Genomic DNA, 283,604 nt, shown 5'->3' with positions numbered 1-283,604 from the left:
AGTGGGTGTGGGGAGAGGGGGGAGCCAGGAGACCTGAGGGATGGGGGCATTTCTGTGGGTCAGTATCCTGCACCCTCCTCTGCCAGCTTCACACCCTTTGGATGGTAGGAACGAAATCTTGATTCCTAGGAGGAGCTCCCGGGAAGGGCCGGCTTTCAGTCCTGCAAGAGGAGCAATGGCTGGACCTGGACCCTTCCGGTAGCTTCTTGGTGATCCCGATAATCCTGAGGGACCCTGCCCCAGCAGGGAGGGGACTAGTGGCAAGGATCTTCCTCACCTTTGGCCCTGGCGCCTACCTTCCTAAGGAAGAAGGCAGCCCCTCTGAGAGTTCCTTTTGGCAGAGCCCCACTCGTGCTCACATCCTATCCTCCTTCACTTCCAGGGGACCCCTCTGACATGTCTTCACACTGTAAGGCCCATCTCTGGCCTGAATTCCCCGGCTCCAAGGGCTGCCCACTGCAGGGCCTGACCAGCCTTCACTCACCCGTGGCCATATCCTCACCTCACGTCCCAGGCACCATTCTTTTTTTTTCTTTTCTTTATGTTTCTATGGATTTTTTAAAAAATATGTTTTTATTGATTTCAGAGAGGAAGGGAGAGGGAGAAAGAGGTAGAAACATCCATGATGAGAGAGAATTATTGATCAGCTGCCTCCTGTACATCCCCTATTGGGAATCGAGCCCACAACCCAGGCATGTGCCCTGACCAGGAATCGAACCGTGAACTCCTGGTTCATAGGTCAATGCTAAACCACTGAGCCACGCCACACCAGCTGGGCTCTTTTAGAGATTTATGGATTCTTTAGAGAGAGAGGAAGGGAGAGACAGAAGCATCAATGAGAAGGAAACATTGATCAGCTGCCTCCTTGCACGCCCCCTACTGGGGATGGAGCCTGCAACCTGGGCATGTGCCTTAACTGGGAATCGAACAGGTTGGTTCATGAGTCAACTTCTGAGCCACACCAGCTGGGCATCAGTCATGTTCTTTCAAACCCTGTCCCTGAATTTCCCAAGTGACTCTGTATCAAACCTCCACTGACCATTTTTATGCCCTCCCACTTAATTCTTCTCACAGAAAAGACTGTCCTCCCGTGCTAAAGCCACCAGGACCTTTGTGGCCCATCAATCCCTTGAGGTTACCTCCTAGCTCACCTCCCAGTCTTGCCTCTTTTAAGCTATTTCAGTCTAGTAGTCAAGCTCTAAATGATTTCATTGTTAAAAATGAAATAACTTGACAACCACTTCAAAAATACAACTAAAAGACAAAACGGACATCATCCAGAACCACAGGAAGGCTGGATTAGTGGAAATTCTACAACTAGAAGGAAAGAGATAAGCACACTGAGACTCAGAGGAGGTGCGGAAGTAAAGTGCAGAGGTATGGAGGCGCACGCGGAAATGGCTGGCAGCTGAGGACATGGTTGTCTTTTTCAATCAGGAGGGAGTCTCAAGCTCCCAACTGCTCTGAACTCCAGTTCCGGGTGAGTCTCTGGGGACCCAGACTCATACAGGGAGAAACTGGACTGTCTGGCATCGGGCAGAACTTGAGGGCGGCGTTCTCTCCGAGGTGCTTGCAGCCATTACTGGGACACTGAGACGCGGGGCCTCTTAGGGTAGGACTGGGGAGCAGCCATAGCTGCTTGCTCCACCCTGTTGATCCCCTGAGACCCTGCCCCAGCCAAGTTGTGCGCAGAGGCTTTTGCATATGAAAGGCCTAGCCCTTTGCAATCTGAAAATTACCTAACAAATTGCTGCTGGGTCAGAGAGACCCAGAACTTCCAAAAAAAGAAGGTCCAAGGCCCCACATCATCTTGCATTGCTTCACAGCTGGGCCTCATCTGGGCACCTCCAAACCCCAAACAAAGGTGAGGAATCTCTTCATAGCTCCTGCTGGGTAGCCTCAAGCAGAACCTAAATTAGCACCTCCTTAGAGATCCAAGAGCCAGTGTACCCAGTGGTCAGAGAGGGACCATTCAGATTACAACTCCTCAGATCCATAAGGGACACACTCAGGGAGCAGACTCAGTGAGCACCAAAGCCCCACTGAAGCAAGTCTTGCCCCAGAGGGGTGTCTCTAGCACAGAAGTTCTCCCACTGCAGACACAGCTGATTCTCACAGCAAATTGGCCTGGAGGCCAATTCCTCCCAGTGATACCTACAACAATCAAGGCTTAACTACAACAAGACTGTGCACAAAGCCCACAAAGGGGTGCACCAAGTGTGTCCACCTCAGGTAATTGGGGAGGCTGAGCCACTGGGCCCTATAAGACACCTAGCACAGAAAGCCACTCTATCAACACAGGGAAGCATAAAAAATGCAGAGACAAAGAAACAGGTCACAAATGATAGAAATGGAGGAAAGCGAACTACTGGATATAGAATTCAAAACCACACTTTTAAGGTTTTTCAAGAACTTTCTAGAAACTGCCGATAAACTTAATGAGATCTACAAGAAATCTAATGAGACCCTCGAGGTTGTGATAAAGGACCAACTAGAAATTAAGCATACACTGACTGAAATAAAGAATATTATACAGACTCCCAACAGCAGACTAGAGGATCGCAAGAATCAAGTCAACAATTTGAAATGCGAAGAAGCAAAAAACACCCCACCAGAAAAGCAAAATGAAAAAAGAATCCAAAAATATGAAGATAGTGTAAGGATCCTTTGGGACAGCTTCAAGCATACCAAAATCCGAATTATAGGGGTGCCAGAAGAAGAGAGAGAGAAAGATATTGAAAACCTATTTGAAGAAATAATGACAGAAAACTTCCCATACCTGGTGAAAGAAATAGACTTCCAAGTCCAGGAAGCGCAGAGAACCCCAAACAAAAGGAATCCAAAGAGGACCACACCAAGACACATCATAATTAAAATGCCAAGAGCAAAAGACAAAGAGAGACTCTTAAAAGCAGCAAGAGAAAGAAAGTCAGTTACCTGCAAGAGAGTACCCATACGACTGTCAGCTGATTTCTCAGTAGAAACTTTGCAGGCCAGAAGGGAGTGGCAAGAAATATTCAAAGTGATGAATGCCAAGAACCTACAACCAAGATTACTTTATCCAGCAAAGCTATCATTCAGAATTGAAGGTCAGATAAAGAGCTTCACAGATAAGGAAAAGCTAAAGGAGTTCATCACCACCAAACCAGTATTATATGAAATGCTGAAAGGTATCCTTTAAGAAGAGGAAGAAGAAGAAAAAGGTAAAGATACAAATTATGAACAACAAATACACATCTATCAACAAGTGAATCTGAAAATCAAGTGAATAATCTGATGAACAGAATGAACTGGTGATTATAATAGAATCAGGGGCATAGAAAGGGAGTGGACTGGCTATTCTTGGAGGGGAAACGAGTGAGGGCGATGCGGGAAGAGACTGGACAATAATCGTGCAGCTATGGATGAGGACAGTGGGTGGGGAGTGAGGGCGGAGGGTGGGGTGGGAACTGGGTGGAGGGGAGTTATGGGGGGGAAAAAGAGGAACCAATGTAATAATCTGAACAATAAAGATTTAATTAATCAAAAAATAAATAAATAAAAGCCTTAAAAAAAAGAATCAGGGGCATAGAAAGGGACTGACTATTCTTGCGGGGGAAAGGGATGTGGGGATGCGGGAAGAGACTGGACAAAAATCGTACACGTATGGATGAGGACAGCGGGGTGGGGGGTGGGGGCTGGTAAAGGCAGAGGGTGGGGTGGGAACCGGGTGGAGGGGAGCTATGGGGGGGAAAAAGAGGAACAACTGTAATAATCCGAACAATAAAGATTTAATTTAAAAAAATGAAATAACTCCCCGCCTAAAAATCTCCTGTGTTCTCAATATGAATGAAGCCCAACCCTGGCCTGTAAGGCTCTGCCTGTATCATAGGTCCCTGCAGATCCCCCTCCTGGACAACATTCTTTAGCTGCCTGCCAAGCCTCTCCCATCTCAGGGCCTTTGCCCATGCTGTTCCCTCTGTCTGGGAGGCCCTTTCCACCCTCCTGAGGCTGCCTCCCTCCCTCTACTGGAGTCTTTGTTCCCCTCAAAAGCCCACACTGTCCCTGGCACACAGTAGGTGCTCAATACATAATAAGCTTTCAATGCCGTGGGTTCTCCCAGCTCCTCTGTCTCCTGGGTGACCAATCCTTCCTCTTTGAAATTTCTCCCCCTGGGGTTTTCCAGGAGTTGAATGTGTTGTGTGACATCTGGCGGCTCTCTATACCCCAATCTTCCTCCCAACTCCCAAAATGCTGACCTTTGCTAGACTCAGAGCTCTCCCACTGACCTCCCTTAGTCCTGTGTGCCCTGGTGAATAAGTTCTCTAACTTTCTACAAAAACTTGTTAAAGAGCAGTTATGTGTCAAGTGGGGTGGAGGGGCCACAGAAACTCAGACACAGCGTTTTTGTGGGTGAAAAGCCACAGACAACAACAGGAAGTTCTGATGTGCTCTGGAGCTGGGGTGGGCTGTCTTCCTCTCCTATATTTCTTTTTCATAATTTGTGTATTTTAATTGATTTCAGAGAGAGAAAGGGAGAGGGAAAGAGAGATAGAAACATCAGTCGGCTGCCTTCTATAGCCGCCTACTGAGGATTAAGCCTGTAACCTAGGGAATTGAACTGGTGACCTCCTGGTGCATGGACCAACACTCAACCATTGGCCCACACCAACCATTGGCCTGGCTCTCCTGTATTTTTGTTAGAAATCATATGATTTAGTCTGGCCAGCATAGCTCAGCGGTTAAGCATCAACCTATGAACCAGAGGTCACTGTTGGATTCCCGGTCAGGGCACATGCCGGAATTGTGGGCTCGATCCCCAGTAGATGACAGTGAAGGAGGCAGCCAATCAGTGAATCTCTCTCATCACTGATGTTTCTGTCTCTCTCGCCCTTCCTCTTTGGAATCAAAAAAAGTATATATTTTTTAAACGGTATGACATTTCCAAATAAAACATTTCAAAATTATATATATATATTTTTTTTACTATTATTTTTATTTTTTTTAATAAATCTTTATTGTTCAGATTATTACAGTTGTTCCCCTTTTTCCCCCCCATAGCTCCCTTCCACCCAGTTCCCACCCCACCCTCTGCCCTTACCCCCCCCACTGTCCTCATCCATAGGTGTACGTTTTTTGTTGCTGGGTCAAAGGTCATACACATGGAAAATGTAGCTATTTCCATCCTCGACATGTCCCTGTGTTCAGAAAGGTCTCTCACGACTTGTTCACGCTCTGCTCAGAAAGGGTATGGAGACAGGTATAGGCTTTTAAAAATAATGTGACCTCTTATGCTTAAACTGAGGATTTCCCTACCAGAAGTGAGGAGCAAGCAACACTTCCCCTGCTCTCGCCCCTCATCCTTTGGGTGATAGTTGTGCTTGGGGCTGCGCGTTGGTTCGCAAGCCATCGATGAAGCCGCCTGGGCGGCTCACACGGTTCTGCCAGCTTCCCAGGGGCCGTCACAGCCTCGTAGGGGCCGTCGCAGCCTCTCAGGGACCATCTCAGCCCCACAGGGACCGTCTCAGCCTCATAGGGACTGTTTCAGCCTCACAGGGACTGTCTCAGCCTCACTGGGACCATTTCAGCCTCACAGGGACCGTCTCAGCCCCACTGGGACCGTCTCAGCCTCCCAAGGACCATTTCAGCCTCACAGAGACCGTCTCAGCCTCACTTGGTCAGTTTCAGCTGCACTGGGATCAAAATTATATTAACTGACTACTGCTGTTATATGAATATAGAACTCTATCCCGGAAGGCATACAATGTAATATCAAAACTGAGAAGAGAGAGAGAAAAAAAGGGAAAAAACAAACTGAGAAGAGCAAATTGGTTCCAATTTGAGCAACAAAGGATTTGATGCGTAGTGGCCACCACGCTGTGTAGAAAAGGGTCACCAGGCTCAATTTGCCCTCATCAAGGAAATCCCTGAACTGTTGCTTGCCATGGGCGCTGGAGAGGAAGGCCAGAGGGAGATTTGCATTTGACATCCCGAATCTAACCCAGAGCTTTCACTTTGAAGAGAAGGAATGTGATGCCCACAAAATCCATCTTCTTTGCCATGTTAGTTTAGTCTCAAGTCAGCATCTAAGGCAAATATAAAGACATTTTAATATTTTGGATGATTTTTTGGAAATTATTTCTTTCAATCCCTGTTATCAATACAGAGCTGACTTCATTTTGCTTTCCTCTCTGGCATTATCATCTAGTTAGTGAATTTAATTCCTTTTTTCATCCTCAGTTCTGCACCATGCCTTTAATTTTTTTCTTTAGACCAGCGATTTTCCATCTTCTTTATCTGATGGCACACATAAATTACTAAAATCCTGCCCTAACTGGTTTGGCTCAGTGGATAGAGCATCGGCCTGTGGACTGAAGGGTCCCAGGTTTGATTCCAGTCGGGGGCACGTACCTTGGTTGCGGGCACATCCCCAGTGAGTGTGTGCAGGAGGCGGCTGATTGATGTTTCTCTCTCATCGATGTTTCTGACTTTCTATCCCTCTCCCGTCCTCTCTGTAAAAAATCAATAAAATATATTTTAAATAAAAAAAAAAAATCCTGCAGCACACCAAAAATATATTTTTTGCCCATCTGACCAAAAAAATAGGTATAATTTTGATTCATTCACATTGGATGGCTATTGTGTTGAATGCTGTCACTTTTTTATTTGACCATCTAAAGGAAAAGAGGTCAGTGCTCATTAAGTAGTCAGGTATTGCATGTTGTAAAACTTTTTGCGGCACACCAGTGTGCCTCGTGCAGCACACCAGTTGAAAATCGCTAGCCTAGACACTTCTGGTCACAAGTAGACATTTATCCAATTGTCTCTCTTTTGACCAAATATTTTTCTCTTCTGTTTTTTTGTTTTATTCATGATTAAGAGAAAACTACCAGTATTGTAACAGATATTAAGTTCTAGTAGCTAGTTAATGAATGATGAGGACAAGTGTCAGCTTTACTAAACACATTAAGTACAAGTGTCAGCTTGGCTCAGTGGATAGAGCATTGGCCTGCGGACTGAGGAGTCCCAGGTTTGATTCCAGTCAAGGGCAAATGCCCGGGGTTTCGGGTTGGATCCTCAGTAGGGGGCGTGCAGGAGGCAGCTGATCAATGATTCTCTCTCATTGATGTTTCTATCTCTAACTGTCTGAAATTAATAAAAATATATTTAAAAAAGAAAAGAAACGAAAACTGTCCAGCCCAGCCGGGTAGTTCAGTTGGTTAGAGTGTCAGCCCAATAGGTCAAGGTTGCAGGTTCAATCCCGTCAGGGCACATACAAGAATAAACCAATGAATGCCTAAATAAGTGGAACAACAAACCCATGTTTCTCTCTCCCTTTGTCTCTCTCAAATAAAAAAAAAGTCCTGGCTGGAGTTGGCTGGAACATTGTCACTGTTAGGGTCACCGAAGGAGGAACGCACGAGGCCCAAAGGGGTAAAGAATTATGAATTTATTACGTCACTGGAAAACCAGATGGGCCGAGCCCCAAAATGGCACCAGCACCCAGGGACTGGGAGTCAGCGATTCTAAAGGAGTCTAGGCGGGCATTTTCTGGGCGGAGAATTCTCTGGGCGGGTCCTGAGGGGAAAGATAATGGTCTTAGCAAGTGGAATGTGGTCTCAGCAAGTGCTAAGCAAAAGGGAATGTCTGTTGTGAAGTGGCCTAAAGGCCAGCTCCCAGGGGAGGGTCTCCATTCAATTATTCCATCAGATCTAACAGCCACGCGCACCTGGCCAAGGCACATACCTGGGCTGTGGGATCAATCCCTAGTCAGGGTGCGGGTGGAAGGCAACCTACCAATGGTTCTCTTTCATATCCATGTTTTTCTCTCTCTTCCTTCCTTTCTCTAAAAAATTCAAGTAAAAAAAACCTGCCCATGGGAGGGGGAGACAGGCCAAGAATGCCTGATGGGTAGGAAAAAGAAGGTGGGGGGCACACTGACAATCCAGCTTTGGGTTTAGAGCAGCGGTTCTCAACCTGTGGGTCGTGACCCCTTTGGGGGTCAAACGATCCTTTCACAGGGGTCACCTAAGACCATCGGAAAACACATATATAATTACATATTGTTTTTGTGATTAATCACTATACTTTTATTATGTTCAGTTTGTAACAATGAAATTGGGGGTCACCACAACATGAGGAACTGTATTAAGGGGTCGTGGCATGAGGAAGGTTGACAACCACTGGTTTAGAGGATTATAAGTGGTTAGGGGCCCCCAGCTGATAACCTGACTTAGCTGCAGGCAGGTTTCGTTTCACCTGCTGGCATTTCCCATTTGAATTAGTTACCAACATTCCCAAACAGTTTCCCATAATCATCCAGAAACTGGGACTTTAAATTTTATTCAATCTTAATTAGTTTAAAGAGCCACCTATGGCTAGAGGATACTGTATCGGACAGCACAGACTAGGGTCCACTCCAGAGGAGAAATCCAGGGTGAGGTTCCTTGTCCCTGCCCACGGCTGGCTGTGACAGAGCCACCTGCTCCTCTCACACTCACCCGACTCCGGGCCTTTCTGGGATTGGGGGGGAGGGAGAAAGCCACCAGTGTGACAGTCAGGAGGGTGATAGGTGTCTTTAGGGTAAATGTAAAAAAAAAGAAAGAGGAGCCCTCGCCGGTTTGGGTCAGTGGGTAGAGCTTCGGCCCATAGACTGAAGGATCCTGGCTTAGATTCTGGTCAAGGGCACGTACTACGCTTGAAGCTCCTCCCTGGCCTGGGCCCTGGTCGGGGCACGTGCAGGAGGCAACCAATCAATGTGTTTCCTCACATCGATATTTCTGTTTTTCCCTCTCTCTAAAAATCAATAAAAAAATATCCTCAGGTAAGGATTTAAAAGAAGAAGAAGAAGAAAGAGGAAGGCTGTTGTAGGGCAGGCCTCTGTGGTGGCCATGGGGGAACACAGACGCTGGGGGCAATGCCGTGCCTGCTGTGGGGTTCAAGTCCCAGGCCTGTGGCCCTGTCGGCAGAGGCACACCGGTTGACAGCAGAGGAGAGGAACCAAGTTATGCTTGACCTTAAAGCAGCAGGAGGGTCAGAATTAAATGGGAGATGCCATCTACAAACAGTTCTTCAAAAATTTCAATCAGGCATTTGGCTTTCTGTCTGCCCTACAAGCAGAAAAAATAAGTCACTGGGAATGGTTCAGTGTATACAAGAAAGTCCAGATCACGCTCACCTCACACGGCTGTGGTGGACTGATCAAAAGAGGCGTGAAACTGGCCACGTTTATTGAAAAAGCAGCTAATTCCGGGTGATTTCTCCCAAAATGCATATAAAATCTTATAAACCTCTTAGGTGTAATATATTTTGAAGACAACTTATATGAACAATTTAAGTTGTACCTTTAGTTCACCTTTACGCCACCTTTTGTAAAATTAATGCTTAAGTACAAAATGATTGTTTTTAAAGGCTCTTCTGCTTTGGGCATTTTCAAATACATGCTGAGGCCAGGAAGAGATGCTTCGGGGGAAGGGAAGAGCTATCGCAGGGTTCACCTGCGCCAGAGGGAGGTGCTGTGGGCCGCACAAGGGTGGGTGAGGCCAGGAGCTCCCCTGCAGGCCCGGGCTGCCAGGAGGCCAGGGAGAGGCCTGCAGGGCAAGCCTTCTAGTACAGGGTCTCCCGGGAGTGGGTTCTCAGGTGGCGAATCAGGTGGGAGTTGCGGCTAAAGCTGCGGCCACACTGTGTGCAGGAGTAGGGCCTGGCCCCTGTGTGCACCAGCATGTGACGCAGCAGGTTGCAGCTGCGGCTGAAGCTCTTGCCGCACTCCAGGCACTCTTGGGGGGGCTCGGCCTGCCCGGATGCCAGGTCCCCGGTGCCCGCATGGGTGGCCAGGTGCCGCTGCAGGTGGGCATTGCGCCGGAAGCTCCGGCCGCACGTCTTGCAGCCGTAGGGCCGCTCCCCCGTGTGGCTGCGGCGGTGGCGGGCCAAGTTGGAGCTGTTGCGGAAGCGGTGGCCGCAGGTGTCGCAGGCGTGGGGCTTCTCCCCGGTGTGGATGCGCTGGTGGCGCGCCAGGTGGGCGCTCTGGCTGAAGCCCTCGCCGCACTCGCTGCAGCGGCAGGGCTTCTCGCCCGTGTGGCTGCGCCGGTGGCGGGCCAGGTCCTGCGTCTGGCTGAAGGTCTTGCCACACTGGGCACAACGGTAGGGCCTCTGGCCGCCGTGGGTGAGGAGGTGGCGGGCCAGGCTCGCTCTGCGCACGAAGCGCTTGCCACACTGCGGGCAGCCGTAGGGCTTCTCGCCGGTGTGCACTCGCTGGTGGCAGACCAGCTGGGTGCTCTGGCTGAATCTGCGGCCGCACACCTGGCAGGAGAAGGGCCGCTCGCCCGTGTGCACGCGCAGGTGGGCCGCCAGGTGCTCGCTGCGCCGGAAAGCCTTGCCGCACTCGCTGCACACGTAGGGCCTGCGCTCCGGGGCGGGGCGCGGGCTGTCTGCGCCCTCGGCGCCCTGGTGGCTCTTGTCCTTGGCGTGAATCCGCAGGTGACGCTTGAGGCTGGAGCGGCGCTTGAAGGTCTGGCCGCAGTGCGAGCACAGGACGATGGTCAGCTCTGCCACTTTGGTCTTGGTGTCCGGGGCACAGGGGCCCTTTTGGTCCTGGGCGTGCGCCAGCAGGTGCTGCAGGAGGCTGGTCCGGCTCTGGAAGCCCTGGCCGCATTCGGCGCACAGGAAGGCGGGCTCCGAGTGTGTCTGCAGGTGCTTGTTGAGGTGGGAGCTCTGGCGGAAGCGGTGGCTGCAGAGATGGCAGGCGTGCGGCCGCTCATCCGTGTGCGTGCGCATGTGCAGCTTGAGGATGGAGTTGCGGCCGAAGGTCTTCCCGCAGCACAGGCACTGGAAGGACCGCCGGCCGGGGTGAGAGCGCAGCAGGTGCCCTTCCAGGCGGGACAGCTTCGGGAAACTCACCCCACATTCTGTGCAGATGAACTTGGGCTCTGGCACCGACTTGGGGGCCCCGGCGGCCGCTTGGCCCTCAGCAAGCACGTCACTCTTGCTGTCGGAGGGCTCTCCTCCACGGGCGCTGCTCACCGCGGGGCCCTGCCCCAGCGGCTGCTCCTGGGCCTCTGCTTCCGCCCCTGGACTGTCTGGAGACTCTGTTGCGCTAGCAGCAGACCAGGCGACCCCTTTGGGATCTTCTTGGAACTCGTGTGGGATTCTGTTTGTAAATCCTGTAAAAGGAGCAAAACCAGGACTGATCAGGCCTATTCCAAGGGGCTCCCAGGAGGCGCCAGAACCTCATTGCCTGGGAACAGAAGGAAACCCAGGATCCGGTAAAGCTGGTGGGTGGCAGAAGGTGTGGGGTAAATACAAGTAACGAACCACTTATTACTGTAACTGTTGTATAGTGTGCACTTCTAGGCCATTAGATATGCTAGTATTCATAATGCTGTGCAACTGTCACCACTATCCAGTGTCAGAACTTGGTCATTCCCCCGAATGGAAACTCCATACCTATTAGCAAGCACTCCCATGACTACCTTTTATATATATATTTCAGAGAAAGGGCGAGGGAGAGAGATAGAAACATCAATGATGAGAGAGAATCATTGATCAGTTGCCTCCTTCACTCCCCCTACTGGGGATCCACTTGCAACCTGCGCATGTGCCCTTGACCGGAATCGAACCCAGGACCCTTCAGTCCGCAGGTGGATGCTCTATCCACTGAGCCAAACTGGCTAGGGCTGACTACCTATTTTGAAAATTCAGAGTTAGCCCTGGCTGGTGTGACTCCATTGGTTGGGCGTCATCCCTTGCTCCACAAGGTTGCCGGTTCAATTCCCAGTCAGGGCACATGCGGGGTTGCAGGCTGGATCTCAGGTAGGAAGTGTGCAGAAGGCAGCCCATCGATGTCACATGGATGTTTCTCTCCCCCCCCCCCCCGCCCCCTAAGAAAATCAATAAAAATATTTATGAAGCCCTGACCGGTTTGGCTCAGTGGATAGAGCGTTAGCCTGAGGACTGAGAGGTCCCAGGTTCGATTCCAGTCAAGGGCATGTACCTTGGTTGCGGGCACATCCCCAGTTTGGGATGTGCAGGAGGCAGCTATTCGATGTTTCTCTCTCATCGATGTTTCTAACTCTCTATCCCTCTCCCTTCCTCTCTGTAAAAAATCAATAAAATATTTTTTTAAAAAAATATTTATGAAGAAAAAAAAAAGCCCAGAGTTAAAGGGGTTGATGATTACATCAGACACAATGAGCTGTTGAATATATACAGGGTGGGACACAAGTAGGTTTATAGTTGTTTGTATGGAAAATAATAATTAATAAATGATAACATAAGAATAAACTCTGTTTCAGGTACTCACTTTTTCAGAGAGTAAACCTACTTTTAAAAAAATATTTTTTTAATTGATTTCAGAGAGGAAGGGAGAGGGAGAGATAGAAACATCAATGGTGATAGAGAACCATTGATTGGCTGGCTGCCTCCTGCACGCCCCAAACTGGGGATGGAGCCTGCAACCCGGGCGTGTGCCCTGACTGGGAATCGAACCAGTAACCTCCTGGTTCAACCACTGGGCCTCCCTGGCAGGACTGTAAGCCTACGTTTGCTCCACCATATATATGATCTCCATCAAAATAGCCAATGTTTAGCCAAAAAGGTTCAAGTATCAGGTAGGGTGTCTGGAGCTTCAGGAATCACATCCCAACAAAAAGCAAGGGGCTTCAGGGTGTGTAAGCCCTGGAAGGGGCTCTTACCCAGAGGGTACACAGGCCATGCCTTCTTCACGGGGACATCTTCAAAGGTCAAGGACTCCTGTAACAAAAGGAGGGGCAGAACCCGCAGTGAGTGAGGAACACGGCCCTGGGGCCTGAGGGGATGGAAGAGCTTACTAGGCTTAAATTCAGGAAGACATGGACTTGCTAAAACTGTAGAGGCTACGAACATTTGGACAGAAGAGCATCCTGGAGTGAGGGGCCCAGTCCAACTCACCAGGACAGCTGCCAGCTCCTGATCACGGGAGTTCTCTTCAGACCACAGCTCGGGGCCCTGGGGGGCTGACAGCATCGGGGGACAAAGCGCTGTGAGAGGCCAGCCTTACCCAGCAGCAGGCGGAGGACAGGCACCTGTTGTTCAGTCTCTGCGACTTCTTGGCTCTCACCCACTCCCGCCAATTAGGGGCTGCCCACTTCCCTCCCCACCTGGCCCCCCAGCTCCCACCTTCCTTGGGCACCAGCTCCTCACCACTATCCTGCAGGGCCTGGAATGTCCTCTTGGGACCTGGGCTCAGCGGCTGCTTTGAACTTGGGGGAAGTCTCCAGGCCCCCTGCTCAGCAGGCTGGGAGGGCCCTGGCTGGGGGGGCAGGAGTTCCGGTGCTGGTTCCAGGGCTGGAGGCTTTTCTGGGGGCACTTCTTTTTTGGGGCTGTGGACAGAAACCTGGGAAGGGTCCCCGTGCTCTTCCACGGTGATGTCTGCACGGGGACAGTTCTTGCCAGCATTAAAACTAAAGTCCTGTTCAAAACAAATCCATGTCAGGCAATAGACAGGGTGGTAACCCATGTCCTACTGGCTCCTCAGACGCGAAACCAAGGAAAGATGAGAGTCAGATGGGAAGAAATTAGGAGGTTAAGAAGGACTGGACACAGGGAGGAAAGGGGAGTGCCCAGTGATTCCTAATGGGGCCATGAAGTCCCTCTTTCCCACCAGCTGTCCAGCCCACCGAGCTGCCACCTCTTACCAGTGGCCCCACGTCAATGGACTCCCTCTGGACACCCTCCAGCAGCAGCACCACCTCCTCGCCATCCCTGAGCTGCTGGCCCTTGAGCCGGGCCAGGATGTGCGGGGGCAGCACGCTCAGGAACTGCTCCAGCACCAGCAGCTCCAGGATCTGCTTCTTGGTGTGCAGTGCTGGCCGCAGCCAGTGGCCGCAGAGCTCCCGGAGCCGGCTCAGCGAGGCCCTGGGCCCCATGTCCTCCTGATACTGGAAGCATCGGAAGAGCTGGTGAGCCACTTCGGGCCGGAGCCTGATCTCTGGCCGCCTGGGGTCCTCCTGGCCAGCAGCCTCCTCCTCCTCCAGTTTTACTGTGCTGAGCTGCTCTGGCTCCCTCTCCGCCGGGTCGGTTTCCACAAGCATCCTTCACCTTCGGGGTCACCTCACCACACTGCTCCCACTCCGAGTCTCTCTCCCTCTCTGCTCCCACACCTGTGGTAAGAGATGAAAGAGAGAGAGAGAGAGAGAGACAGAGAGAGAGAGACAGAGAGAGACAGAGAGATGCCTAAAGATGTGGCCTCCAGAGGAATCGTTTCTTGCCCTGGTCATGAGAATGGCCAATGCACCGAAAGGCAGAGAACCGGACAGTTCTGTATTACCATCCTCTCTGCAGTAGTTAGAACTCCGCCTCACTTTGCCCCAGTGATCAAAGTTGGTGGCTTTCCCGGCCTCTTGATGTAATGCCGAGGGGAGTACCTGGCAGTACTGAGGACGGGTCCTTACCAGCTATGTTCCATCGCAACCCAATCTGTTCTTCAGACCCAACTTCCAGTATAAAGGGCAGCGTAGGGCATAAGAAGTCAAATGAGCCCTCAAGGAAAAATTGAATCAAGCCTCAAGACAGGATGTTCCTGGGTCAGCTGGCCCAGGCTCTTCTGTCTCTGTTATAAAAAATAAGTCCCTGTAGGGGTGAATTGCTCGAGACTAACACCCCTTGCAACCAAAAGCATGAAACCTGATAGGATTCTGATTTTTTAAAATATATATATTTTTTATTTCAGAGAGGAAGGGAGGGGTAGAGAGAGATAAAACATCAATGATGAGAGATAATCATTGATCGGCTGCCTTCTTCATGCCCCCCACTGGGGATTGAGCCCACATTCCAGGCACATGCGTGCCCTTGACTGGAATGGAACCCGGGACCCTTCAGTCCGCAGGCTTTGCTTTATCCACTGAGCCAAACCAGCTAGGGCAGGATTCTGATTTTTTAAATATTTTTTTTCTAATTAGTTTCAGAGAGAGAGGAAAGGATAGGGAGAGAAAGAAACATATTGATGCATCAACATTAATAAGTTGCCTCCTGCAGGCCCCCTGCTGGGGATCGAGCCCTGGAACCCAGGGAAACCCAGGCATGTGCCCTGACTGGGAATCGAACCTGCCTCTCGGTGCATGGGTTGACTCTCAAGCACTGAGTGACACTGGCCAGGCTGGACTGGGGCCAGGGATCGAGCCTGCAACCAAGGTACACGCCCTTGACTGGAATCGAACCCGAGACCCTTCAGTCCTGGGCCCGACGCTCTAACCACTGAACAACTGGCCAGGGCTGGATTCTGATGTTTTTAAAAAGGCTCTCAAAGATATTTCAGGATTAACTGGGGAAACTTGAACATGGATGGGGCACTAGATGACAATGAAGATGAATTTCTGAGATGGAATTTCAGTTTTGTGGTGTGCAGGAAATGTCTTTATTCTTAGATGTTGAAGGGTTTGGAAGTGAAGGGACATGAGGGTTCAACCAAACTTATGGGCCGACAAAGATCTGGGATGGTCTCCAGGTGAGAGATCCGCTTACAGCTTGCAGAAGTTTGTGACAGACGGGTCCCCAAGGCAGGCCAGAACCGCCCTGCCCGTTTCAGAGGCCTCTAGTGGGTGTGCCCTTGGGAGCTGGGTATGGGCAGGAGAGGCAGTTTTCTTCCCTTTCTTTATTTTTTGTTTTAAATTTTGGATTCTTCCTTGGTCTATCCCTCTGGGAGGAATCCATCCCTGAGTCTGGCCGGCAATAAAATGCTTCTAACTGGCCACCAGGGGGCACTGGATCCCTGTGACTGGCAGTGCACCGCCCCCCCCCCCCCCCTTTCCTGGCAAGCCCCAGAGGGTTCTATGGGGCTACTCAAGTCTTTTGGGGGGGGGTTGGAGGGGGGCGGGTAGCCCAGCTACCAAAGTGGGAGCTCCCCCAAGTTCAGCCCCACTCACAGGGGACTCAATTTAGTCCTTCAGCACAACCCAGTGCACACCTGTACTTTGGTTACAGAGCTTTGGGGCACTTTTGTATTTTAATTTGGGCAGGAATTATTCTGTGGATATTGAAACCCGAGTCCAAATCTCTTTCTGCCCTCCATGCTGTCCAGACTCAGGGTTAAAAATGAGCTTCTCCCCAACCTGTCTCCCCACTCTCACCCCATGGACATCCCAGGCAGAGAGGTTCAACACCACTTTCCACCACCCAAAGAGAGTAAGTGCCCCAAAGCTCTGTAACAAACGCACAGGTGTGCACTGGGTTGTGCTGAAGGACTAAATTGAGTCCCCTGTGAGTGGGGCTGAACTTGGGGCAGCTCCCACTTTGGTAGCTGGGCTACCCCCCCCCCCAAAAAAAGACCGAGTAGCCCCACAGAACCCTTTGGGACTTGCCAGGAAGGGAGGGGGGGCATTATCATCCTCATTATTCCTGGGTAATAATACAAATGAGCACAGATAACAGTTGGTCCCGTGTGATGGCTGAGGACGCCAATGCCCAGAGGTACAGACCAAGAAGGTAACTCAGCCCTGGCCGGTTTGGCTCAGTGGATAGAGCGTTGGCCTGCGGACTGAAGGGTCCCAGGTTCCATTCCAGCCAGGGACACATGCCCGGTTGCGAGCTCGATCTCTAGTTGTGGGCGTGCGGGAGGCAGCCGATCAATGATTCTCTCATCATTGATGTTTCCATCTCTCTCCCTCTCTCTTCCTCTCTGAAATCAATAAAAACGTATTAAAAAAAAAAAAAAAAAAAGGCGGTAACTCAACCTTGGCCATGGAGCCAGGGAGAAGTCAGTTCGGTGCAGCTTTGAACAATATGTTGAGCCCTCTTGATATGGGACTCGGGGCCAAGGGGCTGAGGGTTCTGTAAACCTCCTTTTCAGGTGGGGTGAGTGGGGTGGGAACTGGTAGAACAGAAAGAATCTGGCTTTTTGAACGCCTGGTCCTACACTTCCTGCCTCAGAGAAGAGGAGAAAGGAGAGGGGAGAGGCCTACACCCTGACCACCTGACCAGGCCTGCCTCTCTCTCCAGCCTCCCCCACCCTCCGTCCTGCATCTCTCCAGCTTCCCTCCCCTTCCCCCACTTTCCTGCTTCTCTTCAGTCTTTCCCCTGCCCTCCTTAATCTCCCCTTCTCCCCCCTCCTCCCTCCAGCACTGCCCCAGACTCTCCAGCATCTGCTTCCCCTCAGCCTCTCCAACCTCTAGTCTTTCCTGCTCTATGTCATCTGGGGGTTTTCCCTTTATTGCCGGCTCCTCTACCCATTGTCCCCTCGCCTGTGGAACTCCACAACACACCAGCCACGTGGCTCTCCCCCTCCAGCGTCACTCGGTGCCACAATTTTGTGTGAGTGTATTTCTTCCCGTGGCCTGCGAGTAGGAACTGTTTGTGTGTGTGTTTTGTTTTGTTTAATTGATTTTAGAGTGAGGAAGGGAGAAGGAGAGAGAAAAGTATCAAGGTGAGAGAGAAAGCAGCCCCTACCAGGGATTTTACCCACAACGTGGGTATGTGCCCTGACCAGGGATCAAACCTGCTACCCTCCGGTGCACAGGACAACGCTCTGGACCAACGGAGCCACAGACGGGCTCTTGTTCACCCAGCACTTGCTGTGACTTCAATGTTTGTTAATAGAAATAACAAAATGAGACGATAATGGCTGCCTCGCAGTTGTCATTTTTGAGGAATGCATGCAAAATGGTACAGAAAAGGTCTTTGATAAATATTCAAAGAAATGGAGTTTTGTTCCATTGTGTTTTGGTAGCAAGAGCAAAATAATGAGAGAACCAATCACGTGTAATCAGGAACCCGGTATTAACAGGGTGCCTAGCTATATGGGTTGCTGAATCCCACTCCGACCCACGGGGTAAATTTGACAAATGCAAAGACTGTGTTCAAACAGGATGGGTAAACGGGTCAAGGTCACCCCAGGAGGAGACAGGATTTGCTGAAATTGACCCCCAAGCAAAAGCCCAGAAACAGAAAAGGGCCCAGGTTCCCTCCTGCCCTCATCTTAGCAGAACATCATAATGTGAATCAGAAAAAATAAGGGTATTCCAAATTCCAGCCATCAGGCCTAGCTACCCGGGGTGCCGGAACCGCCAGGTGAGGTCTCACCAAAAGGTTTGAAAGAAGTGGAATTCAAGGGAAATTGGCCTTTGAGTCCCTCCGTGCCTCGCCCCCTCCCCTAGCCCGAGCACACAAAAGCTTTGCTAATATGCACATCGTCTGTGGGGGTTGGGCTGGGGGAGGGGGAAGGCTCTGCAGCCACCCTCTGGTATGTGACCATCTTAATTTGGAGCCCAGAGTCAGGGAGGCCAAAGCTGGACCAGCCCAGAGCGGAGCTGCTGCCATGGGCACAGAGCGGGGGTCCTTGGCCAGGAACTCGACCTTTCTCCCTGAACACAGTTGGCAGGAGTGGCTCGTCTTTATTGGCTGGGCTCCGCTCTTGGTGCTAAACTGAGTTGATAAGGCCGGTCGGTCCTCCTGGGGGCAGCGGGTACAGCAAGCCCATGTCTTAGCAAGTCTTGTAACCTCCCTGATGCCCCATCAACACCAGTCCACTGAGCTGGTTGGCACTGGAGCCTTCCCCAGCATGGACCACCCACACCCTCTCAAGACTGTCTTCCAGCCACCTAATCCCCCATCAAGGCCTGGAGCACCCAACCACCCCACTCCCGGCCGCCCCACCCTCTGCCAGTTTTCTCTCCGAGCTGCTATGACCCCTTACGTTCGTCCTGGCAGCCTGCACCCCAGGCGCCCCTGCAACTCACCACTCGGTCCCCACTCCAGAGCCAGAGGTGCTGGGGTTCCGTGAGGGCTGTGGGACCAGTCAGGCTCGGCCAGCCTGGGGAAGGACTCCAGGAAAATGGGACAGGAAGTTCCCAGCCCCATCCAGGTGATGAGGGGGCATCCTAGAGTTAACCCTTAACCTCCCAGTTTGGGAGCTGGGTGGAGAGAAGGCAGGGCAGGGCCAGAGAAATAAAGACAAAGAGGCTAATCCAGATTCCAACCCAAACTGCTTGTGAGTCTAACTACCCCTCCAAGTAAGAACGGCCCCCATCTAGTCAAGACTGGTCCTGTGCCCCTTGGGGTCTGTCAGCCTATACTTTGGGGTGAGGGGGACACAAGAGGTACCATTTAAAAATGCCCAAGCCGGTGGACCAAGCCGGTTTGACTCAGTGGATAGAGCATCGGCCTGCGTACCAAAGGGTCCCAGGTTCGATTCCTGTCAAGTGTACGTACATCGGTTGCAGGCTCCTCCCTGGCCCGGGCCCAGGAGACAACCAATCGATGTGTTTCTGTCTTTCCCTCTCTCTCTAAAAATCAATGGAAAAAATATCCTTGGGTGAGGAGTAAATAAATAAATAATTAATTAATTAATAAAAATGCCTGCTGTGCGCTGGGCTTTTTGCGAGGCATTTCATTCGTGCAGCAAGTCTTTGCCACGGGCAGGCACAGCTGTAGGTGCTGGGGACACAGAGGCAGGCAGGGCCTGGGCTCAGGGGCTTACACGCCAGGGTGCGGAACAAACAGTGATGGGTGCCAGGAAGAAAACGGAATAGGACTATGTAATGGGGGAGGGGAGGGCGCCGGCAACATTGCCACCCAAAATCCTCCCAAGAATCCTGCCAGGTGGCTTTTGACCCCAGCCTCACCAATGACGAAGCAGGGGCTCCCGGGAGGGGAAGTGACCTCACCTCTGACTCAAACGTCTTTGTTCTAAGGGGCCTTTGGGTTGTGCTTTGGGAAGGTGCACCCCCGTGGCTGGCACCACCGGTCCTGGAGACCCGGGGCCACCTTCATGGAGGCTGGCGATTGGCAGCCCGTTGCAGGCTCGCTGTCGTCCTGCGCTGAGCACCGGGCTGATCTGGCCCCTCTGTTGGTCCGGCGTGGGCCTCGCGGGACCTCAAGCCCCTGCCCACAGGGGTGTGTCCCCTGTCTGCTCGGCATCCTCCTCTCCTGGCCCAGCGCCTGGCACGGTTCAGGAGGGACGAGACGGCTGAGAAGCAGCCCGCGGGCCCACAGTACTCCGAGGTCTGCTGCGCCCCCCACCCCGGGCTCCCCACCGTGCGACTCCTCCCGGGTTCACAGCCCCCCACCCCCACCTCCACCCCCACCCCCACCCCTAACCCCAGCCCCACCCCTAACCCTACCCCCACCCCGCAGGAGCGGCTTGCCTTTACTGGCTGGGCCCTGCTCTTAGCGCTGAGCCAAGTCCCTGAGGCCGGTCAGTCCTGGGGGCAGTGGGGGCAGCAAGGCCCGGCCGTGGGAAGTCCTGCAGCCTCCCTGCGGGGCGGGGCGGGGCGGGGCGGAGGCTCCTCCCGCACACCCTGACCTGGGCTCTTCTACCGACCCCCAGGGCTGCTGCCCCTGCTCCTGTGACCCCAGGGCTGTTACCTTCGAGGCCGTGGCCTTGCACCTGACCCAGGGAGCGGGGGTGGCTGGACCGAACTGCAGGAACATGGCCTGTCTGGTTGAGGATCCGACCTGGTTGTCTCCGGGCGCTGGACGGAGAGTGAGCGCCTGGGGGAGCCGCTGGGAGTGTGGCAGGAAGATTCGGGGTTCGCTGTTACTACGGGTTTCAGGGCCTCCGACTCAGGCGCACACCTTTCCTGGAGATATGTTAGGAAAGCAGAGACCAGCTTGACCCAACTACCAGGAAGGCCGGGAGTGAGACAAGACCGACAGCAGCTTTTGGCCTTCGTCCCTAAACCCCCGCCAGCTTGTGGGCTTTGCCGAGTATCCCAGCTCCTGGCTCACCGAGTACTTGCACCATTCATTCACTCGGAAAATATCTGCTTCCCTACTGTGTGTCGGGCCAGGGCCCCACCCCAGGGATGCGGGCTCAGTGGACGCACAAGTGCTGCCTCCATGAGGCTTAGTCTGGACAGAACTAGGTCCCTGAAGCAGGATTCCTTTTGATTTCTCTTATTAACAGAAGTTACTTTGCAGGGAAAAAGTGCTTAATGAACATTTAGTTCTCTTCAAATTCGTCCTGATCTTTGAAAATACATCCCGCTCTCCCAGAGTGCTATCCATGAACAAACAAAAATTCTTGTTAAGTTGCTGGATTACTTATCTCTATTTAGCAAGTGATAAATACATCCCCAAAGGACTTGTAATATTCACCTACCTATTTGAGTTATATTTCAGTATCTCCTGAAATTATCTTGAAAATGCAAACCTCAACTATTCTACTTGTTACCTTAGAATTTTTGGAAGTAATTGGTGTCTTCACACACACACACACACACACACACACACACACCTTAGCATTTATTTATTAAATGTGGAAAAAATTAAATCTAATATCAGTCAGGTCAGCAGAAGTATCTGACAGTGATGGCTGACGGGGTCTTCATCTTTCCTCCCATCTCTTCAGAGATTCCAAAAGAAAAACAAATTTTCCTGTATTTTCAATTTATATAGGATTCCTCCATTTAGAATAATTCAGTGCAAAGGGAGAACTTCTCCAACACTGGAGAAGAATTACTATCAAAAGCTCTATGATTGCAAAGTCAGTGTGGCTCAATGGTTGAGTGTTGACCTATGAACCAGGAGATCATGGTTAGATTTCTGGTCAGGGCACATGCCTGGGTTGCAGTTTCAGGCTCGATCCCCAGTAGGAGGCAGCTGATCAATGATCCTCATCATTGATGTTTCCAACTCTCTCTCCCTCTTCCTTCCTCTTTGAAATCAATAGCATATATTTTAAAGCCCTTTGATCCCTGAATAGCCTCTGGTTAATCCAGTGGCCTAAGTGTGTCCCTAAACTGCATTAAGCCTTGGCTGGTGTTGCTAAGTGGTTAGAGTGTTGGCCCATGCACTGAACGGTCTTGGATTCCCAGTCAAGGGCATGTACCTGGTTTGCAGGTTCCATTCCCAGCCCTGGTCGGGTGTGTGTGGAAGGCAATCAATTGATGTGTCTTTCTCACATCGATGTTTCTCTCTCTCTCTCTCTCTCTCTCTCTCTCTCTCTCTCTCTCTCTCCACCACCCCTACCTCCCTTCCACTCTCTCTAAATACCAATGGAAAAAATAGCCTTGGGTGAGGATTAACAAAAAAATATATATTGTTGGTTCAATTCCAGAACAGGTCATATGCCTGGGTTGTGGGCTCAATCCCCAGTAGGCAGTTTGCAGAGGGTGGCTGGTTGATGTATTGATGTTTCTCTCCCTTCCTCTCGCTCTAAAAATCAAAAAAAGCTTAAAAAAATAAACTTTGCCCTAACTGGTTTGGCTCAGTGGATAGAGCATCAGCCTGTGGACTCAAGGGTTCCAGGTTCGATTCCGGTCAAGGGCATGTACTTGGTTGCGGGCACATCCCCAGTAGCGGGTGTGCAGGAGGCAGCTGATTGATGTTTCTCACTCATCAATGTTTCTAACTCTCTATCCCTCTCCCTTCCTCTCTGTAAAAATCAATAAAATATATTTTTTAAAAATAAAAATAAATAAATAAACTTTATATCTTTATTAATAATTAATAATTATTTTTTATAATATCTTTTCCTAAAGCTGTAACTCCAGCATTTTCCTCTGGGCAGTCACAGTCTTGAAGGAGTAATTGCACGATGTTTATGGCATAGCCAGACCCCTCACTGAGGGCCAACCCTGCTACAGGAGTGTTGGGGAGCCCTAACCACATCCTCAGTATATTTTATTGATTTTTTACAGAGAGGAAGGGACAGGGATAGAGAGTTAGAAACATCGATGAGAGAGAAACATCAATCAGCTGCCTCCTGCACGCCCCCTACTGGGGATGTGCCCGCAACCAAGGTACATGCCCTTGACCGGAATAGAACCTGGGACCCCTCAGTCCGCAGGCCGATGCTGTATCCACTGAGCCAAACTGGTGCTGGCTATTTTTTAAAAAATGTTGGGGATATTGACAAGAACACAAGATGAGACTTGGCCTGTCCCCGACTTTCTTCAGGGTCTGCAAATTATCTGTCCCCCAAGCTTTTCATTTCCTTGTCACTCTTTGGCAGGAAGTCTGGATCCAAAGGCCTGAGCTGAAGTCTCAGCTTTGCCATTTGCTGCAATCTGTGTGGCTTTGGCAAGCCATTTAATCGGCTCCTTTTACTCTGCTGCTCCGAGCTCTTCCATGGCTTCCCATTGTACTTAGAACTACCAGTAGACCCAGACCACGTGCCCTGAGGCCCATCCAAGGCCCCTTCCTACCATGGATCTCATCTAACTCCCTCTTTTCTTTTGCCTGACACAGTCCAGTCATCACCTTTCAATTCCTGAACAGGCCTATCAGATCCTACCTCCCGGCCTGGCCTGGAATGGATGCTTTCACCACATCCCCACTGTGCCAGTTCTTCATTCTTACATTTCAGTCTCCTTGGGAAGACTGCTTCCGTTTCCTCTTTTAAAGAGTTCTCTCCCCGCACTCTCATTTCCTTCCTAGCACTTGTCACCGCCTGTAAGTCACTTACTGCTTTTTTGTTTATTCGTCTGTCTTCCCCGCTGGACTATAAGCCATAGACCATGTCTTTGTGGTTCACTGCTTCCCAGCGTGACCTCTCAGTGGATTTGAACTTTCATCTTCGTTAGAACTTTATTGGTTTCTAGAATTCACACTCTGCTGGTTTTTTTCTATATTTCTCCAGTGTCTCCTCTCAGTCTCCTTCACCAACTTTTCTCTCTTTACCTGACCATTAACTACTGGCATCCTATAAGGGCACTGGCTTAGCTTTCTCCCTCCATTTCCTCCCAGCCACCAGTGATTCCTGCCTGTTGTTATTCACACCCTAGTGGAATCCACTCCCCTTGAGGGTGGGCAGACTTAGTTATTGCTTCTTCTTTTTTTAATTATTATTTTTATTTATTTATTTTACATGCACTAAACATTAATATTTTAAGAAAAATGATCTTAAATATAATAATACATGCAATAAACATTAATATCTCAAGAAAAACGATTTTAAGTATAATAATGTTAAATGCAGTAAACACAATTATTCAAGAAAAACTATCTTAAATATAATAATATTACATGCAATAAATATTAATATTTCAAGAATAAAAGGATTTTAAGTATAATAATATTACCAAAACTGTACTATCATAGTATGATATCACAAAAGTTGTAGGAAATATTAAAAATCTGCAAATAGCAGGATTACTTCTATTATATTGTAAAATATTACTTTTTCCCCTCTGGCTCTATTTTTGTCCATCAGTTTATGTTGTTCATTATATTCCACAAATGAGTGAGATCATGTGATATTTATCTTTCTCTGACTGGCTTATTTCGCTTAGCATGATGCTCTCCAGGTCCATCCATGCTGTTGCTAATGGTAAGAGTTCCTTTTTTACAGCAGCGTAGTATTCCATTGTGTAGATGTATCACAGCTTCTAATCTGCTCATCTGCTGATGGGCAATTAGGCTGTTTCCAGATCTTAGCTATAGTAAATTGTGCTGCTAAGAACATAGGGGTGCATATATCCTTTCTGATTGGTGTTTTTGATTTCTTTGGATATATTCCTAGAAGTGGGATTATTGGTTCAAATGGGAGTTCCATTTTTAATTTTTTGAGGAATCTCCATACTGTTTTCCACAGTGGTTGCACCAGTGTGCATTCCCACCAGCAGTGAAGGAGGATTCCATTTTCTCTGCATCCTCTCCAGCACTTGTCGTTTGCTGATTTGTTGATGATAGCCATTCTGACAAGTATGAGATGGTACCTCATTGTCGTTTTGATTTGCATCTCTTAGATGATTAGTGACTTTGAGCATGTTTTCATATGTCTCTTGGCCTTCCTTATGTGTCTTTTGAAAAGTGTCTATTTAGGTCCTTTGCCCATTTTTTGATTGGATTGTTTATTTTCCTTTTGTTAAATGGTATGAGTTCCCTGTAAATTCTGGAGATTAAATCCTTATCTGAGATAACTTTGGCGAATATGCTTTCCCATGCAGTGGGCTTTCTTGTTGTTTTGTTGATGGTTTCTTTTGCTGTGCAGAAGCTTTTTATTTTGATGTGGTCCCATTTGTTTATTTTCTCTTTAGTTTCCATTGCCCTAGGAGCTGTATCGGTAAAGATTGCTATGACATATGTCTGGTCTTTTGCTGCCTATGGATTCTTCTAAGACTTTTACGGTTTCCCAGCTTATGTTTAAGTCCTTTATCCATTTTGAGTTTATTTTTTTTGTGTATCGTGTAAGTTGCTGATCTAGTTTCATTTTTTTTCAAGTATCTGTCCAATTTTCCCAACACCATTTATTGAAAAGGCTATCTTGACTTCATTGTGTTCTCTGGCCTCCTTTGTCAAATATTAATTGAACATAATGGCTTGGATCTATTTCTGTGTTCTCTGTTTGGTTCCATTGGTCTATATGTCTGTTCTTGTGCCAGTACCAGACAGTTTTAAGAAGAGTGGCTTTGTAAAATAGCTTGATATCTGGAATTGTGATCCCTCCAACTTTGTTCTTCTTTCTCAGCATTGCTACAGCTATTCGGGTTCTTTTTTTATTCCAGATGAATTTTTGGACAGTTTGTTCTAGGTCTGTGAAATATTCTGTTGGTATCTTAATGTGGATTGCATTGAACTTATAGATTGCTTTGGGTAGTATGGACATTTTAATGATGTTGATTCTACCAATCCATGAACATGGTATAGTCTTCCATTAGTTTATGTCTTCCTCTATCTCTTTTTTCAATGTCCTGTAGTTTTCTGAGTACAGGTCTTTTACCTCCTTAGTTAAGTTTATTCTTAGGGATCTTAATTTTTTTATTTTTTGGAATGGTAAAGGGAATTGTTTGTTTAGTTTCTCTTTCTGTGAGTTTAATACATTTTATTATTGGTGTATAAAAAAGCCATCGATTTCCTGGTGTTAATTCTGTATTCTACTACATTGCCAAATTCATTTATTAAGTCTAGTAGTTTTGTTTTTTTAAAAATATATTTTATTGATTTTTTACAGAGAGGAAGGGAGAAGGATAAAGAGTTAGAAACATCGCTGAGAGAGAAACATCGATCAGCTGCCTCTTGCACACTCCCTACTGGGGATGTGCCTGCAACCAAGGTACATGCCCTTGACCAGAATCAAACCCGGGACCCTTGAGTCCACAGGCTGATGCTCTATCCACTGAGCCAAACCGGCTAGGGCAAGTCTAGTAGTTTTTTGATGGAGTCCTTGGTGTTTTCTATGTACAATATCATGTCATCTGCAAATAAGGACAGTTTTACTTCTTTTCCAATTTGGATGCCTTTTATTTCTTCTACTTGTCTGATTGCTATGACTAGCACTTCAGTACTATGTCGAACAGGAGTGGTTAAAGTGGGCATCCCTGTCTTGTTCCTGTTCTTAGAGGAAATGGTTTTAGTTTTTGCCCATTGAGTATGATGTTGGCTGTATGTTGGTCACATATGGCCTTTATCATGTTGAGATATGCTCCCTCTATTCCAACTTTGCTGAGAGATTTTATCAAAAAATGGGTGTTGGATTTTGTCAAATGCTTTTTCTGCATCTGTTGATATGATCATGTGATTTTTGTCTTACAATTTGTTTATGTGATGTATCATGTTTATTGATTTGCAAATATTGTACCAGCCTTGCATCCCTGGAATAAATCCCACTTGATCATGGCATATGATCTTTTTATATACTGCTGGATGTGATTTGCTAATATTTTGTTGAGGATTTTAGCATTTATGTTCATCAGGGATATTGGCCTGTAATTCTCTTTCTTTGTACTAATAGTGTCTTTATCTGGTTTTGGAATTAGGATAATGCTGGCCTCATAAAAAGAGCTTAGAAGTGTTCCTTCCTCTTGAATTTTCTGAAATAGTTTGAGGAGTATAGGTGTTAGTTCTTCTTTGAATGTTTGGAGAAACTCCCCTGTGAAGCTGTTCGGACCTGGGCTTTTGTTTGGTGAGAATTTTTCTTTTTCTTTTTTTAAAAATATATTTTTATTGATTTTTCACAGAGAGGAAGAGAGAGGGATAGAGAGCTAGAAACATTGGAGAGAGAGAGAGAAACATCGTTCAGCTGCCTCCCGCACACCCCCTACTGGGGATGTGCCCACAACCAAGGTACATGCCCTTGACCCTTCAGTCCCCAGGCCAAGGCTCTATCCACTGAGCCAAACCGGTTAGGGCAGTTTTTTTTTTTTTTTTTTATTACTGCTTCTATTTCATCAGTGGTTATTGGCCTATTGAGGTTTTTTGTTTCTTCCTGATTCAGTTTTGGGAGATTATATTTTCCTAGGAATTTGTCTATTTCATTCACATTGTCCAGCTTGTTGGCATATAATTGTTCATAGTATTTTCTTACAATCCTTTGTATTTCTGTGGTGACCATGGTTACTTCTCCATTTTCGTTTCTGATTTTATTTATTTGGGTCCTCTCTCTTTGTTTCTTGATGAGCGTGGCTAATGGTTTATCAATTTTGTTTATTTTTCAAAGAACTAACTCTTGGTTTCATTAATTTTTTTTTCTTTTCCATTTGCATGGAAAATTTTTTTCCATCCCTTCACTTTCATCCTGTGTGTGTCTTTTGTTTAGAGGTGGGTCTCTTGTAGATAATATATAGTTGGGTCATCTTTTTGTATCCATTCATCTACCCTAAGCCTTTTGATTAGAGCATTTAATCCATTTACATTTGAGAGGTACTTTAAAAAATATATATATTTTTTTTTTTATTGTTTTTTTTTACAGAGAGGAAGGGAGAGGGATAAAGAGTTAGAAACATCGATGAGAGAGAAATATCGACCAGCTGCTTCCTGAACACCCTATACTGGAGATATGCCTGCAACCAAAGTGCATGCCCTTGACTGGAATCAAACCTAGGACCCTTCAGTCTGCAGGCTGACGCTATATCCACTGAGCCAAACCTGTTAGGGCAAGAGGTACTTTTTTAATAGCCATTTTAATTCTGTATGACTAGGTTTCTCTCTCCGTTTCTTCTTCTCAGCAATCCCTTACAGCAGCAGTCGCCAACTGGTGCGTCCACGGACCACTGGTGGTCTGTGAGGTCCAAAAGGTTGGCGACCGCTAGTTTAAGGAAACCTTTGGAGTAGCGGTCACCAACCGGTGGTCCGCAGACTACTGGTGGCCCGTGAGGTCCAAAAGGTTGGTGATTGCTACCTTACAGCAATCCCTTTAGCATTTCTTGTAATGTTGGCTTGGTGGTGATGAACTCCTTTAGCCTTCTTTTGTCTGGGAAGCTCTTTATTTGACTGTCTATTTTGAATTATAGCCTTGATTGATATAGTAATCTTGGTCTCAGATCTTTATTTTTCATTACCTTGATCACTTCATGTCATTCCCTTCTGGCCTGTAGAGTTTCTGATGAGAAATCAGGTGTCAGCCTTATGAGAAGGGAACTCGTTTATAGGCAAAAGTTTTTGTTTTTTGTTTTACTCTTGCTGCTTTAAGATTCTCTCGTTGTCTTTAATTTTTTGGCATTTTAATTATGATGTCTCTGTGTGTGGGTCTGTTTGGGTTCTTCTTGCTTGGGGTTCTCTGTGCCTCCTGAACTTGTGTGACTTTTTCCTTTACCAGGTTAGGGAAGTTTTCTGCCATTATTTCCTCAAACACCTCCTCTATCCTTTTCTCCCTTTCTGCCTCTTCTGGCATACCTGCTATGTTAATATTGTTAGGTTTCACATTGTCCCACATCTCCCTTAAGCTGTCGTCCTGTTTTTTAATTGTTTTTCCTTTTGGTTCTCTGACTGAGTGATATTTTCAACACTGTCTTCTAATTCACTGATTTGATCCTCAGCTTCCCCTAATCTGCTGTGTATTCCTTCCAATGTGTTCTTTATTTGTGTTATGTCATTCTTTATCTCGGACTGTTCTTTTTTCATAGTTACTATATCTTTTTTTATACTGTTGAGCATTGTTGCCATCATTATTCTGAACTCTGTTTCAGATAAATTTCTTATTTCTGCTTCATTTATCTCTTTTTAAAAAAATATATATTTTACCCACTTTTCTACAGAGAAGAAGGGAGAGGGATAGAGAGCCAGAAACACCGATGAGAGAGATCGATCAGCTGCCTCCTGCACGCCCCCCAGTGGGGATGTGCCCGCAACCAAGCTACATGCTCCTGACCAGAATCGAACCTGGGACCCCAGAGTCTGCAGGCCGACACTCCATCCACCGAGCCAAATGGGTTCAGCCATTTATCTCTTCCTCTGGAGAATTCTCTAGTTCTTTCATTTGGGGGGTTCTTTCTTTGTCTCCTCATTTTGGTTGTCTGTTTGGGTTTGTGTCTATGTTTTAGGTTGATTTTCTACACCAGGGGTCACCAATGGACTACCGGTGGTCAGTGAGGTTCGAAAGGTTGGCAACCACTGGTTTAAGAAAACCTTTGGAGCAGCAGTCATCAACTGGTGGTCCACGGACCACTGGTGGTCTGCAAAGTCTGGAAGGTTGGTGACTGCTGCTCTACACTTCTCAATCTGTAGTGCAGGACAGTGTTAAAGGCTGTTTCTGACAAATTGGATCAGGCAAAGACTCAAAGCCTCCAGAGACTGCCTCTGTCTACAGACTAATAGGATTCCACTTGATTTGCCCCCAGGCAGTCGTCCTCAGGTGTAGGGAGAGTTTTTCAGCAGGATGGGGCAGTTGCTTCTGCCTGAAGGCTAACTGTTACTTTTAATCTCTTAAATGGCCACAGGGCAAGGCGTTTTCCAAGAGGGTGTGTCAACTGTCTACCCCCCCCCCCCCCCCCAGACAAAGCAAGTGTCTATGTGGGAAAGATGTCCTCCACTGCAGAGGGAATGACTCAGCTCAGGAAACTTGGGGTGTCTGCCTTCTGAGATTTATCCCCCCAGTCCCCAGTCCTGGGATCTGCTTTCACAGCTCCAGTCCACTTCACTCTCCCTCTGCCAGAGCACAAGGTAGGTGGCTCCACAGGGAATTTTTGTGCATTAGCCCTTCAAGAGGGTGCTTGAACTTTCAGCTGCCACTCTCTGGCAGACAGCACCCCACTGCTTTTCACAGCTAGATGTTATGTGGGTACCCTCCTCAGATTTGGTGCTCTCTGCTGGGGAGCCTAGCTTTGGGATTAGATCCCAGAGTTCTCAGTGAGATATCTACTACAGCTGAGATATCTCCCCGGGACTTCAGTCGCTGTCTGTGGGTGCCGGGCCAGCTCTTCTCGCCTCTGCCCCTCCTACCAGTCTCTACGCGGCCTCCACCTTTGGTCCTCAGGTATCAGGGTTCTCTCCTGTGAGTTTTTTCATTGATTGTTCAGGAAGACTTTGCATATTTTAGTTGTAATTCCAACTTGTTCCTGGGAGCATGTCTGTGCAGCAACCACCTACTCTACCGCCGTTTTTAATCTCAGTTATTGCTTCCAATAAACAGAATCCAGTCTTGTTAGTGATGGAGTGTCACTTCTGAAATTAGGTTGTAAATAGACTGTGGTTTTTCTTGGGGACCCTCATATGCACACTTTCACTCTCTTGCTTGCTACCCCTGGAGGGAGCAGTGTCTGTGGAGAGGTCCATGTGGTGAGAGACCAAAGCCAGCCAATGTGTTTTCTCCTCCCTTGACTCAAGCCTTAAGATGAGAACACACCCCAGCTGACAACTTGAATATAACTGTTGACCTAGAGCTAGAGGCACCCAGTTGGGTGCAGAAACTTTAAAATAACACGTATTTGTTTTAAGCTGCAATGTTTGGGGATAATCTGTTTGCAGCAAGAGATAAATAACATACCTCTATTGGTGGTTTCATAGCTCCTGTGGCCTGTTACCATTCTCAGTGACAGTATCTCTGTATTTATATTTTGCCTCTCAATTCTCTTGACATTGCTATTTTGTTGTTTCATAAATTCCTCAAAGTTTTCATGTTCAAAACCAACTCACCCAGCCCTAACCGGTTTAGCTCAGTGGATAGAGCATCGGCCTGTGGACTGAAGGGTCCCGGGTTCGATTCCAGTCAAGGGCATGTACCTTGGTTGTGGGCACATCCCCAGTAGGGGGTGTGCAAGAGGCAGCTGATCCATGTTTCCAACTCTCTATCCCTCTCCCTTCCTCTCTGAAAAAAAAAAAAAATCAATAAAATATATTTTTAAAAACAAACAAACAAACCCAACTCACCCAGCTACATAAATAAATTCAAATTTCATGAGAGTGGCTGCATTGCTATTCACTGCTATGTCCCCAGTGCCCAGCACATAGTAAATCCTCACTAACTGTAGGTTGGATTAATATTTCACATCAAACTTGTATCTTTTCTGAAGTTCTCTATTTCAGTAAATATAGTACAATCCATCTAGTCACTCAAGTCAGAAATTTGGATTTATTCTTGACCCCCTCACTTTCCTGCATTCTCACATCTTATCAATCTCTAAGTTCTGTAAGTCTAACATTGTAAATACTTTTCAAATCTGCCTGTTTCTCTACCTCCATTGCCGTCACCCAAATCCAGGTCACCATTATGTCTTACCTGAACCATAGCAATGGCTAAACTGGTTTCTCTTTGTTCACTTTGTTGTTGTTTTTTAAAGTAAACTTTTAAAAGTAACATACAGAAATGTATACTAACCAACAATGAAGAGTGATGGGTTTCCACCAAGTGAAAACAGCCGTTTAGCCAGCATTGGGATCAAATCAGAACTTACTGCTGTGGCCAGTTTGGGTCAGTGGATTCTTCTGTGGACTGAAGAATCCTGGGACATTCACCTGGGTCAGGAGGTCAAGGGTACATGCCCAGGTTGTGGGCTGACCCCCAGTAGGGGTGTGCAAGAGGCAACCAATCAATGATTCTCTCTCCTGATGTTTCTATCACTCTCTCCCTCTTCCTTCCTTCCTTTCTGAAATCAATAAAAATATTTTTTTAAAAAAAGAACATATCAACACTCCTGGGGAACACAACCAGTTTACCCTATTAAATTTGGCGGCTTGCTTGGCGGAGGCTGAAACTGCTAGCCTTGACAATTGTAGAAAGAAAGATTTAGTGTTGCTGCCTACGGAGGAGACCTCTGTCCCCCTGGAGCTTGCCCAGGGCAGGAAAAAGCAACTGTGATGGGCAGATTGCCAAGCCAGCATCGTGGCTGATATCCAGAAGCCAGGCTTGGGGTTGGCAGCCTCTCTGCCTCCCCTGTTTGCAAGGTTAGATGTTAGTCTTGCTCACCCACTAGGCAGGAGCAAAGCCTCCATGATAATAACTGCTGGGTAGTTCCTGTTGCTGTAAGACAAGGGCATCAAGAATTTGGTGGTGAGCCGAAACCGGTTTGGCTCAGTGGATAGAGCGTTGGCATGCGGACTGAAGGGTCCTGGGCTCGATTCCGGTTGAGGGCATGTACCTGGGTTGCAGGCATATCCCCAGTAGGAGATATGCAGGAGGCAGCTGATCGATGTTTCTCTCTCATCGATGTTTCTGACTCTCTATCTCTCTCCCTTCCTCTCTGTAAAAAAAATCAATAAAATATAAAATAAATAAATAAATAATTAAAAAAAAAAAAAGAATTTGGTGGCCGAAACCGGTTTGGCTCAGTGGATAGAGCGTCGGCCTGCGGACTGAAAGGTCCCAGGTTCGATTCCGGTCAAGGGCATGTACCTGGGTTGCAGGCATATCCCCAGTGGGAGATGTGCAGGAGGCGGCTGATCGATGTTTCTCTCTCATCGATGTTTCTAACTCTCTATCTCTCTCCCTTCCTCTCTGTAAAAAATCAATAAAATATATAAAAAAAAAAAAGAATTTGGTGGTGAGAGGGTCCTGGTTAAAGAAACCGATATAGCCACACAATGAGATATGCCATAATTTAAAAAAAACAGCAAGGCATTACTTGAGAACTGAAGAACTCTCAGCACACAACCGCTCCGTCTAAACCTGCACTAAGAGACTTGACCAAATTGTGGCATGGCTTCTAACAGCATAAGGCTAGGATGACCCTAGCGCCCCCGCCGCCCCCCCCCCCCCCCCCCCCGCATCCCTAAAATGCCTTCCTGAAAAAGCTCAACGCTGCTGCCAGGAGAATTTACTGTTTGTTCTAGCCAACACCGGATGATGACCCCTGACCTCTCTTTCTTAGAGTATTTACTAAAAAGGGCTTATAATTGTGAATATGTGTCCCTTACAGCTCAGAAGCATCTGTCCCAGACCCGAGAGTTATTCCTTTGAAATGTATTTGCCAGGAAGGACAGGGCGTCTGTCTGCCTACTCCGTGGGAGGACAGACTACTGACACATGGAGCAGCCACAGCTGGCCTAATCACATCGACACTGACCGGCTCTGTGGCCGTCCACTACCGAGCCCCTGCTCCCTCCCTCATTCTCCCTCCCCAAAAGGCCTGTCAAACCGGATGGCATGCAGCCCTTTCCCCCGCTGTCAGTAGTTACCGAATAAAATCTTCCCACCGCTTTAGCTAATGCCCGGCTGTGTTTGTCTTCGACACGCTGCATGTTTTATTTTTTCTTCTCTGTATGTTTTTTTAAAAAATATATTTCATTGATTTTTTACAGAGAGGAAGAGAGAGGGATAGAGAGAAACATCGATCAGCTGCCTCCTGCACACCCCCCACTGGGGATGTGCCCGCAACCAAGGTACATGCCCTTGGCCGAAATCGAACCTGGGACCTTTCAGTCCGCAGGCCGACGCTCTATCCACTGAGCCAAACCGGCTAGGGTTCTGTATGTTTTTAGTATTGAATAATCTCTAAGATGTGTCACACACAGCGTGGGGGCAAGTCAGCAGCATAGGGTGGTATACTCCCATGTCTGAAACAAAATGCAGAACAGGTGGGTGTGGGAGGACCTCGTCCCCGGACGGCTGGGCCGGAATTTGCTCCGGGTTGCGAGCTTGGCAGCCCCGCGCAGACCGCCTCAGCTTCCCCAGCCGACGCGCGGGCTTGCAAGTGTCTGCCCCGCGGTTCTCGCTGCTTCGGGTGGCCCGCGCCCAGGGCCCGCAGCTGGTGCCGCCAGAGCCGGGAAAACCGGAAGTTGGAGTGGGGCAGCCGGACGGAAAACGCCAGCACACACGCCTGGATCGGGAGGCACCCGGGTGACTCCACTCGGCAGGGCTGGCCCTCGGGGGGCGCGGACGGGAGCGCGCAGGTGAGAGTGGCTGGGCGGTGCCTTGGAGAGGCGGGGTCATATGGACGTCAGCCAATCACCGGCGTCTCCGCGGGGCGGGGCAACGTCGTTGCCTAGGCAACACGCTCCCAGCACCGGTGCTACGAACGCGTCCTCTCCCTCTGCCTCGCATTAGGGGACCCAGCCGTGGAGTCACCTCCGTGCCTCTGGGGGTGAGCTCCCACGACCTGGTCTCCAGCAGACTTGGGGGTTTCTTATTTTTCTTCTTTATTCCTGGGACCCCTCCTATCTAACACTTATACTGGTTTTCTTTTTTTTCTTTGTCAGTGGTTAACATTTGCTCTATTTACTCGATTATTCCTGTTTTTCTCCCTCTCCCCCATTCCTTTATTTCCCCCTCTGGTCTCTTCTTCCGAAGACTAGATGTTTGCATTGCCTTGTCTCCAGCCTGGGCTGACTTAATACAAGGTTGTTTTTTCCTTACTGGAGATTATTGTGGGTGTTTTTTTTGTTTGTTTTTGTTTTTGTAAAGTCCTCTTTAAGACCTGAATTAGCTCTGAGGCCAATCGCTGAGGATAGGTCATGATTCATTTTCTAAAGGTAGCGTATTCTCCTTACTCAAGCTCAATGAAGCCACCTGATACCAGTTTGCATTTGTGTTTCCCGTGCCTGAAGCTCCGATAAGCGCCTTCATCCATGATAATTATCCTTGTGACAGGCTCCTGAGGTGAGTACACACCTAAATTGGTGGCCTGTGAACTGGACAGCCGGTGTTTTGTGCTGGATTTATATGGAGTTATTTTTTTTAAATTTTTATTTTAGTTATCAACATTTAAAAGTCAGGACATTTCACATAGAAATCTAATTCTTTTTGAGTTCTCTTGAAAAATCCTCAAGCTTTGGTAATTCTGGGTCCCCAACTGCCCCCCTTTAAACAAAATATAGTTTATTGACGCCTCTGAAGTCCCTCCCCACTCTGGTCTTATACCCAAGGAATCAGTCATTTGTGGTACTGCCTGGCTGCTGGGTGCATTTAGGTTTTTTTGGTTTTTAAACAGAACATGATTATATTTAATACACAAGTTTGATACAACCAATGCATTTAGGTATTGATCTCTGCTTTACTTATTTACTCACCCTGCCTGGGTGCCTTTCTGAACTCTTGCAGGGAATTCCCACATAGCAAATGTGAGAGCCTTTCCTCCTAGACCTGCTCAGCCCTAGAGCCAGTCCTGGAGGGTTTCCTTTTATTTCCAAGAAGGGGCTAATGTCTGTCATATAGCAGATGCTCAATATATATATTTTTTTAGAGTTAAGTAAATGTTCCTTCATTCGTCTAGTTTAGGCAATCCCCTGGTGGGATCCAAATCTCCAGGCTTCCCAGTGTCCCTCGCGTGTCCCTTATGTCTGGTAGAGAGACTTTTGCCCAGGAAGCACTCTTTTTGGACTCTGTGCGCTCCTGGGACTGCCATGGGCTAAAATGGTTCACCTGAGAAGCAAGGTCCCTCACTCTGGACACTGGCTATGCTCCTCCTTGATGGGGAAATGCTCACACATTGAGCAGTTCATCTTTTCCAGGGCTCCCTGTGGCTTCTTCTCTGTTTGTAGCTCTCTCTGGCTTGAAAACAATATTTACTTTTGCTACACTTTTGTACATCTCTCTTTACCTTGAGGATTCAAATGCCTGGAAATACCGACCAGAGATAAACCCTAGGGGTAATTTTTCCTTCATCAAAGTGACAACAGAATGGGTTCGAGTCCTAGGACTCCTAACACATGTTCAACTCCAAAAGGAGAGTTGCAAACTCAAAATGCCGCAGGGGCCAAGTGGGGACCAAATGTGCCAATCTGAGAGCAGCCCCTGGGTGTGAGGAATTTGGGTCCAGGGTTGCCAGATGTTCTGATTTTTCAAGAAAATAAAATTCATGAGAATTCTTCTAATTTTTAAATGTTGGAAACTAATCTATAATAATAAAAGTGTAATATGTTAATTAGCCCGGACAACCTTCTGGATGAAGCCGGGGCTGCGAGGGAAGCCCAGGTCCTGGGTGCCAGAGGGAAGCCGGTGCCGGCAGCCAGCCGGGGAAGGAAGGCCTACTCTTGCTCGAATTTCGTGCATCGGGCCTCTAGTTTTCTAAAGAGTGAAATTCTTGTGAGCCTTTCTAGCATGCCTATGGGCTGGTACAGGGGGCAGTCATGCTTGTCTTACTGGATGAAGTGGATACGTCTCACAGGGCTGATGGGCTGAAGGCAATGGGGAATGTTTCTTGGAGGAATGAATCTTCCTGGAATCTGACTTCAGGGCTAGTCCCCACCCCTTTTCTGACTGGGAGGTGGAATCTGAAACTACCAGGGATGTCTGAGGGTCTGGGGCCCCCATGGATAGTTGGGCCAGACCCCTTAACCTCCGCTAACCTCAGCCTCAAGAGGGAGATGGGGGTAGGAGGCAACTAGAAAAATTGGATTGATCCCCCATCTGTCAGAGGTGTAGGGAAATGGGGGGAAGGGGGGTGGAAGGGAGATCCTGGACCTCTCTGTTTCCTAAGTTCTCTCTTGTGGAGAGGAAACTCTGTGTCAGTCTTGGGGGGACCCAGAGGACCTGCTGACCAGCCTGGGGGCCGTAAATAAAATCCAAGGGGCATCTTTATAGAGACACCACAGACCTTCAGAAGTCCTCAAGGGTGCTGAAAAGGACCGTCTACCCTCCACCCAGCAAAGTGCCCATCCTCCTGTGAGGACAGCTGCAATGTTCTCTCTGAAATGCCCAATGTCAAACTCCTCCCATAAAATGCATTTTCCCATATTTGCACCCCCGCTTGGGGGGCCTCACGAGTAATACCTGCCCGGGAAAGTGGTTGTGAGCTGCCAGTGCGGATTGGGAGTGACCTTTGGAGCAAGAGCAGGCACAGCTGGGCTCGGGACCCTAAGCCCGGAACCCTCGAAGCCAGGAACCCTCTAGGACGGCAGCTACGCGGGGAACGGGATCTGGGAAGGACTTCCTGTTGCCCTTAATCCCGGTCTCCACCGGGCTCCCCTTCCCTGGTGCTGGCTGCCGCGACAACTTTCCTGGGGGAGGACCCCCCTTCCCACTGTTCAAGGTGCCCCTTTCGCCTCCACCTCAGTGAGGGTGGGGGGCTGGGGCGGGGACCTGAATCCAAAAACCGGTGCGGGCGGCCAGCTGGCAGGGGGGACGGGGTCAGAGGGGCAAGGCTTGGAGAGAAGGGGTCCCGGACCCAGCTTGGGGAAGGGGAAGGACAGGAAGGACATCCTCTGTCCACTCCCAAGCCCAGGCGGGTCATTGCAGCTGCAGGGAGGGCTGCCGAGAGCCGGCAGCTCACTTTCTGGATCCCAGGCAGGGCTGAGTCAGGGGGTTCAGGGTGTCTGTGTGTCCTGGGCCAGAGGGACGCCAGCGCCTGGATTCCTCCGCTGAGCTGGCTGTGGTGTTCGGGGCCCCACGCAGCACCTGGTTTGCAGGATCTCTGCAGACCTTTCAGCTTCCGATGACAGGAGATACAGATTCCTCGTCAGCCCTGCTTTGCCTGCGCGGATGGGCTCTAGCTTAGTGACAAACGGGACAATACAGAATAGCACAGTGTAGAAGCGAGGAGCCAAAGAACAGGGAGGCCGTTGGATGGCATCAAGGAGGCTTTATTTTTTATTGAAAGCAGGGGTGCATCTGGCCCTACATGGGGTTTGGGGGGCACTTCAGAGGTGTCCAGGAGACGTTGCCTGATTTCCTTCTGCTCTTCAGGGTCCTGGCCAGAAGCTGGAGGGGGGCCTGGCCAACAGAGGAGAAACGACGCAGTTGTGCTTTTTCTTGCTGTGAGATAGAATGTCTGCAGACCGTGGAGGCATCCGGGCTACCCAGGACAAAGAGAGAGCCCGAGAGGTATGGACGGGGCGCCAGGTGAGGGGGGTGTGTTCTGGGAGGAACTGGAGCTGGATGGTATCTTCGCAGGAGGGTATCTGGACCAATGGAAGAGTGCAGAGCTGGGGTGCAGAGCTGGTGGGTGGGGGTGATGGGGGTATTAAAAAGAAGAAGGTATGATGGGAAATACTTTCCACCTGGGAATTGACTTCTGCGGAACTGCATTGCTTTGCCATAGTCAGAGACCAAAGGCCACGTTGTGAGGTAGCAGTTAGGGACCCTACTGAGGAGGCTAGCTCTCTGAACAGAACCCAGAGCACGCAGAGAAGCCTCAGTACGCCCTCCCCTTCTCCCCTCCGCACTGTCCTTGGCCTGGGACCCCTTCTCCTCTCTCTGGGTATGAGCACCTAGGCCTTTCTGTACAGCGTGTGTGTGTGTGTGTGTGTGTGTGTGTGTGTGTGTGTGTAATTACAACCTGTAGGGAGACCAGAGTGACCAGGCTTGGAATCAGGAATATGAGTCAGCCACAGGCAGGTGTGTGACCTTGGGCAAGTCCCCTGGCCTCTGGAAACCAGGTGTGTGACCTATAAAATGTGGATCATGTGCCTGTTGTTCCCACCTGTCTCACCCAGGTGCTTAGGAGGCTCCGAGGAGATAATGGGCACAAGAGTCCTCTGTAAGCAGTTCATTGGCCTGTAGGAGGTCATTTTTGTAACACACAATACAAGAACACCCACAGCGACTGGAACCTAGTCAGAGAGACCTCGATCCCCTCACCTAGTAGTACTAATCCAAATCCAGTACTAGTGCTGTTTTTCCTACCATGGAAGCACAAAGAATTGTTACCCGTGTTCGGTTTCCATTCCACAATGCCTTTGTAACACCAAAGGGCCTCACACTTCCATGACATTCTCTGCTGATGTTGGGTTCTGTCAGCTCACACAGTTGAGTAATAATAATTATAGTAACTGTTTTATGTGTATCTAGAACTTTCTGGGCAGCTCTTGCTCACCCATTATCTGTGCAGGAGGCAGAGCAGCTGAGTCTTGGAGGCTGCCTCACCCATGTGGCTCTCAGGCACCCTGACTCCTGGCCTGGCGTTTTTTCCTGTGCGACTCTAACACAGATGGAAGTCGGGGGGAGTGGGGAGGGTTCTGCATGAGTTCCCAGCAGAAGGCTGGCTAGTCCCTGTGCTGTTGAGGGCAATGAGGCTTCACCAGGGGCCTCCAAGTGTAAGGGAAGTAACTTAACTGAGACTCTGGAGGTTTGGGTGGAGGCGGTGCCTGCTCCGGTGAATGGCTAGCGAGGAATGGCTCCAGATTTGAGCCCCAGTCACCTAACTAAAGCCTGCTCCTCACTCTCCCAGAGGACTGGGGCTGAGGCTGGTGTGATGAATTGGGGACAAATTGGGAGGACCCTGAAGTCCCACTGTGTGGGGCGGGGTGGTGCTGAAGGGGGTGAGCTGGGGAGGAGTGCTGTCAGACCAAGATGGGCATCAGGCCTCAGCACACTTAGTGGCACCCTTGGGCTTTTTTTTCTCCAAACCAACCAGCTCCCAACTGCTGTGACCAAACTGAGTCAGGCAGAAACAGCCCAAGGCCACATGATGCCTCCCTGTCACCTCTAAGACATGGTGGCCCTAGGATGACTTGGGAGTCAGATACACTTGAGTTCAAATCCTGGCTGAGTCACTCACCAGCTCCATGATCCTGGGCCATGGATCTCCGAGCCTGGGTACATTCATTTCCTAGGGCTGCCGTAACAAAGGACCACAAACTTGGTGGCTCAAAACAACCAGAATTTATTCTCTCAGTTCTGGAGGCCAGAAACCCAAAATTGAGGTGTTGCCAGGGCTCCCTCCCAAGGCTCTAGGGGACACTCCTTTTTGCCTCTTCTGTTCTGGGGGCTCCGGCTGTCCCTTGACTGTGACAGCATCACTCCAACCTTTGCTTCTGTCTTCACATGGCCTCCCCCATATTTCGGTGTCCTCTCCTCTTTTTATAAGGACACCACTCATTAGGTTTTTCAACCTACTGCACTTGGTTTCCTCATATATTAAAAATAATAATCCACACAGCTGTTAGAGGTGCAAGGCTTGAACGGAAACAGGCAGCCGTCCTGTGGGCACTTGGCCAGCTTGCACCTAGCAGGGCCTTGGTAAGCCTGCCTTCCTTCCCTTGCGGTGAGCAGGAGATGCACAGGTTCCTGAGGATGGGAAAAGGAAGCAAGGCCCGTCCTTCAAGCCGTGTCTTGTGTTTGGTTGTGCATTCGGCCACACGAGGTGTCTGCCCTTGCAGGGACCCCTCGGTGTGGAGGACATGGTGCTTGGCCATGTCTCCCTGTCTCCATCCCAGTGCTGATGGGGCTGCCATTCCTAGGTTCCAGGTCCTGGGCATCCTTGTCAAGAAATGCTTTCTGAGTCAAAGGAGATGGTGCCTTTGGGAGCCGCTCAGGAGTCAGCCTACATTAAGACAGAGCTGCAAGAACCACACCCTGAGGAGGCGTTGCAGGAGGACAAGGCTCAAGGAGCTTGGAGCTGGGGGCGCCTAAGCCAGGGCTCTAAGGAGAAAGCTCCTTTTTTGCCTGGAGGAGGTGAGGAGAGGGGTGTGAAGAGAAGTGCTTTCCTGGGCAGCAGCTGTGAGGAGAGGTGGAGGCTCACGGCCCAGGTGGGGAGGGGAAGAGGCCCCGGCCATGGTCAGGAGAGATGCCTGGATGTCTGCTCACTTGCCTCTTGGAGGCCATCCTGGCACAGCCTCAGAGCCTCCTGACCTCTTCTTGGGTGGGCTCAGCGGTGGGGTTTGAGGCAGCTGTGGGTGTGCCAGGCATGAGCCCACTTGGGGAGCAGCAGGATGCAGCAGGATGAGGTGGCCTCTCTGAGGACCTCTCTCCTCTCCCAGCCCTCCCCTCCCCCCAGATCCCTGTGCTTTCCCATGAGGGGAGGACCAGAGACCGGCAGATGGCTGCAGCGCTCCTCACTGCCTGGTCCCAGGTGAGTGCGCCTGTCCAAGGCGGGAGGGACAGCTCCTCTGACTGCATGGTTCTCCAGGTCTCAGCGCCGGACCTGAGGGTGGGTGCTGGAGGGAAATGTGCTGGAGATCCCGAGCTTTGGCTGTGGGTTCGGAAAGAAGGCCTTGGTTTTTGTTCCTGTCTTCTGTGTACACAACCGCCTTATTCTTGCCCCCCCGCCCCCCCCCCCCAAAAAAAAATCCTTGGGCGGCTCCTGCTTCCCCCTCAGACCTGGACAGCAGGTGGGGAGTTGGGAATCTCATCTTGGCCTCGTCTTGGCACTATCAGGCCCCCTCCGCCATGCCTTGTCACGTCCTGCAGAGAAGGCATTTTGTGTTGTTCCAGATGCCAGTCACCTTTGAGGACGTGGCTCTGTACCTCTCCCGGGAGGAGTGGGGGCAGCTGGACCACTCGCAGCAGAGTTTCTACCGGGATGTCCTGCAGAAGCGAAATGGGCTGGCCTTGGGTAAGGGCTGGCACTTGTGCTGGGGCGCCCACTCCCTGAGGCCCTGCATGTCAGAGTGGGGTCTGTTCCACCGTCACTCCCAGCTTTCCAAGGCTTAAACCTTCTCACAGTTCACGTAGACAGTGCTGTTATGTAGAACCTTCCTAGTGATGGGCATGCTCCATGTTTCGGCTGAGGTGGTAGCCATGAGCCAGATGTGGCTGTTGAGCACTAGAAATGTGGTTAGAGCAACTGGGTGGCTACTTAATTTTATTTCATTTTAATCAGCTCAATTTTTAACTGAAATAGCTATATGTGGCTAGTTGGCTGCTGGACTAGACAGTGCCTACCTACAGATTCTGCTTCTCTTTGGTTCTTCTGTGGTGCTTATTCCTGTAGTTTCACCCTCCTCTTTTTTTTTTTTTTTTTTTTTTTTTTAATGTGAGAGGAAGGGAGAGGGGAGAAAGAGATAGAAACATCAATGATGAGAGAGAATCATTGATCTGCTGCCTACTGCATGCCCCCTACTGAGGATTGAGCGCACAACCTAGGCATGTGTGCTGATCAGGTATCTAACTGTGCCCTCCTGGTTCATAGGTTGACACTCATCCACTGAGCCACACCAGCCGGGCACCCTCCTCTCTCTTGAAGCCAGGCTTTAGAAGTGTCTGAGCAGAAAACTCGGCTCTGGGGTCAGGGCTGCATGCCTGCAGGAGGGGGGACATGGTGCCAGTTAATCTCCAGACTCATAGACTCATGCCCAAGGGGCATGTCCTCTTCTCAGGGACCATGGCTCTCTCTGTTTTTCTCACTGTAAGTAGTTAAGTCCCAGGGCTGTACTCCTCACTTTCAGACTCTTGGGTTTTTTTGGCAGATTGTTATGAGATCTTATGGAAAACTCAGTGTGTTCATTCATTTTAAAAAAAAATGTATATTTTTTATTTCAAAGAGGAAGGAAGAGGGAGAGAGAGAATCATTGGTCAGCTGCCTCCTGCACACCCCACACTGGAGATCAAGCTCACAACCTGGGCATATGCCCTGACCAGGAATCGAACCTTGACCTCCTGGTTCATAGGCCTATGCTCAACCACTGAGCCACGCAGGCTGGGCTCTTTGTTCATTCATTAAGTGAGTATGTCTATCAACACACATCTGTTGCACACCTGCTAGTCCAAGTGGAGCTGGGGACTTGGTAATGGCCTCCTTTGATTTCAGTGGTGAGCCGAGACCCCTACGGTCCCTGATGGACCCCAAAATCACAGCCACCCTGCTCACTCCTTTAATTGTTAGCACTCTCAGGGCCCAGATCAGCAGGTCTGGGCAAGTCCTGGAGATCAGAGGGAAGCTAGTGCCATTTGTGGCCCCATGACAGGTCTCACGAATGACCTAAATTACCCACTTTGTCCAACACATTCCCTTCCTTCCCGGGAGCTTGGATCAGGGTATGGAGGCCAGGCCCTCTGATCTCTTACTGACTTGACCAGAATTCTCAGGCCTTTACCAAGGACTTGCCAAGTGGACCTCTGGTCCCTGACTTCTGGGTGGTCAGTGTCTCTGGCCTTCTTGTCCCCGGCACTCCCCCAGGAGCCCTTTTTTGCTGATGGTCTTGGAAAGGTGTAGGTGCAGGGGTGGGAGACTGTTTGGTTCCCTCTGGTGCTCGTTCAGGGAGACAAGGAGGAGCCCTTACTCAGCCCTGAAAGGACTGTGTCTAGGGGTGACCCTAGAAAGGGTGGACACTGACCCAAGCAGTCTCTGAGCTCATGTGGTGTTACCTGGTGTTCCCAGCATTGCACTCATTCCCCTTTGCCCGGGAGGCCTGTGACTGAGCACTGCATCTCTTTTTGGGCAGGGTTTCCCTTCAGCAGAACTTTCTGGGCCTCCCAGGTGCAGGGCAAGGGCGAGGCCTCAAGTTCGTGCCGGCAGATGGGAGATGAAGAGAAGAGAGGTGCGTCCAGAGGTGATGGGTGGGCAGTGGGTTGTCAGTGTCACTCCCAGGTGCCCTTTGTGGGTGCAGGCCCTGTTGCCTGTGGGGTGCAGCCTCCCCTCCTCTGCACAGGGTGGCCGTCGTCCCCAGGCCGCCCTCGGGTCCTTGCGCTTTTCTCCATCTCTGGAATTCCCTTGGGTCCCTCACAAGAGCCTCTCTCTGGTTGGAAACCCTTTCTCCAGGAGTGGAGGTGAGGAAGGAGGACCCGGCCTCACCCCCGGCAGTCCCTGGGGATGTGAAGTCCTCTAGGACCAGGGCAGGGAGAGCCCAGGATGTCCTACCGTGTGGATGGCAGGCAGCCAGCAGCCAGAGAACGGGGCCAGCCAAAGATGAGGGGCAGCCGGGACCCCCGGAGGAGAGACAGCTGGACGCAGCCCTGTCCGACACTGACCTAGAGAAGCCCAGCGAGGGGGAGACAGGCGCCCCCGAAAGCGGCGAGGAGGGCTTGGCCCCCGATGGCGACCCCAGCAAGAAGACCTACAAATGCGAGCAGTGCGGCAAGGGCTTCGGCTGGCACTCCCACCTGGTGACGCACCGACGCACGCACACGGGCGAGAAGCCCTACGCCTGCACGGACTGCGGCAAGCGCTTCGGCCGCAGCTCGCACCTCATCCAGCACCAGATCATCCACACCGGCGAGAAGCCCTACACCTGCCCCTCCTGCTGGAAGAGCTTCAGCCACCACTCCACGCTGATCCAGCACCAGCGCATCCACACGGGCGAGAAGCCCTACGTGTGCGACCGCTGCGCCAAGCGCTTCACCCGCCGCTCGGACCTGGTCACTCACCAGGGCACGCACACGGGCGCCAAGCCCCACAAGTGTCCCGTCTGCAGCAAGTGCTTCACACAGAGCTCGGCCCTGGTCACCCACCAGCGCACCCACACGGGGGTCAAGCCCTACCCGTGTCCCGAGTGCGGCAAGTGCTTCAGCCAGCGCTCCAACCTCATCGCGCACAACCGCACGCACACGGGGGAGAAGCCCTACCACTGCCTCGACTGCGGCAAGAGCTTCAGCCACAGCTCGCACCTCACGGCCCACCAGCGCACCCACCGCGGGGTCCGGCCCTACTCCTGCCCCCTCTGCGGCAAGAGCTTCAGCAGGCGCTCCAACCTGCACCGGCATGAAAAGATCCACACCACGGGCCCCAAGGCCCTGGCCATGTTGATGCTGGGGGCTGCGGGCGCTCTGGCGGCACCCCCACCTGCTCCCACCTAGGAGGCCTGGAGGGAGGGGCCAGGCCCCCGGGAGGAACGAGGGGAGCTGCAGTGGCAGTGAGAAGGGTAGCGGGAAGGGAGTTGGGAGGTGCTGGCATGGGGGTGGGACATGGCAACACTGGGAGGATCTAAGCTGAAGAGCAGGCAGGCTAGTTGCAAATTAAAGGACTTGGAATTCAAGCCACAGCCTATTACTGTCTTGGGGTGGGGGGGGGGGGGTGGTGGTGGGGAAAGTTGGGGCCATGGGGGATGCTGGTGATGCTGGTGGCTGCCCCCAGACTTGGGTTGGGGCCCTATCCAAATGGTCAGGACCATAAGTCTCCAGGCAAAGGAGGTTTTAAGACCTGAAACCAACCAGCCACCGCTGGAATTGTGGACCCCTGGCGGGCCCTCTACTGCCGCCATCACGCTCATCCCATGGGCCTTGCCCACTGAGCCCTGACCCCCCTGGGCCCGCTGGGAGCCGGGAGCCGGCCGGGGCCAGCTTGTGAACTCATACTTACTGTCTCCGGCCGCCCTGTCTCCTGTCGCAGGTACCAGGGCCGAGTATGGTGGCTGGACATTTTCCATCTGCTTCCACTGGGGTCTAGTGGTAATTCAGTACGAAATCCTCACTCACCAGGGACTACTGTCCCTCCTCGTTCCTTCTGGGGCTGCTGCCAGTTCCTGCTGCTTCTCCCCTCCTTGGCCTCTTCACACATGTCCTTTATAATCTGCCCTACTCACCTATGCCTGGTTATTTTACCCCTGGCCTTCTAGTTTTTTACTTCTGTTGTTTGTTTCCCATTCTCTACTGTTTTTCCTGGGAGGGGCGGGCTCAGCCTGCTTCTTCTCCAGGTTTTGCAGCTTGGCTTCCAAGATAACATGCAGCTCTGACCTTGATGTCTGCATCAGAGAGGCCATGGAGACCGCACCTGTCTCTGTGGAGCATGGAGCCAGCAGGGCGGCTGCAGCCCTGGTTGGCTCCCAGCTCCTAAGGGATGGCGGACTGGGATAGTAGTAATAGCTGCCATTTGTTGAGCAGCTGCCCTGCCAGGCATGGGACCAAGTGCCATATATGTCACCTCTACTCCACAACACTGAGGAGTGGGTTTTATCCCAGTTTCTTTAACTTATTTTATTATTGATTTCAGAGAGAAAGAGAGAAACATCAAAGATGAGAGAGAATCATCGATTGGCTGCCTCCTGTACGTCCCACACTGGGGATCAAGCCCACAACCCAGGCATGTGCCCCCAACTGGAATCGAACCTGGGACCTTTCAGTCCGCAGGCTGATGCTCTATCTACTGAGCCAAACCAGCTAGGGCTTATCCCAGTTTTATAGATGAGGAAATGGAGGCGGGAGAAAAGGCTAACTTTCCCAAAGCCATCCAACTAGAGAGCTGAAAGCTGGGGTTCAGGGCCAGGGATTTTACCAGGTGAAGAATACCCCTATTTCCATGCACCCCAACAGCTATTCACTAATGCATGGTATTATGAGACAGGGCTGTCTAAAAAGAGTAAGAGAGTGGACTTGACCTTCTGGGGTTCTGGACCCAGCTGGAGATGGGGGAGGGAGGAGCATATGACCATTGGGATGCCAGAAAGCTGCTGACTAGTGGGAGCCCAGGCAGGACTGGGAGGCCTCAGTGGGATCTAGGGTTAGTTGCCGGCAGGACTGGTGAGAAAGAAAGCAGTTACCTCCCTTCAGCTTGCCTTCATGGCTCCAGTCACAGCCAGAAATGGGATTCCTCTGCTTGGCTCAGTGTGAGGGGCTGACGGGGCTCATGTACATAAAGCAGGCCTGCTGTTCCGGGAGCTTGTTTTCCAATGAAGGAGAGAGAAGTGAGAAGGCGGCTTACAAGGACACTGGGAGCTGTCATCACCTGGCACGAGCTTAGCACAGAATATGCATATGCACGGTGGCTATTTGCTTGCTTGGGCTGCACGGCCAGGGTGTCAGGACTTGAACCACTCGAGGTCTGTTGAGTGAGTCAAGGAATCATTTAAAGGCTTCACTCTGGCCCGTGAGAAGCTCAGAGACCGCAGTATCCAGGAGAAACTCTTCCCTTTTCCTAGCGTAAGGCATAGAGACGTGATTCCAAGACTCCCCTGGCTCTCTCCTTCCCTTCCCAGATGTCCATCCTCAGATCACCGTTCTGGCACAGGCCACGCAAGAGCATTTTAACAGTGGAACTTGGCAGTTTGGAAACTATGTGACAAGAGCAGCTTAGAGTGAGGAGGTAGCTGGGGCATCCTAGCAGGGCCCAGGATGTCAGGGTGAAGGGTGTTGGCGGTTTGGTGAGTTAGGGAGTGCCACTGAGAGGGAGCGGCGGCGGGTGGGGGGACACCAGGGTCTTGGTAGCTCTGGGTAGCGACTGAGGTGTGGCCCACTCCCTCCTTGCTGCTCACACCTGACATCCAGCTTCAGGGCGCTGCAGACTCCACCCTGGTTAGGTTACCCACGATTGACCCACACCTGCGCCTTCAGGGGGGCGAAAGCGAGGGGAGAGCATTTCCTCTGGGCTCGCCACCCTCTTCCTGGGCGGCCGCAGGCTCAGCACAGGTCCTGGGGGGCGCGCAGCCCTCCCGGTGCGTGGTCCACGGCCTCAGCACCACGTTGGGGTGCGGGAACCCGCCCGAGTCCCCGGGAGCCGACCACCAGGGTTCTCGCCTCCCGGAGGACTGGCTCTGGAAGGCCCCGCCTCTCCTCCTGCCTTTAGCCAATCAACTGTGTAGGTGAAGGGAGAGGCGGGCACTAGGGAAACCGGCCAATCACAGCTGACGTTCTCGGGAGCGCACCGGGTTTTTTTTGTCCACGCCCCCAAGCCACAGAGGGTTGCTAGGGCAACTGTCCCCACGCTCTGGATTTCATTTTTGTTTCTCCGTCCTCACCTAAGAATATTTTTTTCCATTGATTTTTAGAGAGAGTGGAAGGGAGAGAGGGAGGGAAGGAGAGAGAAAAAGAGAGAGAGAGGAACATCGATGGAGAGAGACACATGGACTGGTTGCCTCCCGCACATGCCCCAGGACAGGAGGAACCTGCAACCCTCGACCGGGAATCAAACCCGGGACTCTTCGATGTGCGGACAGAGGCTCCAGCCACTGAGCCCACGGCTGGGGCCCGACGCTCTCGAATTTGAAACTTGCCCCTTTCCCTTTAGTCCGGCGTCGGTTGCAAAAGGAACCAACGACTGGGGGCTGGACTCCTGGTGTCGTCGCCAGCCCCAAAGCCCCCAGAGCTGGCCTCGGGCCTACCACAGAGATACCAAGCCTCCTGCGGTCCTAGACAGGACGCGGACGGAGGGCCAGGGCCACTTCCGGCGTCCTGCTCGAGCCCCCATCACCTGGTTGCTGCCCCGAGACCCGGGGAGCCCGAGCCTGGCGGCCACATCCAGCCTTGATGGCTGGCCCTTCCGCGGCGCCAGGGAGACTCTGCCCGCGCCTCCGGCCTCGGCCCGGACACCTGCCGCTGACACTGCACCCTCCGAGCGGAGCGGGGCCTGACGGTGCAGCCAGTGAGAGCTGAGCGCTGGCGCGGCCACTGCCTGGAAGGAGACTGCGGTCCTGGGGGGGTGGGGGGGGGGAGCGGGTAAACTGAGGACTCCGGTGCGAGGTGAGGGGGTGGTAAAAGGCGGGAACACATTAAACAGGGTCTTTGCAGCATTCACTCATTAATTTTTCAAATATGAAATGAATGCATTCCAGGTTCTTCGCTAAATGCAGAGGAATAGGCGATGAAAAACCCACACAAGATCCTTGCGCTCATGAGGTTGGTCCTGGTGGAGGAGACTGGCAAGCAGATAATTGATAGATTAATTTCAAGTAGTGACAAATGCCAGAAAGAAAGGACAGGTGAAGCAATGGAGGATGCTAGCAACTGCTAGAAAAGGCCCATGCAAGGAGGGAACGTTTAAGCTAAGACTTGGATAATGACAAGAAGCCGTTTTAGGAGAATTTGGGGGCAGACCCTTCCAAGCTAGGGGGGAAAAATGAAGCCAACAACATCAAGGCCCTGCCAAGAAGAGATGGCGTTTCATGAGGCGACATGACAACCCCGGTGGGCGCGAGGGGAAGCTAGAGAAGTGGGACTTGGGAAGGGCTGTGGCCCGAGGTTTCTCCCTGGTGTCTCCTGGATGGTGGAGAACGGGAGGTTATGAGGACGGTCCAGCCTTCCTCGTCCTCATGTTCCTGTGACAGGGTCGGGCCGCCTCCTGTCTGGGTTCCAAGTGCAGCACCCGGTGGCCTGCGACTCACCTCCCGGAGCACTCCGGTTTTTCTGTTCTCAACGAATAAAGCTCAAGGCCAGCCATGAAGAGTAAGACAATGGAACAGGCCACTGACCAGAGCAGGTTGGGCTGAAATCTTCAGGGGAAAGTGGAAAAGATGCCCAGGGGTCCTAACTCCTGCAGCTTCCGGGTACTCTATGCCCCTGACAAGTTCCCGGTGGTGATAATGCCCTGAGACTAACCACTCTTTGCTGAGCACTTACTGTGTGTTAAGAGTTAATACTGGTCTACTTGGATTCTCTCATTTATGTAATCCTTACAATGACCCTATGAGGTAGTCAGGATTCAGTTCAACTCCAAATAACAGAGGCTTAAACATGGTATTTCTTTCCCTCTCACATTACCTTCCTGAGTATAAGTCCAGGGCTAGTTTGGTGGCTCCACAGTCAGGAGGAATCCAGGCACCTTCCATCTTATTGCTTTGGCACCTCTGGATGTTACTCTAATTTGCATGGACCATGCCACTATGTCCAAATTCCTGCTAGTAGTTGGGGAAAAGAGACTAGGGACATGACCTATCCCTTTCCAGGAAGATGCATACATCACATCTGCTCACTTCTCATTGGTTTCACTTTAATTACATGGCCATACTTAGCTACAGGAGAGGCTTGGAAAACACACTCTTTATTCTAAATGGCCATGTGCCCATCTAAAAATTCTTACTATAGAAGGGGAAAACTGATATTAGTGAACAAGCAGTAGTCTTTCTGCTACAAATGAGAATAGATGTTGCTTAATATGAGCATGGCGATGAGACAAACAATAGATAATTGTAAATCATTAAAAGTATTTTAATTAGCCAAGAGAATGATGTTTGCTGCCCTAACATTGTTTAGGGAGTTCTGGGCAATGCTATAATGCCAAGAAAATAATGCATATAAGTTCTGGAAATGAATATAATTTTTTTGGAAAGAAATTTTTACTTTTTTCATTATAGATTATATTTTCTAGCTAGAAAAACTAAAATACTGTCAGAAGGAAAAGTTCAACTAGGTTGTCAATTTTGTATATCTGTATGAAAATAATTTATCATCTACCAGTAATGCCCAATAGAATATATGGTAGGTATGTTAGTTATTAATTCGTCTGTCAGCCCCCAATACACTCATTTTGTCCTTTGTGATACTGAAGCCTTCCGGATCCTGTAGACATTCCTCCTTTGCTCGTCAATATGTTGTTAGTTTTTGCCAATAGAGGGCGTTGGTAGAACACTATAAGGCCATTCTTGGAAAAGGGGACATTCAAGTTTCTTCTTCCCTTTGTCCTTTTCCATTGAAGCCAGTAGAGGGAGGGGAACCCAGTAACATCCACCTCAGCTGTTTGATAGAAGAGTCTTGGCTCATGTCCTCCAGCAAGTTCCCCGAGGGAATGCAGCAAAGCGTATGTAGAAATACAGAAAAAATGGAAACTAAATGCCCAGTAGTAAGGGGCTTTAAATAAAATATGCAACTTTCATGCTATGGAATACTATGCAGCTCAAAAAACAGATCCATTCTTTTATTTATAAATGCGGATATGGAAAAATATCCCTGATAGACTTTTCAGTCAACAGAACATTACTTGTGGGGAGGGAGAGGTGGAGGAGGGTATCAGGGGGTAAATGGTGATGGAAGGAGACTTGACTTGGGATGGTGAACACACAATACAGTGTACAGATGATGTGTTATGGAGCTGTGCACCTGAAACCTGTATAATTTTGTTAACCTGGGTGCCCCCATAGATTCAATAAAAAGGAAAAAACAAAAAACGACAAAAGATTACTTACATAAAATGATTCCAGATTTATCCTCACCTGAGGATGTTTTTTATTTGTTTGTTTGTTTAGAAAGAGAGCAAGAACATTGACGTGAGAGAAACATCCATTAGTTTCCTCCCGTATGTGTCTGGACTGGGGATCAAACCCAAAACAGGTTCACGCTCCAACCAACTGAGCCACCTGGCCTGAGCAAATGATTCCAGATTTACATTAGAAACATTCATAGATGTAGAACTGTAAGAACAGACTAAAATATTAATAGTATTTATTTCTGAGTGGCTCTATTAGGAATATTTTAAACCTTTAGTTATTCAACAAATATTGTGTCAGAAACTATTCTCGATGCTGGGAGTAAGGCAATAGTGTGACCTCATGGAGTTTGTAGTCAAGAGACGGATATTACACAAATATGTCGGGTACTGAATAAAAGGAAGAAAAATAAGGCTGGGCCGAGCCAGGGCGGTGTGTGTGTGTGTGGGTGCTGTTTACACACAGGGAAAGCCACTGTGAGGGAGTGACATTGAGCAAAGTGAGGGAGCTCACCTTGTGGACCTCGATACCTTTATAATTTTCCATATTGTCTTTTCCACGCTACGCATGCAATGCTTACATAATCAAAACAAGAAAGCCTTTTCTAATTCAGAAAAGGATCTGAGGGCTCAGATCTCCAGGTCGAGGAGTAAGTAGCGAGGGTGGGAGCAGGTCCAAATCTGTGGACAGGAGAACCCCAAGGTTCCCGGATACGGCCCGGCTGCTGTAGCTTCTCCCTGGGCCCGGGATCCCCGCCGCCCCGGAGGCGAAGGTGCCGGTGGGAGAGCGCGGGGCGCCCTGAGGTCAGAGTCCCCGCCTGCCGAGTCCTGTCGGGCAGCTCCGGCCGACGCTCCGGGACAGAGAACAGCCGCAGGGGGCTCCGCGCCCCTCACTGCATTTCCCAGAAAGCTCCGCGCTCCTCAAGAGTCGGAAGAGCTGAGAAACCTGAACGATGAGCGAAAGGACTGCCCGAGTCAAACGCAGACCACAACCGGCGGGCATGGGTGTTGACGCGCAAGGTAACTCTCTCCGTTCATTGGCCATCGGTCAAGGCAAACGGGCTCACTGAGCAACGGCCTTCTGGGGGATGTAGTTTCGAGTCCTTAGAGCAGCGCGTGCGCCGTGCCGTTTCCCGACGAGCTCCGCGCGGACTTCCGGCGCCGGAATCCAGCGGAACTGGGGACGCCAGGGCGGCCGTGGGGGGTGTGGCCCCGGGGCGGGACGCGCGACCTGGGCCGCTGGACTCCCAGGTCGAGCTCGGGTCTCCCTGCGGGAGGGGCCCGCGCTCCCAGGCAGAAGCCGAAGGGGGCGTGCACCGCCGAGAAGCGCTGCGGGGGGCCCGGGCGCCGCACCCCCTGCCCGCCCCGCCGCCTCTCGGCTCCGCGCAGGCGAGGCTGCCGGGGATCGAGCCCGGGGCTCGGGCGGTCCGCGTTCCCGCCTGCCGCGTCCTGCCGCGCGACCCTGGTGAGTCCCTCGCCCTCTCGGAGCGGAGCCTCCTCCTCGGTCACTAGAGGACGAGAGTGGAGCGCGAACCTCTCAGGGGTGTTGTGAGAAGTTACAAGAATAAAGTGCGCGCCCGCCGGATTGCCCGGTTTGGTTAGACAAGAGCGTCCTCCTGCCCCGCCGAGGCGGCGGGTTTGCGCCTGGGTCAGGGCGCAGTCGAGAAGCAACCCGTGAACGCATAAATAAGTGGAACGGCAAACCCATGGTTCTCTTTCTCTCTCCCCCTCTCGCGAATAAATAAATAAAAAATTTAAAAGGACAGAATAAAGTACTTAATGTGCCGTAGAGGAAAGGACTGGAACCAACCCGAATGCCTCCCTTGGGCATTGGCTCAGGAGCGAGTGCATCCGCACCGCGTGGCCAATGAAGAAGCGGTGTTAGGTGGGAAAGCGTCTTGCAAAATAGTTTGTGCAAGAAGACCTCATTCTGTGAAAACACACAGAAAACACTTTCCGTTTCTAGAAGCACATTTTTAGTAAATGTGCTTTAGGGGAAGGTCTGGGAGATTATATGTCAGGCTGTTGATGGGAGGGTGCACTGCAGTGTCGAATGGAGAGTTTCTTCTATGTATTCTGTATTGTGCAGCCCCTCTCCCCTTTTATTACAATGGCTGGTGTCACTTATTTTTTTTTTAAATATATTTTATTGGTTTTTTACAGAGAGGAAGGGAGAGGGATAGAGAGTTAGAAACATGAATGAGAGAGAAATATCGATCAGCTGCCTCTTGCACACCCCCTACTGGGGATGTGCCCGCAACCCAGGTACATGACCTTGACCGGAATCGAACCTGGGACCCTTCAGCCCGCAGGCCGTCACTCTATCCACTGAGCCAAACCGGTTAAGGCAAGGTGTCACTTCTTTATTGAAACAAAAAACCAGAGTTCTAAAATACACTCTTTTCGAGACTTTTATGGTAATGTAAGGCATGATACACATGTCATACATTCATACATACCTGTGGATGAATGGCTTAGCATGATGCCTGTGAGCCCATCGCTGGCACCCCTGGACCGGAAGTTGTTTGGAATTCAGAAGTTTTTAAATTTCAGAAAGATAATACAGTGCACGTAGTATATAAGTAATCCCTGGCAGCAGAATCTAGGGCAACACTCAATCAAACCTGTTAAATTTTTTTTTATTGAACCATAGTACACATACAGAAATACACATTGTAAGAACAGCTTGATGGAGTTTTACAAACTCAAATACGTGAATACTTCTGCTGTAAAATATAGGAACATTTACATTAAGTGGGATAAATGGAGATTGCAAACATGCTCACATCAGTAGGCCAGCTGGTATAACCTGGGAGTTTGGGATGTCAGAGCTGAGGATAAGGGGCTGTGGACCTGTATTGGTAGGGGGGCGAGTGTCGAATGAGCAAGGCATTACAGGAGAGCCTACATAAGGCCTCAGGGCCAGGAAAGGATGGGAGCTCAAGTCCCTGGATGTCCCTCCAGACGGGTGTTTGCTCATGTACCTTCTTCCCTCCTGCTATTTTGCTCTTTCCCTAGGAGCCTGCGTCCAGATGCTGGCCCAGTTGCCACAGGGAATCCCTCTGGGAGACGGAAGGGCAGGCTCCTGGGTTGAGGCCCGCCAACCCTGAGCCTTAGGCCAGGGGGATGGCAGCCCCCCTGGAGCCCCAGGACCAGGCCCCTGGGGAGGGAGCAGGGCTTCTAATCGTGAAGGTGGAAGATTCCTCCTGGGACCAGGATTCTGCCCAGCACGAGGACAGCAGGGACTCGGAGGCCTGCCGCCAGCGCTTTCGGCAGTTCTGCTACAGGGATGCGGGCGGGCCCCATGAGGCCTTCAGCCAGCTCTGGGAGCTCTGCTGCCGCTGGCTGCGGCCGGAGCTGCGCACCAAGGAGCAAATCTTGGAGCTGCTGGTGCTGGAGCAGTTCCTGAGTGTGCTGCCCGGGGGTGTCCAGGACTGGGTGCGGGAGCGGCGCCCCGAGAGTGGCGAGGAAGCTGTTGCCTTGGTGGAGGACCTGCAGAAGCAGCCGGTGAAAGTATGGCCGCAGGTGAGGGGCCCTTCCCACATCCCCCACATCCCGGGGTGCCGGGGAGGTGGGGGTGTGGGGGGGTGCGCAGAGCCAGGGAGCACACCCACAGGAGCATGTCGCAGGGGCTGCCTGTCTGAAAGACACTGTCCAGGTGAATCTGTTTCCTTTTGGTGGCCTTGGCAGGCAGAGCAGGACCGAAGCAGGCATGTTCCAGAAAGGCGGGTTTTAGCGCCACACAAGCTCTGCCAATGTGTATTCATGTTCTGCTCTAGGCCAGGCACTGGGGATAGTGATGTGCATAGTGAGAGCAGCAGAGGGGGCATGAGAAGGTAGAGCTGTACATGTGGGCCCTACGGTCTTGTGAGGTGCTGGGTCCTTGACACTGGACGCATCTGGGGAGGTGCTGAGTAACTGGGGTAAGGGTTTCTTCCTTCACAGGGAGGTCTCCCCAGCCCATACACACACACACACACATTCCTCCTTGCTAAATGGCTCTGTGATTCTCTCCTTTGGGGGCTGGTTCTTGCCTTGTGTTTGATCAGTGAGTGTCCCCGGGTGCATGGCACTGCCTGGTATCCTCTGGATTTTCCTGGGGCCCTGTATTGATCTCTCCCCAAACCCCAGCTTCGTGAGGGACATGTCCCATGTCTCCTTCCCAGGGGTTAAACTCCGTCTTCCCCACCTGGTCTCGGGGCTGATGAACATGTTGTGGTTCCTGCACAGGACGTGCCCTCAGAGGAGGTGGAACCCCAGGCTGCAGTCCAGGGATCTCCGGCCAAGGGACCTCCCCCTCAGGCGGGGGCACAAAACCAGCCCCCTGTGCCCCGGGAGCAGCACAGCCACGGTGGTGAGTAAGCTCCTTCCCGGGCTTTGCCCTAAGGGTACCAGGAAGGGTACCTGTTCTGCGAAGCTCAGGCGTGTGTGTGTGTGTGTGTGTGTGTGTGTGTGTGTGTGTGTACATGTATGTGCACATAGGAGAGTGTGTGGGGTTTCATATCTAGCTTGAGTTGGCCTCTCTGAAGTTTTGTTCTTTTCTTTCAGCCCAGCTTCCTGCTCCTCTGAAGGAGGGGAGTACCAAACAGAAGGCGAACGCCTGCGTTGCCTCTGAGATCCCTGTAAGTTACCCGGCCCTTCGTCCCCTCTGAGGCCACTGGTACTGACGACTCTCTGTGGGCCTGGCCTTCTCAAAGCCTCTCCATCCCCCTGCTCCTGCTTGGGCCCAGCCTGTTCCCCATCCCAATCCTCTTCCTCTCGGCTGCCAGGCGAGTCCGGAGCACGGCATCCCTGAGCGGGACCTCTCACCTCATTTCAGGGGCCTGTGACATTTGGAGACGTTCCCTTCTACTTCTCCCAGGAAGAATGGGGGTCCCTGGACCCTGCCCAGCGGGACCTTTTCTGGGACATAAAGCGGGAAAACTCCCGGAACCTTGCTGTGGGTAAGCAGTAGGTGCAGCCAGGACCCTGGGAGTCCTCGGTTTCTCTGAGCTGGAGGCAGTAGCCTCCCTGGGGGTCCCAGCAGCAGAGCGAGGGTCCAGGCAGGCCACACTCCCCTGCACGTCCTGCTGGAATCCTCATTCTTCCTCCTCACTCCCTCTCAGCTGTCTGCAAGAGCCCTGGCTGATTTATTTTTGTGTGTTAATGTTCATTTTTCTTTGCCTTTGAACATGTATTAATATATGGTGGGTGTTTGCAACATGCTAGCACTGGCTGAGCACACATATGGACATTTTCTCATGTGGTTCTCACAGCCCAGTACATAGAGGTGTTCTCCTTGTTTTATAGACAAGGGACCTGAGACTCAGGTCAGTGGACACCAAAGGGACAGAGCCGGGACTCAGTCCAAATGGTGGTTGCAGGGCCCTCCAGGCTGCCCTGGGAAGAGGTGCTGACCGTGAAAACACGTGCTGGGCCCCAGGGTCTGGGCCTGTGTGGTAGAGGCCACGTTCCCTGGAACCTCTCCAAGCCAGGACCTTTCTGAGCTCTATGTGGGGGTCATCTCACATAATCTACACAACGCGATGTGGTGGGCTAGGATCCCTCTGGATCCAACTCTGTTCTTGAGCTTAGAAGACAAGAGCATGGCCCAGCGGGTGTGGCTCAGTGGTTGAGGGTCCCCCCATGAACCAGGAGATCTGGGCTGGATCCCCAGTAGGGGACGTGCAGGAAGCAGCTGATCAATGATTCTCTCATCATTGATGTTTCTCTCTCTCCCTCTCTCTCTCTCTCCACACTTTCTCTCTGAAACCAGTTAAAAAAAATTTTTTTTAAGTTTATAAAAAAAAGAAGACAAGAGCTTGTGTAGTGAGAGGAACCACGGTAGCTGAACCCATGTGAATCCTGTTTCTGATAATGAATAGTGAGAGTTTGGATCGTTTACGAGCTTTACCTTAATCTCTTAAGTTTTGGAGTTTGAATTGCCAGGGCTCAGAGAGTGGGGTGTTGGATCCTAATAGGGAGGAAGCCTAGATTGGTGAGGTGTATACTTGGTGCCTCTGGGGCAGGATCAGCGGACTCCTTGCCTCTGACTCTGCTTCTGCCCCTGCCCTCTCTGCCGGCCTTTTATCATGTCCCCATTTTACGGAGGAGGAAACAGGCTGGGGTCTGTCCAGCCCAGGACTCTGAACCTGACAGCCAAGGCGCTTGCCACTGAGCCCCGTTTCTGCCTTGCCTCAGCTCTGAGCCCAGACCAGATGGGACTGAAGAGCCCACCTCCTCCTCTTCGCTTGCAGGTTTGGGGCTCAAGAGCCAAAGGGGGCGCTCCCCGCTGGAGGAGGCAGTGAGGGTGCCCCCAGGCCAGGCGGGCAGTGATGTGACTGTGGCCTGGAGCCTTGAGGAGGCCGAACCCTGGGAGAGTGAGGCCCGGCCAGGGGCGCTCTTGGAACCAGCAGTGGGGGCGAGGCGGGGGCGGCCGCCCACCTGCAGGCGGCAGTTCCGCGACCTGGCCGCTGAGAAGCCACACAGCTGCGGCCAGTGCGGCAAGCGCTTCCGCTGGGGCTCAGACCTGGCGCGCCACCAGCGCACGCACACAGGCGAGAAGCCCCACAAGTGCCAGGAGTGCGACAAGCGCTTCCGCAGCTCCTCGGACTTGGTGCGCCACCAGGGCGTGCACACGGGCCAGAAGCCCTTTTCCTGCTCTGAGTGCGGCAAGAGCTTCAGCCGCAGCGCCAACCTGGCGGACCACCAGCGCATCCACACGGGTGAGAAGCCCTTCAGCTGCAGCGACTGCGGCAAGAGCTTCTCGCTGCGCTCCTACCTGCTGGACCACCGGCGCGTGCACACTGGCGAGCGGCCCTTCCGCTGCGGAGAGTGCGACAAGAGCTTCAAGCAGCGCGCCCACCTCATCGCCCACCAGAGCCTGCATGCCAAGATGGCCCAGCCCGTGGGGTGAGGGCTGGAGGGATATTCCGGGAGACGGAGCAGCCGGATGGCCACCCCTCTCCAGCCACCACCCCTACTGCCCTGCTCTTCTCTGCCCCAGGACCTGGTCAACACAACCAAGTAATGGAAATCCCCTATGACCTCGCAGCCATTCTGGGGGTTTCTCTTGCCCTCTGGCCTCCCGGAGCCCCAGCACATTCCTGGCAGGTGACCTTAGCATGGGAGAAAGACTGAGGCAGCAGGGAAGTGTGAGGATTTGGGCAGGACCCAGGGTCCCCCCTCCAAGAAACTGCCCTCGGCCTTGCTTGCCCTGTGGCTCTTTGTTCCCTGCCTTCTTGGCTGGGTCCATGGCCAGGCCCTCTGCCCTGCCAACCTGTGCCTTCCCGTAGGGGTGGAGGACAGGCTCTGACCACTAGTCAGCCCACACTTGTGAAGATCTGGGCCCTCGGTGAGGCCGAAAGGGCTTTCTGGCCCCCACCCCCTCCACTTCTGCCCTGTCCTGGCAACACGCTGCTGATCTGTACCAACTTCCCCCTCGAGAGCCCACCAGAGCCTCAGCTGAGGCTTGTGGTAGCTCCCGGGACTGGAGGTCTGTGCAGACCAAGATCAGGGCCAGTGGGAGCCCACTGCGCCCACACTCCCCTCCAGAGACGTGGGGTTTACAGTACTTAACACTAGCACTCTGTCAGCACTTTGTCACTGAGTCCTTAGGCACTGCATTCCATGTTGTCTGCATCGTCTGCAGATTGGCATTCACAGGGACACACCACAGGCTCTCCTGGAGCTCGGCCCAGCCTGCCTCCAAAGGCAGCAAAAGGGTTTGAATAAATGTGGAAACTTCCTCCAGGCTGTTCTGTTCTTTAGGTGGCTGCTGGGTAGGGGAGCCTAGAATTTGTACCCCTTGGTCTCCTGACCTGGTAGTCCTATTCGCACATGGTGCTGGGCAGTTACCAGGTAGAGCCACATTCTTGGCTTCCAGGTGAGCTGGGCCCCGAAGGGCAACTATAAGCCTTGAGACTCTGATCCTGCTGTGTTGGCTGGGGCCAGTTCAGGATGAGACTGCCGGTAGCACCCTTCCCTATCCCAGCTGAACAGGACTTCGGGGTCTTTGCCAGGCCATTCCCTTTCTCCCCATTGGTGAAATGAGGAGACAGGGTTACTGGTCAGGGTGGTGGTGTGCTCATGCTGGTTCCTGTGCTCAAATCCATTAGGGAGAGGGCTGCTAAATCAAAGTGGGCCTTGCTTCCATCCCCCACATAGCCCTCGACATCTGACCACTCGCATGCGCAGACCCCGGTTGGGGCCTGCCTACCTGTAGCTGCTGGGCTCATGTCAGCTCCTTCCATCCCTGCTGCGCCCTTCCCAGTGCACCAGGCCTCAGCAGGCTCACTTGAGGAGAGGTGGGGCTGGCTGAGACAAGATGTTCCGTTCCTTGGTCTGTGTGCCAGCCTCTCTGCCCCCTGGGCCTTTCCTCAGCCAGTCAATATATTTTATTGACTTCAGAGAGGAAGGGAGAGAGAGAGAGAAACATCAGTGATGAGAGAGAATCATTGATCATCTGTCTCCTGCATGCCCCACACTGGGGATCAAGCCCACAACCCGGGCATGTGCCCTGACCGAGAATCGAACCTTGACCTCTTGGTTCATAGAACAATGCTCAACCACTGATCTGGGACAGACACCTCTTCCCAGATGAAACAACTGGGGTCTCACCATGGACAGCTGACTCCAGTTGTGGGGGGTGGGGGAGGATTCTACCTCTGAGACAGTGCCCCTCACTCGCTGTACTTTAATGCTTGAGGCTGCTGTGTGCATGTGTGTGGGCATCTTGCATGAGTGAGTAGGGCGACAGGTGGCAGGAGTAGTGCACAAACTTCTGATGCTGATGATTGGCTCAGAAGAGGCACTCGGGTGTAACAAAATCAGACAAGAGGTGGCCCAGGAGCTAAGAATAGGTTTGGGCACAGGCTCCTGGCTTAGGTGCCAGCCAGGAAGTAGCCTAAGGGGACAGAGTCCGGCTCAGCTCATAAACAGCTGATAGATCAGAGATCAGAGATCAGGGAGAGAGCAAGTACTGAGACCCAAGGCATTGGTGCTGGGGCCAGGAGGTGAGCTCTGGGCTCAGAGGAAGTGCCCAACTGGCATCCATGGCCTTCCTGGTGTCCGGGACACTGCGGGTGGCCGCGCAGATAGCAGATGCTCAAGACAGCCTGGGAAGAAAGGTAGTGGAAGGCACTGGCTGGCCCTCCTCACTCCTGGCTCCCAGCAGAGCCCCACCCTGCCCAACTCTGGCCTTGCCTTCCCAGGGGAAGTACAGCATGCAGGGTCCAAGGGTGGCCTTGACACTCAGCAGCCCTGAGGTATCGGCCTCTACAGTGGCTATCCTGGAGAGTGTGTTCCAGACCCTGGGCTTTGAGAGCTGCCAGAGGCGGGAGGCGTCGGTCCAGGTGAGACCTACCCTGCCTACTGCCTCCACCCTCAGCCCCACCTGGGGCCTCCCCAGACCCAGGCCTCCCTCTTACTCTTGCTCTAGGACTTCTTTGAGGAGCTGACTGGGTTCCGGGAGCAGCTGGATGCCCACGGGGCCCCTATGGGCTGTGTCCTCGTGGCCTTGGTGGCCCCCAGTGGGCAGCTGAGGCAGCCACAGAAGTTGGTTCGGGAGCTGAGTGGCTGTGAGGCCCTGCGGGGCTGCCCCAAAGTCTTCCTGCTGCTCTCAAGTGCTCCTGGGGGTGAGTGGCTGGGCAGGGACCCCTATTGTGGGGCAGAGCAGACTGAGAGTGGGGGTGGACGGAAGACCAAGACCTTCCCTTCAGGCCAACCTTGTACTTTTCTACCCAGCTGCCCCCAAGCCCGGGACCTTCCTCACTGGCTTGAGTGAACTCTGTGGCCGCTGTCCTCACTGGTCCCTGCTGCAGCTGCTGACAGAGGTGGGAGCCCCAGATGGGGAGTCCCAGGGAGGGGGGTGCGCCTGTTACACAGATTCATGCACATGCTTCCCACCCGTTCATTCTACAATACTATTCTACAGTTCATTGTCTACACACGTGGTAGACATGGCCCCGTGTTTCACCCCCTTCCATGCCCTGCCTCACACCCACTCAGACACTCCAACATCTTCGCATCTCCATGCCTTTGCTCCAGCTGCTCCCTCTACTTGCCATGCCCTGCCTGTTGTCCCGGTAAGCCTCATACAGCCCCAGGCTGCCAGTGAGATCCCCTCTCACACTCCCTGAGTCAACCCTTATACTTCTGCCCTCCCGGTTCACACTCATCCAGGTAGTGACTGTTCCATCAGACTGTAGGTCCCTGGAGGGCGAGGTTGGGAATGATTCTGTTCTAGATCCAACACCCAAAGATCTCACTGGATGGTTGGGTGGCCCTGGGTGATCCTGCAAGTGAGGGGTGAGCCCCAGCTCTGCTCCAGCCTGGTGCCTTTCCTGGAAAGGCAGTGGTTAATGGTATGGCCACCGTAGAACCCATGTCCAGAGAAGCTGTGACCTTGAGCCTGAAATAGAACTCTCCTTGTAGCCTCCCCTGCTTTCATGTGTCTCCTCCTCCCTCTGACTGGCAGAGGAACCCAAAGGGACTATAGTAGCTAGGAGTCTGGTCGAGTCGTTCCTTGGAGCCAGGTTCTCTTCTCACCGTGCTCCCATGGAGCAGCCCCCTGAGGACCCTGTGGCTCCATCCCCCCAGGTCTTCTGCAGGACAGCTGGAGAGTCCTCGGGGGCCACCTACTGCCCAGTCCTTCAGAGCTCCTTGCGGGGGGCGCTGTGCCTGGGGGACGTGGATCCCTGGGGGCCTGAGGTAAGGGGGCAGGAGGAGTGTCCAACCATGTGGCACAGTGGCAAGTGGGACAGAGGCTCAGGGAGACCTGAGGTGGGGGAGACAAGGAGCTGGAAGTCCTGTGACTACGTTCAATGCACCTTGTCTTGTTTATAGCCAGAACCCAGCCCCAGTGCTCAGTATGACCTGTCTAGAGACAGGGCTGCCCTCTTCCTAGCCGTGATCCGGGACCGGCCGGGGGCCCAGCGTGATGTGGAGGCTTTGGGAGGCCTGTGCCAGACCCTGGGCTTCGAGACCACCCTGAGGACAGACCCTACAGCCCAGGTGAGGGGAAGCCCAGAACTTCTGGTGCTGCTCTAAAGAAAGGCACACCCCCACCCCGGACCCTGGGGACTCTCCCCTGGGCCTCTCCGCGTGGTGGGCAGGAAGGGCAGCCCCAAGTCTAGCCCCCATCCTCCCTGCCGCATGCACTGGGAATGCCTGCCTCTGGAAGCCTGGGCTTCAGGGCTCCTGTGGCTTCCCAGGCTGGCTGTTTGCTCTCCTGATCAAGACCCTAGTTGGACCCTCAGGTTTTTCCTGGAAGGGTTTCAGGTTCCTTCCCAAAGCTCATCAGCTCACTGCCCTCCCCTCATGCCTCTTAACTTTTTTGGCACCAGAGGACCAGCTACAGAGCCAAGCACATATCTGTCACCTCCAATAAGGCCATGCCAGGCTTTGCAGCCGGGGTTAGAAGGACTTCCTTCCTGGTCCTGAAGCTGGCAGGAGGTGGGAGGTAGGGTTGGTGGGCTGGAGAAGTCTACCTGGAAGGCTTCCAGGTACTGGGAAGGCAGTGGCCCTGACCCAGGGCTCCTCTCCTTGCACTCCAGGCTTTCCGGGAGGAGCTGGCCCAGTTCCAGGCGCGGCTGGACACCCGCAGGAGCCCCGTGAGCTGTGCCCTTGTGGCCCTGATGGCTCATGGGGGACCTCAGGGGCAGTTGCTGGGGGCTGATGGGAAAGAAGTGCGACCAGAGGCACTGGTGCGGGAGCTGAGCCACTGCAGGGCCCTGCGGGGCTGTCCCAAGATTTTCCTGCTTCAGGCTTGCCGTGGGGGTGAGTGGGGTCTGGGGCTCTCCCTGGGGTCAGCCTCCAGCCTGGCTCCTGTTCTAGATGTCCTCACCCAGCCCACCTCCTCCAGGAAGCCTGAGCACTAGTCCTTTTCCTGCCCGTGCCCACTCCCAGTTTCTCCTAGAGGTCAAGTCCGTGAACTCGAGCACTTTGCCCTCAGCACTTTTCATTCAGTGCTCTGAATGTTTCCAGCCTGGCAGACCTGCCCTGGAGTTCTTGGGGCTGGGCACCTCCAGGATCTGCTGAATGAAAGGACCTGCCTGTCCTCTCCTTCTCTAGGACACAGGGATGCTGGCATGGGGCCCACAGCTCTCCCCTGGTTCTGGCGCTGGCTGCAGGCACCACCAGTCACCCCCTCTCACGCTGATGTCCTTCGGATCTATGCAGATGCCCAAGGTGGATCTGTCTTCCTTCTGGAGCCTGGCCTTGGGCAGGGCTGGTGTGTGTGTGTGTGTGTGTGTGTGTGTGTGTGTGTGTGTGTCAGGGGCTCTGAGCTGAGGTCCTGCTGCCACCTCTGTCCTCTCTTTGCCAAGAGGATGGGAAGAAAAACCATCTGAAACCACAAGGGCTTCTCCCCTACTTGAGCCTCGAAACAACCCTGGAGTTAAGAAGGTGAAATAGCTTTTTTGAGGCCATACAGCTGGTAAGTGGCAGGGCTGAGATTTGAACTCTAATCTGTCTTTCCTGCTCTGCACTCTTTCCGCTGCGTGTGCTGCCCTTGAGCCAGACTCAGGGAGACCCCAGGGAGACCCCAGGGAGTCCTGGGTGCTGAGTAAATGCAATTGATCCCTCTTGCAGGCAACTCTTCTGGGGGCTTCACGCCAGGGAGCTGTGACCAAGCAGACATCCTAATGGTCTATGCAGCGGCCGAGGGTAAGGGGAAGGGTCATCAAGAAGCCTCGTTACACAGGACCCAGCCTGGCTGGAGGTCTGGTGTGGCTTTAGTGGCAGCTGGGGCTTGACATGTGTGGCACAGGGTCATCCATCTGATTCCCATTAGGTCATTTTCCTTTCATGTTTATTATTATTATGTTTTTTAAATGTATTTCTTTATTGATTTCAGAGAGGAAGGGAGAGGGAGAGAGGGATAGAAACATCTATGATGAGAATCATTGATTGACTGCCTCCTGCATGCCCCCTACTGGGGAATGAGCCCACAACCCTGGCATGTGCTCTTGGCCGGACTGGGACCCTTCAGTCCACAGGCCGACGCTCTATCCACTGAGCCAAACCGGCTAGGGCTCATGTTTATTATTTATAACTAGAGGCCCGGTGCACAGATTCGTGCACCAGGTGGGTCCCTCAGCCTGTCCTGCAGAGATTGGGCCGAAACTGGCTCTCTGACATCCTCTGAGGGGTCCCGATTGCGAGAGAGCGGTTCTCGAGTGATGCACCCAGAATCAGGCTCCCTCCTCTCTGGTTTCTGAACCGTAGCTGCCAAGTCACCACAGCTCTGCAGCTCCTGCTTTGAGCATATGCCCCCTGGTGGTCAGTGCTCATCATAGCTACCATTCTGACAGTCGGAGGGTCGCTTAGGCTTTTATATATATAGATAATAGTAATGCTGGTGAGCATGTGTTGCGGGCTGACTGTGCCAAGCACTGTACCTGCAGCATTCCCTCCAGGCTGTATGTTTCATGAGGGCAGGGCAGTTCTGCCTGCTCAGGGCCCCTCCCAGTGCCCAGCAAATAGGATGTTCACAGTGAATGTTTGTTTAATATTGAAGTCATCATATATTCATTCGGCAAATATCGAGCAACCACTTGTTTCAGAAACAAGAAGCTCCCGCTCCCTGCCCCATTTGTTTGCCTGACTCCCAGGGTCTTGTCTACTTGCCCCACTTCCACCATCAATAGGCCCCTGGGGATGGGAAGGCGGCTGGTCAGCCTGTCTGATGCGCTGCCCTGTCCTCTGGCCTAGGCTGTGTAGCCTATCGGGATGAGAAGGGTTCAGACTTTATCCAGACTCTGGTGGAGGTCCTCAGAGCGACCCCCGAAGGAGACCTCCTGGAGCTGCTGACGGAGGTGTGTTGGGGAATGGGGGTTGGCAATAGGGGAGAGGCCAGATTCATCCTTCTTAGCCCTGGCATCCTGATCGCCTCCTGTGCACCCCGTTGGTGAGGGAGGGATCCCCAACCTCAATGGGATGGGATGGCCGAACACATGACACCCACAGTGGCTATCAGTCAGGCACTCACAGCCTGGAGGGCGGACACCCTACACCAGGCAGGGCCACTCGGGGCTGCACTCAGGAACAGAGTGCACCAGCAGGAGGAAGTGACTGGCTTGTCTGAATAGCTTTGCAGGTTGGCAGGGAACTGAAGCCCCTCGGGCAGAGGCTGGGGTGGAGTGTAGCTGGTCGGGCCGGTGGGGGGACTAGCTGGGTGGGGAGCCTTTCCTGCTGGGGGGTGGGGGACGTATCTGACAAGAACAGGGGGGCACCTGGCTAGTCCTTTGGAGCCCTATGAGGCCCAAAGATATCAAGGCAGCACTTGAAACTTTCGGCCTTACAATACACTGGGTGCCAGACTGGGCATGAGAGGAGCTGGGCACAGGCTGAGTGTGGTCCTCGCAGGTCAATCGGCAGGTGTGTGAGCTGGATGTGCGGGGTCCGGACTGCAATGAGCGCCGCAAGGCCTGCCTGGAGATCCGCAGCTCCCTGAGGCGCCGGCTCTGCCTGCAGGCCTGACTGCAGCCACCCAGTTGTGCTGACTGAGTGGCCACACCCAGGGCCACCACCCACTCCATCCAGCCTCAGTTCCCTCACCTCTAAATGGGGCATCACAGCAGGTGCTGGGCTCCGCTGCAGACCTGGCCTCTGCCTCAGGACTGTCAGAGCCCAGACTGGGCCACAGGCCTGGAACAAAGCATTGCCGGTTAGCGTGCTGTGGTGGGGAAAGCACAGCCGTGCGGGGAGCAGTGGGCAGCTCCTGGCCCAACGCCAGCCGGGAGCCCGCGGGGAAGCGATCGGAGGGGCCTCTCCCCGCAGGAGGGGCCGGGCGGCCTGATTGGGTCTGGAATTCGCAGCAGCAGGACCACGTCTTCCGTCCGTGCTCAAGAGCCATTGTAGCCGGGACCGAGCCCCGCCCACACGGAGCCCGAGGGGCTGGGGGTGGGGAAGGGTGGGGGGCAGAGCTCCTTCCTATTCACTCTGAGCACGAACACCGGCGCACACCACGCAGGCGCCTAGACAAGCTTTATGGAAAAAGCCGTACAGCATTTTTTTCACAGGGCCGCGTGGCCTAATGGATAAGGCGTCTGATTCCGGATCAGAAGATTGAGGGTTCAAGTCCCTTCGTGGTCGCTGCTGAGGTTGGTTTTTCTCCCTCCGCTTAATATTTTCCCCCTCTAAGAGCCCGGAGTTACCCGTGGCGACTCCGATGGCACTCCCGGAGCCAGCGCCGGCGGGAAGCCACCGGACTGCGGACCCCAATACTGGGAACTGCGTGAAATACAGTTCAGATGAAGAAAACTGTCCCAGAGGAGGTTTCGGACTGTTGGGGGAGGTATCGAATAGAGGATTTGCCCCAGGATGCCTTTTAAAATGTAAGAGATTATTGTGATGAGAAAGGCTTGGAAATAGTGGTAATGGCTGCACAATATGTGAATGTAATTGATACCACTGAATCGTACATTTAAAAATGTTTAAAATGGCAAATTTAACCATATATATATATATATATATATATATATATATATTTTATATATTTACCACAATAAAGTATTTTTAAAAATGTAATAGATTACTTCAATTTCTTGCACTGAGTGTACCCTTAAATTACTATGTGAATGTATAGAGTGCCCCCTAAAAATGTATACACAGTTTGAATAATCATTAATTATTAATTCCAATTAATAATTATTTAAACTGGATTAAATCTGAAAAGAAACATCAATTGAGCTATCAGCTGTTAAATGTGGATACATTTTTGGGGACACCCTATGTATTAAAATTTAAATGAAGAGTATGCCCAGGATTGAGCCATCATTTTGCCCAGGAAAAATGTCTCTACCTTTGCAAAGGAATTCTCTCCAAAGGATTCTGACCAATGACCAAGGTGATGGGAACCCCCCCCCCCCCCGTCACCCGCCTCCACACACACCAGGGTAAACGCTGGGGGAATGGCACCCCATGATCAGCTCAGCTGACCTGGGGTCATGCATTGTGTCACTTTCTCTTTTATCATTTTGGTGATGTTTCAGTGGTTTATTGAGGGCTCATAAATATAAAGAAGAAAACGTCATTAAAATAAACATTTTACAGATGAGAAAGAACACCGTCTTCCGGTAGGAAAGTAAACGCTGGGCTCTCTCGGAGTCTCAGGCCCTGCAGCTGAGCTAGCCAGGTGGAACGGGACAGGGAGCCATTACGCAGGGTCCTGAGGACAAAGGCCTAAGGCCATCGGGCTCGGCTAGGAACCGTGGAGACCTGGGCCCAGGTACCGCTTTGGGCCAAAGGGGCAATGTGGGGAGGAGGGTGGAGGCAGAGACCTGCACTTTTCTCAAGCGTCTGGCTGAGCCCGCTGTCCCCGAAGCTCCTACAAGTTGCATTATCTTCCTGCAGCGCCTTATCCCGGGACCCAGACTCTCCTGAAAGGAGGGGGGAAGGGTTCCTCTGGGATTGAGCCCCTGACTTCCTGCACCCTTAGTGAGGGTGGGATCCCAATCCAATGAGATGACTTGACGCCTGCGGTCCCAGGTTTTTGGCCTCCACACGTGCGCAGTCTCTTCTAACCTGAGGACGCTCGGGCGGAAAGCATCTGAGAGGGAGTGCGGGTGGATGCGGAAGTGGAGAGGCAGTAGAAGGCTGGGATGGAACTTGGAGACTGAGTGTAACCTGCAGGAAACCAGAAGAGATGATTGAGAGATTGGTGTCAGATTATTGCAGTACACCCTGGTGGCCTAATGGATAGGGCATTGGCTTCCTAAGCCAGGGACTGTGGGTTCAAGTCCCACCTTGGGTACAAAGGATTGAATTTTAGACCCCTCGATCCAAAAAGTTATCCAGATGTATCCCTTAGATTTCAGGAGGAAATGCTGGCATCCTTTATACCATTTTAAAACTATTTTAAAAACAATCCATTCTACCTGATGATAAAGAATAATTATTTCTTTTTCTAGGTGTGTTAATTGTATTATGGTTACATATGTATTTTTTCCCAGTTTTTTTATTTCAAGAAAATGATTTTAAATATAATAATGTTATATGCAATAAACACCAATTATTCAAGAAAAATGATCTTACATATAATATTACATGCAAGAATAAAAGGATTTTAAGTATAATAATATTACCAAAATTGTACTAACATAGTATGATCACAAAAGTTGTAGGAAATATTAAAAATCTGCAAATAACAGGATTACTTCTATTATATTCTAGAATATTTTTCCCCCCTCTGGCTCTATTTTTGTTCATCAGTTTATGTTGTTCATTATATTCCACAAATGTTGCGGTCAAGGGTAAACTGAGTGGGGGGTGTGAAAGGATTAAGGAAAGACAGATAAGAGAATGAAAGCTGGGTCTCGGTGGGACACTGCTCCCTGATGAGGAGACAGCGCCAGTGCCCACAAGCCGTGTCTTTATTTTATAGCAGATGCCACGAGGCAAAGTAGGGGCGTGATCATGTTGTTTACAGCATTCTCCTGAGCTCCAACCCAACTCAACTACATGCACCTGAACTCTAGCACAGGCACGTGGGCTTACGTGTTTACAACCACCACAGCCGTTGGCTATAATTGTGCTGGGGGGGGGGGGCCCTGCCCTCCAGCTGGGACTTGCACGTGGCAATGAGAGGACCCTGTCCTTTCATTAGTCCGAGGCTTGAACCTGGCCAAAACACCGTAACTGCGCCCTACACACAAATGAGTGAGATTATGTGATATTTGTCTTTCTCCGACTGGCTTATTTCGCTTAGCATGATGATCTCCAGGTCCATCCATGCTGTTGCAAATGGTAAGAGTTCCTTCTTTTTTACAGCAGCGTAGTATTCCATCGTATAGATGTACCACGGTTTTCTAATCCACTCATCTGCTGATGGGCACTTAGGCTTTTTCCAAATCTTAGCTATGGTGAATTGTGCTGCTATGAACATAGGGGTGCATATATCCTTTCTGATTGGTGTTTCTGATTTCTTGGGATATATTCCTAGAAGTGAGATTATTGGGTCAAATGGGAGTTCCATTTTTAATTTTTTGAGGAAACTCCATATTTTCCACAGTGGTTGCATCAGTCTGCATTCCCACCAGCAGTGCACGAGGGTTCCTTTTTCTCCGCATCCTCTCCAGCACTTGTCCTTTGTTGATTTGTTGATGATAGCCATTCTGACAGGTGTGAGATGGTACCTCATTGTTGTTTTGATTTGCATCTCTCGGATGATTAGTGACTTTGAGCATGTTTTCATATGTCTCTTGGCCTTCTTTATGTCCTCTTTTGAAAAGTGTCTATTTAGGTCCTTTGACCATTTTTTGATTGGATTGTTTATCTTCCTTTTGTTGTATGAGTTCCCAGTAAATTTTGGAGATTAAACCCTTATCAGAGATAACATTGGTAAATATGTTCTCCCAAGCAGTGGGCTTTCTTGTTGTTTTGTTGATGGTTTCTTTTGCTGTGCAGAAGCTTTTTATTTTGATGTGGTCCCATTTGTTTATTTTCTCTTTGGTTTCCATTGCCCTAGGAGCTGTATCGGTAAAGATATTGCTACGACATATGTCTGGTATTTTGCTGCCTATGGATTCTTCTAAGATTTTTATGGTTTCCCATCTTACATTTAAGTCCTTTATCCATATTGAGTTTATTTTTGTGTATGGTGTAAGTTGGTGTTCTAGTTTCATTTTTTTGCATGTATCTGTCCAATATTCCCAACACCATTTATTGAAAGACTATCTTAAAAAAAAAAGACTATCTTGACTTCATTATGTGCTCTTGCCTCCTTTGTCAAATATTAGTGGAACATAATGGCTTGGGTCTATTTCTGGGTTCTCTGTTTGGTTCCATTGGTCTATATGTCTGTTCTTGTGCCAGTACAGGCAGTTTTGAGAACAGTGGCTTTGTAAAATAGCTTGATATCTGGTATTGTGATCCCCCCAACTTTTTTCTTCTTTCTCAGGATTGCTGCAGCTACTTGGGGTCTTTTTTTATTCCAGATGAATTTTTGGACAGTTTGTTCTAGGTCTGTGAAATATTCTGTTGGTATCTTTTTAAAAAATATATATTTTATTGATTTTTTACAGAGAGGAAGGGAGAGGGATAGAGAGCCAGAAACATCAATGAGAGAGAAACATTGATCAGCCGCCTCCTGCACGCCCCCCACTGGGGATGTGCCCGCAACCAAGGTACATGCCCTTGACCAGAATCAAACCCGGGACCCTTGAGTCCGCAGGCCGACACTCTATCCACTGAGCCAAACCGGTTCTGGCTATTCTGTTGGTATCTTAATGGGGATTGCATTGAATCTATAGATTGCTTTGAGTAGTAGAGACATTTTAATGATGTTGATTCTACCAATCCATGAACGTGGTATATTCTTCCATTAATTTATGTCTTCCTCTCTCTCTTTTTTCAACGTCCTGTAGTTTTCTGAGTACAGGTCTTTTACCTCCTTAGTTAAGTTTATTCTTAGGTATCTTAATTTTTATTTTTATTTTTTTGCAATGGTAAAGGGGATTGTTTGTTTAGTTTCTCTTTCTGTGAGTTCATTATTATTATTATTTTTTTAAAGGCACTGTTTTTTTTTGGTTTGTTTTTTTAAATATATTTTATTGATTTTTTACAGAGAGGAAGGGAGAGAGATAGAGAGTCAGAAACATCGATGAGAGAGAAACATCGATCAGCTGCCTCCTGCACATCTCCTACTGGGGATGTGCCCGCAACCCAGGTACATGCCCTTGACCGGAATCGAACCTGGTACCTTTCAGTCCGCAGGCCGACGCTCTATCCACTGAGCTAAACCGGTTTCGGCTGTGAGTTCATTATTGGTGTATAAAAAAGCCAGAGATTTCCTGGTGTTAATTTTGTATTCTGCTACATTGCCAAATTCATGTATTAAGTCTAGTATTTTTTTTGTGGAATTCTTGTGGTTTTCTATGTACAGTATCATGTCATCTGTGAATAAGGACAGTTTTACGTCTTCTTTTCCAATTTGGATGCCTTTTATTTCTTCTACTTGTCTATTTGCTATGGCTAGCACTTCAGTACTATGTCGAACAGGAGTGGTTAAAGTGGACATCCATGTCTTGTTCCTGTTCTTACGAGAAATGGTTTTAGTTTTTGCCCATGGAGTATGATGTTGGCTATAGGTTGTCATTATATGGCCTTTATCATTCAAAAATGGGTGTTGGATTTTGTCAAATGCTTTTTCTGCCAGCCTGGTTGCCCCTAACTGCCCTCCCCTGCCAGCCTGGTCACCCCTAACTGCCCTGCCCTGCCAGCCTGGTCACCCCTAACTGCCCTCCCCTGCTGGCCTGGTCACCCCTAACCATCTCTGCCTGTGAGAACATGATCTAGAAAACTAGAAGTTTCCTATATATAACACATGCCTGTAGAAGAGATGACCACTGGAGATTTGTCATCCATCCATACAAAAACATAGTTCTGCAACATGCATAATTCAATTATGTATTGGATTTTAAACAATATCAGCCACGAAGCTATAAGATTATTTTATGGCTGTCATAAAATGTCCCTGTCTCTGAACACGACTTAGGCTGAAAGTTTAAAGTCTTGATCTTGTCATCTTCTTTCCGTAAGCAAGCCAGTGCACGCAGTATCCTTTCCATGCCACGGTCCTTGTAGTCACCTTTACCGCCGTAACAGTCCAGTGCAGCAGCCACGTGGTTCCCCAGAGCACTTGCTTCAGTCACCACGCTGTCATTATCAACCAGGTGATTGTGGTTTGATCATGAGGCCACTGTGTGCCATGAATTACCAGTATCCCGTTTCATGTTGGCAAGGAGCTCAGTACTCCGTTCAAGCCCAAGTTCATTACTGAATTAAGGTACATAAACAATCCGAAAAACCATCCATTTGGGGGTGAGAGAAATGGGGAGAGGTTGGTAAAAGGTACAAACTTTTAGTTGCAAGTTGTGGGGATCTAATGTATAGAATGATGACTATAGTTAATACTAACACAGCGTATACTTGAAATTTTCTGAGAGAATAGATCTTGTGTTCTCAACACATGTGCGGTAACCAGGTGAAGTGATGATGTGTTAATTAGCTTGATTGTCATAATTATTTCACAATGTATAGTTACATCAAATCATCATATTGTGTACCTTCAATATATATGATTTTTGCTTGTCAGTTATACCTCAATAAAGCTGGGGGGGGGGGAGAAAATCCACTCATTATTTTAACAGATTATTAATGAAAAAATGATTAATAAGGTATAAAGAATTGTTAATGAGGCAGAAAGGGAACACAGAGAAAGCAGCTACCACCTATGTAGCTGGGAGACCGAGGGAAGAGGTGAAATTTTTTAAAGCATTGATCTGAGAGTGAAGAGAGAGAGAGAGAGAGATCCATCTGCCACTCCACCCACCCATGCAGTCATGGCCTTTTGCATGTGCCCTGACCAGGGGCCAAACCCACAACCTTGGTGCATCAGGAAAACACTAACCAACTGAGCTAACCAGCTGCCTCCTGCACACCTCCTACTGGGAATGTGCCCACAATCAGGGTACATGCCCTTGACCAGAATCGAACCTGGGGCCCTTCAGTCCGCAGGCCGACACTCTATCCACTGAGCCAAACCGGTTAGGGCCAAGGTGAGATTAGTAAAAATTAGAAGCTTGGAGAGGGTTTGGGGAGCTCTGAAAAAGAGGTGCCACTCAGCTAGTGTGGGTGTTTTTGAGCTCAGAAAAGAGCTGGAATGCAGATCTCTGAGGAAGGAACCTTAGTCAGCTTGCACTGATGTTTCTAATGAGCTATGATGAGGCTGATTCGGTGAGTGTTGGGAAAACTTCAAACTGGATTCAGCTGCAATTTCTGGAATGAACTGTTGTTGCATGGATAAAAAACAAAGGGAGGGGGATGCAACAGGAACAGGAAGGAGGCGGTAGGGAGTCCTTTCTCTTCCAGCCTTTCAGTGTCTCTAGTCCCCCCTCTTGGCAAATCTACACAGTCTCCCTAAATAGGGGCTAGAAGGGTGCGTTTGAAGTGGAGAGGTAAGCGTGTAGTAACTGGCACACCTGCCCTATCCTGCTTCTCCCACTTCCTTTCAGATGCCTCCTGTCTCAGACTTGTTTCTAGGAAACTTGTCCAAAAACAGTGGGAGCCAGACTTCAAGAATGAGGTTCCAGCCCTAGCCGGTTTGACTCAGTGGATAGAGTATTGGCCTGTGGACTGAAGGGTCCCTCCCGGGTTCGATTCCAGTCAAGGGCACACGCCAGGCTGCAGGATCGATCCCCAGTAGGGAGCGTGTAGGAGGCAGCCAATCAATGATTCTCTCTCATCATTAATGTTTCTATTTCTCCCTCTCCTTCCTTTCCTCTCTGAAATCAATTATATATATATGGAGAGAGAGAGAGAGAGAGAGAGAGAGAGAGAGAGAGAGAGAGAGAGAGAGAGGTTCTAAAGTTGAATCACTTGCTGACTGCCTCCTGCATGCTGTATTCCGTTCCCAGATTCACTCTAGCCCCTTCCCCTTTATAATCCTGCCCCCTGCACCTTGCTGGAAGACAGGATTTGAATGCCTGTGAGCACCCTGTTTTCTTGGTTGGCTGACCTTCTCAATAAACGCCTTATATGATTCAACCCGCCTTCGTAATTGGACACAGCGACAGGCAGCCCGAGCTCAACTGGGAGTTTCCCGGGTAACACTAACGCATCCCCGGAAAGGCACCCACACGTCCCTCACTGCTTGCTTCTCAGGAGCGCAGTGACACCTAACCACTGTTCGGAGTACCCCACGATTCCCATTTTCTTTCTACTTTAGGTGGGGGAGGTGCTGGAACAGGGCTGGATGACCAATAAAGGACTCCCTTCACTGTTGCTTCTCTGTCCCAGGGAGGAAGAAAGCGGAGGCAGGCACGGGCACGGGCAGGGGCACAGGGGCACAGTGTTGTGAGGAGGTGAGAGTCCTGGGCTGGGGAGCACCTCAGGACACCACACCTCATGGAGGGAAAGGCTCAGGACCCGAATTATGAGGCTCTACCTTTAGCTGGAAGTCCACTTCCAAGTCCTTTATTGTCGGTCTCCAAGTACTTTAGGGGTAATTCTTAGCCTAGGTACTTTTGTGTCAATTTCAACTTCTTAAATTACAAATATATATATATAAAACACGAATGAGACAAAAGCGACAAAAGCTGGTTATTCTGGTGAGACTGGGCTCAGCTCCGTGAGCTGTCCTCCCTGGGCCAGCAGCAGGTTTTCCTTAGGAAGAGATTTCGTTTATAGACCCAGGCACCTCTGCTTCGTCCCCATGGGGCAGAAGTCACACCCAGCGCAGGGCTCAGACCCGCCACCGGGGCGTGGGGGCTCTCAGGCTGCACTAACTGAGCTGGCCAGGCAGTGAAAGGGCTCATCACCCCAACGCTAGTTGCAGCTGCCTGGAACTTTCGCCCCAAACTGGTAGGAACCACCCAGGATCCCCTCGTGCTGCGTTCGGCCCCGGGTCGCTGACTTTGCGGGTCCGGTGGGCAGGAAGCGAGGGGTCCGTCTGCCGTCCTGTGGGTCTCGGTGCCTCAGCAGCTCCAGAGGGCGCGCAAGGACGGGGTGTGGGAAGTGCCGGATTCCAACCACCGACTCCCTCATTTCAAACTCGCAGCCCTTCGTAGGGCGCAGCAAGAGGCAAATCAGGAGACTGGGGGCGGAGGGGCAGGTGGATGCATCAGGAAGACTGGCGGGGGTGGGGGGGTGGGGGGGCAGGTGGATGCATCAGGAAGACTTGGGGGGCAGGTGGATGCATCAGGAAGACTTGGGGGGCAGGTGGATGCATCAGGAAGACTGGGGGGCAGGTGGATGCATCAGGAAGACTGGGGGGGCAGGTGGATGCATCAGGAAGACTGGGGGGGCAGGTGGATGCTGGCAGAGGAAAGAAAAGTTGGGGGCGTTGGAGCTGCCCTTGGGGAAGAAGTGCGCTCCGCTCCGACCCCCTCTGACCTGCGTGGGTTCCAGAGGGCTCTCGGCTGGGGACAGGGGCCCCGGTCTGTGCGGACCCCGAGATGCTCGAGGATCCCCTGGGGGCGACAGAGCGTGACGCTCAGGTGCTGCCCTCGGGTCCCACTTCGGTGAAGTTTCCGGGCCGGGGCCGCCTCCGCGCTCGCCCAGGCACCGCCCCTTCCTGCCCCCGCCCCTCCTCCGGTGACTGGGGCCGGGGCTCGGGCTCCGCGGGTCCGGGGGAGGGGAGGCCGCAGCTCCCCACGGGCGGGTCTGGGGGCGCCGCGCCTCCTCCCTCCGCAGGTCCCGCTCCCGGGACAGAGAAACCCGAACCGCCGGGCGGGAGGGCGGAGCCGGCGGAGGCTCCAGGACAAATGGCGGCCGCTCCTCGGCGAGCCGGCTCGTTGGTCTAGGGGTATGATTCTCGCTTTGGGTGCGAGAGGTCCCGGGTTCAAATCCCGGACGAGCCCATTTTTTCCCTCCCGGAGCGGAGGCGGGACGAGCGAAGATGGGCGGTGTGTGCCCCGCGGTCTCCGATCCCGCGACCGGGAAACATGGCTGCGAATACCTTTTTGCTTTGCGTGTGAAAGGTTGTAAATTCAAATTCTGGAGGAGCCACGTTTCCAAACGCCCTTTTCCTTCCTGGGGGGCTGTCCGCAGGGAAGGAAGGACCCGCAGCGGAAGGCCGGGGGGGTGGGGGGGGGGGCGCCGAGGGCAGGAGCTCCTCCGGGCTCCGAGGCTGCGCTCCGGCGTGGGGCGCCTTTCTTCTCGCTGAAGGACGGCTGTGCTTCCTTACTCAGATCTGATGCGACCACCAGCTCCGGCCACTGACAAGACGGCCCGTTACTCCCAGCTCCCAAGCCCTGGGGACCCGCCGCCTCAGGGGGCCGCAGGGGGAGCACCAGGTGGGTCCAGGGCAGAGGGATGCGGGGGACCGGGGCCAGCGCTTCATGGTGGTTCCCGGGAGGTGAGACAGGTGGGGCCGGGTAAGCAGGTTGCCCAGTAGATGGGCTCGTTTGAATAATTTCAGCCGGCTCCGGGTTAGGTGCCGTCCTGCGCTGTCCGTTTCCTGGCCTCGGGGTGATCCTGGAAGGCGGCCGGTGGCCCTGAGTGTGAGCCGGATACAGAGCTGCTCTGGGGCTGTGGACTCCGGGTTGGTTGGTTTGCATTTGCAATGCCTGCTCATGGGGAGGGGGAGTTGCTGTCTCCACAGACTGGCTAACTCCGGGAGGGGCCGCCAGAGCGTCAGAATACAGAAAATAGAAGACACGGCTGGTACAGGCCGGGACTGGAGCTTCGGGGGAAGTTTCACGGGGGCTCCCAGCTGGGAAGAGTTTCCTGATCCCAATCACAGAGGCATGCCCGGCTCAGGGGTTGCCGCACAGCCATCCAGCCCCCTTCCCTGCAAGCTGCTTCGGGGCCAGAGTCCCCCGGGAGCCTGCAGGCGGCTGGGCCCGTCTCTGATCTAAACCTCCCCGGTTTCTCTACTTATGCCTCACCTCGGGGGAGGGGGGGGTGATCTGGGTGCCTCTTTCAAGCCTTCTGACTCTTGAGTTCCTGAGTGAGTGGGTCTCCTGGGCAGAAACCAGAGCCCACGCGGATGCCCAGGGAGGGCTCTTCCTACCCTAAGGCCCATGGCGTCAAGGGAGGAACCAGGCTCCCTGGCCGAGGCTTTCTTCTCTGGTGATCAGAATCTTCTAAGACTCCCCGTCCTTAAGGGGAAACCACTACGGCCTCCACAAGCAGGATAGCTCCTCTCCAAAGTCCTCTTCCCGGTCGGCCCTCCCTCGGGCCCCCCTTCCCACTTCTGCGTCAGGGTCCGCTCCCCTGTCCACCCAGCCTCAGCCCAGGGCCTGGCTGGAGCTGGGCTCAGTGTCATCTGTCCGATGGACGGGGAGTGGACAGTCCAGGACAGCGAAGAGCATGCTGCAGAGGAAGGTCCCTGTTCAGGAGGTCTTATTCTTGCTTCAGCTTCAAATCCCAGAGGAGCCCTTAGTTTGTCATTCCTGGCTATTTTAGGGCGTAAGTGGAGTCCCCAGCAGAGTGGAGTGCGGTCTGGGATTGTGGGAATAGATGGGAGGCAGGCTGCCCGGAGGGTGCAGATCCCAGCTGAGGCCAGGTGTCCAGGGGTGCTCGGTGGACAGGGAGACGCCTGCCCCAGGCTATGAGCAGTGGCAATGTGGGATGTCTCCCCTGAGGGCTCCATGAATTTCCTCAACATCCTTCCTCATCGTTTTGCTCCCTACTGAAATATCCCCACTTCCTGTACACCCTCCTGGTTGGGATGCTGGTCTTGGACTCCAGAAGTTGGGTCCCTGGACAGGAAATGGGGAAATGACAACAGAACCCATTGCCCTGTATGTGGTCAACGAACCCATGAACTTAAAATAATTGTTAGGCCTACTGGATTCCAATTGTTCACATTACTCCAGCTGTTTGTTTGTGTGTGTTTTTGTTTGAGTTGTCTGAAAACTATTTTATTTTTTAAAAATTAAGTTATTCTGCCCCAACCTTTCTTGATTTGCCCTTTGGGTAATTCTGAGCTGCCACCTGGCTGTGAGGGCAGAGAAAGTTGGAGACTCTGGGGTGCCCACCAGGTTTCCTGCCACAGGGCCTTGAATGGCAGGTGTGAGCAGCTGAAACTGGGGATGAGAAAATACTAAAGTTGCTGGATGTGAGCATGGTATTGGGGATATTATAAAACAAAAGAACTTTCTTTGTAGAGATATTTGCAAAAAAAAAAAGGCAAAATGCTTTTATTGGCAAAGCAATATTATATGTGCTTTAAAATATTTTTTTAAAAGTGGAGGAAGATAGTTTTCTTTGTAATTTATTGATTTTTTTTTTTTTGAGAGAGAGAGAGAGAGAGAGAGAGAGAGAGGGAAACATTGATTTGTTGCTCCACTCATTCATGCATTCATCTGTTGATTCCTGCATGTGCCCTGACTGGGGATCTAATCAGAAACCTTGGTACGTGAGGACTACATTCCAACCCACTGAGCTACCCAGCCAGAGCAGATAGGTTTTAAAAAATATACAAGAACAGAGGGGGCTGTGCTCATGTGGGGGCAGAGGATTTATGAGAACTATATATTTCTGCTCAATTTTGCTGTGGGCCTAAAACTTCTCTTAAAAAAACACAGAAAAATTTCAGCCTCTTTCTTCTAATACTATTTTAGCCCCATCTTTCTCTTCTCTTGGGCCTCCAATGACTCAAACACTAGATATTTTGTTAAAGCCCACAAATCCCTGAGGCTCTTTTTTTTTTTTTTTTTAAATCCATTTTCTCTCTTTTTTCAGATCAGATCATTTCTATCATTCTATCTTTAAGTTCACGGATTCTTATTGCTGTCTTGTCCATTCTACTGTTGCCCATCCATTACGTTTTTTATTTAGGTTATTGTATTTTTCAGTTCTAAGTTTTCCATTTCGTTATTCTTTATAGCTTCTATTTCTTTGAGACTTTCTGGTTTGTTTGGGGTTTTTTTTGAATTCTCAATCGGGTTGTAATTGCTGTTTGGTGTATGTTTACGGTGGCTGCTTTCCTGCCTTTACAACGCTGTCAGGTGGTTCCAACATCTGGGTCGGTGTCTCTCAACTGTCCTATCTCCTCCAAGTTGACATTTTTCCTGGTTCTTAATATGACTGGTGATTCTCACTGCATCTTGGACATTTTCGGTGTTACGTTAGGAAAGTCGATCTTACTTGTCTCTGGTTTACCAGCCTCCTCTGACACAGCGCCCTCTGGTGGGTAAAGAGGGCACCGCACCGTTGTTGCGGAGGTCGCTCACCCCGGACGGGGCCTCCTTTACTGCTGGGCAGGAGTGGAGTTGAAGATCCCCAGGAGGCCTCCACTGACACCTTCTGGCTGAGGGAGAAGGTGGTCGCCCCCTACTCCACCAGGACAAAGAGAAGGATGGGGCAATCTCTATGTCCATCATTAAAGGCCAGAGTAATGCAGGCAGGACAGGGGGCTGCTGCTGGGCACTGGGCCACAGGCTGAAGTAGCCCTGCCGTCTCTGCTCGGATCCCAGGAAGGGAACGGGGAGGTGAGGAGAAACTTGGACCAAAGTGGAGAGATCTACTTTGTGAAGTGGATGCTCAGGGTACCCCGACACCACACTGGTCACTATTAACAATAAACAGTAGTATAAGGCCACTGGCCAGACCCTGGTTCACCCTGAACATAGTTGGGGGGCTTCGTGGACCAAGGCCCTGGAGTTATCGGCCCAGTAGGGTTGGCTGGGTGCTTCCCGGGGTGGGGGTGGCAGGGCAGGAGTTATAGAAGGTGAGGTGTCCCAGGCTGACTCTGCGAAAAAAGGTAGGGAGGGGGGCCTCAAACGTGAGACTTGAATCACACACCTAAACTTGTCCTGCACCTGCCCATCTCCCCGCCCACCACTGCCTCAGCCTTTCCTGATCCCAAGTGGCCCTGCAGGAGGTGGGGTATGTTCACCCCACAGCCCTGAAAGTAGGACAGTTCAGTCAGTATCCCTGGACCTTGGGGCGGGGGGGATCTGGGACATTGCCCCATCTGAGGGAGGGGGAGAAAGTAGACGGAATCAAGGACACCTACAGAAGACAGTTCGGTTTGCTGGCATAGGGGTGTGACTTCTGCTTTGGATGCAAGTGGTCCCAGGTTCAGGTTCTATGTGAGCTCTGTAATTCGGATATTTGTCTTCCCGGGATGGTCCAGTTGCTACAACCCAAAAGGGCCAGGGTCTGCTCAGGGCTGGCCTGGGCCTGTGTTCACTTCTTTCTTTTTAAAAAAAAAAAAAATTGTATTTACTTGATTTCAGAGAGGGAGGGAGAAGGAACAGAGAAATAGAAACAACAATGATGAGGGAGAATCATTGATTGGCTGCTTCCTGCAGGCTCCCCACTGGGGAATGAGCCCCAAACCAGAGCCAGCAGGTCTGGCTCATTTTCTTTCCTAACCTTCACGAGGGGCAAAGAAACATTCGTCTCCAATCGTGGGAGTCCTAGAAGGTGCGTCTTTCAGCGGATGCTGACATATTTTGGCGACGGAAACCACCCTGGGTGAGACCCATAATCCCTGGTTTAGGAGGCCAGTGCCTCCTCCGTTAGGCCCCTGCGCGCTGCCCCACGCGAGCTTCCTTTCTCGGACCCCCACCCCTTGCACACTGGCGGCGCCCAGAGCTGGTGGGTACCTCCAGGTGCCCCGCGGCGCCCACGGTGCGGAAGGGCCCCGCGTTCCCCCGCACAGGCCCAGCATTTTGCTGTGCTGGCTCCGCTGTGTAGGGCCCGGCGCGGCGTGGAGAACCAGCACCCGCCCCACTCAGGTCCCGGCCCCACTCCAGCTCCGCGGCACCTTGTCCCACAAATGCCCTTGGGCTGGGACCCAGGACCCTCCAGGAGAGACAGGCCGCACTCCTCAAATTCCGGGCGCCAGCGACCCCAGACCTCAAACCGGTTCAACCGAGCGCTCAGCACCCAGGCCCGTGCGAGGCGGCGGGGAAGCGGCCGGATGCACAACCCCCGCAGCTCCGGCGCGTCAGCTACTGTCCCGCTGCTGTCGGGGCAGAAGCCCCACCTCCATTCTCCGTTCTCCGTTCTCCTCTGGTTGCAGCGTGAGGTTCAGCAACCAAGGCTTCCGAGGCCCCAGGACAAAGGCCAGAGAGCCTGGCCGGCTCAGCCCGTCAGTATGAGTCTGAGATCGGCATATGAGAGTCGTGGGCTCCATACGCGCCCCTCCTTGGGCTTTCCCAGGCTCCTCAACAACTAATCTGCTTAGCGATCTTCACAAGAAGAGCTTCCGCTCCTCCTCGGCACCACACTTGGGTGAGATTCCTTCCCGGGGTTCGGAGGTGTAATTTGGGGGAGGTGGTCTAAATACACAAAGGCAGGGTTGTGGGTGAGAGGTGGGGGTGCTGAGCTGAGGCTCTTATCTTAGGGACCAGGCCAGCACCCCTCCTGGGGCCCCCTCTTGTGGCCCTGAACCTGTGGGTTTAACTGAGGCCTCCACGGACTTTGGGCTCCCAGCTGGAACAAGTCTGACCATCTGATTCCAGGGCCCAGACCAAACTGGAACCCATCATATAAAAGGACGCAGGTGACACCCCAAGATGTGCCCTCCTGGCCTTTTCCAGACAAGCTGTATGCAGACTCACAGGAGCAAGCCACCGTCCCCCTCCCCATCAGGAGGAAGCCAGGAGCCCCAGTGACAGTGAGGACCATGCAGGGAATAAGGAACAGACCTGTTTAACACTAAACCTGACCCCGATTTCTGGGGCCTTCTGCCCGCCCTCCCTAAGTGCAGGCAGTCTCACCCCCTCCTTGTCCACCGTCCCCGCTCCAGCATGTAGGAGACCCTTCCAGCTGTAGGAGACCCTGTCCCTGATCACAGCTACAGAGGTCCCCTGGACAGGTTGGCTCTCGCTGTATCCCCAGCCCAAGGCCTGGCTCAGCCAGTGACTTACAGAAGAATGGATGGCCCCGGCCCCCACAGAACCAGGGGGTAAAACCATTTTCCTCCATGAAAGGGAGAGAGAGAGGTAAAGAAACTGACCTTGATGGACATGTTAATCTAGGGCTACTCTCTGGGCTTTGGGAGTGAGAGGCCCTGGATTCAGGTCCCTGACAAGCCCTTCCCTTGCACCAGGGCATGTTTGTAGTGTGTATGCCACGGCAGACCCTTTATTTTACGATGAAAAAAAGGACACATATGTAATACCCTTTGTAACACTTTAAGCAATAAAACAATAAAAAAAAATTGTGACTAAAAAAAAAAAAAGGGATTGATAATGGAGATGGTGGAGAGAGGAGGTTCCTGGTGCCTGACTCCCCCCCCAACCCCCCAGTTTTCAGATCCCACTTTAGGACACTGTAGACACACAGAGCTAACTCCTGTCCCAGAGCCCGTACCCACACTTTCTTGCACAGACTCCATCCCTGAACCCCAGTCCCTGGAGAACTCAGTGCTTCCTGGAGAAATCTGGCCTGGGAAATTCCCATGGCCAGTTGGCTTGAGGGTCTGGGGTCTTGAGCCTCCCCCTAGGGGTGAAAGGTCCAGGACAAATCCTGGGCAGTCCTTTTAGGGATGGAGGAGGGCTGCAGGACTAGGCTCCTCAATTCCCAACCAGGACTCCACAAATCCAGACCTACAATGCTTGGACTCTCAAGGGCCTCAGTTTACTCATCTGTAAAGTGGGGATACCAGCAGGTCAGGCCTCAAAAACTTCTTTGGGACATTAAAACTTATTTTTTGGGATATTAAAACTCTCAACAGTGCCTCAAGACTATAACATGAACTCCTGAGTTTCCAGCCTGCCTCCCCACCCCAGTCCCAATCCTTCAGCTGGTCCGGTGGAAGCCAGGTTTTCTCTCCAAGGCCCCACCCACCTCCCTGCCTCACTCTCTCCTGACTGGCTTTGGGCAGGAAACGGAACAGTCTCTTGTTCAAAATGGGAAGATCCTGGCTCTGTGTCAATCCCTCCAAAGAAGCTGGATTCTGTGGGCCTGCTCCCACTAGGAAGGATTCGAGTCTGAGTTCAGCAAAATCTTTCGAGGGCCAAAACCGGTTTGGCTCAGTGGATAGAGCGTCGGCCTGCGGACTGAAGGGTCCCAGGTTCGGTTCCGGTCAAGGGCATGTACCTGGATTGCGGGCACATCCCCAGTAGGAGATGTGCTGGAGGCAGCTGATCGATGTTTCTAACTCTCTGTCTCTCTCCCTTCCTCTCTGTAAAAAATCAATAAAATATATTAAAAAAAAAATCTTTCGAGGGAAGAAGGAATCAGTGGGTCAGACCTGGCTTTCCATCACCCTGTGGAAGGTGTCCCTGGTTCCCGTATCTCTGGAGCAGCCTCAAGCTGAATCACCCCCCTCCAATGGCTTCAGGGTGGTTCTGGGACCCAGGGACTCAGGGCACAGAGAAGGACTAGGACCCAGCTTGGTGCCTGGCAACATCAGGGGGTCTCGGGCTACATGTGACCTTTGGAGTCTGGGTTGAAGGCAATGGGTACAACTGAAAATGTCCATATTCCGGTTTCGACTGTGGCATCACATTGATCTAAAACTCGGCTTTAACGTAAAGATTCAGTAAGCTGTAGCTGTGTGGTTTCCCGCCAGCTCAGTCAGTGGAGGAGACTCTTGATGTCAGGGCCGTGGGTTTGAGCGCCAGCTGGGTGGATTTTTGCTGGGCGGGTTTTTAAATTGCCAGTTGTGGGCCATGAAGGCATCTGGGTTCCCGGTCCTTGTGGGCTGTTTTCTGCTCCTTGTAGGTTGTTTTTCTGTTCCAGGTTTTCCACCTAGGTCTAAAAAGCTCCCTACTGGGGCACAATGAGAGTTAAAATAAAAGCAGTTATAATAGTGGCCTGGTGCACGGATTCGTGCACTGGTGGGGTCCCTCGGTCTGACCTTCACCCTCTCACAATTTGGGATCCCACGGGGGATGTCAGACTGCTGGTTTTGGCCTGATCCCCACTGCGCCTGCCGCCGCTGCTTGGTAGCTGCCGTGAAGTCAGGGGAGGCATGCGCCTCTGCAGCTGCATTTGCCAGCCCCGTCAGTCATCTGAGTGGCGCTCCCACTGTAGGAGCGCACTGACCACCAGAGGGCAGCTCCTGTGTTGAGTGTCTGCCCCCTGGTGGTCAGTCAACTGGTCATTTGGTCATTTAGGCTTTTATATATATAGATAATAAAAGCAGATGCCTGCTCACCCCAGCTATGCTGGGTTTCAGCTCTTGAACCGGGGTCTGCCTTCTGGACCCCCATTTCTGGAGGGCCAGGAGACTAGCAGTCCCAAGCCAAGACAAGGATCAATGACGCCCTTTAAGGCCGACCTGAGGGCTTCCTCACTCCCTGTTGGCAGAGGCCCTGGGAAGGAGTCCCACGAGGGTTACCCTCCCCAGGGCTGTCCCCAACTAAAAGACAAGAAACTCTGAAAACTGGACTCCTCTGGGACTTGACCCTCTTCGAACACTAAGCGAGAATCATCCCTTGAACGAATGAGCCACCCACGGAAACTCCTGTTGCTGCTAACCTCTCACTCAGCAAGGCTGTCCAGACTCCAGTCCCCCTGGTCCCCATGGGGTCATGTTGGGGGAGAGTTTGATTCAGATGTCTGATCAAGTAGAGGGGTACAGGGATCCTAACGCTTAGTAGTCTGGGAATTCCAGTGTCTGTTTTGTCCCTGCCTCCGGCCCCTGCCCCCTGCCCCCTAAGAAACAGGGGACAGATGATTGGTCTGTGTGGCAGCAGCCTGGCTTGGGGCATGGCTTCCACTCCCTGACTCTTGTTTCCTCCACTGGGGAAGCCCATGGGGAGACCACCCACCCTGGTAGGTGGCATAAGAGGTTTTGGGACGTCCCAGAATTGGAGCAGCTCACCAGAGCCAAATGTATAGGTGTGGTCCCTAACAACTGAGCCACCTGATTGATTGTGTAAGTTTTCCCTTGTCAGCTGCCGGAGGAGAAAGAGAAAGTAAAAGAAGCGGGGCAGGGGCAAGGCAAGCGTGGCATGGTGGCTCCTTGACCTAAGGCAGGGATTTTCAACCCTTTCCATCTCCTGGCACACAGAAACTGATGACTAAAATCCTGCTGCACATCACAAAATATATATTTTTTGCCGATTTGACAAAAAAAAAATAGGTATACAATAGTTTTGATTCATTCACACGGATGACTATTGTTCTGTTGGCTATTTTTTGTTTGTTTGTTTGTTTGTTTTACAATCTAAGGGGAAAGTAGCCAGTGCCCCTGACTAGTCGGGTATCACATGGGTTTTGTGTGTGTGTGTGTGTTTAAAATATTTTTATTGATTTCAAAGAGAGAGAGAGAAACGTAAATGATGAGAATCACTGATTGGCTGCCTCCTGAACGCCCGCTACTGGGGATGGAGCCCACAACCCGGGCACGTGCCCTGACCAGAATCCACCGGTGACCTCTGGTTCATAGGGCGAAGCTCAACCACTGAGCCACACCGGCTGGGCAGGTATCACGGGTGTTTTTTAAAATCTTTATTGTTGAATATAGTTTATAGTTGAAAGTATTACATATGTTCCCCTTTCCCCCCCATTGACCTAACCCACTCCCACCCCCACGCCCGCCCCAGGCACACGGATTGAAAATCGCTGGTCTCGGGGGTCTGCTTCGCGCTTTGGGTGCCAGTGGCCCCAGGTTGAGTCCAGAATGAGCCCCCCTTTCCCTTTCTCTGTCTTCAGCGGGATATAGGGGAGACTTATGGGCCGAGGCTCCTGCCGGCACCACCAGGTGGGCGCCTAGTAACGCAGAAGCATCCCTGGCGCTGGGGGTCCGCCTCCAGCCAGCCGCGGTCAGAGGCGGGGACTCCGGAGGCTGCTCACCCGGAGCGAGAGCGCTTCGCCGGTTGCTCGGGGAGTAAGAGCTCCTAGCGTTCCAGACCAACCATCAAGTCCGGGGAAAAGCCTACCCACCCTCCGCTAAACTTGCGATTTAGTGGGGGGCTAGGGCTTCCGGGAGCGGAGCTTCAGCGGCCCCCTCCCAGGCTACCGGGCCTTCCTAGGCGAGAGCGCAAGGAAATTAGCCACCGATCGGATGGGATCGGAGGGCGCGTGGGGCTCTGCGCTCTCTCGGGAAACCGGAGGGAGGACCCGCCTCCTCGCCCCGGGGAGCTGGGGAGGGCGCCGCGGACCCGCCCAGGTACCGCCACCCTCTCCCGGGCCGGGCCAGGCAGGGCCCCTGAGGCCAGGACCTTTGCTGGCCGGTTGCTTTGGTCCGTAGAACAAAACGCCTCTCCACGTCAGCCTCCCTCCCAGCCTCCCTCCCAGCCTCCCTCCCAGCCTCCCTCCCAGCCTCCCTGCCTCCCAGCCTCCCTCCCAGCCTCCCAGCCCCCCTCCCAGCCTCCCTCCCAGCCCCCCTCCCAGCCTCCCAGCCTCCCAGCCTCCCAGCCTCCCAGCCTCCCTCCCAGCCTCCCAGCCTCCCAGCCCCCCTCCCAGCCTCCCAGCCTCCCTCCCAGCCTCCCAGCCTCCCAGCCTCCCTCCCAGCCCCCCAGCCTCCGGGGCCGGACGCCCCAGGTCGGAAACTCATGTTCTTGGTTTTGATCTCGGGGTGGAGCGGGGAGCGGAGCCGGGGAGGAGCAGAGGCGGTGGCGGCTGCTTCACCCACTGGGTGTCACACCGTGGGGGTGCGGCGTTTTTCAAAGTGGGGTCCCCAGGGATCAGGGCTCCAGGACCTCCACGCGCCGTCGCCCCAACCGACCGGGAACTCCTCGCGCGGGCTTTTGCCCCAGCGGGTCCCACGCGCTCGCGGCAGGGAGGAGCGCCCGGCGGTACCGGAGGCGGCGCGGGGTTCCGGGGCGGGGGTCTGTGTCGTCCCAGCGCAGGGAGGAGGCGGCGCGGGGTTCCGGGGCGGGGGTCTGTGTCGTCCCAGCGCAGGGAGGAGGCGGCGCGGGGTTCCGGGGCGGGGGTCTGTGTCGTCCCAGCGCAGGGAGGAGGCTGCGCGGGGTTCCGGGGCGGGGGTCTGTGCCGTCCCAGCGCAGGGAGGAGGCGGCGCGGGGTTCCGGGGCGGGGGTCTGTGCCGTCCCAGCGCAGGGAGGAGGCGGCGCGGGGTTCCGGGGCGGGGGTCTGTGTCGTCCCAGCGCAGGGAGGAGGCGGCGCGGGGTTCCGGGGCGGGGGTCTGTGCTGTCCCAGCGCAGGGAGGAGGCGGCGCGGGGTTCCGGGGCGGGGGTCTGTGCCGTCCCAGCGCAGGGAGGAGGCGGCGCGGGGTTCCGGGGCGGGGGTCTGTGTCGCCCCAGCGCAGGGAGGAGGCGGCGCGGGGTTCCGGGGCGGGGGTCTGTGTCGTCCCAGCGCAGGGAGGCGGCGGCGCGGGGTTCCGGGGCGGGGGTCTGTGCCGTCCCAGCGCAGGGAGGAGGCGGCGCGGGGTTCCGGGGCGGGGGTCTGTGTCGTCCCAGCGCAGGGAGGAGGCGGCGCGGGGTTCCGGGGCGGGGGTCTGTGCCGCCCCAGCGCAGGGAGGAGGCGGCGCGGGGTTCCGGGGCGGGGGTCTGTGTTGTCCCATCGCAGGGAGGAGGCGGCGCTGGCGGAGGGCGGGGCGCGCAGGGCTGCTCCCCGGTGTGGGCTTTGGGAACCCGGGGCTGCCTTCCGGGCGGTCTGAGATCGGGGCCTCCCGCCCTTGCACATCTGCCGCCTCCGGGGATCCCGCCCGGCCGCCACCCCGGCCGCCAAGAGCCTCGGCGGTAGCTCGTGGGTGTCGGGGTGCGATCTCCGTGGGTGCGGGAGGTCCGGACGAGCCCTCTGGGACTCTCCAGATGTGGACCAGAGATCAGAGATCTAGGCTCGGCCTTGGGATCTCAGCACAGGGTCACGAAGCCTGGCTCCGAGGGAGAGAATTCATAAAAGGCTGACTAAGTGCATCGCACTACCGCTTTAAACAAATAAAATGAAACTTTCAAAGCGCCAAACCGTGTCTCCCAACAAGCTAGTGGCGTTGCGGGTCCGAGTTAGGTGTTCCCTCCTGTGTGCATCAGGCATCCGTGCTTCTCTAGCCGGTCGCCGGACGCCTTTTCGACACCCAGCCTGGGGCTCCCCCTGCAGTCCGAGCCCCGGAGGCAGGGCCTCTCCAGGGGACTGGGAGCTGGGAGAGGCCATGGGTACCGGCTACTAGCGTTACTAGCGTTCGCCGCTGGCATCCCCAGGCTGCCTCCCCAGCCGGTCACCCCTCACCTAGGCGCGGCCTCCTGACGCTCCCCTTTTCCTCTGGGGAGGTCGGGAAGGATGCCTGGGGGTGGCCAGTTCTTACAAAACACTCCCTCACTGGGAAGGCATCTTTCTTCCCAGTACCTGGGGGTGAGAGGAAAGTGGAGCTGTGGGAGGTGAATTAGCTCCTTCAGCCTTTCCTGCTGGTCCAGCACGTGGGCCCAGGGGAAGTCCTCCTGCAAGTGTCCGCCTGCTGGTGCCTTCAGCATGTGATGGCAAGGAGAGTGCCAAGGGGTGCCAAGAGCATCTGTCTCCAAAGGGGTCTGGGGGCTGGTTACGCTGGAGAGGAGTGGGGTGGTGGAGAAGACCATGTGGTTGGACAAATATTATTCCTATTGTTTGGGATGGTGAGTTTGAGAGTGTGCCATGAACCAAGGATTATGAATTATCCAATTCTGTGTATGCAAGGGCCAACTGGAAAAAAAAACAACCCTCAAGTAAAAGATTTAATTTAAACTGATCCATGACTAGTAAGTCCTTGAGCCCCTCCCTGGTAGAAATAAACAATTTTCTGTATGAAATACACTTTTATTCCAGATCTCACAGAATTCCCCACACAAAAAAAGTTTAGGAGAAAAATAGGCAACTCACAATAAAAAACAACAAGCAAAGAACACACTATAAGCAACAACCAAAGAATAGGCAATGGAAATAAAATTGCAAAGATTTCAGATGCCAAGATGATAAGACAGAATATAATACAACTATCCTTATTATGTATAAAACCATGAAAGACAATAATAAAAGAATATTTGAGGATAGAAACTAGGTAAAATAAAAAAAGAACTGTCTTCTAAAAATAAAAATACACAAAATTGAAACAAAAAATATATGTAACTGTCAAAAAGTAAAGAGAAATAGTAAACTACAAATAAGTAAAAATAAATAATACAAAAATAAAGAAAAACTAAAATATTCCAATATGATTGCAAATTAAACGACACACATCTAAAATTTGTATGGGTTAAGAAAGAAATTGCAATGGGATTTAGAAAACACTTTGAAAATGATGATGAAAATATTACATACCCAAACCTGTAGGACATAGCTAAAGCAGTAGTTAGAGGGAATTTGATAGCCTTAAATGTGCATAATAGACACAAAATGTTGAAAACTAATGACAGGAAGTTAGAAAAAGAACAGCAAAAATAAATACACAAAAGTTAGAAGAAGGAAAAAATGATGAGATTAAATTAATGAAGTAGAAAACAGGTATATGATAGAGATTAATGACAAATCCTGAAGACAAATCTTGGGAAAAGCTAATGTTATTGATAAAACTGCAAAAACTGATTAAGGACTAATGAAAGAAGACACGCTTAACCCAGTGATAAGAATGACTTTACAATTGTTGCAGTTAAGATACATCCCATATTCTAAACAAGTCTCTGAAACATATAGTCAAATATCCTCCAAAGGAAATTCTTGACCCAGACGGTTTTAGTTAAGTGTACTACCGAACATTCAAAAAGAAAATTTTGATGGGAGGAAGGGTGGGGGGACTAGTGAAAATGGTGACAAGTGTAAGAAGTGCAATTGGGCCCTAGCTGGTTTGGCTTAGTGGGTAAAGCGGCCTGTGAACAGAAGGGTCCCAGGTTCGGTTCCAGTCAAGGGCACATGACCAGGTTGCAGGCTCAATCCCAATAGGGGGTGTGCAGGAGGCAGCCAATCAATGATTCTCTCTCATCATTGACGTTTTTATCTCTCTCTCCCTTTCCCTTCCTCTCTGAAATCAATAAAAATATTTTTTAAAAGTAAAGACATTCTCCTTAAAAAAAAAGTACAATTGGTAGGTACAAAATAGTCATGGGGATGTAAAGTACAGCATAAGGAATATAGTCAATAATTCTATATAATAAAAGCATAGTATGCAAATTGTCCCCTTGACCAGAGTTCTTCCGGGAGTTTGACCAGGGGTCTGGCCTGCCAGGGGAAGGGAGGGAGAACCCGGCCAGCAGCCGGCAGCCACTAGTGCACGAATTTTGTGCACTGGGCCTCTAGTATTGTAATAACTATGTATGATGCCAGGAAAGAGGGGGTTCCTAGACTTATCAGGGGGATCATTTTTAAATTACATGTCTAATATTTTCAAGTGTAATTGAAAATAAATAAATAAAACAAAAAAAAAGACCAAATAATGGAAGATACCAAAAGAAAAAAGAAAAAATTTTGATCTCACATAAAACCTTACATAGACTAGGGTGTTTATCCCAGAAAAATGAAGACTTATAACTTATGTTCACACACAAAAAAACTGTACATGAATGTTTATAGCTATTACATCGTAACAGTAAAAAAAAGGAAACAATCCAGATGTCTTTCAAGGACCAATAATTTCACTGGGGATCATTTCACCCTAAGTTTTCACTTGTCATTTTGTTAAACTTTTATTTGTTTACCTCTTTCTCTTCTTCTGGCTGCTGGAGCTGCTCCTTCCCGTGCTAGAGGTAGGCTCCCCGGTGGTGGGAAAGGGGACCAGGCCGGAGTCCACCGGCTGGTGAGGGAAGTCTCGGACTGGGAGCACCCCTGTTGTAGCATTGGAAGCTGTAGCTGTTGACCTGCCCTTGGTGCCCAGGTCCAATTCATTATCTAACCTAGTTCCCACCACCCTCAGGCACTTGGAAAATTTTAGACACGAGAACACATCCCCAGAGACTTTTGGCTAGGCCAGTTGGTAGAGCAGGAGACTGTTCATCTCAAGGTCATGGGTTCTAGCCTCACATTGGGCGGTTCTGTTTCTTGGTTTGGACCCAGGAGACCTGAGAAATTCAGCAGGTGCAGGCAGCATTTAGTGAGCATCCATAGGGGTGCGGCCTTTCCAAGGCGTCTCGGTGACCGAGGCTCAAAAACACTCAACGCTGGGGACCTATTGCTGGCTATTGCACCACCACGTGCCCAGTGCCCTTGTCACTGAGAGGCGTGTCTGCGAAAGGCGGGTGGTTAATCACTTTAACTACAAACAATCATGCTTAAGCTACATAATCTTTACTCCCTGGAATGGAGATAACCTTTGGAATAGAAATTGATAGGATTATAATCAACTGGTATAAATACAGATGTAATAAGACAATAAACACAGAACTTGGCTGGAGATCCTGGCTAGAGAACCTGGCTATGATGATCAAATGAACGCTGTCTCCTTGTCCTTCATTCTTCGCTGACTCCATCCACACCTTTGGGAACCCCTGGGCCTGCTGGGGCTGGACCCCAACAATCCTATATAATAAAAAGCTAATATGCAAATTGACTGAACATCAGAACGACCGGTTGTTATGACACACACTGACCACCAGAGAGCAGATGCTCAATGCAGGATCTTCCCCCTGGTGATCAATGCACATCCACAGGGGGAGTGCCACTCAGCCAGAAGCCGGGCTCATGGCTGGTGAGTGCAGCCGTGGTGGCGGGAGCCTCTCCCACCTCCACAGCAGTGCTAAGGTTGTCCGACTGCTGGGCCTAAGCCGTCAGTCAGACATCCCCCAAGAGGGTGCAGGCCAGGCTGAGGGACCGCCCCCTCCCCCCCCGCACCCCGAGTGCAAGAATTTCGTGCACCGGGCCTCTAGTGCAGTGATGGCGAACCTATGACACACGTGTCAGAGGTGACACGCGAACTCATTTTTTTGATTGATTTTTGTTAAATGGCATTTAAATATATAAAATAAATATAAAAAATATAAGTGTTTTACTATGGTTGCAAATATCAAAAAATTTCTATATGTGACACGGCACCAGAGTTAAGTTAGGGTTTTTCAAAATGTTGACACGCCGAGCTCAAAAGGTTCGCCATCACTGCTCTAGTGTAATTATAAAGAAGGTCCAGAACTTTGGGTAGCTTGTTGGTCTGGGTTAAGATTCTTGTGTAGGCTGTGAAAGAATTCACAACTAAGAGAAGAGATAGATGCAGAAATATGGAGTTTATTTTACTTTTGCCAAAGGGAAAGGGCCGGTGCATTGCTAATCAACACAAGGGCAAGAAACAAAAAGGGGTTTCCCCTTTTAAAGGATAATGGCTACTGTTGCTAGGTGACAAGGAAGGGAGGGAGATTTGGGGCTGAGACAGTCCAGCAGATATCCTAGGGAGGTGTCTTATCAGTATTTTTCCAAAGCCTGTAAAACATGCTTAGAGTAAAAGTTATGGAATGCAAAATAAGCTTGCTTGACTCTAGCCAGTTTTGCTCAGTGTTTAGAATGTCAGCCCATAGAGTAAGGGCTCATGGGTTTGATTCCGGTCAAGGGCATGTATCAAGGTTACAGGCTGGATCCCTAGCCCCAGTTTGGGCAGGTGCAGGAGGCAACCAATCGATGTGTCTCACGTTGATGTTTTTCTCTCTCTGTCTCTTCCTCTCCCTTCAACTCTCTCTAAAAATCAATGGAGCCCTAACTGGATTGGCTCAGTGGATAGAGCGTCCGCCTGCGGACTGAAGGGTCCCAGGTTCGATTCTGGTCAAGGGCATGTACCTTGGTTGTGGGCACATCCCCAGTAAGGGGTGTGCAGGAGGTAGCTGATCAATATTTCTCTCTCATTGATGTTTCTAACTCTCTATCTCTCTACCTTCCTCTCTGTAAAAAATCAATAAAAATATATTTTAAAAAAATAAAAAAAAAGATTCTTGCGTAGGGTATGAGAAGTCCTGGGTTCAAATCTCAGATAAGTCCCCATTTTTATTTTATTTATTTATTTATTTTTAATATATTTTATTGATTTTTTTTACAGAGAGGAAGATAGAGAGATAGAGAGTTCGAAACATCGATGAGAGAGACATGTCGATCAGCTGCTTCCTGCATACCTCCTACTGGGGATGACCGGAATCGAACCCGGAACCCTTCAGTCTGCAGGCCGACACTCTATCCACTGAGCCAAACCGGTTAGGGCCCCCTTTTTATTTTTTAAAAAAATATTTCTATTGATTTCAGCGAGAAAGAGAGAAGTAGAGAGAGATAGACACATCAACGATGAGAGAGAATCATCAATTGGCTACCTCCTGCACACTCCCTACTGAGGATCGGGCTCTAAACTCTGGCATGTGCCCTGACGAGGAATCTCTGAAATCAATAAAAATATATATTTTAAAATATATGGGGAAGTCACTGGAGAGGAAGATGAAAAAGTTTCCTGAAGGAACTTATGGGCTTGGCTCAGCTCTCTGCCACCTTATAATGGAGCTTCCCAATCATATTGAAGCCTGATATGCATGTTTTAATAGTTAATTTTCCCCCAAACATTTAAAGTAGTTAAAAATATTTAAAAATTAAAGAGTCTATTATAACTCACAGGTCTAATTCCAATATTTTACTTATGCCCAAACCAGAATATTTTAAAATTTTACTTTCCTAGTGAAAAAGATTCCCTCCTTGACCAAACTCTAGTCAGGCTCCTCCCTTTTGTGGACCAGGCCTAAAAAACTTGAACAAACACCAATGTGGCACCTGACAGCTCAGGACCACATCTCCAGGACGACCCTGGCCCCCTGACTTTTGCCTCAGAAAAAGTAAGGCTGCCAAACGAATTTGCTCTCTGTTCCGGGAATATTGAAGAGGGGGGTCCCTTTCCTTCTGTCCCTGCGAGAGGCTGGGAGGTTAACTTTCCTAAGAGCAGACCCAGATGGGTTTCACAAGGACCAACCCCGTGATCCCACTTTTTTGTAAAATTCCACTTTCCTGGGTGCTTACGCCCCGGCCACTCCCCCTCCCCACTTCCTCATTTTCCCTTTAACGCCATCACCTCTGCAGAAATTGGAATGGTGCCCGCCCCTTCCCCTGCTGTCAGGAGTTACTGAATAAAATCGGTTGTCACTGCTTTAATTAACCTCCGGTTGTGTTTTATTTTCACACCAGCTTTAGTGGAAGTAAATTGACCAAAATCTACTTCTTGGCCTATCTTGGTTTCAACGGAGGGAATTGCCATGTCTGACAATTTCTCTGGGCCAAACGAAGGTCTTCAATAATATTAAATGAACTTCCATCTTAAAATTGTGATATTTCGTTTAAAGACTTTTGCATTAATTTTTATTTTCATAAACCACTGCATTGAAATATTTGTTGATTACTAAGCTTTTGGGGCCCCCTTAAATTTCCCTCCCACTTTCTCCACGTGCGTCTCCCGCGCGCTGGGAGGACCGCCTTAGCCGGTCCGCTAAGCTACCGGCAGCAAAGTGGGGACAATCTCACCTCTTCCCCGAAGCGCTGCGCGCACCCTCTACCGAACCGGACCAATCGGAGGCTGCGGCACCTGGCTCCTTGCCCCGCCCCTTGCGATCTTCCTTTAATTATCCAATAAAAGCGGACCGTCATCTCCGTCCCGCCTGCTCCTGCCCAATTACACAGGAGGTGGCGGGGCATCAGCTCAGAGCCGTCTCCTTTCCTCTCCCTCTCCTCCCCCTCTCCCTGTGTCTCCCTCCCCCCTCTTTCCCTCTCCCCGTTCCCCTCTCGGGGAGGATCTGCTGTGCAGGAAGTGCCTGAGACTCTTACCTGAAGTAGCATAAAGAGGCACGCTGGGGTTGGTGCCCGCCAAACCTGGACAGCTGGCGCGTCCTGTGAGTCTTCCACATCCCACCAGCTCCCTTCCTCTAGGCCTCCAATCCCAGCTCTCTCCCCTTCCTGGTTAGGGAGGTGTTAGGATTTCCAAGTCCTACCTCCAGAGGCTGGGACTGCCGGGGGCCAGGGCTGACCTCGGACCTGATATCCTTTCAAAAGGCGAGGTCGGCTGTGAGCCACCAGCGTGTACAGGTACGTAGGGGGCTCGGAGTCAGTGTGATCTGAGGACCAGGCATTGCCTGGGTGACTGTGGCAAATGCATTATCTCAGGCTCCATCCCAGACTTCCTAAGCCAGGATCTTCTCTTTAACAACATCCCCAGGTGATTTCTGTGCACGTTAATGGTTGAAAATAGCTGCTTTAAGCTTCCCAAGATTTCTGGTCTCGGAGGCAATGCTGGTTTGTGTATTTGGTTCTGCAGACCTAAAGGCATGTGAAGGTTTGAGCTTTGTAAGTCAGACTCAGGATCTTTATGACATCGCAGGCACCACTTACCACTTAATCAAGATGATGTATAATGAATGCCATGTGGGATGATATAGGTAGAAAACCTTGGATGAGGATTGGTATCTGAGAGCATTCAGAAACACTCAGGAAGGGAAATGAATGTGCCTGAAGGGTGCTTAATCAACCCGAGGTTGCAAGACTGACAGAATGTCTATTAGGGATGAATGGATCTATTCATCAACTTGGCATCCTACAAATGTAATTATGTAATTTATTTATTTGTTTATTTTATTACTAGGGGCCCAGTGCACAAATTTGTGCATGGGTGGGGTTCTGCTGGTCTGCCCCAATCAGGTGGGCAGGCTGGGCTGGCTAGGGGGAGGAGACACGGATGGTTGGCCGGCTGGCCCCACCCCCCGGTCAAACTCCCAGTCAAGGAAACAATTTGCATATTAGACTTTTATTATATAGGATTGTTGTTGAGAGTATTAAAGATGCCCCTCCACAAACATTTCTAACCAAGAAACCCACTTTATAATAAAAGAGATGTAGCCAGTTGCTAAGATGGCCCTCAATGATCATAGTCTTGAGCAATCCCTTCTTATTTTGAATTGGGCTGACTTTGTGTCTTAATCCATTGAGGCTGCACTAACAAAATACCACAGACAACAGAAATTTATAAACAACAGACATTTATATTCTATAGTTCTGGAGGCTGCCAAGTTTAAAATCAAGATGCTGGCACATTTGGTGTCTGGTGAGAGCTCACTTCTGGTTAATAGGTGGTTTTCCAGTGTAACCTCACAGGGCACAAGGGACAAGGGAGCTTTCGCAGGCCTCTTCTGCACTAGACCCATTGGTGATGGCTCTGTCCTCATGACCTAGTCACCTCTCAAAGGCCCCACCTCCTCATTCCATTACTTTTGGGGTTAGGATTTCAACATATGAATTTTGTGGGAATACAGTCAGTCCATAGTAGTGTCTAAGCAATAGGATGTTGTGGAAATGGTGGCGTGTGACTTCTGGAGCTTAGTTATAAAGGATATGGTCTCCATCTTGCTCCCTTGAATCACTTGCTCTGGGGAAACCAGCTACCCTGCTGCAAGGACAGATCAAGTTTGCTCTATGGAGAAGCCCGTGTGAGGAACAGAGGCTTCCAATAGCCCTATGAACAAGCCATCTTGGGAGCCGGTCCTCCAGCAACAGTCAAGCATGCAGACGAGTGAGGCCTTGCTGACAGATCAAGTGCTCTCTCATGAGTAGCCCTGATCCAAAACCAGTCGGCTAAGCCATGACCAGAGTCCTGACCCACAGACACTGTGAGATGCATGTTTACTGTTTTAAGTAGCTAAGTTTTGGGATAATTTGTTACTTGACAATAGAGTAACTATATAAGGAATAAGGCTGGGGCCCATGGGCTCATTGGCATTTACTTGTACACCATCCCCAAGGAGCAGTTGACCCTGTGGAATAGAGAAATGATCTTTACAGACTCAGTTTTGGCACCAGTTGAGTTACCCTGTGAGGCTAGGCAGCCGTGGGCAAACTACGGCCCGCGGGCTGGATCCGGCCCGTTTGAAATGAATAAAACTAAAAAAAAAAAGACCGTACCCTTTTATGTAATGATGTTTACTTTGAATTTATATTAGTTCACACAAATACTCCATCCATGCTTTTGTGCCGGCCCTCTGGTCCAGTTTAAGAACCCATTGTGGCCCTCGAGTCAAAAAGTTTGCCCACCCCTGGGCTAGAGTAGAGGGTTGTTTTACAGGATACAGTATACGTTTCATACCAATACATGCTGAACTTTCTCCCAACCTGGAATTTATGGGGCAAGGAAACAAGAGGTAGACATAATACCTAATGATCAGCTTGCAAAATTTTTCTTCTTATCCCAACAACAGTGGACTTGGAAGAGACTTTTTTTTTCCCCTGGCCAATTTGGGCTCCATTTGCTACTGGATAAACTGAACAAAAAGGAAATTCTTTTTAAAAATATATATATATTTTGTTGATTTTTTACAGAGAGGAAGAGAGAGGGAGAGGGATAGAGTTAGAAACATTGATGGCCAAACCGGTTTGGCTCAGTGGATAGAGCATCGGCCTGTGGACTGAAAGGTCCCAGGTTCGATTCCGGTCAAGGGCATGTACCTTGGTTGCGGGCACATCCCCAGCAGGGAGTGTGCAGGAGGCAGCTGATTGATGTTTCTAACTCTCTATCCCTCTCCCTTCTTCTCTGTAAAAAATCAATAAAATATATTAAAAAAAATAGAAACATCGATGAGAGAGAAACATCAATTAGCTACCTCCTGCACACTCCCTACTGGAGATGTGCCTGCAACCAAGGTACATGCCCTTGTCCAGAATCAAACCCGGGACCCTTCAGTCTGCAGGCCAACACTAGTAAGTAGACTGTTGCCCTGGGAATCCATCTTGCTGCTATGGCCGCCACTACTAGGAAAAGTTTCTCTTGGTTTCCCCTTCTTCATGTCAAAGGCTAAATCAAGATATCTGATGGGTAGTCATATGCCCACATCTTAGCTGCAAGAGAGGCTGGGAAACAAGTTTTTCAGGGTTTCTGTATATAGGAAGAAGTAGGCTTTTTACCCAATCATTTATAATACATAAATATATACATAACAAAGGAAGGGTGAAAATATGACTGGATGATATAGTCTTCATTTCCACAGGTAGCCATGAATCCTTAGTTGATAATAATAATTTTCCTTATCCACAATCTAACTCATGTTCCCATTGTCTTTAGCCAGCATCTCAGTTGTCCAAGGTTATTAAAATCTGATATAGTAACCTCAACTTTCATGTTTGAGAGATTTGGCGCCCTTTTGTTCTTACCCATATAAGATAATCCTGATCTTACACTGGACATGGCAATTCTAGAATCCTCTCGAGGAGATCTTTCCATCCATAATCCTCTGTTACATTGTGTAGCAGCAAAACAATATTAGAATTTCCTTTTTGGCCCTAACCGGTTTGGCTCAGTGGATAGAGTGTTGGAGGAGAGAAACCAAGATGGCCGCATAGGTAAACACTGGAAATTGCTGCATCGCACAACCACTTCAAAAATACAACTAAAAGACAAAACGGACATCATCCAGAACCACAGGAAGGCTGGCTGAGTGGAAATTCTACAATTAGAAGGAAAGAGAAAAGCACACTGAGACTCAGAGGAGATGCAGAGGTACGGAGACGCACATGGAAAGGGCTGGCAACTGAGGACACGGTTGTCTTTTTCAATTGGGAGAGAGTCTCAAGCTCCCGACTGTTCTGAACTCCAGTTCTGGGTGAGTCTCTGGGGACCCAGACTCATACGGGGAGAAACTGGACTGTCTGGCAGCAGGCAGAACTCGGAACTCGAGGGCGGCTTTCTCTCAGAGGTGCTTGCAGCGATTACCAGGACACTGAGACATGGGGCCTCTTAGGGTAGGACTGAGGAGCAGCCATAGCTGCTTGCTCCGTCCTGTTGATCCCCTGAGACCCCACCCCACCAAGGCTGTGAGCAGAGGCTTTTGCATATGAAAGGCCTGGCCCTTTGCAATCTGAAAATTACCTAACAAACTGCAGCTGGGCCAGACAGACCCAGAACTTCCAAGAGAAGGCCCAAGGCCCCGCAGCAGCTTGCATTGCTTCACAGCTGGGCTTCATCTGGACACCTCCAAATCCCAAACAAAGAAGAGGAATCTGCAGATCTCTCCATAGCTCCTGCTGGGTAGCCTCAGACAGAGGCTAAATTAGCACCTCCTTAGAGATCCAAGAGCCAGTGTACCCAGTGGTCAGAGGGGGACCATCCAGATTACAACTCCTCAGATCCATAAGGGACACACTCAGGGGGCAGACTCAGTGAGCACCAAAGCCCCACTGAAGCAAGTCTTGCCCCAGAAGGGTGTCTCCAGCTCAGAAGTTCTCCCACTGCAGACACAGCTGATTCTCACAGCCAAGTGGCCTGGAGGTCAATTCCTCCCAGTGATACCTACAACAATCAAGGCTTAACTACAACAAGACTGTGCACAAAACCCACAAAGGGGTGCACCAAGAGTGTCCACCTCAGGTAATTGGGGAAGCTGAGCCACTGGGCCCTATAGGACACCTAGCACACAAAGCCACTCTATCAACACAGGGAAGCATAAAAAATGCGGAGACAAAGAAACAGGTCACAAATGACAGAAATGGAGGAAAGCAAACTACTGGATATAGAGTTCAAAACCAAACTTATAATGTTTTTCAAGAATTTTTAGAGCCCTAACCAGTTTGGCTCAATGAACAGAGCGTTGGCCTGCAGACTCAAGGGTCCCAGGTTCAATTCCAGTCAAGGGCATGTACCTTGGTTGCAGGCACATACCCAGCAAGGAGTGTGCAGGAGGCAGCTGATCGATGTTTCTCTCTCATCGATGTTTCTAACTCTCTATCCCTCTCCCTTCCTCTCTGTAAAAAATCAATAAAATACCCGAGACTGGTTTGGCTCAGTGGATAGAGCGTCGGCCTGCGGACTGAAAGGTCCCAGGTTCGATTCCGGTCAGGGGCATGTGCCTGGGTTGCGGGCACATCCCCAGTGGGAGATGTGCAGGAGGCAGCTGATCAAAGTTTCTCTCTCATCGATGTTTCTAACTCTCTGTCTCTCTCCCTTCCTGAATAAAATCTATTTAAAAAAAGAATTTTCTAGAAATCGCCAATAAATTTAGTGAGACCCTCAAGAAATCTAGTGAGACCCTCGAGGATATGAAAAAGAGCAACTAGAAATTAAGCATATGCTCACTGAAATAAAGAATATTACACAGACCCACAACAGCAGACTAGAGGATCCCAAGAATCAAGGCAAAGATTTGAAATATGAAGAAGCAAAAACACCCAACTGGAAAAACAAAAAGCAAAAAGAATCCAAAAATATGAAGATAGTGTAAGGAGCCTCTGGGACAACTTCAAGTGTACCAACATCTGAATTATAGGGGTGCCAGAAGAAGAGAGAGAGCAAGATATTTAAAACCTATTTGAAGAAATAATGACAGAAAACTTCCCCTACCTGGTGAAAGAAATAGACTTCCAAGTCCAGGAAGCACAGAGAACCCCAAACAAAAGGAATCCAAAGAGGACCACACCAAGACACATCATAATTAAAATGCCAAGAGCAAAAGACAAAGAGAAAATCTTAAAAGCAGCAAGAGAAAAACAGTCAGTTACCTACAAGGGAGTACCCATACGACTGTCAGCTGATTTCTCAACAGAAACTATGCAGGCCAGAAGGGAGTGGCAGGAAATATTGAAAGTGATGAATGCCAAGAAACTACAACCAAGATTACTTTATCCAGCAAAGCTATCATTCAGAATTGAAGGTCAGATAAAGAGCTTCACAGATAAGGAAAAGCTAAAGGAGTTCATCACCAGCAAATCAGTATTATATGAAATGCTGAAAGGTATCCTTTAAGAAGAAGAAGAAGAAGATACAAATTATGAACAACAAATACACATCTATCAATAAGTGAATCTAAAAATCAAGTGAATAAATAATCTGATGAACAGAATAAACTAGTGATTATAATAGAATGAGGGGCATAGAAAGGGAGTGGACTGACTATTCTTGGGGGGGGGGGGAAGGGGTGTGGGACTACCTGTATTTCCAAGACTTTCCAAACCTTATAATAAAGAGAAGCTTTGGCCAGTTCCTCAAAGTGAACACTGGATAGCAACAGCTTCTCTCAGGTAAGATCATAACAAGATCATAACAGTGGAGCTGTCAATATTTATTTACTGATAAGTGAAGTTCTTTGAAGAGCCTCCTTCCAGATCTAGGGAATAATAAGAGTCCTGAATCCATCAGCTGAGCTTGAGATAAACTCAGGAATAATTGGCTGTTTCTTTTATCTCTATGAGCTACTAAAAGAGACATATATAATGGTAGAGAAGGGCTCTGTATGTGCCTGTGTGTTGTTTTTATGTTATATTTGATAGGATAGTTTCCTACTATATCTCATGTGGGCTTCTATTTCTGAATTTTGGCTAAAATCTTCAGGCTTAACCTACTGGTCTCAAAAGTATTGGGCAGTTGCATTACCTGTCTACCTCTTCATTCCTAGAGTAATCAGGTATGTACTCTTAAACATGATGAGTACCTATCCACTCAAGTCTATTCATACAACCATAGATAACTATGCTAAAAATCAACAGCAGAAGAAATACAAAAAGAGGCCATCTCAGCATTAAGAGATATTCCTACTAGTGAAATAAACCAAATGTTCTTTCTTGCAGCTGAAGAATTTTACACCAAAAGCTGAACTGTATGTAGACTAACATCAAACATTCATTATAAGTTTTGTTTTTTAAAAAATATATTTTACTGATATTTTTACAGATAGGAAGGCAGAGGAATAGAGAGTCAGACACATTTATGAGAGAGAAACATGGATCAGCTGCCCCCTGCAGCCCCCACCCCCCCAACTGGGGATGCGCCCACAACCAAGGTACATGCCCCTGACCAGAATCAAACCTGGGACCCTTCAGTCCACAGACCAACGCTCCATCCACTAAGCCAAACTGGCCAGGGCCATTATAAGTTTTTGACAGTAATTTTGACTCTCTTATTAATACCTGGTATTGGGGGGAGAGAACCAAGATGGCGGCATAGGTTAACGCTGGAGATTGCTGCCTTGAACAACCACTTCAAAACACACCTAAAGGACGGAACGGACATCATCCAGAACCACAGGAAGGCTGGCTGAGTAGAAATTCTACAACTAGGAGGAAAGAGAATATCATACCCAGACTCAGAGGAGGCGCAGTGCTGAAGTGAAATACTAAGGTACGGAGTGCGCGCGGAGCGGGCTGGCAGTGGAAGGCGCGGTTGGTGCTTTCAATCGGGAGGGAGTCTCAGATTCTGAGCTCCAGATCCGGGCGAGTCTCTAGGGACCCAGACTCAAATGGGAGAAGCGGGACTGTCTGGCTTCAGTCAGAACTCAAAGGCAGCTTTCTCTCCGAGGTTTGCAGCGGTTGCTGGGACTCTGTGAGGCAGAGCCCCTAGGGACGGAACTGAGAGCCACCATAACTGCTCTCTCCAGCCCACCCTGTGGACCCCGAGCCTGAGCGATCCACCCGCCCCGCCCAAGCCCTGTGCAGAGCCATTTGCCAGATAGCCTCAGGCAAAGGCTCGATTAGCACCTCCCTAGAGGACAGAAGTTTTCCCACTGCAGACACAGCTGATTCTCACAGCCAGCTGGCCTGGAGGTCAAATCCCCCTAGTATTAACTACAACAATCAAGGCTTAACTACAGGAGGACTGCACACAAAGACCACTAGGGGGTGCACCAAGAAAGCATAAAAAATGCGGAGACAAAGAAACAGGACAAAACTGTCAATGGAGGATATTCAGTTCAGAACCACACTTTTAAGGTCTCTCAAGAACTGTCTAGAAGCCGCTGATAAACTTAATGAGATCCTCAACAAATCTAATGAGACCCTCGATGTTATGATAAAGAACCAACTAGAAATTAAACATACACAGACTGAAATAATGAAATAATTATACAGACTCCCAACAGCAGACCAGAGGACCACAAGAATCAAGGCAAAGATTTGAAATGCGAAGAAGCTAAAAACACCCAACCGGAAAAGCAAAATGAAAAAAGAATCCAAAAATACGAAGATAGTGTAAGGAGCTTCTGGGACAGCTTCAGGTGTACCAACATCAGAATTATAGGGGTGCCAGAAGATGAGAGAGAGCAAGATATTGAAAACCTATTTGAAGAAATAATGACAAAACTTCCTCTACCTGGTGAAAGAAATAGACTTACAAGTCCAGGAAGCACGGAGAACCCCAAACAAAAGGAATCCAAAGAGGACCACACCAAGACACATCATAATTAAAATGCCAAGAGCAAAAGACAAAGAGAGAATCTTAAGAGCAGCAAGAGAAAGAAACTCAGTTACCTACAAGGGAGTACCCATACGACTGTCAGCTGATTTCTCAACAGAAACTATGCAGGCCAGAAGGGAATGGCAAGAAATATTCAAAGTGATGAATACCAAGAACCTACAACCAAGATTACTTTATCCAGCAAAGCTATCATTCAGAACTGAAGGTCAGATAAAGAGCTTCACAGATAAGGAAAAGCTAAAGGAGTTCATCACCACCAAACCACTATTATATGAAATGCTGAAAGGTATCTTTAAGAAGAGGAAGAAGAAGAAAAAGGTAAAGATACAAATTATGAACAACAAACATGCATCTATCAACAAGTGAATCTAAGAATCAAGTGAATAAATAATCTGGTGATCATAATAGAATCAGGGACATAGAAAGGGAATGGACTGACTATTCTTGGGGGGGAAAGGGGTGTGGGAGGTGCAGGAAGAGACTGGACAAAGATCGTGTACCTATGGATGAGGACAGTGGGTGGGGAGTGAGGGCGGAGGGTGGGGCGGGAACTGGGAGGAGGGGAGTTATGGGGGGAAAAAAGAGGAACAAATGTAATAATCTGAACAATAAAGATTTAATTGAGAAAAAAAAAACCTGGTATTGAAATATTTTAAAGATTAATATTGTAAATGTTCTTAGATTAATATTGTAAATGTTCTCAACTGTACTCATTAATGGACAGAATAAATAAAATACTGCATTATGGTACAATTTGTGTTATGGCCATTTGGAATTTGATATGTCCATTGGACATCCAAATGGAACTACCAAAAAGGAAAGGTATATATAGACTTAGGATCAGGGAAGAGATGGAGTTGGAAATATTCATTTTGGCGACATCAGCATATAGATAGTATTTGGGAAGAACTGTTATCTTAACACTACTGAGTCTTCCTATCCATGATCATAGGATAGCTGTCCATTAATTTAGATAGTTTTCATTGCTTTCAAGTTTTCCTTGTATAGATTTCATACATTTTTAAAAAATTTAGACCTAAACTTTTTTGGGGGGTGGGGGGGGGGAGGTAGTGCTAATGGAAATAGTGTTGTATTTTATTTTATTTTTTAAAATATATTTTATTGATTTTTTACAGAGAGAAAGGGAGAGAGATAGTTAGAAACATCGATGAGAGAGAAACATGGATCAGCTGCCTCTTGCACATCTCCTACTGGGGATGTGCCCGCAACCCAGGTACATGCCCTTGACCGGAATCGAACCTGGGACCTTTCAGTCCGCAGGCCGACGCTCTATCCACTGAGCCAAACCGGTTTCGGCGTATTTTATTTTATTTTATTTTTTTTTATTTTTCTTTTTTTTCTTTTTTTTCTTTTTTTTAAATATATTTTATTGATTTTTTACAGAGAGGAAGGGAGAGGGATAGAGAGTTAGAAACATCGATGAGAGAGAAACATCGATCAGCCGCCTCCTGTGCACCCCCGACTGGGGATGTGCCCGCAACCAAAGTACATGCCCTTGACCGGAATCGAACCTGGGACCTTTCAGTCCGCAGGCCGACACTCTCTCCACTGAGCCAAACTGCTTACGGCTGCAGCCTGTGATTTTCTCCCCCCTCTCCCATGGGCCCAGTTGCAGATGGGGAAACTGAGACAGTTTTTATCAGGTATTATCAACTCTACTTCATAGCCAGGTGCTGTCTCTCCTCAAGTCCCCTGGTGCCGGGGTCCAACCCAGCGGGTCCAGGGGTCCCCAAAGGTGTGGACGGAGTCGGCGAAGAAGGAAGGACACGGAGACAGTGTTCAGTTGATCAGCAGCCTAGCCAGGATCTCCAGCCAGGATCTCCAGCCAAGTTCTGGTCTGGATCTCCAGCCAGGTTCTGTGTCCATGTTCTCTTGCTGGGTTCTCCAGCCAGGTTCTGTGGCCATGTTCCCTCGCTAGGTTCTCCAGCCGGGTTCTGTCCAGGTTCTCCAGCCAGGTTCAGTCACCAGGTTCTAGTCAGGTTCTCTTGCCAATTTCTGTAGTCAGGTTCAGTCCAGGATCTTTTGCCATGTTCTCTCCAGCGAAGTTCTTCTGTCTCTAGAGAACGTTCTGTGTAGGTTCTGTACCAATTTCTGTCTCTCCTCTCCGTATTTTATTTTTAAAGTACAATTTCTATTTATTCCGTCCCCCCCCCCCCCCGAAAACTTTTCAGTCCTTAAGAACTTAGCTCCTTACATAGACTTTGGTGGAGGTCGTGGGGCAGCACCAGCAGGTCTAAATTGGGGTGGGGATGTTCCGTCCTTCCAGGTTTTACAAGAATGATTCCTGGCTGCCTTGCTGTGACTGGCACAGCGCACACAGTAATGTAGTTTCACATACAGCTTGGGAAGCACATAGGCATCAAAGACACTTGCTTCAGAAATGTCTCTAACGGCTGCGGCCTCTACTATATTTTGAATGACAAACTTCTTAGTGGCCTTGTCCTTGGGCACACATTGGGTGCAGTTGGTGCAACGAATAGGCTCTACTTGGCCATGGCCTTTTTTGGCATGACCGTTATTCCCTCTTTTCTTGGTACTCCTTCTATTCCTCCATTGACCCAGCTCTCAAATCCCAAAAATAGTGTTGTATTTTAAATTTCAAACTCCAATTGCTTACTGCTATATACCCAGAAGTAGAATTGCTGGATCGTATGACAGCAGTTGACTTTTGTAGATTGGTCTTGTATCCTGATAGTTTTCTATATTTTTTGAGTTCCAGGAGTCTTGTTTTTGTTTTTGTTTTTTTATTCTTTGAGGTTTTCCACATAGACAATCATCTTGCCTGCAAACAAAGACATTTTCATTTCTTCCTTCTCAAATCTGTATACCTTTTATTTCCTTTACTTGTCCTATTGCATTGGCTAGAAATTTTGGTGTGTTGTTGAATAGGAGTGGTGAGAGAGGATATTTTATTTCTTATTCCTGGTCTTAGGGGGAAAGAATCTATTTTCTGACCATTATGATGTTGCTGTATGTTTTTGTGTACCATATGTTCTTTATCAAGTTGAAGAAGTTCCCCTCAATTCCTAGTTTGATGATTTTTGTTTTGTTTTGTTTTAAATCATGAATGGGTGTTGGATTTTGCCAAATGATTTTTCTATATCTGGTATGATTATATAATTTTATTATTTAGCCTGTTGATGTGATGGATTACATTAAACGATTTTCAAATGTCAAACCAATCTTGCATACCTGGAATAAATTTCATTTGGTCCTGCTGTATAATTATTTTGATACACTGTAGGATTCAGTTTGCTGATATTTTGAGGATTTTGGCATATATGTCTATGAGAGATATTAGTCTGTAGTTTTCTTTTTTTGTAACGGCTTTATTTGGGTTTGGTATTAGGGTAATGCTGGCCTCGTAGAATGAGTTAGGAAGTATTCCTTTTGTTTCTATTTTTGGTAGAGATTGTAGAGAATTGGCATAATCTCTTCCTTAAATGTTTTTGTAGAATTCAGCAGTGAAACTATCTGGGCCCAGTGCTTTATGTTTTGGAAGGTTACTAATTATTCATACTGTGTAATATAGGCCTATTCAGATTATTTTTCTTTGAATTTTGGTAGATTGCTTTTCAAGGAATTGGTCCATTTCATCTCAGTTATCAAAGTTATGGGCATAGAATTGTTCATAATATTCTTCCATTATCCTCTTAATGTCCATAGGATTTATAGTGATGGCTCCTTTTTCATTTCATTTTCATAGCAGTAATTTGTGCCTTCTCTCTTTTGTCGTTAGTCTGGCTAGGGGTTTATCACTTGTATGGGTCTTTCCAAAGAACCAGCTTTTGATTTTGGTTTTCTCTATTGATTGTTTTAAATTTCATTGACTTCTACTCTTTTGTTGTCATTAATCCTCACCTGAGGATATTTTTCCCGATTTTTAGAGAGAGTGGAAGGGAGAGGGAGAGCCAGAGAGAAACATCAATGTGAGAGAGACATGTTGATTGGTTGCCCCCTGCAGGCACCCTAACCAGGACTGGGGAACCTGCAACCAAGGTATGTGCCCTTGACAGGAATCGAACTTGGGAGCTAACGCTCTATTCACTGAGCCAAACTGGCTAGGGCCCTACTCTAATTTTTATTATGTCTTTTCTTGTTTACTTTGGATTTTCCTCTTCTTTTGTAGATCTTAAAGTAGAAACTTAGATTATTGATTTTAGATCTTTTTTTCTAATATATGCATCTAAATGCTGCATTTCCCTCTAAGCATTGCTTTCACTGCATCCCAAATTTTGACAATTTGCATTTGCATTTATTCTAAAATTTCTCTTGAGACTTATTTGACCCATTTGTTATTTAGAAATGTGTTGTTAAATCTCCAAATATTTTGAGATTTTTGGCTATCACTCTTATTTTTCATTTCATTGTGATGAGAGCATACATTGTATGACTTTTATATTTGCTAAGGTGTTTCATGTACAGATGTAGTCTATCTTGGTGATGCTTCATGTGAACTTGAGAAGACTGGGTATTCCTCTATTGTTGGGTGAAATGTCCTATAAATGTTCAGTGGTGTTGGAGTTGAATGTGAAACTGGAGTGGGCTCAAGTGAGAATGGAGAGAAAAAGACCCAATGAAAAGCATTGTTTTCATTAGCTTTATAATATTCAGCCATATTTGTTTAACCATTTTGGTTGTTTCTAATTTTTTTACTATTATAATGTGATATTTCCCCTTGCACATAGGAGATAAATTGTTGGGTCAAGGAATAATTTAAAAAAATATTTTTTTATTGATTTCAGAGAGGTAGGGAGTGGGAGAGACAGACAGAAACATCAATGATGAGAGGGAATCATGGATCAGCTGCTTCCTGCGCGCCCCACACTGATGTCTAGCCCACAACCTGGACATGTGCCCTGACTGGGAATCGAACCATGACCTCCTGGTTCATAGGTCGACGCTCAACCATTGAGCCATGCTGGCTGAGCCAAGGAGTAATTTTTTAAAACATTCTTGTTACAGTGAATGGGTGCCACTATCATTCCTCTTTTGCCAAGCCAAACATTCATACACACACACACACACAAACCATGCTTATTTAATATACTTAAAAGGATGACATCTTATTCTTTCAATTTATAACAATTAGATTACTAGTAGGGCTGAACATTCTTTCATATATCTTTTAGCAATTCATGTTTATCTAAAAATTCTCTGCTCGTGTCTTGCTATTGGAACAATCCCCTCACTACCTCCCTTTTCCCCCCATCTCATCCTTCTGGTCTCAGTTTATTTATTTACTTAAAAAAAATCTTTATTATTGAGACTATTATAGATGTCTTCCTCCCCCCCCCCCCAATTACCCTCCTCTACCCACTTCCCACCCTGTCTCAGGTCTTCACCACCCTACTGTCTGTATCCATAGGTCAGATCTTTAGTTAACCTCTTCCCGCTCCTCCACTCCCTTCCCTCTGAGATTCATCAGTCTGTTCCATGCTTCCATGCCTGATTCTATTTTATTCACTGGTTTATTTTGTTCATTAGATTTCTTGTTCATTTATTTTGATTTTTAGATTCAATTATTGATTGATATGTATTAATTGCCATTTTATTGTTCACATTTTTTTCTCTCTTCTCCTTCCCTCCACTTCCTCCTCCTCCTCCTCTTCTTCCTCTTCCTCTTTTTAAAGAATACCCTTCAATATTTCATGTAATACTGGTTTGGTGGTGAACTCCTTTAGCTTTTTCTTGTTTGTGAAGCACTTTATCTGACACGCAATTCTAAATGAGAGCTTTGCTGGGTAATCTTGGTTGTAGGTCCTTACTATTATTCACTTTGAATATTTCTTGCCACTCTCTTTTGGCCTGCAAAGTTTCTGTTGAGAAATCAGCTGACAGTTGTATGGGCACTCCATTGTAGGAAACTAACTCCTTTTTCTTGCTGCTTTTAAGATTCTCTCTTGCCCTAATCGGTTTGGCTCAGTGAATAGAGCATTGGCCTGCGGACTCAAGGGTCCCATGTTCGATTCCGGTCAAGGGCATATACCTTGGTTGCGGGCACATCCCCAGTGGGGAGTGTGCAAGAGGCAGCTGATCAATGTTTCTCTCTCATCGATGTTTCTAACTCTCTATCCCTCTCCCTTCCTCTCTGTAAAAAATCAATAAAAAATAAAAAAAAGATTCTTTGTCTTTAGCCCTTGGCATTTTAATTATGTTGTGTCTTGGTGTGGGCCTCTTTGGGTTCTGCTTGTTTGGGACTCTCTGTGCTTCCTAAACTTCTAAATCTATTTCTTTCATGAGGTAGGGGAAGTTTTCTGTCATGATTTCTTCAAATAGGTTTTCAGTATCTTGCACTCTCTCTTTTCCTTCTGGCACTCCCATAATGCTAATGTTGATATGCTTGAAGTTGTCCAGAGGCTCCTTACACTATCTTCATATTTTTGGATTCTTTCTTCTTTTTTGCTCTTCTGATTGGGTGCTTTCTGCTCCCTCATATACAAATCGTTGATTTGATTCTTGGAATCCTCTACTCTTACTGTTGAATCCCTGAAAACTGTTCTTTATTTCAGTTAGTGTATGCTTAATTTTGGACTGGTTCTTTTTCATGTCTTTGACATTCTCACTAAGAGCCTTGAAAGTCTCATGAAGATCCTTGAGTAACCCTATAACTATGGTTTTGAATTCTGTATCCAGTAGTTTGCTTGCTTCCATTTCTTTCATTTGTTACATGTTTCTTTGTCTCTGCATTTTGGCTGCTTCCCTGTGTTTGTTTCTATGTATTAGGTAGAGCTTTATGTCTCCTGGGATTGGGAGAGTGGCCTTGTGTAGTAGGTGTCCTATAGGGCCCAGTGGCTCAGCCTCCCCAGTCATCTGAGCTGGGCACTCTAGGTGTACCCCTGTGTGGGCTGTGTGCACAGTCTTGTAGTTGAGCCTTGATTGCTATTGGCATCACTGGGAGAAATTGACCTCCAGGCCAACTGCCTGTGAGGACCAGCTGTGACTACAGTAGGGGAGCTGCTATGCAGGAAACACCCCTATGGAGCAGGACTTGCTTCAGTGGGGCTTTGGTGCTCACTGAGTCTGCCTCTTGAGTGTGTCACTTGTGAATGTGTAGAGTTGTAATCTGCAATGGTCTGAAACTGTCCAGAGTGCACTGGCTCTAGGGCCTCCAGGGAGGTGCAGTGTCAGCCATTCCCTGGGGTCACCTGGCAGGAGCTAAATAGGGATCTGCAGATGACTGCTATTTGTTATTTGTATTGGGTTTGGAGGTAGGCTCAGCTGTGAAGCAAGGCAGGCTGGTGCTAGTGCTGGGTCTTTTATTAATAGGTTTGGGACATGCTGTCACCATTTGCAACTTGTTTGATTGAAGCCTGAGCCAAGACAGCTTGGGTGGAGCTGCAAATTGAATGGGGTGAGATCTCAGGGAATCCCCAGGGTGGAACAAAGTGTGTTCCAAGCTAATGGAGACTCAGAAATGGCTGCCAGTCAGCCCTACAACAGGGCATCTCCCATCCACAGGCCTTGAGGACCAGATGGCCTGACACTTCTCATCACTGCCCTGCATGGCAGCCTTTAAGTACTCTAGGTGTGCGAGCCAGTCCTCTGGTGCCAATAACTGGTGGACCCAGTCAGTAATTCTGGAGGAATAGGAGACTAACATTGGCAGCCAGTTTTGTGGCTGGTGTTAATGGGTACTGTAGGCTTGGAATACAAATTGATAAAAGACAACTGTTCTGTGGTCCTTTAAGTGTTGGTTTTTGTTATTTATTCTTAATGTGTGTTTTTTTTAATATATTTTATTGATTTTTTACAGAGAAGAAGGGAGAGAGAGAGTTAGAAACATCGATGAGAGAGAAACATCGATCAGCTGCCTCCTGCACACCTCCCACCGGGGATGTGCCCACAACCCAGGTACATGCCCTTGACCGGAATCGAACCCGGGACCCTTCAGTCTGCAGGCCGATGCTGTATCCACTGAGCCAAACCGGTTTTGGCTATTCTTAATGTTTTTATTGAATTCAGAGAGAGGGAGAGAGGATAGAAATATCAATAAGAATCACTGATTGGCTGCCTCCTGCATGCCCCCTACTGAGGATCAAGCCTGAAATCCAGGCATAAGCCTGACCAGGGGAATAGAACTGTGACCTCCCAGTTCATGGGTCAATGCTCAATCACTGAGCCATACCGGCTGGGCTGTTACTGTCTTTTAATTAGGACTCAGGATTGTACTGTATCATAAAATGTTTTGTACCAAAACAAAGCTTAGAGCTACGTGTTCAAAAAAATAACAAGAAAGGAGCAATAGGCAGAAAAGATGAAACAAAACTATTACCAGTACTTGTAAATGTTATAATTTTTAACCACAAAACATAATAGAACTGAAAATTAAGAACATTCAGTGAAGTGGCTAGTTTCACAAATATATAATTAAAAATAACTTTCCTATATAAGAGCAATAACTAGAAAAATATAATAAAAAACTATTTACAATACAAATTGAGAAAAATGTACTCAGGAATCCTATATAATAAAAGCCAAATATGCTAAGTGTCCAGTCGTCCAGCCAGCTGTTCAGCCAATCAAAGCGTAATATGCTGATATGCTAAGGCCGCTCAACTGCTCACTATGACATGCACTGAGCACCAGGGGGCAGATGCTCCAACTGGTAGGTTAGCTTGCTGCTGGGGTCTGACCAATTGGGACTGAGTGAGATGGGCTGGACAAGCCCTGGAGCCCTCTTGTGATTCATCCCCGGCTGACCAACCTCCTGCGTCCCTCCCTGGCCCCAATGTGTACTGGTAGGGTCCCTCGGCCTGGCCTTCACCCTCTCGCAATCTGGGACCCCTTGGGGGATGTTGGAGAGCCAGTTTCAGCCCGATGGCAGAATGACTGGTCACTATGATGCACACTGACCACCCAGGGGCAGACACTCAACACAGGAGCTGCCCCCTGGTGGCTAGTGCACTTCCACAGGGAGAGCGACGCTCAGCCAGAAGCTAGGCTCATGGCTGGCAAGGACAGCAGCGGTGGCAGGAGCTCCCTGCAGGCCTAAGCTGTCAGTCAGATATCCCCTGAGGGCTCCCGGACTGCAAGAGGACACAGGCCAGGCTGAGGGACCCCCACCCAGAGTGCACGAATTTTGTGCACTGGGCCTCTTGTACTCTAAGTGAAAAGGCATGTTTCTGGTTGGGAAACAAAATTTGTAAACAAAATTTCCCATAGAGTTTAGAGGATTAATTTATTCCAATCAAAATACCAATGTAAAAATTTAGGAAAACCAAAAAGAGCAAAACTGAACAAGAATCCTTAAACTCACACACCATAGGATCGGTCCCATGAAGGCACCACTGGCCTTGCTTTGGGAAGGCAAGTCAGAAAAGTCTGATATCAGGCCAAAGGAACAGATATCTACAACAGTGAAGACACAGGAATCCTGTCTCTTGAGAGACAATGTGACCTAACCAATGTGACATAATTTCTACAAATAAAACACTTTGCTTGTGAGGTAGTGACCACTCATTGCCAAAGGCCTGATAACTGCTTAGAGGGGAATTAAGCATATGGTAAGGTTATTGAGTAACCATGGATCCAAGCCAATGTGTTCCTCCTCCTTTTCGAGCTCTTGGGATTCCTTCCTAGTAAGTCGTCTTGGCTCAGCAGAGGAACATGATTCTGAAGAGCTTTTCCAATAGTGTGGTTGGGTGGCTGGATCTGAGCAATCCAAACTTCTTTTGTGGCAAGGGAAAGGCATCAAAGAGCTGTTTGAGCAATTGCGAGCTGAACAAGAACAGTAAGAGGAGTAGACATTTTAAAATTACATTGTGAAAAGGATTTTTATAAAAGTCACTTTTCCCCATAAATTGCAAACAACTGACAGATCACAAATAACAACAAGCCTTTGATATTCAATTGCTATATTTTCCTATATTCTAAAGCAAACAATCCCTTTCAACACTTAAGCTTTGAAGGGTGTTCTTAGAGGGTTATACGAATATAAGCTGTTGGCTTAACAATCAGTAGTTTGGGTCTTTCAGAATACCAGTCCAGAAAGGATCTTTGCATTCTCTCTCTCTTCTCAAATGTGTAAAAGATGATATACTTTCAGTACACAAGAGTTACTCTGTTCACTTTGCAGGTAAACAACCTCCAGACTCATATTTGAAGCTTTTCGTGGGAAAAAGATGTGACCTGTACATTGTAGTAGAAGCTCACAAAGGAAAGCTCCTTAGTCTCAAAAGCTTGGCTGCTAACTGAGGTATAGATCTTGAGGACATTTTCTTCCCTGTGAATTTTCTAAAAATTTGAGGTTTAGCCAAGATAGCTATTTATTCAATTTGGGCTATTATGAGGGTCTCAGATATCTGTATCTTTACAGATAGCCTGGGAATTCAGAATTCCTTATGAAACATTTCAGGTTGAGGCAGGACCATCGGACCTTTCCCGATCACACTTCTGCTTTCGGGTCTTACATGCTGAGTGGGTTTTTTCATGCCGGTTACAGTTTGACAGCCGACCAAATCTTCTCCCACATTTTTTGCAACCATAAGGCCTCTCAGCCACATGACTCTGCAGATGAAGCACAAATTCTTTGTTCTCTGGGAAGGTTTTCCCACATTCTGGACATTTAAATACCTTCTTCCTTACATGGATTCCTTCGTGGCGACTACGATGAGAATTTTGACGAAAATTTTTTCCACATTTTGAACATGAGTAAGGTTTCTCTCCTGTATGGATTCGCTCATGTTTATTAAGGTTTGTTTTATGATTGAAGCTTTTCCCACAGTGACTACAGTCATAGGGTTTTTCTCCAGTATGAGTCCTCTGGTGGGAAATAAGGTAAGAACTTTCATTAAACTGTCTCCCACACAGTGGACAAGTGTACCATCTTCTTGATCTCCGATTTCGACTAAATGCAGTAATATTGATATCCACAAATTTTGAGAGTTCCTCTAGTGGAGTATCATTTTCAATGGTAATTAAAAGATCCCTCATTTTCCTTTCATTTGAAATGGATGTATTTAGTGTTTTTTCTTTATGGCAATCTGGAGGTTGCTCAGAGACCACAAAACAATCCATTTCATCACAATCTGAAGAATCTTCTATATGATCTTCACCCTCAGGATTACTATCATTGACTGCTGAAACAAACAAAGAGAATTTAATAACTTTTGAGGGATATGATACCAGGAGGGGGAAAAAACAAGTTTGATTTTTCATGAAATAACCTTAAAAATCACAAATATGAGGACTGGCAGATAATTGCCACCAACATTCCTTTTATACTCTTATGAAGGGTGGGATACAGGACTAATAAATCTTTCCATACCCCACAATATAAGCACACAGTAATCTTTTTACGTGAAAGAAAAAATGAAATGAGTGAGACTATACCAAAGACTTTATGTGTACTCAATGAGTTCATATTGAGCTTATATGTGTAAAGCATTGAGCTAAGTACCAGGGGATGAAGGACATAAATACTAAAGGATACCACTCGTAATCTTTAGGCTAGTAAGTGAACGGTAAAATGATTTACTTCTAGGTTCTCACTACATTAACTATTATATTACTAGGAGCCCAGTGCGAGATTTGAAATCGCACCGCACCGCCCATCCTCCAGCTGGCCCTGCCTCCCTCTCCGGCCCTGGAAGCAGCTGCGGCCACTGCTGATCAGGCCCTCCCCCAGGGCAGGTGTGCGGAGGCCCCTGCGACCCTGCCCCAGACGCTGAGCATACAACCTCCTCCTGTTCGGTCTACCCATTACAGCGTCCTGGTTAATTAGCATATTTCTCACTACAGTGTCCTATATAGTAAAAAACCGTAAACAATTACAATACCCCAAAATAGAGAAGATGTTGTATATTCACACAATAGATTATTAGTTGGGAATCAAAGTGATTACTGCAACTGATAAAACTATGGTAGAAGTCAACAGTGGCATTTTGGGGGGAGGAAGGAAGTAGTAGTAGTAACTGGGTGAGGCACAATAGGAATTTCTACAGTGTTAGAAAGTCAATTTTGGGTGGTAGTTAGACAAATGTGTAAAAATTTTGTGAAAATTTGAGTTATACACTTATTTATAAACTTTTCTGTATTTGTATTATAGTTCCAAAAAAACAACAACTGTAAAATAAGATTATAATGACGAGGTAGCAAAGTGCAAAACAGTATGCTATAAACAGATTGGGTGACAAGGGACCCCTAAACTCTGGCCAACTTACTGAGAATAAAGTAAAAAGGTTAAATCAACTGCTTAGGCCTCAGCAGTTAAGCATCAACCTATGAACCTGGAGATCAAGGTTCAATTCCCTGTCAGGGCACATGCCCGGGTTGCGGGCTCAATCCCCAGTGTGGGGCATGCAGGAGGCAGCTGATCAATTATTCTCTCTTATTGATGTTTCTAGCTCGCTCTCCCTCTTCTTTCCTCTCTGAAATCAATTTAAAAAACACACCAATCAACTATTAAGATATGTGGCTGACCCAAAAGCTAGAATGTGAATCTTTACTGGATTTAGTAATTTCACACACTAATGTATTTATTCTATTTAATTATTCCTTTTATTTATTTCCTTAGGATAATGAAAATGCTGGGTAAAGCATATGCCAATTTTCATCACAGGTCTTGATATGAACTGTCAAAATGCTTTCCATAGAAGCTACAGCAATTTCAATACAACAATAACAATTGTGTGTAACAAACTAATCTTGCCAGTATTAAATACCATGTAAAATATTTACTAAGTATAATGGTTTCTCATTGTAGCTTTATTTTGTACTTTATTACAAACTGTTGGGCTGAAACTTTTATAAATTCAAAGAAATTTTATATATTATAAATTCTAAATCTTTGTTAATGACTATTGATGAGATATAGGTGTGTATATATTTAGATATATACACCCATATATACATTTAAATTCATATCTAAGTTCTTTTAAATTTAAGTAGTTGCAACTAGCTGGTCAGTGTGGCTCAGTGGTTGAGCGTTGACCTATGAACCAGGAGATCAGGGTTGGATTCCTGGTCAGGGCACATGCCTGGTTGAGGGCTTGATCCCCAGTAGAGGGCGTGCAGGAGACAGCCAATCAATGATTCTCTCTCATCATTTATGTTTGTTTTTTTTCTCTCTCTCCCTCTCCCTTCCTCTCTCAAATCAATAAAAAATATATTTAAAAAATAATAAATAGTTGCAATCAGTTTATTTCTGGTGTATTATAAATATTGAGAGTTTAAAATAATGGAATAATGTATCTAAAGAAAATAACAAAGCTACTGATAAGCAATATTATCCGTCATCAAGCTGATCTTCAACACTCAGAAATGTTATAGCATTCTTTCTCCTTAACCTTGTATTTCCATTCCACCTTTGTCACAGAATATTTTCATGTAAACTATTTTTATATTTGAAAATCTTTTACTGATATAATTTCATCCTTCGAGTTAAAATTTTTCCTTTTGGATTGAATTATTACTATTAGTATTAATGCTATATAGCTTATCAAAAGACATAAATACATTGTAAATTTTAAACATAAAAAGAAAAATTGGAAATTTTGTTAATGAAATGGAGGATTTAAAAATTTTATTCCATGTTTTTGCGGGTGAATAATATTTATTGCTGAGATTGGGTTCAGGATCAATTCTAATCTTTTTTTTAGTGAGCTCTGAGAATCTCTGATATATAAATAGATGAAATTGACGCAAATTTTCCTATGAAACGATGTCATTCAATTCTTTGAACTATTTCCACTTTACATGCCAAACCCACAGTCCCACATTTCAAGTACTATTTTTGTGACCAATCAGTTCACAACTCAATTGGATCCTCCTCAATTTTGTTGAAAGCACAGAAGTGAAAAGCATCCTGAATTATGAAGAGATTTGTTTACCCATCACTACAGACATCAATTTTTCAATTTTGGGGGAAATATATAAAAAAGACCTTTCTAACACTAATCAAATAACTATTAATTATACCTCTTACTCTTCCATTTACATGCATCTTCTTTATTTTTTTTAAAAATATATTTTATTGATTTTTTACAGAGAGGAAGGGAGAGGGATAGAGAGCTAGAAACATCGATGAGAAACAACGATGAGAGAGAAACATTGATCAGCTGCCTCCTGCACACCTCATACTGGGGATGTGCCCGCAACCAAGGTACATGCCCTTGACCGGAATCGAACCTGGGACCCTTGAGTCCGCAGGCCAATGCTCTATCCACTGAGCCAAACCCGTTAGGGCCATGCATCTTCTTTAGCTGAATATACTCACAATAGGTTGGGAAAACTAAGACACTGTTAATTATATTCAATATTGTTAATGTGTTTTCAATAAATTGAGTTAAATCTGCAGCTTGCATGTTTTTTAAAAAGGTGATGACATGTTTTTAAATTGAAGTCTTCCTCTAGAATAACTCAACTTAAAATGAGGGGGAAAAATCAGTTTTCAAAATCTGATCAATTTCTATTGTGTTTTCTGGCCATTTTTTAATTACTTCTTTTTACAGTTAACTCATATATTTGGAGTTTTGTTGTTGTTTTTGGCATTAATCTTACACATTGTATAAAGATTTGTGTTTCTCTAAAATAACAAAAAACCAAGGGCTACAAGAGTGGTTGTATATAGAAAACACAGATATTGCTTCACCTGCAAACAGGGTCCTGACCAGACAAGTCAACAAGAGAAAAGGGCATACAGAAGGGGAGGGAGTCCTTCTCCCAGCACAAATCTACAGGCAGAGGCTGGATTCACACAAGCTTAGGAGAGGCCAAGGTCAAAAGGCATGTGCCAGTGCTGGCTGTACGTGAGGAGTGCCAGTAGGAGCCTGTGTCTGTCCCACCCCACCTTAGTTGCTCTTCAGGCTCCAGCCCAGATGGGAATTCTGGGTGGGGACCAGGGCCAGCTGGGACAACTGGCGAGAGAGGGAGGGAAGTAATTGCTCCCTGGAGTCTGCTGTGGAAAACTGAAGAAGCCTGGTCAGTGTGCCCATCCTCTTGCCTCTGGCTGGCCTTGCCCATCCTGCCACCCTCCCTGCCCCATCCAGAGGCCCACTGGGACCCAAGAAGAGCAGGGGCAGCAGCCAGGGCTTTGAGCTTTCCTGAGGTGGGGAGAGGGGAGACAGGAGGTGCTGCTTGACTCCTTAAGCCCCAGCTGAGCTCAATAGGAGGGTGGGATCATGTAGGACTTCATGGTGAGGGGTGAGCACAGGACAAGGATGTGCATGCACGCATGGACGAGGTGTGCGTGGTTAAAGGCACTGCAGTCTGCTCAGTTTCTGTCTGTTGGTAGCAGGCGACATGCTGATGTCCACCACATTGTTGCCTAGGGACTAATGGGCTGCACGATTTCCAATCCGTTTTTGTGATATAATGTGGTAGATCTCTTTGATGATGTTCTTGAAAGCTTCCTCTACACTGGTGAAGTCCAAGGCTGAGCTCAATGAAGGACAAGTTGTTCTCTGCAAAAGCACAGGCCTCGTCAGTGGGCACAGCCCTCGGGTGGCATAGGTTGCTATTGTTGCCCACCAGCAACGTAATGAAGATGCTGTCGGTATGGTCCCATAGCTCCTTCAGCCAGTGCTCCACGTTCTGTCTGTCAGGGGCTTGGCAATGTCATAGCAGCGTGCCCACTGCACCAGTAGCAGGTGGAGGTGATGGTGAGGTAGTGCTCTCGCTGTGGTGTCATAAATCTGCGCCTATAGTCTTGCTATCCACCTGGATGCTGTGGGTGGCAAACTCCACGCCAATGGTGCTCTTGCTCTCCAGGTTGAACTTGTAGGTGAAGCAAGACAGACAGCAGGTAGCTCTTCTCCACCCTGGAGTCCCCGATGAGCACCACTCTGAATAGGTAGTCGTACTTGTCCTCCCCAGACCCCACTGTCCTGCTGCTTCCTGCAGGATCCCCTGCAGCCCCACCACAAGCACCCCCATTTGGAGTTTAATATCACACTTTTATTTATAACATGTCTGAAATTGGTAAAAGCAGCCAGAACATGAATCTAAATACAGTATAAATTTGGAGGGCAGTTATCTTTACATTTTAATTTTCCCATTTACACCTGTGTCTCTCCAATATTTAACAATCTTTTTTTTATATTTACCAACAAAGCATTTCTAGTTTACTTCTATTTTATAGTCACTCTGAATGAGAGCTTTCATTGTTTTCTACCTACTTTAAAACTATTTAATATAAATTTCTCAATCCTTTTAGATTTTGTAAGTACAAATCAGGGTTTGTACTAAGTACAAAAAGGGTTCCTTCCCTTTCCAATATTTCTTCTTCTTCTTCTTTTTTATATTTTTATTGATTTCAGAGAGGAAGGGATAGGGAGAGATAGAAACATCAATGACGAAAAAGACTCATTGATTGGCTGCCTCTTGCACGCCCCCTATTGGGGATCGAGTCCACAACCCGGGCATGCACCCTGACTGGGGATCGAACCCAGGGCCTCTTGGTCCATGGGACAATGCTCAATCCAGAGTCACCACAGCTGGGCAAGATTTATTCTTTTTAACCCCTTTTTCTTTTCTTGTTTTAGAAAACCTTGTTAATGATATTGTGAAAGCAGGTTTATTTGGTTCTGTTTTAAGGAATTACCATCAGTGTTTTATGAATGATTAAAAATGGTTATATTAAAGGGCTGTTTTGAGGACAATTTATGGACATTCATGATTTTTCTTTAATGTACTAACTTTTAAAATTAAAAATTTTTAGTAGCTAATATATTTATATTGCTCAAAAATCAAAACATATGAAAAAGTATGCAATGAGAAGTCTTAATCCAATCCCTGTCCCCATCCATTCTATTCATCTCTCAGAGTGGTACCAGTTTTTATTAGTTTCTTTTTAGTCTTCCATTGTGCCTTTAGACAATACATTTTCTTTTTCTCCCCCTTTCTTATATAGAAGGTAGTATACTATATATTTCTGCTTGTTTTATTTCAATCACTACATTCCAGTATATAGAGATTATCACAATATGATGTGTGGACATATCATAACTAACCCTGCAGAGACACCTGGATTGTTTTCAACCATGTGTTTTTAGAAACAACACCACAATGAATAACTACATCATTTTGAATATGTATTGTTGCTGTTACCTGTAGGTCAGATTCCCAGAAGTGGGACTGCTGGATCAAAAAGTTAATGCATCTGGAACATGGGTAATTACAGATTCCCATACATAAGGACTGTACTATTCCGTATACCTACCAGCAATATAGCTCTCCCAACAACCTCACTACCGAAGTGTTGCTACAGTACTGATTTATGTAAATCAGATTTTAACCAATGGTAACTCAGCCCCTAGCTAATTTGGCTCGGTGGACAGTGTGTCGGTCTGAAAACTAAAGGGTCCCGGGTTTGATTCCAATCAGGGGCACATGCCTGGCTTGCAGGCTTGATCGCAAGCAGGGGGCATGCAGGAGGCAGGCAATCAATGATTCTCTCTCATCACTGATGCTTCTCTCTCTCTTTCCCTCTCCCTTCCTCTCTGAAATCAATAAATATCTATTTTAAAAATGGTAACTCAGTAGAGGTTTAATTTGTATTTCTAATTATGAGTAAGACTGGACATATTTTCATGTATTTAAAGGTAATTTGTATTTGTATGTGAATCTGTTGAATTTTCTCTTCCCTACTTCTAGAAACTGTTTATAAATTAGGAAGATTAAGCTTTTGTCTGAGTTATAAATATTTCCAACTTGTTGCCTTTTAAAACTTACAGATATATTTTTTCATTTTTATGTAATTTATTGATCTTTTCTTTCAAGACTTTCAAATCCATTTGAATTTGGTATCAGATTGTCCAATTGCTGGAGGTGGGGGTGAGGTGGGAGGGATCCTATAGGTATTGTTAATGAGATTACATTGAATTCATAAATCAACTTGGGGAGAACTGACCTTTATACATTAAATCTTCCCACCTAAGAACATGGTGTTTCTTTTCATTCATTCAAATCTGCTTCTGTGTCCTTTAGAAGTGTTTTACGGTTTTCCTAATAATTTTTGCACATTTCTTAAGTTTATTTCTAGGTGTTTAATCCTTTTTGTCCCTATATCTTTTTTTTTTTTAATATATATTTTATTGATTTTTTACAGAGAGGAAGGGAGAGAGAGAGAGAGTTAGAAACATTGATGAGAGAGAAACATCGATCAGCTGCCTCCTGCACATCTCCTACTGGGGATGTGCCCGCAACCCAGGTACATGCCCTTGACCGGAATCGAACCTGGGACCTTTCAGTCCGCAGGCCGACGCTCTATCCACTGAGCCAAACCGGTTTCGGCGTCCCTATATCTTCTATATGATTATGTTTGCATAGGGAAGCTAATGATTTCCATATACTGTAATATTTTACATTCCAATGCTATACTGAATGCTCTTGTATTTGGTAAGTTTTCAGACATTCTCTAGAGTTTTCCAGCTACACAATTACAACGTATGTAAACAGATGTACCTTTATCTTTCTCTTAAAATTGTTTTACACCTAACTTCTTTCTCATTTAACTACACTGGCCAAATACCCAAAAATACAATATTAAATACAGAAATAGTGATAGTGGGCTTCCTTGTTGTATTCCTAATTTTAGTGGGAATGTCTCCCAGTATTTCCTGTTAAGGTGATGCTGGCTGAAAAGATAAGTACCTTATTAAGGATGTATTCACTAAGTACTACTTTGTTAAGTATTCTTATGAAGCAGGGGTTTGTATTTAGTCAAATACCTTTTCAGTAACTATGAAAATGATCTTGGATTTTTTTTCTTCATTATAAGATGGAATATATTAACAGACTTTCTAGTATTAAATCAGTTTTGCATTCCTGGAATAAATCTTATTTGGTCATAGCAGTTTTTAAAAAATTTATTATTTTTTAAAATCCTCACCTCAGGATATTTTTTGCACTGATTTTAGACACAGTGGAAGGAAGGGAGGAGAGAGGGGGAGAAAACGAGACACACATTGATTGCCTCCCACACACGTCCTAACCTGGGATCGAACCGGCAACCAAGGTACCTGCCCTTGGCTGGGAATCAAACATGTGACCCTTCAGTCCCTGGGCTGATGCTGTAACCACTGAACACCAGCTAGGGCTGGTCACAGCAGTTTTTATCAGGTTGTGGTATCTTTGTTACACTAATTTCATAAAAATAATTTGAACATTTTTTTTTTGTACTCGAATTTTTCATAGCATTTGAATTGTCTAGTTTTTAAGAATTCACAAGAATTTTCTGTGAAACTGGTCCTTTTTCTTTGATGGGGGGCTAGTTTTTGAAAATTTCAATTTGTTCAGATAAATTAGTTTATTTTTTTAAATCTTTCTTATTCTTCTATTTTTTAACTTACTGATTTCTAATTTAGTATTTATTAATACTTTGTTTTCCTTTATTTGTTGTTTTCCTAACTCTGAGTCATAGGCTTAATTACTTTATTTTTTTTACATGTTTTTACAGCCATAAACTGTCTTTTGAGTACCACTTTAGGCTATATACCAGTGATGGCGAACCTTTTGAGCTCGGTGTGTCAGCATTTTGAAAAACCCTAACTTAACTCTGGTGCCGTGTCACATATAGAAATTTTTTGATATTTGCAACCATAATAAAACAAAGATTTATATTTTTGATATTTATTTTATATATTTAAATGCCATTTAACAAAAATCAACCATAAAAATGAGTTCGTGTGTCACCTCTGACACGCGTGTCATAGGTTCGCCATCACTGCTATATACCATAGATTGGGACACATTGTTTTCTGGAAAAATTATGTAACTTTAACTTGTATTTCCCCTTTGACTCAGGTAATTTAATAGTTTTTAAAATTTCCAAGTGGAACTTTCCCCCTGATTTCATTATTAATTTCTAGTTGTACTGGGTAGATCGTATTGTGTTATTTCTACTCTGGAATCCACTGAGTTTTTCTTTGTTGCAGGGAATAGAGTCAGTGTGCATCAATCTTGTAAAGATATGTTCTCTTACCACAGTAGAAGTAGCTATAACTATAAGATCTCACTGAGAATTGAAGTGTTCTACATTTGTTTTCATGTTCACTTGGATAGAGACACACATTCTATTCTCCTCTATTGACAACTCTTCTTTGATTCCTGCCCCCGCCCCCCGTTCATTCCCTTGCACTTTTCCCTTTGCAAATTGATCAAATGCTACTATTTCTAGCTGTATGCTGATGACTCCCAAATCTCTACGTCTACATCTGACCCCCAACCCCCAATGTCCAGGTGCCCAGAGGATAATCTCATTTTATTTCTTGCTATGGAAATACAATCCATCTTCTTCCAAACTCTGCTCCTGGGTCCAAATCCTGTCTCAACCTTGTCATCTCCTTATAGTTATAATGATTTCACAATGCTTATCTCTTTATGTGAATGACTTATCTTACAAAACAAATTGGAAAGTCCTGGAAGGCAGGACTGGAGTAATATGTATCTTTTTAATCAACTCCAGAACCCAACCCTACCTGAGGAAAAAAATAAAGGGCACTTCACTTACTAAATATTGGTGAACGACTTAAGCATTTTCTTTCTTTTTTTTTTAGACAGAGTTGAAGGGAGGGGGACAGAGATGAGAAAAACATTGATGTGAGAGAGAGACATCGATTGGCTCCCTCCCGCATGTGCCCTGACAGGGTCTGGAACTGAACCTGTAACTCAGGTCCGTGCCCTTGAACGGGACTCAAACCCAAGACCCTTCAGTGCGTGGCTGATGCTCTAACCACTGAGAAACATTGGCCAGGGTGACTTAAGTGTTTTAAAAAATCATATGTATATCTTTGCTATTTATTGTTTGACTCCAAGCTTAAATAATCAATTTTAGGGTATGGGCAAGGGAGGGGAGAGTGAGCATTGGGTCTCTAGGCCTCAAGGTGCATGGCTAAAGTATTCCCGGTGTTGGCAACATAACCACCAACCTGTCACCCAAAATAAATGCTAGCTTTGCCCAAGAGTCAGGAAAAACTCGTATAATAAATCTTATCTGTTTATACTTTTTCCTAAAAGAAAACAGAACAATCTGTAGGAAATTAACCTGGCCCACTACCCTGACCATATGTGTAAGAAAACCACAGAGTTTAAGCCATGGATTTTTGTCACCCTAGGCAACGCACACCTACTCTCTGCTCAACTTCAGCCTCAGTACAAACAGCCCTGAAGTCAAGTAAAAATATTAGGCACTCAGCAAAATGATTTTTGAAGGCCCCTGACTCTAGGACAGAGGTGGGGAACCTTTTATTTGCCAAGGGCCATTTGGATATTTACAAAATCATTTGCTTAATATAATTCACTTAATATAAATTTATGTTGCTATGAAAAAAAGCTCCTAGATTTATTGAATTTCAAGTCCCGCCTATGGTTGCCTTGGCAGGGCCAGCCCAAATGACTTCTTGGGCCTTATACGGCTCTCGGGACTCACCCTTGCTCTCCAGAAACAAAGTACTTCTAGAGAAAAGCTGAAGCACCTCTAAGGTTAAGCTGCTGCCAGATGAGTGAATATGTATCACTGAGGATACCTGTTAACCATTACTGGAAAATGAGTACAAATGAAGAAGGGCCCTTCACCAACCATATAGAAAATACACTGACAAAATTATGAGACATTCAGCAAGGAGACAGTACAGCTCTGGGTCAAGGCTGTAAGGTCTGATGTTAAATTCCCAGAGTCCAAATCTCTGCTTCACCATCTACTGTTGTGTGACCTTCAGCAAGTAGCTTTTCTCTGCTCCAGTTTCATCATCTGTAAAATGGTAGTAACTCTCATACCCCACAGTACAATTGTGAGAATTACAAGAGATAATAAATGCATGCAAAGTACTCAGACTAGTGCCTAGCACATAGGTACACAAGTGCTTAATAAGCAGGTATTATTTCCATCAATAGTTGGATATATTTTCTTTTACACTAGGTTTCACGGCTATTGACCTTCAATGTGTCATGTGTCCAATGAAAACACAAATTTAAAATATACCTGGTGGGCCCTAGCTGGTTTGGCTCAGGGGATAGAGTATCGGCCTGGGACTATAGAGTCCCGGGTTAGATTCCAGTCAAGGGCATGTAGTTGCGGGCTTTGATCCCCAGCCCCGGTCAGGGCCATACAGGAGGCAACCAATTGATGTGTCTCTTTTCACACCAATGTTTCTCTGTCTCCCCCCCTCCCTTCCACTCTCTCTAAAAACCAATGGAAAAATATCCTCAGGTGAGAATTAACATACATACATACATAAAATATACCTGTTGGGAAATAGCACTGGATCCAAAAAACAGATTCAGAAAGTCTGCCCACATTTTCTATCTGTTCGAATGCTTGATGTTAATACATCAGCTGTAGTCCTTGCTTACCAAGAGAGGTAGCTTCCGCCTTTGCTGCCCCCAAGATACAGGGAAAATGGCCACCCAGAGCTGAAACAGGCTCTGGCTCATGGGACAAGACAAAAATTAAACGCATGTGCTTAGCTGGTATGAATGGTGTCTCGAAAAAGTCTGAGATGAAGTAGAAGAACATGATTTTCCCATAGCATTCAATCTGAATACACAAGGGACTTGATTTCTTACCCATTAACATCATCTCCCCAATATTGTCTTCTTCCTTCTCTGAGGTGGGCTCCTGCATAGGATCCAAGTTCACACATTCTTCTTGGGAGTGAAATACATTCAAATCCTCAAAAACCACCAGATCCTGAAAGAGCAACAGGCCCCCCCTCCTCTTAGTAACAGAGGTTCCTTGACAGCCCTGTTGATAAGAAATACTGAGACCCAGTGACGAGGGAAGGAATGGCGAAAGGGATTTATAAGTCTCACAGAGATGCATCCAGTCAGGAAAGGAGCCAGAAGACAAGCAGAAGAAAAAGATCTAAGGAGAAAGTGAAGAACAAGCCCCATTCTCCCTGCTGACTTCCGAGAATATGTTTTTATATAAAGACTGGCTGAGCTGGGAGGGATAGCAAGAGCAGTGGGGCCCGGTCATTGAGACACGACCTATGAACAGGAAGTCACTGGTTAGATTCCTGATCAGGGCACATGCCTAGGTTGTGGGCTCAGTCCCCACCCAGTAGGCGGAGTGCAGGAGGAAGCCGATCAATGTTTCTATCTCTCCATCCCTCTCCCTTCCTCTCTCTCTAAAATCAATAAAAACATATTTAAAAGAAAGAGCAGAGACGGTGATACACTCAAACAATGAATGGGAAACCATACCCACCTCAGAATCAGCTTTCAAGCACACAGATACTGTCTCCTGTTCCTGCTGGATTCCTTCTTTGCTCAGAAAGTTCGCTAGGGGATCAGGTTGCACTGGGAAAAGAGGAAACTGCAGTTAGTGGAAAAGTCAGTCAGTCTAATATGGAGACGCTACCCACACCCTAAGGTCAGGTAGTCTTCGCTCCTTTGGCAGGCAACTCATGGCCTTTTCTGGTCCTGTGAGCCCAGTCAGAGATCAAGCCATAAATCACAGTGTCTGGAACCTATTATATAGGGTCTCCTCATTATGAAAAGAATGATTTCCCCTAAGTACCTTTTAAAATTCCCACAACTACTAAAGAGGGGGTTGGGAGAAGATAAAGTCTGAAGAACCCCATAGCAAGCACAAAATTTCCAAAACGCCACATAAACTAAAATTAATTCAATCATTCATTCACATTTATTTCTCTTAAAAAGATATTGCCACCTTAGCTGGTTAGGCTCAGTGGATACAGCGCCAGCCTGCGGACCAAAGGGTCTGGGGTTCGATTCCGGTCAAGGGCACGTATCTCAGTTGTAGGCTTCCTCCTCGGCACAGGCCCTGGTCAGGGCACATCAGGAGGCAACCAATTGATGTGTTTCTCTCACATCAATGTTTCTCTCTGTCTTCCCCCCTTTTCCCCTCTCTCTAAAAAATCAATGGAAAAATATCCTTGGGTGAGGATTAAAAAAAAAAACACAAAAAAGATACTGCCTACTCCCCTCCCCCGATGGAAAACGGACCCTCTAGAAAAGAGGCACGCTGCTTATTCTACGGCCTTACCCACACCCAGCAAACCGCCCAAGCACCAGCTTGAGAAGAATACTCCCTCTCCCCAACGTGTTGACTTACTAAAATCAACTACTTTCCGCCCTAACTGGTCTGGCTCAGTGGATAGAGCGTCAGCCTGTGGACTGAAGGGTCCCAGGTTCGATTCCGGTCAGGGGCATGTACCTTGGTTGCGGGCACATCCCCAGTAGGGAGTGTGCAGGCGGCAGCTGATCGATGTTTCTCTCTCATTGATGTTTCTAACTCTCTATCCCTCTCCCTTCCTCTCGGTAAAAAAAAAAATCAATAAAATATAGATTTTTAAAAATCAACTACTTTTCTCAATATCCATCATCTTAACTGGGAGTCCTTACTAGCAGGGAAAGACTAGCTCAGCCCCTGAGAGCCCTCCCCTTCTCTTCCAGGGAAACAGAAGTGTCCTTACCTCTGTTCTGAAAGTTTGAGCTCACATCTTTCATGATCACCAAGGTCTCTTTGGCATTCTGATCGGGCTGGGGGAGTCCTGGCTTGGGCAAGAAGGTGAGGAAGTGCTCCAGAACCAGCTGGTGGATGGTCTTGGGCCTGTTGGTAGCATCTTGAAGTAGGTCTTGGCCTAGCTTGGAGTTTGGAGGCACTCTCAGGATAAAGGACTGCTTTGGCTTGGGAGGCATCGCAAACACTTTTGCAGCCATCGCGCCTTGAAATCACGCACCACACTCGCTTGGGGAGAGCTTCAGAAGCCACCTCTCCCTGGAGAAAATCTGCCAGAAAGTTGTAGACAAGAGGTACCCTCGGTTACCCTCAAGATCAGGCAGGGTATGTCCTGCCCGTGTGGCTTGGGTAGTGAGGCCACAGGAGATCTAAGTCAGGAAAGAAAGCTCCGCTGGGGCAGGGAATTCATAGCTGAAATGGATTCTCTCAGTAAGGCCCGCAAGGAAGACCCGGAGAATGGGGGCTAGAGGATGTCCAACCTGCAGGGCCCATGGAAGGGAGCAAAGGCAGCCGACAGAAGACCAAGGGCCATTACCCTAAGAAATACAAGTGCAAATCCCACTGGGAGGAGTTGTTTAACTCATGCTGGTGGAGCAATGGGGCTAGAACAGCGGTCGCCAACCGGTGGCCCGCGAGGTCCGAGAAAGGTTGGCGACCGCTGGGCTAGAAGACAGGAAACCCGGGGCCAATACCGAGGGGTATTTGTATAGAAGTCCATCAGCTTTGGCCTGAATCTGAGCGCAGAGCCCTCGGATACCTTTCGAGGGGCCGCTGGTGGCTCGGGAAGAAAATGCAAGGCCGCAGGAGGTGCCCCCTTTATGCGGAGAGCGCTCTGCTGAAGGCGGCAAGGGACATCCCAGCAGGACCCCCAGTCCTAGCCCACGCTAGACCCTCTCCCATCGGTCGGGGGCTACCTTTAGCGCGCAGCCCGGCCGGGGCGTTGCCTGGGGCCAGCTCCAGGCTCCCTATCCAGCCGAGCTCCTCCAACAACGGACCACCATCCGCTCCCCAGAGGTTGCCTCCAGCCTGGTTCCCGCCCTCGCGGAGCACCTCACCTTTCGGAGGCTCTGCCACCCCTAGGCGCTCGCTGAGGGCAGCCCGGAGACCCAGGCTCGAGGAGAGACCGGGAAACTAGGCGCGAGAAGCCGAGCCCTCCCCTCGCCCTTGGGAGTGTCCTCACAATCTGCCCGAGACTATTGGTGCGCCGATACGTCAATTAGGAAAGACGGCAGGACGCGGTGCCTTCTGGGAGTCGGGGCACCTCAGCATCTGTGATGTCACGCCCGGTGCCTCGTTTCCGGTGCGATAACCTGGTCTCCCTACTCGGAGCGGGCAGTCTGCAGTTGAGGCGAGGCTCGAGGCAGACCGGCGGAGCTCACAGGGCTGGAGGGAGGCCAGACTGGAGACAGCCGCTTTCTCTGTGTCCCTACCTGGAAGACGGAAAGCAGAAGGCTAGCTCCAGTCCTCCATGACCGGCTAGCACCCCTCCAGGTACGGGCTAACTCTAGGAGCTGCTGGGAAATGTAGTTCAACTCTAATCATCCAATGGGAGGCCTCCAAGCGCGGCGGGTGGGGCGGAGCAGAGCCGTGGCTAGACCGGAAGCGAGTTGTCTCTGGGACCGGAAGGTTTGTTCCCGGCCCCCGCAGTTGCCGTGCAGCATCCGGGGTGAGCCAAAGGATTACGGGGGTGGGAAGTGAGTGGTTGTGCAGGGCTTCAGCCAGATCCTGGGTCCTTTCACAACTGCCCCTTCTATCAGGGCCGGCCAGGAGGTCAGAGCCTGGCGACCCTTCCCTCCTCTGCTTGCCCACTTCAACACATCTTACTTTGTAAGGAATCCTAATCGTTCTCGAACCATCACCGTTTCTGCTCTCAATTCCAGTTTCTCACTGACGCCTAACAGCGTCTTTTCTCTTTGCGTTGTTCCCACACACTGATCAGGGCTGGTATAACCCTAGGGATGATCTTATTCCTCTGTGCAACACCGGCCACCAGCAGGATGACGAAAGTAAGAATGTAAATGAATGCCTTTAGCATTTACTTATTTATTTACTTACTTCAGAGAGGGGAAGGGAGAGGGAGAGATGGAAACATCAATGATGAGAGAGAATTATCCGTGGGTTGCTTCCTGCCCTTCGAGCCCACAACCCGGGCATGTGCCCTGACCGGGAATCAAACCCTGACTCCTGGTTCATAGGTCGATGCTCAACCAACTGAACCACACCAGTCAGGGCTAGGGCTGAATGTCTTTTCTTAACCCTAACTATAGGTGACTCACTTAGCCATGGTTTAAAATATGTTATAGAGAGACAATTGTCAAAACTGTGGCACCAAACTTTTTTTAAAATAAAGATTACCTGCCTTTGCAGACATCAGAATTACTAAAAAAAACAAAACCCTTGCCGAAACCGGTTTGGCTCAGTGGATAGAGCATCGGCCTGCGGACTGAAAGGTCCCAGGTTCGATTCCGGTCAAGGGCATGTACCTGGGTTGCGGGCACATCCCCGGTGGGGAATGTGCAGGAGGCAGCTGATCGATGTTTCTCTCTCATCGATGTTTCTGACTCTCTATCTCTCTCCCTTCCTCTCTGTAAAAAATCAATAAAATATATTTAAAAAAAACAAAAACAAAACCCAACAACAACAACAAAAACCCTCCTTTAATCAAAGCAGTATGGTTTTAACTAAGAGTACATAAAATAGAACAGTAGAAGAGAATAGTAAGTGCCAAAATTGATCAGAATATATGGGAACCTATATGAAAGGGCAGCATTTCAACTTAGTGTAAAATAGATGGTGCTAGCAAAAACTGTTCTGAAAAAGAGTAAGACTCCTGTACTTATACTACATACAAAAAAATGGAATTTAATCAATAAAAGAACACATAAGAGAACACTGTTTAATGATGAAGCAAAACAGGAAACTGAGATGCCTTGAAATAAAATATAAACCATTGTGATAACATAGTTTTTAAAAACTATTAGTAAACATCGTTTAAAATTTTTCATTCATTTTAGTTCATTTTGCAAAAGTAAATCAGCTGACAGTGTGAATCCTATTGTAGAATTTGAAAGTTCAACACAAGATAAAATGATTTATTTTGTGGTAAACATGTGGAGACAAGTTTATAATAAATGAAGTTTTATCATAAAACAGAAAAAACCCCCACTATTAACTCAAACAAGAAATAGGCTGGAAAATCATTGTAAAAAGTCAGATAGCCCTAGCTGGTTTGGCCCAGCGGATAGAGTGTCGGCCTATGGACTGAAGGGTCTCAGGTTCGATTCTGGTCAAGGGCATATGCCTGGGTTGCAGGCTCGATCCCCAGTAGGGGGCGTGCAGGAGGCAGCCGATCAATGATTCTCTCATCATTGATGTTTCTCTCTCTCTCCCTTCCTCTCTGAAATCAATAAAAATATATTTAAAAAAACCATAAAGAATTAGACATTCCCAACATACAAAGAATACCTACCAACTGACAAAAGATGAAGGCAAAGGCTATGAAGTCGTTCCACAGAGCAGGAAAACTAACTGGTCATTAACTATTGAAAAGCTTGTTAGTGCTCCACCTGGTTTGGCTTAGTGGGTAGAGCATCAGCCTGTGGACTGAAAGGTCCTGGGTTTGATTCTAGTCAAGAACACATGTCTGGGTTGCGGGCTCAATCCCCAGTGGGGGAGGGGGACTGTAGGAGGCAGCCGGTCAGTGATTCTCTCTCATCATTGATGTTTCTATCTCTCCCTCTCCCTTCCTTTCTGAAATCAAAAATATATTTAAGAAAAAAGAAAAGCTGGTTAGTCGCTTTGGAAACAGTTCGGCAGTCACTCAAATTTTAACATAGAATTGCCATATGATCCAGCAATTCCGTTTCTAGGATAAACCTAAGAGAACTGAAAACAAATATCCACATAAAAGCTTATACATGAATAGCAGCATTATTTTTTAAAATATATTTTTATTGATTTCTGAGGGAAAGGGAGAGGGAGAAATAGAAACATCAATGATGAAAGAGAATCATTGGTCGGCTGCCTCCTGCATGCCCCACACTGGGATTGAGCCCACAACCTGGGCATGTGCCCTGACTGGAATTGAACTGTGACCTCCTGGTTCATAGGTCGATGCTCAACCCCTGAGCCATGCTGGCAGGGCTAGGAGCATATTTTTATAATGGCTGAAAAGTAGAAACAACCCAGATGTGTATCAACTAATGACTGATAAGTGGATAAACAAGGTGTAGTATTTATAATAATAATCTATAATAATAAAAGCATAATATGCTAATTAGACCATGGGGCTGCAAGGGAAGCTCGGTCATGGGTGCCAGCTGGCGGCTGGAGGGAAGCCCGGGTCCCGGGTGCCAGAGGGAAGCGGGTGCTGACAGCTGGGGGAAGGAAGGCCTATTCTTACACAAATTTCATGCATCGGGCCTTTAGTATCCCTATAATTATTCAGCAATAAAAAAGGAATAAAGTACTGACAATACACTGCAACATGGATTGACCAAGTTACTGATAATGGATTTGTTTTGGGGGTGATGAAATGTGCTGGAGTTTGTGATAATTTTTTGTACACATTGTGAATTGTACCAAAAACCACTTAATTGTATACTTTATTTTTTAAAAATTTTGTTTTATTGCTTAAAGTAGTACAAAGAGTGTTATATATGTCTCCTTTTTTCCTCCTTCTTGATATTCCCCCGGCTTCCCCTACCCCCCAGTGTCTTATGTCCATTAGTTATGCTTATATGCATGCATACAAGTTCTTTGGTTGATCTCTTACCCTCCCCTCCTGCCCCCAAACCTCCCCAGCCTTCCCACTGTAGTTTGATAGTCTGTTCAATGCTGCTCTGCCTCTGAATCTATTTTTGTTCATCAGTTTATAATGGACTTTATTATCCATAAATGAGTGAGATCATGTGGTATTTTTCTTTCATTGACTGGCATATTTCACTTAGCATAATGCTCTCCAGTTCCATCCATGCTGTTGCAAATGGTAAGAGTTCCTTCTTTTTTACAGCAGCGTAGTATTCCATTGTGTAGATGTACCACAGTTTTCTAATCCATTCATCTGCTGATGGGCACTTAGGCTGTTTCCAGATCTTAGCTATGGTAAATTGTGCTGCTATGAACATAGGGATACATATATCCTTTCTGATTGGTGTTTCTGGTTTCTTGGGATATATTCCTAGAAGTGGGATCACTGGGTCAAATGGGAGTTCCATTTTTAACTTTTTGAGGAAACTCCATACTGTCTTCCATAGTGGCTGCACCAGTCTGCATTCCCACCAGCAGTGCACGAGTGTTCCCTTTTCTCCGCATCCTCTCCAGCACTTGTCATTTTTGAATTGTTGATGATAGCCATTCTGACAGGTGTGAGATGGTACTTCATTGTTGTTTTGATAGTGACTTTGAGCATGTTTTCATATGTCTCTTGACTTTCTGAATGTCCTCTTTTGAAAAATGTCTATTTAGGTCCTTTGCCCATTTGATTGGATTGTTTATCTTCCTTTTGTTAAGTTGTATGTATACTTTATTTTTTAATTAAAAATTTTAGTTACAGCCCTAACCTGTTTGGCTCAGTGGATAGAGCGTCGGCCTGCGATCTGAAGGGTCCCAGGTTCGATTCCGGTCAAGGGCATGTACCTTGGTTGCAGGCACATCCCCAGTGGGGAGTGTGCAGGAGGCAGCTGATCGATGTTTCTGACTCTCTATCCCTCTCCCTTCCCTCTCCCTTCTTCTCTGTAAAATAATCAATAAAATATATGTAAAAAAAAAAATTTTAGTTACAGTTGACATTCAATCGTATTAGTTTCAAGTGTATAGTATAATGGTTAGACATTTATATAATTTACAAAGTGATTCCCCTAATAAGTCTAGTACCTAATTAGCAGCATACATATTTATTACAATATTAGTAACTATATTCCCTATGCTGTACTGTACTTTGCATCGTGGTGACTATTTTGTAACTGCCAGTTTATACTTCTTTTTTGTTCTTGTTGTTAATTCCCACCAGAGGATATTTTTCCCATTGCTTTTCAGAGAGAGTGGAAGAGAGGGAAGAGGAGGAGAGAGAGAAAAACATCAATATGAGAGAGACACATCAACTGGTTGCCTCCCACATGTGCTCTGAACAGGGGGTGGGGAGCAAACCCAAAACCCAGGGACATACTTGACCAGGAATCGAACCCACGACCCTTCAGCATGTGGGCTGATGCTCAAAACACTGGCAAGGGCCAGTTTGTACTTCTTAATCCTTTCATCTTTTTTTAGTCCCCAAACCCTTCTCCCATCTGGCAGCCATGCATTTGGTCTTTGTATCTATGAGTCTTGTTTCTGTTTTGTTCATTATTTTGCTCTTTAGATTCCACATATAAGTGAAATTATATGGTGTTTGTCTTCCTATGTCTGACTTATTATACTTAGCATAATACCCTCCAAGTCCATCTGTGTTTTTGCAAATGATAAGATGTCATTCTCTTTTATGGCTGAGTAATATTCCATTGTATTTATGTAGTATATCTTTTTTTAATGTATTTTTTATTATTGATGATATTACAGATATCTCTCATTTTTCTCCCTTGTTCCCCCCCTACCTACCACCCACTTTGAGCATTTTTTCATGTGTCTTTTGGCCATTTGTATGTCCTCTTTGGAGAAATGTTTATTTCTCCAAAATGTCTTCTGTCCATTTTTTAATTGGATTGTTTGTCTTTTTTTGTTGTTGAGTTGTATGAATACTCTATATATTTTGGATATCAATCCCTTATCAGATGTATTATTATTTTTTTAAATATATTTTATTGATTTTTCACAGAGAGGAAGGGAGAGAGAGATAGAGAGTTAGAAACATCGATGAGAGAGAAACATCGATCAGCTGCCTCCCGCACATCTCCCACTGGGGATATGCCCGCAACCCTGGCACATGCCCCTGACCGGAATCGAACCCGGGACCCTTCATTCTGCAGGCCGACGCTCTATCCACTGAGCCAAACCGGTTTCGGCTATCAGATGTATTATTGGCAAATATGTTCTCCCATTCAGTGGGTTTCATTTTCAATTTGATGGTGGTTTCTTTTGCTGTGCAGAAGCTTTTTATCTTGATGTAGTCACATTTTCCTTAGTTTCCTTTGCCTTAGGACAGTGGTCGGCAAACTCATTAGTCAACAGAGCCAAATATCAACAGCATAACGATTGAAATTTCTTTTGAGAGCCAAATTTTTAAAACTTAAACTATATAGGTAGGTACATTGTTATTAACTTAATTAGGGTACTCCTAAGGCTTAGGAAGAGCCACACTCAAGGGGCCAAAGAGCCGCATGTGGCTCACGAGCCGCAGTTTGCTGCCTGTTCTTGTGCCAGTACCATGGCTTTTTTGGTTATAATGAATTTGTAGTATAGTTTGATATTGGTATTGTGATCCCTCCTACTTTGTTCTTCTTTCTCAAGATTGCTGCAGCTATTCAGGATCTTTTATGGTTCCATATACATTTTTGGAGTATTTATTCTAATTGTGAAGTATGCCATTGGTATTTTAATAGGGATTGTGTTGAATCTGTAGATTGCTTTGGATGGTATAGACATTTTAATGACGTGGAGTCTTCCAATCCATGAACATGGTATATGCTTCCATCTCTTTGTATCTTCCTCTATTTCTTTTTCAGTGTCCTATAGTTTTTGTTTGTTTGTTTGTTTTTACTTCCTTGGTTAAGTTTTACTTCCTTGGTTAAGTTTATTGCTAGGTATCTTATTTTGTTGTTATTGTTGCAATAGTAAATGGGATTGCTTTTTTTTTCATTTCTCTTTTTGAGAGTTCATTATTAGTATAAAAATGCCATAACAAAAACAGGAAAAAACACAGAAATAAATATGCCATAGATTTATGGATGTTTATTTTGTATCCTGCTACCTTGCCAAATTCATTTATTAAGTCTAGTAGTTTCCTGGTGGAGTCTTTTGGGTTTTCTATGTACAATATCATATCATTTCGAATAATGACAGTTTTACTTCCTCCTTTCCATTTTGGATGTCTTTTACCTCTTCTTGTCTAATTGCTGTGGCTAGGACTTCCAGTACTATGTTGAATAACAGTGGTGAAAGCAGGCATCTTTGTCTTGTTCCTGTTCTTAAGGAAAACACTTTTAGTTTTTGCCCATTGAGTACTATGTTGGCTGTAGGTTTCTAATATATGGCCTTTATTATGTTGAGGTGTGATCCCTCTATTCCTGCTTTACTGAGAGTTTTTATCGAAAAAGGGTGCTGGAGTTTGTCGAATGCTTTTTCTGCATCTATTGATATGATCATGTGATTTTTATCTTTCAGTTTGCTTATGTGATGTATCATTTATTGGTTTGTGAACATTGTACCAGCCTGGCATCCCTGGAATAAATCCCACTTGATCATGGTGTATGATCTTTTTAATATATTGCTGGATCCAATTTGCTAATATTGTGTTGAGAGTTTTAGCATTTATGTTCATCAGGGATATTGGCCTGTAATTTTCTTTCTTTGTAGTGTATTTATCTGGTTTTGGAATTGGGATAATGCTGGCTTTGTAAAAAGAGCTTGGAAGTGTTCCTTCCTCTTCCATTTTTTTGTAATAGAGTGAGAAGGATAAGTGTTAGTTCTTCTTTGAATGTTTGGTAAAATTCACCTATAAATCCATCTGATCTGATCCAGGGCTTTTGTTTGCTAGTTTTTAAATTACTGCTTCAATTTCATCAGTTGTTATTGATCTCTTTGGGTTTCCTGATTCTTCCTGTTTGAGTTTTGGAAGATTGGATGTTTCTAGGAATTTGTCCATTTCACCCAGGTTGTTCAGTTTGTTGACATATAGTTGCTTACAGTCCTTTGTATTTCTGTGGTGTCCATTGTTATATTACTTCTTTCATCTCTGATTTTATTTATTTGGGTCCTTTCTCTTTGTTTCTTGATGAGTCTGGGTAGGAGTTCATCTATCTTCATTTATCTTTTCAGAGAACCAGCTCTTGGATTTATTGATTTTTTAAAAATATATATTTTATTGATTTTTTACAGGGAGAAAGGGAGAGGGATAGAGAGTTAGAAACATCGATGAGAGAGAAACATCGATCAGCTGCCTCCTGCATACTCCCTACTGGGGATGTGCCCACAACCAAAGTATATGCCCTTGACCGGAATCGAACCTGGGACCCTTGAGTCCACAGGCTAATGCTTTATCCATTGAGCCAAACCGGTTAGGGCTATTGATCTTTTGTACTTTTTTTTTTAGTCTCTGTGTCATTTATTTTCACTCTGATCTTTATTATTTCCTTCCTTCTACTTCCTCTGGGCTTTTCTTGCTGTTCTCTTTCTAATTTATTTAGTTTTAGAGTTAGATAGCTTATTAGTTCTTTTTCTTATTTCTTGAGGTAGGCTATGAATTGTAGTGCTATGAAATTCCCTCTCAGGACTGCTTTTGCCGAGTTCCATAGGTTTTTGGTGGTTGTATGTTCATTTTCATTTGTTTCCAAGAAGTTTTAAATTTCTTCCTTAATCTCATTGGTAACCTATTCATTGTTTAATAATATGCTATTTAGCCTCCATGTATTTGAGTATTTTTGAGGTTTTTTAAATTATTATTGCAGTTGATTTCTAACTTCATGCCATTGTGATCTGAGAAGATGTTTGGTATTGTATCAATCTTATTGAATTTGTATAGACTTGTTTTGTGCCCTAACATGTGGTCTATCTTTGAGAATGTTCCATGTGCACTTGAGAAGAATGTATATTCTGTTGCGTTAGGGTGAAATGTTCTGTAAATATTGGTTAGATCCATCTGATCTAGTGTGTCATTTAAGGCCTCTGTTTCCGTGTTAATTTCTTGTCTGGAAGATCTATCCAATGATGTCGGTGGGGTGTTAAAGTCCCCCACTATGAATATTTTGCTGTCAGTCTCTCCCTTAAGGTCCATCAAGTGTTTTTTAATGTACTTAGGTGTTCCTATATTGGGTGCATATGTGTTTACAAGGGTTATATTTTCTTGTTGAATCATTTCTTTAGTATTATGAAGTGGCCTTCTTTGTCTCTTCTTATGACCTTTGTTTTGAAGTCTATTTTGTCTGATATAAATATTGCTACTCCAGCTTTTTTTCCCCTTTCCATTTGCACGGAATATATTTTTCCATCCCTTCACTCTTAGTCTGTGTTTATCTTTTGTTTTGAGGTGGGTCTCTTATAGACAGCATATATATGGGCCTTGTTTTCTTATCCATTCAGTCACCCTATCTCTTTTGACTGGAGCATTTAGTCAATTTACCTTTAAGGTTGTTATTGATAGGTATTTATTGCTATTTTTATTTTCTTTATGCCTATGATCCTCTCTCTCCTTTTCTTCTTAAAGCATTTAACATTTCTTGCAATGCTGGTTTAACCTCTTTTTGTTTGGAAAGCTTTTTATTTCACCTTCAATTTTAAATGATAGCCTTGCTGGATACAGTAGTCTTGGATTTAGTCCCTTGCTTTTCATTACTTCAAGTACTTCATGCCACTCCCTTCTGGCCTGAAGTGTTTCTCTTGAGAAGTTGGTTGACATTCTAATGGGAACTTTTTTGTATGTAATTTTCTCTCTCTCTTGCTAACTTTAAGATTCTTTCTTTGTCTTTAACATTTGCCATTTTAATTTTGAGGTGTCTAGGTGTGGTCTCTTTGAGTTATCTTGATTGGGACTCTCTGTGCCTCCTGAACTTGTGTGGCGTTTTCCTTCACCACATTGGGGAAGTATTCTGTCATTATTTCTTTAAACAGGTTCTCTGTTCCTTGTTCATCTGCTGCACCTTCTGGTATTCCTGTAATGCAGATGTTGTTACGTTTCATGTTGTCCCAGAGTTTTCTTAAGCTATTTTCCTACTTTTTAATTCTTTTTTCTATTTCCTGCTCTAATTGGGTATTTATTTCTACCATGTCTTCCAAATCCTCTGCCTCATCCAGTCTACTGTTAATCTCTTCCAGTATGTTCTTCACGTCAGATATATCATTCTTCATTTCTGTCTGGGTCCTGTTAATGGCCTTTATTTCACTTCTCATGCTGTTGTAATTTGCACAAAGTTCCATAAGCATCTTTTTTTTAAAAATTGAATCTTTATTGTTCAGATTATAACAGTTGTTCCTCTTTTTTCCCCTCATAGTACCCCTCCACTCGGTTCCCACCCCACCCTCTGCCATTACCCCCCCGACTGTCCTCATCCATAGGTGTATGATTTTTGTCCAGTCTCTTCCCGCACCCCCACACCCCTTTCCCCCCTGAGAATAATCAGTCTACTCCCTTTCTATGCCCCTGATTCTATTATATTCACCAGTTTATTGTGTTAATCAGATTATTTATTCACTTGATTTTTAGATTCACTTGTTGATAGATGTGTCTTTGTTGTTCATAATTTGTATCTTTATCTTTTTCTTCTTCTTCTTCTTCTTCTTCTTCTTCTTCTTCTTCTTCTTCTTCTTCTTCTTCTTCTCCTCCTCCTCCTCCTCCTCCTCCTCCTCCTCCTCCTCCTTCTTCTTTCTTCTTCTTCTTCTTCTTCTTCTTCTTCTTCTTCTTCTTTCTTCTTTCTTCTTTCTTTCTTCTTCTTCCTCCTCCTCCTCCTCCTCCTCCTCCTTCTCCTCCCACCTCCTCCTCCTCCTCCTCCCCCTCCCCCTCCTCCTCCTTCTTCTTCTTCTTCTTCTTCTTCTTCTTCTTCTTCTTCCTCCTCCTCCTCCTCCTCCTCCTCCTCCTCCCCCTCCTCCTCCTCCTCCTCCTTCTTCTTCTTCTTCTTCTTCTTCTTCTTCTTCTTCTTCTTCTTCTTCTTCCTCCTCCTCCTCCTCCTCCTCCTCCTCCTCCTCCTCCTCCCTCCTCCTCCTCCTCCTCCTCCTCCTCCTCCTCCTCCTCCTCCTCTTCTTCTTCTTCTTCTTCTTCCTTCTCCTTCTTCTTCCTCCTCCTCCTCCTCCTTCTTCTTTCTTCTTCTTCTTCTTCTTCTTCTTCTTCTTCTTCTTCTTCTTCTTCCTCCTCCTCCTCCTCCTCCTCCTCCTCCTCCTCCTCCTTCTTCTTCCTCCTCCTCCTCCTCCTCCTCTTCCTCCTTCTTCTTCCTTCTCCTCCTCCTCCTCCTCCTTCCTCCTCCTCCTCCTCCTCCTCCTCCTCCTCCTCCTTCTTCTTTCTTCTTCTTCCTCTTCTTCCTCTTCCTCCTCCTCCTCCTCCCCCTCCTCCTCCCCCCTCCTCCTCTTCCTCCTCCTCCTCCTCCTTCTCCTCCTCTCACCCCTCTTCTTTCTTCTTCTTCTTCTTCTTAAAGGATACCTTTCAGCATTTCATATAATACTGGTTTGGTGGTGATGAACTCCTTTAGCTTTTCCTTATCTGTGAAGCTCTTTATCTGACCTTCAATTCTGAATGATAGCTTTGCTGGATAAAGTAATCTTGGTTGTAGGTTCTTGGTATTCATCACTTTGAATATTTCTTGCCATTCCCTTCTGGCCTGCAAAGTTTCTGTTGAGAAATCAGCTGACAGTCGTATGGGTACTCCCTTGTAGGTAACTGTTTTTCTCTTGCTGCTTTTAAGATTTTCTCTTTGTGTTTTGCTCTTGGCATTTTAATTATGATGTGTCTTGGTGTGGTCCTCTTTGGATTCCTTTTGTTTGGGGTTCTCTGCGCTTCCTGGACTTGGAAGTCTATTTCTTTCACCAGATAGAGAAAGTTTTCTGTCATTATTTCTTCAAATAGGTTTTCAATATCTTACTCTCTTCTTCTGGCACCCCCATAATTCAGATGTTGGTATGCTTGAAGTTGTCCCAGAGGCTCCTTACACTATCTTCATATTTTTGGATTCTTTTTGCTTTTTGTTTTTCCAGTTGGGTGTTTTTTGCTTCTTCATATTTCAAATCTTTGACTTGATTCTTGTGATCCTCTAGTCTGCTGTTGGAACTCTGTATAATATTCTTTATTTCAGTCAGTGTATGCTTAATTTTTAGTTGGTCCTTTTTCATAACCTCGAGGGTCTCAATAGATTTCTTGAGGCTCTCACTAAATTTATCAACAGTTTCTAGAAAATTCTTGAAAAACCTTATAAGTGTGGTTTTGAACTCTATATTCAGTAGTTTGCTTTCCTGCATTTCTGTCATTTGTGACCTGTTTCTTTGTCTCCACATTTTTTATGCTGCCCTGTGTTGATAGAGTGGCTTTCTGTGCTAGGTGTCCTATAGGGCCCAGTGGCTCAGCTTCCCCAATTACCTGAGGTGGACACTCTTGGTGCACCCCTCTGTGGGCTTTGTGCACAGTCTTATTATAGTTAAGCCTTGATTGTTGTAGGTATCACTGGGAGGAATTGACCTCCAGGCCAATTGGCTGTGAGAATCAGCTATGTCTGCAGTGGGAGAACTTCTGTGCTGAAGACACCCTTCTGGGGCAAGACTTGCTTCAGTGGGGCTTTGGTGCTCACTGAGTCTGCTCCCTGAGTGTGTCCCTTATGGATCTGAGGAGTTGTAATCTGGATGGTCCCACTCTGACCACTGGGTACACTGGCTCTTGGATCTCTAAGGAGGTGCTAATTTAGCCTCTGCCTGAGGCTATCCAGCTGGAGCTATGGAGAGCTCTGCAGATTCCTCTTCTTTGTTTGGGGTTTGGAGGTGCCCAGATGAGGCCCAGCTGTGAAGCAATGCAAGCTGCTGTGGGGCCTTGGGTGTTCTTTTGGAAGTTTTTGGTCTCTCTGACCCAGCTGCAGTTTGTTAGGTAATTTTCAGATTGCAAAGGGCCAGGCCTTTCATATGCAAAAGCCTCTGTGCACAGCTTTGGTGGGGTGGGGTCTCAGGGGATCAACAGGGCAGAGCAAGCAGCTATGGCTGCTCCTCAGTCCTACCCTAAGAGGCCCCGTGTCTCAGTGTCCCGGTAATCGCTGCAAGCACCTCTGAGAGAAAGTCGCCCTCGAGTTCTGACATGCCAGACAGTCCAGTTTCTTCCCGTATGAGTCTGGGTCCCCAGAGACTCACCCTGAACTAGAGTTCAGAGCTGTCAGGAGCTTGAGACTCCCTCCCGATTGAAAAAGACAACTGTGTCCTCAGTTGCCAGCCCTTTCCGAATGAGCCTCCGTACCTCTGCACTTTACTTCCGCACCTCCTCTGAGTCTCAGTGTGCTTTTCTCTTTCCTTCTAGTTGTAGAATTTCCACTCAGCCAGCCCTCCTGTGGTTCTGGATGATGTCCGTTTTGTCTTTAGTTGTATTTTTGAAGTGGTTGTGCGGTGTTTACCTATGCCGCCATCTTGGTTTTCCCCCTCCATAGGCATCTTTATAACCATTGCTTTGAACTCTATTTCTGATAGGTGGCTTGCCTCCATCTCATTTAGTTCTTTTTCTGGAGATCCCTTCTTTTCTCTCATGTGGGGGCTGTTTCATTTTCTCCCCATTTTAGCTGTCTCTTTATATTTGCTTCTATGTGTTAGAACTGCTATGCTTCCCAGTCTTTGTAGGATGGCCTTATGTAGAAGGTGTTTTGAGGGGTCCAGTGGTGTAGTCTCTTTGTTCACCTGAGCTGGATGCTCTAGGAATGCCCCCTGTGTGCATTGTTTGGGCTCTCATGTTGTAATAGGGACTTATTGTTGATGTCCCATTTATGGGAGGGGTCTCCCCTCTGACTTGCTGCCAGTGAGGTTCAACCCCAATGTCTTTTTGCCAGCTGTCCAGAGTTCGGGGACTCCTTAGCCCACAGGATGGGTCTGCCTTGTGTCTCACACCTTGATTGACCCTCTTCTGGCCTGTACTTCCTTCCTCCATGGAGCTGGTCCAGCAGGTGTCCGCTGCAGGTACTTGGGGTCTTGCTGGCTTTTGCCTCTCTGAGCAGTCTCCCATATCTTCTTAATCCAGTCATCTATCAATGGATACTTAGGCTGCTTCCATATCTTGACTATTGTATATGAAATGTACACCATTGTCTCTTTTATAGCCTTTGTTTTAAAGTCTATTTTGTTTGATGTAAGTATTGCTATTCCAGATTTTTAAACTTATATTTGCAGGAAATATCTTTTTATATCCCTTTAGTTTCAGTCTTTTGATTGGAAGTGGGACTCTTGTAGGCAGTGTGTATGTATATACAGTATATCTTGTTTTCTTCTCTATTCAGCCACCCCATGTTTTTTGATTGATGCATTTAATTCATTTACATTTAAAGTAATTGTTGATAGATATGTAGTTGCTGATATTTTATTATTCATACTTTTTATTGTTTTTGATTCTTCTTAAAGAAGGGCTGCCCTAGCTAGTTTGAATCAGTGGATAGAGCATCAGACTGAGGACTGAAGGGTCCTGGGTCCAGTTTTGGTCAAGGGCACATGCCCGGGTTGTGGGCTCAATCCCCAGTAGTGGGCATGCGGGAGGCAGCCAATCAATGATTCTCTCTCATCATTGATGTTTCTATGTCTCCCTTTCCCTTACTCTCTGAATCAATAAAATATGTTTAAAAAAAAAGAAGAAGAAGAAGAACAAGGGCCTTTAACAGTTCTTTAATGCTGATTTGTTGGTGATGAATCCCTTTAGGTTCTTCTTGTCTGGCAGACTGTTTACCCTCCTTTGATTCTAAATGATAGCCCTGCTAGGTAGAGTAATCTTGGTTGTAGGTCCAGTTTTTCATCACTTGAATATTTCATGGCAGTCCCTTTTGGCCTGCAAAGTTCCTGTTGAGAAGTCAGCTGACAATTTTATGGGAGCTCTCTTATAGATAACTAATTGCTTTTCTCTTACTGCTTTTAATTTTCTCTCTGTCGTTAACCTTTGGCATTTTAATTATGATGTGTCTTGATGCAGGCCCCTTTGGGGTTCATCTTGTTTGGGACGCTCTGTGCTTCCTGGACTTGTATGTCTATTTCAAGTAGGTTTTCAATCTCTTGCTCTCTCTTCTTTTTGTGGTACCCCTATGATGCAATGTTGTTGTGGTATCCCAGAGGTCCCTTAAACTATCCTCATTTTTAAAAATTCTTTTTTTCTTTTTGCTGTTCTGATTGGGTGGTGTTTGGTTTTTTGTTTTTGTTTTTGTTTTTGTTTTTAATATATTTTATTGATTTTTTTACAGAGAGGAAGGGAGAGAGATAGAGAGTCAGAAACATCGATGAGAGAGAAACATCGATCAGCTGCCTCCAGCACATCCCCCACTGGGGATGTGCCCGCAACCCAGGTACATGCCCTTGACCAGAATCGAACCCGGGACCCTTCAGTCCGCAGGCCGATGCTCTATCCACTGAGCCAAACCGGTTTTGGCAGTGTTTGTTTTTTTTAATCCTCACCTGATGATATGTTTTACTGATTTTAGAGAGAGAGGAAGGAAGAGAGAGAAAGAGAGAAACATCAATGTGTGAGAGAGAAACATTGACCTATTGCCTCCCATACATGCCCTAACTGGGGATTGAATCCACAACCTATATGTGTCCTGACGAAGAATTGAACCCACAAATTTTGGGATAATGTTCCAACCAACTGAGCCACCCAGCCAGGGCTGATTGGGTGTTTTTCATTAGCTTGCCTTTCAAATTGCTGATTTGATTTTCTTCTTTATCTAATCTATTGATTTCATCTAATATAGTCTTCATTTCAGTTATTTTAGTATTCATTTCTGACTGGTTCTTTTTAATGGTTTCCCCTTCTTGTGTAAGTTCATTGAGCATCATTATAATCAGTGTTTGGAACTCTGTATTCAGTAGATTCCTTGCCTCCATTTTGTTTAGTTCTTTTTCTGGAGTTTTGTCCTGTTCTTTCATTTGGGACATATTTCTTTGTCTTCTCATTTTGGCTGCCTCCCTGTATCTATTTCTATGTATTAGGTAGATCTATGTTTCACAGTGTTGGCAAGGTGACCTTATCTAGTAGGTGTCCTGTGGGGCCCAGTGGTGAAGACTCCCTGCTCACCTGAGCTGTGTGCTTCAGGGGTGTTCCTGGTATCATTTTGTGTGCTCTCCTGTTCTAGTTGAGCTTTGATTGCCATTGACATGTCAGTGGTGGGCTTGACCCTAAGGTGGACTGACTGTGAGGACTGGCTGTGACTATAGTGTATGAGCTAGAGTGCGGGGGTTGACTCTGTGGAGAGTTAGTCACTGTACTGAGGCTCTGGTGCATGTGGAGTCTACAGGTTGTTTGTGTCATTTATGGAGCTAATTTGGTGATGCTCTGGTATGATCTGAAGCCAGCCACCAGGTGTGTTGGTTCTGGGGCCTTTGGGAGGGGCTCCAGTGCAGGCCCAGATCAGCCATTACCTGTGCCTGGTCTGGGGACAAGTGATGTGAGCTACAAAGTGATGTTTGTTAGTGCCTGTGCTGGACTTGGAAACACTTGGGAGAGGCTCTGGTGCAGACCAAGGACTACCGCCACTAGTCCTGGGCCAGTTAACCAGAGGTAGAGGTCATGCCCAGGCCGACTGCTGTTTGTTTGGAGTTTGTGGACCTTTTAGAGATTTGATGAAAGTCCACACAGTGTGGGCCCAGACTGGCAGTTTGCGAGGAACAGCCACTGAAAGAGGTTTGGTTTGGTGTGTGAGTTAAATAGGGTGGGTTTCAGGGAATCAACAGTGTGGGGTGAGTTTGATAGTAACTCAGATTTGGTATCAGCCTGTGTTTGCTGGCTGTGTGCAGGGAGGATTCAACAAAGGAACAATGGTGCTTGCAGCAGTCTAGTCCCAGGGAGAGCTGCTCCTCCAGCCTTCCAAAAGCCAAACAAGTCAGTTTCATCCAGTCTCTTCCTGCAATTTTTTGAGTGCTGTCCCTGAACTGGAGTCAGAGTCAGTGAGTATGTCAGCAAGTAAGTTTGTACACAGGCCCTTGAAAAGGAATACCTGGGACAACAGCAGCCCTCCATGTCACCCAGACAGAATCTCCACTGATTTTCACAGCCAGATGTTTTGGAGAATCCTTTTCCTGGCACCGGTGCTATGGTCTGTGCCCAGTGTAGCGCTGGGACCCCTGGCTCCACAGGGAGGACCTCCATAGCTGAGACCAGGCTGGGACCAGCCTGTTTCATGTCTTTGCCCTCCTACCAATCTTGTGAGACTTCTTATTATATCCTCAGTTGTACGAGTTTTGTTCAGCTAGTCTTCAGATGGTTCTCAAGGATGGTTGTATAATTTCGTTGTAATTTGATGTGGTTGTGGGAGAAGGCAAGCATGTAGGAATAGGAAGTACTATATACTTTAAAAGAGTGAATTGTATGATATGTGAATTATATAACAATAAAAAACCACCAGACACAGGGAAAATTTCATCTTACATATACAAATGTTTAGTATCTAAAATATTTATAAAGAACTACTACAAATAAAAATAGTTAAGTATCTAGATTCTATAAGTAAATAGTCAAAGGAGCTATATAATTTCTATAGAAGGAAACAAAAAGTAGAAATTCACTTGGAAAAATTCAGTGCCTCAATAAATATTAATGATATGAAACACAGGTAAAACCCCATTACATCTCTGTTAAATCAGCAAAAAAAAAAAAAAAAGTCAAACATTGCTTTGGGCAGAAACATTTTTTAATCTTTCTGAAGGATTGTCTGGCCACTGTAGTAAGTGTTATCAAATAGTTTATATTTTAGAACCATTTTAGGAATAACAGGAGAAAAAAATAAGTGTTTGGGGAGGTGGGGGAAAATATATACAAAGCTGGTTGTGAAAAGGTTATTAGTAAGGGATAATTGGGAGTAATAAATGACCAACCATAGGGAACAGCTAAACAAGTAGGGCACGTGAACTGTGTCAGCATATAGATTATTCGCATAGAACCAAGCTCCATGAAGACAGCAAAGCATGTGTTTTGTGGTCTGGTCATAACCATGGAGAACTGGAGTCCAATTTGGCTCTAGTGTGCAGATGTGGAAAGAGGAGGTGCAGTAGGAAGAATTTGGAGTTTAATCTTGATTTGATCCCCCCACCCCTTATATCCTTTCTCTTTACATGTCTTTAAATGAGGATGATAGCGGGACATCTGTGAACTAAAGCACCTAATATTCCCACAGATTTTCAGACAGAGATTAGGACAGAAAATGTGATACTTAGAATATATGTCAAATGTTTTCCCACCACCGTAGCTCCATCTCTTTCATGGTGTTCAGTGGGGAAATGGTATCTCACAGCAATCAATCAAGTGACAGCAAATGGAATTATGATTAAATCTTCTAATCAGTTTATTTATCAGGCACAGCCAATACTCTTAAGAACCATAGTTCATTAATCCAGATACAAAAAAAATTTATAGCAAGCTACTTTGCTTATTTTTCCTCCCTAGACAAGTCCTCAAGACAGGGGAGAATAAAATGAGGGGACATATCCTTGCCATGGGTACTGAGGGAACATGAGGGTGGAATCTCTGTCGCCGGAGCATCTTAGGGTGTTAATCCATACAAGGGTTTATTAAGCCATGCACTTTCTACTCTGAAAAAAACATGGCATGTCATTAGCATATGTGTTCTCTTCACCCTTGGTTTACCATTATTTGAGTACCTAGCTTATTTCTACTACTATTCCATAAGCTCCTAGGACACAAAGACTATTCTCTGATTTATTATATTTCCGAAAGCACCCAGAACCCAATGTACGTTCAATAATAACTGGTGAGGGTATAAGTTCAAAGTACAAGGCTGGGAGTTGGAAGAGAGATACAAAGTGTAGGGCTTTCAGTGAGGCCCCTGGTCACCGACTGGACAGATGGTGAGAGGATCCATGTTCTTCCCTCCATCATGTGTCCCAGGGCTGAAGATCGCTTGAAGGGGCCCAGAGAAAGAGAAGCTGGTGAATGTGTAGATGTGCGATTTGGCTGTCACATTGTAAAAGGAAATGTCTCCAGCCTTGTAATCCAGGAAGATGCCCACACGCCTGGGGGGCTCCCTCATCCGCAGGCGGGTCGGGGGAAAGGTGGATGCCTGGTACTCATTTCGCTTCATCATCATCACCACCCAGTAGCCATTCTCCGGCGACAGAGTCATGTTCCCCTTTCTGCTTGTGGATGCCTTGCAAATACCCAGGACCCACCCTGTCTTGTCTCCCACCTCCACTTCCCAGTAATGACGGCCAGAGCGGAAGCTTGGAGAGCCCAGGGCAAAAATGCAGCTATCAAATCTTTCTGGACTGTCAGGCATATGGATCCACTTGTTTCCAAGTCTAGCACTCTTCAGGTCATCAGAGAGGATGAGGTTGGGGTGGGCAGTTTCTGCATCCAGAATCACATTAACTGCAGAGAGAATTAGAATACCTAGCTGGGAGTCAATGGGCAACATCCCCACAGGTTCACCCCACCTCCAGAAAACATGGACAGGGATCCATCAGGCCAAGACCACTCGCCTTGATCTTGTACTTACCGGCATGTGCCTGAGCATCAATCAGTTCTGGAACTACAGAGAAAAAAAGAGATGAGGGGGGAAATCCTGAGCATTCCCACTCAGAGGGCTAAATCTACCTGGATCCCCACAACAAGGAAAGACAAGAACCCATATGCTCAGGACCTGATTCCTCTGCTTGGCTATAACCCCATTCCTCCCAGGCACCAGGGCCTCTCTGGTCTGGTGAGTTGACCCAGCTAAAGGAGTTTCGCACAGAACCTGTGAGGGCCTGTTACGACCTTTCTCTTGCCTTTGTTACAGGTATTTTTCTCACTGTCTTCTAAATAATGCCCAGAAATCAACAGTACAAGGAAATACCATAATAACTCCTGCTCAGCACATACCACCACCAGAGTACTTACCATTGAAGGTTTCCATTTCTGAACGCAGGGTTCCTAAAGGAGAAAGAGAACTAGAGTTAATTTCCCCAGCTAGGGACAGATCAGAAGGAGGCTGAAGGCAGAATCAGAAGACTGAGAGATGGAGAAGGGATGCTCGGGGGCTCTGGGCTACATGGATCTCTGGGAGGAAGTGAGTGGGCACCTTCTATCTTCCCCCAAGCCCACCTACCTGAGAAATGCTTCATGCTCTTCTCCACAAACTCTGATTTCTGGAGGAGCAGGTGGATCTTCTCTTTCACCTCTAGAGGGGTGGCCCATGGCTCAGGGACAGTCACTGTCTTGACTCTAAAGATAAAAGACTATTGTCCAGAGAGGGCTGGAGCATGGAGTGGCCCAAGCTCCCATAAAATGGAGGGAGGTACAGCCTCCACAGGGCACACCCAGCCCCGCCTGGGCTTTGCAAAAAAAATTCCTCCCTGGACTTCAAGTTCTAAACATTGGTCCTCAACTTTGACCATGAATTTGCATCACCTGGGGAGTTTTTATTTTTTTTAATCTATTTTTATGTATTTCAGAGAGGAAGGGAGAGGGAGAGAGAGATGGAAATATCAATGATGAGAGAGAATCATTGATCAGCTGCCCACAACCTGGGCATGTACCCTGACTGGGAATTGAACCATGACCTCCTGGTTCATAGGTCGACACTCAACCACTGAGCCAAGCCAGCCAGGCTCACCTGGGGAGTTTTTAAAAGCACTGATGTTAAAACCACAACGAATTTTAATAATAGCTTTAAAATGCTTCTGATATTGAAATGCTCAGCCCAGAATTATCTATGTCAAATTAATTATACTTCCTCAGTCATTTCCTTTCTATTGAAATAAAATGATAATAGATGAGGAAAAAACACAATGAAATATTACTTCACACCCATTAGTATGGCTGTTGTTAAGAACAAAAATAGCCCTGGCCAGGTAGCTCAGTTGGTTAAAGTGTCATCTCAATATACTAAGGTTGTGGGTTTGATCCTTGGTCAGGGCATGTACAAAAATCAACCAAGGTATAACATAAATAAGTGGAACAACAAATCAGTGTTTCTCTCTCCCCTTTCCTGCCTCTCTAAAAATCAATCAATAAAAACAATTTAAAAAGAAAAAGAACAAGCTTTAGTAAGGATGTAGAGAAAGTTGAACCCTTGTACATTGCTGATGGGAATGTAAAATTGTGCAGACACTGTGGGAAATATTATGGTGGTTCCTCAAAAAAACTAAACATAGAATTACTACATAATAGAGAAATTCCATATCTGGGGATATACCCAAAAGAATTGAAAGCAGAGACTCAAACAAATATGTCTATATCAATATTCATAGCATTATACACAATAGCCAAAAGGTGGAAGCAATCTAGTGTCCATTGATGGAAGACTGGATAAACAAAATATGATATATACACACAATGGAATATTATTCAGCCTTAAAAAAGGAATGAAATTCTGACGCCTGCTATAGCATGTAGACATTATGCTAAAGGAAATAAGCCAAACACAAAAGTACAAATATTTTTTGATTCCACTTACATGAAGTAGTTAGAATAGTCAAATTCACAAAGACAGAAAGTAGAGTGTTGAGTGCCAGGGGTTGGGGTTGGGGGGAATGAGATGTTTAATGGTATGGAATTTCCATTTGGAAAGATGAAAAAGTTCTGGAGATGGATGGTGGTAATGGTTGCATAATAATGTGAATGTACTTAATGCCACTAAACATACATTTAAAAATGATTAAAATGGTAAATTTTATGTTATGTATATTTTACCACAAAAAAAAAGACTTGAAATATTGATTCCTGAGTTACACTCCTGAAGATTCAGCTTTAAGTCAGCAGCCCTAGCCTGGATGTCAGGATTTTGTAAAGCTCAGGGGGTGATTGTAATTTCCGGCCTCCTCCCTTCCATTCCCTCCCCTGCCTGCGGGGCTTTGCAGCTCCACTCCAGGAAAGTGCTTCCCTCCCTGAGGCTACAGGCACTCTGCAGGAACGGTTTTCTTGAGGTGAATTGCATAGGACACAATCTATTAGGGAAGTTTCTTAGGACACCACTAACAGCATGGCAGGCTGTATTCATTCTTTCCAGTCTTCAACCCCATTTTCTTCCTCCCGATCACACTCCAGTTTTTGCTACACAAATCCAGAAAGGCCTTAGGTAGCAGCAGGAAATGGGAAGAGCCCAGGAAGGAGTCCCAGACCCAGGGCTGGGAACATCTCCCTTCTAGGACTGCCTTCCCAAATGCTTCCTGCAGGACACCCAAGGGATCACCAGGGGAGCTCTCGGTACCTGTGCAGGGTTACTCCGATGTCCTAGGAGAAAAAAGAGGGAAGCTCTCCGTTACCAATCTCCTAGGGGCTGCACTAACTACTGGCCTCTCTTCCTGAGTCCCAGTGCATCCGCAAACCTGGGGCACCTCTCCCAATTTTAATTCTAATTCCCCAAGGTGCAGCCCAGCTGTGGCCTGCAACAGAACTGCACCCAAGTCCTGCTGATCTCTTCTGGGAGATGCCAGGAGATCCCCTCATTCTGGGCCACTCTGGGCTCCTAAGAGCTCACAAAAGGGATCTGGGCACAAGAGGCATTGTGGGTCACCAAGACCAAGTCCCACCCTTGGGCCCAAGGACCTCACCCCCTGGCTGGGGCAGAGCAGGTGTCTGTGTTAGGAGCCCATGTCTTCCTACTGGGAACAATGGGCAGGGCGAGGGCAGGTCCAGCCACACTCACCTGCATAAGCTCCCATTCCGGCTGGCACTGCTTGGTCTCCAGCTCCTCAATCAGCTCGGTGAGAAGGGCAATGTCCCTGGACACTTTGGTGTCATATGTCTCCCTGACCTGGACAATGGTCTGTGCCAGCTTCTCCAGCCAGGCCACAAAGAGCCGCTCTTGCTGCTCCAGAAACCGGCAGAACTGCTCCATCTGGTACCTGACTCTCTGCTTCTGGATTTCAGTTTGTTTCTGGGAACAGGGGACAGGGAGGTAAAAGGGTCTGTGCAATAAGGTGTGTGTGTGTGCCCAGGGGATCCCCAGAAGCCCACCTCCTGGAGGTGGATAAGAAGCAGGCTTTCTTAGAGGCCTGCATTCCAGAGAAGGCGGCCAAATGGACCAGAACCTTTCCACAGCAGACTGAGGGTGGAAGGGACTGGCTCTGGGAAAATGCCCTAAAACCTGCTGTTACGGGTTAAATTGGGTTCCCTCTAAAATTCATGTTAAATTTCTAACCCCCAGTACCTGAGAATATGATCTTCTTTGGGAATAAGGGTTTTGCAGATGCAATTCGTTAAGATGAGGTAATACTGGAGCGGGGTAGGCCACTGGAGTGGGGAAATTTGGACACAGACACGAACATGAGGAGAACACCATGTGAAGAGACAGGGAAAAGATAGACACCTACAACTTGAGAAGAGAAGCCTGGAACATGTCCTTCCCTCATGGCCCTCAAGGAACCAACCCTGCCAAGACCTTGATTTCTGACTTCTAGCTTCCAGAACTGCAAGATAGTAAGTTTCTGTGGTTTAAGCCACCCAGTTGGTGGTATTTTATTACAGCAGCCACAGGACACAGATATCTGATGTCACCTTCTTCCTTGAAAGCTAGTGTGAGGATGGCATATACCTGGGGTCATAAATGGACAAGATTATGACCACCAAGCTCTCCAGAAGGGAAACCTCTCCAATCCCTGCTCCCCTGCCCCAAGTGCGGGCATGCAGAAGGTTCTCAGTATGGCTCTGAATGGGCTAGTTAGTCCATTTATTTGAATGTAAGTGAATTTGACTTCCACTACCATTGCACACTGGTCACCCATTAGTCCTCTCACCCTGTTTCTCATCATCACTAGGAAGCTTCTCTGGAGAGGTGCAGTGGCTAGAGCACCTTTTCCTTCCTCCCAGGAGGGTGAGGGCCTCTTAGATCCACTAAGACTGGACTTAAGAAGTCTCATCATGCCGAAACCGGTTTGGCTCAGTGGATAGAGCTTCGACCTGCGGACTGAAGGGTCCCAGGTTCGATTCCGGTCAAGGGCATGTACCTGGGTTGCGGGCACATCCCCAGTAGGAGATGTGCAGGAGGCAGCTGATCGATGTTTCTCTCTCATCGATGTTTCTGACTCTCTATCCCTCTCCCTTCCTCTCTGTAAAAAATCAATAATATTTATTAAAAAAAAAAAGTCTCATCATTTTGGGCTCAAAGGACAGGACTAAATTTCCTCACCCAAGGATATTTTTTCCATTGAGAGTGGAGGGGAGGGAGGAAGGCTGGGGGAGAGACAGAGAGAAACATCCATCTGTCACCTCCTGCACGTGCCCCAACTGGGCCTGGGAGTGAGCCTGTAAACAAGGTACGTGCCCTTGACCCTTCAGTGTGTGGGCCACTGTGAATTTCTTCAGTGAAGGTTAGACCCTCTTGTCTCCCTAGTTTCCCTGAGCAGCTCAGATTCCTGACATCCTTCTCAGGGGACATCCCTGACCTCTGTTCCATCCATAAGTTTGAAGCCTCCCGGGGTTATAGGAAAGGGTTTTTATTTTACTACAGTTTAGGAGTTTCCCAAAAGTCAGGCACTGGGCCAATGCCACCTTCCTCCCATTCTTTTTTATCTTTGTCTGTTTCCCATTGCAATGTGGTGGGTCCCAAAAGAAATCTGGAACCCAGAGAGGGAGATAGGATCCAACCAACAAAAGTGCATGAGGTAAGTCGAAGTGCCTTGGGGTAGGTGCCTTCACTTGTAGGTAAAATGGAAGCAATTTACACATCCAAGAGTCTGGACACAAGCTCCACAGAGGAAGGCCAGTAATCTGTGGCATTGCAAGACCGCGGTTCTAAAGAAAATGTGTATTTTAAGCGCTTGAATTTTAAAAATCAATATGGTTTTTGTAAAAAAATAAAATGGAGAACAATGCTGAGAGCAATAAAGAGAAGTATTCAAAGTTGTAAAGTCCTCCCTGTTCCTCAAGCCCATCCCTCAGCCACAGGCACTGGCATTAGTTCCTCTAAACCATTTTGTGGTGAGAATGAGAAAGTGTGACAAGGTCCTCAGAGATGCCCCTCCCTCCGAGCTCTAGGGACCAGCTCATCCTTGGACACCCGTACCCCTCCCCCCACTGCAGCCAAGAGCAGATCATTCTAAATATATGATCAGCTCTGCTTCCCCGTGAACCAGAATAGAACCTTGCAGACCCCTGTTTACGCTCTGTCCCTCCCTCCTGCAGGGGTGAACCTGAGTGAGGACTGGCCATGGAACACCTTTTGCCTTACCAGGTAGTTTGCAGTGTTCTTATCCCCTTCAGATCTCTGCTCTTCTCCAGATGATCTCAACGCCTTCAGATGCTCCAGCTCCTTCTGAATTTGCTCCTGGACAAAGAGCATTTGTTGAAGCTTAAACTTGGCTCCAGCTATGTTCAGTTGGTGCCAACTCTAGAGGGGAGAATCTGCTTTAGGGCATAACGCTGAGGGTGCTGCAGCCAAAAGCAAAGGGAGGATGCCCAGGAAAGAGAAAGAAGGAATCCATCACACTAAGGGAAGCAGAGCCAAGAGGAAGAGAAATTCTAACGACCTCCTGTGAGCACCTGCACTTCGCCACACCTGAAGCAAGGCCCCTGGACCTCTCAGCTACCTGCACTGGTAAAGTTTTTCTTTGCTGTCCAGGTTTATATTGTGTTTTTGCCATTTACAGCTCAAGAGTGGCAGCTAATGCACCAACCTCCTAGCGTCGTTGGGCAAAGGAAGCAGGCCCCCACATGGCCAAGTGCCCAGCAGAGAAGGGCCCCCAGGCAGGAAGCCCTACCTTGTATTCCAGGGCAGCTTCCTCGATGGGGCGCACCCGGTGACCTCGGTGCTCCTGACTCAGGCTGCAGATGAGGCAAATAGGCTCCCTGTGGTCCTCGCAGAAGAGCAGCTGGACCTGCTTCCTGTGACGCGTACATTGCGGCTGGGGCGTGGGGCTCAGGCTGCCCATCGATGGGCCCTCCTGCGGCTCGATGCCTCCAGAACTCTTCCCTGGGAGCGAGACCTGACACCTGAGGCAGCTGGGCAAGCAACCATCTGAGGCCTTGGGATCCTTAGAAGCAATGGAGCAGCTGCAGGAATCATGCACACAAGTGCTACCAACCAGATCTCCTTCCTGGGCCCGGGAGAGGGGACACACAGCTTCATCCTGCGGCCTCCCTGGGAACACAGCAGTAGAAAAATCCCCTGAGTGACACCCCCAGATGTGACGAAGGGGTGATGCAAAAGCACAGCGGAGAAAGAGCCCGCACCCGGGACTCGGGAGTCCTCCATTGAACTGTGGCCACTTCCTAGCTTGCCCCCTCCGATTCCTCTCCCGCAAGGCAGCAGACAAGTCCCTCTGACTGAGAGTTAAGGGCTAGATCTCATGACAGCCCTGAGACCTGGAATTCTTGGGGACTTATCCTAAAGAGAGGCCTTTTGCTGTAAATCCTATGCCTTCCTCCCACACACACACTGATCTAGCAGTTGATATAAAGACAGCAAGACATTTGGACTAGTGTTTGCTTTAGCACTTAAAGCCACCCAGGCCACTCATGACTGGAGTAGGAAACGCCCAGGAGACATTGACTGGCTCATAGCTAGACGCCCCCGCCCCTAGCAAAGTCCCTGGCACCTGGTGAGCCTTTGGGGAAGTGCGTTAAATGAAGGAACAAATGGACCGCCTTTCACACCCAGGTTCATGGAGCATGAAATGAAAGTAAAGAAGGGGATTTTTCTAAGGCTAAAGGGTGTAATCTGCCATGTTGTTGTGACTAGCTCTGCCCCAAGACCATAGCACAACTTTACAAAGCAGAAATGACAGGTCCTGGCCGGGTAGCTTAGCTGGTACAGCATTGTCCTGATACGCCAAGGTTGCAGGTTTGATCCCAGGTCAGGGCACATACAAGAATCAACCAATGAATGCATAAGTAAGTGGAACAGTAGAACAATAAATAAATATATATCTTTTTCCCTCCCTTTCTTCTCCCTCCCCTTTTCTCTCTAAAATAAACTTTAAAAATTAAAAAAAGAAAGGCAGAAATAACAGGAGATCCAAGAAGAAATAGAAACACAATCCATTAGGGCCCTCCCACCTCTTCCTTTCAGAAATTTCTATATCTGTGAGACTCTAAGAAGTCCCCCAATAATCATTCTCGCCTCATTCCCTTGTGATAGAATTGTTCGTTGTTCATATGGCTGATTCCCCTGACTCAACACCCCCCAAATAAAACTACATTTCTCAGCCTCCTTTGCAGTTGGTTGTGGCCATTTGACTCTATTCTGACTAGAGGGATGTAGATGGAGCTGTCACAACCAGCTTCTAGGAACTCCTGGAAACTTCTAGAAACTTTCCCTAAGTGATACTGTTCTTTGTCTCTCTATCCTGCTTCCTGGAATGAGGATGCCACTATCTGAGACCATGAGTTTGAAAGCAAACTTGATGAGAAGAAAAACAGCAGGAGCCTGGGTTTTGGCCCATAGGGTACCACATCTGCCCCGGACCATCTGCTTATGATTTATGTGAAAGAGGAACAAACTTCTATCTTGTTTAGTTACTGTTACTATAGTGCTTCTGTCATTCAAAACCCAACATAATCCTAATTTCTTCCTCCTTAGTAAGAGACCTAGGGTTTTGGCCAACAGCTCTTCTCTCTGCCCAGAGAGAAGCAAATGGCAGATTCTCAACCCCGTGACATACTACTCTGGGGGTATTGAGAGAAGGGGATATTTTTACCCAGTCTTGCCCAGATACTCAACCTGGGGTTCATAAAGTCCTGAGAACTCTAAAGCATTTCAGAGTGTGTAAGAACTAACAAATTTGAAACAACAATTTGTGAAGATGTGCATTTTTTTCCCCCCAGGATTTACAGCCTCCAACAGATTCTCAAAGGGTTGGGGACCTTAGAGGGCAACCAAAAGTCCAGTAACTACAGAGGGGGATAAAAGGAGGTCTGTGGAGGTCTCCCTTCCTAAGGATACCACGTCTTCTGGATTCTGGGGTCCTTTCTTACCTGAAGACGGGGGGACTTCTGGATTTGAAAGCTCACTGCCTACTGCCTCCCCCAAGGTCTTAGGGGTCTCTGGACCCTCAATTCTATTTTTTTCCAAAAGTGCTGTGTATTCTGGATGCTCCCAGGTCATCTCCTTTCCATCCAACAGTACATTGGAAAGTGTATTCCTGAGTGTTCCCCTATCCATGATCACAGAATGTTCTGGATTCCTGGAGCCTTTCTCAACAGCCAGAGTAGCCCCTACATCCAGAGTGGCCACTTTGCTGGGGGTAGCTGCTGAGTCCAGATTCTCACTTTTCACTTTCTCCTGAGGCAGAAGAGTTTCTAGATTGGAGAGAGCTCTCTCTCTGGAAGAAATGGTAAATTCAAGACTTCTGGGTCGATTCTTTTTTGAAGGTGAACGTGCTTCAGATGCCTTGCATTCTTTCCTTCCCAGGGACCCAGCATATGACCCACTGGAGAGCCCCTGGAGCCTTCCTGCAGAGCTGGCATTCCTGCGGAGCCTGACACTGGACTCACTGCCCTTCTCCCCTGGCTGCTTGCTGGGGAGTGGGCTTCTCCTGGAATACAGAGTCGCACCCTTGGCCCCGGGCTTGCCCTGCACATCCAGGCCCTCTGAGCCCTTCTGATCTCTCCGTTTGCCCTGAGGCTTCTTCTGGGGCCCCTTCCCAGCCTCGGGCTGGCTGGCTGCTCCATCACCACTTTGCTGCTGTCTGTCCCCTTCCAGGCCATTTGGCATCTTCAGGCTCTTGGGCTTATTCTCCCCCGAGGAACAAGACATTGCTGGACAGTCAGTGCCACTTTCTTGTATCGGATATTCTGAAAAGACAAGGAGATGCAAAGGCATGAAAATGTCAGGTGCTTAGGGCCCAGGGCTGGGGGGAAAGAAGAGAGAATCCTCTCAGAAATTGGAGAAGTTCAGAATATTGTAGACAATAGCAGTAAATTACCATGAAATAAGAACATACTATTTGCTATATATTCTTCAAATAGTGCTTTCAAACTTTTTAGGCAGGAGGATTTGTTTCCAATATCAGAATTCCAAAAACAGAATTCTTCATACATAAATAAAATCCTAGTTTATTGGTATAAATTTGTGTGTGATTATAAAATCAATCAGTAAAGAATTCCCTTATAAGATCAATCAATAAAGAATTAACAGGTGGAAATTAGACTTTTGATGATGAGCACACTCTATATCAGCGGTTCTCAACCTGTGGGTAGCGACCCCTTTGGGGGTCAAAAGACCCTTTCACAGGGGTTGCCTAAGACCATCGGAAAACATATATAATTAGATATTGGGTTTTTTTTATTAATCACTATGCTTTCGTTATGTTCAATTTGTAACAATGAAAATACATCCTGCATATCAGATATTTACATTACGATTCATAACAGTAGCAAAATTACAGTTTTGAAGTAGCAATGAAAATAATTTTATGGTTGGGGGTCACCACAACATGAGGTGTTAAAGGGTCGCAGCATTAGGAAGGTTGAGAACCCCTGCTCTATCTAGTGTATACAGTTATCAAATTATAATTATACCAGAAATTTATATGATATTATCAACCAATGTTACTTTAATAAAAAACAAACAAACAATACTCACCAGGAAAACAAAACTCAATTATCACAGTAAGCAAGGGAAGAAGTATTCAGAATGGCAAAGTAGTGGTAATCATTGAAGGGTGATGGGTACAAAGAGACTTCATCTTAGTATCCTCTACTCCTGAGTGTTTGAAAATCCATATTTAAAGGTTTTAAAGAAAACCTTCCATACAGAAGGGAACAGCTGGATGTGTACCTGTAGATGTTGACATCAGATAGAGCAGAAAAAGAAAATCTCTCCTGAAGATTTGTAAACACAAGTCCCCTTTCTTATGCGTCAGCCCGAATTCACATTATTCATGCCCGAAAACCCTCAGGAGAGTAATTTCTTTTGAAGAGGGTACTGGGTGGCATTCCCCCCAGACAGTTAGGGGTGAGAGGAATTTCCGCATTGCTGCATTTTGTACTGGAAAGTTAAGAGCATAAATCCCGAGTTCTCATTTTACCAGATGAGAAGATGGGTGTTAACTGAACCTATTTGGCAATCATTTCACAATATATGTAAATGAAACATTATGCTGCATGCCTTAAACTTATACGTAATATATGTTGGTTATTTCTCAATAGAACTGGAAAGCGATAATTAAGGTGTTTGGCCAAATTTTTGAAATTGGGTTATGATTTAGGAAGTAATTTATTTGTTTTTCCTTTGGTTTCATGAGGTGAAGAAAATCACAACTCACACAGATAAGTAAGTGTAAATGGTAATGAAAGAAAACAACACACAGCTTGCCTGGAAATGTCAGGATACTGTTTAATAAAACAGAAATGACAGAAAAGGCTTAATTCCAAGATTTACATAAAAAGGAGTTCAGGTACAGCATGAACTATCACACTGGTGGCCTTCAGTATTTTAAAATTTGGTTACTGATACATTTTAATATTAATTTGTTAGTCTTGTTAGTAACAAATTTAATAAAATTTAAATCAAGTATTTGCTAATATTCAAAGGAATCCCTGAAATATCACCCTCAGATATAATTTGAAAACCACTACTCTAATAAAGAGATGAAGATACCCTGTAATTAGCACCTTAATATTTGGTTTGAGGAAGCTCTTATTGAAATTACTTCAGAGTAGTTTAAAACACTTTGCTGTTGGCTTTGTAGGAAAACAGGAGTTTTCAAAACTGACTTAAGAACTGGTGAGAAATCCTAAAGATGCAGATTTTAGAGCATGAAAAACTAATTTAAAAATTCCATTCATCAAATTATTCTGGATTCAGATTACAGTTGGTTTAGTTCTGTCACTTTTTCAAAGAGCAGATAATTTTTGTTATTTAAACTGTTCTACCACATAGAAACACATGAAAATAATTTCTAATGTATTCTTTTAAAATATATTTCATTGATTTTTTACAGAGAGGAAGGGAGAGGGATAGAGAGCCAGAAACATCGATGAGAGAGAATCATCGATCAGCTGCCTCCTGCACACCCCCCACTGGGGATGTGCCGGCAACCAAGGTACATGCCCTTAACCGGAATCGAACCCGTGACCCCCCAGTCCGAGGGCTGACACTCTATCCAGTGAGCCAAACCAGCCAGGGCTCTAATGTATTCTTAAAGTGTAGAAATAGAAGAAAAATTCAAACACCAAAGAATATTTTTTTTAATGATCATGTGTTAGCCATCCTCCAAAATCTTTAAAAAGTCTTTAAAAGCAGAAATTGAATAGGCCACATTAGCTAATCACAATATAACAAAATTGGAAAGTACAGCAAAAGACAGAAGAAGAAGCAGGAGAAGGAAGGAAAAGAGGAAAGAAAAGATGAAAGGAAGGAAGAGGAGAGAAGAGAGAAAGGAAGAAAAAGAAAGGGAGAAGGAAGGTAGGGAAGGAAGAGAGGAAGGAAAAGAAATGAGGAGAAAGTCCTCGTGAACAATTTTTAAATGCCTTTGTAAAACGTGTTAGCAAAGAACTCAATTGCAGGGGGAAAAGGGTGGGTGGAGGTGAAAGAAGTTATAGTAGGGATAATTGGTGATGGAATTTGTTTGTTTGTTTGTTTGTTTAAAAAAAGAAAAACTCAAGTCTCGGCCAGGTAGCTCAGTTGATTAGAGTGTCATCCCCATATGCCAAGGTTGTGGGCTCGATCCCCATTCAGGGCACATGCAAGAAACAACCAATGAATGCATACATAAGTAAGACAACAAATCTATATTTCTCTCTCTTTAAAATCAATCAATAAAAAATTATTAAAAACTCAAAACTAAAATTATGTGGTAACAATAAAAAGATTACCTATCAACCCTGTTAATACGATTGGTTAGCAAGCCACTTTTGCTCACCCAGGGACTCGTCTGTGCATACGTGTTAATTATCAATAACATGAGGAATTATCTGGGAACAGTCATCTAGCTCCTGCCTCTCCTGATCCTTCCCTGAGTCAGAATCTCAGCTGCCTACTCCCGCCACCACCCTTTTAAGCCATTGGGAACCTTAGTTCAGCTCCAAAGCAGGGAGAAAGACTTGCTTGGCCAAATCACTAACATCTTGATAGAGCGGGACTCCTAGTCCCCAAGCCAGAGTGCACTGGTCCGAACACATGCTCATTCCTGCACCTTCCACCCCACCTCACGAACAGCCAGCAGAGGAGGGGACATGGGGGTCTGCTCACCTGGGTCAATAGCCCTGTGGAGCTCCTCTGCCAGGAGGTGCTGGTTCATGGCCCTCAGGACCTGCAGGGTCAGCTGCACAGCATACTTCTCCCCGTAGTGGCTGAGCAGAAGACTGGCCAGCTTCACCGGCCTGGCTGACGGGAGCAGGCCTCGGGGTATCCGTTGTTGCTCCTTCTCCAGGCTGGTGTTTTGCAGCTTGAACTTGAATTTCTCAAAGTCATAGGGCACCAGCTCCTCCAGGGAGCGCAACAGATAGTCACTAGGGGTCTTGGCCATGGTGTTGACCAGGAGAGGCCAGAGCCAGCTGTCTGGCTTCTGGGGGGAGAAAAGGCCCTCTGTCCTTGAGCTCAGTGGGTAAGTGAGAAGAGGCAGCTTGTGAAATAACGGAAAAGGGACAGGAAATGCTCTGTGCTTTGGTGGGAATTGAGGTTATGAGAGTCATTGCTGGCTTTGTGTTCCCTTTGTCGCAGATTCAGAGGCTTTTCCAGCTGGGAGGGCTCAATGCCTTGCCACACGTGTGGTCCTCCAGTGCCCCAGCTCGTATCTCCAAGGTTGGGTTGTAGAGAGGCGGGTAAGTCTGTGAGGGAGGGTCTGGAATTGGATGGAATTGGATTCCAGCCTCTTGATCCTTCGGCAGGCACTCAGATGCTTCCCTCTCTCCTATGTCCAAGATTCAGGGCTGGGGTGTGGGAACCAGAGTCCCTGGTCCCACGCTGGATTGGACCATGATGAGGGTCAACCCCTCTGGCCAACTGTTCTCCTGACTCTTGGGGTTTTACTGACCCCCCAAAGCCAATGGTGAGGAGAATAGGGAGCAGCAAATACAGCCCTGCAAGGTTTGTGGTTTCCTGCCCAAGAAGGCAGGCAAGGCCAGAAGGGCACTACCAGGAGACAAGCCTGGTACCACCCGTTGATGGAGTTCCAGTTGCCTGGTACCACCAGCAACACGAGAGCCTCAGAGTGCCATGCTCAGCAGCACCATCCTGATTTGTTTGTTCCCAGGGCTGACTCTGCCCTGGCTTCCTGGGAGCAAACCCAAGCGAGAGGGCCCTCATCCATGCTCGTTTGCGAAACACATATTCTGAACACCATGTGAGGATGCTGGAGAAACAAGGTAAATAAGACATAGGTGTCCCATTGAGGGGTCCTCAAGGGGGCTCATGGATGTTGTACTTGAGGTGAACTGACTTGTTCCTCAGTTAACTGCTTCTGTCTTTCCGCATACCCTGATCTTTATCCCCAACGTTTTGTTTTAAAAAATTTCAAACCTACAGAAAAGTTGAGAGCATAGTACAATGAACACACACACACACACACACACACACACGTGTATGTGTGTGTGTATATATATATATATATATATATATATCCCCTTGGATTCACAAACTGTTTATATTTCATAGTATTTGGTGATGATCTCCTCTCTCTCTCTCTCTCTCTCATATTCATGCACCACTTTTTTTTAACTGTTTGGTAATGAATTTAAGACATTATCAGATATCACTCCAAATACTCTAGATACCCTAAATACTAAGAACAAAGATGCAAGTATATTATTTCAAATAATCAGAATACAGTCATTACACTCAGGAAATTTAACGTTGTCAAATCAAATTTCCTCAGTTGTCCTGGTAATGTCCTGGACAGCTTCGTTTTTTTCAATCCAGGACCAATCAGAGATTATGTGTTGCTTTTAGTAGTTATGTCTCTATAGTCTCCTTTCAGCTAGACCACTTTCACACTTCCATGCTCTTTTTTTCTTTAATTCTTTCAAGATATTAATGTTCTTGAAAGTCTATTCTAAGCAGAACGTTCCTCAACTTAGATTTGTGTGGTTGTTTCCCCATTATTAGACTGGGGGTACATTCAGGAATCCTTGAGACCTTTCCATTGTAAAGGGACATTTTTCTTTGTAATTAATAAGTAACCTGATTGTGCAGAAGTGTCTGGTCCTCCCGCAATCTTTCATCCGTGGTTTTAGCATTCATTGATGATCCTTTCCTAAATCAGTTGCTACAGTGGTGGTTGCAAAATGGTGATATTTCTATCACGTAGACTGTCACTTGTAATCCATATCCTGGTTAAAACTTTGTCTTTCTCATGACATTTTTTTACCGATGTTTTGTTGGTAATGCAGTTACCCTCCAACAGTGCAGACTCTGTGCCCAGCACAGCTTGCTTTATCCCCATCATCTCCAGCATTTCTGCAGCTCCCCTTCAGGGCAGGATTCATCACCCAATTTACAGACAGGATTCAAACCCACTCTATTAGCCACTTTGCAATATTGTCTCTCTGTATGATAATTTATTATTTGACTATGCATCACTTTATGGATATCACCTTTTCAGCTGACCAGTGATGCTCAAAATGCCAGTGACAACATTCTGGTGCCTGGCTGAACAAACAGCTCTGTGTGTGACCAGCCTGAGACCAAGGCTTCAATGAGTTGTGGTTGATTGCATTTATCTTATTGTCCAATTGGCTCACGTGCTTTGTATTTTACAGAGCATTCAGTGCTTTTGGTTTAACAGCTGATGACATCCAATTCTCTGGATCCTGCTGAGAAAATAATCCCCAACCCAACATTTTTCCTAAAAAATGGATGAACCCACAGGCACATTTCCAGTGTAAATGTCAGAGTGTGAAATTCTCAGGTTGGGCCAGAAGGGTGTTGGGCCAGACTGGGGTGTTTCTGGGACCAGGACCAGTAGGAGAAACGCAGCTGCCTCCCACCGCTGACACAAACATGATGAAATTGTGCAATGACTGCAGCGCCCTTCGTGTTTCTTACATCTCTGACCCTGTCCTGTCTGGCCAGGAAACTCCTCTAAGCTGAGACTAAAGCACCTATGACAGAATCGGATAGGAAGTGGGGCTTTCCAGGGACACCTCCTGCAATGGGCAATTCTGAGGAAAGGACTTCTTGAAAAGTGATGTTTTGACGCCACTTAGAGTCTCACAAAGCTTCCATTTATCTCAGGTTCCAGTTAGTTTTTAAATGAAGAAATGTGAAAATAGGATTACAGCTCTTGGGATGCATTTTTAACCTTTTTCTTGAGTACATACTCTAATAAATTTACTGTGCTTTGCCAAATCTTTCTGACATGCTCTTGAATCCTTTCTTGTTCCGGGACAAGAATCTGGTTTGGGTTGAGGCCTCCTTTGGCCTTCCCCTTCCTGTGTGCCATCAGGGATCACCATCAAGACTACTTTCTTTTTATAAATGTATTTTTATTGATTTCAGAGAGGAAGGGAGAGGGAGGTAGAAACATCGATGATGAGAATCACTGCCTCATGCATGCCCCACACTGGGGATCAAACCCACAACCCGGGTATGCGCACTGATGGGGAATCAAACCATGACCTCCTGGTTCATAGGTCGACGTTCAACCACTGAGCCAACGTGGCTGGGCAAGACTACTTTCTAATATCAGGTAAACATAACTAGACTGTATTCACCTGCATCATGGTCTGAGGGCCACCTTTTTACTTAAATCCTTGTCATCTATCTGGAGCATTCTCCTGCCTGCCACACCTGCCAGTTAGCAATTGTAACAACTTAAATGATGATCACCATGTACTGGCTTAGTAAATTGTGGTGAATCTATTCCATGAATTGTACAGCATCCATTGAAAACAGTGCAGTGTGCCCTAACTGGTTTGGCTCAGTGGGTAAAGCATCGGCCTGCGGACTGAAGGGTCCCGGGTTCGATTCCGGTCAAGGGCATGTGCCTTGGTTGCGGGCACATCCCCAGTCGGGGGTGTGCAGGAGGCAGCTGGTCGATGTTTCTCTCTCATCGATGTTTCTAACTCTCTATCCCTCTCCTTTCCTCTCTGTAAAAAATCAATAAAATATATTTAAAAAAAACAAAGAACAAAAAAACAATGCAGTGGTTTTCCATGTGCTAGTGTGCAAAGATGGTCAATATATAGTAAAAGAGCATGTTTACAATACAATGTGACAGTATAATCCCATGTGTATAAATAATAAGAAAATATTATGAAAATGTAAATATCTCAAGGAAGACTCAAGAAATAACATGGCAACGTCTTGAGAGGAGAATTGGGGGTAGGAGTTGTGCTTTCCTCCCTTATGCCTTCTATATATTTTTGTGTTTTTGAATGAGTGTTTAAACATTTTATGGCACATGAAACATAATCTGTGAATACATTTTCACTGTAAAATAATAAGGCAAAACAGAAAATACAGCAAGAATGTTAGAGTAAGACTTTCATGTTTTGCTCACTATTATAACAAAAACTTAAATAATACCTAATTGCCTAGCCAGTGTTGCTCAGTGGTTGAGCATCGACCTGTGAACCAGGAGGTCAGGGTTTGATTCCTGGTCAGGGAACATGCTTGAGTTGTGGGCTCTTATGCTATCGCTCAAATTAATGTCTAGATCAGTGGTTCTCAACTCTGGTTGCACATTAGAAATATCTGAGGATCTTTGGAAAATCCTGATGCCAAGACCAAATATATCAGAATCTCTAGCCCAGCCTGCAAGGCTCAGTGATGGAGCGTTGACCTCTGAACCAGGTCAGGGTACATGACCAGGTTGTGGGCTCGATCCCCAGTAGGGGGCGTGCAGGAGGCAGCCAATCAATAATTCTCATCATTGATGTTTCTATCTCTCCCTCTCCCTTCCTCTTGAAATCAATTTTTAAAAATATATATATTTTAAAAAGAACCTTTAGGGGGGTGGAACTTACATGCTATATTTGTGTCCCCTCAAAATTCATATGTTGAAATACTAATGCCTCATGTGATGGTATTAGGAGGTGGAGCCTTTGGGAATTGCTTTGTCATGAAGGTAGAGCCCTCATTAATGGTACTAATCCTCTTATAAGAGACCCCATAGAGCTCCCTGGCCCCTTCCACTATGTGAGGGAGAACATAGAGACTGGCAGTCTGCATTCTGTAAGAGGGCACACACCTAACCATACTGGCACTCTCTGATCTTGGAATTCCAATAACCAATTCTGTGAAAAACAAATATCTGCTGTTTATAAGGTACCCAGGCTGTGATATGTTGTTATAGCAACCCTAATAGACTAAGACACTAGTCATTAGAACTGTTTGTTTTTTTTGTTAATCTTCACCCGAGAATATTTTTTCCATTGACTTGGGAGGGAGGGAAGGAGAAAAGGACGGAGGGAGAGGCAAAAAGAGAGAGAAATATCGATGTGAAAGAGACACACCATTGGTTGCCTCCTGAATGTGCCCCTATTGGGCCGGGTATTGAACCTGCAACCCTTTGGTGCATGAGCTGATGCTCTGACCACTGAGCAACACCAGCCAGGGCTAAGCATCCAAACTTTTCAAAGCTCCAAAGGTGATTCCAATATGCACAAAGCTGAGAATCAATGGTTCAGGGGTGGGGAATAATCTGGCTCTTGGGCTGTATAAGGTCCTCAAAATCATTTGGTCTGGCCCTGCCAATTAATATTTGACCAAATATAGCAGGCTACTTTTTAAGTTGTTAATTTTGTATGCTCCTTGAACGATGTTATAAATATACAAATGGCTGTTGGCAGAAAAAATTTGCCCACCCCTGGAGATTGTGAGTAAACTGTTCTCGCACCAGTTCTCATTTTAGGGAAAAAAATCCTCATCTCAGTTGTTAAAACGCTCAGATTTGGGGGCTGGTTAAACTGACTATAAGTGCTAAGGAAAGGCCAAGAGGTGAGCTCTTCTCACCCCATTCCACAGCTTTACAGGGGGGACTTGAAGAGAGAGAAAGCAGAGTCAGGGGAGCAGGCTTGAGACTAAGTGTTAGCTGATTCTGAGATTATTCAACCCAGATCACTAGGCTAGAAATAAAGATCCAAGTTTCCTGGACGGCTTTGGATGGTTTTTCAGGAATGTGAAGGTGACTGCAAGTGCAGGAGGGAAAAGCATAAAGTTTCTCAACCCCCTCTATATTGTGAGCTCCTTGGGAGCCGATTCACCAGTCTATTCCCTGATCCCGTTGATTTCAGCCTAGACAACACCCTCATCACACTGTGAAAGAATTCATGGAGATTCTGGAAGGTCACAATTGCAAAAATTTTAATATGACCCCTGCAGGTTCTCTTTGCTTTCAAGAAGACAAACAAGCCGAAACCAGTTTGGCTCGGTGGATAGAGCGTCGGCCTGCGGACTGAAGGGTCCCAGGTTCGATTCCGGTCAAGGGCATGTACCTGGGTTGCGGGCACATCCCTGGTGGGAGATGTGCAGGAGGCGGCTGATCGATGTTTCTCTCTCATCGATGTTTCTAACTCTCTATCTCTCTCCCTTCCTCTCTGTAAAAAATCAATAAAATATATTTTAAAAAAAAAGAAAAAAGACAAACAACTATGGCATCTTAGGGAGGACTATCTTAGCTAGAGAAAGGGATGAGTTCTCTCCTAGATCCTTTAGCCTCCTATTTTTACTGCATTCAGTAGCTAAGCAGCTATTAACAACTGCTTTATAAAATACATAGAATAGTTGTTTTTAAAAACTTTTCACAGATAAGAGGAAGTAAAAACAAAACAAAACAAAAACCCAGGAGGCAGAATGGGAAGCAACACAAACTTTTCTCACTTCCCCTTCACATAAGCATGAAGGATGCTTCCAAACATATAAAAGTACTTGAGAGGCCAGGCTACTTTAGATTTGTTGTTTTATAAACAGAGCCCTTGTTTCCTAGAGCCTTTAGAATACTTAGCAAGTTTTATCAAATATAAGTCTACCAGAAAAATCCTAATAGACTTCCAAAGCAGAAATAGAATGAATTTCATTTTCTAATCAATGCAGTTAAAAAGTTTAATAAATTTTCTTGACCAGATTATCCAGTTGATCAACTCTTGGCTCAAAGGTGAAATAAGTTAAAAACAGCAATGACAAACTATTCTGAAATCATCAATAAGGAGAGTATTCTATATAAAAATTATGTGAAGTAACCAATGCTGTACTTAGAGGGAAGCTCATAAATTTTTTTTATATATATTTTATTGATTTTTTACAGAGAGGAAGGGAGAGAGATAGAGAGTTAGAAACATCGATGAGAGAGAAACATCGATCAGCTGCCTCCTGCGCATCTCCTACTGGGGATATGCCCGCAACCCAGGTACATGCCCTTGACCGGAATCGAACCTGGGACCTTTCAGTCCGCAGGCCGACGCTCTATCCACTGAGCCAAACCGGTTTCGGCCATAAATTTTTTTTTATCATTAAACAACAAAGACTAGAAATAAAATACAATTTTATTTATTGAAAGTTTATTTTGTAAAGAGCCTGCATTTAAATATATTTCACTTAATCTTTATAATACTTATAAGGGCAGCAATGTTTTTCACCCCTTTCAAAATACTCAGTATAACTAGGCATATCCATTGCAATGTTCTGTGTTCCTAGTTTCCAAGAGATATTTTCTATTTCTTGACTCAATGCTACAAGCACTTATTAATGTTTAATATGTACAGGGCACGTTACGGGATGAAGATATGAATAGATGTTCTCTACCCTGTAAAATTCCAGTCCTGGGTGATGTTGATGTAGCATAAGGGCAGAGGAAGACACAGGTCATAGTATGACTGCAACTGACCTGCCTAGCTAAGGTAAACTGTGTTAAGTGCTGAAAATGAGGCCTAAACAAAGCACTGGGGACCCAGAAGAAAGTTATTCTGACTTGGGGTGGGGCAGGAATCACATGCAGTGCTTATTGCCACGTTCAGGGCCTGCATCATGAAGATTTTTTGTTGCTGTTTTGTTTTGCTTTGGTTTCTCCTGTCGGCATAGTTTCTCAGAGATGGAACTGCTTGATCAAAGAGGAGTAACATTTCAAGATTCTTCAAACACACTATCAAATTGATTTCCATAAAATGTAGTGAATTCCCAGGATCTCTCCCCTGTGTGGAGGCACTGGTGTCTATAAAGGTCTGAGAAGGAAGCTTTTCCCACAGTCAGGGCACTTAGAAGTTTCCTCTTCTAAATTAATCCTCTGCTGCTCAATAAGTTTAACATTGACAGGTTCTTTTAGGCTGAAGTTCTCTGGGCTCTCTTTCTATAGAGTGGTTATGATGATCTATAACCTTTGCTAAATCTGGGGATTTCCACATTGATTTTGTAAACATTTTTTGTTGTTGTTGTTAATCCTCACCTGAGGATATTTTCCCACTGATTTTTAGAGAGAGTAGAAGGGAGGGAGAGACACAGAGAGAGAAACATCGATGTGAGAGAGCCATATCAATTGGTTGCCTCCTGCATGCACCCTGACCAGGGCCAGGGATTGAGCCTGCAACCGAGGTGTGTGCCCTTGACCAGAATCAAACCAGGACCTTTCAGTCTGAAGGCTGACGCTCTATCCACTGAGCCAAACCTGCTAGGGCTGATAAACATTTTTAGTAAAACAAACTATGGAGAGCATTCCCCTCTAAATGAACAATGAATGGATGCAGAGTTTCCAGTTTTTTTTGCTTCTATTTTCTCTCCTAATCTCAAAACTTGAGAAAAGAAATAGAAATGGAACATGTTACCCTGTTCCAAGGGGAACGAGTTGCATTAAACCAGTAATGGGATGATACAAACACCTATGTAGATGCCAAAGTTTTTGCTCCAATTAGGCTGATTTTTCTTTTCTTTCTTCCCTCGTACCCAATGAACACTCATTTCAAAGTCAAATAATTGTTTCATTTACTCAGAATCCTGCAATCCCTTCACCCATGTGATGATATCGCTATGCTTCACTGGGAAGCTCAGGCCAGGATGTAGTACTGGAAATCGTGGTTGTAAGAAAGACTGGAAGCATAATATTTGGATCACCATCAGTTTTGCCTGAACTCAAGATGATTTCTGGGGCAGACAGCCTCTATATCTACCTCTTTTTCAGGATTATTTTATCTCTGCCAGGCAGTTTTTCAATATTAAAACAAAACCAAAATGAGGGAAAAACTCCTTTTGTGCTTAATCCAAGGCTATTGTGCTCCCATAGGAGTGAATTAATTCTATGTTATAGTAATGCACTAAATTAGTCTTACATTATGTTTTTTTAAATTTTTTAAAATATTTTTTTCATGGCTTTCAGAGAGGAAGGGAGAAGGAGAGAGAGAAACATCAATGATGAGAGAGAATCATTGACCAGCTGCCTCCTGCACGCCCGCACCAGGGATTGAGCCTGCAACCAAGACATATGCTTTGACCAGGAATCAAACCGTGACCTCCTGGTTCATAGGTCAATGCTCAATCACTGAGCCATGCTGGTGGGACAATGTTTTTAATATTTTGACAAAAGAATTATCTAAATTAGGTTACTGAGTTCCATGAGAAGATAAAGGTAAAAGTGAGAGTTTTGGAATTATGTTCTGGCTAATTTCAGTTAAGAGATTTTAAAATAAAAAATTGGTATCTGGCCCTAGTTGGTTTGGCCCAATAGATAGAGCATCGGCCTGCAGACTGAAGGGTCCTGGTTTCCATTTTGGTGAAGGGCACATGCCCAGGTTGTGGGCTCAATCTCCAGTGGGGGTCGTGCAGAAGGCAGGTGATCAATGCTTCTCTCTCATTGATGTTTCTCTCTCTCTTGCCCTCTCCCTTCCTCTCTGAAATCAATAAAATTATAAAAAAATAGCCCTAACCGTTTTGGCTCAGTGGATAGAGCGTCGGCCTGCGGACTCAAGGGTCCCAGGTTCGATTCCAGTCAAGGGCATGTACCTTGGTTTAGGGCATATTCCCAATAGGGGGTGTGCAGGAGGCAGCTGATCCATGTTTCTCTTTCATTGATGTTTCTAATTCTCTGTCCCTCTCCCCTCCTCTCTGTAAAAAATCAATAAAATATATTCAAAAAATAAAATAAAATAAAAAAGACACAAAATAACGTGTTTAAAAAATATATTTTAAAAAATAAAAGTAATTTTGAGTAACTCTGAAAGTCCATCTAGCTTTAAGTACCCATTAATAACCTGAAATCAAAAGGAACTTACATAGCACGATTCATCTTTCATCCCAAGCTATGTGTAGTTTTGCAAACATTCCCATACACATCCTACAATAATCATCCAAGTGGCCTTTATATATATCTATATCTATATCTATATCTATATCTATATATCTATCTATGGCCTTTATATATATCTATATAGATATATATCTATATATCTATATCTATAGATATATAGATATATATATATATATACCTTTATTGATTTCAGAGAGGGAGAGGGAGAGAGGGAGAGGGAGAGAGGGAGAGAGGGAGAGAGGGAGAGAGGGAGAGAGGGAGAGAGGGAGAGAGGGAGAGAGGGAGAGGGAGAGGGAGATAGAAACATCAATGATGAGAATCATTGATCAGCTGCCTCCTGCCTGTTGAGCCTGCAACCCGGGCATGTGCCCTTGACTTGAATCAAACCCGGGACCCTTCAGTCCACAGGCAGATGCTCTATCCACTGAGCCAAACCGTCTAGGGCACAGCTAATTTTTTAAAATAACAGTTAATATTTATTTTCACACTAAGTGCTAGGTACCATTCTAAGCATCCTATACGTTAGCTTATTTAATCCTTATCCAATGTTATAAAATGGGTATAGAATTATCCCCTCAAAACTGATGAGAGGACTGAGGTTTGGGACTTAACAAGATTTAAGAACTTGTCTGAGTTAACATAGTAAGTGCCAGAGAACTGGTTATAAGGTTGGACTCTTTAGTCTCCTGAAATATAAATCTCTAAAACATGAAAATGGTCTTAGAGGACTCTGAGGTCACAGGGTTTTTTTGAAATGGACCTAAACCTGCCAGTGCACGGAGGCCTCTGGATCTGCATTTGCCACAACAGTTTGTGGACCTGACTTTTCCCCTGGAGTGAAATTAATATATATATATATATATATATATTCCGTACTTTTTCTCTGCATCCTCGTATCATCCTTTACCATCATGTCGCTTTACCTTCAGCGACAGACCAGCTGTGCGACCCTGGGCAAGTAACTTATTGACCCGCGGTGCCGGGATCTGTAACAGGCGCATAACGGTGTACACTTGCTACAGTTTTGCGTGTTGTGAGTCTCCGGCTGCGAGTACGCAGGCGCTCAATACACGGTCCTGGTTGTCAGGACTCACTCCTATTATGCTTCTACCTCCTGAGCCCACGGGCCTGCACGGGACTGCCCGCTGCCGGAGGGAATGGAGAAGCCGGGCCACCCTCCTCGCATGGCACAAAGCACTCCGCTCCGCCAGAAAGACAATCCTACGGGTTTGCTTCCAGTCACCTCTCACCACGAAAGTTCACGGCGGAGCCGGGAGGGAGAGAGGATCCCGCCCCCGCAGGGCTGGACAACGAACAACACGTTCCAGGCACGTTTAAAATCCGGTTTAACACAGGAAGCGGCGGCGCAGGGCCGAGTCCCTAGCGGCCTTCCGGGCCATCCAGCCGCCCCAAATTGGACGCCGGGCGGTCGGGTGGCCGCCGCAGGCCACCAGCCCCGAACCCCCATACCGCGGGGGTGGCGCCGTCACCTGCAGCGCCACGGACCGCACCTCCCGGCAGGCCCCGTGGGGCGCCGACCTGGGCGGGGCAACTCGCTTACGGCCCCCCCCCCCCCCAGAGGCCGAGCGGGCTGGTGGACACCGGGTCGGGAGCCTCCGGTGCCGCTGGGGTAGATGGCTCCCTCTCCTGCAGCCCTGAACTGCCGGAGCGGGTGGAGCCCGCCTTTAATCCGTCATGACTGGGTCAGTGCCTCTCAAATAGGCTTATGGGTGAAGAATTTCTCGGGGGGGGGGGCGATGTTAACAAGTCAGATTTCCGAGCCACCCCGAAACTCTGACGCATTGAATCTCGCGTGGCTTGAGGGTTTGTATCTTAGTAAACTTTCCGGGGGATTCGGGCCCACGTGGCCCGCCGGTCACGCCCGCTTTAGGACCAATTTTTATAAATCTATTTAGCGAACCCATCCTCTCCTTTGGAACCTCCAGGGTGTCAGGGCTTGTCGGATGACTCCGCCTCTCGCCTTGAATTGGCCCCTCGCTCGTTCCGTCCCGGCAGATGAATCTCCCTTCCTGGTTGGTCGGCGGTGAATCCGTGGCGAGGTGTGGACCAATGGGCGCTGTAGTTCGCAGAACGTCACCTGGAGGTGGGTCCCCAGCTGGCGCCGTTGGCCGTGGACGCCTAACTCGCGCTGAGACTTCCGGCGGGGGAGCGGAGCGCGGAGTTCTGCGTGAGTTCGCGACGCAGCGAGAAGCGCGGCGCCCAGGTCCGTGCCTAGGGAGGCCCTGGGGAGGGCTGGGCCGAGGGCTGGCGCGGCGGCTCCTGGCACCGACTGAGAGGCCAAGGCGCCGCAGGCGGCTGCGGCCCGGCTAGAGCGGGCTCTTCGGCCGCGACCTGAAGCCCAGGGTCCTCGGGCTTCTGCTGACGCCGGCCATCCCTGTGCGAGGCTGGGGGCTCCTTTCCAGGCGGACACCGCTGGTTTCCCGAGTAGGGCACTCCGGGGGCCTGACGATGGCGTCGGGCCCGGGCTCCCAGGATCGGGAAGGGCTCCTGATAGTGAAACTGGAGGAGGACTGCGCCTGGAGCCAGGAGCTGCTCCCGCCGGACCCGGGGCCCAGCCCGGAGGCCTCCCACCTGCTCTTCAGACGGTTCCGCTTCCAAGAGGCCGCTGGGCCCCGGGAAGCCCTCAGCCGGCTCCAGGAACTTTGCCATGGATGGCTGCGGCCTGAGATGCGCACCAAGGAGCAGATCCTGGAGCTGCTGGTGCTGGAGCAGTTTCTAATCATCCTGCCCCAGGAGATCCAGAGCAGGGTGCAGGAGCTGCACCCGGAGAGCGGCGAGGAAGCAGTGACCCTTGTAGAAGATATGCAGAGAGAGCTTGGGAAACTGAGGCAGCAGGTGAGAAAAAGAGCTGTTGTATCCGCGGTTTGTTTGACCCTAGGACTGGGACAGCGTGCCGGCCCACTTCCCTATTTACTTGGTTTCCCTGAATAGACCTTAAATGGGCCAGAGGCCTTGTTGTAGTTCAGTCAGGAATAGTCATCTTCCAGATTTTACCCAATGAACAGAGTGAGTAGCAAAGTGTCCTGTTTCCATATGGAGGCAGTGTCTCTGCATTAGTGGGAGCCCCAAACTTAGTTTGCAGGGTTTAAATCGTCACTCTTGTTTCCTACTAGCGTTGTGACTTTGGGCAAGTTAGCCTTTATTAGTCTCAGATACGCCACTGGTCAAGTGTGAATGGTAGAATACCTTCCTGGTGTTGCTTTTAGGGTTAGAGGGAGAGCAGTATGTAGTGTGTCCCCTCCCCTCCAAATTCTTGGAGCACACCGTTGAAAATCGCTGCTTTAAACAGTCACACTACTTTCTGAATCACACTTTTACCAGTATTTTTTATTTTGCTTGGTGAAAAGCACTCAAGCAAATTGTTACATTCAGACATACGTTTTTTAAAAAATTGATTTTGGAGAGAGAGAAAGGAAAGGAGAGAGAGACATCAATTTGTTGTTCCACTTACTTATGCCTTCACTGGTTGATTCTTGTATGTCCCCTGACTGGGGATGGAACCAGAAACCTTGGCATATTGGGATGACACTCCAACCCAGCAGTCGTCAACCTTTCGGACCTCAACGGACCACCGATTGGCGACCGCTGCTCCAACCAACTGAGGCATCTGGTCAGGGCCATGTAGTTTTGATCACACTACTGGCTCGTAGTTAGTGCTTAATAGCTGTTAGCTCTTGTTATATTAGGGTCTGCAGTCTGGTCTCATACAGAGCTGGGTGGGAGTTAATTGTGGACTTAGAAAACCAGTTTGTCACTGAGACTCTGAGGGCACGTGTGCCCCCAGAGCCACCCAAGTTTAACTTATCCAGTAGTGAGGAAAGGGAGCATCTAGAAAAGGTAGGGGGAATCTAGAGGGAGTAAGGTGTGTCCAGAGGAGCTATGTGGGCAGGTGTGCTCAGGGAGTGGACTCTTCTCCCCACCCCAACCCTCCATCCCCATTTTCTCTCATGCACTTGGGATCAGAAAACCCTGTAGTGGAAACCCATCCTTCTCTCTAGCTGGGTCCAAAGGTATGTACCAGTGGTTCCCTGTTGAAGGTTTGCCCTCAGAATTCTGTACTAATTTCCCTTCCTGTGGGGCCCTGTTGTGATGATGAGTAATGTGGGTTGGTTCTCAGGTCACAAACCATGGGCGGGGAACAGAAGTGCTTTTGGAGGAGCCTTTGTCTCTGGAAACAGCACGAAAGTCACCGAGCTTCAAGCTGGAGCCAATGGAGACTGAGCGAAGCCCTGGTCCCAGGCTGCAGGAGCTGCTAGGCCCCAGCCCTAAAAGGGACCCCCAGGCTGTAAAGGAGAGGGGTGAGGAACAGTTATCTGGGTAGGTGGGAGGGAGGAGGGGCTTCGGGTTTGCCTTTGACAGCAGGATGAAGCACCTATGCCAGGGAGAGGGAATTTCTGGCTCAGGGTTCCCAGAATGGAGTGAAAGATCTAAAAGTGGTGGTTGGGTTCTTCTGGAAGTGGGAGGAGGAAGGAGATTTCTTTGCTCTTTTGTATGCAGAACAGAGACTTTTAGAGCTAGATGAATGATTGAGGGCTTGAATGCTGCAGACAGACTAGTGATATTCCTTATTCCCACCCCTGCATTTAGGATGTCATTTTGGATGTAGCTTAATTGTGCTTGTCTTGCCTTCTTTTGTTCAGTGTTCAGTCCTCAGAGCAGACTGGGTGATGGGGAATGGATACTGTGTTATAATCCTTGGGTTGCCAAGAATTAGGAATGCCATTCTCATCATGATTTCTGTCACCTTCAGCATTATCTGCTCCCTGGCTTTCTCTCTTTCCTCCCGAAGGAAACATGGAAGACAAGATGACTGGGCCCCAGGTGATGTGGAAGTTCCCAATGTCTTCCCTCAGCACACACACACACATCCCCATACACACTGTGTTGCTCTTGTGGTGGTGGGGTCCTTTGGTCACTTGGAGAGGATCCTTACTTCCTCACCAATGTGTCTCCCCGGCTTTCTTTATATGCCTCCATCTCACCTCACTCCTAGGCCTCACCTCACTCCCCATGAAATGTGTTCTGGGCACTCCTGGGTTTTGCCCCTTTAACCCTTGACTTTGCTTGAATTGTTCTTGGTGCCTCAGGGGCTAAAGGAGATCTTGTGCTGTTTCAGTTGCCTGAGAGCTTAGAGGACGTGGCTATGTACATCTCCCAGGAGGAGTGGGGGCATCAGGATCCTAGTAAGAGGGCCCTCTCCAGGGACACGGTGCAGGAGAGTTATGAGAATGTGGACTCACTGGGTAAGGACTTCTTTTCTAGGGATGAAGACTGAGTCATTTCTGACTAGGTTCATATGTCTTAGCCACTCACCTCCCAGACATAAGTTCCTAATTTTTTCAAAAGGCCTCCCTTATTCTAAAACTAGAGGCCCGGTGCACGAATTCATGCACCAGTGGGTTCCCTCGGCCTGGCCCGCGGGATCAGGCCAAAACTGGCTCTCTGACATCCCCTGAGGGGTCCTGGATTCCAAGAGGGCGCAGGCCAGGCCAAGGGACCCCACCAATGCACGATCGGGGAAGGGACACGGGAGGTTGACCAGCAGGGGAGGGACTGCGGGAGGGCTCCAGGGCGAGTCCGTCCAGTCTCGCTCTATCCCAGTTGGGATCAGCTGGACCCCAGCAGCGAGCTAGCCTACCAGTTGGAGCATCTGCCCCCTAGTGGTCAGTACATCATAGCAAGCAGTTGAGTGGCCTTAGCATATCACTAGCATATTACTCTTTGATTGGTTGAACGGACATGGCACATTTGGCACACTTAAAGGCCCCAGCTGCCAGAGCTGAAGGCAAGGAGTCAGAGCTATAATGGTCTTCCCAAGGCAGAACAAATAGAACAAAATCAAATCCAGTGACTGACCCCCTTCCAAGCACGACACATTCTCAATGTCCTAGGATGCTGTGGAACTATAAAGTTCTTGATGACTTGCAAATTTGAAATGCTTACTCTTCTGATCTCACTTGTGTTTTCTATACTTCATTAGTATTTCTAGGCCCTTCCCCAAAGACACAAATTTCAGGGGCAGTGGCACCAGCATTCCAGCTTAGCAGCTCTCCCAGCCCTTAAAAATTCAGGAAGTAGGGAGGACCTTATGGAAATTTGGAAATGATACATATTCAAAACTGGAGCTAAATGAATCAAGTGTAAATTTAAGGTGCACCTGTGTGTTGACCTATTATGCAAGATTTTAAATGATGCCTATGAAATATGACCAAAAAAACCCAACAGTTTTTTAGATGGAGAGTGTACAGAAACTCAGGATTTAGGTGAAGAGTGTAGAGGTATTGTTTAATTCCTTCAACTTTCAAGTATGTATGAAAATTCTCATAATAAAAGTTGAGGGAAGTCTTTAAAAACAACCTAAGACAGCAATGTGTCCGTTACAATTATGGCTACATTGACACACACCATAGAAGAGTCACACTGGACTTTGTTTTCATAAGTTACGTTTTCATAAAGAGAAGCACAGCTGTCAGTTCACTTGCACTAATTCTGCAAAGGGGTCACTGCTGGGTTTGTTTCCCTTCATTAGGACCTTCTCTAGCTTCCCTATTACTCTGCTGTGGTTTGGTGCCTAAGTTGAGCACAGCTCTTTCAGTGAGTGCTAAATAGGAAGAGATGTTCAGATCACAAGTTCTTAGAATTAAACTGTTTAAAGTCCAAGTTCGCTGGAGTTAGAGTGAGGTTTTTGTTTTTAGCATAGCATAGGAATGGCACGTTTTGATTTCGACCTCAGGGTCGTTTTAGAGCCTCCAGGTCCTTTTCTGATTGTCCATCATATTATAGTTTCCTCTTCTGGAGTTGCCCAGACTAAATTCTATTCTCTATACGTAAGAGTCAAGGCTCTTTTACAATATTAAACTGATTACTTAAGGAACTGACCACTCTGACCATTTTGGTTTGATTGTTTTAATTACAAAAGTGGTACATTCTCATTGCAGAAAAATCCCAAGTACTACAAAAGTGTAAAAAGAAAAAAGCTATAGTCTTCCCCCAATTTCTTTCTTTAGAGGTAACCACTGGGAATAGTTTAGCAGGTTAATGTATATTTCAGACTTATTTTACCCTCTGTATCTACTCACAGAGGACAGGGAACATGACTGTCTGTGCTTCCTCTGCTTGGTGGGGGAATGTGGTGACACAAAAATCGATATCTTTCATTGTGAACAGAATCTCAGGTTCCCAATCAGGAGGCCCTGAGCATCCAGGTGGAACAAGGAAGAAAACCATGGGAGCCCAGTGTCCAGATTTGCAAGGAGGGACTGAGCCCCAGAAACCCAGCTCCAGGTAAGGAACTTGAGGAGCCTGCCCATCTAGTTTCCCCTTGTTGGGAGTGAGGCCTTTGAGGGTTGGGGTGTGGGGCTAGTCCATCACTGCTACCAGGAAGGTCCTGTGTCCCCACTGCCCACTTTCATCCCAGTGAGGCAGGCAAGGCACCCAGAGTTCAAAATGTAAGGAAGCATTCACTCCTGGGTTCAGTTTCCCATCTTAGTCTGAGCCCTGCTCCATCCCACCCATTTCTGAAGGGCAGAGCTAGAGGTTCAGTTGAAGAGGGATATGGGGGCCCCTACAAGGGAATTAAGACTGATCTGAGCTCTGGTTCCTGACCAATGGCCCCACCTTTTATCCAGATACCTCTCTAGAGTGTTTTCCCTGTATGGGGAAGATAGAAAACAGATACAGCCAGTCTTTCTGGACTTCTGACCTACTGGCAGTAGTGGGCATTATGGGATTTTCTTTAGGGTAAAAATAATGTAGGGTTTGATTTCTCTCACTTTACCAGAAGAGAAATTTGAGAGCCGGGAAGAAAGTGCTCAGTCTATTTCTCCTGAGAACATCCATCTGCAGGTGCTTCTGACTGGCCAGGCCAGAGGTGAGGTGCCCTGGAGTCCTGAGCAGGGACGGCCTGGGGACAGGGCAGAAGGGCATTGGGAGCTTCCCCCAGAGGATCAGATGGAGCAGTCCATAGTGGGAGCCACAAGTTGCAGAGAAGCAGGCCGGCCAAAGGAACTGCAGCCAAAGAAGCTCCATTTATGTCCCTTGTGTGGCAAAAATTTCTCTAGTAACTCAAATCTAATTAGGCACCAGAGAATACATGCAGCAGAAAGACTGTGTATGGGTGTAGAATGTGGTGAAATCTTTGGTGGGAGCCCACATTTTTTATCACTACACAGAGCACATTTTGGAGAGGAGGCCCATAAGTGCCTTGAATGTGGAAAAAGCTTCAGTCAGAATACCCACCTGACTCGCCATCAACGCACCCACACAGGCGAGAAGCCCTATCAGTGTAATGTATGTGGAAAAAGCTTCTCTTGCAACTCCAATCTCCACAGACACCAGAGAACACACACCGGTGAAAAGCCCTACAAGTGCCCTGAGTGTGGCGAGATTTTTGCTCACAGTTCCAATCTCCTTAGGCACCAGAGAATTCACACAGGAGAGAGACCCTATAAGTGTGCTGAGTGTGGAAAAAGTTTCTCTCGAAGTTCCCACCTTGTCATACATGAAAGAACTCATGAGAAAGAGAGGCTTTTCCCCTTCTCCGAGTGTGGGGAAGCAATGAGTGACAGCAGCTCCTTTCTTACAAATCATGGAACCCACAAAACAGAGAAGAAACTCTTTGAATGTTTGACCTGTGGGAAAAGCTTCCGGCAGGGCATGCACCTCACCAGACATCAGAGAACGCACACAGGAGAGAAACCATATAAATGTACCCTTTGCGGGGAAAACTTTTCTCATAGATCCAACTTAATCAGGCACCAGAGAATTCACACGGGAGAGAAACCCTATACCTGTCATGAGTGTGGAGACAGTTTTTCTCACAGCTCCAATCGGATTCGTCATCTGAGAACCCATACAGGAGAGAGACCCTATAAATGTTCTGAATGTGGAGAAAGCTTTTCTCGGAGTTCACGCCTTATGAGTCATCAGAAAACTCACACCAGATAGAAACAATGGAGTTTCATTTCACCACAGATAAGGTGGCATATTCAGAGGGGACTGCTGTTGAGAGCTGGTATTTCTTGCCCTGCTGACCGAAATCATCTGTGTTGTTTTACTTTTAAATTTATTTTATTGATTTCAGAGAGGAGAGGAGAGGAGAGAAACATCAATAATTAGAATCATTGATGGGCTGCCTCCTGCATGTCCCCCTCTCCCCCCACTGGGGATGGAGCCCACAACCCGGCATGTGCACTGACCAGGAACCTAACTGTAACCTCTGGTCCATAGGTCAACACTCAACCACTGAGCCATAGGGGCTGGGTGAAATCATCTGTTTTTGAGGTAATTACTGTAAAGAGTAACAAGGATGGGTATGTGTGTGTGGGGGAGGCGGGGGGGGGGGGGCGAGTCATTGCAGTAGAGAAGCAGAGGCAGCAAAGGACTAGCATCAAACTAAAATGGAATTCTGTCTGAACTAGTAAGGACGAAAAGTCTTTGAGGTGACCTGCTCAGGGCAGATTTCTCTATTCACCTTGTCTATTCACCTTGTCTCATGGTGCCTACCCCCTTAGTATATTTGGCCACATTGTGATTTGGATGCCTTAATTAGTCTTGTCTTTCCCAGCAACTTTGGGAAACTATATGACTTTTTGTTACTGCTTCCTTACTTGGGACATTCAGCAGAAGTATTTGAACTCCTGAGGCCCTTGAGACCAAAGAAAAGGGGCTATATCTCCTGGGAAACCAGCTTGAGGGCAAAGAAAGACTGGTTGTTAGTTGTAGCTCTCCAAAAGGCCTTGACAGGGAAGCCACAGCACACCTCAGTGGCCTCACAGGAAGGCCCATTGGCAGGCCATGAATGTCATTGTCACCTCAGACAAAAAGGACCCAGAGACCTAAGGGAAATAGTAAGAAGGACTTTGCAGGTCAGCCTAGGAATTGGCAGAGGGAACTGGAATCTGAATTACTGTAACCTGTACAGAGATCAACGCTTCCCCCACCTCTGTCAGAGAAGGATAAACAGAACTCTGGAGTCTTCAGAGGGTTATGTAAGAAGGGTTCCCTAGACGACTTTGAAAACACAGATTTAGGGAAATTAGGGATCATGCCTTTCCCTGCTGGAAGTATGTTTGGATGGTAATAAATACCTTCAAGAAACATGAAAGTGTGTGACTCTTCATTGAAAGTGTCCTGGCCTCCAGTGTTGATCTGTTTGGAGGACCTGCTTTCTCTTTGTGGTCTTGCTGTGTTGGTCGAGAAGTTGTCCCACAAAGGTGGCAGCAGACAGGTTGAGGTAGGGTGTGGCATGGTGACAAAGGGTCAAACCCAGTGGGTTTGGGGTGATGATGTCATAATGGTCTCTGAAGTTTTCTTCTGTAGTGTACAGCAGTGAAAGTATCTGATTTTTTTTGTTTATAATGTTTTATTTCTTGGAAAGTAGCTGAAGGAAGATCAGGCTCTTCAGAGACAGGATATTTTGGTCTTACAAATCATTCCCAGGAAAAGGTGGTCCTGCTATAACTGAATTATTGCCCATTAGTGGAGAAAGGGCAAAATTATTAGGAGAAAGCATATTTTAGAATGGGTAATCAGGAATAGGAATTTTAGGAGTGTATGCCTGTGGGAAAGAGAAAACAAGGAGGTATTCTAGAAGGACATTCTGATGCCTTGAAAACATCTCAGGAAAATATCTAACTAGCTGCTTGTCTGGGAAACAAAACATTCCCTTGGAAACCAGCTATCAAATTAGAATTTTAAGTGAGAAAAAGAACCCTATGTGCCCCGCCCATTTTTATTAGTCTGGCCTCAGCCCTGCCTCAGTTTAGAATTGAGTTCTTCCTTGGTTTTCTGAGCCAATTTTTAAAAATCTTTGTTTTGCCCTAACCAGTTTGGCTCAGTGGATAGAGCCTCGGCCTGCAGACTGAAGGGTCCCAGGTTCAATTCCAGTCAGGGGCATGTACCTTGGTTGCGGGCGCATCCCTAGGGGGCGTGCAGGAGGCAGCTGATCCATCTTTCTCATCGATGTTTATAACTCTCCCTCTCCCTTCGATGGGATATATTTTTTTAAAAAAAAAAATCTTATTTATTTCTCTGCCTTTCTCTTATCCACAAGAGGGCAGTGGTGGTGTGTGTGTGTGTGCCGGGGGTGGGCATTAAGGATTTGAGAGATTAGTGTAGGATCCACAGTGGTAGGAGTGGGACAGGGATGATGTGGTTGCTGATGCCATGAAATTGGTGGGTGGTATCAAGTTGATGTTAATAAGCATTCTCTGGTTAAGATCACAACCTGTATGCATTTAAATCTTATAAGAATAGAAAGTGCCCCTCCCCCTTCACTCTCGCTCCTCCTAATCTTATGATGTGTCCAACTGGTGTTGCTCCTACTTGGAGCATTGCAGCCTGAGGCTTATAGCAACAAGGACTCCCAGGTATTTGCTTTTGGCACTGAAAGGCTTTCCAATAGGAGCCTTTACTCAGTCCCAGTGTAGCTCCCTTTCTAGCAAATTTCAGATGCATAGTGGTTCTTGGCCTTCTTTCATGAGATATCACAAATTATTGCATGTAAAAAACATTCAGCACAGTGCCTAGCACATAGAAAGTATGCACCTGTTTGTGCCATCTGTGGTCAGATAATATTTGCAGGACTGTCTTCTAAGCCCCCTGGTGCTGAGATCAATGTAAGACCACATTGGAAGAACTTCAGGGAGCAGTCTGATATTGCAGGCAGGCTTGATGAGGTCTTCCCTTAGAGGTCCTTCCTTACTGCAGACTCTAACCAGAACAGATTCCGACTGGCTTTTATGCCAAAGGAGAATGATGCAATAAACACCCCTGCCCCCTAAGTTCAAATGGGTACAAAGGAGATGTGGCCTGACCCTGAGCAATAGCTACACATCCATGTAGTAAATGTAGCACAGGAGACCAGCGGAAAGGCTCCTAAGTGGAGAATCAGTAATACATTTAATCAATGTGAAAATGCCTGGCAGAGGCAGACTAAATGCAGGGAGACAGCAGTGAGGACAAAGACTAGCGCCAGAGACTAGACGTTAAACAAGCATTAAATTTTGTTTGGGGGGTTTCTTCCCAAGAAAACTCATTAGAAATTTTAAGAGTTTTTATTGTAAGAATGAAAGAATTTACTGGTGTCAACATCATACTCTGAAATGGCTATTGAATCATTACTATTGTTATTTGCTACTGATAATCATAGAATTATGAACTGATATATATTTGAAATAGGCAAAATCACTGTTTTAAGACTTGTAATTTTTGGAAATGTTTCACAAGCATTTGAAACAAAGCATGTAAAAAGTCTTGATGTATGTTATAGGAAACTAACTAGCAAATTTATTAGCATTAGGAGACTTCCTAACTAAGTTAAGTGTTAGGAGCTCAAGAATAGCAAGATTAGTTAAACGGAAAGTACATTTATTAGCCCTAGCCAGTTTAGCTCAGTGGATAGAGCACCAGCCGGGTTTGATTCCGGTCAAGGGCACATAACCTTGGTTGCAGGCTCCTCCCTGGGCAGGGCTCGTGCAGGAGGCAAACAACTGATGTGTTTCTCTGACCAATATTTCTATCTTTCCCTCTCCACTCTATAAAAATCTATAAAAATGGAAAAAATATCCTTGGGTGAGGATTAAATATTTTTTTAAAAAGTACATTTATTAGAAACATTTTCTTTTAGCCTTCAATCTAGCTTGCAGGCACTTCTGATTAAAACTTTATTTCTATTTTTTTTTAAAATATATATTTTATTGATTTTTTACAGAGAGGAAGGGAGAGAGATAGAGAGTTAGAAACATCGATGAGAGAGAAACATCGATCAGCCGCCTCCTGCACATCTCCCACTGGGGATGTGCCCGCAACCCAGGCACATGCCCTCGACCGGAATCGAACCTGGGACCCTTCAGTCCGCAGGCCGACGCTCTATCCACTGAGCCAAACCGGTTTCGGCAACTTTATTTCTATTTTTAAAAAATATATATTTTTATTGATTTTTCTACAGAGAGGAAGGGAAAGGGACAGAGAGTTAGAAACATAGATGAGAGAGAAACATTGATCAGCTGCCTCCTCCACACCCCCTACTGGGGATGTGCCCTTGACTGGAATCGAACCTGGGACCCTTCAGTCCGAGGGCCGATGCTCTATCCACTAAGCCAAACTGGTCAGGGCTCATCACTTTCTTTAAAAAATTACAAGACTCTCTTCAAGTTGCTTCCACCTATAAGGTTGTTTGCAGCTTAAGATCATACCTTGATTCATCGGTTGAATCAAGGGTGCAGTGTTGTGGGGAAAGAACATGCATTTTATTCGACCATCCTCACTAGTTAGTGATTCAGCAGAAAGGTGAACTGGGGAATTGTCCAGAAGTAACAAGCTCTAACATCCTCTTCATGGAATCTTAGAAAGTTAAGTTGAAAATGCTTGACCTCAGGAACAAAATTTTGAAAGAACCATTCTGAATACAATTCTCTGGTGAACCAAACATTTTTACTAGGTTTATATATAACAGGTAATGTACTTTTGTCCTCTTTCACATTTTTGGGCAGCTTTGATTTTCCAGTAATGAGATTTTAACTTATGAGTGCCATCTGCATTTGCACATAAGAGAGCAGATAACCGTTCTCTGTGTATTTTCCTTCCAGGCAGGCAGACATCTTTTCTACTTGTCTGACTGTTCTTTGGCACTGATTTCCAAAAGAGGTCAGTCTCACCCCCACTGTATAGTTGAGCTAGACACAGTTTCTCCTCTTTGATAAGTATGGACAATTTTTGTTGAAATGGCTCAACAGTTTCTGAAACTGAACTTAGGACTTGCTCCACTCATATTTTTCGGTTCCCAATGGGGGTGGGGGAGTGGGTGGGTAGGGGGCGGGCTGGAGGGGTCACTGGGGGAGGGGGACAGGGGGGCAGGAAAGGGGGACATATGTAATACTTTCAACAAACAATAAATAATAAAAAGCCAACCAGTACTAGTTTTAAAGTCTGTTTGCCCAAAACACTGTGCGAATCTCTGCAGCAGTCTGAAGCTCCACACCTCTAACAGCGACACTAGCTGAGTGTTTCTATTGATACCATATGTAGACAGCATTGTCCACATCACCATATTTGGTTCCTGTTGTCTTCTTTCTCTTCTCAGCCCCAACTAATGGCATGTCCTGCTTCAGTACAAAGTCCAAAATAAATTTCTTATTCTTTTTAATGTCATAAAAATGTTGATTTACTGATTCCAAATTCATCCTTTACACTTTTAAGAGATCATCCAGCTTCAATCCTACTTAGAATCTTCATTTTATCCTCCAAATTCAATGCTGTATATTTCCCTCTCTTTTTCATACTGAGTTTGGTTTTAAATAACCAACAGGAGAAAAGGGAAAAACCTTACTGAATTGGAAAAAAACATTCAAACAAAACAAAAAACCCAAAACTAGCTTAATGCCTTAGAAGGCACAGGCATTTGAATTGAAGAATAATGAGCTAAAGGGATAAGGGCTTATTATTAAAGTGTTAGTCTAGAGGTAAAGGTATTATGAACTCAGAAAGCTGCCACTTATAAAGTCCTCTCTTGCTTTCACTCCTTCAAGACATGGATGATCAGTTTTCAGAACTTCCCTGCTCCTCTTCTCCCTCGACAGATATAGCAGAACCAGTCAGGAGTAACAGGAATACCTGCATACTCTGTAAGTCAACACAGAAAAAGACACAAGAGAGTGGGCAAATTGTGTGTCACAAGTAAAGACCCAGGTGAGATAAGCCTCAATAAAAAGTGGTGCTCATCCTGACTAGTGTTCTCAGTGGTTAGAGCATCAGCTTGCCACTGAAGGGTCATGGATTCGATTCCTGGCCAAGGGCATGTACCTGGGTTGCAGCTTCAATCCCCAGTGGTCAGGGTGCATGAAACCAATTGATATGTCTCTCACATATGGATGTTTCTCCCTCTCTCATTCTTCCCCTTCCTCCTATCCTTCCACTCTCTCTAAAAATCAATGGAAAAAATATCATAGGATCAGGATTAGCAACAACCAAAAAAGTGGTGCTGAGGCGCTGGCCAGGTAGTTCAGCTGGTTAGAGCATTGTCCGAATATGCCAAGGTTGTGGATTCCAAATCGTCAGGGCACATACAAGAATCAACCAATAGCCCTAGCTGGTTTGGCTCAATGGATAGAGTGTCTGCCTGCAGACTGAACGGTTCTGGGTTCCATTCCGGTCAAGGGCACATGCCTGGCTTGCGGGCTCCATCCCCAGTAGGGGGCGTGCAGGAGGCAGCCGATCAATGATTCTCTCTCATCATTGATGTTTCTCTCTCTCCCCCTCTCCCTTCCTCTCTGAAATTAACAAAAACTATATTTAAAAAAAGAGAATCAACCAATAAGTGCATAAGTAAGTGGACAACAAATCGATGTTTCTCTCCCTTCCTCTTTATTTAAAATCAATTAATAAATAAAACTTTTTTTTTTTAATGGTGCTTGAGAACATGGGAATGTGGAAGCTTCAAAGGCAAGGACAGAGTAATCTCGTGTAGCAGAGATGCAGTGAGGCTCCTCCTCTTCCAAAAGTACCTGATTTTACCTCACTGCCAGAAAAGAAAATGGTGTTCATATTGCTCTGTATGTAGTGTTCACTGGGCAGCAGCCCATCCACCTGGATAGACTCCAAGCTTACCCTGACATTGGGATGTCTAGAGAGCTAGAATTCAGTAACAGTTATATCTTTAAGTGAAAAAGAAAGTAGTTTCTGCTGTCCATATGAATGAAATCCTACTTTGATTACACTAAATATAGCATTCTCAAAGACTGATCTTTAACAAACTCATCTGTAAGAAGGCAAATAATTTGTTACTGGCACCTTTCCACTCTCAGATCTTCCTTGTGTACATCTGGTGTATTCTCAAGTATTATTTTTCAACGAAACTGTTTCATATGTGGGATATTAGCAAGTTTCAGAATCATGGCAATTCTTAGAGGTGAGTGTAATAGTTTTATAAATATTTCACCATAATTAAAAAGTTAAAAAATTTTTAAAGATCCGTTTTTTTGTTTGTTTTCCTAAATTTACATTAGGGTTTTAAATAATACACATTTTATATTTGAGACTTTATTTGGTTTCTCTTCAGTGTAGATTTTGTTTAATTTGAACCAAGACTCAATTTTTCCACTGCTTGGAAAATTTTAAAAAGTTTCTCTACTGGTATTTCTGATCAATTGTTTCCCATAAATCCTTCGGCTGGCAAAGTCTTCTGTAGCTCAGCTCACTCAAGTAGTCCATTCAGGTCTTCTTGGTGCTGCTCAATTCCATTTATTCCTTAGAAATGTCTTACTCTATTAATTTCATGGTTCTCATTCCAGATATAGAACTTCCTGGGAAGTAACAAAAACTACCATTTTTTTTTTTCCATTCCAGGTGCTATGAAAAAAAAAGTGTCAGGGAAATGATAAAAATGAATTTCAGTTATTTTTCCACTCCTTTAACTGGCTTTCAGTCATTCCTCAACTAATAGAATTCTCACAAGCTGCTTATCTAGGAGTCCAGAAGAGCCTAACCATTAGTTTTCCTCTAATATTGGTTGCAGGAAGTGCCACTGGTTATGGAGCACTAAGATCATGAAAGAATATCATAGTTAATAGGGTGTGGAGGTAGTTACAGGCTAAGATCAAGCAACCTTGTAAAAGAGGAAGCTATAACTAAGGCAATTCTAAAAAAAAAGTTTTTCAGCCAACAGTAGCACTATTAAGTCCAGCCAATTACCCAGCAAAAATACTCAGCCTGCTATGGCAGTTGGGTGGTGTCTCAAAATAAACTCCATGTATTTGCTTTCATTGCTCCCCACCTGTGCATTCATCATTTTCTCAAACCATGATCAGGCAGGAGAAGGTGAGATCAAAGGAAAGACTCGGAACTTTTATGGGCTCCACAGCAAGAAGTAACTATGGCCTCAAACTTCAACCAGTGAAAATCATCAGTGGCCCTTATTCACTATTCACCATATTGTGCTTTGTTTTCTCTTCTTTCTTTCACAGGGTCTCTTCTCCCACTTCCCTAACCAACTCCCTACCCATGCTATGAATCAGGTCTGCCAATGACATCAAAAGGCACTGCTAGCAGAACTTCATTTATCCAATTCAATAAGTTCCAATCATGTGTTCAGCTTTGGGACAGCTGATGAGAATCTCAATGCTAAATGCATCACTGTCCACTGGTTCTGAGAGACTGGAAACAATAATGACTTTTGAAGAAACTAAGTCCCAACTTGGTAGATACTAAGGAAATGGAAATGCTTTGAAACATACGCAAGTGACTTAGGCAGATGCCTATAGTTATCACGTTCAATCTTTTTCTCACTCAAAAAGGATCAAGATCTAGACCTCAGAGCAGTGTGACACCATTCTATCCAAAAGCAAAATAGCATAATGGCCTGGTTAGTGGTCTCTCATTTTCATTTCCACCTTAAACTTACTTCCAGCGAACACCCTAGAAAGAAGCTCCCTCAAAAACCTTCAAATGATGCTCTGGTATATGCTCTATTAAACGCATTTCTCTTCACTTCCATTCAAAGTACATAGATCTACATGAACTTATTTTCTAACTTTCTTTCCCTAAATGTAGCACAGTTACATTTAGTAAAAATACTAAAAATTTCACACACTAATATCTCTGGCTTTTCAAGGCTATGCTTTTATGTTACCCCCGCTTATTTTCAACCTTTTTAATCTCAGCACACATAAGTAATCACTAAATTCCTACAGCACACCAAAAAATGTATTATATTTTTTGCTAATCTGACAAAAATATTTCTGTCATGGAGAATGAATTATGAGTCATTCACATTGGACAGCTATTGTGTTGGATGCTATCATTTTTTTTTAATTTGACAATGTAAGGGAAAACAGGTCAGTGCCCTTGGGTAAACAGTCAGGTATTGAATGTTTTTAAAATTCTTGCAGCACATTAGCTGAAAATCGGAACCTTATAATTTTCCCCAACCAAAATTCAACGTCCATTTCCTTGGAATTTCTGCAGCGTTCAGCTAAAGTCCTCCCTTTTCCTACCCTGTGATACTGATATTCATGAAATTGCCTGAGTACTTCTGCCAGATTCCTTGATTAAAATACATTGTTCTATGAAGTTTGTAACACTGACTACACCTGGTAGACTTAAATAATTCCTTGACTGGTAGAGGCTGGTACTATGAAAACACTAGTAATTAGAACAAAACCAAAACGAAATACTCAGATTCCTTTGAATATGATTTAGTAAAGATTTGTGGAATACATATTTTAATCAGGTAATTCGGCCAGACACTGAAGGAAATACACGATAAAAAGAAGGTTCCCATTCTACAGGAAGCACGCTGTCCTGAAAAAGGACAACAGGGAAACTAAATTACAGTCTAGGAGCGGCCAATGGTAAGTTATGTGACCCTCGCAAGTCACCTCTTAGCTCTCAATTTCTCTGTCATGGAGAACTATAAATGTAACCTATTCCACATACCTCACAAGAAAAACAATTGTGAGATGCACAGCTCAAACGGGGTAACCTCAGGTCCGCTGATCCTGAACGGAACAAAAAGGCTTCCTTCTCGAGGCGGCGATGTGCTAGGGACGAAAGCTCGGGTGCGGCCAGCTGGGCCAGAAAGGCCGAGGACCCTGCGAGACTAGCGGGCGGCGACCTTTACCCGGCGGGGATCCCGGTAACGGCCGCAGGCCTCCTGAGGGGACTTAGGAACCACCCCGACGCTCACCGCCTCAGAGCCAGGCCGCGAGACCGCGACTCCCACGGGCCGAGCTGCGCGCAGGGTCCTTCTAGGCTCCACAACCTGGAGACTCTGTAGCATTAACTCTTCCGGGCGCAAGGGCTGAACCCTACCGGACTAGGTAGGTTCCTTCCGCGAAGCCTGGAGCCCCTGCGCAGGCCGGCTGACTCAGCTGGGCAGCAGAGCCAGTCGGGAAGTGCACCACTTCCGCTTCCGGTAGGAGCGCGGGGTTTCAGACAGTTGCGTAGAGAAGGCCCCAGGCGGGCGAGGCGTCCGGTACGTCCGTCGGGCCTGTTAGGCCTGTGACCTTGCATCCGCACATCTCGGTTCTCTGGACCCCCTCTGGGTGTCGAGAAGCCAATAGCTGCGGTCCTGGAGAAGCCGCCGGAAGTGCGGCGACTTGCGGTAGAGTCGGAGGATGAGGGAGCGGCCCTCACGAAACGCTTTTGTCTGAGGTAACTAAGAATCGATTCCCCTTCGGCGTCGGCTGCGGAGCCTCAGAGACCTGCCGGCCTCTGCTCGAGGCCACTGCGAGGTGGTTGGAGGCGAGACGCTATTTCCGGGAGCCCAGCAATGAGAGCCTGTCTCGGGCGAGGCCGGCTGTCAGGCTCCGGAGGTCGCTCTTCCTGCCCTTTGCGCCGCTAACTCCGGGGCCCGCGGCGGCGGCACGCTCGTACGCTGCCCGCTGGCGCAGGGCTCACGAATGCCGAATGCCCTCAGAAAGTCTACGTTCCCGCCTCTGCTGGCGTGTTTTGTTTTGTTTTGTTTTGTTTTGTTTTAGGCGGTGGGGGGGGGGGGGGCGGGATGCTTGGGAGGCATTGCTGCTGATGTTAACCGCCAGAGAGCCGCAGTTCAGCCTAAGAAGATTCTTTCTTCTGAGGCAGAAGTCCCCGGGCCTCCCGAGCCGGGTGCGCAGCGAGGAGCCGGCCATTCATTTGGGAGCCGTGGCACCCTGCACAGAAGCTCGGGGCGGGTTCTGCTGCATCACCCAGGGAGACGGAGGCTTGTGAAGCTCCCCCAGGCTCCTTAGAAGTCTAAAAGACCCTCGAAACGTAAAGCCAGAGGAAGGGTCAGCCTAAGCATCACCAGCTGCCCTTCTCCCCCTTTTTACGACTTGGTATTTGGACATACATTTTGTAAAGAAAGGTCGGCTGTGATTTTTCCTAGTGGAAGTAAACAGACATTTTAAAATACAGGTATAAATCTTCTGCGTAGTGCCCTTAATAGGTCTTGCAAAGAAGGGCCAAAAAAGAATGTTGAGCATCTCAGTTACTTAATTGGGGGATGCTTTCTGAGAAGAAAAGGCTACTTTTTCCCTAATTACGTTCCTTCAACTCTGGTCTCACTGTCTGCTGCCAGTATTCATGCAAGTAAAGGAGAGTCTCAAATGTTCCACGAAGTGAAGTCTTCATTCATCACAAGAGGATGGAGGGTCATAGAAGTTGTACCTCTTACTAAAAGCAGAAGGCTAGGAGATATATTAAAATTTAAGGGAAACTCAGAATGTTTTCATAATTTTTTTTTTTTTTACATGATAGGAAGCACATCAGTGAACTCTTTGGATAATCCCCAAACTCTTTGGAGTCATTGGGTGCCAATTTTCTCACCCACCAGTTTTCACTGATTTATTATTTTTTTGTAAAGGCAGAGTCATCAATTGACATTTGTCTTTAATGAGCTGTCTTATAGATCAACTGAATAATATAAAGAAAAGGAGGGAAACCAAGGGCCTGCCTGGCAGTTGATTTTAAAGAGAAGGCAAGCAGGATATTTTCATTTTTCTCTCACAATAAGTAGCAGGTAGTAAAGTTCATGTGACTTTCTTATTGACCTGCTTTTTTTCTGTCCTTGGTGCCTTAGGAAGAAGATCCTTTTAGTGATTTTATTCCAGACCAGACTGGGCCTTAGTTGTCAGAGGTGGTACTGGTGGTGTGTGCCCACAGGAACAGCTGTTCCAGCAGAATGATGATGGTAGATCTGAAAGTGGCTGAGTACTTGAACCCTCAGATCAGGGCTCTGTGGGAGACCAAGGGACCTGTGACAGAGAGCTCCTCTCAGAGTAAAAAATATACTGCACAAATGGACAGTCTCAGTCCTGAGAGCTTTCGCCAACACTTCCGGAATTTCCACTATCATGAAGCAGCTGGACCCCGTGTGGCTGTTGGCCAACTTCAGGAATTATGCCGTCAATGGCTGAGGCCAGACATACACTCAAAAGAAGAAATCTTGGATCTGCTGGTGCTAGAACAGTTCCTGAACATTCTGCCCAGGGATACTCAGACCCAGATAAAGAAGCACCACCTACAGAGCACTGAAGAGGCTGTGGCCTTGGTAGACCACTTGCAGAGTGAATCTGGCCAAACGAAGACTGGGGTGAGAAGATTCCTGATTAACTTAACAGTGATATAGAATGAAAATAGATAAATGGGGTTAGGGGCAGTTAACTGAGAAGTAAGATGAATTAGATCAATGATCTGTTGTTGCTTTAGGCCATCTAAGGCAGGACCTGAAACCACTGATCTGCAGCAATAGTCATTCCACAGGTGTTGGAGATTCTGGCAGACACTTCCTTGGCCATAAGAGAGAGTTGCATTTTCCCCTCTTTGGAGCCAGAATATATTGAGTCTGGCTTGGTGTAGGAGATGGGTCTTAAGTTCTAAGAAACAAAGGGCAACAAGAAATTGGAGAAGAAGGGGCAGATCCAAAAAAGGGAGAACATATAAAGATGAAAGGAAAGGATAGTAAAAAGAAAGAGAAACCAAAAAGTTAGTAGGGAAGACTGCAGAGGAAGAAAGGATAAATTTAAAAAAATGGAAACAAAGATTTGGAAATCCCAACAGAGTGACAGAGAAGAAAGACAGAGGGATAGTGTCCTTCCTATAATAGACAAGAGCCTCCACTGCCCTTCCTTAGTGGTTGGTCCTTGGCTCTGTTGGTGAGTGGGAATCATATCAACTGGCTTCAGGCCTACTGTTAAGAATACAGGGCAGGGTATATGTTTGGTGTCAAGATTATCAGGAGAGAGGTTGCAGTCAGAATCATTCTTTCCCCTTCTCCATTTTATCTACATTCTCTGTAAAACCTTTCCTGGCCATGGAGAAAATCTTGGACAGTTAAATTTTTTAATATTTTGAAGAAAGTATTAAGACAAGAAATCCAGCAGGGATCTAAGTGAAGAGAGAGATGCTGTCAAGACAGCATGGGAATAGGCGGCCTGCACAACCCTGCTAGTGGTCTGAGCTGGGCTATATATAGAGGAGTAGGGAGTACTCTTTTGGAGGGCTGGCAGTAGCCACATCTTTTTCCTTTTATCCTGACTTTCCCACATTTGTGGATAGTTTTGCTTTTTTGTTTGTTTTTTTTAATCCTCACCCAAGGATATTTTTCCATTGATTTTTTTAAGAGAGTGGAAAAGAGAGGGAAAGATAGAAATATTGACATGAGAGAAACACGTCTATTGGTTGCCTCCTGCACACTCTATGACCAGGGCCGGGGAGGAGCCTGCAACCAAGGTATGTGCTCTTGACCATAATCAAACCCAAGACCCTTAGGTCTGCAGTCCGACGCTCTATCCACTGAGCAAGACCAGCTAGATAGCTCTTCGTGAAAAATTGGTGGCCCATTATGTCTATTTTTTAAAAGTTTTTAAAAATATATATTTTTATTGATACCAGAGAGGAAGAGGGAGGAAGAAAGAGAGAAACATCATTGATGTGAGAGAATCATTGATCAGCTGCCTCCTGCATGCCCCCTACTGGGGATCGAGCCCACAACCTGGGCATGTGCCCTGACAGGGAATCAACTGTGACCTCTTGGTTCATAGGCTGACGTTCAACCACTGAGCCATGCAGCCTAGCCCATTATTTCCTTAAGTCTTTTTGTCATTTCCTGTAGTGTCTCATACTTACCACAATCTGGACTCTGCTTTCTCCTCCCTCTTCCACAAGCCCCAAGCCTCAAGTAAGTTCTGGTAACACGGATGGGAATTATTTCTAGGTTGCAGTCCAGGTGCTGGGAAAGGAGGCAGTGCTCTTGGGAGAAACAGCAGAGACCTCAGGCTTCAAACTGAAGCCAGCAGAGTCCCAGCCAATGGGCAGGTCCCAGGATGAAGAATTTTGGAATGAATATCAGGATCTACAACAGCTGAGCAGGAATACTCATAAAGAAACTGAGCCTATGTGTGAGAGGGGTAAGGAGCTTCATGATAATTTCTTTCTGCTGGGAGCTGTCATAGTAATTTGTCCAGCCAGAACATTGTGAGCACTTTCTGGGTTCCCAGCTTTGTGGATGTGCAAATGTAGTCATGTTAGCAATTATGCTTACCCTTACCCTCACCCCTCACAGATGGCCTTAGAATAGACCAGCTGTTGTGAAGGTGGGGATTGGCCTAAGGTCCAGAAATATCCAAACCAGAGGACCCTGGTAATAACACCATGAACACTGTTCCTTAGCAAAGTGGAGGATTGGGCCACCCCATCCTCAAATCACAGAAGGAATTGGGATCACAAATGGGCTGTCAGTGGCAGTATGTGAACTATAATTGTGTACCATGAAAATAAATAAATGATAAATAATATATCTCCTACTGTACACTGGAGTCCATGAGTATTTCATTTTCAAATCTGTTAAAATTTTCTTAACTCGGAACTATTTATGTCATGAGAGGAAGTTAATGGTTTTTGTTGTATTCATTTCACTCATGAAAACTGGGCAGCCTGTTCTGGGGATTGATAGATACTTGGTTCTTACAATGATAAGGCCATTTCATACTTATCACGGTTTCCCATCTACTGAAAGAATCAAGATTTTCTTTATTTTAGAAATGAGCGCAGGATGTGCATAGAAGTGAGAGAAACTTCTGATGGCTCTTTTCCACCCATAGCTGTGCCTGCTCACCAGATCCTAGACTTTCCTGAGCAGACAAACACCAAAGACTGGACAATGGCACCTGAGCTCATCTTGCCTGAGTCCCAGGTGAGCTGTGCTTTTGAGCTCTTCAGGGCTGCCTTTCCCTGCTCCCCATGACCCATACTGCCCAGCAGGTGCTTAGAGGCATTTAGCCTAGATATTCTCCCTGGGTAATTGGACACCTCCCAGACTGTTTGCTGATCCCTTGCCTCCTTCCTTTCTGCCTTTTCACTTAAAAAAAAAAAAATCATGTATTGTTTATTCCTTCAGTGCCTGGCCTACCATGCAGTTTGTGGGCTGGATGTTAGGGCTGCTTCTGGAGTGGCCAGTACTGAGCTAAAGCCCATTCTCTTCTTTAGAGCTTATTGACATTTGAAGAAGTGGCCGTGTATTTTTCCCAGGAAGAATGGGAATTACTGGATATCAGTCAGAAGACTCTCTACAATGATGTAATGCAGGAAAACTATGAGACTGTCATCTCTCTAGGTAAAGATTCTTTCTGCCCTTTGTGTAGAAGTAGAGTAATCTAATGTTCTTAGCTTACTGGGAATGCACCCTGGTTCCAGTAGCTAGTTGTTTCTCAACTTGATGGTGTGGGCAGGGAAAAGTGTATCCAGATCATCTCAAGCTTTTACAAAGCGCATATGCTCATTCCTTATCCTAAAATTCTCTACTCTCCCTACTCTTCACTCTTGCTTACAAATCTGCTCTTTTATCTTTCCATTTCCATAAATGCCACCACTATTTACCCAATATTTCAGGCCAGAATACTTGGGTCATCCTTTAGTCCAAACATGTCAAACTCGCGGCTGGTGGGCCACGTGCCATAAATGAGGCATGCAGCCTATTGGCCGCGAGTTTGACATCCTTGCTTTAGTATGAACTTGCCATTCATAATCCACTACTCATGCATCACTAGTCCTCTTGGCTCCACCTTTGCATCATAGCCTGAGTCCAACCATGTCTCATTCTCTTGCCCTGTTAGCATTCTGGTCTAAGCCAGTGGCTTCTCTAACCAGCTTTGTAACTGGTGCCCTGATACCACTCTTACCTTCCCATAGTCTGTTTTCCACAAAGCTGTCAGAGTCTTTAAAAAAACTGATGAGCCGAAACCGGTTTGGCTCAGTGGATAGAGCGTCGGCCTGCGGACTGAAAGGTCCCAGGTTCAATTCCGGTCAAGGGCATGTACCTGGGTTGCGGGCACATCCCCAGTAGGAGATGTACAGGAGGCAGCTGATTGATGTTTCTTTCGCATCGATGTTTCTAACTCTCTATCTCTCTCCCTTCCTCTCTGTAAAAAATCAATAAAATATATTAAAAAAACAAAAAACTGATGAGATATGACAGTTCTCTGCTTCAAAACCTTACGATAACTTTTCACATTCAGAATAATATCTAAACTCCTTAGGAGGTATGTAGGCCCCTCCAAGATCTAGCTCCTACTCACCTACCTGCCACTTGTATCCTGGCTCCATCCACTTTAGCCACACTAGTCTTCTTGCTGTTTCCTTAACTTGCTATGCTCATTTTTACCTTCCTACTTCCTTTACCTGACACACTGGACTCTCCTACTTTTTCAGACACCTCTAATTTTTGTCCAACTCAGAATAATTTAGGTAATGTAGGGAAAAAGTGAGACTTCCTTTTATTGACTTCAGTCATGAAAACTGAAGACAGTCAGTTTGGAAACTGGTTGTAGGGCTGATAGCCACTTCTAGGTACCACATAACACTTGTAAACGAGTCCCATTTCTACTGAAAGAATCAGATCTTGTATATTTTAGAAATGTGCCCAGGATGTTCATAGAAGCAAGAGAAATTTCCTATGGCTCTTTTCCATCCACAGCTGTGCCTACTCACCAGATCCTATACTTTCCTGAGCAGACAAACACCAAAGACTGGACAGTGGCACCTGAGCTCATCTTGCCTGAGTCCCAGGTGAGCTATGCTTTTGAGCTCTTCAGGGCTGCCTTTCCCTGCTGCCCATGACCCACACTGCCCAGCAGGTGCTCAGAGGCATGTTAGCCCAGATGTTCTCCCTAGGGAACTAAACACCTCCCAGACTGCTGATCCCTTGCCTCCTTCCTTTCTGCCTTCTCACTTAAAAATATTAATTCCTTCAGTGCTTCGCTTACTATTAATTTCATGGGCCAGATATTAGAACTACTTCTGGAGTGGCAGGTACTGAGCTGAAGCCCATTCTCTTCTTTAGAGCTTATTGACATTTGAAGAGGTGGCCGTGTTTTTTTCCCAAGAAGAATGGGAATTACTGGATCCGGGTCAGAAGGCCCTATACAATGATGTAATGCAGGAAAACTATGAGACTGTCATCTCTCTAGGTAAATATTCTTCCCTTCCCTTTGTATAGAAGCTGAGTAATCTGTCATGTTCTCATCTTACTGTGAATACTCCCCTGAGGGACAGTCTGTTCCAGTACTTAGTTGATTCTCAACTTGATGTTTGCAGATGAAAAGTGTATATCCAGATCACCTGGGAACTTTTTCCAAGTACACATTCCTTATCCTACATAGAATTCTGGGTCTCTTTCCCTTAAACCTGCTCTTCTCATATCTTTTATTAGCATCCTGGTCTAAATCAGTATCATCTCAAACCAGGCCCATCTTAGTAGCTTTTTAATTGGCTGATGGTACCAACACTCTTGCCCTCCAATAGTCTGTTTTCTATCCAGCAGCCAGAGTCTTTAAAACCTAATCAGATTATGATATTTTCCTGTTTCAAAATCTTATGGTGACTTCTCACCACATTCAGAATAAAATTAAAACTTTTCCTTATCAAAGTTCTCAAGACCCTTCAAAATCTGGTGTCTCTTCTCCTTTCTGCCTTCATCTTCTCCAGCTTGTGCCCCTTGTTCAGTTATGTTTAGCCACACTGGTTTTCTTGGAAGCTGTTTTGTTGTTTTTGTTTTGTTTAGTTTTTTAATGTATTGAGTTTAGAAAGAAAGGAGGGGAGAAAGGGAGAGACCAGTTTGTTGTTCCACTTATTTATGCATTCATTGGTTGATTCTTGTATATTCCCTGACTGGGGATCAAACCTGCAACCTTGGCGTATTGGGATGACTTTCTAACCAAACTGAGCTACCTGGCCAGGGCTTCTTGCTGTTTTTTGAAATAACCATGCTCATTTCTACTTTCCATTTTCCTCTACTTGACATACTTTTCTGCTGTATGACAAAACTTGCACCTTTTGTTCTGTTCAAATACCACTTTCTCAAAGAAGTCTTCCACATAGCCATATCTCAAATAGCTTCACAGAAACAGGATCTTTTTTTTTTTTGTTTTGTTAATCCTCGCCTGAGTATATTTTTCCATTGATTTTTAAGGAGAGTGGAAGAGAGAGGGAAAGACTGAGAGAAACATAGATGTGAGAGAAATACATCTATTGGTTGCCTCCGAATAGGGCCAGGGCCCAAGGAGATAAGAACCAAGGTATATACCCTTGACCGGGATTGAACCCGGGACCCTTTGGTTCACAGGCCAACATTCTATCCACTGAGCCAAACCGGCTAGGGTAAAAGAATCTTAAATGCTTTCTTACCCTGCTTCAGTTTTTTTAAAAATATGTATCATTTCCTGCCCTGGCTGGTGTTTCTAAGTGGCTAGATAGAGCGTCGGCTTATGCACTAAAAGGTCATGGGTTGTTCCTGGCCCAGTCAGGGCTCATGTGGAAGTCAATGTATCTCTCTCACATCAAGTGTTTCTCTCCCTGTCACTCTCTCTTTTTTCCCTTCTATCTAAAAGTGAAGGGAAAATATCCTCGGGTGAGAATTAAAAAAACACACACAGAAACCTTTATTACTTCTTGATATTTCCTTTTGTCCGTTTTTTGATGTTTGATTGCCTCAGTTTCCCACTAGAAGATAAGTTCTATGAGATCAGGGGATTTTGGCTTATTCACCACTATATTCCTATTTCATAGAAAGTGTTTGGCATGCCATAGCCAGTTAATACATATTTGTTGAAATATTGAATGATGAATACTTTCTATCCTTGGAAATTTATATGTAGAAAAAGTCCACTAAATGATGCTGATCTGTTTTGTCCAACTGGATATGAACCAGTGAGCTGCAGGAGTGATAGAAATATTTCCTAGTTCAGTTTCTGGTGCTCAAGAGCAAAGTAAAAGACTACTATAATTATGGCAGAAATCACTTGTGCATATGATTCCTAATCCACTGACCTTCACATTGGCTCTGCTAGGCCTGGTCTTACTCAGGTGACTCTTAAAGAGTTAATAAGACTCTAAAATCTCTGGAGTTTTAGTCCAACTTGGTCAAGTGTGCAGTTATTGGTGGCAGAAGAGGGGAACAAACATGCACAAAATTCCCATGACTATGTCCTTTCTATTGACCAAGCTAATCTCCACTTTGCATGTCAACCTACAAATGCAGTGTAGTATAAAACTAATAGCTGATATGAGGGTCTAACAATTTAACCATTTGGGGATAACAAATTGTAAGTGTTCTTTATTCTTACTGAAATACCTTGAATTAGTGAACCATTATTAAGTTAGCAATCCTTGACCTCAGCTTTTTCATTTCACAGCCATATTTGTGCTCCCCAAACCTAAAGTCATCTCCTGTCTAGAACAAGGGAAAGAGCCATGGGTTCAAGGATCCACAGAGATCATGGACAGTCCTGGAGAGCTGCCTATAGGTAAATACACTATGGGAAGAGGAGAAATGTGCCTTAATAGGAATCTTTGCAAGGAATTGACATTTTAAGATTCTACTTATCTTATACTACAAATCAGTGATCTTTGATGTTTTTTCCTCTCCATTCCTGTGGTTTTCTTGGCTCTGCCACTCAGTTGGCTGATTGTCATATTAATTCCAACAGGGTTAAAGCTCAAAAATGATACTGAAAATCATCAGCCTATATGTCCTTCTGACTTAGAAATACAATCTCCTGGAGACATAATATCAAAAAAGGCCAGAGTGAAAGTTCCCCAGAAAACAACAGTCAAAGAAAATCATGGCGATATACATAGGGTGGGGAAATGGCACCAAGACTTTTCAGTGAAGAAAAGAAAGAAACTTTCAACCTGGAAACAAGAGCTGCTGAAACTTATGGATCGTCACAAGAAAGAACGTGCAGGAGAGAAGCCTTTTAAATGCCAGGAATGTGGGAAAAACTTCAGAGTTAGCTCTGACCTTATTAAGCACCAAAGAGTTCACACTGAAGAGAAACCGTATAAATGCCCACAGTGTGATAAGAGGTTTAGATGGAGTTCAGATCTTAATAAGCACTTAACAACACACCAAGGGATAAAACCATATAAATGCTCATGGTGTGGGAAAAGCTTCAGTCAAAATACAAATCTACACACACACCAAAGAATTCACACTGGAGAGAAGCCCTTTACATGTCATGAATGTGGGAAAAAATTCAGTCAGAACTCCCACCTTATTAAACATCGGAGAACCCACACAGGTGAGCAGCCTTATTCCTGTAACATATGCAGAAGAAACTTCAGCAGGCGGTCAAGCCTTCTTAGGCACCAGAAACTCCACCAGTGAAGGGAAAATCGTCCAGTGTCCTCAGTCTGAACAAATTCATGAAGAGGAACTTGACACTAAAGTTTATGAAAAAATAGAAAATTATGAAGCATGATTTTTTTCATCAGTGGAATATTACACAGAAAGGAATCAAGTTCAACTCTGCATGGGATGAATTAAAGTTGTTCTATTTACTGTGTTTACTTATAACCTATAGGGAATTCCATAGCAAGATTGGTGTTCTAGGAACATTCTAAAAATGGAAAAAACTGTGTTAGGATTGTACCTGCCAAAATATCAAATTCAGTTTCAGACAGCAGATGAAGCCATAAAATCAATCAGTCTTCTGTGGTCATAGAGGTAAATAGTGTTGGTTTTTCATTGATCTACCCAGCCACTCTTAAACGCATGTGATAGAAACATTTGTAGCATGGTCTTCCAAAACAAAAAGCAATAATATGCTTGTTTAATTGTATACCATTGTCTTCAAGGTAGCAAGCTTAAAAATTTCATTAGTCTCATGGGATAGAAATGAATTCTAATATAAAGTTTCCTAAGAACCTAATTGGATTTTCTTCCTCTCTCATCATTGGACTTTGAGTTTTTTCTTGAACTTTTTAGGAACTTTAGCTCTTGAATTGTATTAGCTCAAATTTTACTTTGATGAAATTATATTTACTTCACCAGTAGGGAATCTGCCAGATAACTAATAATGCACTATCTTATGCATCTCATTGGTGGTATTTGAAAAAAGGAAAACATTTCTAATGAGATTATATATAAACTAGAGGCCTGGTGCACGAAATTCATGCACGGCAGGGGGAGGTGGGTAGTACCCTCAGCCCAGCCTGCACCCTCTCCAATCTGGGACCCCTTGGGGGATGTCCAACTGCCGGTTTAGGTCCAATCCAGCAGTCAGACATCCCTCTCACAATCCTGGACTGCTGGCTCCTAATCGCTCACCTGCCTGCTGACCTGATCGCCCCTCACTGCCTCTGTGTGCTGGCCTGATTGCCCCTAACTGCCCTCCTGCCGGCCTGGTCACCCCTAACTGCCCCCCACTGCTGGCCAGGTTGCCTCCAACTGCCCCCTCCCTGCCGGTATGGTTGCTCCTAACTGCCCCCCCCTCCCACTGGCCTGGTCACCCCTTACTGCCCCCCCAGCCGGCCTGGTCCCCAACTGCCCCCCTCTGCTGGACTAGTTGCCCCTAACTGCCCCCCCCTGCCAGCCTAATTGCCCCCAACTGCACCCCCATCTGCCGATGTGGTCATGCCTAACTGCCCCCCCCATCCCCAACGGCCTGATCACCTCTTACTGTACCCCTTGCCGGCCTGGTCGCCCCCTACTGACCCCCTCCTCCCCCACTGGCCTGGTCACCCCTCACAGCCCCCCCGCTGGCCTGGTTGCCCCACGCAGCTTGCTTGTTCAGTCGTTTGATCGTCCCTCACTATCCCCTCTGCTGGCCTGGTCATAGGCAGCCATCTTTGTGAGGATGTGAGGGTTAATTTGCATATCACCTCTTTATTATATAGGATGGGTTAGACTTTTCAGCCATGGAATAATATATTAGATGTAAAGAAATTTTTTCTGCAATAAAAGAAACTAGATTGTTTCCTTTCCTCATAATGTCAATAGGATAACATAGCCATAAAAATTAGTACTTTCCCGAGGCCTAAAAGAAATGGGAGTCCTGGATTCACTTCTCAGGATTTTGTTTTCTTTTTCATTTGGCTTTTGTTATTAAGAATCAGGAGAGATTTGTATGTCTGGGAACTGGAACATGTGCTGTAGGCAGGATCCTGTGTTTTACTGTACATGGTGACCCAGGAATCCATTCAGCGGGGTACCAGGTTTCCAAAAGGATAGTTTTGGGAACTGATGCAGAGTGGTTGGCAAAAGTGAGCTAATCCACATCCATATTGGTTGTCTTACACTGTAAACTATAAGGCAGGGTCTACCTGTATCTGTTTTCTTCAGCATTTAATAGTAGTCTTGGTTGATGCTTAATAGACTACTGAAAACCTATAGGCAGTAGATATTATAACTCACGCTTTATCTATGTTTACCTTTAATACAGATGTGTTCTTGTTAGAGCTTTCAGGTTGTATCAGGAAAGGGGTTAAATTATCTCTTCCAAATCTATCCTATATAATAAAACCCTAATATGCAAATCAACTGAACAGCAGAATGACCGGCCGCTGTGACATGCATTGACCACCAGGGGGCAGATGCTCAATGCAGGAGCTGCTCCCTGGTGGTCAGTGCGCTCCCACAGGGGAGCGCTGCTCAGCCAGAAGCCAGGCTGATGGCTGGCAAGCACAGTGGCGGTGGCAGAAGCTTCTCCTGCCTCCACTGCAGGCGGGCAGTAAGGAGTGAGGGGTCCCGGACTATGAGAGGGATGTCTGACTGCGGCTTTGGCCCAATTCCTAAGCCCACAAGCAGACATCCCCCAGGTGTCCCAGACTGTGAGAGGGTGCAGGCCAGGCTGAGGGACCCCCCCCCCCCAGTGCATGAATTTCATGCACTGGGCCTCTAGTTAGTTTATAAATGAGGAAGTTATGGCACAAAGAGATACAGGGACTTGTTCAAGACCCCAAAGCTAGTGGGTCTGTTGGCTGTCACTTGGCTGCTTTAGTCAGACCTGAAGGCAGGATTGTCAGGACTTTGTATGTTATCCCTGTGGAGTCAGCCTAGATAACATTGTATTATATCTGTTTTCAGCTTATGAAACATTTTTGTTTCTTTTTTTTTTTTTAATATATTTCGCTGATTTTTTTACAGAGAGGAAGGGAGATAGAGAGTCAGAAACATCGATGAGAGAGAAACATTGACCAGCCGCCTCCTGCACATCCCCCACTGGGGATGTGCCCGCAACCAAGGCACATGCCCTTGACCGGAATCGAACCTGGGACCCTTCAGTTCCATCCACTGAGCCAAACCGGCTTTGGCAACATTTTTGTTTCTTGATTGGTTATTGAAACATTCTTAAGTCTCCATTTTCTCTCTTCTTTTTAAAAATTTTTTTAATGTTGACATAATTGCAGGTGTCCCCCTCTTCCCCACCATTTGCCCACCTCCACCCACCCCTGCCTCCCCCATCCCTCGGCCTTCACCAAACTGTTGTCCGCATCCATGGGGTATGTATATATGTTCTTTAGCTAATCCTATCACCTTTATCCTGTCACCCCATCCCCCTCCCCTCAGGCACCAGCCAGTCTCCATTTTCTCTATGTATAGAAAAACACTCACCTCAGGGTTGATCTGGGGATTACTGGGATTGATGAAAGAAAAGCACCTACCAGCCTGGCCAATAGTAGATGCTTAATCAATGTGCATTTCTTTCCCTTTCTCCTGCTTCCCAGATATATTGGGTGAACTGACTATATTTAAGGAGTAGATGCATTTGTGGCTCTTGCAGCTTCTTTTAGGAGTTGAGCACTAGTTGTGGTGGTTATGCTGAATTGATTTGGTTTGTGGCTTCAGTGTTTTTTTTGTATATATCACCTGAGCTTTGATCTGGCTTCTTCAGTGGGAATTATTTTCTTCCAGAAGTTGAACTACACCAAGTATTTGTTTTTAATGATCATTTTTTTAATATATTTTATTGATTTTTTACAGAGAGGAAGGGAGATAGAGAGTCAGAAACATCGATGAGAGAGAAACATCGATCAGCTGCCTTCTGCACATCTCCTACTGGAGATGTGCCCGCAACCAAGGTACATGCCCTTGACCGGAATCGAACCTGGGACCTTTCAGTCTGCAGGCCGACGCTCTATCCACTGAGCCAAACCGGTTTCGGCATTAATGATCATTTTTTTAAAAAATGCTTTTTAAAATTGATTTCAGAGAGAGGAAGGGAGAGGGAGAGTTAGAAACATCAATGATGAAAATCAATTGGCTGCCTCCTACATGCCCCCTACTGGGGAGTGAGGCTACAACCCAGGCCTAACCAGGAATCAAACCATGACCTCCTGGTTCATAGGTCCACACTTACCCACTGAGTTACACTGGCAGGCCACCAAAAATTATTTCTTAAGCATGGCCAGCTCTGAAGCTTTAGTGAGTAGCTCTTACCCAACACCCTCAGCTTTAGATCCCTGGGACTCATCTCTTCTCCAAAGATACATGTGAATTTCTTATTGGTAGTACATTCATTCATTTACTTAATTTAATGATGGCCTATTATGCACCTAGGCACTGTTCTAGACCAAGGATATAATAGTGAACAAGAAAAAAAATGGCCCTAACTGGTTTGGTTCGGTGGATAGAGCATCAGCCTGCGGACTGAAGGGTCACAGGTTTGATTCCGGTCAAAGGCATGTACCTTGGTTGCGGGCACATCCCCAGAGGGGTTTGCAGGGGGTAGCTGATTGATGTTTCTCTCTCATCGATGTTTCTAACTCTCTGTCTGTCTCCCTTCCTCTCTATAAAAAATCAATAAAATATATTTAAAAAAAGAAAAAAATGGATACCCACATGGAGCTTGTATTCTAGTGAACAGTAAAAAAAGAGAAAGGTTATGCTTTACTCCTTGTAGTTAGACAAGGTCATCAGGTCATTTTGTTCAGTGGGTTGCTAGCAGAAGCCTCACTTCTGGGCTGAAGCATTTATTTGTTGGTACAAGACTCTCTAGTGCTCTCCTTTCTTGCCTCAATCGTGGAAGCACATATAGAGAGAGGTGTCATGAGATCAAACCAGTCTAGAATGCTGAGTCCCTTACATAGTGGGTTAGCTGTTCTGTGAGTCCCCCAAGCCTATAATGGGCTTTGTGGGAACAAGAAATAAACATTTGTGTTTAATCACTGAGATGTGTGCTGTGTGTTTCTGCAGTATTACCTGGCCTGTTTTTAATAGAGGTGGCTCTTATATTAGAGCTTTGAAACTTTTTGTTTTCCGTTTCACTTGGCCTTTGGTCCTTAGGAAAGATCTAGTTCCTATGGATGCTCCACCAAGCTGATGTAACACTGATGGGAACACTAGGAACTTACAAGACTATAGGTAAAAGTCAAAATATTAAGTAAAACAACAATGGCCCTAACCAGTTTTGCTCAGTGGATAGAGTGTTGACCTACGAACTGAAAGGTCCCAGGTTCGATTCCGGTCAAGGGCACGTACCCACGTTGTGGGCTCGACCCCCAGTGGGGGGCTTACAGGAGGGAGCTGATCAATGATTCTCATTATTGATGTTTCTATCTCTCCCTCTTCCTTCCTCTCTGAAATCAATAAGAATATATTTATTTTTTTTTTAAAATATATTTTATTGATTTTCCACAGAGAGGAAAGGAGAGAGATAGAGAGCTAGAAACATCGATGAGAGAGAAACATCGATCAGCTGCCTCCTGCACATCTCCTACTGCAACCCAGGTACATGCCCCCGACTGGAATCGAACCCGGGACCCCTCAGTCCGCAGGCCGATGCTCTATCCACTGAGCCAAACCGGTTTCGGCAATAAGAATATATTTAAAAAACAAAACAAAACAAAAAACAACAAGAAGGACTATATAAGATATTAAAAAAAGACTCATTCCTTATCAGGGCACATATCCTAGGAGGTCAGTTTAAGTGGACAAGGCAGTCTTCTCCCTCTGGCCTCATTCCTCTTTCCTTGTTCTTTGTTCCCTTATACACCACTGCCCCATGTGCACAAAATGTGTTTCTATTGACCAATGAGGTAGGGAGAGAGTAGGGGTTGCCTTTCATTCCTCATGTGAGTACAGATTTCAAGGAATGGTTGGTAACTACCCCTGTGGAACCTTGTGTGAGTTGTGCCTCAAAAAAAAACCAAAAAAAAAAAACCACGGGATATATGGCAAATCCTACACCCATATTGGTGTATAAAGGAAGTGGTTGCTCTACCTGGGCTAAGGGGTGACAGTTGGGAAGAAGCTTGAGTAGGAAAGCAGGAGTAGGACACCATTTGGGGAGTGAGAAGTCTCCAGTGGGAATGTCCTAGCTTAGCCAATAGCCTGCAGCACAATGTCTCAAAACTCCTTATGCTTGGAATTTGGGGTGGACATGTGGAAATTGTTAAAGGAACTTTTATAGCCTTATCACTGGGATAAGAGCAGATAACTAAAAGAACAACCTAAATACAAAATCTATTGCTCTGGCTGGGTAGCTCAGTTGGTTAGAGCATCGTCTTGATATGCCAAAGTTAACGGGTTTGATCCTCAGTCAGGGCACATACAAGAAACAACTAATGGATGTATGAATAAGTAGAACAACAAGTCTCACTTGCTCTTGCTCTCTCCTCCCTCTAAAATCAATAAAATATTGAGGCTTATTTTAAAAATAAAATCTGAGACATGACCCTATATTCAGTTTCCAATATTAGTATTAAAGTTCTCACAATTCTCACAAATATATCCTCCATACCCAGATGATTTCTAAGACAAACCAAAGCTAGCCCCCAAATCCTCAACCCCTCTGCCCTAGTCTAAGTGGCCAAAGTGCTGGGCACATCCCAGACCCAGAGTTCTCCCCACCATTAAATGGATTCTGGAACTTCAAGCTGATCATAAGAACCTCAGCTATCTTAACGGGAATGAGGACTTGGAATCAAACTAAAACTAAGACTGTTGGGGTTTCAATCGGTTTTTGGAAAAGTGAGAACAGTTTAATTCCCCAAGAGAGCTTGAGAAGGATGCTAAGCAGTCTTTTCCATCCAACTGGACAGTTGGGATAACAAAATATTTGAACTCCATAAAATATTTTTAAAGCATTCACTGAGTCATTCCACTGACAAGTGCTTACTGAGCACCTGCAGTTTCTACGCTCATGTGTAATGGATCATGGCTACCTGTTAACTACCTTTTCTCTTAGGGCAGTGGTCGGCAAACTGCGGCTCGTGAGCCACATGCGGCTCTTTGGCCCCTTGAGTGTGGCTCTTCCACAAAATACCACGTGCGGGCGCGCATGTACAGTGTGATTGAAACTTCATAGCCCATGTGCAGAAGTCTGTATTTTGTGGAAGAACCACACTCAAGAGGCCAAAGAGCCGCATGTGGCTTACGAGCCGCAGTTTGCCAACCACTGTCTGAGGGGCTTTCCCTCTAGTACTAGAGTGGATTATTTGCTGAAGTTCTCACATTCTTTCTGTGGGTTCTCTCTTGTATAGAGTCTCTGAAGTATCCTCAGGTAGGAAATGTTGAAGCTTTACCTATACTCTATAGTTGTGTCCTTTCCAAATGAGTACACAAGCATATTATTACTGAATCTTTTCCACACTTGTCACTTTTATAGTTTCTTTCTTGTGTGGGTTCATTGGGGAGCAAACCCTAAGCACTTTTTGAAGCATTTACTAACCTTGCTTTATTGTAGGGTTTTCTTCTTGTGTGAATTTTGTGAATGGTAACTGGGCCACAATGAACTGCTTTCCTCCAATATGATATACACATATCTGATCATTTCTGTACTTAAAGTAATTCCCCCATCTACCTGAGAAATTAAGTAAGCAAGCTCTTGTGTTGAGTTTTCAGATTTGGGAAAACTATCAAAATCACTTCTAATTTCTATCACAGTAAGATGATAGATATTGCACCACTCTTAGCACTAACTCAACAGATTAAGCTTTATAGTACTTGGATACACTGCACCTTTATGGAAAAATAAGCTTACTGATGAATTTTTTTAAACCAATAGATGTACAAGGCACAAAAATGTATACATACTTTAACAGCTGGTAGCTGTTAAATGAAATGTATTTTAATAAATACCACCTTTATCATTCAAAGTGTGCATACTAGTATACATTTTGGGGGACACCCTATATTTCCAACAACATAATTTTCACACTAAGTATTTGTCCATGATTTGTACAAACAACTGCACAGTTTCAAAGCATTGGAGGGGGAAAGTGAATGATCTTTAATGTTCATGAGGAGAAAAGTAAAATTAAGTATTTTTAATTTAAAAAATCTTAAATTAGAAAAGTTAGTAGCTTAAGGAATAATCATTTCTTGCACAGAAGAGTTAGAAAAATGGTTTTTTAAATGTTTCTTCAGCTCTAGCCCAGTGGATAGAGTGTCTACCTGTGGGCTGAGAGGTCCCAGGTTTGATTCTGGTCAAGGGCAGGTGCGTGCCCTTGGTTGCAGGTGCATGCGGGAAGCAACCAATTGATGTGTCTCACAGCAATGTTTCTCTATGTCTCTCCACCTCCCACTCTCTAAAAATCAATGAAAAAATATTCTCAGGTTAGGATTAACAAAACACACACACAAATAATAATTTTTAAAAAGTTTCGTCATCCTGTAACTATCGTGAGTAAGCATTACCCAGCATTAAAGCTATTTATCCTCCTAAAAGGAGAAGCTCCGTTTCCAAACTATTCTTCTTTGAGTTAAGAGGCACTCTTATAGCCCTGGCTGGTGTGGTTCAGTTGGTAAAGAGACAGACACATAGATCAATGGAATAAAAAGTCCAGAATTAGATACACATAAATATGGCAAGTTGATTTTTTATGGGAAACTTTTTAATGAGGCAACATTCACATAAAAATAACCATTTAAAAGTGAACAATTGAGCGTGGTTGGTATGGCTCAGTGGTTGAGCCTTGACCCATGAACCAGGAGGTCACAGTTTGATTCCAATTAGGGCACATGCATGGGTTGCAGACTTGACCCTCAGGGAGGCTTTGGATCAATGATTATCTCTCATCATTGATATTTTTTTCTCTCTCCCTCTCCCTTTGTCTCTGAAATCAATCCTATATAATAAAAGCCTAATATGCTAAGTGTCTGGTCAACTGGTAGGCCATTCAACCAATCAAAGTGTAATATGCTAATGATATGCTAAGGCCACTCAAGCGCTCACTATGACATGCTCTGACCACCAGGGGGCAGACAGTCAACTGGTCAACCAGTTGCTATGATGTGCACTGACCACCAGGGGACAGATGCTCTGATCAGTAGGTTAGTTTGCTGCTGGGGTACTGCCGATCTGGACTGAGCGAGATGGGCCAGACACACCCTGGAGCCCTCCTGCAGTCCCTCCCCAGCTGGTCAACCTCCCGCAACCCTCCCCAGCCCCGACCGTGCACCAGTGGGGTCCTTCAGCCTGGCCTGTGCCCTCTCACAATCCGGGACCCCACGAGGGATGTCAGAGAGCCAGTTTCGGCCCCATCCTGCAGGCCAGGCCAAGGGACCCCACTGGTACATGAATTCGTGCACCAGACCTCTAGTAAAGATATCGTTTTAAATGAGCAATTGAGTGACATTTAGTACATTCACAACGTTGTGCAACCACCATCTCTAGTTTCAAAACATTTCCATCACTCTCAAAGAAAAGCACATATCCATTAGGTAGTTGTTCCCCATTCCTATCTCCCCGGAGTTTTGGCAACCAGAAATCTTTTTGTGTCAGTAGATTTATCTATTCTGAATATTTAATATCAATAGAATCAAGCAGTTAAAAAAGGGGGGGGGGGCGTGTCTGGCCTTTTTTTCCAGTTAGTGTAATGTTTTTGAGGTTCATCTACATTGTAGCATGTATCAACACTACATTACTTTTTTGGCTGAATAATATTCCATAATTTTAATATACCACAATTTGTTTACCCATTCATCTGTTGATGGACATGTGAGTTGTTTCTACTTTTTTGGCTATTATGAATAGTGCTGCTATAAATATTCATGTACAAGTTTTTGAATACTTGCTTTCAATTCTTTGGGGTATACATCAAGGAGTGGAACTGTGGGGTCATATGGTAATTCTATGATTAATTTTTGAGGGATAGTCAAACTTTTTTATAGTGGCTGAACTATTTTACATTCCCCCCAGCCATGTGCAGGTGTTTCACTTGCTCTACATCCTTGCCAACACTAGCTATTTTCCTAGTTTATATTATTACTAGAGGACCGATGCACAACATTCTGCAAGAGTAGGCCTTCCTTCCACCAGCTGCTGGCACCGGCTTCCCTCTGGCACCCAGAGCCGGGCTTCCCTTGCAGCCCCAACCTCATCCAAAAGGTAGCCCGAAGGACATCTGGTCTAATTAGCACATTATGCTTTTATTATTATAGATTATAGACATTTAAATTACTATGAAGTGGTCTTTCATTGTGGTTTTGATTTGCATTTCCCCAGTGACTAATACTATTGAACACATTTTTATGTGTTTGTTGATCATTTCTCTTCTTTGGAAAAATATCTGCTCAAATCCTTTGGTCATGTTAAAACTGGGTTGTTTGTCTTTTTACTTTTAAGTTATAGGAGTTCCTTATATATTCTGGATATTAACCCTTATCCTAATATGATTTGCACATATTTTATCTCCTTATGTAGGTTTTATTTTCACTTTCTTGATAATGTCTTTTAAACAAAAAATTTAAAATTTGGATGAGGTCTAATTTATCTACTTTTCCTTTGTTGCTTTTGCTTTTAGTGTCATATTTAAAATCCCTTGTCAGCCCAGCTGGCATGGTTCAGTGGTTGAGCATCAAGCTAGGAACCAGGAGGTCATGGTTCGATTCCAGGTCAGGGCATATGCCCAGGTTGCAGGCTCATTCCACAGTGCAGGGCCTGCAGGAGTCAGTGGATCAATGATTCTCTATCATTGAAGTTTCTATCTCCCCCTCTTCCTCTTCTTTCCTCTCTGAAATCAATAAAAATATATTTTTAAAAAATAAAAAAATCCATTGTCAAATACAAGGTCATAAAGATTTACCTTGATGTTTTCTTCTATAGGTTTATAGTTTTATTTGTTATATTTATGTCATAGATCCATTTTTATTAATCTTTTTGGATAGTGTGAGATAGGGGTCCAGCTTGATTCTTTTGCATGTGACTATCTAATTGTCCCAGCACCATTTGTTGAAGAGACTATTTTATCAGTCCATTGAATGATCTTATTGAAAATAAGTTGGCCATAGATGTCTGGGTTTATTTCTGGGGCCCTAATTCGATTTTAGTGGTCTGTATGTCTCTCTATATAATCCTAGTCCCACATTATTTTGAATACTATAGATTTGTAGTAGGTTTTGAAATTGGGAAATGTGAATCTTTCAACTTTGTTCTTTTTCAAGACTGTTTCGGCTAATCAGGGTCCCTTGCAATCCTATTTGAATTTGAGGATTAGCTTTTCCATTTCTGCAAAAAAAAAAAGACCATTGGAATTTTGATAGAGATTGCATTGCATCTTCAGATTGCTTTGAGAGTACTGCCATATTAACAATGATAAGTCTTCTAATCCATGAACATGAAGTACTTTCCTTTTATATATGTCTTCTTAATTTATTTTAGCAATGTTTTGTAGTTTTTAGTGCACAAGTCTTTCATCTCCTTAGTTAAATTTGTACCTATATATTTTATTCTTTTGGATACTATTATAAATGGAATTATTTTCTTTCTTTTTTTAATATATTTTATTGATTTTTTATAGAGAAGAAGGGAGAGCGATAGAGAGTTAGAAACATCGATGAGCGAGAAACATTGATCAGCCGCCTCCTGCATACCCCCTACTGGGGATGTGCCTCAGCCAAGGTACATGCCCTTGACCGGAATCGAACCTGGGACCCTTCAGTCCACAGGCCGATGCTCTATCGGGGCCACTGAGCCAAACCGGTTAGGGCAATGGAATTATTTTCTTAATTTAGTTTTCACAGTGTTTATCACTGGTGTATAAAAATACAACTGACTTTTCGTTAATCTTGATCCTGCAATTTTGCTGAATTTGTTTATTAGCTTTAGTAGTTTTTATGTGGACTCTGGAATTTTCTATATATAGAATCATGTCATCTATGTTTAGAGAAAGATTTACTTCTTTTTCTCCCAATTTGAATGCCTTTTCTTTCTTTTTCTTGCCTATTTACTCTCTATAAAACGTCCAGTATAATGCTAAATATCAGGTGGTATTAGGCATCTTTATTTCATTTCTGATTTTAGGCAGAAAGATTTTAGTCTTTTCCCATTGAGTATGATGCTATCTGTACTTTTTTAAACAAAATCTTTATTGTTCAGATTATTACAGATGTTCCTTTTTTTTCCTCCATAGCTCCCCTCCACCTGGTTCCCACCCCACTCCAGGCTTTCCCCCCCACATCACCCCACTGACCTCCTCCATAGGTGTAAGCTCTTTGTACAATCTCTTCCCATACCCCCTACAACCCCTTCCCCCCGAGAATTGTCAGTCTGCTCCCTTTCCGTGCTCCTGATTCTATTATATTCACCAGTCTGTTCTGTTCATCAGGTTTTTTATTCATTTGATTAGGTTCACATGTTGATAGATATGTATTTGTTGGGACTTAGTTGTTCATTATTTTTTTTTATCTTTACCTTTTTCTTCTTCTTCCTCTTCTTAGAGAATATCCTTCAGCATTTCATGTAATACTGGTTTGGTGGTGATGAACTCCTTTAGCTTTTTCTTGTCTGTGAAGCTCTTTATCTGACCTTCAATTCTAAATGATAGTTTTGCTGGGTAGAGTAATCTTGGTTGTAGGTTCTTGCTATTCATCACTTTGTATGTTTCTTGCCAATCCCTTCTGGCCTGCATAGTTTCTGTTGAAAAATCAGCTGACAGTCGTATGGGTACCCCCTTGTAGGTAACTAACTGTTTTTCTCTTGCTGCTTTTAAGATTCACTCTTTGTCTTTTGCCCTTGGCAAAAGTCCTCTTTGGATTCCTCTTGTTTGGGGTTCTCTGAGCTTCCTGGATTTGTAAGTCTATTTCTTTCACCAGGTAGGGGAAGTTTTCTGTCATTATTTCTTCAAATAGATTTTCAATATCTTGCTCTCTCTCTTCTTCTGGCACCCCTATAATTCGGATGTTGGTACGCTTGAAGTTGTCCCAGAGGCTCCTTACACTATCTTCATATTTGTGGATTCTTTTTCTTTTTGTTTTTCTAGTTGGGTATTTTTTGCTTCTTCGTATTTCAAATATTTGACTTGATTCTTGGGATCCTCTAGCCTGCTGTTGGATCTCTGTATATTATTCTTTATTTCAGTCAGTGTATGCTTAATTTCTAATTGGTCCTTTTTCGTATCCTTGAGGGTCTCACTAAATTTCTCAGAGGTTTTTAGAAGATTCTTTAGTAACCTTATAGCCGTGGTTTTGAACTCTATATCCATTAGTTTGCTTTCATCCATTTCTTTCATTTGTGATTTCTTTGTCTCCTCATTTTGGCTGCTTTCCTGTGTTTGTTTCTATGAATTGGGTGGAGCTGCTAAGTCTCCTTGAGTTGAGAGAGTGGCCTTGTATGGTAGGTGTCCTATAGGGCCCAGTGGCTCAGCCTCCCCAGTCACCTGAGGTGGATGCCGTTAGTGCACCCCTTTGTGGGCTGTTTGCACAGTCTTGTTGTAGTTAAACCTTGATTGTTGTTGGTATCACTGGGAGGAATTGATCTCCAGGCCAACTGGCTGTGATGACCAGCTGTGTCTACACTGGAAGATCTGTTGCACAGAAGACACCCTTATGGGACAGGACTTGCTTCAGTGAGGCTTTGGTGCTCACTGAGTATACCCCTGAGTCTGTCTCTTATGGATGTGAAGAGTTGTAATCTGGTATGGTCTCACTCTGACCACTGGGTACACTGGCTCTTGGATCTCCAAGGAGGTGCAAGGTCAGCCACTGTCTGGGGCTGCCCAGCAGGAGCTACAGAGACATCTGCAGATTCCTCCTCTTTGTATGGGGTTTGGAGGTGCCCAGACGAGGTCCAGTTGTGACGCAAGGCAGGCTGTTGCTGCCGGACCTTGGGCCTTCTTTTGGAAGCTCTGGGGCTCTCTAACCCAGCTGCAGTTTGACAGGTTTTAGGCAAAGAAAGGACAGGCCATTCATATGCAAAAGCCAATGTGCATAGCTTGGGTGGGGTTGTAAATTGGGTGGGTGGGGGGTCTCTGGGAATCACCAGGGTGGAGCAAACAGCAGTGGCTGCCAGTCAGCCCTGCACTGGAGTGGTCCTCGGATCTCCATGTCCCATGCCCCCATGCAGGAACAATGATCACTGCAAACATCTGAGAGAAAGCCACCCTCGCATTCCTGTCCCGATGTTAGACAGTCCAGTTTCTCCCCGTTATGTGTCTGGGTCCCCCAGAGTCTCGCCTGGAACTGGAATTCAGAGCAGTTGGGAGCTTGTATCTCCCTCCCGATTAAAAGAGCAGCACATCCAGGTGCCAGCACTTTCTGCACCTCTGCACTTCTTACCAGTCTCAATGTGCTTTGGTCACCTCTCTAGTTGTGGAACTTCCACTCAGCCAGCTTTCCTGCAGTTCTGGGTGGTAGTTGTTCTGCCTTTTAGTTGTAATTTTGATGTGGTTGTGAGAGGCAGCAAGTATAGGTGTTTACCTATGCCACCATCTTGGTTCTCCCTCTGTTATCTGTACTTTTAAAAATAATTACCCTTTATCATCTTGAGAATGTTCCATTCTATTCCTAGTGTGTTGAGTGCTTTTATCATGAAAAGGTGTTGAATTTTGTCAGGTGCTTTTACTGCATCATTTAATGATCATTTGTTCTTTCCCTGCATTTTACAATGTAGTGTATTAGTTGATTTTCTTACGTTGAAACCACCCTTGCATTCCTGGAATAAATCTCACTTAGTCATGCTATAAAATCTTAATATGCCATTAAATTCAGTTTCTTAGTATTTTGTTGAGGATTTTTGTATCTGTATACATAAAGGATATCGGTCTGTAGTTTTTTCCCTTGTGGTATTTTTGACTGTGGCTTATTTATTTTGGTTAATCCTCACCTGAGGATATTTTTTTCCCATTGATTTTAAATAGAGTGGAAAGGAAGGGGGTAAGGGGAGAGAGAGAAACATTGCTATGAGAGAGCCACATCAATTGGTTGCCTCCCAAGCATGCCCTGAATCTGGGCGGGGAACCTGAATCCTAGGTGTGCTCCCTTGACTTAGATTCAAACCTATGACCCTTCAGTGCATCAGCCAAAGCTCTAACCACTGAGAACACTGGCCAGGGCTGTGGCCAATTTATTTTATTTATTTATTTTAATTAAATCTTTATTGTTCAGATTATTACATTTGTTCCTCTTTTCCCCCCCATAGCTCCCCTCCAACCGGTTCCCACCTCACCCGCCGCCCTCACCCCCCCCACTGTCCTCATCCATAGGTGCACGATTTTTGTCCAGTCTCTTCTTGCATCCCCCATACTGCTTTCCCCCCCCCAAGAATAGTCAGTCCACTCCCTTCCTATGCCCCTGATTCTATTATAATCACCAGTTTATTCTGTTCATCAGATTATTCACTTGATTTTTAGATTCACTTGTTGATAGATGTGTATTTGTTGTTCATAATTTGTATCTTTACTTTTTTCTTCTTCTTCCTCTTCTTAAAGGATACCTTTCAGCATTTCATATAATACTGGTTTGGTGGAGATGAACTCCTTTAGCTTTTCCTTATCTGTGAAGCTCTTTATCTGACCTTCAATTCTGAATGATAGCTTTCCTGGATAAAGTAATCTTGGTTGTAGGTTCTTGGCATTCATCACTTTGAATATTTCTTGCCACTCCCTTCTGGCCTGCAAAGTTTCTGTTGAGAAATCAGCTGACAGTCGTATGGGTACTCCCTTGTATATAACTGAGTTTCTTTCTCTTTCTGCTTTTAAGATTCTCTCTTTGTCTTTTGCTCTTGGCATTTTAATTATGATGTGTCTTGGTGTGGTCCTCTTTGGATTCCTTTTGTTTGGGGTTCTCTGTGCTTCCTGGACTTGTAAGTCTATTTCTTACACCAGGTAGGGGAAGTTTTCTGTCATTATTTCTTCAAATAGATTTTCAATATCTTGCGCTCTCTCTTCTTCTGGCACCCCTATAATTCGGATGTTGGGTCGCTTGAAGTTGTCCCAGAGGCTCCTTACACTATCTTCATATTTTTGGACTCTTTTTGCTTTTTGCTTTTCCGGTTGGGTGTTTTTTGCTTCTTCGTATTTCAAATCTTTGACTTGATTCTTGCGATCCTCTAGTCTGCTGTTGGAACTCTGCATAATATCCTTTATTTCAGTCAGTGTATGCTTAATTTCTAATTGGTCCTTTTTCATAACCTCGAGGGTCTCACTAGATTTCTTGAGGATCTCACTACATTTATTGGCGGTCTCACCAGACTTTTTGAGGGTCTTACTAAATTTATCGGCAGTTTCTAGAAAGTTCTTGAAAAACTTTATAACCGTGGTTTTGAACTCTATCTATATCCAGTAGTTTGCTTTCCTCCATTTCTGTCATTTGTGACCTGTTTCTTTATCTCCACATTTTTTATCCTTCCCTGTGTAGGTAGAGTGGCTTTGTGTTCTAGGTGTTCTATAGGGCCCAGTGGCTCAGCCTCCCCAATTACCGGAGGTGAACACTCTTGGTGCACCCCTTTGTGGGCTTTGTGCACAGCCTTGTTGTTGTTAAGCATTGATTGTTGTAGGTATCACTGGGAGGAATTGACCTCCAGAGGCCAGTTGGCTGTGAGAGTCAGCTGTGTCTACAGTGGGAGAACTTCTGTGCTGAAGACACCCTTATGAGGCAAGACTTGCTTCAGTGGGGCTTTGGTGCTCACTGAGTCTGCCCCCTGAGTGTGTCCCTTACGGATATGAGGAGTTGTAATCCGGATGGTCCCACTCTGACCACTGGGTACACTGGCTCTTGGATATAAGGAGGTGCTAATTTAGCCTCTGCCTGAGGCTACCCAGCAGGAGCTACGAAGAGATCTGGAATCTGCAGATTCCCCTTCCTTGTTTGGGGTTTGGAGGTGCCCAAATGAGGCCCAGCTGTGAAGCAGTACAAGCTGCTGTGGGGCCTTGGGCGTTCTTTTGGAAGTTCTGGGTCTGTCTGGCCCAGCTGCAGTTTATTAGGTAATTTTCAGATTGCAAAGGACCAGGGCATTCATATGCAAATCCTCTGCTGCAGCTTGGGTGGGGCGGGGTCTCAGGGCATCAACAGGGTGGAGCAAGCAGCTATGGCTGATCCTCAGTCCTGCCCTAAAGCGCCCTGACTCTCAGTTCCCGGTAATCGCTGCAATCACCTTTGAGAGAAAGCTGCCCTCGAGTTCCGAGTTCTGCCCGCTGCCAGACAGTCCAGTTTCTCCCCGTATGAGTCTGGGTCCCCAGAGACTCACCCAGAACTGGAGGTCAGAGCAGTCAGGGGCTTGTGACTCCCTCCCAATTAAAAAAGACAGCCGCGTCCTCAGTTCTGGCGCCAGCCCTTGTCGTGTGCGCCTCCGTACCTCTGCACATCCGCACCTCCTCTGAGTCTCAGTGTGCTTTTCTCTTCCCTCTAGTTGTAGAGTTTCCACTCAGCTAGCTTTTCTGTGGTTCTGGATGATGTCCGTTTTGTCTTTTAGTTGTATTTTTGAATTTGTTGTGGGAGCCAGCAATTTCCAGTGTTTACCTATGCCACCATCTTGGTTTCTTATGGTGGTTTTTTTTATTTTATTGATTTTTTTACAGAGAGGAAGGGAGAGAGATAGAGAGTTAGAAACATCGATGGGAGAGAAATATCGATCAGCCGCCTCCTGCACATCTCCCACTGGGGATGTGCCCGCAACCCAGGCACATGCCCCCGACCGAATCGAACCCGGGACCCTTCAGTCCGCAGGCCGACGCTCTATCCACTGAGCCAAACCGGCTTCGGCTATGGTGGGTTTTTAAAAAACATATTTTTATTGGTTTCAGAGGAAGGGAAAGGGAGAAAGAAACATCAATGATGAGAACCATTGATCAGCTTCCTCCTACACGCCCCCTACTGGGGATCGAGCCCACAATCCAGGCATGTGCCATTGATTATAATTGAACCCAGGACCCTTCAGTCCTCAGCCAACGCTCTATCCATTGAGCCAAACCAGCCAGGGCAATTATGGAGGTTTTAAAAAAAATCTATTTTTATTGATTTCAGAGAGAAAGTGAGAGGGAGAGACAGACAAAAACATCTATTATGAGAGAGAATCATTGACCAGCTGTCTCCTGCATGCCCCACACTGGGGATCGAGCCTGCAACCCAGGCAGTGCCCTGACGAGGAATCGAACCATAACCTCTTGGTTCATAGGTTGATGCTAACCCACTGAGCCACACCGGCCAGGCAGGAATTACAGATTTTAGAACCCTCTCTCCTTCAACGCAAAATGGAAATCCACAGTGAGACAGGATTGTGAAATTCTGGGCAGAAATAGAAAGAGGGCTGTGCAATCTTCGGCTGATTCCTTTTCCTGGACATGGTTCTTGAGATCCAGTTGTCAAGTTTACTGCTAAGCCAGGGATTGGCTAGTAAAACTATCCACAGAATAAGGAAGCTCTCAGAAACAAATGTTGACCTAAGGAGTTGATGTCAGGTTTTCTACATATTTGTCACATCTCTTGCTTCCTGAAATGTATCTCTTCTATGTATATCCCAATGGCAGATGAGGGAAGAATTCTTAGTGAAGCTTTTCTCACACTGGAAGCACTTATGTGGCTTTTCCCCAGTGTGGGTTTCCTGGTGGGCACTGAAGCAAGAGCTGTTCTTGAAGCTTTTCCTACACTGGGCATGCTGGTACAGGCCCTCCACAATGTGGACTTGGCAGTGAGGGCTAAATGGGAATTTGTTGACTCTCCTCCCACAGACAGTGCACTGATAAGGCTTTTCCCCAGTGTGGGTTCTCTGGTGGACAATGAGGCTGGAGCTCTGGTTGAAGCTTTTCCCACATTCCCCACACTGGTATGGTCTCTCCCCTGTGTGAGTCCTCAGGTGGGCAGTTAGGTTGGAGTGCTCACTGAAGCCTTTCCCACATTCACTGCACTTTTGAGGCTTCTTTCCTGTGTGGATTTTCTGAAGCCACAAGATAAGAAGCCTGGCTAAAGTGTTTGCCCATTTTGTGACATTTGAAGCCTTTTCCAGTTCATGGGCTGGCTGGTGATGAGAGGAGGGAGAATTCTGAGAGCATTCTCTCCCACACACAAGATGTATCCAGGGCTTCTCCTAAGTCCAAAGTCTCTGGTGACATATAGTTTCCTGGGATGGAGCTGTCTCCTCATTCTCCCCTGGACACTGTCTATGTTGCTTTCCTGACATTGGTTCACCCATCTTGCTTGTGTTTAGCTCAGAGTGCCAAAACACTTTTCTACTAGAATTTCTCCATAAATCCTTGTTCATTTCTACTTCTTGTGAATCATCCCATTTTAGATTCTCTTTTATAGTCCCATTCTTCATCTCAGAACCTGAAAGAATAAAATTACATTGGACTCTGGAGAAGGAAACAATGGAATGAGGAAAGAGTTACAAATAAACTACTATAAAGAAGGAATACCTAATTGGAATTCTTCATGTAACTCAGTCACAGTCAGTCTTCTGCTAATGAAAGGCCTAACTTTTATTTTCCAATTGTAATACTTTTTAGCTCCAAACTTGTGGTCACTGATAAATATACTGTACACACACACACACACACACACACACAGACACACACACTTTTCTCCTATTCTGTATCTTTTGGAATATTGTGACATGATGACAAACTGAAGCAAAGAGGTAAGCTGTCATTCTGTCTGTAGGTGTATTCTCAATTCTTGAATGGCCTAGCTTCTGCGAACAGAATCATAAAAGGCCACTCTGAGTTTGGGCAGCTGAAACAAGAATAAAGCAAGTTTCTTTGTGTGTGTGTGTTAAATATGTTTTCCTTGATTTTTAGAGAGAGAGGAAGAGAGAGGGATAGAGCGATAGAAACATGGAGATTGTCTGCTTCCTGCATGTTCCCTGACCAGGAATTGAACCAGTGACTTCTTGGTCCATGGGTTGATGTTCAACCACTGAGCCACACCAACCGGGTTAAAGCAAGTTTTTGAATATCTGGCAAGCACAGACTTAAGTTATGAAAAGAGGGAAGAGGAGAGAGTCTGAGCTGGAGACTTAACTGGCAATCTAAGGAAGGAAAATAAGTGAAACTCCATTAAGAAAAAAAATATGGACTCTGTGAAAGAGACCAGCAAATGCAAAATTTGGGCTCTAAAGTGCAAGGAAATAATACTTAAACTCCATGAAAATCGAAACTCTCTGGCAAGTATATGGTCATTCATCAAGAAGATGACAAGGCCAAGAGCAGAAACAACCCTTTCTAAGTATACTTTCCACTCCTTTGACCATCAGAGCAAAGAGTCTTACCAAGTATGTTTGGGCACAGGACTGGCATGTCAACTCCCCTAACTTCCTTCCCAGGAACCCTGTAGTCCTTTTCATCTCTGGCTATATTATCTTCAGTGGTACCTTGTCCAACCTTTGTGGACTCCCTATTCTGCTGACTCAGCTCTCCAAACTTCATGTAATTTCCCTCTTGGCTAGAAACAGCATCATTTGCCACAGGAGGTTCAGAGAAGCTTGAAAGGGCATCCATTTCCTCATAAAAGATATAAGGCCAGGCAAACAATCTCTCCTCACTTTGCAGTAACCTGACTATAGGCTTTTGAATTTGGTGTGGCACTGCTATGGGGCCCTCAGAAAACCCTGCTCCTGGAGTTGTTCCTGCACAGCCTGTAGGTCTGGGTGTTCTGCTGATGGGTCTGGAGTTATGAAACAGAATTGCTGGGAGTGGCCAGGAGTATTTTGGTCTCATTTCCCAAGTGTATACCTGCACCAATGGTCAAAGAACACAGGGATCATATCAAAGGACTGGATACCTAAATGCAGAGTTTTAGCAACCCAACATACGAATTTCTCAAACAATGCTACAACTGGCTACCATCATTCCTGGAAGGTATCTCACTGTGGGCATTTTTCCTAAAACAAAAACTTTCAATATCACAGACAAGATATCCTCTCCAACTGAGAAAGATTGTAGTGTATTTACTAAAGCTGCTCTTTGTATTTCTCTTTAATTATCCTGAATCCCACTCATTTTCCCTGAAAGAGCATTCAATAAGGATAGTGCTTGCCTATCTCCACACTGGTGGGAATCCCTGAGGGGATGTGGCTACATAAGAGGATATGGTGAACAGGCAAGACTTGGAGGCAAGCAAAGATTCAGAGGAAAGAAGAGATGATCATAGGGGACTTCTGCCTAATCCCACTTCTGATGCCTGAGTAGCACCTGATCTGCCCATCACCATCTGTTACATCTCCTGTCATCTTTGTAGAAGCAAGAAACTACATCAGTTATTATCCCAAGGTTAGAATAAGCAGTTACTCTAAGGAGAGCAGTCTGAGGAGAGCAGTTCAGGCTGGCTGTTGATGTGAGATCCCTCAGCACACACTCCTGCACCCAGCTGAGGCCCAGCATTCCTTTTAAGGGGTGCCCATCTGGGTCAGTTGATGAGGACTAATTTGGCTAGAGCTAGTCCAGCACATGCATTCTGATTATATCTGGTTGTGATTCTCTGAAGGGCACACAGCCTTTATCATCACCCCTTCTAGTCCACTCTGTTCTGAGCCACCATCTCATATAAGAATTACACCATAGCTGCATCTTTGTGTTTTTTAACTTATTTTCAATTACAGTTGGCAACCAATATTATATTCATTTCAGATATACAGCATAGTGGTTAGACATTTATATAACATATAAATTGATCCCTCCCCCCATAAGTATAGTACTCACCTGGCACCATACATGGTCACTATAATATTATTGACTATATTCCCTGTGTTGTACTTTATATCCCTGTTACTATTTTATAACAACCAATCTGTACTTCTTAACCCCTTCATCTTTACTCACCACCTCCCAAACCTCCTCCCATTTGGCAACCATCCATTTGTTCTCTGTGTTTATAAATGTGTTTATTTGTTCATTTATTGTTTTTTAGATTCCACATATAAGTGAAATCATATGGTATTTGTATTTCTCTGTCTGACTTATTTCACTTAGCATAGGGCCCTCTAGGTTCATCCAAGTCATTGAAAATGGTAAGATTTTCATTTTTTTTTAATGGCCGAGTAATGTTCTACTGTATATACAGGAGTGGGCAAAAATAGGTTTACATAATACAAATAAATAATAATTAAGAAATAATAATACAAGAATAAACTGTGTTTTGTGTACTCACAACTGTAAACCTACTTTTACCTCATCCTGTACATTTTGGATATTATCCTCTTATCAGATGTATTATTGATGAATATCTTTACCCATTCAGTAAGTTGTCTTTTCATTTTACTTATGGTTTCCTTTATTGTGCAAAAACTTTTTAGTTTGATGTAGTCCCATTTGTTTATTTACCTTTTTTTATTTCTCTTGCCCAAGGAGACATATCCAAAAAAATATTACTTAGAACAGCGGTCACCAACCTTTTGGACCTCACGGACCACCAGTGGTCCGCAGACCACCGGTTGGCGACCACTGACTTACAGCAATGTTAGAGAGTTTACTCCGTATGTTTTCCTCTAGGAGTTTTACGGTTTTGGGTCTTACATTTAAGCCTTTAATCCATTTTGAGTTTATTCTTGTATATAGTGTTAGAATGTGGTCTAGTTTCATTTTTTGTTGGTATCTGTCCAGTTTTCCGAGCACCATTTATTGAAGAGATGATCTTTACCCCTTTGTATATTCTTGCCTCTTTTGTCATAGATTAATTGGCCATATAAGTGGGTTTATTCCTGGGCTTTCTATTCTGTTCCATTGATCTATGTGTCTTTTTTTATGCCAGTACCATGCTGTTTTGATTATACTATAGTTTGTGGTATAGTTTGGTTTCAGGTAGCATGGTACCTTCAACTTTGTCCTTTCTCAAGATTGCTCTGGATATTAAGGGCATTTTGTGGTTCTATATACATTTTAAGATGATTTGTCCTATTTCTGTGAAAATGTCATTGGTATTTTTATAGGGATTGCATTGAATCTATATATTGTTTTGGGTTTCCCTAGTCTTCTTTTTTAAAAAAAATATATTTTTGTTGATTTCAGACAGGAAAGGAGAGGGAGAGAGAGAGAGAAACATCAATGATGAGAGAGAATCATTGACCGGCTGCCTTCTGCAGGCCCCCTACTGGGGATGTGCCCTCACTGGGGATCCAACCCAGAACCCCCCAGTCCACAGTACCATGGTTTATCCACTGAGCCAAACTAGCTAGGGCTTCCCTGGTCTTCTTGATTCCACTCTTGACCTCCTACCATCTTTTTTCAACCCAGCAGTCAATATGGCCCCTCTCCTTTTTCATTCAATTCAACTAACATATTGAATGTCCATTATGATAGTTTCTGAGAAATGCAAATATGAATATGACATGGAATCCGCCTTCAAGGAGGCCACAGTCTGGTAAAAGTTTCTGTAACATGAGACGTAAACAAATGTTTAAGTAGAGTTAAGTACCAAACAAATTGAAATATTCAAGTTACTTTAAAACTACTACTCCCCTGCAAGGCTACCTCCTTATAACTCAGAAAGTCCAAGTCCTTACAAAATTATTTATGTAGGGACTCAAGGCCCTTTCTTCGTGATTCTCAAATGATCTGTGAAAAAAACATTTTTAAAAACTACAACAAAAATTCAGTTGGGTAGTACAGCAATGTCATACTGCTTTAAAATTTTACTAAATACTTACTCTCAATTTCAGTTCATGTCACTTCCAAAGGCACTGCCCTACATGATCTGGCTCATGGCTCTCATTTATTACCCTTTTTCTCTCTCAGTCCGCAGTAGGTCCCAGTGGCCTCCTTCCTCAGGCTCCCCTCCAGCCTCAGAGCCTTTGCACTGGCTATTCTCGCTGTCAGTTACACTCCTTCCCCAGAGAACCACATGGCTCACTCCTTCTCCTCCTAGTCTTTGTTCAAATGTCATTTTTTTCAATGAGGAGTACCCTAACTACCCAAACTAAAAATGAAACCCACACTCTTGACCATTCTGTTCCATTACCCTGCAGCTGCAATGGGACCTGATTCCTAGACTAATGACAGCCTTTTGAATTCACATGATGACACCTTCTAGGACATCACCCACCTTCCACAGAGAATGCAGTATTCATTCCCCAGGCCAATGTCACCTTCATTCTTTTTTTAAAAATATATTTTATTGATTTTTTACAGAGAGGAAGGGAGAGGGATAGAGAATTAGAAACATTGATGAGAGAGAAAATTGATCAGCTGCCTCCTGCACACCCTCTACTGGGGATGTGCCCGCAACCAAGGTACATACCCTTGACTGGAATCAAACCTGGGACCCTTCAGTCTGCAGGCCGACACTCTATCCACTGAGCCAAACCAGTTAGGGCTCACCTTCATTCTTTTATGTTCTACTGACAAACTCTAGATATAACATCTACTCAGATAATTCATTACTTTGGTGATAGTAACATACCTGACTTTGGCCTTCCAATTTCACAACTTGAAACAAAATCCCCTAGACTACCCAGAAAACATACGGGTTTAGGTACTACTTTCTCCTATATGTATAATCTGCACATGGCCAACTGAATGGCTTTATGTTGGGTTCCACTATACGTTTTATCCCAGTGTACCCCCAACAGTGAGGGAACAGGAAGCATTCAATTTACAGCTAGAAGACAAGACCTAGCTTGGGGGAGCTGCTTGCTAATAAGTGATCAGTACCAGGATACGTACAGAGAGGTCCTCAAACAAGTGGCTCTGGAGCAGGCTATAAGTGCCAGACCTCCCAGTTTCCAGGACTGGCTGCTTGCCGTCCAATTTTTAGCTGTGTCGGTCCTCCACTGTCCTCGCATCCCTCTTCATTCCACCTCCATGGGCGTTGACTTGTCCCTTTTGCCTCAACAGCTGTGTCTGCCAAGCTCCTAGAACAGTGATGGTGAACCTATGACACGCGTGTCAGAGGTGACATGCGAACTCACTTTTTTGGTTGATTTTTCTTTGTTAAATGGCATTTAAATATATAAAATAAATATCAAAAATATACATCTTTGTTTTACTATGGTTGCACATATCAAAAAATTTCTATATGTGACACAGCACCAGAGTTAAGTTAGGGTTTTTCAAAATGCTGACACGCTGAGCTCAAAAGGTTTGCCATCACTGCCCTAGAAGAACTGGAGAAGCCTTATGAGGTCAGCAGATCTTCCATCTTCTCTTGAAAGGCACAGGGCTCTTGACAGCCACTGTCCCAGAGACTTCTGAATTATGTTTGGCACTACGCCTGAGTGCAGTGGAAACTTCATTCACAGAAGAACTAATTCCCTCTATAGCTGGCTGCTGTGTTTGTGTACCCGGGGTTTCTCATAAAACTGAGGCCCATTGACAACAGACAGGAAAGTCCTGGTTTCCTAAGATTCCCATGGTGAACCTGCCACTTTCCCAACTGCCCAATACAGCGCGTTTGTGTGACTCCTGATTTGTTCGCCCCTTTGCTAGTTAGTGTCTCATGGTATCTAAATCAAAGTATCTAAATGGAAGAGGCCAGACACAACAGGTTACATATTTTAGGATTCTAATTCTATGAAATGTCCAGACTAGGCAAATCCATACAGAACAAAGAGCAACTCCTTAATGGATACAGGATTTACTTTGGAAGGATTCCACTGCTTTGGAACAGTGTTATTGTACTTAATGCCATGGAATTGTTCACTTGGAAATGGCTAATTTTATGTTACATGAATTTCACCCAAATGAAGAAAAATTTTAAAGATTTTCCCGAAAACATTGAAACAAGTAAAAACATAAACTAGAGCTTCATAAAAAGCAAAAATACTAGAAATGTATTCTGAAAAAGATCAAGCTGGATGGGCTAGACCAGTGATGGCGAACCTATGACAGGCGTGTCAGAGGTGACACGCGAACTCATTTTTTTGGTTGATTTTTCTTTGTTAAATGGCATTTAAATATATAAAATAAATATCAAAAATATAAGTCTTTGTTTTACTATGGTTGAAAATATCAAAAAATTTCTATATGTGACACGGTACCGGAGTTAAGTTAGGGTTTTTCAAAATGCTGACACGCCGAGCTCAAAAGGTTCGCCATCACTGGGCTAAACCGTCTAAAATACCGGCTCTTCCACAAAATACCAACTTCTGCGCATGGGCCACGAAGTTTCAATCACACTGTATGTGCGCGCCTGCACGTGGTATTTTGTGGAAGAGCCACACTCAAGGGGCCAAAGAGCCGCATGTGGCTCGCAAGCCGCAGTTAGCCGACCATGGGAGGGGCTTAATGTCTTCAAGTACATGAAGAACTGCTATGCAGAAGCTCAGGGTAAACATGTTCACATTAATACAACTGATTCTGAAGTAATAGAACAAACAAAGGATCTTCACTCTATTGATGCGCTATTAACTAATTTGAAATCTTGCTCCACCTGCTGGACTCTCTCCATTCTCATCGACACAGAATCCTGTAGATCTTTTTAAAATGTAAGATCGTGTCCATCCCTGTTAACACTCCAAAGTGGCTTCCCACTGCGCACCGAATGAAATCCAAATTCCTCTTCCCAGCCGGAAAGGCCTTGCATAACGGGGCCCGCCTTCCTCTCACCTTCTCTCATCCCACCCTTCCCCTTGACCCTGAAGCTCCAGCCACAAACCCTCCGTTCTATTCCAAACATGCAAAGTCCTCTCCCAGCTGAGGCTGTTAGCGTGCGCTGTGCCCCGGGGCTGCAGGCACAGCTCTTGGCACAACCAGCTCTAACGTCTCCTGAGATGTCCCGGCCCCACTACCGGTCTCCCGAGGTCGTTGTCTATCAGGACCCGTTCCTGACCTCGCAGCACGACGCCTAACGGCTCACCGCGGGAGGGCGACACGCGCTGCCAGGCCGCGGGGAGGCGACTCTGGGCGCGGCGGCTCGGAGACTCGGGGGCATTAATTCGAGGCTGCCACGCTGACTGGGGGGAGCCCGATTCTTCAGCGGGTCCCGGTGTCGCGGGGCTGTCAACTGGGGGAGCTGCACCGGGCCTGACCGGAAGCGCTCGGCTTTCGCTTCCGGTAGCAGCGCGGCCCGAGGCCAGAAGTCACGGCCTTCTGTGGGCGGAGGGGCTTGTCGGCCTGCGTCCCGACCCTGAGCTGACCCCCCCGCTCGGCCTTCGCGGCTCCCCGAGCGTCGCGCGGCGCGTTTTGCGGTTGAGCCGTAGGAAGAGGGAGGGGCCTCTTAGAGACCGAGCTACGGTATCCCAGGTAACCAGGAATCGCTTTCCCTTTGGAGTTGGCTGCGGAGCCCCGGAGACCTGCGGCCGCGGCAGGCGGTTGGAGGCGAGACGCCATTTCTCGTGGCCGAGCGGCCAGAGCCAGGCGCCGGCCGTCAGGCCCCGGAGGTCCCGCTTTCTGCCTTTTGCGCAGCGACTCCGGGGCCCGCGGCGAGGGCGCGCTCGCACGGCGCTCACGGAGCCCGACTGCCCTCCGGAAAAGCCGCGATCCCGCCCTGCTGGCGTGTTTGGGTTGGTTTGGTTGTTTTTTGTGTGTGTGGGTGTGTGTGTTTTGCGGACTGATGTTAACAGTCGGAGAACCTTAGTTCAGCGTCACTTTCTCCCGATGCAAAAGCATAGGACGCGTCCCCGGGCCTCCCGAGCCGGGTGCGCAGCGAGGAGCCGGCCATTCATTTGGGAGCCGTGGCACCCTGCACAGAAGCTCGGGGCGGGTTCTGCTGCATCACCCAGGGAGACGGAGGCTTGTGAAGCTCCCCCAGGCTCCTTAGAAGTCTAAAAGACCCTCGAAACGTAAAGCCAGAGGAAGGGTCAGCCTAAGCATCACCAGCTGCCCTTCTCCCCCTTTTTACGACTTGGTATTTGGACATACATTTTGTAAAGAAAGGTCGGCTGTGATTTTTCCTAGTGGAAGTAAACAGACATTTTAAAATACAGGTTTTAAATCTTCTGCATAGTTCCCTTCATATGTTTTTTTTTTCAATCCTCACTCAAGGATATTTTTCCCCCATTGATTTTTTAGGGAGACAGAAAGAGCAACATCGATGTGTGTGTGGGTGGGGATGAGCCTGCAACCAAGGTACGTTGGAATCGAACCCACGACCGTGCTCTAACTACTGAGCCAAACCAGCTAGGACCCACCCCCTTCATATGAGGAATGTTGAGCATCTCATTACTTAATTGGGGGATGCTTTCTGAGAAGAAAAGCTACTTTTTGCCTAGTTATTTTCCTTCGACTCTGGTCTCACTTTCTCAACTCTCCTGCCAGTGTTCATGAGAATCTCAGATGTTCCATGAAGTGGAGGCTTCCATTATCTCAAGAGGATATAGGGCAGTGATGGCGAACCTTTTGAGCTCAGCGTGTCAGCATTTTGAAAAACCCTAACTTAACTCTGGTGCCGTGTCACATATAGAAATCTTTTGATATTTGCAACCATAGTAAAACAAAGATGTATATTTTTGATTTTTATTTTATATATTTAAATGCCATTTAACAAAGAAAAATCAACCAAAAAAAATGAGTTCGAGTGTCAGAACCTGTGTCATAGGTTCGCCATCACTGACATAGGGTCATAGAAGTTATACCCTTATACTAAAAGCAGACTAGGGTAATATTTAAAATGTAAGAAAAACTCGGTATGTTCAAATCTTTTGACATTGGGAAGATGAGATAGAAGCCATATCAATGAACTCTTCTGATAATCCCCAAACTCTTTGGAGCCAGTGAGTGCCAAATTTAACACCCACCAAACTTTATAAAAAATCCATTGATTTTAGAGGGAAACATTTAATTGTTTGTTGTTCCACTTATTTATGCATTATTTGATTGATGCTTGTTATGTGCCCTGACCAGGGATTGAACCCACAACCTTGGCTACCTGGCCAGGGCTCACCCAACAACCTTTTTTGAAATTTATTTAAAGTACTAGAGGCCCGATGCACGAAAGTTGTGCAAGGGCCTTGGCCCGGGCCCCCGCCTGCCAGCAGCTGGAGGCCTCTGCCACCTCTGCCTCGCCCCCGCCTGCTGCGGCTTTGTCCAGAAGGAAGGATATCCGGAAGGACGTCTGGTCTAATTAGCATATTATGCTTTTATTATAGATATTTTTATTGATTTGAGAGAGAAAGGGAGAGAGAGATAGATGGAAACATCAGTGATGAGAGATTGGCTGCCTCCTGCACACCCGCTACTGAGGATTGAGCCCAGAACCCAGGCATGTGCCTTGACTGGGAATCGAACCAGGATTTCCTGGTCCATAGGTTGATGCTTAACCACTGAGCCATGCCAGCTGGGCATGAAAATTTTTTTATTTTTTAAAGCAGTCATCACTTCGCGTTTGTCTTCAGTGAGCTGTGCTGTAAATAAAAGGAGAGAAAGGGTCTGGCAGTTAGTTGTAAAGACAAGGCAGGATGTTTTTTCTTCATTTTCTCATAATAAGTAGCAAGTAGTAAAGTTCACGTGACCTTCTTATTACCTGTACTTTTTTTCTGCCCTCAGTGACTTAGGAAGAAGATCCTTTTTTGTTCCAGACCAGACTGGGCCTCTGTTCTCAAAGTTAGTGCTTGTGGTGTGTCCAACACAGGAGCAAACTGTTCCAGAGCATAATGACGGTAAGTCTGAAGGTGGCTGAGCATTAGAATCAGGGCTCTGTGGGAGACTAAGGGACCTGTGACAGGGAGTGAGAACTATACAGCACAAATGGACAGTCTCAGCTGGAGGGCACTTCCAGAGCTTCCACTATCATGTAGCAAGTGGCTGTTGGCCAACTTCAGGAATTATACTGAGGCCAGAGGTCTACCCAAAAGAGCAGATCTTGGAACTGCTAGCAGTTCCTGCCCGTCCTGCCCAGGGATACCGAATCCCAGATGAAGAAGCACCATCTACAGAGCACTGAGGAAGCTGTGCCTTGGTATACCACTTGCATAGAGTGAATCTGCTCAATGGGAAATGGGTGAGAAGAAAAATTCCTGATAAATAACAATGAAATAGGATGAAGGTAGATATTTGGGGTGTAGAGGCATGTAATTGAGAAATAAAATGAGTTAGGTCAGTGATCTATTGTTCCTTTGGACCATTTAAGGCAGAACCAGAGACCACAGACATATAGCAATAGTTATTCCACAGATTTCAGAGACCCTGGCAGAGACTTCCATGGCCTTACAAAAAGAATTGGTGTTTTTCCCTCTTTAGAGCAGGGTGTATTGAGGGTAATAAACTTAGTCTGGCTTAACCTATGGGATGGATCTTAAGTTCTTAGAAACAAAGGGCAACAAGGAGTTGGAGAGTAACAGGGAGAACAAAAAATGGATTATACAGTGGGGCCTTGACTTACAAGTGTCCCAACTAAGGAGTTTTTTGAGATACCAGCTGTCTCTCGGCCGATTTTTTGCATTGAGTTGATAGAGTAATTTGAGTTAACGAGCTCCTTAACGAGCTCTGTCTCAGAACGAATTAAACTCCTAAGTCAAGGCCCCATTGTACTTAGAAAACAAAAGAGAGAAGATAACAAAGAGGAAAAAGAAAAAAGGGAAATCAAGGTTTGGAAATCCCAACAGAGTAGTTGAGATAAGAAAGATGTTGTGGGATAGTGTCTTCCATGCCATAGTTAAGACCCTGCACTGCCCTCCCTTAGGGGTTGGTCCTTGGCGCATCTGGTGAGTGGGAATCCAGGGTATGACCTTGGGCAGGTGGCAGCATATCAACTGGCTTTGGGTCTACTGTCAGGAATACAGGACAGGCTGGATGGCATGGCTCAGTGCTTGAGACTCAACCGAGAACCAGGAGGTCACGGTTTGATTCTCACTCAGGCCACATGGTGGGTTGTGGGCTTGATTTCCAGTAGGGGTCGTGTAAGAGGAAGCTGATCAATGATTCTCATCATGGATGTTTCTATCCCTGTCTCCCTCTTCCTCTCTCTGAAATCAATTAAAAAAAACAACAACACATATGTATATTAAGAAAAAATTTAAAGACTACAGGGCAGGACATATGTTTGGTGTCAAATCATTTGGAAGGATGTTGGAACCAAGCCCATTCCTCCCCCTTCTCCATTTTATCAACATTCTCTGATCATAGAGAAAATCTGGTTGATAGGACAGTTAAACTTTTTAATCTTTTGAGAAAAGTATAAGATAAATCACTGCAGTAGGGATCAAAATGAAGAGAGAGAGGCTGTCAAGACAGCATGAACACAGGTGGCCCTCACAATCCTGCTAGTGGTCTGAGCTAGGCTATATGTAGAGGCTACTTTGTTGAAGGGCTGGCAGTAGCCACATCCTTTTCCTTTTATCCTAAATTTCCCAGATTTTGTGGAAAATTGGTGGGTGTTTTCACACTTCCCACAATCTGGACTATATGTTTTCTCCTCTTCCACAAGCCCCAAGCCTCAAGTAATTCTGGTAACATGGATGGGAATTATTTCTAGGTTGCAGTCCAGGTGCTGGGAAAGGAGGCAGTGCTCTTGGGAGAAACAGCAGAGACCTCAGGCTTCAAACTGAAGCCAGCAGAGTCCCAGCCAATGGGCAGGTCCCAGGATGAAGAATTTTGGAATGAATATCAGGATCTACAACAGCTGAGCAGGAATACTCATAAAGAAACTGAGCCTATGTGTGAGAGGGGTAAGGAGCTTCATGATAATTTCTTTCTGCTGGGAGCTGTCGTAGTAATTTGTCCAGCCAGAACATTGTGAGCACTTTCTGGGTTCCCAGCTTTGTGGATGTGCAAATGTAGTCATGTTAGCAATTATGCTTACCCTTACCCTCACCCCTCACAGATGGCCTTAGAATAGACCAGCTGTTGTGAAGGTGGGGATTGGCCTAAGGTCCAGAAATATCCAAACCAGAGGACCCTGGTAATAACACCATGAACACTGTTCCTTAGCAAAGTGGAGGATTGGGCCACCCCATCCTCAAATCACAGAAGGAATTGGGATCACAAATGGGCTGTCAGTGGCAGTATGTGAACTAAAATCGTGTACCATGAAAATAAGTAAATGATAAATAATACATCTGTACACGAATCCCTCAGTAATTCATTTTCAAATCCATTAAATTTTTCTTAATTCAGAACTATCTATATATATAAAAGGCCAATATGCTAAGTGTCCCTCTGGTCATCCAACTGGTAGCTATGACACGCACTGACCACCATGGGGCAGATGCTCAACACAGGAGCTGCCATGGTGCACACTGGCCGTTTACAAAGAAACGGCACCACAGACAAACCAACACTCAGCTTCCCCCAAGTGGGGCACAGGCCTCGCCCCCACCCCAGAGCAACACCCCAACAAATTGCAACCAACGCTGCTGAGACCCCATGGCGCAAAATGCAGTCCACAGCCCAGCCCAGAAACGGTTGCTGTGGGTGCAGGGTAATGACATCACATAGCAACGCCCAGCTTCCTCTCCCTAGTGACTAGCCTCCTTGGAGTTTCTTCAGCCCAGGAACATGACTTGCTTTAGAGCCAGGTGCAAACATTTTACACTTTAACCAAATGTCTATGAATAGTTTTCCTGTGCCTCATGTCATTTGATCCTCACAGAAATCCTGTAGTAGGTAGATAGGAGACTTGGTGGAATCCTATTTTCTTTTCATTAGCTGGAAAACAGATTTAGAAACTTGACCCGACTAAAAAGAAGTAAGAAATGGTGGACTTTGAAAATGACTTCAGGTTTTCTCACTGTGCAGAATAAAGTCAAACACTGCTACAGTTAAATATTTTACCCTTTGTTCTCCTTGCGTGATCTACAATAATCTGCTTCGTGTTGATATTTACTGCTGTGTTGCTGACAATTATCTGAAAGAGAAGTTGGGGTGCTTCACTGGGCTGGAAAAAGCTTAGCTACATCAGAAAGCAGGTCTAATTAAGCAAGTTTATTCTCTATATATAAAAGGCTAAGTTGACTCGCACATGCGCAATACATATAAAGCTCTTTCTGGCACCAATCGCACACGTGTGTTTCAATCTGTCATTGTCTATCATGAATTTGATTGACACTTCTATTATAGAGAAAGGGCAAATAGCGATATTAAAATATTTCTTCTAATTAATTTCCTTTCAATGTGCACAAATCCGTGCACCAGGCCTCTAGGTTGTCATAAGATGAAAATAAGGATTTTTGTTTTAGCTTCATGAAAACTAGGCAACCTGTTCTGGGGTTGATCAATACTTGGTTCTTATTAACAGTGATAAGGCCACTTATGGTCACCACACACACTGAAAGAATCAAGATCTTTATTTTAGAAATGAGCTCAGGATATGCATAGAAGTGAGAGAAATTTCTGATGGCTCTTTTCCACCCATAGCTATGCCTACTCACCAGATCCTAGAATTTCCTGAGCAGACAAATACCAAAGACTGGACAGTGGCACCTGAGTTCATCTTGCCTGAGTCCCAGGTGAGCCATGCTTTTGAGCTTTTCTCTGTTGCCCATGAGACCCACACTGCCCAGCAGGTGCTCAGAGGCATGTTAGCCCAGATGTTTTTCCTGGGGAACTGGACACCTCATGGACTGTTTGCTGATCCCTTGCCTCCTTCCTTTCTGCCTTATCACTTAAAAAACACACACACAACAAAACATGTACTGGGCCCTGGTGGGGTAGCTCAGTTGTTTAGAGTGTCATCCCAGTATGCCAAGGTTGCAGGTTCGATTCTCCGATTAGGGCACATACAAGAAGCAATCAATGAATGCATAAATAACTGGAACAGCAAATCAATGTTTCCCTCCTCTCACTTTCTTTTTTTTCTCTCCAATCAATCAATAAAAGAATTTAATAACAAAACAAAAAAATCATGTGCTGTTAATGCCTTCAGCCTATCATGCAGTTCATGGGCCAGATGTTAGAGCTACTTCTGGAGTGGCCAGTACTGAGCTGAAGCCCATTCTCTTCTTTAGAGCTTGTTGACGTTTGAAGAAGTGGCTGTGTATTTTTCCCCGGAAGAATGGGAGTTACTGGATCCCAGTCAAAAGGCCCTCTACAATGACGTAATGCAGGAAAACTATGAGACTGTCATCTCTCTAGGTAAAGGTTCTCCCCTTTGTGTAGAAGTTGAGTGATATGTCATGTTTTCAACTTACGGGAAATGCACACTCTTGTGAGAGAGTCTGTTCCAGGAGCTGGTTGGTTCTCCACTTGATGGTATGGACAGGAAAAGGTGAGTGCAGGTCACTTTGGAGCTCCTTTCAAGTACACATTCCTTATCCTGCATAGAATTTTTTACCTCTTTTCCCTCTTCCCTCACAAACCTGCTCATCTCATATCTTTCTCTACTCAGTAAAGGGCACCTTCATTCACCCAGTTGCTCAGAGCAAGAAAAATATAGTCATCGTTTACTCTGATTTTGCCATCAAAGCCCACTACTAATGCATCACTAGTCCTCTTGAGTCCACATTCACAGTATTGTGAGAGTCCAACCATGTCTTATCTTCTTGTGCTGTTAACATCGGGTCTAAGCCATCTCTGACCAGGTTTACCTCATTCACTTTCTAACTAGCTCTTCCTGCCATCAGCCTTGCCCTCCCCTCCCATCATCTGTTTTCCATGCAGCAGCCAGAGTCTTTTAAAACCTGATCAGATGATAACATTTTCTTGTTTCAAAATCTTACGATGACTTCTGATCCATTTAGAATAAAATAAAGCCCCCTTACCAAGGCTTCCGGTACTCTCTCAGTCTGGCCTCTGTAACCTCCTTGCCCTGAGCTCCCGCTGCTGGTGCCCTTGTTCAGTTCTCTTTAGCCACACTGCTCTTAATGCTGTTTTTTGAACTTGCCATGCTCATTTGTACTTTCGGCTTCCCCCTACCCAGCACACTTTTCTGCCACATGGCAAAACTCTCACTTTTAGATCAATTCAAATATCACTTTCTCAAAGAGGCCTTCCACAGAGCCATATCTCAAATAGCTTAATAGAAGCAGAATCTTTTTTTTAATGTGTGTGTGTTTTTTTAAATAATGTTTTCACTGATTTTAGAGAGAGAGAGGAAGGGAGAGGAATAGAGAGAAACATCAGTGAGAGAGAAACATTGATCATTCCTCACCAGGGATCGATAGATAGGCAAAGATAGATTCCCACAACCTGATCTGGGAATCGAACCAGGGACCTCTTGGTTCATGGGCTGACGCTCAACCACTGAGCCACACTGGCGGGGCGGGAAGTAGAGTCTTAAATGCTCTCTTACTCTGCTTTTGTTTCTCTTAAAACATTTATCATTTCCTGCCATTTTATTTGATTATTCATGTTTGATTGTCTCACTCTCCCACCAGCAGATAAATTCTCTGAGATCAGGGAACTTTGGCTTATGCATCACTATATCTGTTATTCATAGAGAGTGTCTGGCACACCATGGCCATTTGATACACATGTTAAAAGACTGAATGATGACTACATCTCATATTTGATAATACATAGTTACAAAAAGTCCACTAAGTGATTCTGGTTTGTTTCATTCAATGGGATGTGAACCAATGAGCTATGAGTGGTAGAAATACCAGTTTAGTGTCTGGTGTTCGGCTGCTAAATAAAAAGTATAATTATGACAGCAATCACTTATGCATATGAGTCCCACCCCACTGGCCTTTACTTTGACTCCACTAGACCAGATGTTATTCAGAGTGAGTCCTAAAGAGTTGATAGAACCAGCCTGCATTCCCTGCAGCCTCTGGAGTTTATTCCAACTCAGTCAAGTGTGGGATATTATTGGTGGCAGAAGAGGGGGAATATGCACAAGGTTTCCATGAACTGTGTCCTTTTGATCAATCAAGCTAGCTAGGTTTATTTCTTAATCTCCACTTTGCATATCTATTCACAAATGCAGTGTAGTATCAACCTGATACCTGATAAGAGAGTCTATTCATTTAACCATTTGGGGTAACAAACTGTAAAAGTGTTCTTTGTTGTTCCTGAAATATTCTGTAATTAATGGACATTGTTAAGTTAGTGGTCCTTGACCTCCGTTTTTCCATTTCATAGCCATATTTGTGTTCCTCAAACCTACAGTGACCTGTCTAGAGCAAGAGAAAGAGCCATGAGTTTAAGGATCCATGGAGTTCAAGGACAGTCCTGGAGTGCTGCATATAGATAAATACACCATGAGAAGGGAAATGTGCCCTCAAAAAAAGTCTTTGCAAAGACTTAACAATTTAAGATTCTACTTATCTATATTTTAAAATTGAGTAATCATTGAATTTTTGTCTCTATTCTTAAGGTTTCTTTCTGCTATTTAGTTGGTTGATTTTTATGTTTATTCCAACAGGGTTAAACCTCAAAAATGACATTGAAAATCATCAATCTATATGCCTTTCTGACTTAGAAATGCCAACACCAGGAGACATAGTTTCAAAAATGGACAAAGTGAAAGTTCCTCAGAAAACAACAGTCCAAGAAAATCATGGTGATATACACAGGGTGGGGAAATGGCACCAAGACTTTTCAGTGAAGGAAAGAGAGAAACTTTCAACCTGGAGACAAGAGCTGCTGAAACTTATAGATCGTCACAAGAAAGAACGTGCAGGAGAAAAGTCTTTTAAATGTCAGGAATGTGGGAAAAGCTTTAGAGTTAGCTCTGGCCTTATTAAGCACCAAAGAATTCATACTGAAGAGAAACCGTATAAATGCCCACAGTGTGATAAGAGATTTAGGTGGAGTTCAGATCTTAATAAGCACTTCACATCACACCAAGGGATAAAACCATATAAATGCTCATGGTGTGGGAAGAGCTTTGGTCAAACTTCAAATCTACACACACACCAAAGAACTCACACCGGAGAGAAGCCCTTCACATGCCATGAATGTGGGAAAAAGTTCATTCAGAACTCCCATCTAATTAAACACCGGAGAACCCACCTATAGCATATACATGAGAAACTTCAGCAGGTGGTCAAGCCTTCTCAGGCACCAGAAACCACCAATGAAGGGAAGCTTGTTCAATGTCCTCAGGCTGAAGAATTTTACCAAGTGGAGCTTGACCATAAAGTTTATGAAAATGCAAATTTATGAAGCATGAAAAATTTTTCATCAGTGGAAAATTTGGGGATATAAACTTTCATAGAAAGGAATCAAGCTGGACTCTGCAGGGGACATAGTAGTAGTTGTATTATTACTGTTTTTACTTACCCTTCGAGGAGTTTCTTAGCAAAAGGTGTTTGAAAAACCTTCTGAATGAGGGAAAAATCTGTTTGGGATTGTACCTGGCAATATAGCAAATTCAGCTTCAAATAGTACACAAAACTATGAATCAATCATCTGTGGCCACAGACGTAAATATTGTTGGTTTTCCACCTACCCTTAAACGTGTGATAGAAACATTTGTAGCATGGTCTTTTGTAACAAAAGCAATAACATCCTTGTTTTATTGCATACTATTACTCCAGGGTAAGAGGATAATCAATTTCAATAGTCTCATACGGTAGAAATAAATTCTATTGTGAAGTTTTCCAAGAACGAAATTGTACTTTCTTCCTCTCATCATTGGGCATCATGTGAATCCTTGAACTTTTTAGCTACTTTAGCTCTTGAATCCTATTAGCACAATTTTTCTGTGATGGAATCATATTTACTTCATCACTAGGGTATCTGCCAAATAACTAATATCTTATGCCTCTCATTGATGGTATTTGAGAAAAGAAGACATTTCTAGTAGATCATATGGAAACAGTTGAAATTTTTAGCCATGGACTATGTGTTAGATGTAACCTAAGGTGGGGTGATCCTGGCAGTTCTTGATGGCTCAGGACATCTACTGGGCTGGCCACTTCAATCTCCTCTTCACCCCGATGGCTTTCTCTCTAAGAGCTTAACTTATTTTTCAAACAGGCAAGGAAGAGAATGAACATGTTTTGTTACCCCAAGTTCAGACTAACCCAGTCTTGCTCTCCTTAAGTACCTTGAATGATTTTTCTCATTAAATTTTTTTTATCACTAAAATAAATAAATAAATAAATAAATAAGAATTTTCTGCAAAACAAAGTAAATCGTTTCCTTCCCTCACAAGGTTAATAGGATAAAACAATCATAAAAATTAGCACTTTCCTGAGGTCTAAAATAAAATTAATTGGAGCTTAGGGTCAACTTCTCAGGGTTTTGTTTGTTTACTCATTAATTTGACTTGTTTTTAAGAACAAGGAGAGAGTTATGTTTGGGAATAGGACTGTGGCTCACTGGTCATGGTGGGAATTCAGTCAGCATAAGACCAGGTTTCCAAAAAAACGTTTTGAGGACTCATGCTCAGTGGTGGGCAAATTGGGCAAATCTACACCCACGTTGGTTGTCTTACACTGCAATCTATTTAAAAGGCATGGTCCACCGGTGTCTGTTTTCTCCAGCGCAGCAATTAGCAGTTGCTTTGGGAGAGTTTGATAGACTGCTGACCATCTCTCTAGACTGTGAGTTTTCTTTTTCTTTATTTAAAATATATTTTTATTGATTTCAGAGAGGGAGGGAGAGGGAAAGAGAAACATCAATGAGAGAAAATCATCAAGTGGCTGCCTCCTGCACGCTCCCCACTAGGGATGGAGCTTGCAACCCTGGCATGTACCCTTGACTGGAATTGAACCTGGGACCCTTAATTCCACAGGCTGACACTCTATCCACTAAGCCAGACTGGCTAAGGCTCTTTTAATTTGTTTTAGAAATATCGAGTTGTTGTTCTACTTAGTCATGCATTTATTGGTTTATTCTTGTGTATGCCCCTCCTGGGGATTGAACCCGCAACCTTGGCATATCAGGATAATGTTCTAACCAACTGAGCTACCAGCCATGGCTAGTCTGTAGGTTTTCTAATAACTCACCCTTTATCTTTGACTCAGATTTGTTCCTTTAAGAGCTTTTAGGTAGTATTAGGAAAAAGGTTCCAAATGTGTTATTTCACAAATGAGGAAGTTAGAGCTCAAATATTCAGGGCCTTGGTCTGTTCAAGACCCCATACCTAGTGGGTCTGTTGGCTGTCACTTAGCTTCATCAGTCAGACCTGAAGGCAGGATTATCAGGACTTTGTATGTTATCTCCACGGAGCCAGCCTAAATGACATTGTATCTATTTCTATTTCTAGATTATAAAACAGTCCTGTTTCTTGATTGGTTACTGAAACCCTCTCAAGTCTCTTTTCTCAATGAAACAGAAAACACCTCATGGTTGATGTGGGGATTTCAGGGGTTGATGAAAGAAGAGCGCCTATCAGCCTGGCACAATCAATGTGTGTTTTCCCTGCTCCCTAGTAATATGTTGGGTGACTGACTACATTAAAGGAGCAGATGCATTTGTGACTCTTTTTTTAATTGATTTGAGATAAAGACATCAATTTGTTGTCCACTTACTCATGAATTCATTGGTTGATTCTTGTATGTGACGCTCTACTGAACTACCCAGCCAGGGTTCATTGGTGGCTCTTGCAGCTCCTTTCAGGAGCTGAGCCCTGGTAGTAAGGGATATGCTGTCTTGGTTTGGTCTGTGACTTCAGTGCTTTTCTGTGTAAATCACCTGAACTATCTGGCACTCTCAGTGGGATTTTATTTTGTTCCCAAGGTAAACTACACCAAGTATTTCTAAATCAAGGCCGGCTCTGAATCTCTAGTCTGCATAGCTCTTACCCAGCAGCCTCAGCCTTAGACCCCTGGGACTCTGTCTCTTCTCCCAAGATACATGTGGATTTCTTCCTAGCCCTACTCATTCATTTAATTTGATGAGGGCCTGTTATGTGCCCAGGCATGGACTGTTGAGGACCAAGGATATAGTAGTGAGCAAAAGAGAAAAAATGCATATCCTCATGCAATTTGTATTTTAGTGAATAGTAAAAAGGAGAATGGTTATGTTTTTCTGCTCTTTGCAGTTAGGCTCATTGGGTTGTGAGCAGAAGCCTCATTTCTGGACTGAAGCATTTATTTGATTGTGCAGAACTCTGCAGTGCTCTCCTTTTCTCGCCTCAATCATGGAAGCACATACAGAGAGAGGAGCCATGAAATCAAACCAGTTTGGAATGCTGTGTCTCCCACATGGCAGGACAGCAGTTCTGGAGAGTCCCCAGACCTATAATGGGCTTTGTGGGAAGGAGAAATAAACTCTTATGCTTAAGCACTGAGACATTAGTGCTGTATGTTTCTACTACATAACCTGGCCTGTTTCAAAAAGTTTAAGGTCTTAGTGACACAGTCATCTTCTTCTTGATCTCCATGGGCTTGACCTTGTCACCTGTGGCAGTATTGGCAAAGCTAACCAGGTTTGATTCTTTTCACAATCAGACTCTGCTCTTTCCTGTCAATGCAACCAACGACAGAGAGAAGCAAAGGCTTTGGATCCTGAATTTTCCAGGTGATGGTGGTGGACTACTCTTTAGAACAGTCACTTGACTAAACCTACCCCAATAAGAGCTGCTTTCTTAATCAGATCAAGTTCTTTTTCTTTATCCTGTTTGTTTTTGCACATGCCTGGGTTGTAGGCTTTTTTTTTTTTTAACAATATTGTTTGTTTTTTTAATTATTTTTTTAATTAAATCTTTATTGTTCAGATTATTACATTTGTTCCTCTTTTTTCTCCCCACAACTCCCCTCCATCAAGTTCACACCCCAACCTCAGCCCTTACTCCCCACCCACTATCCTCATTCAGAGGTGCACGATTTTTGTCCAGTCTCTTCCCGCATCCCCCACACCCCTTTCCCCCCCAAGAATAGTCAGTCCATTCCCTTTCTATGCCCCTGATTCTATTATAATCACCAGTTCATTCTGTTCATCAGATTATGTATTCCCTTGATTTTTAGATTCACTTGTTGATAGATGTGTATTTGTTGTTCATAATTTGTATCTTTACCTTTTTCTTCTTCTTCCTCTTCTATATATATATATTTTATTGATTTTTTACAGAGAGGAAGAAGGGAGAGAGATAGAGAGTTAGAAACATCGATGAGAGAGAAACATCGATCAGCTGCCTCCTGCACATCCCCCACTGGGGAAGTGCCTGCAACCCACCAGGTACATGCCCTTGACCGGAATCGAACCTGGGACACTTCAGTCCGCAGGCCGACGCTCTATCCGCTGAGCCAAACCGGCTTTGGCTTCTTCCTCTTCTTAAAGGATACCTTTCAGCATTTCATATAATACTGGTTTGGTGGTGATGAACTCCTTTAGCTTTTTCTTATCTGTGAAGCTCTTTATCTGACCTTCAATTCTGAATGATAGCTTTGCTGGATAATTTTGGTTGTAGGTTCTTGGCATTCATCACTTTGAATATTTCTTGCCACTCCCTTCTGGCCTGCATAGTTTCTGTGGAGAAATCAGCTGGCAGTCGTATGGGTACTCCCTTGTATATAACTGACTTTCTCTTGCTGCTTTTAAGAGTCTCTCTTTGTCTTTTGCTCTTGGCATTTTAATTATGATGTGTCTTGGTGTGGTCCTCTTTGGATTTCTTTTGTTTGGGGTTCTCTGCGCTTCCTGGACTTGGAAGTCTATTCTTTCACCAGGTAGGGGAAGTTTTCTGTCATTATTTCTTCAAATAGGTTTTCAATATCTTGCTCTCTCTCTTCTTCTGGCACCCCTGTAATTTGGATGTTGGTACGCTTGAAGTTGTCCCAGAGGCTACTTACGCTATCTTCGTATTTTCGGATTCTTTTTATTTTTTAATATATTTTATTGATTTTTTACAGATAGGAAGGGAGAGAGACAGAGAGTTAGAAACATCGATGGGAGAGAAACATCGATCAGCCACCTCTTGCACATCTCCCACTGGGGACGTGCCCGCAACCCAGGCACACGCCCCTGACCGGAATCGAACCCAGGACCCCTCAGTCCGCAGGCTGATGCTCTATCCACTGAGCCAAACCCGTTTCGGCACGGATTCTTTTTTCATTTTCCTTTTCAGGTTGGGTGTTTTTTGCTTCTTCGTATTTCAAATCTTTGACTTGATTCTTGCGATCCTCTGGTCTGCTGTTGGGAGTCAGTATAATATTCTTTATTGCAGTCAGTGTGTGCTTAATTTCTAGTTGGTCCTTTATCACAACATCGAGGGTCTCACTAGATTTCTTGAGGATCTCACTACATTTATCGGCAGTCTCACCAGTCTTTTCGAGGGCCTTACTAAATTTATCGGCTTCTAGACAGTTCTTGGAACACCTTAAAAGTGTGGTTTTGAACTCTATATCCAGTAGTTTGCTTTCCTCCATATCTGTCATTTGTGTCCTGTTTCTTTGTCTCCGCATTTTTTATGCTTTCTTGGTGCACCCCCTTGTGGTCTTTGTGCACAGTCTTGTTGTAGTTAAGCCTTGTTTGTTGTAGGTAACACTGGGGGGGATTTGATCTCCAGGCCAATTGGCTGTGAGAATCAGCTGTGTCTGCAGTGGGAGAACTTCTGTCCTGATCTCTAGGGAGGTGCTAATCTTGCCTCTGCCTGGGGCTATCCAGCAAATGCCTGCATGCAAGGCTTGGGCGGGGCGGGTCCCAGGGGATCAACAGGGGGGGCGAGCGAGCAGTAATGGCTGCTCTCAGCCCTGCCTTCAGAGGCTCTGCTTCTCAGTGTCCCAGCAATTGCTGCAAGTACCTTGGAGAGAGAGCTGCCCTCGAGATCCAACCGATGCCAGACAGTCCCGCTTCTCCTGTTTGAGTCTGGGTCCCCAGAGACTCGCCTGGAACTGGAGCTCAGAGCCTGAGACTCCCTCCCAATTGAAAAAGACAACTGCGCCCTCAGCCGTCAGCCCGCTCCGCATGCACCTCCACACCTTAGTATTTTACTTCCGTACCGCACCTCCTCTGAGTCTCGGTATGCTTTTCTCTTTCCTTCTAGTTGTAGAATTTCCACTCAGCCAGCCTTCCTGTGGTTCTGGATGATGTCCGTCCTGTCTTTTAGTTGTATTTTTTTTTTAGTTGTATTTTTGAAGTGGTTGTGCGAGGCAGCAATCCCCGGTGTTTACCTATGCCACCATCTTGGTTTCTCCCTATCCCGTTTGTTTTTAATCCTCACTGGGAGATATTTTTTAAATTGATCTTAGAGAAAGAAGACAAAAAACACCCATTGATGTGAGAAACATAGATCTGTTGCGTCCCGTACCTGCCCCTGCCGGGAATCAAACCACAACGTAGGTATGTGCGCTGCCCAGAAATCGAACCCTCAACCTTTTTTTTTTTTTGATTGGTGGATGTATGGGATGATGCTCCAATCAACAGCCACATGGCCAGGGCTCCTTATCATGTTCTTTTAGTTAAACCCATACTCCACTCTCATTTGCAGCCTAAGAAACACACCTTCAAGCCCTAACCGGTTTGGCTGAGTGGATAGAGCATCTGCCTGTGTATTCAAGGGTTGCAGGTTTGATTCCTATCAAGGGCATGTACCTTGGTTGCGGGCACATCCCCAGTAGTGAGTGTGCAGGAAGCAGCTGATGGATGTTTCTCTCTCATCGATGTTTCTAACTCTCTATCCCTATCCCTTTCTCTCTGTAAAAAAATCAATAATATATATATATCATATCTAATAATAGAGAAACATGGTAATTAACCATAACTTTGCTACCCTTCCCATTGGCAAATCAGGATATGCAAATTAACTGCCAACAAAGATGGCGGCCGGCAGCCACGCAGCTGAAGCGAACATGAGGCTTGCTTGCTCCAGTGACGGAGGAAGCCAACGTTCCTCGCCTGCCTCGCCCTGCTCTAAGCTACACTCTCAGCAATGAAGTTGCAATTATAGAAGCTAAACAAGCTCCAGATACCTGCTTTCAGCCAGCTCCGGCCTCAGAGCTTAGAGCGGCAGTGATGGCAACAATGTTTCAATTATAGAAGGTAAACAAACCCAGATACCTGCTTTCAGCCAGCCGCAGCCTCAGAGCTGGAGCCGGCTCTCATCTCCATTGACAGCTATAGAAGGTAAATAAATCCCAGAATGAAAAAAACAATAAACAAAAAAAAAACCAGAAAAAAAGGAGAGGCTGGGAGCTTCAGTTGCCCGCCAGCCTGAAAACGGCCCTCAGCCCCTCACACAGACTGACCAGGCACCACAGTGGGGACCCCCACCCTGAAGGAGGTCTGACCAGCTGCAAACAGCCATCATCCCCCCATCCAGGCTGGCCAGGCACCCAAGCGGGACCCCCACCCTGATCCGGGAAACCATTCAGGGCAAATCAGCCGGCCCCCACCTGTGCACCAGGCCTCTATCCTATATAGTAAAAGGGTAATATGCAAACTGACCCTAACAGCAGAAAGACTGGAAATGACTGGTCACTATGACACACACTGACCACTAGGGGGCAGATGCTCAATGCAGGAGCTGCCCTCTGGTGGTCAGTGAGCTCTCACATGGAGGAGCTCTGCTCAGCCACAAGCCAGGGTGACGGCCGCCAGTATAGCAGTGGTGGTGGGAGCCTCTCCTGCCTCCTCAGCAGCGCTAAGGATGTCTGACTGCAGCTTAGGTCTGCTCCCCACTGGCAAGTGGACATCCCCCGAGGGCTGCCGGGCTGCCAGAGGGATGTCTGATTGCCATCCTGGACCAATCCCCCGGGGAGCAGGCCTAAGCCAGCAAGTGGTCACCCCCGAGGGGTCCCAAACTGTGAAAGGGCACAGGCTGGGCTGAGGGACCCCCTACCCCCGAGTGCACAAATTTTTGTGCACCAGGCCTGTAATATATATAAAGAGAAACACACCTTCAGGGTGCACTGCAGAAGTTTCTAGGTGGCTGAGGAGAAACATGACTAGGGCTGTGAAGCACTGTTCTCCCCCTGCTTCTCTTCACAGTCAGGCTCTGCTCTTTCCTGTTAATGCAGCCATCTAGTTACATTGATCTCTTAATAAGGAGACAACAAGATACCCTAGAAAGTTCATGACACTGCAGCCAAAGGTACTTGAGCATTTTGTTATATTCTGCAATTATGGTAGTCAGTGGATCTCTCTAATATTGTTTCACCACCTGTGAAATAAATATAATAGCTTGCAGATATGTTGCAGGATCAAAGTAGGTAAGTGTGCTTAGGATAAATTGCTCAGTGTTATGCAATTAATCAAAGATGGGAAATATAACCTAAGGAGGTGTATTTCACCTCTCTCCATTTATATCCTGATGGACTACTCACCTTCATTGTGCAACAAGAGTATTCAGAAATGATTGAGGGATGAAGGGAGACAGAATAAAGGCAGATCATGTAGAAACTGCCACTCTTTTTCCCTTACACTAAGCACCCCAAATCATTATCTTCCTCTTGAATATATATCCAGAAAATTGCAATCTAGAATAACACATGAATATCAAAAGGGAAATGATTGAAGATTGAATATGTTGCAGTACATACCTAAATGCAGCAGTTTTTTGTTTTTTTTAAAGATGAGGTCAATATATTGAAATAAAAATTTGAAAAGATAGTAGATGGGCATAAATACTGATTAAGGTCCAGAAAGATCTATACAGTATTAATCATTTCCTTTGAGGTGTGTAACTTTTGAGGTAAGAAAATGACGAGACTTTATTTTGGGGTGAGAATATTTTGCAGTACCTACATAATAACAGGATAAAACATTGGGTTAAAAAAGTTTTAGTTCCACTTTTGGCATTAGGCACTAAAAGAATGCTCTGTCTTTCTCTTATCTCTACCCAGAAGTCAAGCCAGGATGAGCAACTGGACTGCAAGGAGCCTAGAGCAAATAACAATGAAAGCAAGGATTCATCCGTGAGCAATGAAATGGGCACTCTAGTTCAGGATACCAGAAGTCCTGGGCTGTTCTTAAACTGACTGGTAGAGAATCCTCTTACAGAAGAAGCATAGAAGAGGTAGCAAGAGCAAAGGAAAGTGGGGTAAGGAGGTTTCAGTGGCCTAGCTCTGCTTTGGCTATGACCACCTGTCCACCACCTTAGGGTGAGGAAAAAGGGTGACAATCAATAGGGTTTGCCCTACATTTCTCTGGATTTTAGTGAGAATATCTGATCCAGTCTGTGGGAAATGGTTAGAAATTCTTGGAAAAAAAGAAATAGTGTAGCCCTAGCTGGCTTGGCTCAGTGGATAGAGTGTCAGCCTGCGGACTGAAGGGTCCCAGGTTTGATTCTGGCCAAGGGCACATGCCTGGGTTTCGGGCTCAATCCCCAGTAGAGGATGTGCAGGAGGCAGCTGATCAATGATTCTCTCTCATCATTGATGTTTCTATCTCTCCTCCCTTCCTCTCTGAAATCAATAAAGAAATATATTTAAAAAAAAAAAAAAGATGCCCTAATCGGTTTGGCTTAGTGGATAGAGCGTCAGCCTGCAGACTCAAGGGTCCCAGGACTCAAGGGTCCCAGGTTCGATTCCAGTCAAGGGCATGTACCTTGGTTGCGGGCACATCCCCAGTAGGGAGTGTGTAGGAGGCAGCTGATCGATGCTTATCTCTCATCGATGTTTCTAACTCTCTATACCTCTCCCTTCTTCTCTGTAAAAAGTCAATAAAATATATTTAAATAAATAAATAAATAAAAAAGAAATAGTGTTGCCTTGCGGGGTGTGGCTCAGTGGTTGAACCAGAAGGTCACAGTTTGATTCCGGGTCAGGGCACATGCCCAGGTTGTGGGCTGTATCCCTAGTAGGAGACATGCAGGAGACAGCCAATCTATGTTTCTCTCTCATCAGTGTTTCTCTCTATCCCTCTCCTTTCCTTTAAAATAACTAAAAGTACATATTTTTTAAGTTAAAAAAAAAGAAGTATCAATTGAAAAATTTAACCAATTAGTTAAAATGTTTCAGTGATGGAGATACTAAGAAACCATATGAAGAGCCCTAGTAATTAATTTTCAGGGGGAAAATCTGGCTTTTTAATGAACATCTGAAGGGCTGGATCAAAACAAGAGGATAGGTTAATGCAATTATTTTCCTGATTTCAAGATCATATACTGAGACAATTGGTTAAAAAATAAAAATATTTAGAGGAAACAACAACAACAAAAAAAACAAGAGGATATTGTTACACATCTGAAGAACTTGGGAGTGTTGCCTTTTGTACTCTATAGACTTGGGAGTGTTGCCTTTTGTACAACCTACTTCAAATTCATTCTCAAGCGGGTAGTACACTGAGGCAATGATACATAAACACTAAGGTAATAGAGATCATAACTATAGGAAGCACCGTACAGGGGGTTGGGAGAATACAAGAAAAAGTCTGTTTATCAGAAATTGGAAGCTTGGAAGAGACGCCCCGCAGAGCTGGCATTCAGATCTTGGGGGGTTGGTGTCTAGGTGGTGCTGCCAGACTGGCACTGATATTTCTTTTTAATATATTTTTATTGATTTTAGAAAGGAAGAGAGATTCTCAATAATGAGAATTATCTATAGGCATGCACCCTGACTGGAAATCAAACTGTGACCTCTTGGTTCATAGGTCATCGCTCAACCACTGAACCACACCAACCAGGCATGACATCGGTATTTCTGAGGTGTCCAATGAGGACAGTTCTAGAAGATAGTGTTTTTGTTCACTGCTTTGTATGTACCTCTTACTATAAAACCTGGTACACTATAGATAATAAAATATTTCCTAAATGAATGTATTCTCCAATTCTCACCTGTCTACTCCAGACCATCCAGAATAGCTCACAAGCAAGTGTTACGAGCTCTAGTACCATGTTCCTTTTTCTGCCCAGCATACTCGAGAATAAAGCACATTGGAGGGTAGAGGCAAATTAAAACTGCAAGGAGGTCAACACTTGCATCAGTTTTCTCTAGCCACTGCAAACCCATGAGTGGGAGAACCCTGATAGTGAGGCCTCATTAAATATCTCCACTTCCTTAGCTTTTTCTTTCACTGGCTCTGCTCAGTCATCAAATCTAACTTCTTCAAGCTCATATCCAAAGCCCTTCATTACTATATCCATTCCATGCCAGGCTGTCCTAAACAGGTCACATTCAAGCCTAACTCATTGTCTTTGCCCAGGATTTTGGAAGGTGTTAATTTTTGCCTCTGTGCAGAGTATGTAATTATGTGACTTTGGGAACTAACCTACATAACTTGTTATAAGGGCCATGCTATGAAAATTTTGGGGGGCATGCTTTTGCTTGCTTTTCAACATACCTTAGCCAAGGTACTAACATCTTGCCTGTAAGGGTCAAGAATTGTATAACATACCCATCTTTTACCACATTTTATCTATGGAGATTTCACAGAAGCTGGAATATCTACACCTTGTTCTGTATCAGTAAGTTATTCTAGTAATTTTGGTTCCTAGTGCTCCTCACATTCACTCTTCCTTTCACCTGCAGACACAGCCTCCTGCAGTTCCTATATTTTCCTTATGCCTATGATCTCCCTTCACTGTGACCTCAAATCCTTCCCACCAAATTCTATTCCTCCTCTCCCTATTTCTTGCCCCTAATTCACTTTCTGCATGACCTACTGCCCTAAAGCAGATTCTACACATAGATCCTCCAGAATCCTGCAGGCTTCAACACGAGTGAAGAGTTTCTAATTGAGAAAATTATAACGATAGGCCAAGGAAGGGGAGGGAGAAATACCTTTATTTTCATCAGCGATAATAATGCTTATAAACTTGTATAAATACTATGAGAGAAGAAACCAAGAACTGGGTTGGGAGTGATGGTGAGATGAGAAATCTTGCAAAATTAACCTAGATATCACACTTGCTTAAGATTAGGTCGCTTTGATTTCATATTACCCAATGGCTTAACCTAGCCTTTCTTTCCTTTGTTCATGGCTCTGTTGCAGAATATGACCTGAAGGTTGCAACAGTATATAGCAGAAGGTACCTAGTGGTCAATTATTGGTTTAGAACAGATCCAGGCTATTAAAATTCTAGATGTATTCCCCAGGAGGGGACAGTATTTTTTTCCCCTGATGTGGCTCAGAAACAGTTCTTAGGCCACTAGCTACACATTCTTTGTTCAGAACAAGGATACCATAGTTTCCCAGCATGAATTATGGATTTTATAGCCTTCTCTGCTTCAAAGCAAAATGGAAATCCACAGTGAGACAAGACTGTGAAGTTCAAGGCAGAAATAGAAAGAGGGCTCTGCATTCTTAGGTTGCTTCATATTCCTGGACATGGTTCTTGAGATCCGGTTGTCAAGTTTACTGCTAAGCCAGGGATTGGCTAGTAGAACTATCCACAGAGGAAAGCTCTCAGAAAAATATTTGACCTAAGGAGTTGATGTCAGGTTTTCTACAAACTTGGACATCACTTCCTTCCTTTTATGTATCTCTTATGTATATCCCGATGGCAGATAAGGGAAGAATTCTTAGTGAAGCTTTTCTCACACTAGAAGCACTTATGTGGCTTTTCCCCAGTGTAGCTTTCCTGGTGGGCACTGAAGCAGGAGCTATTCTTAAAGCTTTTCCCACACTGGGCACACTGATACAGGCCCTTCACAAGGCGGACTTACCAGTGATGGCTAAATGGGAGCTTGTTGACTCTCTTCCCACAGATAGTGCACTGATAAGGCTTCTCTCCAGTGTAGGTCCTCTGATGGACAATGAGGCTGGAGCTCTGGTTGAAGCTTTTCCCACATTCCACACACTAGTATGGTCTTTCCCCTGTGTGAGTCCTCAGGTGGGCATGAGGTTGGAGTGTTCATTGAAGCCTTTCCCATATTCACAGTATTTGTGAGGCTTCTCTGTGGATTCTGATGCCGAACAAGGTAAAAAAAACTCAGCTAAAGCTTTTCCCACATTCATGAAATCTAGAAGCTTTTTCCACTTCAGGGGCTGGCTGGTGATGAGAGGAGAGAGAACTCTGAGAGTATTCTCTCCCACACAAGAGATGTGTCCACGGTTTCTCAGTCCAAAATCTCTGGTGACATCCTCTCCTGGGATGGGGCTGTCTCCTCACTCTCCCCTGGACAATGTCTATGTTGCTTTCTTGTCCTTGGTTCACGCTCCTAGCCTGTTTTGAACTCAAAGTGCCAAAAAACTTTTCTACTAAACTTCCTCCGTAAAATCCTTATTCATTTCTACTACTTCTGAATCATCTCATTTTAGATTCTCTTTTGTAACCCCATTCTTCACTTCAGAACCTGAAAGAATAAAATTACATTGGACTCTGGAGAAGGAAAACAATGGAATGAGGAAAGAGTTACAATTAAACTACCATGAAGAAGAAATACCTAATTGAATTCTTCATGTGACTAAGTCTTCTGCTAAATTTTATTTTCCAGTTGTAACACTTTTTACCTCCAACTTTGTGGTCACCCTACTTTTCTAGGACGAGGATTAAAAAATAAAAAATATAAATAAATAAAATAAAACACAATAGCTCTGCTCTAACCTGGGGTGGGCAAAGGTCAGAGGCAAAGCAAGGTAAGGGAGGCATGGCCTCTTTGCGAAGGATTAGGGTAGGTAAGTAGCATGTGATGCCCAAGTAGACAGAATAAGAAAACAACCCACGACAAGCTCAATGGACAACATAAAATTCTTTATAACATCTCTGGGAAAGAATGAGTTTTAGAGTGAGTCAGTACAAACTGAAATGGGAACTTCAAGAGACAAAAAACATCAACCACAGCTCACCTGATCTCCGTGGTACAGAGCCCAGTACCATCTCCTGGCTTTGAAGACCCCTCTTCTGGAGATGGTTCCTGGCAGCCTGTGGAGTAAGCCAGGTTAGGGAGAAATATCCACTATTAGAGGGCAGCTTCCACTAACAGAGGTTCCGAGTGGGATCCCTGGGCCAACAGCATCAGCACTACCTGGGAACCTGTTACACATGCATATTCCCAGGACCCACCTCAGATCTGAGAAAGTCTGGAAATGATGCCTGGGAATCTATTTTAACATGTCCCCAGATGAGTATGATGCACAGTCAAGTCTGAGGAAGACTTTCATAGCCAATACCTCACTGCATGTAGAGAAGTTAATTTTACTAGATGATTATTTGCAAAACAGCTTTATTTTAAGTTTGTTTTTCATTCCAAAGAAATATGTACACATTATAGAAAAATTTTTTTTAATATATTTTATTGATTTTTTTTACAGAAAGGAAGGGAGAGGGATAGAAAGTCAGAAACATCGATGAGAGAGAAACATCAATCAGCTGCCTCCTGCACCCCTCCTACTGGGAATGTGACCACAACCAAGGTACATGCCCTTGACTGGAATGGAACCTGGGACCCTTCAGTCCGCAGGCTGACGCTCCATCCACTGAGCCAAACCAGTTAGGGCTATAGAAAAATTTTAAGACAATAAGGGTGGTGGTGGGAAGTGTCTCACAGCCAAATATTAGAGATAACTAAATACTCTTAAAAATACCACAACTCAAACCTCTTATTTTTTCCAGACCAAGATTATTCTTTCCCAGATCCCACCTTCAAGAATTCTACAAAAGAAACGGTTCATTTTGATGATATACAGAGGTCTGTGGACTTGGGGAGGTTACAACACTTGGGATCTGAGCGGCCTGTGGGCATGGTGAGTGACGGGAGCAGAACTGGAACATAGTGAGTCCTACCCCCTTTACTCAGACCCCAAAGCTTCAGAAATCACATACAAGAGAGCACAGATGTTCCCAAGGATTAAAAGGACGTAAATGCTAAATGGCAAAATTTAAAAAGATATTGATAGAATATTTACATTGCTCAAAAAAATACAAAAGTTAATAAAACTTTTAGACAATTACCCATTTCATTAGCAGAAGCTTACCAATTTAAATAAATAACATGAAGACACCAGGCTCTCCTCCAGGATTTGAGTCATATAAAGATGAACTAGCTTTTAAAACTTATTTAGCAACCTGCAAGGGCAGCTTTCAATGAAACGGAAAAGGCCGCAGTGGTCTTAAGGCTATCTAAAAATGTATGGAGCTAAAGTGCTTAATGGAAAGAGACTTATATAGAGCCTTGGTCTGTCCATGTAATGGAATATCCGTCAGCCATAAAAAAGAATGAAGTGATGCATGCTGCAAACATGCCAAGTGAAAGAGGCCAGACACAAAAAGTCACATATTATAGAATTCCATTTCTATGAAATGTCCAGAACAGGCAGATCCATAGACAGAGAATGAATAGAAACTGCTTAATGGATACAGTGTTTCCTTTAATAAAATGTTTTAGAACTAGACAGAAGTAGTGATTGTGTAATACATATATATTTTAATCCTCACACGAGGACATTCCTCCATTAATTTTCAGAGAGAGTGGAAGAGAGAAGGAAATACCTCTTACATGTGCCCCAACTAGAGCCTGGGCTGGGGAGGAGCTTGTAACCAAGGCACGGGGCCCTGACCGGAATCAAACCTGGGACCCTTTGGTCCGCAGTCCAGCGCTCTATCCACCATGCCAAACCAGCCAGGGCTGTATAACATTTTTAATGTACTAAAATGCCACTGATTGTTCATTTGAAAATGGCTAATTTTATGTTATGTGAATTTCACCTAAATTAAGAAAATTTTTAATTAATTTTTTTTCTAAAATAATTGAGACAAAACAAAAACTAGAGCTTTGAAAGAAAGGCAAAAATAATAGGAGAAATGTATTCTGAAGGAGATTAAGCTGGATGGGGCAGGGTTTATTTAATGTCTTTAAGTACATGAAGAACTACTATGCAGAAGGTCACGGTAAACATGTTCACCTGGGATCAGATTCCATTTCTTTTCATGTCACTGGGAAGTAGTTCTCCTGGATACCAATGAAAGGAATCAGAGATGTGAGAGTGACATAGATGTGCAGAATCATAGTTGAAAAGGGCCTCCCTGGCCAGATAGCTCACTTGGTTAGAGCATCGTCCCAATACACCAAGATTGCAAGTTCCATCCCCTGTCACGGGACATATAAGAATCAACCATTAAATGTATAAATAAGTGGAATAACAAATCGATGTTCCTCTCTCCCTCTCTCTAAATCAATAAAACAAGTGGTTGTTATTTTTTTTGTTTTTTTTTTAAAAAAAGGAAAGGGCTCAACTTTGAAGGGAGAATGCAAAAATACAGCATTAAACTGTCCTGTATTCTTTCCCTCTGCTTCTTGTGATTTATTTCTATCCTTTATCTTTACTCCCTTCACAATCTAAGTCAAGGACCCAAAGCATTAGAGATATGAAAAAAACATAGTTTTCTCCCAGCCAGATTTCTCTCTTTTAATGAATTCTTCAAACTACTCAGTGTAGTCCAGCTGTCCACTCTGTCTGGGTCTTATCCCTGCCCTTCCCCACCCTCAAGAAGCCTGGACCCACCTTTCCAATTGTCACTTTCTCTTAAGGAGAGAGTACTATGTGAGTGCCTCTGGATTAACCTCTTTATCACTGTGATACCCTCCTCCCTATCACCACCACCACCACACACAACGTGTATGATAGATGACTGTTCTGGTTTGCTGTATGTTGCTCCCCCCTTCCCCACCCAGCATTCCTTCCCCACTTCTGATAGCCAAAGTAATCTTTTCTGTCATAGAAGAGAGTTTAGGCAACCACCATTTTGGTTTGTGTGACTTGACAACTGCCATTTTGAAACTGCAGAGGTCAACCCCTCCCTTTTTCCTTTAAATTAGCCAATTGTGCAAGAATGTGAGCCTAAACTCTGACCAATCAAGAGTGAGGGAAAGATGGCAGGCTTCAGAGATAAAACCCCGAGTGGACTGCCCGCTCAGTGTGCATGATTACCAAATCCTGTATTGGTTGCCCACCTTCCTGCAGAAGTAAAGATATTTGCCTTGTCTGGCTCCCAAGTATCCTTTGTGTTCTACTAGGACCCCTGGTTTGGGGGCTCGCCTTCTTTCTAACACGAATTACCAACTGAGGTCCAGCTGAGGAGACATATCAAGGAAGGACAGAAAACGCCTGGAGACCAGTAGGAAGGGTGAGGTCGTGAGAGGAGATGACCCAGCTTCCAGGGGTGGCAGGCCAGCAGGGGCTGAGAGAGAGGAGGCATGTCCTGGTTAAAGGAGGGTCTGTACCCTCAGAAGATATAGGCCAAGAACCCAGGCTTGTCTCCATAGCTTGCAGCATCAGAGTCTAGACCTGTAGCCTCTGTAACATTCAGCCATGAAAGGCGGCAGGGCTGCTGGCCACAGCAGAGCCTGGAGCCAGCAGACCAGAGCCAGTCAGAGAGAAATCCACAATTTCATTCTTTTTTTCTTTTTTTTTAACCCAGAGCACAGGAGTTCTCACCTGCAGCTAGTCGCCTGAGGCTTTGGTGCAGGGAGGGAGGTGCAGACTTGAGGTGCCTAAGGAAAGACTGAGGTGGGAAGCATTGCGGGGAGACTTGGAAAAACAACAGCCAGGAGCATTTGGTTGTAGGCACCCAAACTGAAACAGCCATTTTCTTCTGAGAGGAGTTAGCTGCTCCTCCTAGCTGCTGGGCAGGAAAAGAACCCCTTCCCTAGACACCCTGCCCCACCCTCAGGAGCCCTGCATGCCACACCCTGCATTTTGAGCTTTTCAGAGGAAATAAAAGCAGAGGCCAAGCTTACAAGTTTGAACAGTTTCAAGGACCTCTCAGTGACTGGATTGGGAGAGGGCCATCTGCCCTACTATCCTGGGAAACAGACTGGTACTTTCCCTGAATAGGAGAAGTGGTAAAAACTCCAGGTTTCCAGCCGACCCTGTTGGTCTTCCTAGAAGGATCTCTGTCCAGTCAATGGCAGAGTAATATTATGGGCCACTCATGGAGGAGTAGCTCTGGGACAGGGAAACACCCACCATATTCCTTCCTTGCTATATCTCCTCCTCAGCAGCACCTCCCCCACCTAAAGCCGTTTCAGAAACAGACCTTTGAGTGACTAAGATTAAGGGCATGCAAAGGCAAGCAGAGGCGGAGCAGGCAAAGAATAAAGAATGGCAATAAATAAGTGCCTATGAATAATAACCTTAAATGTAAATGGCTTAAATGCTCCAATCAAAAGACATTAGGTAGCTGAAAGGATAAGAAAACATGACCCATATATATGCAGTCTACAAGAGACCCACCTCAGCACAAAGGACTCACACAAACTGAAAGTGAAGGGATGGAAAAAAATTTTTCAGGCAAATGGAAATGAAAAAAAAAAAAAAAGCTGGGGTAGCAATACTCATATCTGACAAAATAGAATTCAAAGTGAAGGCCATAATAAGAGATAATGAAGGCCACTGCATAATATTAAAAGGATGGATACAACAAGAGGATATAACTCTGGTAAACATATATGCACCCAATACAGGAGCATCCAGATATATTAAAAAAACAAAAAAAAACTTTTGGAGGATTTTAAGGGAGAGATTGACAGCAATACAATCATAGTAAGGGACTCTAACACCCCACTGACATCACTGAATAGATCTTCTAGACAAAAAATCAACAAGGAAACAGTGATCCTAAACAACACACTTGATCAGATGGCATTAATTGACATTTTCAGAATAATCACCCCAAAGCTACAGAATATACATTCTTCTCAAGTGCACATGGACATTTTCAAGGACACACCGCATGTTAGGATACAAACTAAGTCTCTACAAGTTCAAGAAGACATATCAAGCATGTTCTCAGATCACAATGAACCTAGAAATCAACTACAATAAAAACACTCAAAAACATTCAAACACATGGAGGCTAAATAGCATGCAATTAATAAATGGGTTACCAAAGAGATCAAAGAATTAAAAAACATCCTGAAAGCAGTCCTGAGGGAAATTCATACCACTAGGCCTTGTTATGCCCAGATTTCAAGATCCCCAAAGACCACCAGGGAGCCAAGTCTGATGCAAAAGCAAAGAGCCTTTATTCAAGCTCGAGCTCAGTCTCTCCACCTCTACCGACGCAGCAGCAGGATGCAAGAGAGCCCCGAGCTTCAGGAGAACAAAGAGTTTATAGGGCTTGGGGTCGGGAGGTGGGGTGATACTCGGACCACTGAGTTGGCCGATTCTGATTGGTTGGGTGGGGGTTAGGGTCTAGTGACACAAAGGCAGGATGTGGCCAGGGTCCAGTTACACAAAGACAGGATGTGGCTAGCATATTTCTGGCCTTAGGTTAGTTCCTCTTGCATTCCTATTGGCCGATTTAAGGGGGTGGGGGAAGCAGGGTTAAGCAAGTGGTGCATTCTGTGGCTTTTCATAGAAAAAGGTCATGTTGTGGACATAGTTACACAAGATGGAGGATACGACACAAAATGGAGTTAGTCCTGCTTTGCCCTTTCATTCCCCCCTTGTCTTGAAATTTATAGGCCCAATCATGGGACGGACTGCATTTCTACCTCGCCTTCTGCTACTAGAGGCCGGTACTGAGCGCGCAGAACCAGCAACTGAACCGCCCCTATGCGCTCTTTGACAAATTGGACTAGATGGTTGATAATGCAAGGGCCGAAGGTCAATAGCATGAGTAAAATTATAAAGGGTCCAGCGAGGGCAGAAATAAGAGTGGTTAACCATGGGGACCAATGAAATAATGATTCATACCAAGACTGGGATTGCTCCCTCTCTAGCTTCCGTTTCTGCAATCCCTCTCTTATGAGGGCCATGGACTCCTTTATAACTCCCGAATGATCAACATAAAAACAACACTCCTCCCCTAGGGCAGCACATAAGCCTCCTTGCTGCATGAACAGTAAGTCTAATCCTCTTCTGTTCTGGAGTATTACTTCAGATAAGGAAGTAAGAGATTCTTGCAGATGGGTAATGGACTTCTCGATTCTTTCTATATCTAGGTCTATGGCTGCTCTTAGGGTTTCATAGTTCTTGTCCTGTATAACAAGCGAGGATATCCCGGTTCCTGCTCCCGCTAGTCCCAGCCCCAGGAGCGCAGCCAGGGTCAGGGCTGTGACAGGTTCTCTCCTGCTTCGGGGGCTAGCAGAGCCTATCCTGCTGAGTACTTCCTCCCCCGAATGGTACACTAGCTTGGGAATTAGCTGGACGAGTATGCAAAAGCCTTCTTTTGAGGAGTGGAGGATTTGGGAGTGGACGCAGGGAGCGAGGCCGCTGGAACAGGCCCGCCATGCATTTTTGGCAGGGAGCAGGTAAGCTGTCCCATTAGGGACTGTTAGTGTTATTACAAAGAAGTGATTGTTCAGGGGACACTCGGCCTATGCAAGTACCTTGCCCTATTACTGCCTGGAGGGTTAGTCCTGCAGTGGCCTGCTGCCACCTGCAGGAGCTGGAATTAGAGGCCGTTGTATAATTGCCTCTAATAGAAATGCCTTCATAATATGGTGGCCGGACATCTAGACAGAGCCAACAGGACATGGTCAGGTCAGGTCGGGAAGCGTTCAGCACATGATATGCTCCCATAACTATGCTCCATAGGGGTCTGTGTCAGACGTTGAGGTGCGGACTGGGGTCGGGGATGTGGAGGATGCCCTGGTAGGGCCAAGGGATGCAGAGGGCTGTGAGGCCAGGGCCCGGGTGCTCTTGGGCGGGAACGCCAGGGTAGAGACGGGTTGGGGGGCCAGTACTTGGTTAGGCCCTACTCCTGCTGGAGCCTGTTGGGAGAGAGGTGCCACCCGTACCTGAAGAGTGAACAGTCCCCCGTGGTCCATATACCCGACCCTAGTCTTATCATAGAAACGTATTCCCCAGGTCTTACCGGTGTCCCACCCTGTCGCCTTCTTTCCTTGTTCCGTGAAAGATATTCTCACGGGGTTACAAGGATTACCTTCTCGGTCGCATGGTGGGCTATTCGGCCGCCTGACGGTAATTAGGTCACCCGTATTTGGGGGAGTCCACCATATATGTCCCGTTGAGACACACGACCAGGAGGCACAGAAATAGTCCTCCGCTCCTCCACATGGGTCCCGGGTGCGGCCTCGTGGAGTCCGAGAGTGCCCGGGGCAGACATAGAAGTGATGTCCCCGGGCGAATCCGGGGTCGTATTGGACGCCAATGAGGGAAAGCAGGTCTACATAGAGGTCCGGGTACCAAGTGTCTTTAGGGTGCAACTGGGAGGTCTGATTAAGTACAGTCCCCGAACTGGTGTCTATGATTTGCCAAGTAAGGTTATGGGGGGCGTGGGGACTCCCGGCGGCATGAGTGGCTGCGAGCAAGGTTACCAGTATCAGGCAGGTCAAGTACGCGGTAGCTTGAGCTTGAGCAGATTGTGCTGATTGTAATCGAGGCTCCATTGTGTGATGAGGTCCTCCTGGACTGCAGAGGGATCAGCTAGGCGGACGTGGGTGTGATGACCCAGGTTGCGATGCCGTCTACCTTGAGAGCAGTGGGTGTAGTCAGCACCACGACGTAGGGACCCTTCCAACGCGGCTCAAGGGTCTCCCGGCGGTGCCTTTTGACAAAAACCCAGTCTCCCGGTCTGTACTGATGAGGCGTTGGGGTTGGGCCAGCTTCGTAGATGGCACGGAGGCACGGCCAAATGTCCTCGTGCGCCCTCTGGAGCCCTCTTAAGAGAAAAGATATTTCTTGATTTTCAAACTCAGCGAGAAGCTCAGCCTTAAGGTTAGGAATGATAGGGGGTGGCCTGCCAAACATGATCTCATAGGGGGTAAAGCCCAGGGTATAAGGAGAGTTCCGTACCCGGTAGAGGGCATACGGAAGGAGAGCCACCCAGTCCCCGCCAGTCTCCATGGTTAATTTGGTAAGGGTCTCTTTTAGAGTTCTATTCATCCTTTCTACCTGCCCTGAACTTTGGGGCCTATAGGCACAATGCAATTTCCAATCTGCCCCTATAGCCTTGGGTACTGCCTGTGTTACCTGTGAAATAAAAGCTGGCCCGTTATCTGATCCTATCATAGCAGGAAATCCATACCTGGGTAGGATGTCTTCTAGCAGTTTCTTGGCTACCATGTGAGCTATTTCATGCCTGGTTGGGTATGCCTCTACCCATCCAGAAAAGGTGTCTATAAATACTAAAAGATATTTATAACCATACTTCCCTGGCTTGACTTCGGTGAAGTCAATCTCCCATTGAGCTCCCGGCTTGGTTCCTCTGATCCTGGTCCCTTTTTCACTCGACCCGGCCCTTGCGTTCGTGAGTTCGCAGGTCTTACAGGCAGATACAACTTGATCTATTTTGGAGTTTTGCTGGTGAATTTTGATTCCGGCATGCTGGATTAAGTCCTTTAATTTCCAGGCCCCCAAGTGGGTGGACCAGTGCATACGTTCTAACACTGGGACCCTGAGCCGGTCTGGCAGTATGAGCTCCTTGTCTGGTGTATACCACCATCCCTTTATCTCCTGGGCCAGGGGGAGTTTCCTGATCCGCTGCAACTCCTCCTGGGAGTATCTGGGCTGGTCTGGTAAAACTGGGTCCCCCAGGTCCGGTAGTTGTAGGGCCATGGTGGGGACCGCAGTAAGGGCCACTGCCTTGGCTGCCTGGTCAGCCTTTTGGTTACCTCTTGCTACCGGGTCATCAGTCTTCTGGTGCCCTTGGCAGTGGATAATGGCTAACTTGGCAGGAAGCCATAAGGCTGTAAGCAGGTTGAGTATCTCCTGCTTATTCTTTATAGTCCGTCCCTCTGCCGTCAGTAATCCCCTCTCCTGATAGATTGCCCCATGAACACTGTGGCAAACGCATAACGGCTATCTGTGTAGATGTTGAACCGTTTTCCAGCTCCCAGCGTCAGCGCCTTAGTGAGGGCAACGAGCTCTGCTTGCTGGGCTGACATTCCAGAGGGTAGAGCTTCTGCCCATACGGTGTTCGTTTCAGTGACCACCACAGCACCCGCGTACCTGTGCCCGTCCCGTATAAAGCTGCTCCCATCCGTGAACCAAGTGGTCTCGGCATCTGGGAGAGGCCAGTCGGTTAAGTCCTTCGGAATCCATGTACTTGCTCTAGGATTCCTGCACAGTCATGTAGTGGGGAATCTAGATCAGCGCTGGGCAGCAAAGTAGCGGGGTTAAGGGGCTCACTGGGGTGGAACCGCACTCTAGGGGGGTTGAGCAGAAGGCTCTGATAATGGGTCATACATGCGTTCCTCATCCATCTATCAGGAGGCTGTTTCAGGACTCCCTCAATGGCATGTGGGGTTGTGATCCAGATTTCCTGCCCCAGGGTCAGTTTGTCGGCGTCTTTGACTAAGAGTGCTGTTGCCACAATAATTCTTAGGCACGGCAGCCAGCCGGCAGCTACTGGATCTAGGTTCTTAGACAAGTAAGCTACTGGCGGCTCCAGGGGCCCAAGGCTTGAGTCAAAACCCCTTTCGCTATTCCTTTGTGTTCGTCTACAAAGAGGTGAAAGGGCTTTGTAATGTCTGGCAGTCCTAGGGCTGGAGCATCTAGGAGGGCTTTCTTTAACTGATTAAAGGCAGCCTCTTCTTTCTCAGTCCATTCAAACGCCCTCCCCTCTTTGGTAGCTTCATATAGGGGCCTGGCGAGAGGCGGCAGTAGCCGGCCGATCCTAGGAATTCCCTTACTTCCCTTCGGGAGGTGGGAGTAGGGATCTTCAGGACAGTTTCTTTTCTGGCATCTGATAGCTGCCACTGTCCACCGTCTAGGATGTATCCCAGGTAACTTAGCCTCTCTCTGCATATCTGAGCCTTCTTCGCAGATGCCTGGTACCCTAAGGCCCCCAAGGTAGCCAGCAGATCCTGGGTCCCCCGCTCACAGTCCTCGGCCGTGTCGGCAGCAATCAGGATGTCATCTACGTACTGGAGGAGGGTGAGGCTGGGGTGCTCCCTCCTGTACTCACCCAGGTCCTCGTGTAGCACCTCGTCAAAGATGGTGGGCGAATTTTTGAACCCCTGAGGCAACCGTGTCCAGGTTAATTGTCCATTGTAGCCCTCCTCTGGGTCATGCCATTCGAAGGCAAATAACGGTTGGCTTTGGGGCGCCAGCGGCAGACTGAAGAAGGCATCCTTTAAATCTAATACGGTATACCAGACTCTAGAGGGTGCCAAGGAGCTTAATAGAGTATATGGGTTGGGAACAGTTGGGTGTATGTCCATGACTCTTTTATTTACTTCCCGAGGTCCTGTACTTGTTGGTAATCATTCGTGTGAGGCTTCCTGACCGGCAGGAGGGGGGTGTTCCAGGCAGATTGGCAGGGAACTAGTACCCCTAGGCTTAGCAGTCTCCGGATGTGAGACTGGATTCCCTTCCCGGCCTCCTGAGACATAGGGTACTGCTTGATCCTTACTGGGCCTTCTCCTGGTTTTAGCTCTACTAGGATTGGGGTCCTGTGAGTGGCTAGTCCTACCCCGCCCCTGCCTCTGCCCAAGCCGTGGGGAATTCTTGTAGCTATCTGTCCATGTTGTTCTCTATTGGGGATGCCTTCTGGTGGAGGCGGTACTCATCCTCCAGTCTCAGAGTCAGGACCTGGATGGGGTGGCCTTTGCCATCAGTGACCTGAGGCCCCCCCTTGTCTGAAAGTTATCTGACCTCCAATCTTGGTCAGTAAGTCCCGTCCTAACAGTGGGTAGGGGCATTCCAGTATTACCATGAAGGAGTGGGGTACCCAGCCTGTCCCTAGATCTACCGTTCTTTGGGTGGTCCATGAATACTGGCTCATACCAGTTGCCCCTTGTACCCAGGACTTCTTGTTTGCTAGCTTCCCCTGAGGTGTATGGAGGACCGAATGTTGCGCTCCGGTGTCGACAAGGAAGTTAACAGGGGTCCCCTCCACTCTCAGAGTTACCGTGGGCTCGGGGAGGGGGTCCAAACCCCGACTCCCCTAATCACTCAGTTCATCCAGCTCTAAGACTTTCACTCAATCAGTCTTGCTTCCCTTCCCACCGGCCTTCTTTGGACATTCTCGGGCCCAATGCCCTATTTCCTTGCAGTAAACACACTGATCCTTCTGCAGCCTCCGCCTCCCTTCCCTGGCGGTCCTCTACCTCTTTTCCGGTCACTTGCAAGCTGTCAGAGGCAGCGGTCCCGTTCCTCAGGAGAGTTCATGGTGGTAGCCAGCAGAATCCTGGCCAGGTCTTGGGTTTGCTTACTGTTGGCAGCTGCCACAGCGCAAGCCTGTTTATCTTCTGGGGGCTCCCAGTTGTACACCTTTTAGGCTACTACCAGCAAGTTCTGCAGACTTTTTCCCCTAGTCTATCTTCTGCAGTTTTCTCCTAATGTCTGCAGCAGATTGATTTACAAAGGCCATGATAACAGCCGCCTTGTTCTCGGGAGCCTCTGGGTCCATGGGGGTATAGGTACGGAACGCCTCCATGACCCGCCCTAGGAAGGCTGCTGGAGATTCATCCTTCTTCTGCTGTACATTTCCTACCTTAGCCAAATTAGTCGGCTTCCTAGCAGCCATCTGAAGACCCCCCATTAGAGTCTGGCGGTAGACCCAGAGCCTCTCCTTACCTTCTGCCATGTTGAAATCCCATTCAAGCCTAGTTAGAGGAAAAGAGGTATCTATCTGAGCCTGGTTGGTGGTAGGATTCCCGTCTGTTCCCAGGACTAGCTTTTGGGCCTCATTGAGGAACCTCTCCCTCTCCTTGGTGGTGAATAGGACCTGCAAAAGCTGCTGACAGTCATCCCAGGTAGGCTGATGGGTGAAAAGAACAGAATCTAGTAAATCAATGAGCCCTGCCGGCTTCTCAGAAAACTTAGGATTCTGAGCTTTCTAATTATAGAGGTCGCTAGTGGCGAAAGGCCAGTAGTGATGGGGCTGATTGCCCCCCTCATCTGGGGGACTGGTGGCTCGCAGGGGTAGAGTCTTAATAGTGGAGTCGGCAACGGAGGCAGACTGCTCTCTCTGAGCCCTTTGTCTGGTATAGGGCGGGCTTCCCACTGGAACTCCTCCGCCCTCCGCTCTCAGAGCAGCGTCTGCTTCCCCAGATGCGGGGTGGCTGGGTCCCTCCGGCACTCTAGGGGACTGATACAGGGGAGGAAAAATTAGTTCTTCTTCAGTTCCCCCCTGCAAGACAGGGTAGAGGGGAGCTGATGGCTGGGTGACCTTCTTCTCCTCCTTCTTGTCCGTCCCCTGCAAAGCAAGAATAGGTCTCGGCTCCGGAGGGCGTGGGGCCAGGAAGGGCTTAAGCCAAGAGGGTGGGTCCTCCACAAGGTCCTGCCAAGTAATAATGTAAGGGAGTTGATCAGGATGACCCTTCTTGGGCCGGGAGATGACATCTCTGACCCGGCGGATGGTAGGGAGGTTGTAAGTTCCCTCTGGCGGCCATCCAACATTGAAAGTTGGCCACTCGCTGGAACAAAAAGTCTGCCACTGACCCTTCCGGACCTTCACACTGAGGTCGTTGGCTCTTCTTCTAATTTCCTTGAAATGATCAATCATAATACTTAAAGGAGTAGTCTGAGTCTGTCCCATAATGTCCCTCCAGTAAGTCCACAGAATAAAACAGAGAAACACAAACACAGACAAACAAAGGGCCCCAAAGAACAGTTTTCCAACTCCGTGGAAGCAAAACCAAAAGCTAGACGACGGCCTCACGCCGACTGGTGGGAGCGACCCGCCTCACCTCAGATTTGTGAGGGGAATCCACGTCCCTCCAGAAAGGAGGATCAGAACGTCTTCCGAGTCCTCCTGCCCATGGTCCTCCAGTGCGTCCACTTAGACCGCATCGGGCACAACCAGAATACCAGAGATGAGCTCACACAAGAGGGACAGAAACACACAAACACACAGACACCTACCGCAGTCAGTCAGGCTCTCCAGGTCAGGGTCCCATGTGGGTCTTGGGGATCCCGGACGAGCCCCCAAATGTTAAGCCCAGATTTCAAGATCCCCAAAGACCACTAGGGAGCCGAGTTCGATGCAAAAGCAAAGAGCCTTTATTTAAGCTCGAGCTCGGTCTCTCCGCCTCTACCAACACAGCAGCAGGATGCAAGAGAGCCCCGAGCTTCGGGAGAACAAAGAGTTTATAGGGCTTGGGGTCGGGAGGTGGGGTGATACTTGGACCACTGAGTTGGCCGATTCTGATTGGTTGGGTGGGGGCTAGAGTCTAGTGACACAAAGGCAGGCTGTGGCCAGGGTCCAGTTACACAAAGACAGGATGTGGCTAGCATATTTCTGGCCTTAGGTTAGTTCCTCTTGTATTCCTATTGGCTGATTCAAGGGGGGTGGGGGAAGCAGGGTTAAGCAACTGGTGCATTCTGTGGCTTTTCTTGGAAAAAGGTCATGTTGTGGACATAGTTACACAAGATGGAGGATATGACACAAAATGGAGTTAGTCCTTCTTTGCCCTTTCAGCCTACCTTAAAAAACAAGAAAAAAGTTTAATAAGTTATCTAACTCTACAATTTAAATAATTAGAGAACAAGAAAAACCCAGAGTAAGTAGAAGGAAGGAAATAATAAAGATCAGAGCAGAAATAAATGACATAGAGACAATAAATAAATAAATAAATAAATAAATAAATAAATAAATAAAACCAAGAGCTGGTTCTTTAAAAAGATAAACAAGATTGATGAAACTCTATCCAGACTCATCAAGAAACAAAGAGGACACAAACAAAATCAGAAACAAAAGAAGTGAAGTAATAAATGATCCCAGAGAAATACAAAGGATCATAAAAAAAAAAAAAAACACCTATGAACGACTACATCCCAACAAACTGGACAATCTGGACAAAATGGATATATTCCTAGAAAAATACAATCTTCCAAAACTCAACCAGGAAGAATAAAAAAAACTCCACCTGAGTAGACCCATAACTACTGATGACATTGAAGCAGTAATTTTTTTTTAATATATTTTATTGATTTTTTACAGAGAGGAAGGGAGAGAGATAGAGAGTTAGAAACATCGATGGGAGAGAAACATCGATCAGCCACCTCCTGCACATCTCCCACTGGGGATGTGCCGGCAACCCAGGCACATCCGGAATCGAACCTGGGACCCCTCAGTCCGCAGGCCGACGCTCTATCCACTGAGCCAAACCGGTTTCAGCTGAAGCAGTAATTTAAAAACTTCCAGCAACAAAAGCCCTGGTCTGAAAGGCTTCACAGGGAAGTTTTACCAAACAGTCAAAGAAGAACTAACACCTATCCTCCTCAAAGTATTCCAAAAAATTCAAGAGGAAGGAATACTTGCAAGCTCTTTTTATGAGGCCAGCATTACACTATTTCCAAAACCAGATAAAGCAACTATATCCCTTATGAACATAGATGCTAAAATCCTCAACAAAATATTAGCGAATCGGATCCAGCAATACATTAAAAAGATCATACACCATGACCAAGTGGGATTTATTCCAGGGATGAAAGGCTGGTACAATATTTGCAAACCAATAAATGTGATACATCACATAAACAGATTGCAAGACAAAAATCACATGATCAGCCACTGTTGTTCAACATAGTACTGGAAGTCCTAACCATAGCAATCAGAGAAAAAGAAAAAAATAAAAGGCATCCAAATTGGAAAGGAGGAAGTAAAACTGTCATTAAATGCAGATAACATGATGTACACAGAAAACCCTAAAGACTCCATCAAAAAACTACTAGATTTGCCCTAGCTGGTTTGGCTCAGTAGATAGAGAATCAGCCTGTGGACTGAAGGGTCTTGAGTTCAATTCCCAGTCAGGCAAATGCCCAGGTTGTGGGCTCAATCCCTAATGGGGGGCATGTAAGAGGCACCTGATCAGTGATTCTCTCATCATTGATGTTTCTCTCTCTCTCTTCCTCTCCCTTCCTCTTTGAGATCAATAAAAATATATTTTAAAAAAACAAACTCCTAGATTTGGATGTGAGGGCAATCTGGCTGCAATATTTGTCACCCCATTAATCCCCAGGGTTGATTTGGCTGATCTGGCTGACTAGGCGAGTATCCCCCTCCTCCCTCACCAATCCATGTGCGTCCCTCCCGAAGCTGCGTGCTCAGTTGAAAAAGACTTGCTTAGTGAGAAGAGATGACCTTCGCTCCAGAGGACAGGACGTGTCTTTAGTCAAGAGTATACGAGAAGCTGCACTCCCCTGCTAGAACCTCCAAACAATCTCTCAAAAAAAGACTAGATTTAATAAATAATTTGGCAATGTAGCAGAATACAAAATTAACACCCAGAAATCTATGGCATTTTTTTTACACCAATAATGAACTCTCAGAAAGAGAAACTAAAAACAAAACAAAACAAAAAAAAACCCATTTACCACTGCAACAAAACAAAAAAAATCAAGAAACTTAGGGTATATACTTAACCAAGGAGGTAAAAGACCTGTACTAGGAAAACTACAGGACGTTGAAAAAAAAGAGAGAGGAAGACACAACAAGTGGAAGAATATACTGTGTTCATGGATTGGTAGAGTCAATATCATTAATATGCCCATACTACCCAAAGCAATCTATAGATTCAATTCAATCCCTATTTAAATACCAACAGCATATTTCACAGATCTAGAACAAACACTCCAAAAGTTTATATGGAACTAAAAAAGAGCCTAATAACCGCAGCAATCTTGAGAAAGAAGAACAAAGATGGAGGAATCACAATACCAGATATCAAGTTATACTACAAAGCCACTGTAATCAAAACAGCCTGGTACTGGCACAAGAACAGGCATATAGATCAATGGAAGAGAACGGAGAACCCAGAAATCAACCCAAGCCATTATGTTCAATTAATATTTGACAAAGGAAGCAAGAGCATACAATAGAGTAAAGACAGTCTCTTCAATAAATTGTGTTGGGAAAATTGGACAGGTACATGCAAAAAGATGAAACTAGACCACCAACTTACACCATACACAAGAATAAACTTGAAATGGATAAAAAACTTAAATGAAGTTGTGAAACCATAAAAATCCTAGAAGAATCCATAGGCAGCAAAATCTCAGACATCTCTCATAGCAATATGTTTACAGATACTTCTCCTAGGACAAAGGAAACTAAGGAGAAAACAAACAAATGGGACTATATCAAAATAAAAAACTTCGGCACAGTGAAAGAAACCATCAACAAAATGAAAAGGGAGCCCACTGCATGGAAGAACATATTTGCCAATGATACATCCAATAAGGGGTTAATTTTAATATATAGGAAACTCATACAACTTAACAAAAGGAAGACAATCCAATTGAAAAATGGGTAAAGGACCTAAATAGAGACTTCTCCAAAGTGGACATACAGAAAGCCAAGAGACATATGAAAAAATGCTCAAAGTCACTAATCATCTGAGAGATGCAAATTTAAACACACTGAGGTATCACCTCACACCTGTCAGAATGACTATCATCAACAAACTACAAGTGATGGCGAGGATGTGGAGAAAAGAGAACCCTTGCACACTGCTAGTGTGAATGCATATTAGTGCAGCCATTATGGAAAACAGTATTGCGTTTCCTCAAAAAATTAAAAATGGAACTCTCATTTGACCCAGTGATCCCACTTCTAGGAATATATCCTAAGAAACCAGAAACACCAATCAGAAAGGATATAGGCACCCTTATGTTCATACCTGCACAATTTACAATAGCTAAGATTTGGAAACAGCCCAAGTGCCCATCAGCAGATGTGTGAATAAAAAAGTTGTAGTACATCTACACAATGGAATACTACTGTAAAAAGGAAAGAACTCTTAGCATTTCCAACAGCATGGAGGGACCTGGAGAGAATTATGCTAAGCGAAATAAGCCAGTCAGAGAAAGATAAGTATCACATGATCTCACTCATATGGAATCTAATGAACAAAACAGACATAGAAGCACGGAACAAACTGGAATCTCAGAGGGAATGGGAGGAGGGAGGGGAATAGAAGGAGATCAACCAAAGAACTTGTATGCATACATGTATAACCCATGGACACAGACAATAGGGTAGTGAAGGCCTTGGGCGGGCTAGAAGAGGTCAGTTGGGGGTGGGGAAGGGGGGTATGTAGTACTTTCAACAATAACGACTTAAAAAAGGTGTGTGGGGGGTGGGGGTGGGGGTGGGGATTCAGGTTGCCTTTCTGCCAAAGAACCTGAACTGCCTTCATTTATATTCTCTTTCCATTTTAATGTGGCAGGAGGGGCTAGAGATAGAGGAATCAAAAGCATTGCTGTTAACAGTCCTTTTTAACAAAAAAAGGAGTACCATATCTCCTCAGCAGCAAGGCCGGGACTAGAACCTGTAGCCATCTCCCCCCCCCCCGTCCCCCCCCCGCCCCCCCCCCCCTTGTCTAACACATTTTCGTACCTCCGCACTTTATCTGGAAGAATAACTTAACAAATGCTATTCTAGTTTCATGCAGAAAGCGGAGCCGGCACTCCTCTCGACTGCTGACATATTAATTTTAAAATTCTGGTCTCTCAAAAGCGTGTGTCCCTCTGGCGATGATCCACTCAGCAGAAAGTAGGATGAGAACGGGGACCGGGCCGATTCCCTTTCACTTGTCAAGGATGCACTAAGTACTCCCCGAGCATTTGATGCTAAAGAGGGTCTGTACTGTGGCCGAAGTGGGGCAGGAAACATCCGCAGGTTCGCGCTGCAGGGAGACGGCGATCGTGGTCACCGGCAAGAAGCAGTCAGGGCGCGGGCAGAGGTCAGAATCCGGCCTGGCCCGCTCAGGTGGGCCGAGGGCACCGGGACGTAGGAAGGTGACCGCGGAGCATGCGAGAGGTGCCCGGGCCTGGCTCGACCGCCCTGAAACGACTTGGGAGGCAAAAGGCACCCAGGCCGACATGGTGCCCAGCTGCGGGCGCTTCCCCCGGCCCCCGGCCCCCGACCCCTGTCCAGGAGCAAGCAGAGAACTCACCTGACGCACGCACTCTCACCTCTTCAAAGTCGCCAGGCCAGAAATCAGGTCTCAAGCGCGGGCGTTAACCGCCCTGGGCGAACGCTCGTGGGCCTCGTGGGCCGTGCCACCGGACTACAACTCCCAGGATGCACTACAACGGCTGGATGCCGTTTCTCGTCAGCGTCGACAGATATCCCAGCCAATAGACAGGAGAGCCTGCCCTCGAAGATCCAATCCCTCTGCGAAGAAGGCGGCTCTCCCGTGGCGTAGTTCCTCCGCAGTAAGTGGGCGTGTCTGCGGCAAGAGGTTCTGCCCCGCCTCCAGCCCTGGCTCCGGGGTTTTGGTTTCCTGATACTCTGTGAGGTGAGTCCGCTGCTGGTGGGCGCGGGGTACAGCCAGTGGGCGACGCTGCCTTCCCAGGGGCCAGCCCGGGCTTGTAGGCGGCCGCGAAGTTGAGCCGCGCCGGGAGTGCGGGAGCTTCGTCAAGCCCGGGGCCAGCTGGGGCGCGGAGCCCGAGCCGGGCTTTTTCGGAGGCCGGAGCGGCTGGGCCTTCGGAGCCTCTGGAACGAGCCACCCCCGGGTCTCCGACGCCTCTGCTCGCAAGTAGGAGGCCTTCGCTGACTCCCACCCCCGGCGCACGCGGCCTCCTCGGGTCACCCGGTGGCGCCGGGTGAGCTGCTGGAGGACTCCTAACCAGAATTCGGGACAGCCGGTGCCGGTGTCTGACAGCTTGAACTTTTCCTAGGTCATGCTGCGCGTTTCTTCTGAGACTTCGCGCGCTCATCGTTGAAATAAAAGCAGTATTTCCCCACAGTTTCCTCTGAAGATTTTCTGACTTCTCTCCTTCACAAGATAGTTCTAGAAACTATCGGAAAGACAGACGCTTTCCACTCCCAGGGACTGTGTTGCCTTCAGGAGTCTGGAATCAAGGCCAGTGAATGAGAAGGGCCTGTCTGCATCCTGTCCTCAACACCTTCAGGAGAACTTCGTTTCTAGCGTTTAGAACGACTTCTCCAGGGCTATGATCCCTCAGGCTTGAGCTGTTTGCGAGGAGAAAAAAAAAAAGCTGTCTCCTGAGCCCCAGAATGGCAGCTAAGATGGAGATAACGCTGAGCTCTCAGTCCCACATTCAGGCTTCTTCCAAGCAAGAGAGACACATCATAGCAAAGCTAGAAGAGAAGCGGGGGACGGCTCTGCAAAAGGACTGCCCCAACCCTGAGGCCTCTCGCCAGAGCTTTAGACGGTTTTGTTATCAAGAGGTGTCTGGACCCCAAGAAGCACTCTCCCGGCTCCGGCAGCTCTGCCGGCAGTGGCTGCAGCCCGAGCTGCACACCAAAGAGCAGATTCTGGAGCTGCTGGTGCTGGAGCAGTTCCTGAACATCCTGCCCCCTGAGATCCAGGCTGGGGTCAGGCATCGATGTCCAATGAGCAGCAAGGAGATGGTGACTCTGGTGGAAGATTTTCACAGAGCAGCCAAGAGACCAAAGCAGTGGGTAAGGAGGGTCTTCTTTGATGGTCCCTAGGATTTTTCTTTTTTCTTCCCCGTCTGGATAATGTTTGGTTTCTGGGCCCTCCCTAATCAGAGCCCAGAAATGGACCAGATGGCTTCAAACATGTTTTCTGGCCTCTATTTTGGGAACATTTCCCCTACCCCCAGATGTACCAGGTTTTCAGAAAACCCACCCATGGGCGCTTCCATGACAAAGTGGAGGATCAAGTAAGGTTATTGAGCCTTTGCTGACAGATCTCCCCTCCGTTCCTTTTGAAGGTTTCCTACCATCAGGATTCTTAGCAGATAGTGTAATCCTGTTGGGTAGGAATTTGATTTATGAGGAACTTCACTGAACCTTGTTCCAGTCAAGTGTCTTGCATATTGCCTTTGGATCAGGAAGTCACAGCTCAGTTGGCTAGTATCCCTTTCAACCCTCACCCTCAAAGTCAGACCAAAGTTGGATCCTCAGCAGGAAGCAAACAACCATGTGCTTTGGGAATGGAAGCAGTTAGGGAACAGGAGTGGGGCAGTCCTCTTAGAGCCTTGGGCAGAACAATTTATTAGGTAAAGATGGTTTTTAATGGCCCTTACTACACTGCTTCCCAATTCTACAGAGCCTGTTTTCAGGAGTAGTAGGGAGGCAGGTGGGCATAGGGTGGGAATCATGACTGACCCTGTTGTCTGCGCCTGCTCTTTAGTGACTTTGATTCCAGGCCTTGAGCAAGGCCCAAGCTTTAGGATTCTCCACTCAAGAAGTATTGGCTGATTTGAAGCAGCCTCATTCTGGTCATTTCCCATGTCCTTCCCTGTGTTTTCTTTGAGAGTTTCAGCGATCTCTATCAAAGGTGACCTCCAGTACATTATCAGGAATTCCCAGGGTCAGGGGTCCTTACAGAGCAGTGAGAGGTCAAGCTGCCTGAGTCAGTCCTCTGGCTGCACTCTAATGCATGGGGCTTGTTCCTAGGTGGCTGTTTGTATGCAGGGGCAGAAAGTGCTCTTGGAGAGAACTGGATCTCAGCTTGGAGAACAGGAACTGCCAGACTTTCAACTGCAAACTCCTAGGAGATATCCTAGGGAAAACTGTTTGGAGGAGCCTTTCCAGGCAGGACTTCAGGACCAGTTTAGCCTCCATCAGTGGGAAAAATCCCCACTCCTTCTGGAACCAGCCACCAAATTGGCTGGGACAGGTAAATGCACTGTGCCTCCTCTCTCCCTCTCATCAGTCTTCATCTCCATCAAAGCATTCATGGTTGTGAAAAGCCATAGACAAGATGATGATGTTTTTTTAAAATGTTGTATGTAATTGTAGATCTTTATGCCTGAAAAAATTTCACTGATTAGAATGGTAGTGGTATGCCCAGGTGGTATGGCTCAGTGGTTGAGCATTAACCTATGAACCAGGAGGTCACAGTTCGATTTCTAGTCAGGGCACATGCCCGGGTTCCAGGCTTGATCTCCAGTGTGGGGCATGCAGGAGGCAGCTGATCAGTGATTCTCATCATTGATGTTTCTATCTCTCCCTCTCCCTTCCTCTCTGAAAGCAACAAAAATATATTTAAAAAAAAACGAATGGCAGTGATACTACACATGAGAACTATGTTTTTATTTTCTGTTAATGACTATTTGACAATGCAGTACACAACAAGACTGTTCTAGTGCTTTTCTGTCCCTTTTAGGGCTTCCTATATAGTGCAGACAGATCCAAATATGACCACTGACTAACTTCCATGCAAGCTGAGTTTCATCACTTAAAATGGTCCTCTACTAGTATTTAGAAGGGGCCTACACAATGTTCTTTTCATTAGAGAAAAAGCCCACTCCATATTATTTTCTGCCTCCTTCTCCTATGACATTTTCTGTGCTTTAAACTTTTGTGTCCACTTCCTTACCTATCTCTGGTACAATGCCAGTATAACTCTCAGCCGTACTCCACACAGCCCTGTGACTGCTAAAACTGAGTGACAGTGACCTTTGGCCAGTCTTGGTGAAGTAAATATAGGATACAGTCAGCAAGTTAGAGAGTTACAAGAAAACTAGAGCCTTGATCCCTTCAGATTTGCTACAGTCAGTGAAACACTTTGATTTCATTATTCTCAGAACTCAAGAATGAAGAAGAATTGGGGTATCCAATAGAAAATCAGTGTGACCCTGGCTGAGGTCCTGCGCCATAATCTATGGCCTTCGTGGACCTGAATAAAGTGGACCACACACACTTCCTTCCCCTGGCTCAGCAAAGGCAACTGGCTGTGTGTACAGTATCTTCCTTCATTTGTAGATTCTCATGCTTCTCATCCCTAAGATCCAACAGTGTCTTCCTTCAGAGCTGCACTGTGCAATATAGTTGCCACTAGCCACATGCAACTGTGTAGATGTTGTTTATTGAGATATAATTCACATACTATAAAATTCACCTTTTTAAAGTGTGAATTTTAGTATAATTACAGTGGTTTTTAGTATAATTACACAGTTGTGCAACCATCACCACTAATTTCTGAATATTTTCATAATCTCAAAAAAGAAACCCATACCTGTTAGCAGTCACTCTCCATCCCTTCCTCTCTAATCCCTGACAATCACTGTCTACTTTCTGTCTCTTGATTTGCCTATTCTGGACATTTCATTGTCCAGTATCATGTAAAATGTGCTCTTTTATGATTGGCTTTTTCACTTAACATATTTTCAAGGTTAATCCATATTGTAGCATGTATCAGTACTTTATTCCTTTTTAAGGCTAAATGATATTTTATTAATGGACATTTTGTTATCAGTTGATGGACATTTGGGTTTTCACTTGGGGGTATTATGAATAATGCTACTGTGAATATTTGTATACAAGTGGACATGTTTTCATTGCTCTTAGGTATGGAGTGGAATTACTGGGTGATATGGCAATTATGTTTAACTTTTGGAGGAAACACCAGACTGTTTTCTAAAGAGGCTGTGCAATTTTACATTCCCACCAACAGTCTGTGGGGATTCCACTTTCTTTACATCCTTGCTAACATTTGTTACTGTTGTCTTTTTTATTACAGCCATCCTAGTAGGTGGGAAGTGGTATCTCGTGGATGTTTTGAGTTATTTCCCTAGTAACTAATGATGTTGAGCATCTGTCCATGTGTTTATTGGCCACTTACATATTCTTTGGAGACATGTCTGTTCAGATCCTTTGCTCATTTTTAAATTGAGTTAGTCTTTTTATTGTTGAAAGAGTTCTTTATATATTCTGGATACTAGACCTTTATATAGAGTTTACAAGTGTTTTTCCTATTCTTTGGGTTGTCTTTTTACTTTCTTACTTTTTGTTGTTAATCCTCACCTGAGGATCATTTTCTCCATTGATTTTTAGAGAGAATGGAAGGGGAGGGAAATAGACAGACAGAGAAGAAAACATTGATGTATGAGAAATACATTGATCGGTTGCCTCCCACTCAAGCCCTGACCAGGGCTGGGGATGGAACCTACAACACAGGTTCGTGCCCTTGACTGGGAGTTGAACTTGTGATTCTTCAGTGCTTGGGCTGACGCTCTCAACACTAAGCACACTGGCCAGGGATCTTTTTATTTTCTTAGTAGTATTCTTTGAAGCACAAATGTTTTTTATTTTAATTAAGTCCAGATTATCTGTTTTTTTCTATATCTGCTTATGTTTTTGGTCACATATGTAAATTACCATTGCCTAATTCAAAGTCATAAGGATTTACATCTATATTTTATTTAAAGAGAGATTGGTTTAGTTCTTACATTTAGGTCTTTGATCCATTTTAAATTAATTTTTGTATATGCTATAAGGTGGGGATCCAACTTCCTTCTTTTGCATCTGGAAATCCAGTTATCCTAGCACCACTTATTGAAAAGACTATTCTTTCCCCATTGAGTTGTCTTGTCAACCTTGTTGAAGAGCAATTAATTATAATTGCATGGACTGCTTATTTAAATTAATTAAAAGTGTAAAATCCAGTTCCTCACACTAGTCACATTTCAAGTACTCAGTACCTGCATGTGGCTAGTGGCTGCTATATTGAATAGCACTTGCACACACGTACACACACACATATTCCCTACATGTCAGGAATTCTATGGGATAACACAGCTCTGGATCCTCTGACTAGCCCACAGGCTATTCCAGCTAATTTCCATCCTGATTCTTAATCCTGTTGGTTAGAAGTTGGGTAGTTTCTGTAAATAGGATGCATGTCTAACCCATATTCCAGGTTCCAAACACAAATGCTGTCAATTTTATAAGGAAAGGAAATTACACATTCATTGGATTTACCATTATTTGAAGAGAAAGTGGTGGTCATTCAATGTCCATGAAGAGAGAGTGAATTTGCAAAGTTGACATTCCAACCCTCTTCTTTTTATTCCTTAGTTGATACTCAGGCCTTTGGGTTTGCTTTTCCCTATTTCTCCTTTCCTAAGCCTTTCCTAAAGTTAGGAAGAAGGGAGGAGGTTGGAAAACTTGGTTCCTAACTTTAACATAAATTTCCAGGTACCACCCCCCAAAGATTCTGACTCAGCAGTCTGTTTGTTCGGTAAGTGCTCCAGATGAGTCTAATGCAAGTCGCCAGTGGAGGACCACAGATTGAGAAACCTTACAGTATATTTCATAACTCTTTTGCTGAGGTTCTTTCTTTGAAGCCCAAAATATGAAACAGATTCTTTCTAATTATAGAGGCCCCCAGAATGAAAAGTGAGAACAAGGAGAATCCACAACAGGAAGGTACTAAAGGAGCAAAGCCATGTGCAGTGTCACCCAGCAGACCCAAAGGGAATTGTCTGCAGAGTCCTGATCCAAGAGGGGCAAATATGAGTGAATCCCGGTTGTCACGAAGGCAGGTCAGCCCCCCAAATGCTCAAAAGCCATTCACTCACTTCCAGAGACATTACAGGGAACTGGAATATATCAGCAGCCCCCTAAAAAACCATCCACTTAGAGAGCTGAAGAAAAGCAAAGGAAGTAAAAGAAGCCTGAACAGTCGTTTGCAACGTCCTAGTCACCAGGCGACCCACTCAGTGAAGAAACCTTACAAATGCGATGACTGTGGGAAAAGCTTCACATGGAATTCAGAGCTGAAAAGACACAAGCGAGTCCACACAGGGGAGAGACCCTATACCTGTGGAGAGTGTGGCAACTGCTTTGGGCGTCAATCAACTCTGAAACTGCACCAGCGGATCCACACTGGAGAGAAGCCGTACCAGTGTGGCCAGTGTGGGAAAAGCTTTCGCCAGAGCTCAAACCTTCACCAGCATCACAGACTTCACCATGGGGACTGAAAGCAGAGCTTTGGTCTTTCTGTTCAGAAGGAAGGTATTCATGTTTCTCCTTCCCCTTAGTTGCATATAAATTATAAAGACTGTCTGTGGGACTTACAAGGAATGCAAGAGGTCCCTGAAGAATGACAGTGTACATTTTGCTGGTGAGGGATCCCAGAAGAAGCTGTTGGGAACATGACCATGCACGGTGACAGGGTGAAGAAATGGCAGGTCTGAGCACTGATTGAAAGGGAACTGGGATCTCTACTGGAGAGTGGGGCATAACTACTGAAGGAGCATCAGGATGATCCTGCAGATGTCCCTGTCCCATGTTAAATCTTTTCTGCACTGCTTTATTTATCCTCAAGGGTATATTCTATATATAGTTATATATTTGCTGTTATACCAGGCAGTCTTTATCATGCACACACTTTAATAAAGATGGGTGATACACAAGAATTTCAAGGCAAAAGTTCATTGGAATATAAATACCCTAGTATTCTTTCTGTAATTCCTGGCTGTTCATAACAAAGGACACATGAAGGGAGAATATGAACATACTTGTGTGAGGAGAGGGTTTCTAAGTAATTAGTGCTTTTACCACACACACACATATTGAGGGATCTTTTTTATATCAAAGCACCCTTAATTTAGGAAAAGAAAATCTACACAGCTACTGCAATCCTGTCCAAGGGATAGGGAAAAGCTACAACCAGGAGCAAGTAGTGGATGTAGACTGCTAAGCAGATGTCACAGGGAATCCTTACGACTCTCCTTTCTCACGTGCCAGTAGCTTTAGGAATAACAGAATAATTGGGGTAATGAAAATGTTTTAAAAACTGAATTATTTCAGTATGTTTACTAAGAATTATTGAAATGGGTTAATTATATATGTAATTAAGCCAAAATGAAGTTTCTGAAAATAACAAAATATACTTATATAAGATGTTAAAGTCCTGGAACTAGGCCTGAGAGATTATCTAATCCCATTCCTTTATTCTCTCATAGTGGAAATTAAAATGCAATTATTATGCAATTTTTAGTTACTCTGGGCAAACCAGCTGATCCCCCAGTTGAGAGAAAACTTTTGGTAGATAGGTGCACTATCTCATGCAGAAAACTGGTACATAGCATTCTTCCTAAAGCATAAGTATCCTAAAGTCACTCCTAGTCACCTCAGGACTGTGGCTTGTGCTGTCATTACCTCCCTCCCCATTACATTCTTCCTTACAGCAGAGGGTCAAGTGCACATACCTGCATTCCTGCTTTCCAGATATTTGCACATAGTTTCCTTTGCCTTTAAACGCTGCAACACATACCCCCCTTCCATCCTCTCACTTCACAAGAGTTGCCTGCTCTGCAAATCCTTCTCTGACAAGTTCTAGGCATACTTAGACTTAATGGCATGTCACTCCCTACACCATTCTGCACACCAGTGGTGCTCAAACTGGGAGTACATTTTGCCCCCAAGAGGAGATTTGGCCAAGTCTGGAAACATTGTTGGGGAAGGAAGGATAGCTCCTGGTCCCTCGTGGGTGGAGACCAGGAGTACGGCTAAATATCAGACAGTGCACGGGATGGCCCCCACAACAGAATTATCTGATCCAAAATGTCAATAGTGCTAGGGTTGGGGAGCTGTATCATACAGGATAAAAGATCTTTAAGGACAAGAACCTGTTTTACCACCATTTTAGCTATTGGACTTAGCCATATGCCACCAGGAGAAATAGAGAAATAGGTGTCAGTAATTGAAGTGCCAGGGGCTCCTCGGGGCCCATTTCTGACTGAATCAGATCCTGGTGACAATCTGTTGAATACAGTGGATGAAACTTTTTATCTCTGGGGCAGAGGTGGACTTAATGGAAGCCTAGTGGCCTTTGTCATAATGTTTGGTCGCCCTTTAGACTAATCCACAGTCCTCTTCCCAACAAATACATTAGATATTAGAAGAGTTCATCTTCATTATTAGGCTTAGACCAGCAGTCACCAACTGGTGGCCCGTGGATCACTAGTGGTCAGTGATGTCTGAAAAGTTGGTGACCGCTGGTTTAAGGAAACCTTTGGAGCAGTGGTCGCCAACTGGTGGTCCGTGGACCATTGGTCGCCTGTGAGGTCCAAAAGGTTGGCGACCACTGGCCTAGACCATACCTCACTCCTGTCTGCTGCCTCTCACTGGCCAGGGCCTCTTTGGTTCCTCATTCTGTTCCTACCTTCCCCACCTCCTTTTTCCATGCCAATTTCACTATTGTTTCTTAACTTTCCTAATCTTACTTATATCTGTATTTCTTTTGGTTGCTGTAACAGATGACCACAAACTTAGTGGCTTAAGACAGCACAAACATCTCAGAGTTCCAGAGGTCAGAAGTCCAAAATCAGTTTTGTTGAGCTGAAATCAAGGTGTAAATAGCCCTGGTTTCTTCTGGGGGTTCTGAGAGGTGAATCTTGTTTCCTTGTGTTTTTCAGCTTCTAGTGACTGCTAGTATTCCTTGGCTTGTGGTCCCTTCCTCCACCTTTTTTGTTTTGTTTATTTGTTTGTTTTTAACATTTTAAAAAAAAATATTTTAAATTGATTCCAGAGAGGAAGGGAGGGGGGGGGGGGAGAGAGAGAGAGAGAGAGAGAGAGAGAGAGAGAGAGAGAGAGAGAGAGATCAGTGATGAGAGAGAATCATCGATCGGCCGCTTCCTGCACCCCCCCCACTGGGGACCCAACCCGCAACCCAGGCATGTGCCCTTGACTGGAATCAAACCTGGGACCCTTCAGTCTACAGGGCCAAACCCGCTAGGGCCTTTCCTCCATCTTCAAAGTGCATCCCCCCACTCTGTCATCACATCACCTTCTCTGACTCTGACCCTCTAGCCTCCCTCTTATAAGGAATATTATGATTATATTGGGCTCACTTAGATAATCCAAGATAATCTCCCCATCAAGATCGTTTAAATATAATCACATTTGCAAAATCCCTTTTGCATATCTAAGATCTAAAACATAAAGGAAGATAGATGTCCACTTTCCTTATTTATAAGAGTTGGGACAGGAACTCTTCCTTAAATAAGAGCTTTGTTTCTTTGGTACTTTGAACCTGTGTGCATGTGTTTTCTCTCTTCTAATTACAAAATCGATAATTGTTGAATCTTAATGTCTTTGGGTACCTGTTCAACACTGAACCTTGAATAAAGGTGACAAAATCACCACTCTGACTATCACTCATTCCCAAAAGGTGATGCTACCTTACCTGACCCAGCCCAGTTTTCCTTTGGCAGATAAGGTGATGAGTCCCTGTGAGGGTCTGAGGGTCTGGAAGAAGGTTCCTGGACATCCAGCCACATTTGCAGGTCTGATTTTAAAGAGGTGAAGAGGGAGAGAGAGCAACATCAATTGGTTGCCTCCTGTATGTGCCCTGACCGGGGATTAAGCCCACAACCTGGGTATGTACCCTGATTGGCTTCAACCTGCCACATTTTGGTGTATGAGACGGGACGGTGCTCCAACCAAGCCACACCAGCCAGGATTGTATTCAGTTCTTCAGATGTAGGTTCCTCCTGCCCCCTTCACCTATGCATGGTTCCACTAATGAGTCTCAGCACAAAACACTGATCTGCTGACTTGGAATCAGCTACCCCTTGTAAAAATAAAATATTATTGTGTGCTGTTTTATGGCTGAATAGTATTTTATTGTATGGATAGATCATGTTTTGTTTATCCATTCATTAGTTGATGTACTTTTGGGTTGTTTCTACTTTTTGGCCATTATGAATAATGCTGCTATGAACATTCATGTACAGCTGTTTTGCAAATACCTTAATTTCAAAAACCCAATGAAAAGTTTGTCAGAGAGCCTAGAGTCTTGTGAGAGTAGTGCCATACCCTAGTTAGTGCTTCTAGAGTACCTGCAAGCAAGAATAGGTGCAGAGGTCTAGGGAAGGGCTTACTCTAGAAGATGGGAGAGACCAGGATAGCAAAGGGACAGCATCCCCTTCAGGAGCAGCTTTAAGGAGGGCAGAACATCTAAAGATGGTTACAAATTAGGGCTCACCATGTCCCACTGGGAGGTATGAGAACAGGGGCATGGGACATGGGCATGTCTGTTGCGGGTGATGGGCAGGCACCTGTACTAAGGATTCAGCCTGTTCAGGAGAGGACAGGAGCAGTATGCTTGCATCATTAGGGAAAATCTGAGTGGATGGATTCTGAGAGTGACACACTCTTAGGAAATGATAGAGCTCAGGAAGTGATACTGCAGAGAAGTAGAGTTCATGCAGAGTGTGGGTGTTCAGGCCAAAGACGATGCCCTGGAGGAGGTATTAACCATTTGGAAAACTATAAGAAAGGAGTGTCCAGAGGCAGTTCAGCGTAGCCAAGTGTTTTTAGTCTGCTTGGGCTTCTATAACAAAATACCACAGATTTGGAGGCTTATAAACAACAGATATTTCTTATAGTTCTGGAGCTTGAAATCTAAGATCAAGGAGCCAGCATAGGCAGGTCATGTTCTGATGAGAGTCCTCTTCCTGGTTCATAGCAGGCTGAGTTCTTTGTGTCATGTGAGCATGATAGAAGGGGTGAGGGAGCTCTCTGGGGTCTGTTTTATAACGGTCCCATTCATGAGGGCTCCACCCCCGACCCCCAAGAACTAAGTACTTCTAAAAGATTCCTGCCTCCTAATACCATCATCTTTGGGGGTTAGGATTTCAACATATGAATTGTGGCAGGGCTGGGGGGCACACAAACATTCATACCATGCACCAAGTGTGAATGAACTTTGGCTTTGGACAGACCTAGATCTAATCCTGGCTCTAGTTCCCCTTTCAAATCTGTTTCTTCAACTCAATAAGGTTTAAATAAGAAAATCTGAGTTATGTCTCAGCATGATGAGTATCCTAGCTAATGCAAAGGCTCCATGGAGCATAAATGCCTCATTCCTTAAGAGGCCTGGTCCCCCTCGGGGTGGCTCTCAGGGGTCTGGTCCAGATATTACTGGAAGTGTGGACCAGTCAGTGGGCAAGGCTGCCTCAGGCAAGGCCAATCTACAGCAAAACTGGGAAGGTGATCAAGTCTGCCTCTAACTACATTTACAAACCTTTTCAAAATCGCAGACTAGCTCTAGCCGGTTTGGCTCAGTAGATAGAGTGATGGCCTGTGGACTGAAGGGTCCCAGGTTCAATTCCAGTTATGGGCACGTACCTCGGTTGCAGCTTCCTCCCTGGCCCAGGCCCTGGTAAGGGCTCATGTAGAAGGCAAACAATCAATGTGTTCCTCTCACATCAGTGTTTCTCTCTGTCTTTCTCTCTCTTCTACTCTCTCTAAAATCAATGGAAGAATATCCTTGGGTGAGGATTAAAAAAAAAATCAGTCTATTGCTGAAAGAAAAACCAAGATTGTCCACAGTCCAGCTGTTGTATAGATCCTTCTACCATACCTTAATAACCATCATCCAAGTTCTTGTTAGAAATTTTCATAGATGGGGAACTTGTCACTTTACAAGATACAACATTTCATTTGGGGACTGTCATTGTTTTAAATTCTAAGATGCTAGACTTTCAGTCATATAGGCCTTTGCCTCTGGATCCCTGGTTGCTTCTGTCAATACGTTGGAGAGGCAATGGGCAGGGGCAGAGAACTGGGAATGAGGGGGATCATGTTACAGCTTCTAGAATGCCCCACACAAAGGCTTTGTAAAAATCTGTCAGTCTTTTTTATTTTTAAACTTTTAAGGTTGGCACTATTGCAGATGTCCCCTATTTTCCCCCTCTTTGGCCACTTCCACCCAACCCCACCTCCACCTCCCTTGGCCTTCACCACACTATTGTCTGTGTCCATGGAGTATGCGTATAGTGTATGTTCATTAGCTAACCCCCTTACCTTCTTTATCCAGTCACCTCCTCCCCTCCCTCTGGCACCCAGCAGTCTGTTCCATGTATCCATGCTTCTGGTTCCCATTTTCTTGGTCAGTTTTATTTTGTTCATTAGTGAGATTATATGGTATTTGTATTTCTCTGACTGACTTATTTTGCTTAACAGTATTCCATTGTGTAAATGTACCACAGCTTTTTTATCCTCTCATATGCTGATGGGAAAATCTGTTGGTCTTAGCTCCTCAACACAGAGAAGGAGCCCACAAGGGAAGTTTGTTTTCAGGATGAAGGTGAAGTAAAACATTTGGAGACCTAGACATCTCTGCAAAACATGCCCCTGTATGTCTAGTTCTGAGGCATATACCGCACTGAGCAAGATAATTCCCTGGGAAAGAGGTTCTTTTCTAGAAGATGACAGTAAGAGTCCTCTCTGATCCAGGAATTGAAGGTCATAAGTCAACCAGAAGCCAGATATGTACCCTTAGGAAAGGGATATAAGAACCAAGGAGAAAGTCCTTTCTGTTGGAGAAGTTTGCTCCTAGAGAGTAAGGGACCTCCTGAGGCAGGTGGATGGGATAGGACAGTTGTATCCCAAAGGATACTTGGAGGACAGCTTCATACCAGCTGGGACTGTACCTAGGAACATCACACTCTGTCCGTAGGGTGTTGTTGGGCACCTGGGTCCTCCAACTTCTGGCTGTTTTTTCCTAGAAACAGAGAAAGTACAGGTGAACAGGAAAAGCTTACTATACATGGGGTCAGCTGACACATTAGCTGAGGTCCTTGTAAGGTTCTCCATTAGAGAAGTCAGCCCACTGCCCTGTGCTCTTTCCAGAAGTCTCCAACCAATAAACTCCACGTCATCATGTAGCTCCCAGCTCTCCTCAGAAGAACATAGGCTCCCTGACCTTCCTGGCCAGATGAAATCTCTCTCATAGCATGATGTGCCTCTTCTCTATGGCATGCACCATACTGCAATGTCACACTCACTTGTGATTAAAGCATCTCCCTAGAAAGTTTAGAAAAAACTGTAAATTCATGAGGAGGCAATAGGACTTCTCTCCACAAAGCTAGCAACCATCATCTCTGCTTTCTCATCCCACTAAAACACTACTTTTGCCTTTAAATCTATCTCGAAGTCAACCCTTTTTTCTCATTCCCATGACCCCCACTACAGGCCCTCATCTCTCCCTCACTATATTATAGCAGCCTCCTGAGTGTCTGTCATCTTTGGCTGGTCCTAATCTGTAGCATTTGGTTGCAGAATTATCAACACAATGCAGGTCACTTTGAAAACTCTGTCCCTGCCTTTCTGTCCCACCACCACACGGGAGCGCCCCTCATCCTAGGGTGGCATGCTGGATTGCTGATGGCCCCCAAACTGACCCAAATAGTGGGGAGCAGAGCCCAGTGTCTCCCCCGCTGGGCTTGGGACTTGATGGGCAGATGGGGCATAGGCACCAGTGCCTATGGATGAGGAGCGGACCCCTCTACAGAATGTACTGTCCAGTCCCCTCCAATTAGGCCTTCGAGCACCCAACCTGAGGAAGCCTTGTTTCTTTTTTTCTTTTTTTCCCAACTATAGGAGAGCATTTATTTGGTAAATCACAGAGGTAGAAAAAGTAATTTGTAGAAGAAATGGGCTTAGGAAACAAGTTATACAGGCAAAGGAAGAGCCCTTGGAGCTTGGGAGTGAGGAAGGTAATGATAACAGCACCTGGGGGGTGGGGGAAAGAAAAGGCAAGGGCGTGCTCCCAGGAGGGAGAGCCAAGGAAACCTTGTTTCTTATTGCCTGGCATCGCTGTCAGTGTGAAGAGGGGCCAGGCCATTGAGGAACCCTCTGAGAAATGGGTTTTATGAGGAGGGCAAAATAAAGGAGGCAGAGATGGGGCTATATTCCAGGCAAAAGGAAAAGTATGTTCACAATTCTTGAGACATTCAATAGTCTGGTATATTTGATGAACTGTAAGAAAGTCAATGCAACTAGAGAGTGAGAAACAGACAAACAATACAGAAAAGAACAGCTGGACTTGGAGCTAGCAAGGCACCAGAAGTGAGCCTGTGAATTTCATTTCCCAACCTAGATGGCAATTCTAATGCAACTGGTCTTGGCACTTCCATAGGCGTACCCTGCTGGTGGCCGAGCACAAGTTGCAGGGGTTCTTCTCCAAGACTGAGCAAAGATTTCTGGGAGCCCCAGCCAGCGCACCCTCACCTTCCACCCACTAATTGCTGCCCCTGTACTGCCAAGGTGGAACAGAGAGGAGGGGAACTTGATGTCTAGTGTTGTCTCCCAGAGTAGCACTGGAATTTTCTTCTGAGTTCCCGGGAGCATATGACTTTACCTCCATTATTAATGGGCCCTGTCTAAACCACAATCCCAACAGTTTTCAAAATTCACCTCATTGCATCTAAAACCACTTAAATGTTTTTAAAAAATCACCTCATTGCCATCATAAAAAAGCAGTTAGCCTTGGCTGGTGTGCTCAGTGATTAGAGTGTTGGCCCATGCACAGAGGGTTAAGGGTTTGATTCCCGGTCAAGGGAGACAACCAATCCATGTTTCTCTTTCACATCGATGTTTCTCTCTCCCTCCTTCCCTTCCACTCTCTATGGTTGAAGATTAACAACAACAACAACAACAACAACAACAAAAGCATTTATTAGACGTCAAATTGCACATCAGTCGAGCCAGTTTGGCTCAGTGGATAGAGCGTCAGCCTGCGGACTGAAGGGTCCCAGGTTTGATTCTGGTCAAGGGAATGTACCTTGGTTGCGGGCACATCCCCAGTAGGGGGCGTGCAGGAGGCAGCTGATGGATCTTTCTCTCTCATCAGTGTTTCTAACTCTTTATTCCTCTCCCTTCCTCTCTGTAAGAAACCAATAAAATATATTTTTTTAAAAATTGCACATCAGACAGACATAATCACTGCCTAGTAAGAGCTTGCAATGTAGAACTAAGCCTGATGTGAATACACCAAAAACAGTAAAATCAAAACATTAAACAACAGTACAAGTGCATACAACAAACATACTTATGAGGTATCCAAAGGAACTGGAGATTGCAGCATATTCACAGATTTCTCTAAATGTACACTTATGTCATATCCCTATCTTCCCCAGGCTGTTAATGCAAGGAGGGATGTTAAAAAAAAAAAAAAAAAGACAAATCTGGCTGGAGCGGCTCAGTGGTTGAGCTTTGACCTTTGAACCAGAAGGTCACAGTTTAATTCCAGGTCAGAGCACATGCCCGAGTTGCTGGCTCGATCCCCAGTAGCGGGCTTGCAAGAGGCAGCCAATCAATGATTCTCTCTCATCATTGATGTTTCTCTCTCTCTCTCCCCCCACTCCCTTGCTCTCTGAACTCAATAAAAATATATCCTATATAATAAAAGCCTAATATGCAAATTGTTTGACCGGGAGTTCAACGGCTCACTATGATGTGCTCTGACCACCAGGGAGTGGTGCAGAACATGGCTGGCCTCTACTACATGGCGCTGGCAGTGGGTGGCAGTGGAGGTGCTGCCGGCCCCAATGGGCCCTGACAAGAGTGGGACTGTGGCTGAATGGTGGAGCAGGTGAGCAGCAGCACCAGGCCAAGGCGGGTGTGAGCAGGGTCGAGGGGGTGGGGGAGAGCCGATGGACCCACAGAAGGCGACCAGAGGCCAGCCGGCCCTGATCACCTGATCGGGTTTGGGCCCCAGGCTGGGATGGGGAATTGGGGGTGGGTGGCAGCGACCAACCTCCCGCTGGCACCTGGGCAGGGGGCTGCAACCTCTTGCCAGCTATCTGGGGGGGGGGGAGTGATGGGGACGAAGTGCGGTGAGAATGCAGGGTGTCTGCCAAGCTCACTCTCACTCCCCCTACTACCCTCCCCTGGGACGCCAGGGGCCAGGGCTCGCGCACCTGGGAAGCCCCTGGCTCAGGTGCTGGGTGCCCATGAGGAGTCCTCCCTGTGCCCCTGTGACCTATTCTGGTGAGCTGGGCCACAGCCACTGGAACCACAGGGGCCAGTCAGTCGGCTCCCTGTGGCTTTGCGCAGGAGCTGGTCTGTGAGGCTGGCTGGGAGAGAGTGAGCTGCCCAGCTTCCGTGCAGCCCTGCTGGGCAGCCCAGAGGCCCAAACTGCGCTCCAGCCCGCAGAGTTCAGCCGCAGTCACTGCATCTCCACGTGGGGACTCTGGCACCGTGACTCAGGTGTGGGGCCCAGGGGCCCAGGTACTGCCCAGGACCCAGTGGTCAGCTATGACCTGCCCTTCCATACAAGATACTCACACTTTGATTGCCAGCCAGGCCTAGGGACTGAGCCTCTAGTAAGTACCGAGCCTCTAGTAAGTAAGTAAGTAAGTAAGTAAATAAATAAGTAAATAAATAAATGTCAAATCACCTGTAGTCAGATGGGCCTGAAAAGATGGATAATGGTCATACTGTTACCAGCTCAATAGCTCTCTCAAGCTACAAAATTAAAACAGATGAATGTATACACACACTTCATTTAGTTATTTTTTAAACAGATGATCAAAACAAAGACACTTTCCT

At 46.2% G+C, this 283,604-nt stretch overlaps 9 protein-coding genes, 2 long non-coding RNA genes and 2 pseudogenes across 22 annotated transcripts; 8 read left to right on the top strand and 5 right to left on the bottom strand.

Annotated features, from left to right (window-relative positions):
* The first annotated feature begins 34,006 nt into the window (after window positions 1–34,006).
* ZNF205 (zinc finger protein 205) lies at window positions 34,007–44,605 on the top strand. 2 transcript variants are annotated; one of them, XM_081089262.1, is made up of 8 exons: window positions 34,007–34,121; window positions 34,533–34,636; window positions 37,661–37,798; window positions 40,156–40,369; window positions 40,675–40,766; window positions 41,129–41,249; window positions 43,078–43,173; window positions 43,395–44,605. In XM_081089262.1, the coding sequence occupies exons 3-8, from the start codon at window positions 37,742–37,744 to the stop codon at window positions 44,426–44,428; spliced, it is 1,614 nt and encodes a 537-aa protein (XP_080945388.1). In that variant the 5' UTR covers window positions 34,007–34,121; window positions 34,533–34,636; window positions 37,661–37,741; the 3' UTR covers window positions 44,429–44,605. The 2 variants fall into 2 exon arrangements, with proteins under 2 accessions (XP_080945388.1, XP_080945389.1); XM_081089263.1 differs by lacking the exons at window positions 34,007–34,121; window positions 34,533–34,636 and adding an exon at window positions 36,885–37,007.
* A 7,172-nt stretch (window positions 44,606–51,777) lies between these two features.
* ZNF213 (zinc finger protein 213) lies at window positions 51,778–58,210 on the top strand. The gene is made up of 6 exons (XM_081089273.1): window positions 51,778–51,945; window positions 53,499–54,005; window positions 54,711–54,834; window positions 55,029–55,102; window positions 55,300–55,423; window positions 56,717–58,210. The coding sequence occupies exons 2-6, from the start codon at window positions 53,607–53,609 to the stop codon at window positions 57,373–57,375; spliced, it is 1,380 nt and encodes a 459-aa protein (XP_080945399.1). The 5' UTR covers window positions 51,778–51,945; window positions 53,499–53,606; the 3' UTR covers window positions 57,376–58,210.
* A 16,634-nt stretch (window positions 58,211–74,844) lies between these two features.
* Window positions 74,845–81,093, top strand: LOC308517849. The gene is made up of 3 exons (XR_013995899.1): window positions 74,845–75,256; window positions 79,942–80,153; window positions 80,384–81,093. It is a non-coding gene; the product is annotated as an uncharacterized lncRNA (long non-coding RNA).
* Window positions 81,094–95,186: 14,093 nt separating this feature from the next.
* LOC308518559 (phosphatidylinositol N-acetylglucosaminyltransferase subunit P-like) lies at window positions 95,187–100,303 on the top strand (annotated as a pseudogene). The gene is made up of 2 exons: window positions 95,187–95,264; window positions 99,981–100,303. The product of its transcript is annotated as a phosphatidylinositol N-acetylglucosaminyltransferase subunit P-like (transcript).
* A 3,806-nt stretch (window positions 100,304–104,109) lies between these two features.
* LOC308518558 (small ribosomal subunit protein eS26-like) lies at window positions 104,110–109,426 on the bottom strand (the record flags this gene model as incomplete). The annotated part of the gene is made up of 2 exons (XM_081090283.1): window positions 104,110–104,461; window positions 109,383–109,426. The coding sequence occupies 2 exons, from the start codon at window positions 109,424–109,426 to the stop codon at window positions 104,110–104,112; spliced, it is 396 nt and encodes a 131-aa protein (XP_080946409.1).
* Window positions 109,427–111,084: 1,658 nt separating this feature from the next.
* Window positions 111,085–127,512, bottom strand: ZNF200 (zinc finger protein 200). Of its 3 annotated transcripts, none has more exons than XM_081089280.1 (5): window positions 127,402–127,512; window positions 126,300–126,615; window positions 125,069–125,160; window positions 124,426–124,549; window positions 111,085–113,000 (listed from the first exon to the last, which is right to left on the bottom strand). In XM_081089280.1, the coding sequence occupies exons 2-5, from the start codon at window positions 126,544–126,546 to the stop codon at window positions 112,273–112,275; spliced, it is 1,191 nt and encodes a 396-aa protein (XP_080945406.1). In that variant the 5' UTR covers window positions 126,547–126,615; window positions 127,402–127,512; the 3' UTR covers window positions 111,085–112,272. The 3 variants fall into 3 exon arrangements, with proteins under 3 accessions (XP_080945406.1, XP_080945407.1, XP_080945408.1); XM_081089281.1 differs by having other exon boundaries at window positions 111,085–112,997; window positions 127,402–127,465; XM_081089282.1 differs by lacking the exon at window positions 111,085–113,000 and adding an exon at window positions 122,847–123,610.
* LOC308518084 (ras-related protein Rab-11B-like) lies at window positions 117,114–119,803 on the bottom strand (annotated as a pseudogene). The gene is made up of 2 exons: window positions 119,794–119,803; window positions 117,114–117,768 (listed from the first exon to the last, which is right to left on the bottom strand). The product of its transcript is annotated as a ras-related protein Rab-11B-like (transcript).
* Window positions 127,513–145,451: 17,939 nt separating the features above from the next.
* Window positions 145,452–159,660, bottom strand: MEFV (MEFV innate immunity regulator, pyrin). The gene is made up of 10 exons (XM_081089243.1): window positions 159,262–159,660; window positions 155,043–155,861; window positions 152,828–153,207; window positions 152,299–152,394; window positions 149,776–150,006; window positions 149,338–149,360; window positions 147,235–147,350; window positions 147,027–147,059; window positions 146,644–146,676; window positions 145,452–146,516 (listed from the first exon to the last, which is right to left on the bottom strand). Exons 1-10 carry the CDS (start codon window positions 159,536–159,538, stop codon window positions 145,963–145,965), a joined length of 2,562 nt encoding a protein of 853 aa, XP_080945369.1. The 5' UTR covers window positions 159,539–159,660; the 3' UTR covers window positions 145,452–145,962.
* An 11,738-nt stretch (window positions 159,661–171,398) lies between these two features.
* ZNF263 (zinc finger protein 263) lies at window positions 171,399–228,566 on the top strand. Of its 5 annotated transcripts, none has more exons than XR_013995894.1 (3): window positions 171,404–172,096; window positions 176,429–176,545; window positions 189,816–190,698. XR_013995894.1 is itself a non-coding variant. In XM_081089270.1 (3 exons), the coding sequence occupies exons 1-3, from the start codon at window positions 174,405–174,407 to the stop codon at window positions 178,205–178,207; spliced, it is 1,383 nt and encodes a 460-aa protein (XP_080945396.1). In that variant the 5' UTR covers window positions 174,345–174,404; the 3' UTR covers window positions 178,208–179,363. The 5 variants fall into 5 exon arrangements, 3 of the variants coding, with proteins under 3 accessions (XP_080945397.1, XP_080945398.1, XP_080945396.1); XR_013995895.1 differs by lacking the exon at window positions 189,816–190,698 and adding an exon at window positions 177,042–179,353 and having other exon boundaries at window positions 171,418–172,096; XM_081089270.1 differs by lacking the exons at window positions 171,404–172,096; window positions 189,816–190,698 and adding exons at window positions 174,345–174,504; window positions 177,042–179,363.
* LOC308517806 (zinc finger protein 75D-like) lies at window positions 189,868–198,959 on the top strand (the record flags this gene model as incomplete). 3 transcript variants are annotated; one of them, XM_081089245.1, is made up of 8 exons in its annotated part: window positions 189,918–190,328; window positions 191,952–192,144; window positions 192,838–192,929; window positions 193,223–193,349; window positions 194,709–194,800; window positions 195,075–195,201; window positions 197,425–197,535; window positions 197,719–198,959. In XM_081089245.1, the coding sequence occupies 8 exons, from the start codon at window positions 189,918–189,920 to the stop codon at window positions 198,396–198,398; spliced, it is 1,833 nt and encodes a 610-aa protein (XP_080945371.1). In that variant the 3' UTR covers window positions 198,399–198,959. The 3 variants fall into 3 exon arrangements, with proteins under 3 accessions (XP_080945372.1, XP_080945371.1, XP_080945373.1); XM_081089247.1 differs by lacking the exon at window positions 195,075–195,201 and having other exon boundaries at window positions 197,719–198,466; XM_081089246.1 differs by lacking the exons at window positions 194,709–194,800; window positions 195,075–195,201 and having other exon boundaries at window positions 189,868–190,328.
* LOC308517848 lies at window positions 227,374–266,502 on the bottom strand. Its single transcript, XR_013995898.1, has 3 exons — window positions 266,491–266,502; window positions 248,525–248,600; window positions 227,374–227,436 (listed from the first exon to the last, which is right to left on the bottom strand). It is a non-coding gene; the product is annotated as an uncharacterized lncRNA (long non-coding RNA).
* ZNF75A (zinc finger protein 75A) lies at window positions 227,579–235,209 on the top strand. Its single transcript, XM_081089283.1, is given in 6 exon segments — window positions 227,579–227,691; window positions 229,506–229,698; window positions 231,386–231,477; window positions 231,976–232,102; window positions 234,333–234,924; window positions 234,926–235,209. Coding segments are annotated over 6 exon segments (1,167 nt in total). The 5' UTR covers window positions 227,579–227,685; the 3' UTR covers window positions 235,083–235,209.
* Window positions 266,503–266,806: 304 nt separating the features above from the next.
* On the top strand, window positions 266,807–276,867 carry ZNF174 (zinc finger protein 174). The gene is made up of 3 exons (XM_081089232.1): window positions 266,807–267,965; window positions 268,929–269,151; window positions 272,637–276,867. The coding sequence occupies exons 1-3, from the start codon at window positions 267,558–267,560 to the stop codon at window positions 273,236–273,238; spliced, it is 1,233 nt and encodes a 410-aa protein (XP_080945358.1). The 5' UTR covers window positions 266,807–267,557; the 3' UTR covers window positions 273,239–276,867.
* Window positions 276,868–283,604: the final 6,737 nt, after the last annotated feature.

The sequence above is a fragment of the Myotis nattereri genome (assembly GCF_964212035.1).
Source record: "Myotis nattereri genome assembly, chromosome: 4".
Taxonomy (NCBI): domain Eukaryota; kingdom Metazoa; phylum Chordata; class Mammalia; order Chiroptera; family Vespertilionidae; genus Myotis; species Myotis nattereri.
This window is presented reverse-complemented; position numbering and strand designations above follow the sequence as displayed.

What these genes read in the sequence shown, in the direction of transcription:
- ZNF263 (XM_081089270.1), top strand. Translation starts at nt 174,405, where the DNA reads ATGTACATCTCCCAGGAGGAGTGGGGGCATCAGGATCCTAGTAAGAGG. An exon ending in TGAGAATGTGGACTCACTGG is followed by an intron (nt 174,505 to 176,428) that starts GTAAGGACTTCT and finishes CATTGTGAACAG; the next exon opens with AATCTCAGGTTCCCAATCAG. An exon ending in CCCCAGAAACCCAGCTCCAG is followed by an intron (nt 176,546 to 177,041) that starts GTAAGGAACTTG and finishes TCACTTTACCAG; the next exon opens with AAGAGAAATTTGAGAGCCGG.
- ZNF213 (XM_081089273.1), top strand. Translation starts at nt 53,607, where the DNA reads ATGGCAGCCCCCCTGGAGCCCCAGGACCAGGCCCCTGGGGAGGGAGCA. An exon ending in CGGTGAAAGTATGGCCGCAG is followed by an intron (nt 54,006 to 54,710) that starts GTGAGGGGCCCT and finishes GTTCCTGCACAG; the next exon opens with GACGTGCCCTCAGAGGAGGT. An exon ending in GCGTTGCCTCTGAGATCCCT is followed by an intron (nt 55,103 to 55,299) that starts GTAAGTTACCCG and finishes ACCTCATTTCAG; the next exon opens with GGGCCTGTGACATTTGGAGA.
- ZNF174 (XM_081089232.1), top strand. Translation starts at nt 267,558, where the DNA reads ATGGCAGCTAAGATGGAGATAACGCTGAGCTCTCAGTCCCACATTCAG. An exon ending in CCAAGAGACCAAAGCAGTGG is followed by an intron (nt 267,966 to 268,928) that starts GTAAGGAGGGTC and finishes GCTTGTTCCTAG; the next exon opens with GTGGCTGTTTGTATGCAGGG. An exon ending in CACCAAATTGGCTGGGACAG is followed by an intron (nt 269,152 to 272,636) that starts GTAAATGCACTG and finishes TTCTAATTATAG; the next exon opens with AGGCCCCCAGAATGAAAAGT.
- ZNF205 (XM_081089262.1), top strand. Translation starts at nt 37,742, where the DNA reads ATGTCTGCAGACCGTGGAGGCATCCGGGCTACCCAGGACAAAGAGAGA. An exon ending in ACAAAGAGAGAGCCCGAGAG is followed by an intron (nt 37,799 to 40,155) that starts GTATGGACGGGG and finishes TGCCATTCCTAG; the next exon opens with GTTCCAGGTCCTGGGCATCC. An exon ending in TCCTTTTTTGCCTGGAGGAG is followed by an intron (nt 40,370 to 40,674) that starts GTGAGGAGAGGG and finishes CTCCTCTCCCAG; the next exon opens with CCCTCCCCTCCCCCCAGATC.
- MEFV (XM_081089243.1), bottom strand. Translation starts at nt 159,538, where the DNA reads ATGGCCAAGACCCCTAGTGACTATCTGTTGCGCTCCCTGGAGGAGCTG. An exon ending in AGAAGTCCCCCCGTCTTCAG is followed by an intron (nt 153,208 to 155,042) that starts GTAAGAAAGGAC and finishes CTGTGTTCCCAG; the next exon opens with GGAGGCCGCAGGATGAAGCT. An exon ending in CGGAATGGGAGCTTATGCAG is followed by an intron (nt 149,361 to 149,775) that starts GTGAGTGTGGCT and finishes TTTTTCTCCTAG; the next exon opens with GACATCGGAGTAACCCTGCA.
- ZNF200 (XM_081089280.1), bottom strand. Translation starts at nt 126,546, where the DNA reads ATGGCTGCAAAAGTGTTTGCGATGCCTCCCAAGCCAAAGCAGTCCTTT. An exon ending in CTCAAACTTTCAGAACAGAG is followed by an intron (nt 125,161 to 126,299) that starts GTAAGGACACTT and finishes CTCTTTTCCCAG; the next exon opens with TGCAACCTGATCCCCTAGCG. An exon ending in GCTTGAAAGCTGATTCTGAG is followed by an intron (nt 124,550 to 125,068) that starts GTGGGTATGGTT and finishes TTGCTCTTTCAG; the next exon opens with GATCTGGTGGTTTTTGAGGA.